Source organism: Dryas octopetala, chromosome 2 (assembly GCF_963921425.1).
Source record: "Dryas octopetala chromosome 2, drDryOcto1.1, whole genome shotgun sequence".
NCBI classification, from domain to species: Eukaryota; Viridiplantae; Streptophyta; class Magnoliopsida; order Rosales; family Rosaceae; genus Dryas; species Dryas octopetala.
This window is the reverse complement of record NC_141367.1, coordinates 23,505,710-23,781,333: the sequence shown is the minus strand read 5'-3', so window position 1 is coordinate 23,781,333 and position 275,624 is coordinate 23,505,710. Positions and strand designations below refer to the sequence as shown.

The 275,624-nt window shown below is 36.3% G+C and overlaps 43 protein-coding genes, 1 long non-coding RNA gene and 1 pseudogene across 49 annotated transcripts in view; 24 read left to right on the top strand and 21 right to left on the bottom strand.

The window, feature by feature from the left end:
• The window catches only part of LOC147294396 (uncharacterized), a 4,897-nt gene extending 587 nt beyond the window's left edge, over positions 1 to 4,310 (bottom strand). The window contains exons 1-6 of the mRNA XM_086230652.1: positions 4,126 to 4,310; positions 2,818 to 2,942; positions 2,622 to 2,680; positions 671 to 2,521; positions 363 to 516; positions 1 to 225 (exon numbers count right to left, since the gene is read on the bottom strand). The exon at positions 1 to 225 is cut by the window's left edge and continues 587 nt beyond it. Coding sequence (XP_086086778.1) covers positions 1 to 225; positions 363 to 516; positions 671 to 2,521; positions 2,622 to 2,680; positions 2,818 to 2,938 — 2,410 coding nt within the window. The 5' untranslated portion in view covers positions 2,939 to 2,942; positions 4,126 to 4,310. The remainder of the gene's footprint in view (positions 226 to 362; positions 517 to 670; positions 2,522 to 2,621; positions 2,681 to 2,817; positions 2,943 to 4,125) is intronic.
• Positions 4,311 to 16,683: 12,373 nt separating this feature from the next.
• On the top strand, positions 16,684 to 20,957 carry LOC147294395 (protein FAR1-RELATED SEQUENCE 11-like). 2 transcript variants are annotated; one of them, XM_086232289.1, is made up of 5 exons: positions 16,684 to 16,875; positions 17,029 to 17,199; positions 17,755 to 18,743; positions 19,272 to 19,715; positions 19,870 to 20,957. In XM_086232289.1, exons 3-5 carry the CDS (start codon positions 17,793 to 17,795, stop codon positions 20,665 to 20,667), a joined length of 2,193 nt encoding a protein of 730 aa, XP_086088415.1. In that variant the 5' UTR covers positions 16,684 to 16,875; positions 17,029 to 17,199; positions 17,755 to 17,792; the 3' UTR covers positions 20,668 to 20,957. The 2 variants fall into 2 exon arrangements, with proteins under 2 accessions (XP_086088415.1, XP_086088416.1); XM_086232290.1 differs by having other exon boundaries at positions 17,743 to 18,743.
• A 2,144-nt stretch (positions 20,958 to 23,101) lies between these two features.
• On the top strand, positions 23,102 to 24,402 carry LOC147294394 (transmembrane protein, putative (DUF1218)). Its single transcript, XM_086231352.1, has 3 exons — positions 23,102 to 23,347; positions 23,449 to 23,711; positions 23,921 to 24,402. Exons 1-3 carry the CDS (start codon positions 23,189 to 23,191, stop codon positions 24,306 to 24,308), a joined length of 810 nt encoding a protein of 269 aa, XP_086087478.1. The 5' UTR covers positions 23,102 to 23,188; the 3' UTR covers positions 24,309 to 24,402.
• A 1,650-nt stretch (positions 24,403 to 26,052) lies between these two features.
• Positions 26,053 to 30,099, top strand: LOC147294393 (importin subunit alpha-1-like). The gene is made up of 11 exons (XM_086231351.1): positions 26,053 to 26,430; positions 26,617 to 26,713; positions 26,836 to 26,927; positions 27,025 to 27,156; positions 27,275 to 27,460; positions 27,555 to 27,718; positions 27,829 to 27,907; positions 28,185 to 28,313; positions 28,833 to 28,960; positions 29,056 to 29,430; positions 29,558 to 30,099. The coding sequence occupies exons 1-10, from the start codon at positions 26,221 to 26,223 to the stop codon at positions 29,426 to 29,428; spliced, it is 1,590 nt and encodes a 529-aa protein (XP_086087477.1). The 5' UTR covers positions 26,053 to 26,220; the 3' UTR covers positions 29,429 to 29,430; positions 29,558 to 30,099.
• An 8,247-nt stretch (positions 30,100 to 38,346) lies between these two features.
• On the top strand, positions 38,347 to 39,582 carry LOC147294392 (GATA transcription factor 15-like). The gene is made up of 3 exons (XM_086233261.1): positions 38,347 to 38,836; positions 38,935 to 39,069; positions 39,165 to 39,582. The coding sequence occupies exons 1-3, from the start codon at positions 38,816 to 38,818 to the stop codon at positions 39,420 to 39,422; spliced, it is 414 nt and encodes a 137-aa protein (XP_086089387.1). The 5' UTR covers positions 38,347 to 38,815; the 3' UTR covers positions 39,423 to 39,582.
• Positions 39,583 to 44,699: 5,117 nt separating this feature from the next.
• On the bottom strand, positions 44,700 to 45,936 carry LOC147294391 (uncharacterized). The gene has a single exon (XM_086233385.1). The coding sequence runs from the start codon at positions 45,675 to 45,677 to the stop codon at positions 45,129 to 45,131; it is 549 nt and encodes a 182-aa protein (XP_086089511.1). The 5' UTR covers positions 45,678 to 45,936; the 3' UTR covers positions 44,700 to 45,128.
• Positions 45,937 to 51,084: 5,148 nt separating this feature from the next.
• Positions 51,085 to 54,089, top strand: LOC147294390 (COBRA-like protein 7). The gene is made up of 2 exons (XM_086233383.1): positions 51,085 to 51,710; positions 52,475 to 54,089. The coding sequence occupies exons 1-2, from the start codon at positions 51,158 to 51,160 to the stop codon at positions 53,896 to 53,898; spliced, it is 1,977 nt and encodes a 658-aa protein (XP_086089509.1). The 5' UTR covers positions 51,085 to 51,157; the 3' UTR covers positions 53,899 to 54,089.
• Positions 54,090 to 56,428: 2,339 nt separating this feature from the next.
• LOC147294389 (two-component response regulator ARR1-like) lies at positions 56,429 to 60,457 on the bottom strand. 2 transcript variants are annotated; one of them, XM_086232963.1, is made up of 6 exons: positions 60,027 to 60,457; positions 59,346 to 59,498; positions 58,864 to 59,244; positions 58,589 to 58,665; positions 57,240 to 58,412; positions 56,429 to 57,129 (listed from the first exon to the last, which is right to left on the bottom strand). In XM_086232963.1, exons 1-6 carry the CDS (start codon positions 60,199 to 60,201, stop codon positions 57,058 to 57,060), a joined length of 2,031 nt encoding a protein of 676 aa, XP_086089089.1. In that variant the 5' UTR covers positions 60,202 to 60,457; the 3' UTR covers positions 56,429 to 57,057. The 2 variants fall into 2 exon arrangements, with proteins under 2 accessions (XP_086089089.1, XP_086089087.1); XM_086232961.1 differs by having other exon boundaries at positions 56,429 to 57,132; positions 60,027 to 60,455.
• Positions 60,458 to 76,748: 16,291 nt separating this feature from the next.
• On the top strand, positions 76,749 to 79,555 carry LOC147294388 (protein DEHYDRATION-INDUCED 19 homolog 4-like). The gene is made up of 5 exons (XM_086232580.1): positions 76,749 to 77,016; positions 77,108 to 77,247; positions 77,981 to 78,058; positions 78,705 to 78,955; positions 79,168 to 79,555. The coding sequence occupies exons 1-5, from the start codon at positions 76,950 to 76,952 to the stop codon at positions 79,271 to 79,273; spliced, it is 642 nt and encodes a 213-aa protein (XP_086088706.1). The 5' UTR covers positions 76,749 to 76,949; the 3' UTR covers positions 79,274 to 79,555.
• Positions 79,556 to 80,965: 1,410 nt separating this feature from the next.
• Positions 80,966 to 84,594, bottom strand: LOC147294387 (uncharacterized). Its single transcript, XM_086234572.1, has 6 exons — positions 84,160 to 84,594; positions 83,591 to 83,802; positions 82,241 to 82,526; positions 82,062 to 82,147; positions 81,880 to 81,971; positions 80,966 to 81,694 (listed from the first exon to the last, which is right to left on the bottom strand). Exons 1-6 carry the CDS (start codon positions 84,424 to 84,426, stop codon positions 81,441 to 81,443), a joined length of 1,197 nt encoding a protein of 398 aa, XP_086090698.1. The 5' UTR covers positions 84,427 to 84,594; the 3' UTR covers positions 80,966 to 81,440.
• Positions 84,595 to 89,563: 4,969 nt separating this feature from the next.
• LOC147294386 (major strawberry allergen Fra a 1.06-like) lies at positions 89,564 to 90,571 on the bottom strand. The gene is made up of 2 exons (XM_086233778.1): positions 90,275 to 90,571; positions 89,564 to 90,142 (listed from the first exon to the last, which is right to left on the bottom strand). Exons 1-2 carry the CDS (start codon positions 90,456 to 90,458, stop codon positions 89,844 to 89,846), a joined length of 483 nt encoding a protein of 160 aa, XP_086089904.1. The 5' UTR covers positions 90,459 to 90,571; the 3' UTR covers positions 89,564 to 89,843.
• Positions 90,572 to 92,493: 1,922 nt separating this feature from the next.
• On the top strand, positions 92,494 to 93,531 carry LOC147294385 (major strawberry allergen Fra a 1.06-like). Its single transcript, XM_086233089.1, has 2 exons — positions 92,494 to 92,853; positions 92,986 to 93,531. The coding sequence occupies exons 1-2, from the start codon at positions 92,670 to 92,672 to the stop codon at positions 93,282 to 93,284; spliced, it is 483 nt and encodes a 160-aa protein (XP_086089215.1). The 5' UTR covers positions 92,494 to 92,669; the 3' UTR covers positions 93,285 to 93,531.
• Positions 93,532 to 98,894: 5,363 nt separating this feature from the next.
• LOC147294384 (uncharacterized) lies at positions 98,895 to 99,926 on the bottom strand. Its single transcript, XM_086231188.1, has 2 exons — positions 99,125 to 99,926; positions 98,895 to 99,025 (listed from the first exon to the last, which is right to left on the bottom strand). Exons 1-2 carry the CDS (start codon positions 99,924 to 99,926, stop codon positions 98,895 to 98,897), a joined length of 933 nt encoding a protein of 310 aa, XP_086087314.1.
• Positions 99,927 to 103,832: 3,906 nt separating this feature from the next.
• Positions 103,833 to 104,723, bottom strand: LOC147294383 (major strawberry allergen Fra a 1.07-like). Its single transcript, XM_086233748.1, has 2 exons — positions 104,464 to 104,723; positions 103,833 to 104,349 (listed from the first exon to the last, which is right to left on the bottom strand). The coding sequence occupies exons 1-2, from the start codon at positions 104,645 to 104,647 to the stop codon at positions 104,051 to 104,053; spliced, it is 483 nt and encodes a 160-aa protein (XP_086089874.1). The 5' UTR covers positions 104,648 to 104,723; the 3' UTR covers positions 103,833 to 104,050.
• Positions 104,724 to 105,140: 417 nt separating this feature from the next.
• Positions 105,141 to 106,167, top strand: LOC147294382 (major strawberry allergen Fra a 1.08-like). The gene is made up of 2 exons (XM_086230332.1): positions 105,141 to 105,522; positions 105,694 to 106,167. The coding sequence occupies exons 1-2, from the start codon at positions 105,339 to 105,341 to the stop codon at positions 105,990 to 105,992; spliced, it is 483 nt and encodes a 160-aa protein (XP_086086458.1). The 5' UTR covers positions 105,141 to 105,338; the 3' UTR covers positions 105,993 to 106,167.
• A 1,651-nt stretch (positions 106,168 to 107,818) lies between these two features.
• LOC147294381 (major strawberry allergen Fra a 1.08-like) lies at positions 107,819 to 108,679 on the bottom strand. The gene is made up of 2 exons (XM_086234430.1): positions 108,424 to 108,679; positions 107,819 to 108,313 (listed from the first exon to the last, which is right to left on the bottom strand). The coding sequence occupies exons 1-2, from the start codon at positions 108,605 to 108,607 to the stop codon at positions 108,015 to 108,017; spliced, it is 483 nt and encodes a 160-aa protein (XP_086090556.1). The 5' UTR covers positions 108,608 to 108,679; the 3' UTR covers positions 107,819 to 108,014.
• Positions 108,680 to 109,149: 470 nt separating this feature from the next.
• Positions 109,150 to 110,122, top strand: LOC147294380 (major strawberry allergen Fra a 1.07-like). Its single transcript, XM_086234462.1, has 2 exons — positions 109,150 to 109,452; positions 109,626 to 110,122. Exons 1-2 carry the CDS (start codon positions 109,269 to 109,271, stop codon positions 109,922 to 109,924), a joined length of 483 nt encoding a protein of 160 aa, XP_086090588.1. The 5' UTR covers positions 109,150 to 109,268; the 3' UTR covers positions 109,925 to 110,122.
• A 948-nt stretch (positions 110,123 to 111,070) lies between these two features.
• LOC147294379 (major strawberry allergen Fra a 1.08-like) lies at positions 111,071 to 111,916 on the bottom strand. Its single transcript, XM_086234537.1, has 2 exons — positions 111,666 to 111,916; positions 111,071 to 111,561 (listed from the first exon to the last, which is right to left on the bottom strand). The coding sequence occupies exons 1-2, from the start codon at positions 111,847 to 111,849 to the stop codon at positions 111,263 to 111,265; spliced, it is 483 nt and encodes a 160-aa protein (XP_086090663.1). The 5' UTR covers positions 111,850 to 111,916; the 3' UTR covers positions 111,071 to 111,262.
• A 1,316-nt stretch (positions 111,917 to 113,232) lies between these two features.
• Positions 113,233 to 114,078, top strand: LOC147294378 (major strawberry allergen Fra a 1.08-like). The gene is made up of 2 exons (XM_086234352.1): positions 113,233 to 113,489; positions 113,600 to 114,078. Exons 1-2 carry the CDS (start codon positions 113,306 to 113,308, stop codon positions 113,896 to 113,898), a joined length of 483 nt encoding a protein of 160 aa, XP_086090478.1. The 5' UTR covers positions 113,233 to 113,305; the 3' UTR covers positions 113,899 to 114,078.
• A 1,050-nt stretch (positions 114,079 to 115,128) lies between these two features.
• Positions 115,129 to 116,042, bottom strand: LOC147294377 (major strawberry allergen Fra a 1.05). The gene is made up of 2 exons (XM_086233456.1): positions 115,734 to 116,042; positions 115,129 to 115,582 (listed from the first exon to the last, which is right to left on the bottom strand). The coding sequence occupies exons 1-2, from the start codon at positions 115,912 to 115,914 to the stop codon at positions 115,281 to 115,283; spliced, it is 483 nt and encodes a 160-aa protein (XP_086089582.1). The 5' UTR covers positions 115,915 to 116,042; the 3' UTR covers positions 115,129 to 115,280.
• Positions 116,043 to 117,027: 985 nt separating this feature from the next.
• LOC147294376 (major strawberry allergen Fra a 1.07-like) lies at positions 117,028 to 117,910 on the top strand. Its single transcript, XM_086233282.1, has 2 exons — positions 117,028 to 117,296; positions 117,411 to 117,910. The coding sequence occupies exons 1-2, from the start codon at positions 117,113 to 117,115 to the stop codon at positions 117,707 to 117,709; spliced, it is 483 nt and encodes a 160-aa protein (XP_086089408.1). The 5' UTR covers positions 117,028 to 117,112; the 3' UTR covers positions 117,710 to 117,910.
• A 2,562-nt stretch (positions 117,911 to 120,472) lies between these two features.
• LOC147294375 (major strawberry allergen Fra a 1.08-like) lies at positions 120,473 to 121,280 on the top strand (annotated as a pseudogene). The gene is made up of 2 exons (XR_015120927.1): positions 120,473 to 120,727; positions 120,838 to 121,280. The product of XR_015120927.1 is annotated as a major strawberry allergen Fra a 1.08-like (transcript).
• Positions 121,281 to 125,027: 3,747 nt separating this feature from the next.
• LOC147294374 (major strawberry allergen Fra a 1.08) lies at positions 125,028 to 126,016 on the bottom strand. Its single transcript, XM_086232952.1, has 2 exons — positions 125,740 to 126,016; positions 125,028 to 125,540 (listed from the first exon to the last, which is right to left on the bottom strand). Exons 1-2 carry the CDS (start codon positions 125,921 to 125,923, stop codon positions 125,242 to 125,244), a joined length of 483 nt encoding a protein of 160 aa, XP_086089078.1. The 5' UTR covers positions 125,924 to 126,016; the 3' UTR covers positions 125,028 to 125,241.
• A 2,244-nt stretch (positions 126,017 to 128,260) lies between these two features.
• Positions 128,261 to 129,197, top strand: LOC147294373 (major strawberry allergen Fra a 1.05-like). The gene is made up of 2 exons (XM_086232911.1): positions 128,261 to 128,528; positions 128,685 to 129,197. Exons 1-2 carry the CDS (start codon positions 128,345 to 128,347, stop codon positions 128,984 to 128,986), a joined length of 486 nt encoding a protein of 161 aa, XP_086089037.1. The 5' UTR covers positions 128,261 to 128,344; the 3' UTR covers positions 128,987 to 129,197.
• A 3,731-nt stretch (positions 129,198 to 132,928) lies between these two features.
• On the top strand, positions 132,929 to 133,954 carry LOC147294372 (major allergen Pru av 1). The gene is made up of 2 exons (XM_086233229.1): positions 132,929 to 133,200; positions 133,394 to 133,954. The coding sequence occupies exons 1-2, from the start codon at positions 133,017 to 133,019 to the stop codon at positions 133,690 to 133,692; spliced, it is 483 nt and encodes a 160-aa protein (XP_086089355.1). The 5' UTR covers positions 132,929 to 133,016; the 3' UTR covers positions 133,693 to 133,954.
• Positions 133,955 to 139,401: 5,447 nt separating this feature from the next.
• LOC147294371 (major allergen Pru ar 1-like) lies at positions 139,402 to 140,112 on the top strand. Its single transcript, XM_086230848.1, has 2 exons — positions 139,402 to 139,585; positions 139,811 to 140,112. The coding sequence occupies exons 1-2, from the start codon at positions 139,402 to 139,404 to the stop codon at positions 140,110 to 140,112; spliced, it is 486 nt and encodes a 161-aa protein (XP_086086974.1).
• A 788-nt stretch (positions 140,113 to 140,900) lies between these two features.
• LOC147294370 (major allergen Pru ar 1-like) lies at positions 140,901 to 141,906 on the top strand. Its single transcript, XM_086230846.1, has 2 exons — positions 140,901 to 141,267; positions 141,406 to 141,906. Exons 1-2 carry the CDS (start codon positions 141,090 to 141,092, stop codon positions 141,711 to 141,713), a joined length of 486 nt encoding a protein of 161 aa, XP_086086972.1. The 5' UTR covers positions 140,901 to 141,089; the 3' UTR covers positions 141,714 to 141,906.
• A 609-nt stretch (positions 141,907 to 142,515) lies between these two features.
• LOC147294369 (major strawberry allergen Fra a 1.08-like) lies at positions 142,516 to 143,995 on the top strand. Its single transcript, XM_086230847.1, has 2 exons — positions 142,516 to 143,344; positions 143,463 to 143,995. Exons 1-2 carry the CDS (start codon positions 143,161 to 143,163, stop codon positions 143,759 to 143,761), a joined length of 483 nt encoding a protein of 160 aa, XP_086086973.1. The 5' UTR covers positions 142,516 to 143,160; the 3' UTR covers positions 143,762 to 143,995.
• A 2,087-nt stretch (positions 143,996 to 146,082) lies between these two features.
• Positions 146,083 to 147,552, top strand: LOC147294368 (uncharacterized). The gene is made up of 3 exons (XM_086233332.1): positions 146,083 to 146,186; positions 146,305 to 146,389; positions 146,483 to 147,552. The coding sequence occupies exons 1-3, from the start codon at positions 146,169 to 146,171 to the stop codon at positions 147,274 to 147,276; spliced, it is 897 nt and encodes a 298-aa protein (XP_086089458.1). The 5' UTR covers positions 146,083 to 146,168; the 3' UTR covers positions 147,277 to 147,552.
• Positions 147,553 to 148,185: 633 nt separating this feature from the next.
• LOC147294367 (transducin family protein / WD-40 repeat family protein) lies at positions 148,186 to 154,097 on the bottom strand. Its single transcript, XM_086232882.1, has 13 exons — positions 153,891 to 154,097; positions 153,647 to 153,790; positions 153,430 to 153,545; positions 153,090 to 153,244; positions 152,388 to 152,476; positions 151,415 to 151,964; positions 150,959 to 151,093; positions 150,528 to 150,691; positions 150,308 to 150,387; positions 149,946 to 150,057; positions 149,309 to 149,383; positions 149,066 to 149,230; positions 148,186 to 148,494 (listed from the first exon to the last, which is right to left on the bottom strand). The coding sequence occupies exons 1-12, from the start codon at positions 153,978 to 153,980 to the stop codon at positions 149,084 to 149,086; spliced, it is 1,857 nt and encodes a 618-aa protein (XP_086089008.1). The 5' UTR covers positions 153,981 to 154,097; the 3' UTR covers positions 148,186 to 148,494; positions 149,066 to 149,083.
• A 3,567-nt stretch (positions 154,098 to 157,664) lies between these two features.
• LOC147294366 (putative polygalacturonase) lies at positions 157,665 to 160,890 on the bottom strand. Its single transcript, XM_086231702.1, has 6 exons — positions 160,580 to 160,890; positions 159,654 to 159,971; positions 159,424 to 159,544; positions 159,143 to 159,317; positions 158,984 to 159,054; positions 157,665 to 158,590 (listed from the first exon to the last, which is right to left on the bottom strand). Exons 1-6 carry the CDS (start codon positions 160,589 to 160,591, stop codon positions 157,923 to 157,925), a joined length of 1,365 nt encoding a protein of 454 aa, XP_086087828.1. The 5' UTR covers positions 160,592 to 160,890; the 3' UTR covers positions 157,665 to 157,922.
• Positions 160,891 to 166,496: 5,606 nt separating this feature from the next.
• On the bottom strand, positions 166,497 to 174,369 carry LOC147294365 (TOPLESS-related 2). Of its 2 annotated transcripts, none has more exons than XM_086234408.1 (25): positions 174,051 to 174,369; positions 173,779 to 173,963; positions 173,557 to 173,670; positions 173,235 to 173,393; positions 172,923 to 173,106; positions 172,690 to 172,819; positions 172,043 to 172,158; positions 171,783 to 171,918; positions 171,509 to 171,618; positions 171,228 to 171,297; positions 171,067 to 171,140; positions 170,889 to 170,984; positions 170,676 to 170,768; positions 170,344 to 170,471; positions 170,005 to 170,239; positions 169,737 to 169,895; positions 169,520 to 169,615; positions 169,158 to 169,310; positions 168,963 to 169,073; positions 168,650 to 168,826; positions 168,400 to 168,528; positions 168,216 to 168,311; positions 167,403 to 167,585; positions 167,157 to 167,332; positions 166,497 to 166,842 (listed from the first exon to the last, which is right to left on the bottom strand). In XM_086234408.1, the coding sequence occupies exons 2-25, from the start codon at positions 173,925 to 173,927 to the stop codon at positions 166,698 to 166,700; spliced, it is 3,219 nt and encodes a 1,072-aa protein (XP_086090534.1). In that variant the 5' UTR covers positions 173,928 to 173,963; positions 174,051 to 174,369; the 3' UTR covers positions 166,497 to 166,697. The 2 variants fall into 2 exon arrangements, with proteins under 2 accessions (XP_086090534.1, XP_086090533.1); XM_086234407.1 differs by having other exon boundaries at positions 173,779 to 173,958.
• Positions 174,370 to 176,930: 2,561 nt separating this feature from the next.
• Positions 176,931 to 181,642, top strand: PUM24 (pumilio 24). Its single transcript, XM_086232175.1, has 17 exons — positions 176,931 to 177,212; positions 177,339 to 177,392; positions 177,774 to 177,835; positions 177,944 to 178,025; positions 178,118 to 178,241; positions 178,375 to 178,458; positions 178,587 to 178,701; positions 178,885 to 179,035; positions 179,166 to 179,279; positions 179,405 to 179,476; positions 179,656 to 179,706; positions 179,804 to 179,854; positions 180,176 to 180,283; positions 180,380 to 180,550; positions 180,677 to 180,751; positions 180,899 to 181,146; positions 181,258 to 181,642. Exons 1-17 carry the CDS (start codon positions 176,976 to 176,978, stop codon positions 181,394 to 181,396), a joined length of 1,938 nt encoding a protein of 645 aa, XP_086088301.1. The 5' UTR covers positions 176,931 to 176,975; the 3' UTR covers positions 181,397 to 181,642.
• A 248-nt stretch (positions 181,643 to 181,890) lies between these two features.
• On the bottom strand, positions 181,891 to 183,440 carry LOC147294363 (Chaperone DnaJ-domain superfamily protein). Its single transcript, XM_086234321.1, has 4 exons — positions 183,245 to 183,440; positions 183,062 to 183,113; positions 182,892 to 182,959; positions 181,891 to 182,463 (listed from the first exon to the last, which is right to left on the bottom strand). The coding sequence occupies exons 1-4, from the start codon at positions 183,386 to 183,388 to the stop codon at positions 181,891 to 181,893; spliced, it is 837 nt and encodes a 278-aa protein (XP_086090447.1). The 5' UTR covers positions 183,389 to 183,440.
• Positions 183,441 to 187,324: 3,884 nt separating this feature from the next.
• On the top strand, positions 187,325 to 191,554 carry LOC147294362 (lipase class 3 family protein). The gene is made up of 7 exons (XM_086231821.1): positions 187,325 to 187,978; positions 188,105 to 188,302; positions 188,901 to 189,173; positions 189,617 to 189,719; positions 189,992 to 190,110; positions 190,233 to 190,409; positions 190,753 to 191,554. Exons 1-7 carry the CDS (start codon positions 187,667 to 187,669, stop codon positions 191,494 to 191,496), a joined length of 1,926 nt encoding a protein of 641 aa, XP_086087947.1. The 5' UTR covers positions 187,325 to 187,666; the 3' UTR covers positions 191,497 to 191,554.
• Positions 191,555 to 192,652: 1,098 nt separating this feature from the next.
• Positions 192,653 to 195,311, top strand: LOC147294361 (Protein phosphatase 2C family protein). Its single transcript, XM_086232581.1, has 6 exons — positions 192,653 to 192,914; positions 193,203 to 193,450; positions 193,589 to 193,897; positions 194,193 to 194,310; positions 194,409 to 194,632; positions 194,960 to 195,311. The coding sequence occupies exons 2-6, from the start codon at positions 193,208 to 193,210 to the stop codon at positions 195,194 to 195,196; spliced, it is 1,131 nt and encodes a 376-aa protein (XP_086088707.1). The 5' UTR covers positions 192,653 to 192,914; positions 193,203 to 193,207; the 3' UTR covers positions 195,197 to 195,311.
• Positions 195,312 to 195,993: 682 nt separating this feature from the next.
• LOC147294360 (uncharacterized) lies at positions 195,994 to 198,451 on the top strand. Its single transcript, XM_086232582.1, has 8 exons — positions 195,994 to 196,384; positions 196,474 to 196,604; positions 196,741 to 196,818; positions 196,950 to 196,994; positions 197,091 to 197,135; positions 197,269 to 197,320; positions 197,553 to 197,649; positions 198,107 to 198,451. Exons 1-8 carry the CDS (start codon positions 196,072 to 196,074, stop codon positions 198,270 to 198,272), a joined length of 927 nt encoding a protein of 308 aa, XP_086088708.1. The 5' UTR covers positions 195,994 to 196,071; the 3' UTR covers positions 198,273 to 198,451.
• Positions 198,452 to 199,815: 1,364 nt separating this feature from the next.
• On the bottom strand, positions 199,816 to 209,743 carry PLDP1 (phospholipase D P1). 2 transcript variants are annotated; one of them, XM_086232430.1, is made up of 20 exons: positions 209,181 to 209,743; positions 208,476 to 208,577; positions 208,207 to 208,322; positions 207,959 to 208,100; positions 207,530 to 207,700; positions 206,381 to 206,554; positions 205,632 to 205,874; positions 205,419 to 205,535; positions 205,088 to 205,227; positions 204,796 to 204,945; positions 204,366 to 204,522; positions 203,753 to 204,286; positions 203,202 to 203,312; positions 202,391 to 202,537; positions 202,113 to 202,310; positions 201,869 to 201,970; positions 201,108 to 201,239; positions 200,885 to 200,950; positions 200,295 to 200,356; positions 199,816 to 200,200 (listed from the first exon to the last, which is right to left on the bottom strand). In XM_086232430.1, exons 1-20 carry the CDS (start codon positions 209,406 to 209,408, stop codon positions 199,951 to 199,953), a joined length of 3,342 nt encoding a protein of 1,113 aa, XP_086088556.1. In that variant the 5' UTR covers positions 209,409 to 209,743; the 3' UTR covers positions 199,816 to 199,950. The 2 variants fall into 2 exon arrangements, with proteins under 2 accessions (XP_086088556.1, XP_086088557.1); XM_086232431.1 differs by lacking the exon at positions 205,088 to 205,227 and having other exon boundaries at positions 204,796 to 204,908.
• A 1,029-nt stretch (positions 209,744 to 210,772) lies between these two features.
• On the bottom strand, positions 210,773 to 212,696 carry LOC147294358 (large ribosomal subunit protein eL19z). The gene is made up of 5 exons (XM_086231481.1): positions 212,514 to 212,696; positions 211,690 to 211,812; positions 211,287 to 211,600; positions 211,040 to 211,086; positions 210,773 to 210,955 (listed from the first exon to the last, which is right to left on the bottom strand). Exons 1-5 carry the CDS (start codon positions 212,623 to 212,625, stop codon positions 210,928 to 210,930), a joined length of 624 nt encoding a protein of 207 aa, XP_086087607.1. The 5' UTR covers positions 212,626 to 212,696; the 3' UTR covers positions 210,773 to 210,927.
• Positions 212,697 to 221,088: 8,392 nt separating this feature from the next.
• LOC147294357 (glycine-rich protein) lies at positions 221,089 to 222,069 on the top strand. Its single transcript, XM_086233902.1, has one exon. It carries the CDS (start codon positions 221,230 to 221,232, stop codon positions 221,842 to 221,844), a length of 615 nt encoding a protein of 204 aa, XP_086090028.1. The 5' UTR covers positions 221,089 to 221,229; the 3' UTR covers positions 221,845 to 222,069.
• A 6,817-nt stretch (positions 222,070 to 228,886) lies between these two features.
• On the bottom strand, positions 228,887 to 231,481 carry EBP (ethylene-responsive element binding protein). Its single transcript, XM_086232980.1, has 2 exons — positions 231,164 to 231,481; positions 228,887 to 229,697 (listed from the first exon to the last, which is right to left on the bottom strand). The coding sequence occupies exons 1-2, from the start codon at positions 231,375 to 231,377 to the stop codon at positions 229,102 to 229,104; spliced, it is 810 nt and encodes a 269-aa protein (XP_086089106.1). The 5' UTR covers positions 231,378 to 231,481; the 3' UTR covers positions 228,887 to 229,101.
• A 3,131-nt stretch (positions 231,482 to 234,612) lies between these two features.
• LOC147294355 (Tetratricopeptide repeat (TPR)-like superfamily protein) lies at positions 234,613 to 237,292 on the bottom strand. The gene is made up of 2 exons (XM_086232114.1): positions 235,717 to 237,292; positions 234,613 to 234,996 (listed from the first exon to the last, which is right to left on the bottom strand). The coding sequence occupies exons 1-2, from the start codon at positions 237,028 to 237,030 to the stop codon at positions 234,823 to 234,825; spliced, it is 1,488 nt and encodes a 495-aa protein (XP_086088240.1). The 5' UTR covers positions 237,031 to 237,292; the 3' UTR covers positions 234,613 to 234,822.
• Positions 237,293 to 238,836: 1,544 nt separating this feature from the next.
• Positions 238,837 to 240,360, bottom strand: MORF3 (plastid developmental protein DAG). Its single transcript, XM_086232115.1, has 4 exons — positions 239,898 to 240,360; positions 239,713 to 239,810; positions 239,260 to 239,325; positions 238,837 to 239,141 (listed from the first exon to the last, which is right to left on the bottom strand). Exons 1-4 carry the CDS (start codon positions 240,266 to 240,268, stop codon positions 238,918 to 238,920), a joined length of 759 nt encoding a protein of 252 aa, XP_086088241.1. The 5' UTR covers positions 240,269 to 240,360; the 3' UTR covers positions 238,837 to 238,917.
• Positions 240,361 to 243,127: 2,767 nt separating this feature from the next.
• On the bottom strand, positions 243,128 to 244,792 carry LOC147294353 (exopolygalacturonase-like). Its single transcript, XM_086231187.1, has 5 exons — positions 244,574 to 244,792; positions 244,155 to 244,481; positions 243,766 to 244,055; positions 243,452 to 243,677; positions 243,128 to 243,358 (listed from the first exon to the last, which is right to left on the bottom strand). The coding sequence occupies exons 1-5, from the start codon at positions 244,790 to 244,792 to the stop codon at positions 243,128 to 243,130; spliced, it is 1,293 nt and encodes a 430-aa protein (XP_086087313.1).
• Positions 244,793 to 264,005: 19,213 nt separating this feature from the next.
• On the top strand, positions 264,006 to 267,107 carry LOC147294352 (uncharacterized). The gene is made up of 6 exons (XR_015120817.1): positions 264,006 to 264,203; positions 265,303 to 265,444; positions 265,620 to 265,758; positions 266,034 to 266,113; positions 266,194 to 266,345; positions 266,942 to 267,107. It is a non-coding gene; the product is annotated as an uncharacterized LOC147294352 (long non-coding RNA).
• The last annotated feature ends 8,517 nt before the right edge of the window (positions 267,108 to 275,624 follow it).

Sequence of the window (275,624 nt, the reverse complement as noted above, 5' to 3'; positions counted from 1 at the left end):
ATTCCACATTACATAGTGTCTCCTTCACATATTCTAATTCCCACTCATTCGATCTCAAAGAATCTGCCATGTTTACCATAGCTGCATGCTTTCTTGCCACAGTTGCAGTAGATGTGGAGGAAGCAGAATCTGATAACTCGGCATCAGCTTCTACTGAATGAAACTTCTTTGAAGAACTAAATCTATGAACTTCTTGAGCTTGAGTGAAGGAACACAACTTGCTTCCTGGAGAAAAAAAAAAAAAAAATTTGAGTGTCCCGACAACCTGAAATAAGATATACTTTTGTAACAAAAAAAAAAAAAAACAGTTACATTTTCAAAGAGCCAGAACGCCTGGATAATATAAATTATGCATCTTATACCTTCTGTGCTGTTACTATCTGTGCTAACTGACGAGTCATAACTCTCATTTGAAAAAGAAGGTTCCAAAATAGAGACTGGACTAGGATGTCGGCCACTGAGCAACTGTCTAGCTTCAATATGACTGCTGCTATACTCATCCACCTTATCAACTCCCTGAAAATGTTGCATTTGTGTCAGCTACAATTAGTTGCAGTATGCAAAGTTATGCCAAGCAGTAATTTTGTCAGTTCAAGAGAATTGAGATGAACAGAAGAGGTGACCAGCAGTATCAAGACAATTAGGCAGTACTAGTGAAAGTAAGTCCTACCTGAAACTTGTGTTTCGATCTGAATGCAGGAGGGTCAGTGGATGAAAAGTCATCATCATAATGGCCACCCAATTTCTCCGTAACCAATAGATGTTTGTCTCTCTGGTCGTTAAACCTTTGCATGGCACTAACTCCATTAAAATTGGGTTTCAAATCAGAATTTGAAGCAGTTGAAGCTGACCCTACTTTCATGGAATCATGACTAGAAGATTCAGTCCCAGAAGTTAATTCCCTTAACTTTTGTTCCAAAAGCATACTTAAAGCATCACCCCCTATCACATTGTAACCCAGTGAAGATAGCTTCATACTATCTGTGTCGAGCAACAATCTTTTACCCCTGTGATCCATGCAAAGACTGGTACTCGTCTGTGGGACCTGAGCCAAGATCTCAGTCCCAGGCAGTTGTCGTGTAAGTGGCGCTGTGAATGTAAAAGAAACAACATCCATGCCTTTCTTTTTGCTATCTTCAGCCCAACTATAATGCCTTTCGGTAACTGGACCAGATTGAACTGGCTTCTGAATTTTGTCACTCAACATATCATTAACAGCCTGATCTTTACTAAACTGAAAGTTCCCATCTATTGACCTTTTCTTCCTAGGGTAATTCCTTGTATTCGAATAGGAAACTTCTTTCTCACTATCTGTTGTTTCCAAGCCCAACTTCCTTGATCCAATTTTGGAGTTTCCACTACTTCGAATTGAGCTTTTGTGACCCCCAGAAGAAGAATCCCCAGACAGCACTTTTCTGCCCTGCGAGTTGGAAACCAAAGGCTTTGAAGGTAATTTGTCTTTATTGATCAGGCAATTCTGCTTCTGATTATTCTGCTTAAGAGCACCAGAAGCATTATGCGTAGAAGGTTTCTTATGCAAATTCTTTTGTACATTTGGCTGGCTCCTGAAGGGCTGGCTTGTGTTGACCACACTCTGTTCTCTCTGACCCACCAAGCTTCTATTTCTACTTAAACTCTGACCTCTTTTCTGAACATTGACCTTTGCTTGGATAGCAAGAGAAATGGACTTTCCTTTATTCTTTGAATTACCTTCTTCTATATCAGAAGAAGCCCTGAATGACATATCTACAGATCCATTCCAGCTCTTGTTCAAAGACTGTCCCCTAAGATACTTGGCAGCATTTGACTCGACTGGCTTTCGGGACACTTCAGCAGGCCTGGTTGTCTTATAAGCCGCTTCCACTTTCTCTTTTGAATTTTGAACTTTCAAGGTTTCTGAAGAAGACCCAACCAGTGGCACTTTTTGGGAAGCCTCCACCTTTTCTTTGAGAGCCTGAACCTTCAAGGGTGCTGAAGAAGACCCTACCAGAGGCATTTTGGCTTTGGCAGTAGCTTGAGGTCCAGGCTCAATAATTTTTGCTGCAGCTTCCATTATGTGAGCAGCATTCTTAGTGGGAACAAAACCAGGATTCTTAATAGGAGACAAAAGTTTATGGTGTGTAAATGGGATAGACTTGGCTGATCTAGGAGGCAATATTTCAGTTTGAAACTTCTCAATTGGCCTGCTTAGCAGCTTCTGGGGCTTTGACTCCACAGGATTCCTGGTAGGGCCTTCCATCTTATTGAGCAGATTTCCAGAATACATTAACTGATGGTCATGATAATAATCAATGGTTTTCCTGTGGTAATGAGCATCTTGAAGAGATTGAGTGTCAAAATATGGGGTAGAGTAGGGCTCAGAGAAATTAGATGTGGGTAAGGAGTCTAATCCCATAAGCCTGGCTACTACGCTAGGGGCTCTACTTCCACATCCTTCTTCATCTGTAACCGATGAAGCACAACTATAATCACTGCTACCTCTGATACTTGACCCTACCCCAGTTTCATCCTCATCTACTACCTATATATATAACAAGAATTGTAAACAATATTAGATTCAAACCCTATTATACAGTGATCTAAAGAAATAAGCAGTACGAAAACAATAACTGAATTCCCACCAGATGATGCCGTGTCATTGGCAAGTTCCCGTAGCCTTTCTTTCCCTGTTTTGAACATTCTAGATCAAAAAAATAAGGGAAAATCAAAATTCAAAACAACCACCCATGAAATAGAAAAATGATATATACAGGACTGTAATGTGCACTAGAGACAAGCATATGTTGTATGTCTTAGGCACATGCAATATAACTGTACCTGGTAAATCTGACTTGCTCGAGAATAACTTTTTTCGAGATTTTGCAGTCCAGTCAAACAGCTGAAAGAAACCACCCACATGACCTGCCCCACTTTTCGAACCTTGTTTCTCAACTCCCATTTTTCTGATGGAAAAGTCCAAAATATTTCAATGATTAAGTAAAAGAACCATGGAGGAAGAAGATTTTTGTTCCACAAACAAAACCCATTGGCAACTTGATCAAAACAAAATATCTTTATGATATTTAACTAGTATAACATATCGCGTAGAAAATGGTATTTTGGATGGAAGTCCTAAACAATAGCATATACTGAATACACAATAAATTTTTCATTGAATTTTGATGTGTCATGATACAGGAAAAGCATCTTTAAAAAAAAAAAAACAGTTACACAATAATGCATATCTTCTTTTCCTTAATAAGTAAAAAACTGCATACAATTTTAAAACAATCAATAATACTGTTTTATCAGATGATCAAAAATTTTGTGCACCTCTATATATCCTTGAACAAAGACTATTCATATGGTAATGGATATTAGTTAGATGTTGTCCTAGCTTTCAAGGTCAATATAAATCATATGTGATCATAAATGATATCTTCTAGCATAGCCTAGTCTATGAAGTTCAAGAAGCTGAACTTTGTCAAATTAATAAGGCAATAAAGGAACTCGTCATGAGTAGACACACTTGCTCAGTTCACTCCTACCATTATCAAGGCTGCAAACGTTAACCAGTATCCCCACCCCATTGGATACAAAAATTAGACTACTCTACACACACACACACACATACTAACTCCTTGTAATAATCCTATACTCCTGATCCAAAAACTGTAATTACCCAACATCATATGCACTTCAAGCACCTAACTTACTAAATCAAAAGGGATCAGCAAATTGCACAACCCAATTGAGATCATCAAACACCCAAAATCCAGTAATCCCTAGTTTAAGCATGAAAACGTTAACCCTCTATTTGGCTGCTGAGAAAACGGAAGTAAAAGCAAAAGAAAGGAGACTTTTGCAACTTTATGCACCCAAATAAGAAGGGGAAATAAAAAAGGACTTTATGCACACACAGAGACATGAAGAAATATAAGTCAACATTCATTGCAAGAGGCTCCCAACAACTAAACAAGTCGAGTAAATTACACAAATGTAGTATTGTACAGATTTCAATCTTCTCAAGTCCACAAAATACAAAACAAAACGTTAAAAAAAAACAAATCTAAACCCAAATCACAAAACCCAGAAACAAAAACAAAAGTTCCAAACTTTGCACTGTAATTCAAAGCAAAAACTTACAGGGTACCAATGCGCAGATCAGCTAAGCCTCTCTCTAATCCTCCAAGAGACGCTCGTGGGGAACAAAGAAGGTGAAGCAAGTAATTAAAGATTGAGCAGAGATTTTGGAGGAACACATTAAAATGGAAAATCCCCTTTAATTTTTTGGGGTCAGAGTCCCAGTCAGAAACTCAGCTCTCACTGTGTCTCTCTCACAGTATTAGTGAGGCCCTGTGTAGTTCAAAGCAATAAATGGAGGATAGAGTGAGGGAATTTTGTGTTTCTAGAAAAAATAATAAAATTTGTTTTTGAAAAATAAAAAAGCCAAAAAATTACAAAAGTTTGTAACGTCTCTTTGGAGAGGGGCTTCATTTCAAATTCCAAACGGGCCGGGGCGTTGGTTGGAGTGGGCCCTGTGAGATGGCAAGGGAACGTGATAAAGTTACATGGTAGTGCATGTGGGGAGTGAATGTTCGGTGACGTGGCATTTTACACCTGGTTATTTTGTGTATAAAAGGAGAAGGAGGCTACGTGTCAGTTAAAGGGAGGTAGAAAACGTAATTTGTTTTATATAGCAGAGCGACGGTATTAGTCTGGGACCCTGGGTGATAAAATTGCACAGGTTACAGACTTATAGGCAAGAAATAAAATTTTGAATTTTAAAGAAATTATGATGGAAATTTCTATGGAATTTTTAAAGATTTTTAAATTTTGACAGAAATTAAATGAAAATTACGAAAATTGCTATCAAAATACGAAAATTTTAAATGAAACTTTACCATATGTTTATTTAATATATTATCTACTAAATTGATAAAAAAACATTGAAGAAATCAAATTATATAGTAGGTTTCAAGTGATATAAGGTGAATATAATGCGCGCTTTGAGCAAATACTGTTAAATAAAATTAGTATAATAAATAAACAAAATTAGTATATTCTTTATATTGTATAATTTAATTATACACTAAAATCTAAATCTTAATACTCTATATATTCTATATGCCCTAATACTATTTATATTCTATAATTTATACATTAAACCCTATATACTCTATATTTTTTAAGATATTAGGTTTTAAGCCTTTAGGATACTTTTAATTATTTTTTTAGATAGAAATGTATTAAAGCTTAAGATTTAAAATAACTAAAAGAAATTTCAAACTTTTTTTTTTTCTTTCCAATTGCCCAAAGGCCCCAAACCCCCCCTCATTTTTTTTTTCTTTCCTTACCTTTTTATTTTTTATCTTTCCTTCCTTTTTTCTCATGTCTCTTACCTAGCCAAGCTTTGTCTTCACTAAATGTAACAACCCAAATTTTGGCTTATAGTAATTTTGTTACTTAAATTTTTCAAATTTGTTTTAAGGTTTGTTTAAAGGAATTAGAAATTTCTTTAAATTTATTTTAACTAACCTAGACCTTTGGTTGTGGTTCTAGAGCTTAGTTGTGTGGAAATGAATTTTAGAAAATGAGAATTCAAGAATTTGACGATTATTATTTTTTTCAGAATTAAATTATAAGAGTAGAATTTTTCATAATTTTTGAAAGCAATTTGACTATTTTGAGGTTATAGGAAATTATTACTCATCAATTCAAGTCCGTAGAATTTTTCGTGAGTTATTTGGAGTCTCGAGCTATTTTTTGTGAATTTCTAAAGTTGGAGAAAATAGAAAATACGAAAATTTCGATAAATTTCGATGAAATCTTCCCAAAAAATTATTAAACATGTGTTTCGATTTCGACACCCTAAAAAAACGAAATTTCGCCAAAAATTTCGAAATTTAATTCCTTGCTTATAGGGCATTATTAGTGGAAAAAAACCTAATTTTTCAAAAGTCATATAGTAGAAGACGAATCCATAAACGGGAAGCTCCAGATCATGCTAGGAAATGTGAACCTACATCACATGTATTCTCGCGCCTTATGCATAAGTAGTGTTTATTTTGCATGAGTGAATGTGAGATTTCATTAATAGATGTAATGAGTATGAAATTTCGTTAATATATGTACATTGGTCATGACAAACAAAGACGAAACTCTTCAAGAGAATGTATGAGGGCCTCATTTTTTACTTAAACAAAACTTCCCTTAGTTTGTATCTCATCCCAGTTCATTCAATCTTCACTCCTAGCACCACCTCTAATTAGGTGTAGGCACGTTTCGGACACCCAAATTGTGAGCGCCAAATATATACCCAAACCGACATGGTCAATATTGGAATTCCTATAACTGAAACCAAACCACATGGCACTCCAACCAACCGATTCAGTTCGGTCGATTATGCGGTCTATTTTATGCCAAATATTTCATGAAAAAACATTCAATCAAGGCCCAAATTTCAAACAGATTTGAGGGAAAAATTATGATATTTTAAAATTTTAAAAAACAAAACATAATTAAAAAGGCATAAGTTTATGAGCTTCATTTAACACAAATATATATATAAATAAGAGTTAGTAAGTGTTAAAAAATATAAAATTATAACATTCAGTTCATTTATAATCAAATAGAATTCAAATATCAGAACCAAACTAGTTTAAACTTATCGATTGGGTTAATTGAACCGAAAAGTAAAGAAAAAACAACAAACCATGCCAATTAGTTCGGTTCTATCAATTCTTCAGTTTTTCGGTTACATTTGCCCACTTTTACCTCAAACATGGTAGCTTAATTAGAAGGCTGGCTCCATCTCTAATGAAAGGGCTCATGACATTGCCCATAATGCATGGTGGGCAACATTTGTTGAGCATCGTGGTAATCTTAGCTAGAGTCATTCTTTCCACAATTAAGTTGGTTGTATACAAGACCAGCTAGTCTATAGGGCTGGTGGGTTGGGGCTTTTGGGAGCTAGGGTTGGGGTAGGGATTGGATGAGCTGGAGTACTAATCCATCAACATTTTTTTTCTTGGTCGAGTTTAAGAGAAAAACTGTGAGTTTTGGTAAATGGATGATCTTCTCATTAATCAATAACAATATTTATACAAGTAAAATATTGGCTCAATGGGCACAAGTAATACAAGGTCCTGACCCAAAGAAAGTAATTCAAATCGGTGAGACGAAGAAAGTGAGTGACATTCGGCCCCAGAAAGAGAGGAAGGAACCGTGGGAGCTGCCGCCGACATGGTGGAGCATGGGTGGAGATGCCGGAAAAATAAAAAGAGGGAGAATTAGGATTTCGGGTGGGGGTGAGAGAAAAACCTAATATGCTTGTGATACCATGTGAGTTTTGGTAAATGGATGCTCTTCTCATTATTCAATAACAAAGTAATAGAAAGTAATCCTAGTGTTACAAAGGTCGTCAAGTCCCAGACATAATTACTATCTAACAAAAACTCATTAAAAAAAATTAGTGTCATCTCAACGGGAAGAAAGTTCCACCACATCACATAAGACTATAAGAGGTCAAAATTGCTCTTCATCTCTCTTTATTTATAGCCGTAGATTTGTAGCTAGCTAGGTTGTAGGTAGAGCACATGGGCCCCATCTTCTTAATTAGCAGTTGAACATAATTAGTGATCTCTTTTTTCTGGTTGGTAGAATAATGGAACCTTCCTCGCCTCACATTATGGTGAACCTTTATCAGTTAAATGCATGATTAATTGCACCCATTAAAAAAGTAGCATGAGCATGGCATGCACAAAAGCAGTTCACGTACAGTTAATATACATGACCTACCAAGAGCCAGAAATTTCTTTGAATTGGGGCGTACGTCTTCGAACAATAAAATAGCTAAAAGAGTATTTATAGTAGATTTTTTTTTTTAATACACAAATAAATATGGAGTGGGGGCGGCCGACCCCTGTGGGCCTAAGGCCTACCAACACTTAATTAATCAAAACAAACATCTTTGATTTAATTATAAATTTATGTAATTAATTGCACGTACTTCTCCTTCCTAACAATTAAGGAATCAATCCAAAAAAAAAACAATTAAGGAATAAGTTCTATGGGAACTCCTTTAATTAGGAGTTAAATTCTCTCAGAGATCCCTCTTATCCTCAAATATAATAATCAATTAATTATAAAAAAAATTAAGTTAAACAACTTAAACCTAATAGAGATTCACTGACCCCAGATATATGCATGTCTTTAATTTGAAGGATCCTAGCTCACGTGTTAACGATCCAAATGGAAATTCAAGAAATTAATATATATCTGCACATAAATATGAATGAACAAAACATGCACACAGATCACACAGAGAAATGGAAGAATTAATCCATAATTAACCTTAATTTTAGGCCAACAACAATTGTGCATATGCAAATCTAATTTACATACAAACGTATATGAGATAATTGATTCCTTGACGTTTTCTGAAACTACGCATATACAAGTGCGGCATACTTGTTCTTAAACCAACGAATCCCATTCTTTATTGACTCCTTGAATTTGGATTCAACCGTGTAGGACTTGTATTTGGCCACTCGACGTTGTCTCTTGAGCTCTGAATTATTGAAGCCCCAAATCGACGATGTTTTGCGTGAATACTTTCTATTCTCCCACTCATAGACCTCGTTACCATTGGTTGACCGGATCTCGTTCATCTCTCTCATTTTTCTCTCCAACCGATCAAGGTTGATAAGTCGACGAGCAACGAGAGAGATGAAGATCGAGAGAGAAGAATATTCAAAGCTAATAGTTGTGGGAAAGAAATCATTTTATTTATAGGGACTTGGGGTGCTATGTTGTGAAATGACGAGGATACAACATAGAGAAACAAATTAAGACCATTTGTTTCCAATGTACATATATATGTACATAAGAGGTGACAGATTTTGAGTAGTGCCACATTCACCACATTTTTTATGTACAAATATATAGTGTTAATTTACTGTTTATGTTCCTTTTGAATGATTAAAGTTGAATGTGAATAATGAAATAAAATCAAATGGAATTAAGAAATAATTAGAGAGACATTGTTGAGGAGATCCCAAATTTCTCCATGTTTTAATTTTCTTCGTGACGTTTTATGGGCTTATTTGACTAACATGCATTTGCTTAATTCGTATGCAGCAAATAAGAATTTTATGTTTTTATGTTTTTTTTTTTTAATGGAGGCAATAATTTGATAACATCTTTTTCGGAAACAACAAATTATAAAGGTATAAATTGTTTGGTACTTAGATTACCTTCCAAAATTGGCCTTCGATCTATAAACATCCTATATTTACTTGAGGCTTGAAATGAGCGATCAAAGCTGTACAACAAAACTCTTGTTTTCTTTTTTCAGAATTGTACAGTAAATTGTTGATCAAATTTGTTAACTAAATTTTCTGTTAAAAAGAGCAATGTGCCAAACATATGACAACAAATTTAAAGGTATTATATATGGTTGTTTTACTTTTACACTAAATATTTATTGGAAATATTATATATATAGTCTTTGGTACGTTTTATTTATAGAAATATCTGTATTTCTGATAACATTATGAGTAATGCTAAAGGTACCACATTTTAAAACCGCATTATTTACCACATTTTTTTTATAGAGATAGGATCTACCAATACAAATAGATTTCACCTTATTAAATAAGTGGTATACAATATAACTAGTATCAAAAAATATGATATTCTTAACATTATCGTAACTTTATTACTAAAGTAATGCTACACATACATGGTAAAATTTAGATCATTCAACTAAAGGTAGAGAGATTCAGATAATTATATAGATAATATTGTAATGTTTTGTATTCTCCACTTTGGAATTCACAACATTAAGAAGATCTAAATTAATTTATACATAAAGAATATAAGAAGGGGCAAAAGATCAAGAAAATGGTGGTATTAATTAAGGGATAACTTAATTAAGACCACCGATGATCCGTTTACAATGAAGAACTTTAACTTCACATAGCTGCCAGCTATAGCCTATAGTTATGATCTTTAATAATCAATGTTCGTAAATAAGATCCTAACCGGAGGTACAATTTTCAGTTGATTTTCATATATATAAATATAATGTATAGAAATAATATTCTCAACCGAACGTTCAAACCATATTGACAGCCAGTTACACTATTAATCAATCGGCAGGGCAAGTTATTATCATCAGCAAATTTTTATAAAAAGTTTTAATTATTTGATATCATTCTCGTTGATATTAGTTATTTTAAGGCGTCGAATTTTCGTTTAGATCGATCGATCGAGATTATGTTTTAGGCTTTAATTTTCAAATTAACATATATCTATGGATCTATAAGAGAAGAAATATATACTAAATTTCCAAATCATTGTTGATCAATCGGTAGCTTCGTCTAGACAGTAGTATCTGAATATTAACATCGATCGGCCGGTTAAGAGAAAAACTATATATATATATATATATATGTGTGTGTTTGGAACTTGGGAGACAGGCATCCAGATCGATCATCTATATAACTCATGCATCGCGCAGCACATCAATTGTGGACAATCTTTACCCCTTAATTAACTTGTTGAACATGCAAGCTAGTTTCAACCATATATGCATATATACACACAAAGAGAGACTTTTTTGTAATAGAGATATGACTGATTTGATACCCCAATTTAATAATATGATGATACCTATACATTTATATTTAGATCATCACATAATAATTTCTCAAATAAAAGATACTAAATCAGCTCATATTTCTGTTATAGATAAATTTTTTTCATATATATCACACACGAAATGCAAACAAACATCAGGCCTGCAAAATAGTAGAGTTAATTAACCACAAGAAGCTAGATTGTAGTAGACCTACACATGATAATCACCAGACAGCGAGACTCAAAGTCTCAAACGCAGATCAACTTGGTTTCCTTCATCTACTTTGGGCACAGCCGCCGGCAGCGCTTGTGTCTGTTTGAAGCATATGAAGCCACCTTGATGAGGATGTTTGGTGGCTACCACAAGCTGTGCATGTACAACATGATGATGACCAGCAGCAGCAGCAACAGCAGTACCGCCATTAATGGTCGTGGACGACCCACTCTCACTTGAATTATAAACTAATTGATGATAGTGAGGAGGAGGAAGAGGCTGAGGTTGATATTGGTGGTCCTGTAATTGTAAGTAGGTGGCCATCTTGGCTAGCTGCCTTTCAGTTTTGTGTGCGTTTTGGTGGCCTCCCAATGCTTGAGAATTTTCAAACTCTCGGCCGCAGTAGAAACACTCAAACTTCTTTCTCTTCAGCTTCGTCCTGGGCAATTGGTCACTACAGTCCGTCAGTGAAAACCCAAATAGCTTCATTTCTGATATTGAAAGATGTATGAATTAATTACATAAATATAAATACCCAAACCAAGCATATCCCGAACTACAGAAATGTACTACTATTGGACTATGTCTAGGCCTAGCTAGCTAGCTAGCTTCAGGGTAAAACACCTAGCCACACCATCTGTGGTCCTCCCCTCTCCAAGATCGAAAAGTTATTATCCCTACATACGTGACGCTTACGTATAACTTTTCTCTCATAATATACATATACTTTTATATATGTAATGAAATTTATAATATGTTGTCAGAGAAAAATTATATGTACAAAAAGTGTGGATAAATCTTGTATCGGGCATGACCTGTTGAAGACTCTCTCCAAAAAGTGTTCCTCCATCCAAATAAGCATCGCTGGCAGCATTTCATAAGTTTGGACTTAAAAAATAAAAACAAATTCATACATTAATTAAGAAAACTTACAATATAGCACATTTGTCAAGATTTCAACCTAAAAAACATTAAATGTCATGTTGGATATAGCTAAAGTGTCAATTTTAATGTTACAATGGGAGGATGGTGGGTTGGTGAGAGATCTCTGGGGTGTTCTCAAAATTTGTTGTTGTTGTTGTTTTTTTATTTTATTTTATTTTTTATGTTTTTGTATTTTTGCAAAGAGTTAAATTTCAAAAATTTCAGCAAAATTTTCGTTTTTTAACACGAACCTAAGGAGATTTCGTCAAAATTTCAATGATTTTGCCGAAAATTTTGTTGACCCACTGTTTCGAGTTGAGTTTTCGGGTTTGGATTTCTTTGAGTTTTTATGGATCACAGGGATTAAGAAGAGGATGAGCCGATGAGGGGAGAATTTCTAGGGTGATTTCATGGCCACCCATGGCCGTACAGAGAAGAACCAAGAGCTAGAGAGCAGAGAGGGAAAAGAGTGCAGAGTTGAGTTTGTGAGGGAGATGTGAGTTGCAGAGAGTGTTCAGGAGAAAGAGTGGGAAAGTGAGAAATTAGTGCACGAATGATTCATGAAAAAAAGATGAGTGGCAAAAAAAAAATGAAAGAGAGATGAGAGATAAGAATAATCACCCGTGACCCCGTGAGTGATTAAGAGAGAGAATGGAGAGTTTGAATAAAATAATAATAAAACTAACTTTAAAAAAAAAAAGTTTAAAAGTGAATTTACAAAAATGTCCAAAACAGTTTATTTATTTATTTATTTGAAATAAAATTCCCAAAATTTGAAATTTTTTTTTTTGAAATAAAATTTTGTAAAAATTCGGGGTATCACAGAAGACTATTTCCAAATCCCATTAGGTAAGCTTGCTACTTCCTGTTGAGGCGTTGACACGTTGGTGATTTATTCTTGTATGAAATTATGAAATATGGATAGAGTACGTATGGACAAATTATACAAATTATAATTTAGAGCATGAGCCAATTATATAAATTATAGAGTATGGATAAATTATGTATGTATTTGCAAAGGCTTATTCACACCATTGCCCCCTATGAGATACATTTTTTTTCACTTTGCCCCCTGAAACTTAAATCCTCTCAATTTGCCACCTGAACTTCACACAGTTGTTGCAAAAGACCTTATGCCGTCAACTCTGTCAATTTTTCCGTTAAAATAGCTGACGTGGCACCTATATGGCATGGGTGAGACCCTTTTTTAGTTATGTAAGATCCATGTGGACAAAAAAAATTATAAAAAATTGACATGGATCTTATTATTTCTTAGTTTTAAATTTTTTTTTTGTTCACATGGATCTTACATAACTAAAAAAGGGTCTCACTCATGCCATATAGGTGCCATGTCAGCTATTTTAACGGAAAAATTGACAGAGTTGACGGCATAGGGTCTTTTGCAACAACTGTGTGAAGTTCAAGTGGCAAACTGAGAGAATTTAAGTTTTAGGGGGCAAAGTGAAAAAAAGTGTATCTCACAGGGGGCAATAGTGTGAATAAGCCATTTGCAAATTATACAATTAGTCCATGAACAATTAAACATCATTTGTTATTAATTATGTATGTCTTTGCAAATACATGGGCACAATAAGAGGCACACTCATTTTTATTTAACAGTATTTGTCTGCGCATTATATTCATCTTATATTACAAGAAACTTAGTATATAATTTGGTTTCTTCAATGTAGTAGACAATATGTTAAATAAACATATGGTAAAGTTTCATTCAAAATTTTCGTATTTTTATACTAATTTTTGTTGTTTATGTTTAATTTTTATCGAAATTTCTGTGAAATCTGAAATTTTACTCATTGATCACAAGGCTTGTCCATATCATTGCAAAAGTCATGTCAATTATGTCCATGGTAGGGACGAATATCCAACTTTTCCTACTAGCATAGGGTGGAATATTTGGGTGGACTGAGCTGGGCTAAATTGGGTTAGGATTATAATTCAGAATGGGTTGACACTTAGGAAAACTTGATGAACAAAAAATAATTAGCCCAAGGCCTGGTCCAACGTTTTTGTTTGGATAGAAATCTTGAGGGTCATATTATATTAGAAGTTTTGGTTAATTAATGTATAAATTTTGAAGTCTTTTTTATTGGTAAACCAACTTGAAATACTGATAATAATTAATGCATGGATTCGTACTTAAGACTTAATTAAAAGACATATATGCATGATTAATGTAGCTAGGTGGGCCGAAATGCATATGCATTATGCTTGGTGTGCATGGTACATTTGATGATGAATTATAAGAAGGTAACTGCTGTAGGTACAACTGGGACTTGTTTAATATATGGCAGTTCATTGGAGATTAAAAAGCAAAACGTACGTTGAAACTTGAAAGCAATTGGTGCCAAAGACGACAAAACACCAAAAGGGGAAGTTGTAATGCCTTGCTGCGCGCAGAGTCTCCAGGTAGGGGCCGGAGGCTTTGGTGAGAGGTACACTAGACATTGCACAATGCACAATGCACAATGCACAGCAACCCCATTCATCAAGTTGCCCAATGCCAATCATCTTAAATCAATGTCATCCCCTTTTGAAATATACGTACTGTCCACCAATCACCATAGCTAGCTTTTCCAAATATTTGCCTATATACGAGGTATACATATATTGCTATCTAAGACATCGTACTTTCGTACTAGCTACTAGCTATAATGAATTACTTCTAGTATTTCTAATATCTGCAAACTTGCTCCATAATCAAGGCCCGAACTAGACTTCTAGTATTTAAACAAATTTTGCTACCCAACAAACTATGTGGATCTCGTAATGATTTAAAAGATCTTGCCGACTAACGGGAACAGGGGAGAGATCCAAGACTTTAATTCTGTCCACTAGTTAGCTATTATAACATTGATATATATATATATATATATATGAAAATTTTTAAGTAAACATCTTATTTGTATCTACAATTTAACAAAAGTGAACATCATTTTTGGGACTAATAATTTAATGATCAAAATCGTTTATATTTTATAACATCATTCAATGATCATCTTTGTAAAACATCAGTCAGATTAAAAACTATTTAGTTAGTTTATAAGTAAACATAATTTTAATTTTATCTGACATATTATATTTATCTGCACAATTTAAATAACTAAATAATCACTAATTTGACTGATTTTTTAAATAATCCTCTGAATATATATATATATATATATTTTTGGCACGTATTGTAAGTCTGTAACATCCAAAGATTCCATCGTACAAGGTCCACCAAATTAACCTAATAAATATCTGCAATTTAATTGATTGGATGATATATGTAGCTAGCTAGCAACCTTAGGCCATTTTTGTTTGTCATGGTAATTGGCTAGCTTTGCAGCCTTCGCTAGGTCATATCTGCCTTTGTACCTTCTCAGATGCTTACCTGTACAATTTACTAAATTTGGTTCAAGGGGGCCTTCTTTTCAAATTTCTAATTTTGTAAAAACTCATGGTTGCAAATATATTTTAGCTGAGACAATATTGGAGCTATGGTGGATGTATTAAGAACAAGTTGATTCTTGAATTTTTTGTTTGTAAAAGTAATTCTGAGAAGGATTCATGACATTTTATTTTTTACACATATTTTAACACAAGTTTTTAATGAGGTCTACTTTATATAAGATTTCAACGATACAAATTGTCCATTTTTTAGGACTTCATTAAAAGATAATCTTTGCAAAAAGTTAAGTAAATCGAAAACCATTTACTTACAAAAATTAAATGGTCAACATTTCATGTGTTTATTTTGTTGACCATTTAATCTTTGTAGGTAAATAGTTTCCAATTTATCTAATTTTTTGTAAGGATGATCTTTGAAGATCTAAAATATAGACGATTCAGATCGTTAAAATCCTATATGGAGTGAACTCCATTAAAAACTTGTGTCAAAAATATAATGTCACGGATCCGCCTCCTTCTAATTATGTAAATATGATTTTATTGTAATGAATGTCTTGAGAGAAATAATTATACATTCAAAAGAAGTTATTATACAACATTCTTAAAATTTGAATACTCATAAAAGAAAAAATATTATTAATCAACACTAAATATTTTGTGTGTTCAAAAAAGTTTATATAATGCCCCCCCTTGGATGAAGATCATGGCTCCACCATTGATAGATGTCCATCCCTTTAAAACAAAACAACTTGATCCACTTTTAAATGTTTTGATAATTTTTCGTTGAGATGATCTTTATAAATGTTTAAACGCTCGACAGTAATATTCAAGCGTTCATCATTATATTTATTGATTAATGAATCAAACAATTATATCAAAATAATAGTTAAGTAAATAGTTTTTTTGTTATAGGTTACTCATGACATCCAACATCATTTACCTAACGTAATGACATAAAATTTAGGGTGCTTTAATTAAAAACTCAAAATAAAAAAGAAAGTTAAGCCAAAGCTTAACCTGTTCAAAACTTAAGTAAAAACTCAAACTGTTCACCGAACGTTTGGCAAATGCATCTGCGTGCATCTGCAACCTAAAATATGTATTTACAACCTAAAACATGTCATCTGCAACCTAAAAAGATGCATCTGCAACCTAATTTTTCAAAAACTAAATTTATGAGTAATTTATTATAAAATTTAGATATGGTTTTTTTGTAAATAGTTGGGTTGAATATACAAGAATGGGTTGATAAGGAGTGAGTTGGGCCCATGCAGCGACAGACTCGACCCAATCTTCAACTGGGCCCAATCTTCACTCAGAGTCTACAGTGCACAACCCCATAAGAGATTATCGACAATTAGGGTTTCCTCTAACGTACGCCACCAGCAGTAACGCGCACACTTCAACACCCACTTCTCGTGCCAGCCGTTGATCCCGTGCGCAGTAAGCAAACAAACCCCCTCAAATCACGGGCCCAAAGCAAGCCCGTTCTAGCCCGTCTCAATCCAACGGCTAAGGACATCCCTGTGCGCTCGATAACCCCGTGCATCCATAAAGCGCACGATAGCTCACCTCTGCTTAAATGGGTATCGTTCTCCCTTGGATGCGCTCTGTTCTCCTCTCCACCTCCCCGCCACTTTCTTTCTTTTCACTCTCGCTCTTTAATTTTCAGTTAGTTATTGACCGTTACGTACACATTTCAGGTATATATATATATATGTGTATTTTTTTTCTTCTAATCTTTCATTTATTTATCAATTAAAATAAATTCTTTTTGGATTGATAAACATGTAGGAATTCATCTCATTTTTATACATTTGATTGATTTTTTATTGTTTGGTGGCTTTATTTGTAAGGGGTATTTTCTGGGATTTAGGTGGATGGAGATATGGTTTGGATGTTGAGGAGGTTGAAGATGTGCAGAGCAGATTGTATTTGTGGGATGAAGAATACATTTTGAAGAGACCCATATGAGATTCTTGAGAGTTTGGAGGACTCCAAATGAGTTGCAGATCATAGCTCTCCAAGTAAGTTTATATGGTACCATCAAATAGATTCTGATTGAATGTTAAATGCCCCAACATCATGCTACTTTGGCCTGTTAGGTGTTATATGATTGGATTGGCAATTTAGTTTGGTCAAGAGCATAAGGTTGTAATGCATATGTTTATGCTGAGTGATAATATCCTATTGAAGTTTTATCTCTTCTGGTATGCCATTTGAAATATATACTACCATTATTGGACTCTCCAATGCTGCATTTGCTAAGCTGTATCGAGCTTGTAAACTGAACTCATGCAGATTATAGCTGTTTAACCAATGGAATTATGAAAGGATTGAAGAAACAGTAATTGAGTACTCTGTTAGGTTTCTTGCCTCTTTATTCTCACCTCTAAGGTTGATATGATTGAATAAGTTGGCCAAAAAATAAAAGCATGGTATCATTACCCATTGATATTGCCTACACTTCTTGGGAGTAGAAGAATTTTGGGTAGCATGTCTTTGGACCCTTGGTTTTCTTTTCACAATTGTTTTAGATTACATCTTTTCTTTCTGTTAAGCAATTAAAGTTTTGTTGGCAGATTTATAACTGCAGTCCCATTCATCTATTGAGGAAAGAATGTCCGAAGGAACAAGTCTAGTGATGGAAGATTTATCCCAAGATGATATTGGCACGATAGAGGAAACAGCAGAAGACACAATTTTGTCACGACAGACCTCTGTGAATCTTGTTCCCTTTGTTGGCCAAAGATTTGTTTCTCAAGAAGCTGCGTATGAATTTTATTGCAGTTTTGCAAAACAATGTGGCTTTTCAATTAGACGTCATCGTACTCGAGGCAAGGATGGTGTTGGTCGGGGAGTGACAAGAAGAGATTTCACTTGTCATCGTGGTGGATATCCACAGATGAAGCCATCTGAAGATGGAAAGATGCAAAGAAATCGCAAATCATCACGCTGCGGTTGTCAAGCATATATGCGCATAGTTAAGCGGGCAGACTTTGATGTCCCTGAATGGCGTGTTACAGGCTTTAGCAACATTCATAACCATGAACTATTGAAATCAAATGAAGTGCGCCTCCTTCCCGCCTACTGTTCCATATCTCCTGATGACAAGAGTCGGATTTGCATGTTTGCAAAAGCTGGGATGTCAGTGCGACAAATGTTAAGATTGATGGAGATGGAGAAAGGTGTTAAACTAGGTTGCTTACCATTTACAGAGATAGATGTGAGAAACCTACTACAGTCTTTTAGAAACGTTAACAGAGATAATGATGCAATTGATCTTATAGCAATGTGCAAAAAGATGAAAGATGAAAACCCTAATTTCAAGTATGAATTTAAAATAGATGGTCATAACAGGCTGGAGCATATTGCATGGTCTTATGCTTCATCTATTCAATTGTATGAGGCATTTGGAGACACAGTGATTTTTGACACAACTCATCGTTTGGATGCCTATGATATGCTGTTGGGCATTTGGCTTGGAGTGGATAATCATGGAATGACGTGTTTCTTTGGGTGTGTGCTTCTGCGGGATGAAAATATGCAATCTTATTCCTGGGCACTGAAGGTAAGAAGGCTATTGGCATATTCCTGATGGAATTGTGCACCCTAATGTTTTCTTTCTGATTTTTTTTTTTTCCCACATAAGAGCCTCAATAATATTAGGCCTTTGTGTCCTAATTTATTATTTGAGGTACAAAACAAAATAATTTCATGCTTGGCATTTGCTTCTATCTCTAGTTTTATCTATAGATCAGGTAATTAATATATTGAGGTTGTTTACCAACAGAGAAAAAAAAACAAAGAGAGATTCTTTTATGGTCTTAATCTTAAATTTTTTATCACCCATTGATTTTGTGATATGTGACCTTGACTGGCTCATGTTATGATGAGGTCCAATGTAGGTAACCGAGCTTTCTGCCTTATGTTATGATGAGGTTGGGTGGTTGGTCTTAGTTCAAAGGATCCTTAACATAATTTCTTTGTAATATTTTTTAAAGTTTGCGGTTATTTTGACCCTCTTCTTGCTGAGTTTCGGTTTGTTTATGGTCTCTAATTTCTATGTGTTCCTAATACCTATATGATATTTAAACAGACATTTTTGGGGTTCATGAAAGGAAAGGCTCCACAGACAATGTTAACTGACCATAACATGTGGCTGAAGGAGGCTATTGCTATTGACACTCCTCAAACGAAACACGCCTTTTGCATTTGGCATATCGTTGCAAAGTTCTCAGATTGGTTTTCTGTACTTCTTGGATCACGTTATGATGATTGGAAAGCTGAGTTTCACCAGCTCTATAATCTGGACTTGGTGGAAGATTTTGAAGAAAGATGGGGGGAAATGGTTAATACATATGGACTGCATGCAAATAAGCATGTCATCAGCTTATATGCGCTGCGGACTTTTTGGGCTTTAGCTTTTTTGAGGAATTACTTTTTTGCAGGAATGATGAGTACAAGTCAGTCTGAGTCAATTAATGCTTTTATTCAACGTTTTTTGAGCACACAGTCACAACTAGATCGTTTTGTAGAGCAAGTGGGTAACCTCTTCATATATGTTTTTCTTTTTTAATTCTTGTTTGGCCTTTGGTTAGCTTATTAAATTTCTTAACCTTCTCACTTATTTCTTGTTCAGCCTTTGCTCTTATATTAAATAAACATGCCTACCATGTTGAACATCCTTTTTGCAGGTGGCTGATATTGTTGATTACAATGATCGGGCTGGGGCAAAGCAAAAGATGCAACAAAAACTGCAGAGAGTCTGCCTTAAAACGGGTTCACCAATTGAATCACATGCGGCCTCTGTCCTTACTCCTTATGCCTTTGGCAAACTTCAAGAGGAACTTGTATTGGCTCCACAATATGCATCGCTTCTGGTAGATGAAGGTTGTTTCCAGGTCAGACACCATACTCAGGCAGATGGAGGGTGCAAAGTGATTTGGGTTCCGTGTCAAGAGCACATTAGCTGTAGCTGCTGTCAGTTCGAGTTTTCAGGCATCCTTTGTAGGCATGTTCTTCGTGTCCTGTCAACTAATAATTGTTTTCATATTCCAGACCTATATCTACCCACCCGTTGGTGTAGTGTCAGTTCATCTTCTTCCACTAACACCTTTCAGACGGCTACTATGAAAGACAATTCAGAGAAGATTCATTTATTGGAGTCCATGGCCTCAACACTTTTTACAGAATCAATAGAAACAGAGGAGCGCCTTGATGCTGCTTGCGAGCAAATTTCGATGGTATTATCACGTATTAAAGACCTTCCTAGGACAACACAGAACGCAATTGACCTTGCCTATAATTGTCCATCTGATTCACTGATTCTACCAGAGGTGGAAGATGCTGAGGGAATTGTTCGTTTTACAATTGGAAATTCTCATGAATGTGCTGCTTTAGGAAAGCTTAAAGAACGAAGGCCAAGAGATACAGTTGAAATTACTAGAAAGCGACGGCATTGTTCAGGGCCTTGCTGTCTGAGTGTCCAATAGTGGGAGGTGATAATTTGAAGGAAGATGTACTAAGGAACATGCAGAGTAAAAGACTGGAAATAGTTGTAGATGTAACAAAGGAATAGCAGTACATTTTCATTTTCAATGTTGTCTTTGTCAATATTTCAATGTTCATTACGGTGGTGCAACTTTGTCCTTCCAAATTTGATTATACCAAACAAAAAGAATGAAAGAAAAACCTCCCTCCTGGAGCAAAGATCTGAGCTAGATTCTTATACATTCCAGTTTGGTATTTAGCTTGACTTATAAGATATAGTGAGTTCACATCCCACCTTTTTTGAATTAAGTGAACTCTGGAAATGAAATGCTTTGTGGCTTTAATTTCTTCAATCATGGCATTGGTAAACAAGTTGAGTTTGTGCAAAGTATTGATCAGTGTTGTAGCAAATGCCCTTTACATGTTGCACATCAACTTTCAGTTATTACTTTTTGGGGATCAGAACACCTTCCTGAATATCTGAGAATAGGCATTGGTTTGCTTCTAGAGAAGACTAAAATTTCATATTTGCTGATATTCCATCAAAGTACAGTAACAGGTGGAAGAGGGCCACTTTTATATCATGGGTTCAATCAGCCTATCTTGTATGTATAAAGTCACACACACAAGATGTTATCTAAAGGAATATGGTACGGAAACCAGTGCTAAGAGGGAGGAACCTTCTCTGCGAGTTGCAGAAGGAATGTCCTCCTCAAATTCTTACTCATAGAATATGTTTTTATTATTATTATTTTTTCTGTCTTCCATGTTAAGAAACCAAAGATGCACCAACGTATAGTCCCCTACACTGGTCGTATGCATGAAATTTAGTATTTGCAGCAGCCACTTTAGCAGTTGTAAACAAAATGTCACAAAAAAGGGTTTTTCTAAAAAATAAAAAATAATTTATTGTGATAGAAGACAGAAATAAGTGACAAACTTTTTTTTACTGTTTTCTTTTTTACTATCACAAAAGAAAAGCTTTCCGTTGTACGTACGTGGCCAATATAATGAAAACAAAGAAAAGCATGTGTGATTTAGTTTGGGATTGCTGGGAGAAAAAATAGCTGTGAAGTAAAGTAGCTGTGAAGTAAAGCAGTTGAGTGTTTGGTAAACTATATTTTCAAAAGTGTTGTGAGTACAAAAAGCAGTATGAAGGTGTTTGGTAAATTATAATGTAAAACTGCTGTGACTATTTATAATTACTAAAATGAGGGTATTATGGGTAAAATAAAATTTTCATTGTTACTGTGATTCACTGCAGCTTTCAAAAGCACCTACAAACTTGCTTTCTATTTTTGCTGTGGGGAGTTGAGAATTGTGGGGCAAAACACTTTTTCATTTCTTTACCAAACACCAAAACTGCTGTGGGCCAGTGATTGAGAATTGTCATCCACAGCAGCTTTTGGGCCTCCACAACAATCTCTACAATATCCCTATTATTAAACTAAAAAAAAAAAAAAGGAATCATTAAACCACTGCTTAATGCCAACCAACATCCCATATATTCTTCCTTGGTCGATAATTCAGCTGTATTTATTTGTTGTTTACTAGTTTGATTATGGCATTTTTTCACAACTGGGCTTGCTTTTGGAGTTTTGAATATGCCTTTCTTTGTCAACATTTGGAGGCTTTAAATCAAAGAATTTCAAAGGTCATGAAGAATAATTAATGGCCGTCCATCTCATCATGTTAGTAGGTCTATGTGGAAGCAATTATAACAAGGTTGGAAGAGCCAGTCGGTCTTTAATTAATTGTGGGCAAATTCCAAAAGCTGGGGATTCTACCATTTCAATGCTGATAGGCACCACTTTGATGATGCTGAACCATATAAAACGTCTTACTATGTATATACTTGAATGACCAACACTTGTTTTAAAGGTGACTTTGGGTAGTATAAAGAAATGAAACAAAATTATATGGCCAAGAATAAGTTCATCCAAACAGAAGCTCATTTTCGTTTCTTTTCTGGTAAAGAAGATATGGCTAGGTGTGTATGCATGGCTCATTGGCTCTTGTGCTTTTAGAAAAGAGAAATGCATTAATGTCTCGTTTTTGGACTTTTAGAAAAGATAAATTTTACTTTTGCAAAACTCTTCAGAAAATAAATTGGAATGCTGCATATGAATGAAGTTGATCGATGTTGCCATTTATATAACGAATTGAATATGATCCCATGCAAGTGTGTGATTTGCATATGTGGATTTACTTTTACTATATATAATACCAAAGGGCAAAGGCACCAAAAGCTTTCTCAAATTTTAATTACCAGAATGATAAAAGTGAAACCAAATAAGAATCAGTTCTAATATGAACAATTGAAGAAATGAGCAGAATACCTTTCTAGTTAAGTCTTTAAGAACCCACGAATCTTTAACTTTTAAGTTTTAAGCAACCTTTGCTCCAAGCAACTCTGCAATTCCCTCTCTCGTTTGCTCAGTCCAATTAAACCCTCCCCCTATTTCTCTTCTTCTTCTTCTTCTTCTTGAGTCTGCATGAATTCTAGCCGTTTTAGACTCCAAAATGCCAAAGGGAAAGGTAGTCACACATGCAGACCTTGCGCCAAGTTGTCCAAGCACCGGTTTGGGTAGCAAAACAGGCGCTTTCCTCACGGTCTTGACCATTCTCTGTGGCCTCTTTTGCTTCATTCTATGCCTAATTGCTGAAGCCACTCGTTCTCAGGTACTGCTTGGCAATTATGAAAATGTTTTTGCCAATTCCACTATGACACATTACAAATTTACAAAATCTAAAACTCTTTGTGGTTAATGATGATTGCATAGGTTACATGGCTGCAGAGCAGCAGTGATGAAGGGAATGGAGGAAAGTATGAATGTGTATATAGTAGTAGTGGGAAAACACCACTGTTATGTGCAGCCAGTGCATTTTTGGGGTTGGCAATTGTGATGCTGGTGGAACATATGTACATGTTGATTGCAATTAGTAACTCCCCACCATCAATATTCTTGCTTACTTGGGAGCCTCGTCATTCAGCTTCTGCAAAGACCTTGAAATGGCAAGCAGCCTTCTTCTTTCTCACAGCTTGGTATGCCAATCATTTCAGTCTCTCTCTCTTTAGCTGTAACCAGTCCATTGATTTTGCATCATAATATGCTCCACGTTTCACTTGTACCATGTTATGTTGTCAAACTGTAAATAGTACGAATTCATCTAATCAATAATTCAGATTGACAGACTAACAACATAACATTGTTATGGCGAATTAACCAAAAACTATTTGTGTGGGGTATTTAGGGTGTTTTTTGCTGTTGGGGAGATCTTGTTGCTGGTTGGGCTTAGTGTGGAGTCAGGCCATTTGAAGAAATGGTCAAGACCAAGACCCAGTTGCCTTGTGATCAGAGAAGGTGTGTTCTCTGCTGCAGGAGTGTTTGCCTTGACCACTGTGTTCCTTGCCGCTGGACTATACTTGACAGCACTGCGTGCACAGAGAATTTCCTTAGAGCAAGAAAATGTGAGGCAAGAGGTGCTTGAGGCCTCTGCACGTTATGTTGCATCTCCTCCACCAAGATCACCCACCATCACAACCATTCCACGAGAGAACCCCATTTTCAGAGAAACCCAGAGTGAGCAGCCATCACCAGTTGTACTTCCACCAGCTTTTAGCAAGTCCTCAAATTTGTAAAGCAGAGGATTGTTTTTGTGCCTCTAGCTAACCCAAATGAACAGGTTCCTTCTCCATCTCTTGCAAGTTGGTGATAGTGAAAACAAATGTAAAATTATACACAAATGGGAATAACATTTAATTTTGTTGATAACGTTTTTTTTCTCTTTCTTTTTTTTTTTTTGGTGAAATTCAAGATTGGTCAGACATAGGAAAGCTATTGTTGTATATAGTTCAATTGATATAGACAGGTCACTACAGGACACTAGGACAGTATATGAAATGCCTGATGAATACTCTACACCGCACCGCCTTGGTTCCCAATTACATTAATTGCCACTGTTGTCAATGAAATATCACCATCAAAATACAATTTGATTGTAATCAGATGAAATTTGGGAGGTCTTGGATAAAATAGTAATTTGATGATACTAACAAACATGAGGTCACATAATCCTACAATAATGCCTCTATTCCACAAATTGGTACTTTTTCATGTACAAATTTCTAGGGCTGGGTCGACCAACCGCTCAAACCGTTCCGCAACCGAAAACCGCAGCAACCGCTCCGACAATGGACCGTTCCAACGATATCGGTATGTCTATTGAACCGAAGGTGTCGGTGGCGGCAGCGGTCTGAGAATGCTTTACCCATCGGTGTAACCGAACCGACCGACACTTCTTCTTCTTCTCTTTCTCCTCCTCCTCCTTTAGTTTCTCCTCTTCTTCTTATTCTTAATCTTTTCTTCTCTTATTCTTCTTCTAATCTTTTCCTCGTGAGCATCTCGAAGGTGGATGGTGAGCTCTGGATTGGCAGCGGCGAAGCTCCGGGAGTGGGTGCACGTGTGCCACAGTGACGCTTGGGAGCTACACGCGGTGGTGTCTCCTAAGCGAAGCTCCGGGGCTGAGTGGTTGGACTAGCACCTTGTAGAGAGATAAAGGTGACTAGTCGGAGTTGCAGTAGGCGTTAGAGTTGGAGTTACAGCAGTTAGGTGACTGGTCGGAGTTGGAGTTGCAGAGAGATAGAGGGTAAAGTCTCAAGCACCGAAACCGATCACACCAACCCGAAAATACCGCATCCGAAGCCGTCGGTAGTGATTGCGGTTGCGAAGTTTGCCATTCCGTGGGGTGCGGTTCGGTGGTCGGTCGTGGGGTGGCGGTTCGGTTATCGATATCGACCCAGCCCTGCAAATTTCACATGTAGTGAGAAAAACATCTAAATTTGTGCCCGAAAAATATATCTAAACTATTATTCTTTCTTAAACTTTGCCTTATAATTCAAAATTTTCAATCATTTCATCTATAATTATAAGAAAAAACTTACACCTTCAATTATAGATACTTCACTCAAACAATTGAGAATATGTGGTACTTTTTTCAAAGATGTTGTATGTGGTTTTTTTGTTTATAAAATGAGAGGACTTGAATTCAAAATTTCAATTGGATTTCAAATGTAAGGATAAAGGTTCTTAATTAACCATAAGAGTTATAAGTTCGTAGTTGTTTGTGGTTCATCTCACTACTAAAGTTCTGTTGACCAAAAGATAATAACAAGTAAGAACAAAAAGGAAAAAAAAACCTCTTTCTTCTAAAACATTAAAAGAAAAAAACCTAAAAACCCCTAAATAGAACCAAAAAGGGTAAAGCAAGCGATTTTATTGGGATTTTTTTTCCCAACAAAAAAAAACTAAAAATCATCGCTTAACCGCGGTTATTATTAAAACTACCCCAGAATGAAAAATTTGTGAATTCCAAACACCCCTAAATATACAAACCCTCTGCCTCAGTAGTCCCTCTCTTTCGAATACTCAAACAAAATTCCATAATTCTTAGGGGTTTCTTCTTCTCTTCTCCGTCTCCGACCGATTGATTGGTCCCAAATCACAGAGCCACAACCAGTTGTTGTTTGAGACACACAGTCAAAGCCAAACAACATGTCGCTGAGGCCGAGCGCCAGGACCGAGGTCCGCCGGAACCGGTACAAGGTGACCGTGGACGCAGAGGAGGGCCGCCGCAGGAGAGAGGACAACATGGTCGAGATCCGAAAGAGCAAGCGCGAAGAGAGCTTGCTGAAGAAGCGTCGCGAAGGCCTCCAAGCTCAGCAATTCGCGCCCTCTGTTCAGTCCTCGAACCTCGAGAAGAAGGTGCAGTAGGGTTTACAATAGAGTTTGTCGCCGATCTTTTCGTTTGTGGCTTTGAATGGATCCGATTTTAGAGTCTTAGGGTTTGATTTAGGGTTTTGAACAATAGGGTTAGGGTGAGGTTTTTACTTAGTGTTACTTTTTTTGTTTGTCTTAAATCTTATTTATGGGTTTTGAATTTGGTTGCAGTTGGAGAGTCTACCTTCGATGATTGCTGGGGTTTGGTCTGACAACAATAATTTGCAGCTGGAGGCCACTACGCAGTTCCGAAAACTGCTTTCTATCGGTAATTTACATTTTAGGACCATTGTGTTGTCTTTGAGCTTCTCTTTTCGTTTGTTTGTTTAATTTTTGTGTTTAAATTGTAAATGGGTATTCGTAATTATAATCCGAATTTTAATTTTGTAGAACGAAGCCCTCCAATTGAAGAAGTTATTCAGTCTGGGGTAATTCCTCGCTTTGTTGAGTTCCTCGTCAGGGAGGATTTCCCGCAGCTTCAGGTTCGGATTTGATTCTATGTTGCATTGTTATTGTTGCTTGACTGGTGTGGTTTAATTTTTTTTGCTGAATTTTTTTTTCTTGTTGAATTTTGTCTAGTTTGAGGCTGCTTGGGCTCTTACAAACATAGCCTCAGGAACTTCAGAGAACACCAAGGTGGTGATTGATCATGGAGCGGTCCCAATCTTTGTAAAGCTTCTTGGTTCTCCGAGTGATGATGTTAGGGAGCAGGTATATTTTAAATACTTTTTTACCCTGTTTGTTTGTCCAAGCATACATTGTCTGATTTTTATTAAGAATAACCAAAGAGAGATTGAATATTTACACTGAACTCTTTCTGAAATTGTAGGCTGTGTGGGCATTGGGAAATGTTGCTGGTGATTCCCCTAAATGCCGTGATCTTGTCCTCAGCAACGGAGCCTTGATGCCATTGCTGGCTCAGTTGAATGAGCATGCAAAGCTTTCAATGCTGAGGAATGCCACATGGACACTATCTAACTTTTGCAGGGGAAAGCCACAGCCTCAGTTTGATCAGGTCTGTTTTCTGTACTCCCCACTGTTATGGCTTAAAGTAAATTTACTTTGATTATTGCTTTGGTGTTTTGTTAACTTTGTAGTTTCATTATCAGGTGAGGGCAGCACTTCCACCTCTTGAGCGCTTAGTTCATTCCAATGATGAAGAAGTCTTGACAGATGCCTGTTGGGCACTCTCGTATCTCTCTGATGGTACGAATGACAAAATTCAAGCTGTGATTGAGGCAGGTGTATGCACCCGGCTTGTGCAGCTCCTCTTGTGAGTGTTGCATTTTATTGATTCCTGTGCAATTGTTTTTTTTTTTCTTTTTTTTTTTTTATGTCCATGAAGTTGATGGCTTAAATTTTTTTTTTTGTTTGTTGCTTCAGGCATCCATCTCCTTCAGTTCTCATTCCTTCACTTCGCACTGTTGGTAATATTGTGACAGGAGATGATTTTCAGACTCAGGTATCAATCTTGATTTTGTTTTCTCCACTTAAATTTTCGTTTATTTGTTTGAGTTATCAATTTGCATATACTATCATATACTTTTTACATACGCAAAATGAAAAGCAATTGTCATGTTGAAACATATTGAAGCAAGATGCTAAGGTTGAGAATGGTTTTTAGCTCCATACTGATAACTGATTCTAATGACTTTGACATCTTGTAATGTCACCTTTTATGTGCTCTCAATCTGCTACCAATATTGTTTATGATTATGATGAGCAATCCTTTTCTCTAGTGTATTATCAACAATGGCGCACTCCCATGCCTTATGAGCCTCTTGACTCATAATCATAAAAAGAGCATCAAGAAAGAAGCATGCTGGACAATCTCAAACATCACAGCTGGAAACAAGGAACAGATACAGGTAATACTTTTAAATTAAGGTCTACCAAAAATAACAATGGTAAATTGTATTGCTTCTTGTCATGGCTCATGTTGGCCATGCATGTTTTTCCACTCTATTTGTTGTATGCGTTCAGAAATTTCTTGTTTATCAAGGATTTATGTATATTGCTGCAATGGTTCTCTGTGGAAACATTGGGGTTTCTGAAGTTATATCAGTTATGACATTCTTGCATTCATTCTTAATTCCTAACATGACATGTACCACCTAACATTGAAATGGATGGTTTGTTTTGCTAGTATCTAAGTATGCACCCAATTTTGGGGAAAAATCCATTTAACTAAATATGAGGTCTGATTTTATGTGCTGAACTTTAACTTTAAGCAGATGATTATCACTTTTGCTGCATGTATCCAAAGGTTGATCGTTTGAGTTAGCGTGTCTTAAAGAAGTGCTTCCTTTCAAAAATTATCACTTGCATACTATGTTCATGAAAGTTATTTATCCATGTTTATTAATTACATTTTTGATATAATGCAGTCTGTAATTGAAGCTGGTTTGTTTGGCCCTCTGGTCAATTTGCTCCAAAATGCTGAGTTTGACATAAAGAAAGAGGCTGCATGGGCAATCTCAAATGCTACTTCTGGCGGAACTAATGGGCAAATTAAGTAAGTCATCTTTGAAAATTCGTCTTCCGGCTCTCTTAGTTCTGTTGTTATAGAGGTGTACTTATCAAATTCACCTTTTCTTTTATGGGTGTCAGGTACCTGGTTAGTCAAGGCTGTATAAAACCATTGTGTGATCTTCTTCTATGCCCTGATCCAAGAATTGTGACCGTCTGTTTAGAAGGGTTGGAGAATATTTTAAAGGTAGGGGAAGCTGAAAAGAGTTTGGGTAACAGTGGAGAAGTTAACCTGTATGCCCAGATGATTGATGATGCTGAGGGTCTAGAAAAGATTGAAAATCTACAGAGTCACGACAACAATGAGATCTATGAGAAGGCAGTTAAAATTCTCGAGACATATTGGTTGGAAGAAGACGATGAGACAATTCCATCAGGAGATGGTTCCCAGCCAGGCTTCCAATTTGGAGGGAATGAGCTTCAAGTTCCATCCGGTGGATTCAACTTTAGCTGAAGGTAGGCAAACCCATTTGAGTTTGATGTGGTTCAGCATGTAATGATTGATGTTAAACCTAGATACAGCAACAACTTAAGAAGTAATTGGTTCCCTATTATTCACTGTTTTGGTTTTCTAAAATTGCAGGAACATTTAACTAGACGGAGCAGAAGTTCCTGATGAGGATTATGTTGGGGTCAAGTCGGGGTTGGGTCAGGGCATCTTGTGTGTCTGGTTTCGGTCTGGTCCAGTGTCCATTGTGGTCAGAGGTGCCAAGGTGGGTCAGTTTATTCTACAATGCCAAATAATAAGAGATGGATGGATTCAGTTATGGCATGGCATATGGCGTTTTGGTTGGTGGTCGGCAGGGATCATTATCACTGCCTTGTACCATGAAATTCTATGGAAGTGTCCTAGAGGCTCGCTGCATAAACAGGGCCCTTGAATGAATGTGCTAGTGAGGGTTTCTTGAATGCAGCTTTGGGTTGGTTCGATGTTTTATAATTTGGAGTCGTAGTCTGTATGAGTATTTTTCTGAAGAGTCGGGGATTTGTTTTGCCTTGTTGAGTGAATATAAAATTTGGAAAACTCATTCTCTGGTGTATTGCAAAGAAAAGAATTAGTGTTGTTTTGGTAATTACCCTCTGATTATTGTATTATATTTTTTATTCCGAGTATCTTTTATAGTCTGGAGCTTTGTTAAAAATTTCAGCTGAATTTAAGTGGTCATTTCGAATTTGTTTGTCAACAGAAACTGAAATGGTTCTTTGTAATTCTTGCTCAACATTTAAAAGAACCCGTGTAAATAACACTTTTATTTAAAGGAGGATTATTAGTGCCATTTTCCTTGTATAGTGAATGAATTTTGAATATCGAATGTCAATGACCCAACAAAGAATATTAATGGATGGTTGTTTTCTTAGGTGTGTTTAAAATTGAATTCGAACATGAAATCATAGTTTTCATAAAATTAAAAGCTGGCCAATCTTATTCAATTTGATGTGGTTTCATTTAGTTACTGACTAGATTGATTGTTTAAATTAATATTTTTAAGAGATAATTGGGCTTAAATTCTTTAGAAAAACCGTTTTTAGATAACCGAAGGTGTTTTAAAATTTATAAGAAAATCTTTTTAATTCATAATAATTTATAAAAAAATTATTTTAATTTATAATAAAGTCATTTTAATTTATAAGAAATTATTTTAATTTATAATAAAGTCCTTTCCCAATTTGAAAGGTATTTCCCTTTATTTGAAGAGTATTTTCCCTTTTAGGATGTAGAGTGAGCTTTGTCTGCCCAAAATTTCGAAATTAAAACCTAACATGCAGCCGTCAAAGAAGAAAAATAAAAGAACTTAATTAAAAATTCTAAATACTACCAGTATTAGTCTCAGAAAGACCGATAAAATTGACTGCACTTCTCTCTATTTTTAACGGAGGATCACCATTAACCAATAAATAATAATTTAATTTTGGTCTTAAAAGTTAAAACATCTTTACTTAGTGGGACTTTGTACTCCTGGTATGTCCTTATTGCTCCCCGATATCAGTACTTTTTTTCTCGTTCTGAACATCATGATTGTTGAGTTGCCTTAACAACTCTCTTTGCCAAAGCTGCTCTTTGTCAGGAGGTGTTTGATTGGTGAAATGTAATGGGATATGAATGAGAATGAAATCATTTCGTTATTTGATTGGAGATGAGAATAAGGAATGGAATGAAAAATCTATTTCATTATATTGCGCATCATTGTAATGGAATCAAATATAAATTATATAACAAAAAATTTGGGTCCGTGGTCCAACGTTGTGGGTCTAGAGTCCATGGTCGTGGCTCCAAATTTAGAATCTATGATTTGGGATTTTGAATCTCGAATCTCTCCGTTAGAAAGATAGTTTACTAAATGATGAGTTTTTTTTTTTTTTTTTTGAATAAAGCATATCATTACATTAAAACAGCCAAAAAGGCAGAAATAATACAAAATATGAGCCTAAAGGCTTACAAGAAAACCAAAACCCACAAAAATGGAGCAGAAAAGCCCACAGAAATTTCAAGATCTCATAACATCGGCATCGAGTTGATATTATAGCCACCAAACGGAGCCAGAGAGGCACTGTAAGAATTAGCGAACTAGTCGAGTTTGGGTTCATGATCCTACCAACATCTTTAAGTCAAGGTTGACAATAGCGCAAAGTGGCGGATCGGGCAATAATAATCGGTGAAAACATGACCTGTATTGGCAAAAAAAGTGACTTTCTAACACCTTTTGATGAGCGCCAGAGAAAACCTGAAAGCATCAAAACACAAAACAGACCAAATAGGAAAAACTCTCACGAAGGGAGGTGGAGAAACTCTCGCAAGAAGAGATGGAAACGCTCTCACTTATTTGGAGGAGAGTATCCCAAAGGACAAAAATAAAAACACAGAAAAAGAAAAACAAAAACAAAGGAGAGAGGGGCGAGGGGAGGAGCAGTCTGTGAAAACACAAGAGTCACCCCTCCCCCATGGATAGGTTGAGGAGAAGAAAGAGTTTTTTCTTTTGGGGTGGCGGCTAGGGTTTTTCTAGTGAGAAAATACTAGGTTACTAAATGATGAATGGAGATGGTAGAAACAATTTCACTAAATAATTTTATTTTTAATTAACTCAGCAGAACTGGGCACAAGTCTAAGATACAAATTCAGATTTCATGGACCATAATATTGCCCAAATGCCTCATGGTTCACTATAATCTCAATGTTTTTGGTTTTCTCAAGCCAGCGGAGGCAATATGATGATGTTAACATGTGGATGCGGTTTGGATATGGTCCAAGCTCATCAGCAATACATACGAGAGCAATATTAGAAGTGACAAATAGTTGCCTTGCCTAAGTTAACCAAATGCTTTTAATTGCTGCTATTCGGATCTAAATTTGTTACGAATTTAAAATTTAGGCATAAATTCAATTTAGACACATAACTATATAAGCTATTTCAACGGGGTCCATGAACTTTAAAATATTTCAAATATACACCCGATCTATTATCTAGATTGAAAAATGAATTTATATTCATTGATTCGTTGAGAGATCAGTTAAATGACAGCTTGGCTTTTGCTGACCGGGATTAATTGGCAACGTGACGCTATCTCAGCAAACATTTTCTGCCAAATGAGCGACATGAGCCCACAATTTAATAATAATAGAGAGAGAGAGTTTGTGGGCCCGTGTCAGGGGTTAGGTAGACCCGTGTCGCTCATTTCCCACCAAATGAGCGACACAAGTCCACCTAACCCCTAACACGGGTCCACAAACTCATCAACTCTTTCTCGCTCCTTGAACACAAGTGAGAGATTTATATTCGAATTTTGGGGAAAACATGATGTTTTTTGGAGACTAAATGGTCAGAAGAGCATTCGACGAGCGGGAAATAGGTGATGGGTGTGTGGACCCGTGTCAAGTGGACATGTGTTGCTTATTTGGTGGAAAATGTATGCTGAGTTGGTGCCACGTCGCCAATTAATCTCCGTTAGTAAAAGGCAAGCTGACATTTAACTGATCTCTCAATAAATTGATGGATGAAATTTTATTTTTCAATTTACATAATAAATCAGGTGTATATTTGAAATATTTGAAAGTTCGTGGACCCCGTTGAAATAGCATATATAGTTATGTGTCTAAATTGAATTTATGCCTAAAATTTATTTGTAACATTTTTTTTCTAAACCATCTTTACTGAAATCCAATTAAACCCAATATCACACCCAACAAATTATACTTACTATACCGAACAAACACACCCAACCCCAACAGCATCAGTCACCATCACCACCACCTCTCAAACCCAACACCATCACCACCACGTCCCAACCCCAACACCATCACCACCGAAAATCACCATCAACAGCAGCCACTATCCATCAGCCGCCGCCACTCAATGAATGATTAAAATATACTTTATAAAATTTTGGTGCAGTGGCCTCTCTCTCTCTCTCTCTCTCTCTCTCTCCAATCACGTTTAATTGTATTTTGGTGATGAATTTTCTATACTTGTATCAGGTGGAAAAAGATTGGTCTAAAAAGAATTATCCATTTGAAAGTTCAATGAAGAAATTGATCAATGAGGAAATATCCAAACATTCAAGTACCAGACAAAATACACCAAGCATTGTGGCCCGGCTGATGGGGATGGATACATTGCCATTGGATACAAAACCTTATGTTCAGCCAATTGAAGAAAAAAAATGTAAATAGGAGAATGAAGTCTTCGAAGAAGGAAATGAATGGAAGGAGCTCAGTTGGTCATGTCTCTTCTAACTTAAAGTCCTCCAGGCAGATGGATTCTGATTCTTTTGGGGTTACAATATGAGAGATCGTGGTCGAATGGAAGGAGCTTGCCATTTGCCATTTGCCATTTGCCATTTGCCATTTGCCACTAGGCTCAGTTTTCAATTAAACGTCTGTGAATTTCTCTCAAGGGTAAATATGGCATGGTGGGGAGTGTGACTGTCACACTGTCTCTCCATGTGAGGGAGAGCTACAAGTGAAGTGATCAAATCTTGTAGCCCAACACCAACAACAATGATATTAACATCATTGAAATGTTCCAATATTCAAATCTTCTTTCTTTAATATTCCAACATTCTATCACATCTCGTATTAGTATTTTACATTAGACTAGAGGAAACCCCTTTATGTAATATATGCATGCTTGTTTTACGCACGGTTAATTGGCAACAATAACACGTTGAAACAAATAACAAATGGATGAAAGTTGAAAGTAAAAAAGACCTTGTGGTCCATTAATACCATCTGTCCTGAAAGATAAACAAAGGTGCCCCATCAGCTTTCATTTTCCTTTACTACCTGGCAAATTTTTGTCTCTTCTATTCTATCCCCCCCCTATGCCTATCTAATGGCTAAGCCTCTCTTTAGTTTTTTCTTCACTCACGCTCATCTCATTGCATGTTTTAATTCGTTCTTTCGATTACCGCATTCAGTTCGAACACTGCTATTTGTACCAACTCAATCTATAATTGCATGTTTTCTCTTAATTTCTTTAATAAAAATGAGATTCAAACAAATAGGTTCATTCTTTAGTAAAACTTCATTGTAACATAAATAGTCGATGTAGCATCACTAACTGAGAAGATGATTAGTCCTAAACTTTGATGTCCCCAATCTCCTTCCTCTTTGTTAGTCATACTACATCAACTATCCATGTTAAAGAAAAGTTTATTAAATTAAATTTTCTTTTAATTATGGTAGCTTAATTTTTCTTGTTTTCAAACAAAGAAGTAGAAGTTGGGTGATTATATGTGTTAAATAAGAGGAGGATAACCTAATCTTTCAGATGTGGTTTTGAGAGAGCTACTTGGGTTATGGAATGCCACTCGCCGCCTTTGTTCAGTAGTGGTCATCCTTTAGACTTTAGAGTTCTACTTCTGGATATATACAACCTTCTCTCTTTTTTTTTTCCCTTTTTTTTTTCCTTCCAGTTTTTGTTTCGGTTGTGCAGTTGTACTTTGACTCATCTTGATAAGATCAAAATCTTCTACCTTTTTCTTTTTAACAAGAAAAAAGATGAATACATTTATTGATTTAAAAAATAGTTTTATTTTCATCATTCTTATCTCTGTAGTTCGGTTAATTTGCAATTCAAGAATAAAAGTCCAGTTTTGTCAAACTAATTGACAAGACAATCATGTGTCGCAAGTGTACAAGGCAAAATAGCCATTTCTTGTTATTTTCACTAACACAACTACCCAGCCTGTGAGATGTAACAAAGTTGGGATCGTGAAAATGAACACATATATAAGGGCTATTTTTGCCCTTGTACACTTGCGAAACATGATTGTTATATCAACAAATTTGACATAAAATGAATTTTGTAACTAAATTGCAAATGGCTCAAACTATGTTAAAGTTGAAAGTAAAGGGACGACATGAAAATTAGTGTCCAAAACAGAAGAACGAAATTGATCATTTGGCCTCAAAAGAACTATAAAATCAAAACAAATTTATTTAAGAGCGTAAAATGGTAAAAAAAAAAAAAAAAAAAAAAACACCCTCTAGCAATAACATTTCTATCTCTTTACCATTTTGATATTTTTATTAACTATTTTTATTTTATTTACATATGAAAAGTCTATTTATGCGAAGAGCGGAATAAGATAATTATATTTAAGAGTGCTGCTATTTACACACTTTTTTTTTTCTTTTTGCACACCCCACTTAAAAAAAAATCAAAGAGAAAAAACCAAACACACCCCTCTCTCTCTTTCCCACTCTCATTTTCTCTGTCAACACACACCCTTCCAACCTTCTCCCTTTCTCTCCCCTTCTCTGCATGGCGCGCAACACCACCTTCCTTTCCCTCTCTTTTTCTCCTCTTCTTTGAATGGCGTGCAGCCACTACTGCGTGCAACACTACACCCTCCCCGCACCACTCTCATCTCTTTCTCTCTCTCTTCTCCCCACAACACCACTTTCCCCGCGCGCATCATCATGCACCACCATGCCACGCTTGCATATCCAAGAAGCCTCAACGCCCAACCACGCCGCTGACGCAAATGAGCTCTCGCCCGACCAGCTTTACCTAGCTCACGCATGACCACGCCGCCATGTCAGCCAAGAAGATGAGCTTCGCATGTAGTTCGACAGTCTTCCGCTAAAACCGATGGGTTCGTTTGGAAGCCATCTGCGGAAATCGGTGGGTTCGTTCGGCAGTCATCTACCAAAATCGTTAGTTTCGTTTGGTGGCTATCTACTGAACCAGCTGCAGCGATAGAGAAATGGAGGGAGAAGATAAGGGTTTAGGGAATAAGAGTAAGAAATAGAGAGAGAGAGAGAGAGAGAGAGAGAGAAGGAGAAAGAAAGGGAAGAGATGTGCGGTGCATCGAAGAGGGAAGGAGACAGAGAAATGGAGAAAGGTGAGGAGGAAGGAGAGAGAAAAAGGAGGGGGAGGAGGGGCTGCAGAAAGGGAGGGAGGGAGGTGGTCGGTGGGGGAGAAATAGGGGTGGGGTGGGTGGGCCGGGGTTGTCGTCGAAGCTAGAGAGAGACAATAAGGGAGGGAAAGAGGTGGTCGGAGTGAGGGAGAATGAGGGGCTAGGTGTGTGTGTGGTTTTTTTTTTTTTTTTGAGTTGATGGGGTGTGTTATGGTGAAAAATTTTGGAAAATGGATAAAATAAGGGCATTAGGGTAATTGGAGGTGTGTTTTAAGAGAATTTTAAATTTTAGAAGAGGGTAGAGAGTGTCTAGGAGAAAAAAAAAAGTGTGCAAATAGCAGCACTCATATTTAAATAGGTTCGAATGGTATAAACAAGAAAAATTGACCTATTATGGGTGTATCCACTCATTGTCTTTATCACTCATCACATGAAATGTCATGTGATGAGAGAGATAGAGATAGTAGAAATATACATCCATTATATGACACTTTGAATTCAACATAGACTATAGATTTGAATTTTAAATTAATGAAAGAAATTATCGAGGAAGAGTGAAAAAGGAAAGGATCCTCTATAAATAGGTAATCATGAATTTTGGTTGATTACATTGCAATAATTGGTAATCATTGACTTCATACAATATTTGATTCACTGAATCCAAATATATGATTATTTTCATTTGGTTTCTATATAAACAAACATTGAAGATTTTAATAAATCTTCCCTTATAAGTTCGAAAATAGATCACTTGGTAAGGACAATAAATTTTCTCGTCAAATTGAGGTCTCGCAAGATTCAAATATTAGCAAAACAAAGAGAAATTTTTCTACTAGTACAAAATTAAGTTACTTGTACTTGACATTAACTTATTGGAGTATTACTTGTGTTAATATATGGTCTCATATTCATGTGAATGTCAAATAATAACTTACTCAAATTTTGATTTCATATTGATTCAAGTCATATAATCATATTGTGATGTTGTATATTGAAAAGTTAAAATGCTTCTAATTGTAGAAATATAATATTATTAGCTCTCCAAATTTAGGTTTCAATACTTCAAATTTGTATGGTAAATACTCACAATAATAATAATAATAATATATAAGGAATCTATAAAATTTGAGGATTGAGCCAGTTACCTTATTTGCCTACCCTTAGGATCGACTATGCAAGATAGGTTAATTAGTTGCACAATTATATAAAATTTAGGGACCGAGCCAATTACTTCATTTGCATACCATTAAGATCGACTTTGCTAGGTAGGTTAATTAGTTGCGCAATTCAATATACAATTTTGGAATCGAGCCGATTACCTCATTTGTCTACCCTTAAGACCGGCTTTACTAAATAAGTTAATTAGTTGTGCAATTACAATAAAAAAAATTATGAATCGGGCCGGTTACCTCATTTGCCTATCCTTAAACTGGCTCCACTAGGTAGGTTACTTATTTGTGCAATGAGAATGATTAACCTTAACCAAAAAAAAAAAAAAAGAATGATTAACCTTATCTTCTATTTTTCTTTTTTAATAAAGGGCATGAATAGCCCATTAAAAAGACCTAAATATTGGATAATAGACAAATAGAAGTTGATTTTGGTTTTGGTTTTGCCGCCAATGCAAAACATGTTGAGCCCCAAAAGCCCAAAAGTGGTGCCAAGGGGTTTGACCTATCAAACGGTGCACAAGTGACAATCTCTGACCAAAACCACCACCTCATCCATTCCTGTCTTTCCTTTTTAGCTTTTTCTCGTTCATTACCAATAACCAATTACCCATCAATAATTAAAAATATTACTAAAATCCGAATCAAATTGAATTTGTAAAGAAAACAAAGCCCCACCCACCTATTCAGATACATGGCGCCCTTTTTGTTCATTTCACCAACCTTTTGGCGGGGTTGGCTCTGTTGGATCAAAATGTATGTATTGGGAATGGAGGGTACTTTCGACATTTCACTAGAACCAGGGCTAGGGTTTCGCGTCCCATTTATATAAGGAGGCAAATTTTTAGATCTGCTGCGGCTGGTGCGTGTGTGTCGGTTTGATTCCTCATTTTGCTTCTTTTTCTCTTCGCAGCCACAGTACTGTGCTGCTCACACACATTCACAGTTACAGACACTCTCTCTTCCCTCTCTCACCGCTTGTCGGTTTATTTTCATATTTAGGCTCATCATCTCAATCGACACAAGCTCCATTGCTTCATTCTCTCACAAAATCTTTCTTTTCAGGAGAGATATCTGTTACTCTCTTTGTTATCTCACTCTGATTTGTGTCTAATCGCTTCCTTAAATCTTTCCCACAAACCCAACCGATCTATTTCTCTCTGATTGCTCTGTTTTTATAGCTAGGGTTTTCTGAGTTACGCAGCCACCCCTAGTTCAGCTCGAGCTAATTGGTCAAATAAGTGTATACCCAGTTTTATTTTCGGTGTTTTCTCTTCTGGGTTTGTCTCAGATCTTCCAAATATCTGATAGTAATGATGGATCCGAGCGATAAAGTGAGTGATCAGATTCAGACCTTTGCTTCCTTGATCTCTGTTTTTTATTTTGATCCAACTAGTTGCTGATCGGATCGTTTTTTTGTGATGTGGTGCAGGGATCAGAGTCCGAAGACATGAATATCAAAAACCCAAATGGGGCTTCATCATCCGAAGAAGGCCACAAGAAGACCTGTGCTGACTGTGGAACCTCCAAGACCCCTCTATGGCGTGGAGGTCCAGCAGGGCCTAAGGTAATTTTTCAGCTCCCCAAAGCCCTTATCTTTTTTTCAAAAATGTCTAAGTGGGTTTTGATCTGATTTTGAATTTTTGTTATTGTGTTTTGCAGTCTCTATGCAATGCGTGCGGGATCAGAAGCAGGAAGAAAAGGAGGGCTATTTTGGGGTTGAACAAAGGAGGCTCAGAGGATAGGAAGGGCAAGAAAAGCAAGCAGCTGGGTGATGGGTTGAAGCAGAGGCTATTGGCTTTGGGAAGAGAGGTTTTGATGCAGAGATCGACGGTGGAGAGGCAGCGGAGGAAGTTGGGCGAAGAAGAACAAGCGGCTGTGCTACTCATGGCTCTTTCATATGGCTCTGTCTATGCTTAGTCTCTATTGGATTAATAATAATTACTTATTATAAATAATAAGATATAGTTTTTAGGAGAATCGCAATTCTAACCTCTATTTTTAAGAAGTGTAAACTTCCCTTCATCCCCCTCTATTATCTGTCTCTTTCATTAGTGAAATTTACTTTGTTCTTTATTTTTGGTAGCTGTCCCTTTTAAGCCTCCTGTTTAGTACTAATCTTGGGCTTTGGAGAGTAATTTGAGCAAGTGTAAGAGATCTTGTTCTATTTTTGCTGACATAATATTCTACTAGTAATTGGATGTTGTTTCTCTCTTCTATGTGCATTGTGGCCTCTCTCTCTCTCTCTCTCTCTCTCTCTCTCTCTCTCTCTCTCTCTCTCTCTCTCTCTCTCAATGTGCGTGTGTGGTGTGTGAAAGAATTTTTGGTCACGATCAATGAATTAGGCAGCCTTGCTGAAATTTCCTTTTATGGCCCATTACCATATACCAACCCCTCCACGCAAAAAAGGAGGAAAAAAAATCTAGTATCTGGCTCTTGTACTAGCTTATAATTGGTTACGGTTTTTTCGTTTTTGTTTTGTTTGGCAACTGAGAAAATGGAAGAAGACTATAGTGTTAGAAGGTTAATTGCAGAAATCATTAGCAAATAAACCATCGCTTTGTTATGTTTTGTAGTATTAGTTTTTCTATGTTGGGTTTTTAAGAGTGAAAATGGGATAAGCAAAAGGTGAGAGAATGTTCAAGTGAATTTGGCCTTGCCAGTTTTCAACATTTAAATGATGTCCATAGAGGGAAATTCAAAAGAGCGAGTATTTTAGCCGGTGTTGACTGTTGAGGAAATTCTATTTGACTTTGAGAAATATTGAGCTCATGATTTTAGCATGAAGTATAAACATGACTTGAACAAAGAATTCAGTGTCCCGGCATATTAATCATCTCAAACTAGTCTTGAATCCAATCATTAAAATCTAATTACAAAATTAATTAGGGAAAAGTGAAAAACAAAAGCAACAAGTCTGATTGGATTTAATAATTAAACACTTGGCATGCATCCATTTTCAGAATTGATGATGATTACTGTATCATGAACAACCCTAGGACTTAATCAAAGTCTATCATTTTTCTTCCGAAAAGGTAATGCCAATCATAACTTCTAATATTTGTTCCAAGAACATTTATGGTGTAGTCATTTTGTTAATTTAAAGATAAAATTATAGTAAGAAATATATAAAGTTGTGAATATTTAAAATTAAAAGTATGACCGCATGATATGAAATACTATATTATAAATATTTTTTTATGTGTTACTTAACTTACTTGTTAGCTCAAGTAATGAGATTGAATTTGGTAATAAATTAGGATTAAAATATACGTAAGGTTTGATTTCCTCCCACATGATCTATAAGCAATATTTGCGTACTGGGTACACCGTGAGCGAGAGCCACCCTATGTTCACCCTAGAAACTAGGTAGCTAGCTCTAAGCTCTAGCAGTGGCGCCGTCACTACCAGGCAGAAGCTACTGGCATGTACTACGCACGTGTGTGTGCAATTCACTGTGGGATACGAGCATGACAAGTGTTTAATTATGGCCCCTCCTCGGTGATATCAACTTTACCCATATTAACTCATTGTACGATTTGAAGAGAAAACCATGAATATATACGTAGAATGCATAAAAATTCATAATGAATAGCCTTATTTGTATGATCGTATTAATGCCCCTTATAAGATATGATTTTTCTCAATTTGTCATTTGAAACTTGAATTTTCTTACTCTGTCATTCGAACTTCACAACATTATTGCAAAAATTCATATTTCATTAACATTCTAATATTTGTTAAAAGAACTGACGTTGCTCCTACGTGGAATGATATTTTAGTCTTTGGGCATGATTTGGACTAACACTCGTCCAACTGGTTTCCACTTGTCTTTCGGCGAGAAATGTTGACATGAAAGCCAGTTGGAAAAGTGTCAGTTTGAGTCATGCCCAAAGACAAGGAAACACTAAAATACCCTTCTACGTAGGCGCTACGTAAGCTTTTTTAATGGATTATTGGATGAGTTGACGAAATAAGAGTTTTTGCAATAATGTTGTGAAGTTTGGGTCACAAAATAAAAGATTTAAATTTTAAGTGAAAAAGTAAGAAAAAATTTATTTTATAAAAGGTATCGGTGCGAATAAGACTAATTTATAAATTAGTTTTACTTTAGAATATATGCACGGTAATGGATAAAACTTTTGGTCTTGGACTCTTGGTACGGTTTGTTTTGTTTTGTTTTGTTGAGTTTGTCATAAAATTTCTCAACGTTTACCAACTATATTATTTCCTTGTTTTGTGACTCATGTCCTGTCTTGGATGCCCAAGACTAAACCCATCAAACATTACTAATAATATATTGAAAAGTTAGAACCCATTTGTCACCTTAAAGCTAAGCGCAATACACAATATTGCTCTTTTCTAATCTGCTTGGTTTTTCCTCTTTTATATGAAAAGTATTATTTTATACTACATTTGTAGATGGTGCATGGTCGTTGAATGCCCAAACTTATATTCTTTTGGTAGGTTATTGTGTGTGCTACATATATTGGACACATTCAGGTTAAATGATTTGAATAGTAAACTCACATATCTCCCGATTCAAAAAGTCCCTCATACTAATACCCTTGTAACTTTTAGATATAACAAAAAAGGAGTTGGATTCTCAACTTTCCTTTAAACCTTCCCTAAAACTAAAAGGGCGGTAGATCCATTCCATAAATATTCATACAGTACCAAAAAGAAAGAAACCATACTTTTTTTCTTTTTTTTTTTTTCATTCAAACCATTTCAACATGTATTTCGTGTCAAAATCATGTTATTATGCTTTACAGTAACTCGACCTATTTTTGATCGTGTTAACATATATAGTTTTGTCAAGTAATGATAATTAACTGTCACTTGCTGACTTATTTTGTTTTGGGTATTATCATACATACATACCCGCTGGTAACTATCACCCTATCTTTTGTATCAAGTCATGAAACAACCCAAACCACACATGTTAGTGCTGTGTGATACTCATCTAAGCTACACGATGGTATGAATTTACTGAGGTATTGATTTCTTATAATTGAATTTACTGAACACTTAAGCAGAAGGACCAGAAGCACCAGACCAAAGAATTTCCTCTTCTTGGTTTGTGTTTGTTTTTCCAGGAATGGTGTTCCTAAATAAACCATTCAGGTCCAAACCATGATATGTAAGTCTTTCTTTTTTTGGGTCGAAATCCATGATATATAAGTCAAAAGCTTTACAAATCCCCAACTGTTGAGCCCAACTAAACAAGACTGCAACATTGAAAGTAGACACAGCCCAGAAACCGTAATATCTTGGACTTGACTAATAAGTTGAATACCTCCATGATGGGCCTGTGGGATATAACTTGGGGCCCCCGCCTCTGATCGAAATAAGATGGGGTCCACAAAATTTTCTCTGTCCCGTCCCCAAATTGTGAGGGTGGGAATACAAGCGGCAATTTTTGACATAACATGAATTAGAAACAAACACGAATACGACACGACACCCTAAATAAGAAAATAAATAAGTTAAGCTAATATTAAATATGTGTAACATGGTAAACATGTTTAACTAGTAATGAGTAACTTTTCTCATTTTTAATATGAATTGTATGAGTCATATATAATTATAAAGCTAATTTTTTATGGTTTTGTTAGTATCATGATTGAATAGAGTTTTGTTTTATAAGTGATGCGTAAATGATAGTTTTAGTTTAAAAATAAAAGAAATTATGTTTGAATTTTTTTTATCACAAAATATGTGTCAACTCGAATACAATACGATTATAAACGATTTGGATTAGAGTTGAGCTATTCAACACAAGTAACTAACATGTCGAATTTGAATTGATTAATATTTAACATAAACACAAAATGATACGACACAAACACAATCTACTAACATGAAGAAATGGGCCCTTGGTGATTAAGAGGCCCAAAACTAACTTATATTAGAAATTTTTATTTTATTTTAATGAACTTGTGTTAGATTTGGTCATATAAATAAATCCTCAATTGAATGAAGTCTCTAGTCTCTGTCTTGTGACTTGTGAGTGCATGTACCTAGGATGCCATGCCAACTTGAATGGACCCCCAACCCATTAGAATACGTGCCATCCAGCTAATTATCTTTAGCCACGAAATCAGCCACATTTGTTTGCAGACTCGCTTTAAAATTCAGCCGTTTGTTTCTGGATTATCAATTTCATTCACTCTAAAAATAAAAAAATAAAAAAAGGAAGAAATTCAGCCAACATGGTCGGTGGATCTAAAAGAGTTCGCCATAGAATTAATGTCTAAAATGGGTTGATTTTTTGCTAGAAAAGAAGAATGCATGCACTTTCCTCTTGTTGTTTTTGTTATAAAGAGGGCTTGGCAAGGCAAGCATGATGCAACTTTTGGCACATGGAACTGAATTATGAGAAAGGACGATTATGAATAATGAATATTGGTACGTAGTCCACCATAATATATATCCATTCATCAAAGCACACACAATGAAAAGAGATGTATACAATCCAGCCCAAAGTTTCTGTCAAACTCTATTCTATTCCTGTGTGTACTAGAGAAAATGGGTGCCTCATATTTTGGTTGAGATGAGAAATTATTTAGGCCACGTTGGTGTGAGTCATGAATGACTCGAAAGTTATTAGCTAGCTACTTTTACTGAATTGAGGATCTTGTACGTGTCAGAACAACATAGCATCTTCCAGATCTTTCGCATACCATTTAAGGGACCTAAATGGTCTGTAACACTTTTGGAGGTCCTAAGTATTAGTTTTTAATGACATGAAAATGAAGCAAGCATCAGTTTTGAGCTCTCTGCGATTGACTACTCTTTAAAGGCACAACTTTACTAATGAATTCTATTCTCTGTGGAAATGGGAAGTTTTTGCAGTGAAACTAGTCTGTAGTTTTTAGTCTTTACCCAGCAAACAGAGAATCATATCATCATCGCCAAATTTACCCAGATTTCATGCAAAAGCTGAAGGGCTACAGCAAAGCATGGCATCTTTATCATATATACAAGGATATATAGCCCCAAACGTGCATAGGGAAGGAAGCTGGCTTTAGACACTTGGGAAGGTGCCCATCAATTATGGCATTATGGGGTCCCCCAAAGAGCCTATGTTTTGTGCCCCAATAACTATATTCTATATAAAAATTGTTATGTCAATTCGTTTGACATGATCAGGAACTCTTCTGGGACCCAAACCCAATTAATAATTAACAAAAATGCAGTAAATTTTTCACTTTATTTTCATGATCATATTATAAACCAAATAACAATACGTACGAATTGTCAGAAAAATTACAGATTCAACAACCTACAGGTTACAACATGATGCAGATCACAGAGAATAAGAAAAAAGAGAGAGATAGAGATAGAGGGATTACTTCACATCTGTAATCATTCCTTCCAGCTTAATTGTCAGGCAAAGCTCTGTTCCACAAGGGCATTTTCATAACTTTCAAACAGAACTGAAGAAGCCAGCCAGCTCCCAAGTCCCCAACTCTCTCTGTTTTTTCATTTTCCTCTTCTTTAATTCACTTGTTTGCAAGATGAGGAATTGAAGAGCTTCCTCTCTTTCTCTGATCACTCTGCTCATTCGGTAGATCTATGAGTCTGCCTCATTATTGATTCCACCGGTTCTTTTCTTTCCCATCAAAACAAACAACGCAAAAGAGAAAACACAGAAACACTAACAACACTGTAAACAAATGGGTAACTACTCAGCTGGACTGAGCTGGAGGACACAGACCCAGGTGGAGGGTTATAATAGTAAAATGGGAAGTAGGGCACAATAGGGTTCGGTGGCGGCGGCACAGGGTAGTTCTTGCCCGTCGGAGGCGCATAATATACTCCACCGCCGCCGCCGCCTTGCGGTGGTGGGTAGTAACTGTATGCGGGCTGGGCGGGCGGCGGCGGAGAGTAGTAGGACCCGCCTCCGCCGGAGCTGGGCGGTGATGGTGGTGGTGGACAGTTTGGGGTTGAAGATGGCGTACGGGGTGATGGTGGCGGCGGTGAAGGTGAAGGTGGCGGCGGCGATGGGACTTGGTAACATGGGTTTTCGCAGGCTGAGCACATTGTGCATTCGATCTGGTACTTTGAGGTGGCCTCTACCGGCTTTGATGCCGGAAACGACACCGTTTTGGTTAAGATCATGAGTAGAGCTGCCATGAGAAAGAGTGGGAGATTCGTTGGTATTTTCATTGCTAAGAATGAAACTAGTGAATGGATGAGAGATCTTGGAAAGTTGTAGTCAGAAAAATCAACAAGAAGAAGAAAAGGAAGAAACTTTTTTTTTTGTGGGTATTAAAAGTTTTGGGTTTTGGGGTGGTGAATTACTGAATTTGAAGGCTGACAAGTGGGTATGGAGTGGAGTGGACTAGTGGAGTGGACTGAGGAGGGTATCTAGGGAAGGTAGTGAGAGTTTAAGAAGGTGGTGTGGCAATGTGTCTTGTCAATGAAGCTATACACACCACATGTTTTGAATTTGGAATTTGGAATTTGGAGAATAGTGAGTTAAATAAGGGTGAAGTGAGTGTGTGTAAAGTGTGTTGAGGGGAGGCTTAAAGTTGTGAAAAAAGAGGGCACCGACGGTACGCGTTTTACTTTCACAGAAAGTGCTCATATTACTTGAGAGTTGGAGATGGAACACATTAGGCCAGGAATTAGAGGTTAAGCTATAGCTGGCTAGCTAGATTTGTGCATCATAGGGGAAATTAGCTTTTTTGGGTATGCTATGGAACTCCCGCAATTTCAGCTTAAGCTTAGGAAAAGTGACGTATAACATTACTTCCAAGTCTTCAATTGCATATGGCATGTTGAATTGTTGATCCATATGTATGCTTATGTCAGGAAAAGCTCACATTGCCCAATGTACTATATATGCAATGTTGAGTTAGATAAACTAGTGGTTATGTGTAACTTTAATCTTAACGTAAATGTACTTCATAATATGAAGTATATGATTTATATCTCAGCATGGGTGTAATTACACTCTAATGTAATCAACCAAGGAAATAGCCAAATAGGATACCAAATCTCAATTTTAGCAAATATATATTTTCAAAATTTAACCCTCGATCATAATCTATACAGACTATACATGGGGTTAAAAAGTTGAAAGAAAAGGGTGAAAGTTTGAGGATGATGTGCACAGTCATGGTTGTTGGGCTTGACTAATGTACAGAGGTGTTCATACGTGGAAGGATAAAATTTGCTTGTAATTATGGGGATGTAGACGTTAAGAAGACGCAACCTCCACGTGGTCATTGTTGGTGACTCCGGTTGTACTCTTGTGGTTAATTTACTCCAATACTGAACTGGATGAATCGATCAACTTGGCCTCTTGGTTTACCAACAGCAAAGCCTGCATAATTTATATGCCAAAAATATTATACATTAAATATAAAATAAATACAGATTAGTTTTCTTAAAGGTGTTCATAAAAATTCGTCAAAAAAGTGAGGGAGAAATGAGTTGTTAAAGAAGCCATGGATATGTGCCCAGCTGGCTTGCCATCAAATAAAAGATCCGCTGGTCCTGGTTACAAAATTAATAAAACTCGTGGTTTTTATTTGTTAATTGTTTCTTTATTAACGGCTCAAATGTTTGTATGTTTGAATAGACAAAATACGTACGCAGATTTAATTATTGTCTTTAATCTACTTAATCACTTACTTACAAGCTTAGATTTTTGTCGTAATTAAACTCATTAGTAATTAATTGGTATGTCAAAATGACACTGATCGATGTGGTCGGTGGTGTGTTGTTTGCGAAACTAAGACTCTTTATGTTTATAAAGAGTGATTGAAGAGGCTTAACTAAAGTGGCACACACGTACATAAATTATGTATGCAGAACATGGGCCACATGGCACACATGCATAAGCAAGGCATTTAAGAGCCCATATATATTATTGCATAGTGTCACATGGCTATGAGGAATGATGCATTTTTCACCCATGCATGTATATATGGCACAGAAAAAAAAGAAACAGAGGGGAACCGGATTCAAGAGTTTTAACTTGTTTCGAAACAAGAGTTAGTACTTTCAAACTTAAAATCTCAAATAAATAACTTTTTTGTTGGTTTAAAGAGTACGTAAATCGCCAAAAAAAAAAAAAAAAAAGTCTACGTAAGATGGAGTTGAAAACTATATGCTTGTCTCTCTTCCTTCACCTATATGCTTGTCTCTTTTTCTTCACTTGTTGACCAATTTGTGTATAAAACGAGGCTGCGCACACATGAGAGATGATGTAATTTTGATATGTACATAATTGGTCAATTTTTTAATAATTTAAGATTTTGATATTTAGTAGTTCAGATAATATTATTAGTTGACTACATGATGTGATAATTAATATGTACTTATTATCTCAATTAATAATCAATTGTAATATTACTTGGTATGACTCACATAATCCAGCTAGTAGAAATTTGTTCCCCACTTCAAATTCTGCAAAATTGGGGTTAATTGATGATTTTCAATGGTCTATCATAATTAATGAAGCTCATAGAATATTTTGTACCATGTAATCTGTGTTGGATATATGATGAGACGAGCACATCACCTTCCACATTCCACAGGAGCCTTTCCAGGCTGTTTCGGTGGCCACATTTGGATACTACGATCTGCTGAGTGCTGACCAATCAACTAATAATGCACTCTCCTTTACCAAATCATTCTTTTTAGGCCAAGGACTATTCAAAAAGAGCTTTGAAAGGTGTCCCTCCTTTTTCCCGTTTCATTTCTCTCCCAACATATTAAACTAAAATAATCAATTAATTATGGTTTTTCGTTTCATTGCTAATTAATGATTTGTAATACTTACAAGTTACAACTATATGGGATCTGAAGTCTTTTTTTTACAATCAACGTTCAAATGAAGAGGAATATATGTTAGTTCATATTTGGTTTTATAGAGGTTTCAAAGTAATTTAGGTATTTATCTCAAAATTAATTAATAATAAGAGGAGTAACTCAAACCCTTATAAGTTATTATGTAAGTCTTTACATTTTTAATGTGAGATCTCTCTCAATATAATTAATTTGAAATTAAAAGTGATACGGTTACCAAAAGCTCCAAATATAAAACCAGAAGAATCTTGAACTTTACTCATCTTTTTGCTTTTTTTTTTTTTTCTTTCTGGGTGTCCAAGGGAGCTTCTACATGCACGGCTCAAAAGTCATGAATCATGATATATGTAACCTAGCTTTTTCTATGTTCTTTGAAGAACCATAGCTAGCTAGCTTAGATGCAAAATCCAAAATCCTTGAACTGGGTTTGTTCATACTTCTCAAAAGCTAATAATATATAATACGTAGACATTATGCCTTATATAATGGTGATTTTCAAATACCCAATATCCAAATCAATTTTGGATATCAAAAAGTGTAAAACTATAGATTTTGGAGATCACCAATACAATAGTGTTGAGGCCCAAATATGAAGATATTAATATTTAACTTATTTATTTATTGGTGGGCCAGCCATTTAATTTGATTTTGGGTATAAACTATACCCAAAACTAGGAATAGCTATTGGATCTCAAAAAATTATGGGGATCGCATTAATTCCGGCCCATTGTAGCTAGACTATACCTATTTTATATCCAAAAAATGAATTTGAGGATCATATTCAAATTGCATTGTGGAAGGCCTTATGTAATTAATTTGAGAGTATGAAAATGAAATTATGATCCTAAAAGAAAGAATGTGATAGATTGGCCGGGACTGGTTTAATTAAGTCCGAATCACCTGCTTTTCCTAAAAAAACGACAGAACGCAAACAGGTGTCTGGTCCCTTTTATTCCATTAGTTGGCCCATCGACCTTGACATTGCTCAAGTAGGATCACATAAGGCATCAATCCCTCCAAACAAAAAATTGTGACCCTGATCTCCAACATACTTGTGTTTAGGGTTTAGGCACTACTGTTCATTTGGATATATAAATTCTCAGCCCCTTATGATTTTTCTGTCGAGAATTTCAATGCGTTTTGTTCGCATGGCATATTGGCATGTATAGCGACCTCAGTTTCCTTTATAATCTATATTATAAAATATAAGGTGAATTTATCTGGATCCAAATGTCTTCGGTATGTCGGCATACTATATATATCCGCACCATAGCACCGGTGTGTTGACTGATTATAATCATTCATTCATGAGTACATGAAGAATTGACAATTGTTGATTGATGTTACTCAATCCTTCATGTCTGTATAAGTGATTGATAGATATTAATTGATGTTAATTAATCCTCCATGCATACATTAATAATTGTCAGCCATTGATAGATAGCAATCACAAGCATACGAGTAATAAATCACAACCATCAATGTATGTAGTAATGTGAAATGTATTGACATAACCTACCGAAAGCAATTAGTGTTTAGGGTCGCTTCTCATTATATCATACTGATCATCATTGTCCTTGTCGAAGCAGAGGTCTATTAATGAAGGTTGATTTGTCCCTAATCATGATCAGTATCATTGTCCTCGTTCAAAGTTGAACAATTGATGTCCATTTTTGTGCTAAAAGTACTTCAAGGTGGATCGTCTCTCATACTATTTGATGTAATGTCTCACTCTCTCTGTGTCTATATCTCTTCACATTTGTAAACGCTATAACATAAGATTTCATATCATATCCTATATACCAATTTGCAATAGATTTAGTATAAACTTCACAGTTTAGTGGATGATCTAAAACTATAAAGAAAGTAACATGACTAATTAACTACACCAACCAACTAATACCTTTTAGATAATTTCAACTAATAAGTTATGATTTTTTTTAGGCAACCAGAAAAACCTTTACACTCATTTTCTGATTGGATAAAAAAATCTTAATCAAGGTAAATTCTCCATTTAAATATATTCACATAAAAAAATGTAAAGAAATTTCATCACATTGAGAAATTTGTATGTCTTCGGTTTGGAGAGATGTTCTCTTATAAGCATACATAAGTATGTAAAGTTTGAGCCATTGATTATCTATCGACTATTTTATTTAATTTAAAATTTTGCAATTCAATAACTCAAAACCCTACATATTTATGTATACTTGCATACTATAGGGTTCCGGTGTAGAGGCCTTTTCAAATTGGGCCCATGTGGATGGCTATCCATGGTCAGACTGTGCAAATTGGGCCAGCTTTTCACTCCGAGCCCATGAACAAAATATTGGGCCCAATGGAAGGAGAGAGAAACGTTTTGGTATCTCCAACCCAATACTCTCATTCCATGCAAAAGACATTATTGCATGATTTGCATCCAATGGATTCAATTCAAATATAGAGAGAGGGGAAGGGTTCCCGTTTCACATTCAAAAACACATAAAACTGTTTTTAAAAAACACTTTCTTCATTTCTTCCTTCTGTTTTCCTGATTACCAAATCAGCGAACCTTCATTGAACCACTCAAAGACGGCAACGCCAATAACAAAAATATTAATAATAAAAAAAACATGTTTTGAAAAATACAGCTCCCACTAAGCTGTTTTTGGCATATCATTTGACATTTGATTTGATAATACAATTACAAACTCTACGCGTTTCTCTCTCTAAAAAACACATATACAGACACAGACAACACACAGAAGCAGTCGCACGTATAAAAACCAAAAGTGAGTTGAAGTTCAAAATCCAAACTTTGAAACCAAAAGTGAGTTCAAGTTCAAGCCATGGCCTTCAACTTGAAGAAGCGGACTTTGATCTTCGCCCTCAATCTTGTCCTTATTTTCGGGGCTGTGCCCCTGTCAGTCTCTCAAACACCGGCAGCTCCAGCACCCGCCTCCGATGCCTGCAACGGCGTGTTCATATCGTACGCCTACACCACCGGAGCGCGGATCGCGCCCATTCTCAAGTCTGACCCGACCCACCAGGCCTACCGGTTCGAGTCCGTGCTCACAGTGCTCAACAACGGCGCCGACGACCTCAAGTCCTGGAGGGTCTTCGTGGGCTTCAAGCACCGCGAGTACTTGGTCTCCGCCTCCAATGCTGTGCTCGCCGACGGGACTAGCTTGCCCGGGGGTGTCGAAAACGGCACCGTTTTTGCTGGTTTTCCGATGACCGATCTGAAAACGGCGATTGAGACCGCGGGGGACTTGACCCAGATGCAGGTTCAGGTCAATTTGGTTGGGACCCAGTTCGGTTTGGCCCCACCTGGGGTGCCTTTGCCGTCGAATATCTCTTTGGCCAATGATGGGTTTGTTTGCCCCACGGCTAAGATTCAAGGTGAGTCGGCTCATCATTTTGGTTGCCTTTGTTTTGGGTACTTAGTGGATTTGTGCTTGCATTTTTGGATGTTTGCTGGTATTTGATCATCTTTGATTTGGAGTTTAGTTCGTTGTGAATTCTTTTCATTGCTCATATGTTTTTGGGTTTCAGTCATTTTGTTTGAATGTTTAGTGTAAATAACTCTATATTTTTTTGGGGTTGAAAATTGAAATGAATGGAAATTACAATTAGGATGTACCCTTTTGAAATAAAGTGACTCCTTGGAGAAAATTCAATTACTAAGGACCAAGTTTGGTTCTCGTTGAGCTGTTCCTTTAGAAAGTCTTCCAGAATATGTCTATACTCTGGTCGTCCAAATAATGAGATATTTGGGAGTGAACGTCACTGAGTTATATCAGTCTTGAAATACTTCCAATATGAGGTTGACCGTATCAGTCTCATTAGTATAGGTATACGTATTATGCAATTTGCCTCAATTTGTTAGTCTTGGAGCCATAGTTACAATAGAGAATTACTTGAAACATATCTGCAAGGGTCAGTTGCTTTTGCTCATAGTCAGAGTCATTGGTTTCCATGTTTTCTCCATATATTGCACAAACCATATTTAGTGCATTCTTTTCTCTGTAGACCAATTTGTTGATAGTAACTTGATGCCATCATAATATTATACATTCTATAGCAAGTTTGGTTTTTGGTTTTGGCTTCTAATTGTCCATGTTAATGAGCATACTCTTACACTGCTCTGATAATGTTTGTTCCAGGGACGAATGAAATGCAAGTCTGTTGCACCGTAGACGAAAAAGTTAAAACGAACATAACTGTAGATGAAGAGTTCCTGCCCCGCCAAAAAGGAGATCTTACAATTATGTATGATGTGACCAGAACATATGAATCAAATTACTGGGCACAAGTTACAATCGCCAACCATAACTCTCTAGGCCGTCTTGATAATTGGAAGTTGAGCTGGCACTGGATGGCAGATGAATTTATCTTTGCAATGAAAGGGGCTTATCCATCTGTTGTCGATTCTTCTGACTGTATATTCGGCAAACAAGGTACATACTACCAGGCTCTAGACTTCTCCACTGTGTTGAATTGTGAAAGAAGGCCAACCATAATTGACCTGCCTCCAACAAAGGCCAATGACACAATCCTTGGTCTGGTCCCTAATTGTTGCCGAAATGGTACTATCTTGCCACCATCAATGGATCCGAGCAAATCAATTTCATCATTCCAGATTCAAGTCTTTAAAATGCCTCCAGATCTGAATCGGTCACAGCTCACACCACCACAAAACTGGGGAATCAATGGCACACTCAACCCTGATTATAAGTGTGGACCTCCTGTGAGGGTGAGTCCTAGTCAATTCCCTGATGCAAGTGGCTTACCATTGAATTCATCTGCAGTAGCCAGCTGGCAGGTTGTGTGTAATATTACACAGCCCAAGGGAGCAAACCCTAAATGTTGTGTTTCATTTTCTGCTTACTACAACGAGTCTGTCATCCCATGCAAAACTTGTGCATGTGGGTGCCCGAGTAATACAGTGCGAACTTGTAGCACAACTGCACCAGCTATGCTTCTTCCGCCGGACTCGCTTCTTGTTCCCTTTGAGAACCGAACTGTCAAGGCAAAAGCTTGGGCTGAACTTTATCATCTTCCAGATCCAAACCCGACGCCTTGTGGTGATAACTGTGGGGTCAGCATTAACTGGCATTTGTATACAGACTACACTCGTGGATGGAGTGCAAGGGTCACACTCTTCAACTGGGATGAAACTTCTTTTGCTGATTGGTTTGCTGCAGTACAACTGGATAAAGCAGCCCCTGGTTTTGAAAAGATGTACTCTTTCAACGGAACTTCCTTGGAATTGAATGGTGTCAACAATACCGTATTCATGCAGGGTCTTGAAGGATTGAACTACCTTGTCGCAGAAACAGATGGAGCCAACCTACAGAAGGATCCTAGGGTGCCTGGGAAACAACAGTCAGTGATATCATTTACAAAGAAGACTACTCCTGGAATCAATGTGGCTGGTGGAGATGGGTTTCCAACAAGAGTATACTTTAATGGGGAGGAGTGCTCACTTCCTTCAATATATCCGAGTAGTGGTTACAGAAAGAGCTCGGCCACAATTTTTTCAGCCCTCCTAATGGTCGTAGTAGTGCTCATGTTGATGCAGCAATAGATGAGGGATGATAAATATTGCAAGTGTGACAGCATTCATATGTAGCTAATATTCTTACATTTTGTATAAACATCATTGAACTAGTTGCTTGGATTTATTCTTTTTTCACTATATGTATACCTTTGTTAGATGTTGGAACGATTCTTAATATCCAATGTGATATCTTTTTGGAGTGACTGAAATTAGGACAACTAGTTTGTGTGCCTGTAGGAATACTGTGCTCTGTGAATTTGTGTGTGTTCTCTTTGCTTGTTTTCATAGGTGGGTAAGCTGCTTGCACTGATACTAAACTCAGTTTTCCATTACTCATTGTCATAATGTCATGAAAACTCTTGCTTTTGGATAAAAGCAGCATAATACTGGAGGAGCAGGAGCTGAGTGTTCAAAAAAAAAAGAAATTTTAAATTCAAAAATTTTTCTTTTAAATTGAACACGAGCAGTGCCTTTATAGATGAAATTCGCAGGTAGAACTGGTCTTTTCTTTCTGGGACTGGTAAATACTAAATTAGAATCCTTCTACTTGTTTATAAATGTATGTGTAAATCAACTTTTATACTTGTTCAACTGAAATGATTCTATTCTGCGGGTTGTTCCTTTTTGCTTTTTACTGTGGTTATTTCAACTAATGTGGACCACGACCAATTGGTGTTGGTTGCATTATTCCCATTTGGCACTATCGCCGAAATCCTTGTAATGCCTCGAAATAGTGGAGATTTACTGATTTGTGCTGCAAAAAAACTCATCCGTTTAGTATCCTAATCAAATTTTTTTCAAAAATTAAGATTTTTTTTTTTTAATATGAATTTTCAAAATCAATTTTTAAAATTTTAAAATTTGAAAACTTATTTAGTATGAAATTTGAAAATAATTTTTAAATTTAAAAAGAGAACAGCTATTTGCACACCATTTTTTTTCTTTTTGCACACTTTTCTCCTACACACTTCCTATTATCTTTTAAAACGTAAAGTTTCTCTTTAACACACCCCTCTCATTACCAAAATACCCTAAATCTCATTAATCTTACCAAATTTCTCTTACACACCCCACTCAATCCATTCAAACAATACACACACACTCAACCTTTTGAGACAATACACACCCCCACCCCTAACCTCACGCCCACCCAATCCTAGCCAAGAACACACCCCTGTATACCAACATCATCATCGGAGCCGTCATTATCGCCGTTAACTCAACCGTCGAAGTCGCTGTCAACTCATTACTGTCAATCCGCCGTTGGTGGTCTCACCACCTTACTACAACATCATAGTCATTTTTTTCAACCCATAGTTATGCCTTAAGCTAAATTATTTTGATTCATATGCAAATCTAGGTTTTTTTATCAAATTTAAATTGGTTAATCCTTCTCCAGACCTTTTTTTTTTTTTTTTTTTTTAGATAATTTGGAGTGTGGATTTTTTGGGTTTCAAGATTGAAATTTCAGGTTTGGGTTGTAGGGTTTCGCAAGTCGTTCGGCACTGGTCTACCGAACATTTCGGTTTCGTTCAGTAGTAAGCTACCGAACATTTCAGTTTCGTTCAGTAGTAAGTTGTCGAACCTTTCAGTTTCGTTTGACAGCTTACTACCGAACGAAATTGAAAGGTTCGACAGCTTACTACCGAACGAAACCGAAATATTCAGCAGACCAGTGTCGAACGACCTGCGAATCCGAAAATGAATAACCAGAAAATTCACTCTTACACTCTAAAAAACCTCACTCCAAATCATCGCAAACAGACGAAAAAGATAATGGAATTGATTAACCAATTAAAATTAGATAAGAAAACATTAGATTTACATTCAAATCCAAAAATTTTAGGTTAGGGCATGCCTCCAACTTCTAATGGCTATGGTGGAGATATGATGCATAGCGGTGATGAAGGCGAGTTGACGGCAGGAGATGAGTGTTGGGAATTTTTGGATAGAGGTGGGGTCACGGGTGGGGTGTGTTTTGGTTGTGGTTGGAGGTGAGGTTGAGGGTGGAGTGTGTAGTTGTGGTTTAGGAGTGTTAAGTTTGGAGTGTGTAAAGAGAGTTTTTTTTTTTTCAAATGATGTGGGTTATCCTTTAAAGTAATTTGCTTTTGTGTCAATTAAGTAATTTTACAAAATAAATTGGTGGGGGTATGCAAAAAAAAAAAAAACAAAAAAGATGTGCAAATAGCAACACTCTTTAAAAAATAATGACATTTAAAAAAGAAAGAAGTGTAAAAAAAATGAAAAAAATGATATTTTATCATTTTTTAAAAAAATACATGTTTTTAAATTTTTTTAAAAAAATTGTTTTTAAAAATAATCTACCAAACACGTTTTATTGACTAAAACATACTTTTTTGTTTTTGAAAAAAACAAATAATTATTTTTTAATAAAATACCATACAGGCCCTAATATTTCCTCCATTTTCAAGGTTGACAAAGTAATTATACAATCATAAGACTACTATTGAATTGCTTGTTCATCAATGGGCCCTCCATGTAATCAATACACATGTACATAATATGGGAGAAACATTGTGAAGAACAAGAGGTCACATAAGAATTGGTTTACACCAAAATTAAAGCATAAATGAGACTGCCTAGAAATTTAAGTACATGAAAACAGCCAGAAAAGAATACCCAGACTTATGTCTTGAGGAATCAAATGAAATTTATGTACATCAAAGTCACTTCCTTTAACAAGAAAGAAAAGTAAGAGGGGAAAAAAATAAGAAAATAAGAAGAAAACAGAAGGCAAACTTAATGTGTTATTAGAGTTAGAAAGGCTCCTACAAAGCCTGCAGACGTATTATCAAAACCTACTCTTGAATACTTAATGTGCGCCCAAACCAAGGACGTGTTCACCAGCACCCCAGAAATAGTAGAGCTTCTTGCTAGCCACTCAAAACTTTGCATGTATGCCTTTGCATGTCATGCATAACAAATATCTTTTGACATATGATTGATCCACCTCGATTGTCCATCAGTCTGGTCGTTAATCTCCTAAAACCAGCAAAGTATGCTGTTCACAAAGAAAGATATGATTTGTGAAATGCCGCACTCTGGCTTCTTGAAGTAGAAATAAACTTGAACATCCACCTTCTGATTGCAGAAGAAACAGACTTCTATTGCAGCAATTATATACACCAGAGCTGCAATCATACTGAATATTGTAGGGAGCACATTCTACACAGGAATATTATCCATGGAATACCCATCAAAGTCAAACTCATTTTCAGTGGGTCCAAGTCCCTCTTGCTGCTGGAAAACAGAAGACATTTGATATGAGTAAATAAAAACCTTGATAAATTGGAACTCTTACAAAACAATCTACAGAAGGTAAAAAGAATAGAGGCAGAAAAGCTGACCTGTTTGAGAAGTGCACTCATTAGATCCTCCTGGCCAAATTGTTCATGAAAGAAGCTAGTTTGAGAAGTTGCATCAGGAATTCTTTCAGCTTTAATCCTAACTGTATTGTCAACCATAAGACTGTTAAGGTGTTGACCTGTATTTTGTGCATTCCCATGATTATTGCCTTCACCTATTGAGAACATAGCTTTTCCAACATTCGATGGATTCCTGCCTTGTGCACTCCTTTGGCTAGAGGGAAACCCTTGATGAACTAAAATTGAGGATTCGAAGCTACCATGTCTGGAGTTTGCATGTTGAGAGGCATCAAAGGTCAAGCCTACATTCTGTAAGTCCCAATCATTGGATTTGTGCTGATGTAACTCGTTAAAAATATCATAACTTGGCACAAATCCACCAGATCTTTTTATTTCAGAGTTAACCTCTTCTGGAAATGCCCCTTTTGATGTGAGGTTGGACAATCCTGGCGTACTTCCAAGAGTAAAATTATTGCCTGGCAGTTCTGCAGTGTTGTTCAGGGGAAAATTCAGCATTGAAGAGTTATGCGGAACTGGATTGTATCCTCCTCCCCTGCCATTATCAGCAATCCCATTTCTTCCTAAAACTCCACTCCCCATCCCATTTGACATGATTGGCTGCCCCATTGATGATGGATGCCTTGGAACATGAGTTGCAGTAGTTTCATTCAGGATCTGCCCTCTTGACTGTGGTTGACCCATCTGCATAAGTAAAGAGTTGTTCTGGACTCCATGGGCATTGACTTGCATATTCACAGACCCAAGAGATTGTGCAGACTGGTGCAAGTTGGCAAGCTGCTTTGCCTCCATAGTTGTTGGAATTCCATGAAGTAAGTTCATTGGTTTGCTACTGCTCATATGCTGTTGCCCCTCTGCAAACCTCAACTTTGGATTTTCAAAGCTGAATAAGTTCCTTTGATCAACAAGGGGCATAGGTATGCCAGATTTTACTGTTGACCTACCAAGTCCGGCTGCTTGGAGTGTGGCAAGGCTTTGAGCAGGGAGTTGGCCTGTGACAGCTAGCGTCTGAAGATCAAGCCCATTGAGTGATGACATTGCTCCAAAAGATGGGTCTTGGGTATTGATGAATGAGTTATTCAAATTACTTTGGTGCTGTGACACCCCACTCAACCTTCTAAGGTACAACCGATATTTCTGTCCCATAAGTTCACATTGTGAGTTTTTTCTCAAATAGGGAATATATTTAGTCACATAAAAACTATATTGCAGAAAAAAAAAATAATAATAAGGGCATGTATGCATTAACTCTTGACTTCAAACCATGCAGACCAACTTCATAATGTTCAATATCAAACACAATTATACCATACCTGAAGATGGCTAGCAACATTTTCTCTGGTGAGCCCAGGAACATTCATCAACTCCAAAATTTTCTTAGGAACAGCCTCTGTATCATTTTATTAAGTTTGAATAACATAAGGGAGATATTTGCAATAGGGAATGAAACAGATACTGTTCACAAATGCGCAACACTCAAAGGATCCTTATTCCCGGTATCCATAAATAAGAGTATTAAAGACCAGTATATATGGCTAGGTTGCAATTAGTAAATATAAAATTGAAATATATGGGGAAGAAAACATACTATCAATGCCTAGTTGATTAACAGCACCCACAAACTGTTGATGGAGCTCAACTGACCAAACCACCCGTGGCTTCTTTAATGTGGATGTATCATCCCTCTCGTCCGTCTCTTCTTCCTCATCCTTCCTCTTTTTTGAGTTCTTCCAAGTCCCTTCATTTGCTGAGGATGAGTAATCTGCATCTTCAGATTGTTTAGGCTGTCGATCTCCTTCTTCCACACTTCCGGATTGCTCTAATTCCTTCCACTCATTCTTTTTCTTCCGAACTACATGCTGCCATATGTTCTTCAGAGCCTCAATGCGAACTGGTTTGATTAGGTAATCACAAGCGCCGTGAGTCACACCCTTCATAACAACACTTTTTCCATCATCAGCAGACATCACTGTGGAATTACATGTATCACATATCAGCTCCAAATTCATATGTACTATATGGGTTAACAGCTGTTAAATCCATATGAAACTATTAAAACAGGGTACTCACTGATAACAGGCAGGTCCATCTCCAGTCCAATGTGCTCCAGGAGTTTGAATCCATCCATGTCCGGCATGTGGACATCACTGATGACAATATCAAATCCGTTTTTGTTCTCTCGAAGCAGGGACAGTGCGATCTCCGCTCGATTGCATTTGGTTACTAAACAATCCCACACAAACTAAATCAATTACTCAACAAATTGAGTACATAAACTATAGAACAAAATACATAAACATGGTTATGGATCTACAAAGGCGCAAATCAAAACTCAAGCTTATCTTTGGAACAATATGATTAACTTTTGAAAAGAAAAAACAAAAATTAATACTGTACAAAGTACTACAAACCATGGAAAACAAGTCATAAACGTTAGCACAACCCATGATTTGAATCTATAGAGAATTATAATTGAAAGTGCAAAACATGTCAAACTATGGCCAAATCTTAAAGGGGTTGGCTTCATTCCCTTTTCTACCACAAGTTCTCAATCCCCAAAGAAGAGCTTGAGAAACACAAGAAAGGATCACCCCAACTGGTAAAAACTTGCATTAAATCAACCATAAAGAAAACAAGTCATATGCTTTGAAACAGAAGCATGAAATCTCTAAAAGGGTATCCAAGAACACTCATGAAGCAAAACCAGAAGAAAGAGAGAATTACAATTGAAGAGACTCAAAAAGAAAGTACCTTCATAGAGACAAGTCCTTAACATCTTCTCCAAGATCATGAGGCAAGTAGGGTCATCATCGACCACCAAGACTCGTAAACCCGCAGGAAACTGGTCAGGAACCACATCCACAGCTTTCCAAGCACCACTTGAACTAGCCGTTGACATCGATCCCTTACCGTTACTCAGATTCATAGCTGAAAAATCCCAAATCCCGGAACGAGAAAAACGGAGAGATGAAGCTAAAAAACACAACCAGATAAACCGAATTACATGCTTAAGCTTCGGTTTTGATCCATACCCACTTCGAAATTCAGAGAACCAGGTTGAGCTAAGTAACAAACTGAAACAGATTTTGATTTTCTGGTGAGGAGAGAGAGAGAGAGAGAGAGAGAGAGAGAGAGAAATTTATGCAAAAATATATATTTATTCTCAGATTGAAGTTGAAAGAGCTGGACTTGTCTCTCTCTCTCTGCTTCAAGCTCAAATTGTCTGTGTTTTGGTTTTATTTTATGAATATTTAGTTGTTAATTATTTGATTAATATTTAATATTTTGAATATTTTATTCAGAGGTGGGTCAGTCTTGGAAGAGTGGATCCAGCTCATATATAAAATTAACTTAATTAACTAACCTCATCCTTCCTATATTTACTGTCCAATATTTGTGGCTTGTTACTCTGCTTTGGTTTTACAGTCTCACTATTTTCACAAAATTTTCTTTTAATTTGACCATTTTTTTTGGTTTTATCTGTTTACCCTCTTACTAGATCAACAGGAAATAAGGAGGTTAAGGTTGACTACTTCAGTAATCAATTCTTAATCAAAGTCAAACCATTTAATCTTAAGTTTCTCAAAATTTTAAATTTGTTGACAGCAAATTCACAAAATTAATTGTCTTACATTTGAGTAAAAATAAATTTTGAAAAGTTGATGAAAAATAATAAAGGCCTCCCATTATTGATATACATTAACGTCCATAACTGTGGCATCTTTCTTTTTTTGTTTATATGTTTTTATTTTGTAAATGCTTCAAATGAAAACAATGCCTTTTGGGGTAACTCATATGCTTGATTGGTTTATGTCATTTATAGTAAATCGCACGGTACCAATACAATGAATTGGGATTTTACTTTTTGGTTTCATTTATTTGATTGAAGGAATGAAGGGGGCTGAATTTTTGTCAACTAGCAGTCCAGCATTAGAAAATTAAGGATACGAAATGAAAAATAGACAACCTTAACATATTTACACATATATAAATATACAAAAAGAGAAGCCCTTTTATGAAAATATATAGTTGAGTTGGAGATAATTTTTGTTTGGTATTCGGATTATTAATGCTATGTTACCAAAAACATAATATTCATTTCTTCAAACTTGAACCATGCTGCTAATGTAACAACCGCTTCCATATATTGTGGGGTAGTCATAACAATTCAGCTACTTGCCATTTTATATTACATTGCCCACAATTCAAAAAGATTAAATAAATTAAACCACAAAATAAATTTGTTTTCAAGAAAAGTAAATAAATAAAAAGGAAAGGAAATTAGGGCCCGAGTCCTTTAGTCCACATACAGCCAGCATGTTTTCAATTTTGTGATGATAAAATTTGATATGTTATGAGAAATTATTGTATGTGATTATAACACAATGTGACGTGTTGATACATAAAAATAATAATTTAAACCCTAAATTCTAACCAATATCCTTTAAAAATTGTTTACGTGTTATAATTTGAGTGTTTTGATAAAATTACGTTAGCATGTCACATAATATTATAATTATACAAAATAATTTTTCACAAAATAGATATAAATAAATGGATTGTAGTTAATTACTTAGGAAATTTTTTTGAATGTAAACGTCATAATGTGATTTAACTTATCCACATATTTTCATATGGATAAATTACAAATTCATATTTTAAATGATAATATTAATAAACATAAACATATTATAACATATATGAAAATAAAAAATTAGGATTCAATATCAAATATCAATAGTTCTTTAGTAAAAGAATAAGTCACTAATTTTGTTTAGTTTAGATACTAAACTAGAGTAAGACATTTTGGATTATATCATAAATCTGTACAAAACGTTAATTTTTTGACACCAAGAGCAGCTAGTGGTTTTTCGTTGTTTTTTTTTTTCAGTTTGCTATACATGTTTGTTTGAAATTCATATAAATTTTAAATTTATAAAAATTTAATGTTTTGATTTAAGCTTGGAAAATGAAGTCTTATAACCTAATAACTAAAGATTAAAGTTTAACCTTGGCAAACACTAAAAAAAGGGTTATAACCTAATAAGCTTGGAAAATGAAGTCTTATAACCTAATAACTAAAGATTAAAGTTTAACCTTGGCAAACACTAAAAAAAGGGTTAATTACATATATATACCTCAACTATACATCACTTATCAGTTGGGTACCTCTGGTTTAAAAACTTTCATTAGGGTACATCAACTTATGTTTTTTGTCAATTGAATACCTCCGTTAGTCTGACCGTTAGGAAGACCGTTAAATGCTTATGTGGCGCTGACGTGGCACACGCGGACCCCATAATTAAATATTAATTTAGAATTTAAAAATAGCCACTAAACCAAAATTAATAAAAAAATCATTAAAATTATATAAAATTGAAAGAAAAAAAAAGCCAACCCCCACCTAGCACCCTCCCTCCCCTTCCTCCCCCACCCTTTCCTCACCCAAGCCACCGCCCCTCCCCCCCAAACCCAAGCCACCCCCCACCTCCCCCGCAAACTCAGGCCACCCCCTCCACCTCCCTCGCCCCTCCCCCCCCAAACCCCTAAACAATTCTCTCCCAATCCATTCTCTCAAGCCTCTCTATCTGCAGCACCAAGATAAGTTCTTAACAAACAAAGCCAGAAAAGTTTGAGGAACTCTCCAACAGTTGGAATCATTCAGCCACAAATTGATTCCAACTTACCTGGTTCTAGTGTTCCCAAGAGTAAGTTCAAGATCATCCGATACACATTCCTCAATCCTCTCACCTTCCTTTCCCATGGTTTCACTAACCCTGATGTGTTACTTCCAAATGCAAACTCAGCTGCCATCCCATATGACATTGGAACATCTACTTCTGTTTGTTTGTTATGAGGTTCGGGCCAATCCCCAACATACTCTGTGCTGAAATCTTCCCCACCCGAGTTCAAGGCCTCTGCATTGCCATTTCTGCCCTTACGTTTTGGATTTGCGACATCATTGTCACTTACTCCCTTCCGGTGATGCTCAAATCTGTTGGGCTTGGTGGCGTTTTTGGCATGTACGCGGTTGTGTGCGTCATGTCTTGGATATTTGTTTTCGTTGACGGCGGCGGCGGCTGCGCTGGCCGCACTGGATCCCAGCCCACTTCCCAGTGGCAGGCCCTTTTCTAGAAAGAGGGAGAGGCCGACGGAGCGCACACCGAGCATCTTCATGACCTCGATGGCGGTGATGCCGGCGCAGTTCCAAATCGGATTCTTGCTGAGCTTCTTGGAATGGTTGCCGGAGATCTCGGAGATGGAGATCTCTCCCGGGAAGACCTGCGGGTCGAGAGTGATGGAGACGAAGTCGCCGAGGCCGTCGACGGCACAGCCCAGGAAGTCGAAGCCCCGGCTGAGGTTTGCCACGATGGCGGGCGTGAAGGCCTTGACGGAGGTGTAGACGGGTTCGGGTTCGGTGCTGGTCAGTGAGGGTCTGGAGGGGAGGGATATTTTTGATTTTTTTATTAATTTTGGTTTAGTCGCTTGGCCTGGGTTTACGGGGGAGGTGGGGGGTGGCTTGGGTTTGGGGGGGAGGGGCGGTGGCCTGGGTGGGGAAAGGGTGGGGGAGGAAGGGGAGGGAGGGTGCTAGGTGGGAGTTGGTTTTTTTTTTTTTTCAATTTTATATAATTTTAATGGTTTTTTTGATTTTTTTTATTAATTTTGGTTTAGTGGCTATTTTTAAATACTAAATTAATATTTAATGGTGGGGTCCGCGTGTGTCACGTCAGCGCCACGTAAGCATTTAACGGTCAGACTAACGGAGGTATTCAATTGACAAAAAACATAAGTTGATGTACCCTAATGAAAGTTTTTAAACCAGAAGTACCCAACTGATAAGTGATGTATAATTGAGGTATATATATGTAATTAACCCCTAAAAAAACAATAAATCAGTAAAAATGTTATGACTATTAGACAATCACAATTGAGTTTGTAAAAAAAAAAAAAAAGTTTTATGGGTGCTCGTCACTATACACCAAATGTTCGGTCGAACTATATTTTTAAAAATTAATATTTAGTATATAAAATAAAATAATATAAATATTTGGATAATTAAAGTGAATGAGACGTATATGAAATAAAAAATTACTGAGTAGTTTGAATATCTTGTTTTAAAGCTGACTGCGTCCCCGTCGAGTGTCGATTGTCGAGGAAGGAGTTGTTGTTCTCTGTGTCTGTGTTATGTTGTGTTGGGGTTGTTGTGGTGTCTGAGCAGCTTTTACTTTCCCACCAGTGCAGTTACTACCTTCCCACCCACTTCCCCCCATTCGACACGTGTCATTTGGCGCCGCTTCATAGGATAAGGCTTCCTTGGCCTATATTGTTTGCTTCCTAGTTCCTACTCATCCTTTGCATGCATTGCTTTACTTTTGTTATCTTGTTTTCTTATTTTTTACTCCAACTAAAATACATTAGGCAACAAAATTAAACATATATAACATTAATTTACTATATTTGTATTTTATTGTTTCAGTTTTAGGCTTTTAGCTATGCATATACAAACTTAGGGATTATGATTCTATAAATAGAATCACATTCTCACACTAAAAGTCATATAAATTTATTTTTTATTTTACTAAGAAACTATTGAATTTATAATATATAGAAACACAAACACAAATAGGAGATACAAATTTGATACCATTAATAAGGAATTTTATTTTGGACGCATCATTAATAAAATTATTTATTATTCTAATGTGTAGCATCATATTAAACAATTTAACAATACAACAATTTAAAATGTCTAACAAAAGAATAAATACAAATTATTTTTTTTAGTAACGTGTAAAACCCTCACATTAATCGACCGGCTTTCTTATTAAGTACATACAAGGTTATAAGGTAGAGTTTAAAGATGTGCATTAATTGCCTATAAACTACATGGGTTAAGCGAAAAAATCAAGTGTTTTATAATTTAGAGCGCTTTTCGCATAACGTTATAAGTTTATAATCCATCTTAATTATGTTTGTTCTATTACCCTTCCACACATGTGTGTTTTAGAAATTTTAATCCAAAACCAAAAAGAAAAAAAAAAAGTAGTTTTAATCCCTATTTAATCAACTAATAAGCATGTTACCTAGGAATAGATTTATCTTTTGCTAGGTTCCCCAGTCCCACTGCAAGAAAAGCTGTGACAACCTTGCCAAAGTAGCTTAGCAATACTGCAACCGTATATTCCCTGTGTAGGGTACTGCATGTGTAGACTTTTCTCTATTACGAATTTACGATGATATGAAATTATGAATATATATATACACACACACACAATGACACAACTACAAGTCTACACGTCCATATCTCTTGCTTGCCTTTTCATTTCTCACGTACCCTCTAGAAAAGAAAACCATGTTAATTAATCTGTGAGCTAATTAAGCTAAACACAATAGGCCAGTCATTGAATCCCCGTGAATGTGAGGGTCCAAAGTCCAAGAAAAACCAGCAAATGAATTAAATACAAAAATGCAGTGATGGAAGTGTGTGACTGTGAGTGGTTGCTTTTATGGTAGCTTTAGCTGTGCCTCTGGGCTTTCCAACAGATTTAAATCCTTAAAGTTAATCATTTAATAATAATTGTTTATTGTTTCCTGTTTTAGCTTTTGATGGGTCCGCCTTTGGGGTTGGAATATATATTCTAGATGGAGTGAGAGAATACAGAGATGAGATGCTTTTAAGGAAAATGGAATATTATGTGTAACAGCGAGCTTGATATCACGCGCGCCATTAAACAATTCTCAATGCATGCCCTCCTTCTCCTTTGGGTGGCTTTCACTTCATTGGAAGCTCCGCCACGTGGCGTCTCATGGAACCTGGACAAAAAGTCCAAGCAACTTTTAAGTTTTTACCCACTTTTCCTTTCTCTCTTTTATTTCTAATTAAGTAATTAATTTGCCAATTCCCACTTGAATAATCATGAATGAATGCATGTCATCCCAATTCCCAAGCAACATGACACCCACCCTCACACCCTGCATGCCATGCGCAAATTCGATCTCAAATTATTTGCTTCAAATTTTGATTCTTGATTGCATGCAATCTCTTTGCCAACCTTAGATTATGATTTTTGGATTTGCCAAGATGGTGTATATTATGAAAATTCTGTCTTTGATATCATTTTCCTTTTTGTTTTTGGGTTGTTAACAGTCATTATCATTTTTTGTGACAAAAAAGGTCTTGTTCTCTCTAGCTTGCTGCCTACCCATTCCATCACATGTTCTCTAGTTGCTGCATTAACATCACTTGCATGTGACCGCTATCAAAATCACTTGTGGCCAAGCCTTTCCCAACATCATTGAATTTGAGACCATTTTGGTGTTGTTACTACTTTTAATTAAGAGCTAGTTTGACTGTTGGAAAAAATCCCCACTTGTACCCTAGTAAGGAGTAATCTTCATATCATGTTAGGCCAACCTAAACTATAGGTCATATAAAAAGGAGAACAATCGTATTTTTGTTTTTAATGTTTTAAAACTAATTACTCCTTTTTTTTTTTTTTTCAGTATTTTGAAAAGTTGTGTAGAGAATCTGTTGCAGAATTCTATTCGTTTTTTCACTTTTTCTCACCACTTAAACTAATTATACAATCTTAATATTGAGTTCTTTGTATTTATATATATATGCAAACTTTTCAAGCATGTTGTTGATGTGAGACATTGTTGGATATACAATAAAGACAAGTATGTGATGAGACCCTCCCTTTCATAAGGTTATGGAAATGAAAGAATGATATATTGTTGATATTCTCAATCATGCTATAGAAATATCTAGCTAGGTCAAAAGAACTTCGTTGTGAACTTTTTACTAGTAAGTGAATATGATCCACATAATATAATATTTCTTGATGGCACGTTTTACTTTTTGTTTCAGGTTGCAAAAATTGATCTATAGAAAAATATTATATATTGCTAAAAAATGAGTAAAGTGTAAAATGTCATTTTTTTTTTCTTTCAATAAAAATCTGAAAAGACCAAAAATTCTTATTTTTAACAAAAATTTAAACGAAATAAGTTAGAGTGTGCATATTTCAACACATTTTTAAGATGAGGAAGTAAAATGAAGCCCAAAATTCACTCGCTTAAAAAAGGCTTAGATATTGCAAAATTTGAATCCCAAATTTACAGCAAGATCCAGCTATATATGCTAGCTAGCTACAACAATGATGAATGAACAACTAGTCCAAGACCCACCCAGACGACTCGACACGAGTATTGAGATGACTTGAGGAGGGGCCCACTCGACTCGACTAGACCCACTTAGAAGCCGTCCACGTCAGCATCGTGGAAGCCCAACGTTGACGTGACGTGTTGGACGATCTTGAATCCGGAAAATGGACGAACACGTGGTGATGTCCGTAGCGCATTGGTGGGCCCCGTCGACTGTACAAAAAGGAAAGGCCAATGCGTTACGGAGCCACTGGGCCAACGCGGGAAGGGAGATTGGGCCTGGGCCCCGCCACACCGCTTCGGTGATAAAAAAGAGTTTGGGGCCCACTTATAACGTACGTGCGCCTCTCATCACGTCCCTGTCACTACCACAAGTCTACAACACAAATAAGGAGAGGAGGCTAAAGGACCAAGGGAGGGTTTAGTATTTTTTTTTTCGGTTGTGATGGAAAAGAAAGTAGTTGCATCTGAGTAGGTTGAATTCCAGGACATTGCTATTTAAGTATTTGAGAGGGAAATTCTAAAGTTTATGAAAGCATATATTTCTCAAACTGTACTACTTAAATAATTGGTGGGTTGTTTTGCTTATCAAGCATATGTTCAATAAATTTGGTGATTGGAGAGCATTATATTGATTATGATAATGAAATAAAATTTGGGTTGGGGTATGGTTTTTGTTACATGCATGACTTATGAATTAAGAGAGAGAAAGAGAGGCTGATCGGAGAGGACATTGTCAATGAGATAATAATTAAGCTGGTTAAGAGAGATAGATTGCAAAAAAAAAAATATATATAGATATATATATAGGCTCCTTTTATTGAGGTATATCTCAACTTATTTATGTTGAGGTATACCCTATTGGGTCCCACACGAGTCGTTTTGTGTCGATTTGAACCGTTCAATTTTTACATTTCCATTGATAGATCATCTATACAAAAAATTAGCTAAATTGAAAATCATTTGCCTATCTAACTTGATCAAATAAATGGACGAACAAAATATTTTCGATGAAACCGTTCATTTGTTTGATTAAAGTTAGATAGGCAAATGATTTCCGATTTGGCAAATTTTTTGCAAGGAGGATCTATCAATGAAGATGATCTTTGCGAACAGTTCGGATCGACACAAAACGACTCGTGTGGGCCTCAACAAGGTCATACCTCAACATAAATAAGTTGAGGTATACTTCAATAGAAGAAGCCTGTATATATATATATATATGTTGAGATATACTCTATTAGGGCTCACACGAGTCGTTTTGTCGATCAAAACCGTTCATTTTTTACATCTCATTGATAGATCATCCTTGCAAAAAATTAGCCAAATCGGAAATCATTTGCCTATCTAACTTTGATCTAATAAATAGACGAACCAAATATTTTCGATTAAACCGTCCATTTGTTTTATCAAAGTTAAATAGGCAAATGATTTCCGATTTGACTAATTTTTTGCAATGATGATCTATCAATGAAGATGATCATTGCGAACAGTTTGGATCGACACGAAACGACTCGTGTGGGCCTCAACAAGGTCATACCTCAACATAAATAAGTTGAGGTATACCTCAATAGAAGGAGCCTGTATTTTGAAGATTTTTTACAGATGATCTTTGAAGTAGGGCCTAAAAAATGGACGATTCGGATTCAAAGATTACATTGTGCAGTAGGCATCAAAGATCATATGTAAAAAATCTCCAAAATCGGAAGTCATTTAGTCATTTGATTATAATAACAACTATTTATATGCTTTTATCGAAAACAATGATCGTCTATTTATTTGATTACAATTAAATGACTAAATAATTTTTGATTTAGTTGATTTTTTACAATGATGATCTTTGAAGTAAGGCTTAAAAAATAGACGGTTCAGATTATGAGATTAATTATGTGGTGGGCTCAAAAACATAGTTAGCTTTGTATTAACTTGTTAACCAATTAACTTTAGAATACTTATCTATATATATGTGTGTGTGTGCGTGTACATATGTAGGGGTTGTCAAATTAACCCTGAACTTGGATTATATATTTAGGTAAGAAATAACATAATTTATTATTAAGATTGACAGTCTGTCAATATAAAAGATAAGTAAAATTTGATATTAAAAATATGGTAAGATCTAATTGGCTCTACAGACGTTATGCTGTGTATTTGGTTTAGACCTTTTGGTAGATGACATTCAGTTTCTCTTTGTCGAAGGAAATATTCATGAGTTCAAATCTTATGGATGACTGTAATTAAATTAACAAATAATTTTGGTAACATTTTATTTTACTGTTAGGTCAAAGAATAAGGTAGAAAGAAAAAGATAGATAGCATTCTCCAATAAAATATATTGTGTGAGTGTATAGTCTTATAGACAATAAATAGCCAATTTTATTTAAGGGGGATGGGGGGTAAAAGGCCACAAGTGGGTTGCTGTCTCATCTCATGACCCATCTATTTTAATTCATTTTTGGTAACATTAGGACTTGCAATTATATAACACAGAGAGGATATATAGGTGATGAGCACGTGGCAGAGGAGGCTAGGCTCTACTTTCCGATATCCAATTTCTTGTTCATGAAATATTTATAAGAATGAGAAAATGGAATTATTGAAGTGAAGCTTTGGGGAACTACCTGTCAAGAAAATTAAGTAATACGACCCTCCCTAATAAGGGCATCAGATCAGTTGGACATGTGTGGATGGATATCCATATCCACATGATCAATCTCAATCACACAGTACCACCTTTGCCAGGCTCGCAATTGCATGCCAAGCACTTCCATCGATCCAACTCCAAGTTGACTGTTTTGTGATTTGATTCACTGGACTGGAGGATACACCGACATAGGGGCAACCATGAAATCAGATTACAAAGTGGACAACTTTGCAACTTGTTTCTGATTTACCAACAATGAAATCATCACTAGATTATACACTGAGGGTATTCAACATTAATTCTAAATTGGATGAGCTATAACCCTCTAAGGCCATAAATATTCCGTAGACCTCTTCATCAAATAGTTCAAATTTTTAGAATGAATATGATCAATACCATATCAGAACTATTAAGTATAAGATATTTTAATAAAATTACACAGAATTTTTTAAATTACTCAAAATAATGACTATTTGTCCACATGTATAATCACCTAAAAAAAAAATCTCGTATAAGAAGATGTTTTGAATGTTAGTTCCACATATTCTATTTGAAGTCTCCTTAATATACATATGTAATATGTTGTGAGACTATTAAGCCTCTTCACTTATTAACTTAAGTTTTTAAAACGAATATTTAATAATGGAATGGACCTTAATAAGCCTTTTTCCTTAAAAAAGAGCAATGGCTCTTAAAAATAGGAAAGCATAAGTTTCTCAAGTTGGCAACTTGAAATCATATAAATATATGCGAATTAATGATGGGAATTAATAATGCTGGTTTGAATGGGGTTGTACGCAGCAAATTTATTTTCTCACTCTAGAAGATTGGAATGCTTCGATACAAAGTTGTTTAAATGGAGTTGATCATGATATATCAGCTGGCCATTTCCTATAAGATGGTTTTAATTGATGCAAGTTGATGAGCATTTTTGTTTAGTAAAACAGTTGGGATATGAAACTCCACACACACACTGACACACACACACACACACACACACATATATAAATATATGCTTTGTCATATATCTGATGCAATTTGCAGCCACAGTCTGCAGCCATAAACTGAAATACCAATAATATATACTTCTAAATTGTTAGAGAAATAAGAAACATAGCGGTTTTAAGTATTATAGATCAAATATGATTGTCATACACTAAATTAGTAATTGTTTATTTTTTGAGGATATTGAATGAGATATCTTTTTAAATTGCACCCATATTTTTTTAAAGAATTTTAGAAAGTTGTTAAGTTTAAAATAATATGGAGGCAAGATGAAGGTTTGAAAAATGGGATTAAAGTAGATGGTTTGGTTGGAAGAATCAGCACAATGCACTATAATTGTAGTTTGTAGAATTGAAGGCCATCTGGCCTATATGGTTATAAGGGTTCCCTCCAACATTCTTGATATTAAACATCAAGTGTGCACATGGTGTAATTAATTTTTTATTTCCTAGGATAAAATATTGCACATGGTGTAACAAAAGGAGGCAACTGCAAGATTTTCACTTTTCAGTCCTACTTTCCAAGAAGGACAAAATTCACAATCATATGGGCTCTCTCTCTGATTAAATGGGCAAGGCCCATTGAGTAGATAAGACTGAAGGGGTGGAGATGGGCTTAATTAGCTTGAATTACAGTCTCTATTTGTGGGCCAGAAAGTGGATGAGGTTTGCTTTACAGTGATTCAACAGAGGGAAAATGAAAAAGGGCCCAAATTCAAGCCCAACCAAGAAAATGTGACAATCAGAGCTTTAGGGGGGTGTCCCCAACTAGGCCTCACCAAAAAGCCCAAGGCCCGAAGCCCGCCTGACCCATTAGGCCCGAAGTCCGATTTGGCCCGAAATTTGGGCCGGCCCGGCCCGGCCCGAAAGTCTCTTGGGTTGGGCTTGGGCCATCCCCTTGAAGCCCATGAGTCGCCCAAAGCCCGGCCCGTTTAGGCCCGCCCAAAGCCCGACCCAAAGCCCAATTTGGGAATCATAACATATTTAATAAGTTTTTCGTTTGTTTACTCTAATAAATTATTAATATGCTTATTAAGTTATTATATAATACTATAATGTTAATAAATAGTAATAGTGTAAACTATGTAATACCATAAATAATAAAGTAATAAAATTTTAAAATTATATACAACATTACAAGTATAATAAAACATAAATGTATATGTGTATATACAACTATAATTAAAGTTATTAAACCACGATCGTTAATTCATTAATTCAATGATCTGAACCGTTCATTTTTTATTTTCATACTCAAAGATCATCCTTACAAAAAATCTGCTAAATCGGAATTCATCTACCCATTCGATTATCATTAGAAAAACCACGATCGTTCATTAATTCAACCACCGTTACATCATTTTTACATCTCCGATTAAGCTAATTTTTTACAAGAATTCTCTTTGAGTGGGGAACTAAAACTTGAATGGTTCGGATCATTGAAAACACGATCGATATGTGAGCTTCTACATATAAATACACTTAAAGAGTATAATTCTAATAACTTTCTCGTTGAAACCTTGTTGTTTCCATAATTATGAAGACCACAATGTGATTTCAACAATCTGAACCGTTCATTTTCTATGTTCATAGTCAAAGATCATCTATACAAAAAATCGGCTAAATCGAAATTCATCTACCCATTCGATCATCATTAGAAAAACCACGATCGTTCATTAATTCGACCACCATTATGTCACTTTTGCATCTCCGATTGAGCTAATTTTTTGCACGAATTATCTTTGAGTGAGGAACTAAAATTTGAACGGTTTGGATTGTTGACAACACAATTGCATCGTTTGTTTATAAAAATATGTAATAAAATATATAATAAAACATATGTACATTTATGTTTTATTATAGTTGTAATGTTGTATATAATTTTAAAATTTTATTATTTATGGTAGTACATTATTACTAACATAATAATATTATATAATAACTTAATAAACATATTAATAATTTATTGAAGTAAACAAACGAAAAAGCTATTAAATATGTTATGATTTACAAACTTAACAAATAAACTAGTCAACTCAGTTGGTTGAGAGTTGAAGCTTTCTATGTGAGGTCTTATGTTCAAATCACAACATAGCCAAAATTCTGTATTTTTTTTTAAAGATATATATGTGTCTAAATAGACTTTGGACCCATTTTGGGCCGCCTGTTCGGGCCTAACCTGGCCCGGCCCTCCAAGCCCGCAAGCCAAAGCCCGATGGGCTGACCTTGGGCTTGTGTATTAAAGCTCAAGCTCGGCCCGGCCCGGCCCGAAAGCTCTATTGGGCTTCTATAATTCAAGTCCGAGCCCGGCCCGGCCCATTGCCGATCCTTATCCCCAAATCAGATTTTAAAGGAGTTTAATGATTTTAAAATCCATATAATTCATCAAAATCCGGTTGAATTTTCATGGAATTTGTTATGTGTAAAAAATGCATTCAAATCCATCCAAATCCATTAAAATCCTTCACTTAATGAAATCCATGACTTTTTGAGGACACCTGGATTTCATTGGAATCTATTAAAATATGAGTTTAAGACACCTAAATTTCATTGGAATCTATTAAAATCTGAGTTGGGGATACTTAAATTTCATTGGAATCCATTAAAATCTAAGTTAAGGACACCTAGATTTCATTAGACTTTTAAAATCCAATGAAATCTAAGTTGTGCCACCCCCCTTAGTTCAGCATGTTAAGAAAACCAAAAGTCCCTAAGCTTGGGACTATAAGCTAGGTTCCATGAGACATGAGAGAAGATTGAAGAATCTGACCAAAGCAAAATCATACTCATGGAGAGAAGCCGGATCCCTCATGGAGATCTTAGTCCTTAAAACGGTTAAACGCGCATTCCACACACTATTTATAAAACTGTTCAGAAAAGAACCTTTCCCACTCCAAGACCCAGTTCCTATATAATCAAATACCCGTTTCAACTTCAAGCAAATCTGCAAATGTTGTAGTTTCCCATTTTTTACCCATCATGTATTACTTCTTTATACTCTGCATTCTTGACTACTAGACTGTATTTTGTTGGGTATCAACTACCATGAATGTTCTAAGTTCTTTATTCGATTATAGTGCATTTTGGGTTTATTACCTTTCTTATTTTTTTAATTGCTTTTTCTTGGTAGATGGATTTTGTTTTGTATTACTAGTGGGAATGACATTTTGCAGGCTTGGTTGCTGGTTTCTTAGTGTTATTCTAGACACAAACGGACCCATGTGGCTTTGGTATATCATATATGGCTACTATAATGTCAGTTGAGAAAGTTGAATTCTTGAATTTGTTATTGTTTAATTATTTCCAAAAATAATCAACCACATGAAGAATGCTTGAACTTACTAGCAACTTATTGTTTGAACTTTGGGACGACAAGCAGGATTGATTTATTCGGACTATTTTCGAAATCATGTACCAAGTTGCTTGATTTAAGTAACTTAAACATGATATTGATATTTGTGAGAATGTGGAGTGTTGTCCAACATTGAAAAAGTATAACCTTACCTAGTGGCTTATAAGGGTTTGGGCTACTCCTTACATTGTCAATTGATTTTGGGATGAATGCCTAGATTCCTTCATGGTATCAGAGTAGGTTCATTCACGTATGTTAGGCCAAGTGGTCACACGTGCTCCACGTTATCAAATATGAATTATTCACGTGTTTGGCTTAAAGTGACGCTACATGTGCGGGAGCGTGTGAAAATATGGAGTGTTGTCCCACATTGAAAAATTATTACCTTATTTAGTAGCTTATAAGGGTTTGGGTTACTATTCTTTTTACCAATTGGTTTTAGGATGAATGTCTAGATTCCTTCAGCATTTTAGTGTTTGGTAGAAGCTTGAATTATTCAATCTGTGCATTCGTGTGATCAATTATTTTCTGAATTTACAGTGAACTTTCCCCGGCCTTAAACTAAATTAAATGTTTTAGTTTATGGACTGTGCTAGAATGTTTTTTTGTGGTGCTAAGTTGCTAACTCCTCCTGAATGGCTGTTCCTGGACACCCTCCCTCTGGCACGAGAGTGGGCGAAGTTATATGGTAAGAGCTATGCAGAAAAAGAAAGAAACACAATTGTATACTTGTTTCAAAGGCTTTTCCAAATGCTATTGACAGAACCAAAGGCCTGTCCAAAGATCTCAGTTTCACTTCAGGCACTTGGTAAGTACTACAGGATCCCTTTAGAGGGTACAGATCACGGGGCCATGTCAGACGTGAACTTGCTATCATCTGTACTTGAGAGGATGACTTATGACATGGAGCTCAATGTCACTGACCTTTTTTCTAAGGTCTTTTAAGGCTACGGATCTGAATAACTCCAAGAAGAACAATCAAATTAAGAAAATTAGCTGGAGATAGCATAACTTCGACTTTTGCTTGTAATTAATTATGTGGCAATTGTTTATTTTTGGATCTTTTCCTGTTCTTTGTTCCTAAAAATTATTGCTCTTGCTTGAAATGAAACAGCATTTTGCTTCCATTCTGTGCATAGTTGGGGTCTTTAGGCCTCGCGTTGTTTTGATTATTCTCATGTGTAGTCCCCCCAAATAGTGTATAAATAGTTCCAACTGTGAACTTTTTATGAATAAATGTGGTTTATTAATATAAACAAATTATACATGAGGGATATATAGATTACAAATGTTTGTTTTTGTTTTAAATTGAACACGATCAGAATAAAAGACTAAACATGTTATGTAAGAATCTGTACAGTACAATTGATGTTTTATAATATAGAATGGTGAATCACTCGTTAGAGTAGTAGATTCCAATTGAATGTATTAGTGTATGAGTGTTCTATTGAAGAGTATAAGTAGCACATTCATTAAAAGATTGTTTATGCAACATGATTCTCATAAATCATAATCACTAAGGACAATAAACTCTCAATCTCCATGAGACATAGCAAAGTACATATAAAAAGCCATTTATGTACTAGCTTACCTACTCTATCATTGGTCAGTCTAATAGTATTCCAAAAACAACAAATTATATACTAAATGTGTCATTTTAAAAATTTTTGTATTTTACATATCTTCACTTGTTAACCTAACAAATTAATAGTTGTTGAATAACTCAGTTGAAATGGTTGTAAAATTGTCTATTCTCCACCCAAATTTAATCCCCTTTCTAAATAAAAAAGAAAACTAATAAATTGTATTTGAGTTTAACAAACTTTCACAAAATATAAACACCGACACAATATGAATCATAAACCGGTAAAAACATGACACGTTGACTCGTGAAGCATTACTTACCTACGAAGAAAAGTCTAAACTACTCTTTTAACTTTTAACTTTCAACTTTCACTGGGTTGCTGTTGCTCTAATTGTAAAGCGTGCGAGGACTTTTAACAGTTTACTCAACACGTGCGGCGTGAGAAGCCGAGGACTGAAAAACGCGTCAAAACTCAAAAGTCACTAAACTCCATCGATGAAATGGCAACAAATAAAAGACTATAAAAGCACGAGTCCACACCACACGTGTGAAGAACACACACGTGACAGTGTGACACGACGACAGTCTAATCAAATCCTTGTATGTATAAAAATCATATGGCTCTGGTAGTTGGTGGCACCGTCGTAATTCAACGGAACGTGCGCGGGTATTTCCGTCAACGCGGGGACTATAAAGAGGTTAACCCCCTCCGGAAGTTCGGTAGAGAGTCTCTGTGTTCTCTCTCACGCAATTTCTTGGTCACTTCCTCTCACACACACTCACACACACACAAGTACTCCCCTTTTTCTCCTTTCGTTTCCCTCAATCTTTTCTAGGGTTTCTCTCTGCTTATAAAATCCGACCAAAATTCGATTCAGGCTTACGAATTTCACCATCGCCATAATTAATTCAGTGTATCAGAATGGACTCTGATTCGTGGAGCTCGATTTTCTCTACCTCTTCGTCAAGGCGGTACCAATCTCGATCTGGTCAGTTTTCCCAAACTGCCCCTCAATGCTTTTTTGTTTTCCTTTCTCTTATGGAATTTTGTTTGGTGTTGATCATCGTGGTTGATTACAGATCTGTTCGGACACGAAGAAATTGATGGAGACGATGAGTTGAAGGCCGAGTTTTTGTGCCCTTTCTGCGCCGAGGATTTCGATGTTGTTGGGCTTTGTTGTCACATCGACGAGGAACATCCGGTGGAGGCTAAGAATGGGGTATTTAATTTTGAAGTTTTGCATTTTTTTTAATTAATAGCAATTAGCTTTGTTATTGGCAGTGTGGAAAGCTACGAGCTTTCAAGTTTGCCTTTTGTTATTGCGTGTGTGTGGATGTTTAGTTTTAATTTGAGCTTAGAAAGGAACAATTTTTGCTGTGGTTGTTTCATTATGTTTCTGGTGGAAATGTATTGTGATGGAATTCAAAGGCATGCTAGCAGCTTACTTAGTTTTTTCCTGGGTTTTGGGCCTTTTGGCTCTGGTTGTCAAAGGGGTTATATTTCTTTGAAATCTGTGTTTCATTGAGTAGAACTTCCCTTTACTTGAGTAGGTTTGAGTTGCGAATTAGTGGATAGAAGGATTGGTTTTCACTGAGATGGGTTTTGTTATGATGTTTGATGCGGTTCATGTGCTAAGTGATGGTGAGACAAGATAATTGATCATCTTATGTTTGAAGCTTTTTGGAAAGACAATATTGGCACTTTTCTTCTTAATGTTGTGTGGTATGCTCAACTCTAGACAAGTATCTGGCCCTGTTTGTTGAGTGTGACTCATTGAATGATGGGTTTGAGCTATTATTTAGGAGCTGGTTTAGTAGGGTCATTCTTTGTTGATGTAGATATAAGTTGCTTTTTTAATTAAGTAAAAAATAGAGAATGCTTCTTTTGACTTGTTTATGGACCTGCCCATTATTGTTATTGTTTTAAATATTCCTTTCTTTCTCTTTTCCCAGGTCTGTCCAGTTTGTGCGAAGAGGGTGGGAGCAAATCTTGTGAGCCATATTACCACGCAACATGGGAGTTTGTTAAAAATATCCTTTATTGAGTTTTGATTTGATTTTGGATTTTTCTGTGCTTGTTATGGTTATGATTTACATACATGCTCATTACCATCGAGATTTGGTTCAATGATGCAAGAAGCAAGATCTCTATCTATGTGGTTGAATTACTTATATTCAAATTAATAATAAAATGAAGTTTTTATCTGATGAATATGGTAGCTAGTTTAATTTACAATTTAATTGGGTGTAGTTGGTTAAAGCCATCTAAACAACGATGTAACGGGAAATCATCTGTGTCTAAATAAGACCTTTATCTTCATTTTTTCCCCAAATTTCATGCAAAAATATGTTCACATTTCTAATTCACTAGGGGGTTTAAGATGTTGATTGTTCTGTGTTTTAGAAAAAGAGAACTTTTATTGTGGTGAGACAACATGTGGGTATAAATGTATAATAACCAGAATTGGTTGTTTTGTTAAAAATGTGGCCTTTGACTTTGGATTCTCTCTAGCATATTTTCATGTATCTGTTGCATGAGTCACCCTTTTTTTCTACAATAGTCATTATCCTCCATCAAAACTTGGGTAACTTTCCCTTCCATGTTTGTTAATATTTTGGTCATGTTTCCTTCTTAAGTCTAGAGAAAGGAGTTATGTGTTCCTTGACTATAGATTACGTTCAGCGCAAGAGGAAATTTCGCAGGGGATCTAATTCAACATTTTCTATATTGAGGAAAGAGCTGCGAGAAGGAAGTTTACAAGCCCTTCTAGGAGGTTCTTCGTTCCTCGTTTCCTCAAATACAGAACCTGATCCATTGTTGTCGTCTTTTATATATAACCCACCTGACGAACATGAGAGTGCACAACCCCATCCTTTAGTTGAAGCACCTTTTGTAAAGGAAAGCACAGAGGAAGAGCCCTTGGAAAGGTATGAGCAATTGGCATAACTAGTTATTTCTTTTTGGTGTAAGTGCTTTTGTTTGGTGTCTGAGCAATAAATGTGAATCCCTGTATCTTGTTTTTTAATCAAGAAAAACAAACCATGGATGTATAATGTTAATATTGAGTTGTAGTGTTTTGGTGTGTATACCATGGATGTGTTTAATTTATGTGTTTCTGTTTCATGTCTATGGCTAACAGAAAGGCTGCTCAACCACCGCTATCATTGAAGGACCAAGAGGAGAAAGCTCGGAAGTGTAAGTTTGTGCAAGGATTACTGATGTCCACTATTCTTGATGACTTATGAGTTAGAAGCACGAGTACTGGATATTCTTGGAGAAGGCTCGGAAGTATAAGTTTGTGCAAGGATTACTGATATGTCCACTATTCTTGATGACTTATGAGTTAGAAGCACGAGTACTGGATATGGCACTGATAAGTTAGGACCAGAGACCAAGTATCACGGAAATGGAACTAAGTGGTTCTCTATGTGTAACAATCGGTAATAGTTATAGATCAGAACAACTATGTATTTGTATTGTACTTAGAGCTGTATGTGGATAATGGAAATATGGAACTACTTATTCAATTTGGTGTTTACCTCCTTTCTCCACGTTCTTGATAACTTTCCAAGGTTATCAAGGAATAAATGTGCATAGTTGTAATGATCATAAGTCCTGGGGGATACAAAAATCAAACGGAATATGAAAATATAATTTATTTTTTTATATTTTTCTTTTGGGGGAATATGAGAGGATACTTCCCATAATCGCAAATGTTAGTGTTCTTATTGGCTTACAGCCCCAAGGAAATATCTGGTGGTCTGGTTGTTTGTTCTCGAATCAATGACCGGAGGTGGGAAAGACTGGAGTGCTGATTGAGCGATACCATGTCTCAGGGGTCCCCTATTGTATGTGGAAGCATTAAGGCTCTGCATTTAACCATTTTGCCATGTTGCTCTGTCTGGATGGTAAACCGTACTAAATTCGTTTCTTGTACATTTCGCTATGCTATATGCTATCTCTATAGCTATATTTAGAGATTTTTGTGAAAAATCTTAAAATCATTTCCAATTGGAAGGCTATAGCTATTATAGCTATATGCTAAACTTGTTACTCAATAAGCTTATTGGAGGGCTGCTGCATCGCGGGTCCCACAAATCAGAAAAACTTAGAATAGTTACAACGTACAACATAGCATTGTACCATTGGAGCAAAAATTTGGGTTGCAATAGCATAGTAGTTTTTCTATAGCTATAATCATAGACAACACCATACTCTTAGGGTGATTGATTGCGCTTCAACGTGTAGGTATATAGCTTTCAAATAGGGGGATCAAGTTTTCAATTTAATGTGAGTAGTTCACTTCTACAAAATAGGGCCATGCTGGCTTTTCATTTTGGGCCTAGCCTAGAGTTGACAATGTAGGCAAGGCCCACCTAGCAGGCCTGTCCATCAACCCCCTGCTTTTAAATTTTCTTTCGTTTTTAATTGAAGGTTAGTTTTAGGTTTAGGGGCAGATAGCAAAAATTGAATTCCATTCCTTTGCTAAACAACTCCCAAAGCTTCTTAGTTCTTGCATTCCTTCCAAATAATAGAGCCTTTGCTCTGAGGATTACACTATGGAAACCCCTTTTGATTTACTCCCTAACAATAAGCTAATTGAGTCTGGCTAACAAGACGAGTCCAGCTCTTCTGAAAATAATTCCAAGAAATTGTTCTTTTTATAATACTTATCACTTCTAAACTTAACCCACTGCCATCCTTGAATTAAAACAAGTCTGGGTTAACCAGGCAGGCACAACAAAAGTCCATTTGACACAATCTGCCATCAGCCGTAGCAAAATATGAACGCAAAGACATCCATATTATTCATACGAGTATATGCTCACTGTTAGTTTGTCACAGGTTCACATTATACATATTCATAAGAGAACATTTTCATGTTTAATTGAACCATCAACACATGGTACAATTAAACATACCAAAGATCATATACATACATAAACAAAGATCAGTGTAACTTTTCATCATCATCTGAATAGTTATATAAAAAAAAAAAAAGTCAACAGCTACAGACTTGCTCCTGAGAGATCATCACCCTAAACTGCGCAATCGCAAATTGACTAAGAGTTAACATCAAAATCCCTGACCCAATACATGACGCCCATTCTGAAGCACACTCCCCAAATTAAAAGGCCTTTATTAATGATAGTTTCATCACTGTTCTTCTTTCGGCCTAACAAGCCCTCACCTCACAAAAGCCACGATTACAACACTTTCTTAATCCTGCTTTAATGTAACATTAGATATGAGCGGGCCAAATCTACGTAATATAAGGACAGGAGTGCGAACACTGTTATCCAACCAATAACATAAGAAAAACTGGCTGGTGAATAGGGTTCTCCTTCGGTAGGTTATATCCATTGTAAATTGGGATGATAACTATAAGCTGACCAGCGATAACTCTCTTTCTCACCTCCTTGGCGTGCTGTGGGACACAAAGAAATTAAAATCAGGATGATTAACTTGCAATAGCCTTAGCCAGTTGTCAGCTGCTCGCAGCAGAGAATTAGCCTTTTGACATTCGTATACTCCATTAGGATTCCAAAAGGAAACCTTGAACTTGTAGAAAGCAAGCCCAAAGGTTGGCAATGAGAGCTTGAAATCAGCATTTTGAACCTCTCTACTCCGTGCACCACTGAAACGGAGCCTATCAGTGCTTGTACCTGTCCCAGACAACATGATAACCATAACGTGACTTGCAAAACAAGAATGTGCAGGCATATGCCAGTTATGTAGAGGGAGAGGAATTGATATATATATATATATGTATACATAGAGAGAGAGAGAGAGAGAGAGAGAGAGAGAGAGAGAGAGAGAGAGAGAGAGAGAGAGAGAGAGAGAGAGTTACCCTTTATGGGAGTTGACAGGGAATGAAAGGTCAAGAAGCAGGCATCTAGGCTCTGTAATGTTGGACCTGTAGGTATCCTATATATGGGATACCTTTATCAAGAAGGTACATAGCAACTTTTAGATTTATGTCACATATGTATCAATCCTGTGTGTACATATCACGAGTAAAAAAAGGCATACCATGCCACAGAAACCCAACTAGAAGGTGATAAATCACAGCTCCTGTATGCCCTCAGCTCTGGAAATTGAGACGCAAGAACTGAAATCTGTTGGATGCTAGTGATGAGCGTATGTTACAACAAAATTAAAAAAGGAAAAAATTAAATTCAATGTGTTAAGTGTTGAGGGACGAGACTTGCCTTATCAGCCAAAGGTTCACGACCGAATGGTTGATCATGCTCCAAATATTGAAATATGAGCTGACCTGAAGGGTTGCAAATCTCACTTTCATCACTCGAGGAACCAGTGAAGGGTTTATTTCTTGGTAAGGCACTATTCCAACCATGGCCACTTACATCTGTAATGTTCTGCGAATTCCGAGCATTATAAACAACACTGTTGAATCCTCTTTCTGTTCCATAATCACTGCTGCCATCACTACATGTATCCCTTGATGACTCAGCATCGCTCTCATCACCAGGCCTCCTGTAACAAGATGCACACAAATGTAAAATTATGTGTACACAAACAGTTACTAACCGAAATATTGATCTACTCTGAATGAGCATTGAGTTTGTGTCGCTCTATAATTTTAGCCACAGCTCAAATAGGTAATTCTCTGGCTCCACTACTGTGGCATATTTCACTAAAGCCAAGGATAATTTCATACTAATTATTACCAGGTAACTCCATACAATGTCTTGCCAAGTCAAGTTGAGATTGTGCCAAAAAAAAAAAAAACCACAGACATCTCACTTTACCCCAAAGTAACATTATAAACCACTCACCTGCCAAGTACACCACCATGCATTATATCAAGATCTTGGTAATCGACAGCCTACAAGGTGCTTCACCTGCCGACTAGACCAACCCCATTCCATTTCAATAATTCACCTTCAGAACCTACCTTGACAATCTATCTTTCCCACTGCCTACTACCACAGCCATTTGCCCTACGGAGCTTGACAACGACACATCTCATATCCTCATATACTGCAATCGCCAACTAGAAGTGGAGAAAAAATGTGACCCAATCAACCAAGTTGTATCTATAATCATCTTGACCATTCATTCAAGATATTGGTAGATTTCGTAAAACAGTTTTTAGGCTATTAGTGAAAGGCCAGTAAATGAGGACATGAATATAGCAGGATAAAGTATCAGACAGATCATGAGATACCTTGACCTTCCTAAGCTTATAGGTCTGTCTTATAATTGGGGCAACTAAGTCTTAAAGCGTGAATCAACCATGAGGTCATACTGAACAACCTCAAGACAAGTACAAGGAAACCAAAAATAATAATAAATTGCACCCCATCTGCTTCACTCACTAAATTCAAAGTTCCTCGAGAGGTTCCCCACAAATTGAAATTTTTGTCCAAACCCATAAGCTAGATACACTAAAGTATGAACAGCAGCATTGAAACAAACAAATTGCATTAAGGTAGAAGCTACAAAAATAAATTATGAATTTATGACAGAGTACTTAAGTAGAAAAACTAACACAGATTGACTTGATTGAAGGTGTTATATTTAAAAAAATTGCTCACCTTATTCTTGTGGAGGGCTTTGATGGGTCTACATAGAGCTGAATGGCAGACAAGTAAGGCACATAGTACTGGATGACAGAGTCACTCCCATTTAACAAAAGAGGGACACCCGCCCCGTATGCGCTCCACTCCTTGAACGATTCCCATAAATCTCCGAGCACAAAGTGGGGACGCAACTCTGGCTCAAGAGTCCTCCATCCCTTCACGCTCGTCTATCGATCAACAACAAAATGCCACCACATAAGAAACCCATGTCCAATTACATAACCAGCACGCCAAATCCAAAACAATCCAATAAGCATAATTCTTAAAAGTTCGAAAATTTCAGTTCAAGTTAGACAGACTAAATGTATTGAGCTAAATTTGGAGTGTTTAAAGTGATAAAGATCAGAAATTTCACAATTTTTTAGCAATGCCACATAAATGTACAAAATTCACTCTCCCAAGTTCTATTATCTGAAACGTTTGAGCCCAATTCAACTATATTTTTCCCGGAAACCAACAAAAGCTTCAAAGCCCAGAAAACAAGCTATGTTTTTTCAATGAAAAATTTATGATTTTCCAATTACCTTGGGGAAATACTGAGCCTGAACCACGGGCGTGGTGTACTCGAGGAACCGATCCAAATTCGTGGCATCGGTGACCACTCCCCCACCCGACCCGGAACTATGCGACGTGGCACAGTCGTCGGACTCCACCGAAACCGACGCCCTCTGCTTCTCTTGCTCTTGCTTCTGTCGCAGCTGCTGCTGCTGGCGTTGGCGTATCGCGGGCGGGTTGTAGAACCGGTTCTCGCCCCGAGTCCGACCGATCGAAACCCCACCGTATCCTGACATTGCCGGAAAACAGAACCAGTATGCGGCGTCGTATTGGGCTATTTATGTTTTAGACAGTATTATGGTTTAGCAGAGGAAAGCTCAAAGGGGTTTTTGAAGGAAAGCGAAGAGTCCAGAAGAGCTTGTGGTCTTGTTCTAGAGAGAGAGCGCTTACGTTTTTATAGCACTTCTCAAATTACGATGGTTGTCCCTCCAGATGTAGAAATGACGAACATGTCCTGGAAATGGAAAGCAAGCAGAGATAGACTTCCTTATTTTATACGAATCTCTGCTCTCAGATGCGTTCTGCAGGGAATATGGGTTTGCCTGCAACTCTTTTCTTAGAGGTGGGTCCGGGCCCAACTCAACAAAGCCCACACTGTACTGAGGTCAGATCGGCCTTCTGGGCCTTGAACCGGCCCATTAAAAGACTAACTGCCCTTCAATTCTCAAGAGAGAGAGAGAGAGAGAGAGAGTGTGTGCGAGGAGCACCGTAGGCAAGTACAATTTGATTGAATTTGAAGGTCATGTATTTTTCGTGCAGGCTTCAATCAGTTGTCTATGAGCTTAAGCACTCATGGTTGTAGTTATGGTATGAATTCCAGTAGGCATACTTTCTCTATTCATTAGATTTGACAAAACTGTACACAACTCGTTAACACCACACGATTTTACATAAAAATTCAGTTTTTGAGTTGAGGTTTATCTTGTTGTATTGAAATTGTGTAGACCCATTATTCACTTGTTAAGCTAATGAGTCATTTTTGTATCAACCCACAAAACTCATTTGAACAAGTTAAGAATAAAGATATTTTTATAATTTAGTAGCCTTTTTATTTATTGATTTGTTTTTTTTTATTAAAAAAAAGGGTTGAAACGAGTCAACTTACATTTAGTATGGGAATATGTCTTAACGAGTGAAATAAGTTGTGTTTTGTTCACCGTTATTTTCATGTCGTATTCCTATTGGCACTTTTTCACTCATTAGCTTAATTAGTTGTATTCAGATTGAGCCCTTTTTTACTCGACATGAACACGACACGAACCCACAAAAACTTGACCCATTGCTAAGTCCTCCTAAGTCATGTTCATGTAGGTATACAAATGTTGGAATATTAGCCGGTCAGACTGCACTATGTAGTAGATGAGATTTGTTTATTGTATTAAGAAATAATTAGGTTTAGGTCCATTAGAAAAACAGTTTTTAGATGAAAACCGAAAGTGTTTTAAAATTTATAAGAAATTTTTTTTAATTCATAATAAAGTCCTTCCTCGATTTGAAGGCTTTCTCCATATTTGAAATGTATTTTCCCTTTTAGTGTGTAAAATAAACTTTGTAGAGGCTGCATATTAGGTTGTAACTCCGAGGTTTTGGGCGGAGCTCAATTTCTTGGAGTTAAAATCTAACATAAAGCCGTCAAAAAAATAAAATAAAAGGACTTAATTAAAAACCCTAAATCACTACCGGTCTTAGTTTAAGAAAGACTCATATTGTTATTTATAGAACAATACTCTGGTGTAATATTGTAATGTGTCGAGGTTTGTGTAATATTATAATTTTCCTTTTATTGTTAATCAACAAAGAGAACTTTGTGTACAAGTACAGTGTGATTGAAGGAGATGGTATCTCTGACTCACTTGAGAAGATCTGTTACGAGACCAAGTTGGTGGCATCTGCAGATGGAGGTTCCATCATCAAGAGCACCAGTGAATACTATGCCAAAGGTGATGTTGAGATCAAGGAAGAGCATGTTAAGGCAGGCAAAGAGAAGGCCTCACACCTCTTCAAGCTCATTGAGAGCTACCTCTTGGAGCACCATGATGCCTACAACTAAACAATATTACTTGTCCATCTGTTGTAATATTGTAATGTGTTGTTTATGCTTGCTCTACTCAGTCTCCTGTCATCAATAATGGTGTGGTTTTCATTTTTTTGGTTTCTTTTTTCAACTTTAATTTTGTGTGCGTCCGGCCAAAACACTGCTTGGCTAGTTGTATTATTGGAGCTTTTAATTAAAGAGTGAATGTTGTGTTTCTTTATATTTTGAATTTTTATGTAACATTATTATGAGTAATGTTAAAGATCATATGATTATATTGTCTAATCACATTATATTTTAACTCCTAGCGGTTCATGATAATATTTAATAAATGAATCTATGACATATCAAGTCATGTTTTGACATTTCCAAAGTCATACCTTAGAGTTTCTCAAGTCGTTCATTTGGGTATTTCCAGTCGTTCTTTAGCGCTTCACAAGTCGTTCGTTGAAAATTTCAGTTCGTAACTCAAGGGATTTTAAATGTTTATACCCTTGATGCATTTCAAATTGTACCTAGTGACATTCTAAGTCATGTGTTGACGCTTCCCAACTCATACTCTAAAGTTTTTCAAGTTATTTCTTAGGGCATCTTCAGTCGTTCTTTAAGGCATCTCAAGTCGTTTATTGAAAATTTTAGTTTGTAAGTCTAGAGATTTTAAATATTTATACTATTGGTCTATTTCAAATTATACTTAGTGACGTCCCAAGTCATTACTCAACACTTCCAATGTCATACATTAAAGTTTCTCAATTCGTTCCTTAGGGCATCTCTAGTCGTTTCTTAGGACATCCCTATTCGTTCGTTGAAAATTTCAGTTCGTATTTCGAAGTATTTTAATTGTTTATACTCTTAGTGCATTTCGACTTGAAATGCACTAAGGGTATAAATATTTAAAATAACTCGAGATACAAACTGAATTCTCATGAAATGACTTGGGATGCCCTAAGGAACGACTTAAGATGCCCAAAGAAACGACTTCAGAAACTCTAGGGTATGATTTGAGAAGCGTCAAAACATGACTTGGAATGTCACTAGTTACAATTTGAAATGCACTAAGGGTATAAACATTTAAAATCACTCGAGTTATAAATTAAAATTTTCAACGAACAACTTGCGATGCCCAAAAGAACAACATAAAATGCCTTAAGGAACGACTTGAGAAACTATAGGATATGATTTAGGAAGCGTCAAAACATGATTTGAAATATCACTAGGTACCAATTTAAAAATACCAAGGGTATAAACATTTAAAATGCCTCGAGGTATGAACTGAAATTATTAATAAACGACTTGAGATGCCCTAAGAAACGACTTGAGAAACTCTAGGTTATAACTTCGGAAACGTCAAAACTTGATTTGGAATATTACTAGGTACAGTTTGAAATGCACTAAGGGTATAAACATTTAAAATAACTCGAGGTACGAACTGAAATTTTCAACAAACGACTTGGGATGTCGTAAGGAATGACTGTAGATGCCCTAAGGAACAACTTGAGAAACTCTCAAGTATGACTTTGGAAGCGTTGAGTCATGACTTAGGATGTCAATAAGTACAATTTGAAATGGACCAAGGGTATAAACAATTAAAATCTCTCAAGTAACAAACTGAAATTTTCAACGAATGACTTGGAATGCCCTAAAAAATGATTAGATATGCTGTAAGGAACGACTTGAGAAACTCTATGGTATGACTTGGGAAGCGTCAAAACATGACTTGAAATATAACTTGGTACAATTTGAAATGCACCAAGGATATAATGATTTAAAATACCTCGAAGTACGAACTGAAATTCTCAAGGAACAACTTGGGATGCCTTAAGGAACGACTTGAGAAACTCTAAGGTATAACGTGGGAAACGTCAAAAGATGACTTAGAATGTCACTAAGTACGATTTGAAATGCACCAAGACTATAAACATTTAAAATTGCTCTAGTTACAAACTAAAATTTTTAACGAACGACTTAAGATGTCTTAAGGAACGACTGAAGATGTCCAAATAAACGACTCAAGAAACTGTAGAGTATCACTTGGGAAGCGTCAAAAGATGACTTGGAATGTCACTTCGTACTATTTGAAATGCACCAATGATATAAACATTTAAAATACCTCGAGGTACGAATTGAAATTCTCAAGAAACAGTTGGAGATGCCCTAAGGAATGACTTGAGATGATCTAAGGAACGACTTGAGAAACTATAGGGTATGACTTGGGAAGCGTCAAAACATGACTTAGAATGCCACTAAGTACAATTTGAAATGCATTAAGAGTATAAACAATTAAAATACCTCAAGGTACGAACTGAAATTTTCAACGAACGACTAAGAATGTCCTAAGGAACGACTTGAGAAACTTTAAGGTATGACTTTGGAAGCGTTAAGTAATGATTTTAGATGTCACTAGGTATAATTTGAAATGAACAAAGGGTATAAACATTTAAAATCTCTAGAGTTACAAACTGAAATTTTCAAGAAACGACTTGGGATGTTTTAAGGAACGACTGAAGATGCCTTAAGAAACGACTTGAGAAACTCTAGATTATGACTTAGGAAGCGTCAAAACATGACTTGGAATGTCAGTAGGTACAATTCGAAATGCACCAAAGGTATAAACATTTAAAATCTCTTGAGGTATGAATTGAAATTTTCAATGAACGACTTGTGAAGCCCTAAGGAACGACTGTAAATGCCCAAATGAACGACTTGAGAAACTTTAGGGTATGACTTGGGAAACGTCAAAACATGACTTGAAATGTCACTAGGTACAATTTGAAATGCACCAAGGATATAAACATTTAAAATTGCTCTAGTAAAGACTAACAATATGATTCTAGTAAAGACGGCGTGTAACACGTAGGGCCTCAGAGATTCATTTATTACATTAATTATCATCATCGTTTAGTTGTTTAAAATACAATGTGATTAGATAATCCTTTACAGGGTTAAGAGAACACTTAACACGCAAGGCCTAAAAGATTCGTTTTTTATATTAATTATCATGATCCGTTATTAGTGAAAATATAATGGGATTAGCTAATATGATTCTTTATAGGGAGAAGACGACACGTAACACATAGGGCTTCAAAGATTCATTTATTATATTAATTATCATGATCCTTTGGTAGTTAAAATATAAAGTGATTGATTATACAATATGGTTCTTTATGTGGCAAAGATGTCACCTAATACGTAGGGCCTCATAGATTCATTTATTAAATAGGGTTAAATACAAAAATGGTCCACGAACTTTACAGTGAATCTCAATTTGGTTCACTATCTATAAAAAGTGTCAATTTGGTCCACGAACTTTGTAAGTTGTACCAAATCAGTACAAACGCTAACTTTGTAAGCTTGGAAATATATAAAGTCCATGATTTCCATTCATTTTATTCATTAAAATACAAAGAAATACAACATTCACTCTTCAATTAAAAGCTCCAATAGTACAACTAGCTAGCCAAGCAGTGTTTTGGTAGGACGTACACAAAATTAAAGTTGAAAAAGGATATTAACCAAAATAATGAAAACCACACCATTATTAATTGATGACACGAGACTGAGTAAAGCATGCATAAACAACACATTACAATATTACAGCAGATGGAGAAGTAATATTGTTTAGTTGTAGGCATCATGGTGCTCCAAGAGGTAGCTCTCAATGAGCTTGAAGAGGTGTGAGGCCTTCTCTTTGCCTGCCTTAACATGCTCTTCCTTGATCTCAACATCACCCTTGGCATGGTATTCACTGGTGCTCTTGATGATGGAACCTCCATCTGCAGATGCCACCAACTTGGTCTCGTAACAGATCTTCTCAAGTGAGTCAGAGATACCATCTCCTTCAATCACACTGTACTTGTACACGAAGTTCTCTTTGTCGATTCCATCAATTCTGTGCTTCACATAGCTGTATGTGCTACCTGATCGAACAAATTAATATACACGACCCGACTAATTAATTTACGACCAAAATTTATGTTAACATATTTAACAAGCCATAGAAGAAAGATAGAAATATCATTAAATCAATAACTAGCCTGTGGTGAACTAACCTTCACCAAAAGTAATCTTCTTAATGGTTCCGACCCCTCCATCTCCTTCAAGGATCTCGGCGCACTTAACTGCCTGTGGTGCGATTTTTGGGATGAGGTTGTCAGCATCAAGGACAAAGGCCTTGAACAACCTAGCAGGGGGGATCACAGAGCTGAACTCGGATTCGTACTTGAAGACACCCATGATGATTATTGTAAGTGTTTGGAAACTGAGAAAAGGATGAATAATGAAAAGGAAAACTGAGAGATAGATTGATGATCGATATGGGAGATTTTGGGTTGGGAAGAAAGTGAGGAGTAGCTGTGTTATTTATAGGCTGAGAGCCTGAGGCTGGAGACTGTATACAATTAAAGAATTCTCTACCTGGATCAAAATTAAAGGTTCATTGAAAGTTTCTAATTTTTTATTAAAAAATGTTAGAAAGATTATCTCTTTATACTATATAGTATACCATTTCTCTAATAGAGATGAGCTCATTTATATTTGTGGGTCTCACCTATTAGAGAAATGATACACTAAATAGTATAAAGAAATAGGTCTCCCCTAGCACTACCCTTTTTTATTTGGTTATGTTTGTTGGGACGTGGGAACCATTACTTTTCTACTCGGAATTTTGTATTTTGGTCAAGGAAAGCACCTTGGCAAATTGAATAAGAAAAACCAAATAAATCCACGAGGTGGACTGACCTCAATTGTTTGATAAAAGTTAGAAATGCCATGTACGTGCATGCAATGAGTGGTTTTGGCGACAATATTCTCTCACATTTTAACAGATCGATCATTTCTATGATTCAACATATATGATAGACAAAGTAGAGCATAAGTGGTAGAAACTAGATAAATAGCTACAGGGGATCAAACAAACTTTTCTGTATAGTGGTCTATCTCTCATATATAATCTAACATGTGAAAGAGACATATATAATAAATGTATGCACTTAAAATTTTAATTCTAGAATTATTCACCAATTCACCTTAAATGGGGCAGGGCTTCTCCTTAACTTTCCATATAGTATAAACAAAAATGATCAGAGGCTTCAGAGCAAACAAAACAATATAATTTAGTACTCTTTTGTTGGCTATTGAAACCCACTTGGGCTCTGCACCGATTTACAGTCTATATAATAAATACATTATTAGTGTGAACAATTGAATCATTTAAGCAAGTTGAGAGAAATTTTGTCTTGTAAAACAATAATTTAGTTTTTCTGTCCATACAAAGTAACGTGGGTGGTGTACCACTGTACCCTTCTGTTATATTAATTGGGACTCATAATAATTCAATTTTGTTTTGGTCGTCTATACATATATATTATAGATTTACAACCGACATGGTCATTGGCTGCACATAAAAAGTTTAATTTTGTTTTGGATAAGATTATAAGAGCTTAAGACTTCTCATATAATTGGACATTTTGAGGCATTTTGGAGATCGATGTGAAAACCCAAAGGAAAGTGATGGGCAATGAATGTTGACCCATCGCAGCCCATGTTGAAATGCAAGTCAAGTCTATCCTAATTTGAAGTTCTGGAAGTACATAATATTATAAGTACAAGTTGTGAGGTACGGACAACCATATTGTGAAATTTTGGACTAATTTACTTCTTAGAAATATATTAAGTTCATGTTTTTCCAAAGTTTGATCAACTGGGCATTAGAGACCGACCCTTTTGATTCCAAGTAGTGCAGTAAATGATTAACCCCAATAATTATCTATTGTTTAATCAAAGTTATATCCAAAGTAAAAGAATTGGGTGAGTTTAGTTAATCTTTAGATCAGGGCAGAACTTCACCAAGGATTAATCATAGATAGAGATCCAACAAGGTATGTAGTTCAAAAAGTGGTAATTAAGTTTCTTGCAAAAAAATAAAAAAGTCATTATCATTAATATTAAATATAAAAAATTCAAAGATTTTGAATAGATTTATGAAATTAGAATTCCTATTTGAAGCTTCTTCGGTTCAAGACTTGAATCTTGAGTTCATTCAATAATGGCAGCTACGAGTCAAAATTTGCCATTATTAGTTATTAATTTCTTGTATCATTGTTTACATCCTAAAATTTCAATACATCCTATTTCTCATGGAGACAATTGGCACAATGGTTTAGAATTAGATAGTTGAGTAATATTTCTGAATAAACGTTTAGAGCACCTTCTTTGACTCAAATAATACATATATAGTTCATGTAGATTTCCTTTTCATAAAGGAGATCGACATGCATTAAAATATTACAGCTTCACACCCTGTAAGGCTGTAACAATCCTATAAATACCACTTCCATTACTGACATTCCTCATCTCAAAATTAAACATTCTAAGATCAATCACCTCCTTACTACACATTTCACATTTCTTTCATCATTTTCTCAACTCTTTTAAGTCATCATCATCATGGGTGTCTTCAAGTACGAATCCGAGTTCAGCTCTGTGATCCCCCCTGCTAGGTTGTTCAAGGCCTTTGTCCTTGATGCTGACAACCTCATCCCAAAAATCGCACCACAGGCAGTTAAGTGCGCCGAGATCCTTGAAGGAGATGGAGGGGTCGGAACCATTAAGAAGATTACTTTTGGTGAAGGTTAGTTCACCACAGGCTAGTTATTGATTTAATGATATTTCTATCTTTCTTCTATGGCTTGTTAAATATGTTGACATAAATTTTGGTCGTAAATTAATTAGTCGGGTCGTGTATATTAATTTGTTCGATCAGGTAGCACATACAGCTATGTGAAGCACAGAATTGATGGAATCGACAAAGAGAACTTTGTGTACAAGTACAGTGTGATTGAAGGAGATGGTATCTCTGACTCACTTGAGAAGATCTGTTACGAGACCAAGTTGGTGGCATCTGCAGATGGAGGTTCCATCATCAAGAGCACCAGTGAATACCATGCCAAGGGTGATCTTGAGATCAAGGAAGAGCATGTTAAGGCAGGCAAAGAGAAGGCCTCACACCTCTTCAAGCTCATTGAGAGCTACCTCTTGGAGCACCATGATGCCTACAACTAAACAATATTACTTCTCCATCTGCTGTAATATTGTAATGTGTTGTTTATGCATGCTTTACTCAGTCTCGTGTCATCAATTAATAATGGTGTGGTTTTCATTATTTTGGTTTCCTTTTGCCTTTTGTGTCCGGCCAATACAGTGTTGGCTAAATTGTACTATTGGAGCTTTTGATTGAAGAGTCAATGTGTATTTCTTTGTATTTTCAATAAATCAATGAAAATCATGGATCTCATAATATTTGCCTAAACTATTTGATCTATTGGGGGTGGTTACTTTGCAGACCGTGACCCTCTGCCTCAATCTATAAGTAGCACCTCCTCTGCTCACATTTTCTCACTTCACAAAACACCCATACATACCAATTATCATAATGAGTAGCAGCAAATACAATACCAATTTGTTTAAGGTCATTGAGCACCACCTCTTGGCCAATCCTGATGCCTACAATTAATTAATAGTGTACTAGCTTGATGCTATTATGGCATGTTAAACAGAGTCATGTACTCTGCTTCCGGTCATCATTTAATGATGTGGTATATATTCTGTTTTCTTTTATTACTCTTGTTTTGTCTGGCCACAACAGTATTTGGATTGCAGTACTTGGAGGTCTTAATTATATTGTCTGATCAATGTATTATCATATAAATAGATAATTAAAATGAATATTATCTTATAGTATTTGCAAGTTTCAATTGTGTGTGACATTGTTATCCACTTTTGAATGGGAAAAGCAAGTCCATTGTAACCCTCAAGATATAGTTTCCATATATAGAACAAAAAAAAAGGTGAATTTGAGTAGAGGTATCAAATGAGCTGGCAAGCCGATTTAATAATTGCCTAGATAATTAAGCCTAAAACGGCTTGGGACCTTGTACTCAGTATTGTGCAAGTGTCATTTCTTAAATACGCTAGGCTTACGAGCTGTTCTTCATTTTAAAGAATGATTTTAGATTTTCACCTTTTCATCCAAAGAATGAATAAATGTTTTTGTAAGACTTAAAACTGTGCCAAAAGGCAGCATAATCGTTACCCTATTTGATCGGTATCACACAACACAAGTATTTGTAACTAGGAAGATCAATTGAGAATGATTTATTAATTTGTCTGGTTAATAATGCAACAAAATATAACAGTGTGTTGTAAAAGTATGTAGAAATTAGGGTTTGTAGAAAAGAGGAGGCAGAGAGAATATGATCAGTCTATTTCATTCATGTTATAAATATCCTTATATAGAGGTAGGGTTTACTAGGTTTTAAATATTTACTAGTATACCCCTACCACTAATTACAGGAATAACCACTTAATTATAACAATATATTTACAACACTCCCCCTTGGATATTCCATGTCATTAGTGTTGTCTCTGCTATGCGCTTCTAAGTTGCCTCGTTAAAACCTTGCCAAGTAATAAAAACCCTGTGGGAACAAAAACAACCCTGGTCGAAGGAAAAAGAGTGCAACGCGCGTGAGTGTGGAGTAGTCGCATCAGGACCTCGAAAATAGGTGAAGTCATATCTTCTGGATCATGAGCAGATAGTATGTCTATGGGAGCGGGGTGCATTAGAGTTGCTACACCAAAACCTTGCCCGGTAAACCCAATGGGAAAAACCCGTGGTCGAAGGGAAAAGATGAGCAAATGCATATATATCATATCAACACATCTTCAGGATGTAGTATGAGTAGGGTGACCATGCCAAGATGTGCCTCATTAAAACCTTGCCAGGTAACAAAACCCAGTGGGACAAAATAACCCTGGACGAAGGACAAAAGAGTACACGATGGTCAAGCGAGTATGCTTCGGGATACTCCCCCTGATGTCGACTTCCCCTGAAGACTACATACTAGGTAAATCAGCCAATCTACGCAACCTAATACCTCGAACATGCATCAAGAACGTGGACTTTGACAGTGACTTGGTAAAGAGGTCTGCATGGTTGTCTTGAGATCGGATCTGCTTGACTTCAATCATCTGATGCTCTTGTTGCTGTTGACTGAAGAAGAACTTCGGTACAATATGCTTGGTGTTGTCTCCTTTGATGAAATCTGTCTTCATCTGCTGGATGCAAGCGGCATTATCCTCATAGATAATCGTTGGTTCATCAGTGGTGGAATTCAGTCCACACGTAGTTCGAACATGTTTGGAAACTGCTCTCAGCCATATACATTCACGAACTGCTTCGTGAAGGGCTATAATCTCAGCATGATTCGAAGAGGTAGCAACAAGGGTCTGTTTCGTTGACCTCCAAGATATTGTTGTATTCCCAATGGTAAAGACGTAACCAGTTTGAGAACGCGCCTTGTGCGGGTCTGATAGATACCCTGCGTCAGCATATCCAACAAGGCGGGCATCGTTCCGAGGATCGAGGGGGTTCGATCCATTCCTTGATGCATAGGGATAGAATAAGCCCATATCCGTCGTACCTCTAAGGTAGCGGAAAATGTCTTTTATGCCATTCCAGTGGCGGCGTGTTGGCGCAGAGCTATATCTAGCTAACAAGTTCACAGCGAATGAGATGTCCGGTCTAGTACATTGAGCCAAGTACAATAATGCGCCTATTGCACTTAGATATGGGACTTCTGGTGCCAATATCTCTTCGTTATCGTCTGCGGGACGAAACGGATCCTTCTTAGGATCTAGACTACGGACGATCATGGGTGTGCTAGAAGGCTTCGCTTTATCCTCATTAAAGCGCCTTAACATCTTCTGGATGTAATTCGATTGATGGACTAGAATTCCATCTGCACGGTGCTCGAGCTCCAGGCCGAGACAGAAATTCGTTCTCCCAAGATCTTTCATCTCGAATTCCAACTTCAGGTGTTTAGCAGTTTCCTTGATCTCTTCAGGAGTACCAATTAGATTCATGTCATCGACATAAACAGCTACAATAGCAAAACCAGAACTTGTTTTCTTAATAAACACGCAAGGGCATAGATCATTATTCACATATCCCATCCCGATCAAATACTCACTTAGACGGTTATACCACCTCCGTCCGGATTGTTTCAATCCATAAAGTGAACGCCTCAAACTAATGGAGAGCGTGTTCCGTGGTCTGGAACTATTTGCATCGGGTGTCTTAAGTCCTTCGAGAACTTTCATATATATCTCTGTATCAAGATCCCCATAGAGATAAGCAGTGACCACATCCATAAGCTGCATACTCAGTTTTTCGGAAACTACCAAACTGATAAGGTAGTGGAACGTTATGACGTCTATTACGGGGGAATACTCTTCCTCGTAATCAATCCCAGGGCGTTGAGAAAATCCTTGCGCCACTAGACGAGCCTTGTATCTCACAATCTCGTTTTTCTCATTACGCTTCCTTACAAATACCCATTTAAATTCTACAGGTTTAACATGGGGAAGGTATAGGAACGACAGGCCCAAATACCTTTCTCTTTGTCAAGGAATCTAATTCGACCTGGATTGTTTCTTTCCATTTTGGTCAGTCATCTCGACGTTGACATTCATCAACGGAGTGAAGTTCGATGTCATCGCTAGTTATGATTTCGGTAGCTACAGCGAATACAAATATATCATCGATGATAATCTCGTTTCGATTCCAGAGCTCACTTAAGCATGCATAATTTATAGAGATCTCTATGTTCTCGGGAGTGGGTTCTAACGTTGGAGCGTCCCCCAACGCCGTCTCTTCTGGGACGGACCCATAATCCGGAACTATTTCGTGAGATGGATCGATTGAGATCGCGATGTCAATGGGACTCATTTGTGCCAAATGTATCCTCTTCCGGGGATAAGAGTCCATCGAACCTAGTGGTTAACCTCACTTCTGGGCAGGGACATATGACTGGTTAGCCACTATTGTTGTACCTCGTCCATCTGGAACGACACGTCCTCCTGGGACGACACGTCCTTCGGGGACGAATATCCTTGCAGGCACATTTGCAGCAGGTATATGTGATCTCGTCACTTTAGCTAGATCAGAGAATGCGTCTGGCATATTATGAGTTATACTCTGTAGATCTAGAATTCTCCGCACTTCACTATCACATTGTGCGGTTCGGGGATCGAGATGAGACATAGTGGGGACATTCCAAGTCAATTCACGTCGTTCTTCAGGAACGGTGACGTTCATATCTCCCCCTAACGGCGGGAAGACTGTCTCATCAAAGTGACAATCCGCAAATCTAGCGGTAAAGAGATCGCCTGTCAAGGGCTCTAAAAAGCGTATAGTGGATGGGGATTCATAATCGACATATATGCCCATCGTTCGTTGAGGACCCATTTTGGTACGTTGTAGCGGCGCAACTGGCACGTAAACTGCATACCCAAATACGCGTAAGTACGAAACGTCAGGTTCGTACCCAGTCACCAGCTGTAACGCGGAGTAAGGTTAGGTAGCAGTGGACCTCAACCGGACCAACACTGCATGCAAGATTGCATAGCCCCACGCAGAAATTGGAAGCTTGGTGCGCATAACCAAGGTTCGTGCGATCATTTGTAATCTTTTAATGAACGCTTCTGCGAGACCATTATGGGTGTGAACATGGGGAACTCGATGTTCAACAGCAATCCCAAGGGACATGCAATAATCATCGAAAGTTTTCGATGTAAACTCTTTGGCATTATCAAATCTTCTGGACTTTATAGGATAATCCGTGTGGTGAGCCTTCTGGGCGAGAAGTTTAGCAAAAGCAGCGTTTCTTGTGGACAATAGTGTAACATGTGATCACTTTGTCGATGCATCAACCAAAACCATAAAATATTTAAATGGTCCGCATGGTGGTTGGATAAGTCCACAAATATTCCCTTGTATCATTTGCAAGAAAAGGATGGAGTCTTTACTAGTCTTTGCATATGATGGTCTAGTATTCAACTTTCTGAGTGAGCAAGTTTGGCATAGTGTGTCACTAAACACAAGATCCTTATTAGTAAGGGGGTGCCCGTGTGATGAATTGAGGATACGGCGCATCATACTTTGACCTGGGTATCCCAACCGGTCATGCCATAGAAAGAAACTGCTCGAATTGGTTAACTTCTGGTTAACTATGTGATTGGCCTCAATCGATCTAATGGTGGTCATATAAAGACCGCTCGATAGGCATTTCAATTTCTCCAATGTACGCTTCTGGCCATACAAATTGGAGGTTATGCAAAGATATTCCACTCCATTTTCCTCAGTGGTTTCAACGTGATAACCGTTGGCTCGAATATCCTTATAATTCAACAACGTTCTTCTGGAACTTGGAGAATATAAGGCCTCATTAATGGTAGTTCAGTACCATTGGACAACATAAAAATGGGCTTTGCCATGGCCCTCTATCAGGTTGGATTGGCCTGATATGGTTGTCACAGAGGTATGAGTAAGCAATAAGTTTGAAAAATACTTCCGATCTTGAAGTATGGTGTGCGTAGTAGCACTGTCTGCCAGACAACAAACTTCCCCACTAAACATGCTTATTCATAAATTTAATTCAATAGATCACATGTATGAAAATAACTTAATTGAATTAAATAATATTCGAGCATAACCAAATTTCCAAAACAAATAATCTAAATCATAAATCACCAAAATAATCTGAATAAGAAAAACATTATTCAGAAAATAAATACGGTACAAGCGCCGATCATATCCATGTCATCGAGTTTCTAGTCCTCGAAGTGTCCAGATTCAGTCTGGAAATCAGTGACCTCTAGGGTGGTATCCGTAGGAAATGATCCCTCAATGAGGTTGGTCTCTCGAGTTCCGCGACTGGCGTGATACTCATTTACAGCTTGCGCTGATGCACGGCAGGTGCGGGACCAGTGATCAGTTCCTCCACATCGGTAACAGATATCATTCTGATTCTGATTCTGATTCTGGTGGCGACGGGCCGGACCAGTGTTCCTCTCATTTCGAGTTCTTGGGGCCAAGGGACCGTGGTTCCTACCACGTGGGCCATAGCCACGTTGGCCTCGGTCATACAGGTCATTCCTCTGAGAACCTTTCCTTCCATATCTCGGGCAGTCAGACTTTGTGCCCTTTCCATGACCTCGGTATCCTCTTTTGCGGTTTGAATCGCGATAAGTAACAGCGTTTGCTTCAGGCAATGGTGCTGCTTTAGTACCGACAGGTCGGGCTTGATCATTTCTCATTAATAAGTTGTTGTTCTTTTCAGCGAGCAACAGAGTGGTGATCAATGCCGAGAACTTGGTAAAATTCTTCTCCCTGTATTGTTGCTGCAGGACCAAACAGGAGGCAGGGAAGGTGGAGAAAGTCTTCTCCAATAGGTTAGCTTCGGTGAGCTCCTCCCCACAAAATTTGAGGAGCGACCGGATCCGGCAGATCTCCGAATTATACTCATTCACGGATTTGAAATCCTGGAAACGAATGTTCTGCCAATCATGTCTTGCTTCAGGCAAGAAAATGGTTTTTTGATGGTTAAACCGCTCTTCCAGAGCAACCCAAAGAGCTCGTGGATCCTCTTCAGCGAGGTACTCAACTTGGAGTGCTTCCTCCATATGCTTCCTAATGAAGATCATGGCACTTGCCTTAAGAGATTCTGCGACAACATTGTCTACATTGATTGTCGATCTCATCTTCTTGGCAGTCAAATGAAGCTTAACATCTTGAGTCCACTTTAGATAGTTTCTTCCGGAAACTTCCAAAGCGACGAAATCAAGCTTGTTGAGATTTGACATTCTTTGGTTGAAAGGAACAAATAATCATGATTAGTGCTTCGGGCAATAATATCCATAAACAATAAATAAGAACTTCAAGTTCTATAACATGGTATAGACATGTAAAATCTACTGGTTTTATCATGTATGGTGAAATTATAAAGGAAACTTCAAGTTCCTTATATGGCATTATTGAAGCTACAGGTTCAATATTTATGTATGAACTACTGGTTCATTAATTACCTGCAATTTCTACACATATATTCTAGTGCAAAAATTTAAACAAGTAAAATATTCATATACCCAAGTAGAACAGAAAAATATCACAAAATTATTTGAATAAAAGTTTCTAGCATTTAGGGTATATATATTAAATGATTTGTATACTAACAATAAACCATCAGCAGCACAGTGGTTAAGGTGCACTCTTGGTACCCAAGAGGTCCTGGGTTCAAACCCCAGGCATGACAAGAATTAACATCTCCTTTTTACAAAGTTTCAGGAGGCTCGCCATGTGTTAGCGTGGGAGTGGCAGCGACGTGGCATTGACGTGTCAATGACGTGGCGTCCGCATGGCAGCTGACGTGGCGCTTGCGTGGCATCCACGTGGCAGTGGCGTGGTGGGCCGCGTGGCGCTGACGTGGCACCTGTGTGGCGGGCCTACTGGGCTGCCAGCGTGGCGGTGACGTGGCGCCTGCATGGCGGGCCTACTGGGCTGCCAGCGTGGGAGTGACGTGGCGCTTGCGTGGCGGGCCTACTGGGCTGCCAGCGTGGGAGTGGGCCTGCGAGGTGCTGCTGGGCTGGCGCCTTGGGCCTGGGCTGCATGGGCCTGCTATGCTGGCGCCTTGGTCCAGGCTGCCTGCTGGGCAGCAAGGCTGCTGGGCGCTGCTGCTGCTGGGCTGCGCCTCTGCAAGGCAGCAAGGCTGCGCTGCTGCGAGGGGGCTCTCCTGCAAGGCGACGCTGCTGCAGGCAGCGAGGGTTGGCAGCGCGGGGCTGTTGCTCGGGGTGGTTTTCCGATCACCCAAAAATTCTTCCCTTTTTTTTTATTATTATTTAATCATTCAATTCAAGGAAGCATGTATAAAATATATAAACCCAAATAAATCAATCACATAAATTTAGGGTTCATGCTTCATGGGGATTTTTCAATCAATCAAAGGTTTTAAAACATAAACATGAAATTGTTTTATAAAACCTACTTGGTTGAAGAAAAAATTGAAGGATGATCCTCTTTCGTTTATCAATCCACAATCCGCAATCCAAAGAGCTTCTCGTGCTTGATTGATTGAAGAACGGATTGAATGATGATCCTCTTTTGTTTGGCGATCCACAATCCAAAGAGCTTTTCGTGCTGATAACGTGTTGTAAAAGTATGTAGAAATTAGGGTTTGTAGAAAAGAGGAGGCAGAGAGAATATGATCAGTCTATTTCATTCATGTTATAAATATCCTTATATAGAGGTAGGGTTTACTAGGTTTTAAATATTTACTAGTATACCCCTACCACTAATTACAGGAATAGCCACTTAATTATAACAATATATTTACAACACAGTGTTCATAATAGGGTAGAAGGGAATAACTATGAAATTAATCTGCATCACTGTTAACACTGTTATATGGACAAGTCTCTTGTCCCTTCCTCAACAAGAGAATCACTCTGTTGTGACGATTTCACAGCACCTCCCACTCTCTCCTCTCCTGCAACTATTTCTTTACCTTCCTTACCTTTCGTAGCTTGTGCCTCAAGAATTGTTTTCCCACATGTTGAACATTTTGTAAGTTGAGTGGTTTCCACTGCAATTATAATTCTTCTCAAAAGCAAGGGTGTCATTCGAACAGTTTGAATAGGTAATGGGACTTACCAAACCAAAACAAACTTTTTTTGTGATAGCCTGAATTTTTTGTTATGAGTCAATATTTTTGGTTTATCAAACAAATATAATAAATAATGCAAAATACAAACAATCAAGATTTGTTGAAGCCAAAAACCCTTCATTTAAAAACATCGTGGAACCACTATGAATATAGAAAAGTGACAACTGTGACTCACAACTAGACCCTTTCTAGAGAGTCACAAGTAGACCATTTCTAGATCTAGAGAGTAAACATACTTGCACACCACGTAGGCTTGATCACAGTTCTTGCTGACGCCCTGAAAGCACCAACCCATATCAATATGATAAATGTAAAGGTATGGAAGCCTAAAAGGATCTCAACAGGGAACAAATCTCCTAAACTAACCGATCAAAGTACAAAACAGCTAGGAAGTACGACTACTAAAAGGAAAGAGAGAAAATCTTTCTGTAAATATGTTGACGTGTTTCAGTGCAAAAGTGAGAGTCACAGGAACATATATATAATATATAATATAAGTTATAATATATAAACCGAAATCCATATATATAAATGCAGACTTCCTCCTAACCCAACCGCTCAATCAACACAAGATACAAGTTCTATATATTATACATATGATATAACTACGAACATGCCCATTCAGGTGAGAACGTCACCGAGCGTTCAGTGGTAGTTTGTATTCTATATCCTAAGAGAGGATGAGGTGAAAAGATGAAGATTAATTTACCCTTAAAACTTGGCAGAGGAACTGCTTGCCTGTGTTGAAAAAATATTGCCAAGTGCTCGGCGAAATGCGCATGTTTGTTGGTACGCAACTTGATCGAATATGTAATTACGAAACTTAAATTTATATAACAACTTAGGGCTCCTATGGTATATATCCTTCTCAACAATTTATTTTCATATTTGATATTTATAGATGATATAAGGAAGAAAATTTTTTTGGTTTCTGCTTGTTAGTTTGGTTTTGGTCTGTTTGTATTGTTTTCTTTGAGCCTGTGTGGCTGTTTTAATGAAATCCTTCATTTCCTGGCCAGAAAAAAAAAAGGAAGAAAATTTTCACAAAACCTTTTTCAAAATCCAAAAACATAAAATCAATCAGTAGGCAAAAGCAAGTAAGAACATTAATGTGAAAGTGTCCAGCCGCCTAATTTGCACGAGTTTGAACCACTTGTAGCTTGTACTATTAAATTTCAATGATATTACTGAGTAGATGTCATCACACACGACTAACCTTGACTAGACTTAACAATAATACATGACTCAGGTTTTGGCTAGGAAATTACAAAATATTGCACTAACAAATGTAAAGTAAGCTAGAAAAGAATTACCTGTGCCCGTATTATAGTATTATTTGTGTATACTTTTAATACTTATATGAATATATACACACACATATATACATCGATAAAATTCAGTTTATTCCAGTACTTACTTAGTAAAACCAAACCAAACCAAACCAATTTTTTTTTTTTTTTTGTGTGGGTATTTTTCAGTTTCAATTTTTTAGTTTTCAACTTGAATAAAATGTTTCCTAAAACTGTATCAAACGACACCCCTGCTCAAAACTAAACAATTTCAAAAATAATTACAAGTAAGAATTGGGGGACATAATAGGTTTGAGAAGACATACTTGTATACCTTGGCACAATACGCACAGTGAGAAACATTCATGGCTGCTGTTGAACCCAACACCAGCAGACTCTGTTAGTATATCAATTTTTGGGGTGATTCTCGCATCCACACCCGAGTCATCCACACTTGGTTCGGATGAGATTCTATATGGGAATTTTTTATTCCAATTATATACAAGAAGCTTTTAATTTGTAAAGGATTCTCGCCCAGACAAAATTCCTATATAGGGTTGGCATAAAGGATTTCCGTATAGGCCGGATCCAGTCTGGACCAAGTGTGGATAACCCGGGTGTGGATGCAAAAAGCACTGATCAATTTTGGGCTTCTTTACTCGTTGTCAATTAATTTTAGGTTGAATCTTTACATATTCATTTGTTTTCAAATTGTTGTTCAAGTTGAAAAAAAAAAAAAAAACAGAACACTGCACATTGAATTTGCAACGACTATCAAATGATTTTTGTTTTATTTATTGAGATTGAAATCAAATACAACATTACTCTTTAATCACAACTCCAAATGCAAACCAACGACTGCTCTTGCTTGATACAAAGGAAAATACAAAAATGAAAGCCACACCCTTGAATAAACAGAGAAAGAAGAGGACACATGATTGTTGCCCCTAACATGCAGTATCATCATGCATAGATAAGTTTAGTTGTAGGCATCAGGGTTGCCCAAAAGGTAGTTCTCGATGACCTTGAACAAGCCAGAGGCTCTTTCTTTGCCAGCCTTAACATGCTCTTCCTTGATCTCAACATCACCCTTGGTGTGGTAGTTGCTGGTGCTCTTTATGATGGAACCTCCACTGGGAGATGCCACCAACTTAATCTCATAAGAGATCTTCTCAATCAACTCTGATATCGCATCTCCTTCGATCAAACTGTAGCTGTAGACGAAGTTATCTTTGTCAAGCCCATCAATCTTGTGCTTCACATAGCTGTGTTCACTTCCTGTAAAATCAAAATTTAAGAATTGTTAACCCCATTTTTCTTATTGTGCAGCATGTGACCCCAATATTAAATAAACAAGTCATGAAGAAAAGGGTGCTAATTAAAACTAATTACCTTCACCAAGGTTGATCTTCTTGATGGTTCCAACACCTCCATCTCCTTCAAGGATTTCAGCACTTTTAACTGCCTGCGGGGCAATCTTTGGGATGAGGTTGTCAGAATCAAGGACAAAGGCCTTGAACAATCTAGGTGGAGGAATGACAGAGGTGAACTCAGTTTCATAAGTGAACACACCCATGATGATTTAGAGTTAAGAAGTTGATGAAGGAAAAAATGAAATGTAGAGGAAGCTAAGAGAATTGGTATTGAGGATATTGGATGTGGGAAAGTATGAGGTCTGGAAGTGGTATTTATAGATTTAAGGGTAAAGGCTATGCTGTGTAAAGTGGCCCCCATGGATAAAGGAGTTAGGACAAGCTTTTAATTTTTTTAAAGATTGTTGGCCATGTGAAAAGGAAATTATAATTTTCAATTCAATACATTAATATTTTAGTCAAAGAACGCCACCTCTAGAGGTTGATTAAAAGAATTCAAATTATTATAGCCAACTGGGGTGCTAAGCCAACAATATTGGAATTTCTAATTGAATGTTCTACAACACATGTCTACGTCCACAGACCATTCTGAATGCCTAGTAATATCATATTAAATATATGCACTTGGATTTTTTTGATGATCAGAAGATTAGTATATTACAACTGGTGTGCTAACTCAATAATATCCTAATTCATTGAAAAATTCACTTGTCTAAACTCTTTGATCTGCAGGGGACACTTAACAGTTTGCACACCATGACCTTCAGCCTGAATCTATAAATAGCACCTCCATTGCTCACATATTCCCACATCACAAAACACCTATACCAATCATCCAATCCTTCCAATTTTCATTATTTCTTTGATCATTTTCTAAGCTCTTAAATTACCATCATGGGTATCTTCACTTATGAAACTGAGTTCACCTCCGTCATCCCTCCACCTAGATTGTTCAAGGCCTTTGTTATCGATGCTGACAACCTCATCCCAAAGATTGCTCCACAAGCAGTTAAAAGCTCAGAAGTTGTTGAAGGTGATGGAGGGGTTGGAACCATCAAGAAGATCAACCTTGGTGAAGGTTAGTATATATGCACCATTATCTCCATGACTGGCTTGTTTAATATGTATACCATCATAATTTTGAAACGAGAAAACATTAGAAATTATTGGGGTCACAGTCAATGCAAAAGATAAAAAGTTAAAACAAAAAGGTTCACAACCATCCTTAAACTTTCATTTTTATATGCAGGAAGTGAGTATAGCTATGTGAAGCACAAGATTGACGGGATTGACAAAGACAACTTTGTCTACAGCTACAGTATGGTTGAAGGGGATGCTATATCAGACAAAATTGAGAAAATATGCTATGAGATTAAATTGGTGGCATCTTCTAATGGAGGTTCCATCATAAAGAGCACCAGTAACTACCACACCATAGGTGAGGTTGAGATCAAGGAAGAGCATGTTAAGGCAGGGAAAGAAAGGGCCTCTGGTTTGTTCAAGGTTATCGAGAACTACCTTTTGGCCAATCCTGAAGCCTACAACTAAACTTGTCTATGAATTATGATACTGCATGCCAGGGGCAACAATCTTCTTTTGTCCTTGTTTCTCTGTCATTGGCCTGGTTTTCAATTTCTTTTTCTTTTTCTTTTCTATTATGATCAAAGAGTAATGTTGTATTTGATTTGAATCTCAATAATAAAGCAAAAATCATTTTATAACCTTTGCAAATTCAGTGTGCAATGTATTTGCTTTTGAGTTTCTTGTTGGAAATTGATTAAAAAAAATAAAAAGGAGGTTTGCTGCTACAGTTTTGTTTGAAAGGAGAAGAACCATGTGTTTATGACACATGATGAAAAAAGGGTGCTGCAGCATGGTGTGATAGAGACAAGCCTCCTTGAAACAAGGAGGGCTATGACAATTGATAGGTAGGGGGCTGAGGAGCTGTGGGCTAGTTGGATCAAGTTGAAAACCAACTCTTGGTCTTTATTAGTTGGCACATTGATGGCTGCCTTTTGTTTGTTGACTTCGGTGGATGAAAGAGTTCACCCACTGCAATTGTTTATAAAAGGCAGCAACCCTTTCATTCAAGTAGCAAGGCATTAGAGAAGCAAGCCTTGTGAGCTTCTGAGTGCAGAGAGGAAACAAGAGTGCAATACTCTTGGGTGAGATAGAGAGTTCTTGGGAAATTCTATGAGTATGGGTGTACAAGGGTTTATGGGATTGGGTTATGTGATGTAACTCAAGTGTGTCTTGTACTATTTGTATTCTCATAGTGAAGAACAAATATCTCTGGTGGATGTAGGCGGAAATTTGCCGAACCACGTTAATCTTGTGTGCATTATTTTTATTTCTCTGTTATTCTTGATATTTCTCTAAAGAAGGATCCTGGAGGGGATTTGGAAATACTCTCAAGTTAATATTGAGAGGTCCAATTTTTCCCAACATTTCTTTCCTTATTTCATGAATTCTACATCAGTCTTCTAAATTTCTCAGTAAATGGTCAACTTAGACAACAAAGTGGAAAAGAAAAGTTTCTAAGTGAAAGTTAGAGCATCTAACATAAAACTGAGTGGAGGGGTTAGGTTTTAACATGGATTTATTATATTGAATTATTGATGATATGCAACACTGTGTGGTTAAACTGGGTTTGATTCATCAGCGAATTGTCATAAATGGAACTCTGGATTAACAAACCTAGAGTGCTACTGGAAAAATGTCTTCAGAAGTTGGAGAAATAACCTATAAAGTTTTGTATATCAGAGCACACTAATGTCATTACCCCTCTGTATATATAAAGCCCTGCCACTAAATCGATACATTCAGTAGAAATTTAGATGCATTTAGCCTCTAAACATTAATGGCTGACGTTAATCCCAGCAGCTAGCCTCTGTTGAATGGAAGTCAAGTCTCTGGTCTAGAATAAAAGAAATAACAAGCGTGAGCAGTGAGCCTATATTTTAACAGAAGTCAAATAACTGAATTTGATCCATAGAAGTCAAAACACCAGACCAAGTAGAACCACATCTATCCCACACATTCCTACAGACACTCTCATTAAAAGGACAACAAAAAAACTACATAGCACACACCCAACATAAGATCTAGGAGCAAATAACTGAATTTGATCCATAGTAGCTAATCTGCCTCTCATATCCAACTAATAATGCAGTCTCACTTTGGACATTTTAAGCCTTGCATTTCAATGTATAAGATATTGGACCAATCCACTCCTTCAAAATTGATTTGGGTCGAATGTTTTAACTTTAATAGATAATACTTTTATTTTCCGATTGTTGTCTCAGTTGGCCCTGAAATTTAGAAGATCGATGGACATGGAATAAAAACATGGCACACCAAATTTGTGAAGTCAATCAAATGATATTTGTTTCATTTATTGAGATTGAAATCAAATACAACATTACTCTTTAATCAGAACTCCAAATACAAAACAAAGTCTGTTCTGGCTTGATAGAAAAGAAAAAACAAAAATGAAAGCCACACACTTGAATAAACAGAGAAAGGAGGACACATGATTGTTGCCTCTATCATGTAGTATCATACAGATTCTTAGTTGTAGGCATCAGGATTGGCCACAAGGTGGTTCTCAATGATCTTGAACAAACCAGCAGCCCTTTCTTTTCCTGCCTTGACATGCTCTTCCTTGATCTCGACATCACCCTTAGTGTGATATGTGCTGCTGCTCTTGATGATCGAACCTCCATCAGAAGATGCCACCAACTTAGTCTCATAAGAGATTTTCTCAATTTTGTCAGATAAGGCATCTCCTTCAATCATGCTGTAGCTGTACACAAAGTTATCTTTGTCAATCCCGTCAATTTGGTGCTTCACGTAACTGTATTCACTTCCTGCATGTACGTAAAATGAAAATGTAAGGATGCATAGTTATCAAAATTATGATACTTCTTTCAAGACATAGTAAACAACCAAGTCACTAGAGGCAATGGCGGTAACTAACCTTCACCAAGGTTAACCTTCTTGATGGTTCCAACACCTCCATCTCCTTCAAGGATTTCAGAACTTTTGACTGCCTGTGGAGCAATCTTTGGGATGAGGTTGTCAGCATCAAGAACAAAGGCCTTGAACAATCTAGGTGGTGGGATGACGGAGGTGAACTCGGTTTCGTAAGTGAAGACACCCATGTTGATGATTTAGAGTTAATAAGTTGTTGAATGAAATAATGAAATTTGGAGGAAGCTAAGAGAATTGATAACGAGGATATTGGGTGTGGGAAAGTATGAGCACTGGAGTGGTATTTATAGGTTTAAGGGTGAAGGATATGTTGTGCAAAGTGGCCCTCAAGGGTGGCTTGTTGCCCATGTGAACATTTTAGTCAAAGAAGGCTACCTCTCTAGAAGCTGATTTAAAATATTCAACTTGTTATGACCAACTGGTGTGCTAAGTCATTAAAATCAAAACTTCTAATAGAATGTTTTAAAACCAATTAAGGTCTACTTACATAGTCCATTCTGAATGGCTAGTAATATCATATTGAATCTACTTGGATTGTTTGATGATCAGAATATTACAACTGGTGTGCTAACTCAATAGCATGCTAATTCATTGATTGAAAATTCCAACTTCCTTTTCAGATGGACACATTCATTGAAAAATTCACTTGTTTAAACTCTTTGATCTGCAGGAGACACTTTACAGTTACACCGTGACCTTCAGCCTCAATCTATAAATAGCACCTCCCATGCTCACATTTTCCCAAATCACAAAACACCAACACCAAATTATCCAATCCTTTCAAATTTCCATTCTTTCTTAGATCATTTTCTAAGCTCTTAAGTCATCAGCATGGGTGTCTTCACTTATGAAACTGAGTTCACCTCTGTCATCCCACCACCTAGATTGTTCAAGGCCTTTGTCGTTGATGCTGACAACCTTATTCCAAAGATTGCTCCACAAGCAGTTAAAAGTGCTGAGATTGTTGAAGGAGATGGAGGGGTTGGAACCATCAAGAAGATTAACCTCGGTGAAGGTTAGTTTGCCCCATTTTGTTCACTGACTTTATTGTTTAACATATATCTTGGAAGCACTATCTAAAATCATAATTCTGAAAACAAAACTATCACAAATATATTGGGGTCACATTTATTGGAAAAAAAAGAAAAAACTTTGATGACCATCCTTAACTTTTCATTTTTCATGCAGGAAGTGAATACAGCTATGTGAAGCACAAGATTGACGGGATTGACAAAGATAAGTTTGTCTACAACTACAGTTTGATTGAAGGAGATGCTATATCAGACAAAATTGAGAAAATCTCTTACGAGATTAAATTGGTGGCATCTGCTGATGGCGGTTCCGTCATAAAGAGCACCAGCAACTACCACACCATTGGTGAGGTTGAGATCAAGGAAGAGCATGTTAAGGCAGGGAAAGAAAGGGCCTCTGGTTTGTTCAAGGTTATCGAGAACTACCTTTTGGGCAACCCTGATGCCTACAACTAAACTTATCTATGCATGATACTGTATGTTAGGGGCAACAATCTTCTTTTACATGTCCTGCTTTCTTTGCCATTGGCTTGTTTTTCATTTTCATTTCTATCGTGGCAGAGCAGTCTCTGCTCGCACTTCGGGTTATGACAAATTGTAATGTTGTATTTGATTTCAATCACAATAAATAAAGCAAAAATCATTTGAGATAAAGTCTTTTCAAATTGGCTGTGCAATGTTTTCAGTCTTGAGTTTTATTTCCTGATTTCATGAATTCTACATCAGCCTTTTAAACCTCTCTGTAATGGGTGAACTTAGACAACAAAAGTGAAAAAGAAAAGAGTGTATGTTAAAGTTTGGACATCTATCTTATAACTAATTGCAATGAGTGGAGAGATTAGAATTTTGTGATTTTGATATTGATGACATGAAGCATGGTTGGCCAAACGGGTTATGATACATGGATGAATTGTCATATCTGGATTAACAAACTTAGCTTGCTCTGCCTACTGGATCAGTAAACGAAGTAGATAATTTCATTTTCGTTTGATTACAACAATAACAAAGTTGGTAAAATGTCTTCTGATGTTGGAGAAAAGATCTGAATATGGAGGGCACATGACAGGTTTAAGAAGGCATAGCTTTGTACACCGAAGCACAATACAGCCTCTGAAATTGGAGAAAGTATATACTTTTTTTTCTTTTTTGGATTTGGGGTTTCTTGAAAAATTGTAATTGTTTTAATTTAATGACAACTTCTTAATTGCTAGAGTCAGGCAGATTCCAAGCATGAGCAGTGAGCCTATTGCCAGGAGTGTCTCTAAGTTTGAAAGAACCCGACCTGCATGTAGCAGAGAGAACAAGATGAGATTGGAGCACCAGATCACTAGACAACACATTCACCAAAAGAACTCAAAAGAACAAGTAGGAGAGGATCTCAAAACTGGAACTACATGGCACACACTCAATAAGCATCTCCTGCCAATTAATTTTGGGTTGGATGTTACAACTTCAACAAATATACTTTTTTTTTTTTTGTTGTCTAAGCTGGCTTCAAAACTTAGAAGACCAATGTGGAATTCACGAAAATGAGAAAAAATAAAAAAAATTCCCACCAGATTTGCAAAGACTATCAAGTATCATCAAATGATTTATGTTTTATTCATTGAGATTGAAATCAAATACAACATTACTCTTTAATCATAGCCCCAAAGTGCAAGCCAGAGCCTGCTTTGGCATAATATCAAGAAAAAAAATTAAAAGCCACACCGTTGAAAAAACAGAAAAAAGGAGGACAGAAGATTGTTTCCACTATCACAATTGACATGCAGTATCATAGATGGTTTTAGAGATTTAGTTGTAGGCCTCAGGATTGGCCACAAGGTGGCTCTCAATGATCTTGAATAAACCAGCAGCCCTTTCTTTGCCTGCCTTAACATGCTCTTCCTTGATCTCCACTTCACCCTTAGTGTGGTATGTGCTGCTGCTCTTAATGATGGAACCTCCATCAGCAGATGCCACCAACTTGGTCTCGTAAGAGATCTTCTCAATTTTGTCAGACAAGGCATCTCCTTCAATCATGCTGTAGCTGTACACAAAGTTATCTTTGTCAATCCCGTCAATCTGGTGCTTCACATAACTGTATTCACTTCCTGCACGTACCCAAAATGAACATATAAGGATATATGGTGCATGCATTCAACATATTATAGTTAAACAAATTAACAAGTTATGGAGATGGATTAAACTAATTTACCTTCACCAAGGTTAACCTTCTTGATGGTTCCAACGCCTCCATCTCCTTCAAGGATTTCAGAACTTTTGACTGCCTGTGGAGCAATCTTTGGGATGAGGTTGTCAGCATCAAGAACAAAGGCCTTGAACAATCTAGGTGGGGGGATGACAGAGGTGAACTCAGTTTCATAAGTGAACACACCCATGATGATTTTTAGGACTACTTAATAACTTGATGAAAGAAGTAAGGAAATGTGAAGGAAGCTAAGAGAATTGATGATATTGGTGTAGGAAAGTGTGAGCACTAAAGGTGGTATTTATAGATTAAGGTTGAAGGGTATGTGAATGTGTAAGTGGCCCCCATGGAATATTGGATAATACAAGTTTGGACAAGTTTTAAATTTTTCAATGGATGTTGGCCATGTGAAAAGCAATGTAGCCAAGAAAAACCCGAAGCCGCCTCTAAAACTTATTCCTACCAACCTGTTTGTGCTAAGTGCTAAGCAATTAATTAACATAGCCCTCCAAGGTTAACCTGTTGTGATAAAAGAACTTTTGTTTTAGTCAAAGAAGGCACCTTAATCCGAATTAATTTAGAACCCAATTGGTCTTTTAGATCGTGTGCTAGACGATGTAGACAAAAGAGCCAATGGGGTCAGGTTCTGGATGGTCTTCCAACTTCAATTCTGAATTTCCAATGGCTTCGTTCACAGTTTACAGAAATTCTGGGTCATAAAAGTTTACTACATCATCAAAATTAATTTAAAAAAAAAGTTACACAACTTTGGTTTAATACTTGGACAGTAAGAAGTTCATCAGCTTACATAGCGTTGACCTGCAACTACTGCTCATATACATTCTTACAATCACATTCTTCACTTTTGGTTGTTTAGGAAGCTGAAGTTTTTTTTTTCCTTAGTTCTGATTTTTGGTTTCAAGACGTGCTTAGTTGTTTTTGATTCCACAATGGCAGTTGGCAGTCAACATTGGCTATTGATACCTTATTTCATTTTTCTTGGTTCAAGACTTTGAAGCCTGTTGATGACCATCTAATAATTAATCACCCTGGTACCCAGTTTCGTATTATGTTGATCTTGATGACCATGAACTTAATTCTGGCAATGTCATAATTTTCAAACAGGGTTCACTAAAACAGAGATCTCTTTCTTTGAAAAACCTTACTTATGACCGACTTTTATCAGTCTATAAGTTGTAGAACTGACTACATTATCAGTTAATTAACTGTGTAATTGTGGCCCAGTTAAAATGATGCTTCTCTTTTTCACATTAGGATAACATATCTGTCATCAAACAGGTTGCTAAAACCCATCAATTAGGATATTCAGTATATAATTGATGTTAAGTAGCAACACTTGTTGGAATATTTGGGATTTTCAATTCAACTAATGGGGGCGGCTTCTTAGACTTAATTAACAATAATCCATTAAATTGAAAATTATGGCGTGCTTTTCACATGGAAAATTTCATTGAAATCTTTGATTTACAAGGGACACCTTACACACTCTAACCTTCAGCCTCAATCTATAAATAGCAACCCCAATGCTCACATTTTCCCACACCACAAAACATCCCAACCAATTATCCAACCCTTCCTAACTTTCATCTTTCTTTGATCATTTTCTAAGCTCTTAAATCATCAACATGGGTGTCTTCACTTACGAAACCGAGTTCACCTCCGTCATCCCACCACCTAGATTGTTCAAGGCCTTTGTTCTTGATGCTGACAACCTCATCCCAAAGATTGCTCCACAGGCAGTCAAAAGTTCTGAAATCCTTGAAGGAGATGGAGGTGTTGGAACCATCAAGAAGGTTAACCTTGGTGAAGGTTAGTTACCGCCATTGCCTCTAGTGACTTGGTTGTTTACTATGTCTTGAAAGAAGTATCATAATTTTGATAACTATGCATCCTTACATTTTCATTTTACGTACATGCAGGAAGTGAATACAGTTACGTGAAGCACCAAATTGACGGGATTGACAAAGATAACTTTGTGTACAGCTACAGCATGATTGAAGGAGATGCCTTATCTGACAAAATTGAGAAAATCTCTTATGAGACTAAGTTGGTGGCATCTTCTGATGGAGGTTCCATCATCAAGAGCAGCAGCACATACCACACTAAGGGTGATGTCGAGATCAAGGAAGAGCATGTCAAGGCAGGAAAAGAAAGGGCTGCTGGTTTGTTCAAGATCATTGAGAACCACCTTGTGGCCAATCCTGATGCCTACAACTAAAACCATCTATGATATATGTACTCCATGTGTTAGGGGCAACAATCTTCATTTGTCCTGCTTTCTCTGTCATTGGTGTGGCTTTCATATTTTCTTTTTCTTTTCTACCAAGCCAGAGATTGTTTTGGCTTGCACTTCGGCTTATGACAAATTGTAATGTTGTATTGAATTCCAATCTCAATAAATAAAGCAAAAATCACTTGCTGTTTTAAATTAGAAGTTAAAGAACTTTGGTTTTATGTACTTGTTACTGTAAGAAGTTCATGAGCTGTTTCTGCATACATAGCCTGCAACTGGTGTTCATATGCTTACAAATTATCTTAATTTTAGCTGAAGTTATTTCTTCTTCTTTTCATCTTTGGGTTTCAAGACTTGTATATTTTCTTTGATAAAAAAAATTAATGGCAACTGACAGTCAACATTGCCTGTTGATACCTTTCATTTTTCTTTGGTTCAAGACTTGCTTATTGTCTTCAATGATGCTACAGTTTTTTTTCCTACATGACTTGACTGGAAAACTCCACAACCAATGGAACAATTATTTGAGGTTGGAAATGTAATATTAAAGACAATAATGATTGTTATAATTGATAGCATACATAATCTAATCTAGTTCAACAACACAAGGATTCAAGGGCTGTGATTCAATTGGATCATGGATGAGGTGGCATAATCTGGTAGATACTGTTAGAGTCTGGTAGTTAAAGTCTGTTATATACAGCTGTTAAATGTTGCTGCAACAGTTCCATTAGTTGGCTAATCTCGGTTAGATGCATGTAATAGTAATACAGCTTTGTAACAGTTCCATTAGTTTTCATTTCAAACGGGATATTACCAACGGTTGTCTCATCCCTGTTGGTAATAGAGTCTTTAACAATGACTTTCTGCCATTGGTAATGAAGAAATTTTTTGTAGTGTGTTTGGGAAATGAGAAAGCAGAGCAATATTTTCCTCTGAAATTCCAGTCTTTTCAAGGACAAGATGATAACCTTTTTCAATATTAAGGAAGGCTAAGAAATGTGAAACCTCATCACAATACAAACATGAAACAGGCAAATAATTAATGGAGAAATCAATCTAAAAACCTTAATCATGTTCATGGTTTGAGGACTGCAGGGGGTAGTGGAAGGCAGGTCATCAAACATTAGACTTTGTATGGATTCTTAATTAAATCTCATTAGATACCAACAAATTATTAAGTATAAAATGAAATCAAAGAGACTGATGGGCAAGTTATAGCTTAAAATGATTATCATTATTTTATAGAAATAATACAACATTAATCAATCTTTTAATATTCCAACTGGAATATCATGAACTGGAGTACAACAAACATGTGACTGATAATGACAGAGCTGGTAAAACACAAGCAAATATAAACAAGTTTAGGCATTGTAGGCATCAGGGTTTGACAAGAGGTAGCCTTCAACAAGCTTGAAGAGATGAGAAGCCTTCTCTTTACCAGCCTTAACATGCTCTTCTTTGATCTCAACATCACCCTTGGTGTGATAGTTACTGGTGCTCTTGATGATGGATCCTCCATCAGAAGATGCCACCAATTTGGTCTCATAAGAGACTTTCTCAATCTTGTCAGATATGGCATCTCCTTCAATCAAACTGTAACTGTAAACAAAGTTATCTTTGTCAATCCCATCGATCCTGTGCTTTACGTAGTTGAATTGGCTGCCTGCAAATTAAAACAGAGATAAATAAATTAGGATGCTTGTTACATTTCCTTGTTTAAGTTCAGGAAATATAAAAAAAAAAAAGTGACCATGTATAGATCAGAATAAGAACTGTACTGACTACTGAATCAAGTAAAGATCATGTCAACTAACCTTCGCCGAAGGTAATTTTCTTGATGGTTCCAACACCTCCATCTCCTTCAACAATCTCAGCACCTTTCACTGCTTGGGGAGCAATCTTTGGGATGAGGTTGTCTGCATCAAGGATAAAGGCCTTGAACAATCTAGCCGGGGGGATAACAGAGGTGAACTCAGTTTCATAAGTGAACACCATTATGAGTTTTTGACTTGGAACTTGGAAAATGATCAAAGGAAGAGTATAAGAGAGAATTGCTTCAACTACAAAGAGAGTTTGAGTTGGAGAGAAGAGAATGCAGTATGTGGTTTTTTATAGATAATGAGGTTAAAGGTTAACTGTGTGAACTCCCTCTAGATCATTGATGAGTTTGTGCAAGTTGCTACTACAACTCTATCCGATGTCTCCTCAATGACCTGGAAAAATTAAAATAACTTTAGTCAAAGAAAGCAACCCCAAAGAACCCAATTGGGTTTTAGAGGTTCTAGATGGCCTTCCAACTTCAATTTGAATTTTCAATAGCTTCATTCACAGTTTGCACAAATGGTGTCGGCCATGAGAGTGAACTACATCAAGATACAGAAATTAGAGATCTAACTTTGGTTACAAGTCTTTTGACTGTAAGAACTTTATGACTCATCATTTCTGCATACATAGCCTGACCCTGCAGCTTATATAAATTCTTACAATGGTCACACTTTTCACTCGTGGTAGTATAGGAATCTTTAATTGCAACTGAATTTTTTTTTTTTTTTTGTTATTTTGGGTTTGAAGACTTGTTTAGCTGCTCTGATTCAACAATGCCAACTGGCAGTCAACATCTTGATGCGTACCTTTTTTTATCTTTGATACCTTTTTTGATATTTGGTACCTTTGATTTTTCTTTGATTTAAGACTTGCTTATTGTCCTGATGTGCTGCAGTACTTATTTTCTTATACGATTGGAAAAATCTACTTCACCAACAACCAAAGCAACATTTATTGAGGTTGGCAATGTGTTCCATGGCAAGACCTATTAATCTATGTTAGCAGGGAAAAAAGTGAAAATAATAAAAGACATGTTAGTAACACTGGTTGGAATAAATTGGATGTTTCTTTTTCAAATCAACTATTGAAGGCGGCTTTCTTAGACTTTTAAACAATAATTCATTGAATTTAAAATCTAAATTCCTTATCACATGGAGTTGATGGAGACATTCTTTGAAAACTCAACACTTTGATTTGCATACTACAGGGGACACTCCACAGTTTACACACCCTGACCTTCAGCCGCAAAATCTATAAATAACACCCCCAATGCTCACATTTCCAACATCTCAAACCACCAATACCAATTCCAATCCTTCCAGATTCTCATTCTTTCTTTGATCATTTTCTAGGCTCTTAAATCGTCAACATGGGTGTGTTCACTTATGAAACTGAGTTCACCTCTGTCATCCCACCACCAAGATTGTTCAAGGCCTTTGTCCTTGATTCTGACAACCTCATCCCAAAGATTGCCCCACAGGCAGTTAAAAGTTCTGAAATCCTTGAAGGAGATGGAGGTGTTGGAACCATCAAGAAGATCAACCTTGGTGAAGGTAATTAGTTTTAATTAGCATCCTTATCTCCATGACTTGTTTATTTAATATTGGGGTCACATGTTGCACAGTAAGAAAAATGGGGTTAACAATTCTTAAATTTTGATTTTACAGGAAGTGAACACAGCTATGTGAAGCACAAGATTGATGGGCTTGACAAAGATAACTTCGTCTACAGCTACAGTTTGATCGAAGGAGATGCGATATCAGAGTTGATTGAGAAGATCTCTTATGAGATTAAGTTGGTGGCATCTCCCAGTGGAGGTTCCATCATAAAGAGCACCAGCAACTACCACACCAAGGGTGATGTTGAGATCAAGGAAGAGCATGTTAAGGCTGGCAAAGAAAGAGCCTCTGGCTTGTTCAAGGTCATCGAGAACTACCTTTTGGGCAACCCTGATGCCTACAACTAAACTTATCTATGCATGATGATACTGCATGTTTAGAGGCAACAAAATCTTCTTTTGGATGTCCTGCTTTCTCTGTTTTTGGCTTGCTTTTCATTTTCATTTCTATCAAGGCAGAGCAGTCTCTGGCTTGCAATTTGGGTTATGACAAAATATATTGTTGTATTTGATTTCAATCTCAATAAATAAATCAAAAACCATTTGATATATAGATTTTGCAAATTCAATGTGTAGTTTATTATTTGTTGAATGCCTTTGGGGAACCCATATAAAAGAGTCCAGAAAATCCATTATAGCACTCAAAATAAAAGAATTCCAGTTCTGTTTAATTAATGTACGTTGTCCTCAAATGGGTTTGCAAAGTCAATTAATTTGATTAATATCAAAGGGCCAGCATAGCGAGTACAGTTAATGGACACTTTGAACCAGTACCTTATCCATGTTGAAGCAGGGCAGCCCCTATATATGACTGATTAGTCAGACCTCAAGTCTTCAAGACTTAAGTCTAATTCAATGATTGAATTCATTCTAATGTTTGGTTAACCCTTATAATAAAATCAAATATAAAATGTACTGACAAATATACCCATAAGTTTAAATAGTAAGTATAAACAATATCATGGTCAAAGATGTGAAACAGAAAATTCGAGACTTGGATCCCGAACAAAAGACTTAGGACCTTAAACATCAAATACGGTAATAGAACCCAATACCCTAAACCTAGGGAGTTGGATTCGGTCCTCAGTTCGTGATGTTAAGTCTTGAATCCGTAGTTTTAGTTTGAAAATTTAAATATAAGTTAAGTGAATGGTAAGAATAAAATGAGCATCGTTACCATTTTATTTTGGAATGAGAATGCTCATTCTCACTGACATGTGTGAACCAAACATTGAAACAATTCAAATATAACAAATGGTTCTATTCCACTCAACCAAATGCCACCTAAATTATTCCATATGATAGGCTACAACAAAGTAAATCCTTTCTTTAAATTCTTCCCTACCCTGACTCTGAAATATATATCTTCTTGAATAATGTTACAAGCTCTAAGCCATGCCACTAGGCCTTTTGACCTCGATCTTCCTCGTGATTTTCATGGATAAAGACGTCATGTTAAATCCACAACTATCTGGTACTAGAATACTATCAAACCAAGCCAAATTATTATACCACAAGTAATTACACCTACCATATTATTGATTACATCTTTTGTCGTGACAAAATTTAATTAATTAGCTATTAATCTCATTTTAAAAAAATTATTAGTCTAGTCGAATTTTTTTCTGAAATATAAAGTCTCAAATTCGTATTTCTCTCCTCAAATTTAAAAAAAAAATAGTCAATACATTTACAAAAATAGATTCATATATCTATAGAAAATTATAACCAAGAATGTAAAGCGATGATATAACCTAATTAATATCAAAAGTATATATCAAATGTATCGACAACATGTGTTGATCCTACTATTTTTGTTTTGTTCTTCTCCCCCACTGAGTTATCAATATTATGATTGCAAGGCGTAAGAAACTAAGAATCTAATGATGATGAAACACGTACTCCACCGACGATCAAGGTTTGTCTTTTGCGTCCAAAACAGCATTTAGATCTCTGATCACTAGTTCCTTGCATGCATATGTATTTTGGAACTTAATTTCTATCATATCATTTTAGGATAGAATTGATGCATGTTGATATTCAATAGTTATTAGAGAAAATTACAGATTTAGTTCAGTTATTTTATACTTATTTCAATTTTAGTCCACAATCTTTTTTAAGTTCTGTTTTGGTCTACTAATTGTTTCACTTGTTCAATAAAGGTCCAGATTTGTTTCTCAAATTTGGCATGCCTTTTACCCTATCAAATCTCACCCAAATTCAGCAAACATATACTTGTTTTAAAGTTATGCATTTCTTCTTTACAACCATATAAAGATCATTTAAATTGGAGTTCTAAAACTCAAGATAATTGACCCCAAAGTAGGGTACCCGAAACTGCCAATTTTTCAAACTTCACTCAATCTCAATTCTCTTAGATTATAATACTCTAAATTTGTTTTTATAACTAAAAAATGATGAAATATAACTTATACTTTAATTATAATTGAAGAAAATATAACTCAAAGGATTTAAAGTCATAAATCTTGACCTTTATTGAACAAATGAAATAATTAGTGGACCAAAACAGAACTTAAAAAAGATCGTGGACCAAAATTGAAATAGGTATAAAATAAGTAGACCAAATTTATAATTTTCTCTATTTATTAAAACATCTAATTGGAATCAATATAATTATGAGTATTGCTACATTCAGTTAAATTTATTTACTAAACTATGTTCTCGCGTGTTTCAAATAATATTATTGACAATATCTCATTTATTCAAATTTAAATTGCATATATTTTCAAAAACTAAAATATTCACATATTCAAATGTATGTAGACATGCTTTTAGAACATTCTATTACAAATTAGGATAAGTCTTTTTTTATTGGGTCAATTAGAATATTATTAAATAGCACACCATGCCAGTTGGAATAAATTGAATTCTTTAATCAACTTGCATGGGTGGCTTTCATTGACTAAAATAATGCTGTGTTGGATTGAAAATTATATGTTCTTTTTCACATGCAACAACCAATTGTTAAATTAAAAACTTGTCGAAACTCCTTTTATCTATGGGGGCCACCTTACACAACATACCCTTCATCCTCGATCTATAAGTACCACCTTCAGTGCTCACATTTTCCCACACCAATATCATCAACTCTCTTAGCTTCCTCCACATTTCCTTTCTTCTTTCATCAAGGTATTAAGTAGTCCTAAAAATCATATCGTCATGGGTGTGTTCACTTATGAAACTGAGTTCACCTCTGTCATCCCCCCACCTAGATTGTTCAAGGTCTTTGTTCTCTTGATGCTGACAACCTCATCCCAAAGATTGCTCCACAGGCAGTCAAAAGTTCTGAAATCCTTGAAGGAGATGGAGGCGTTGGAACCATCAAGAAGGTTAACCTTGGTGAAGGTTAGTTACCGCCATTGCCTCTAGTGACTTGGTTGTTTACTATGTCTTGAAAGAAGTATCATAATTTTGATAACTATGCATCCTTACATTTTTGTTTTACGTACATGCAGGAAGTGAATACAGTTACGTGAAGCACCAAATTGACGGGATTGACAAAGATAACTTTGTTTACAGCTACAGCATGATTGAAGGAGATGCCTTATCTGACAAAATTGAGAAAATCTCTTACGAGACTAATTAAGTTGGTGGCATCTTCTGATGGAGGTTCGATCATCAAGAGCAGCAGCACATATCACACTAAGGGTGATGTCGAGATCAAGGAAGAGCATGTCAAGGCAGGAAAAGAAAGGGCAGCTGGTTTGTTCAAGATCATTGAGACCCACCTTGTGGCCAACCCTGAGGCCTACAACTAAAACCATATGGTTGTGCATGTCCTCCTTATCTTTGTTTTTCTTTTTGTCATGCCAAAGACTTGCACTTTGGGATTATGATTAAAGAGTAATGTTGTATTTGGATTTCAAACTCAATAAATAAAACATAAATCATTTGATCATGATAGTCTTTGCAAATTCGTCGTGCTGTATTTTTTTCCCGATTCAATGAATTCCACACTGGTCTTCTTAGTTTCTTGTAAAACGGTAAACTTAGTACGTACATGGAGCACGTACGGACAAGTTTAACCTAATATGCCGACTTATTACATATCCAAATTTCATGTTCAAGATAGAGCATCCAATTTAAGCTGAAAACTCAGAATTCTATATACAGAAATGCAAGTTTTATATACTCAAAAGTTTTAGAAGGCTGCTATTTGTACACCCTTAAATTTTTTTTTGCACACCCTTTCTAAAAAAAAAAAACTCAAGGGAAAAGACCATTTGGCCCTCCCCTCACCCACACACCCCCATCCCCATCTCTCCCCCCCCCCCCTCCCCCGTACACACCCTATCTTCCCATCTCCATCTTTTTTTTTTCTTCTTCACCGTCGAAGCCCACCCCCCACCCTCCACCCTCCATCCTCTCTCTCTCTCTCTCTCTCTCTCTCTCTCTCTCTCTCTCTCTCTCTCTCTCTCTCTCCTTCCTCTCTCCTCTCACCCAAGCAGACAACCAAAAAAATAAAAAAATTTGCAGCGGGTTCGGCGAACCAGTGCCGAACCCGGTGGTTTCGTTCGACAGGTACCCGCCGAATAGAATAGGATTGTTCGGTGGGTACCTACCGAACGAAACCACCAGGTTCAGCACTGGGAACCCGCTCCTTTTTTTTTTTGGTTTTCTTCTCCGGCGAGCTGGGTAGGTTAGGTGGTCGGCGTGGTCTTGGCCGCTCTGCATGCATGTGTGCAAGTTGGGTGGGGGGAGGAGCGAGGGAGGGGGTGGGTTGTGTATGGAAGTTTGTGGTCTGTGGGGGTGGGCTGTGGGGGTGTTGCAAGGGGAGGGGAGGGCGATGGCAGAGGGAAGAAGAGAAATGGAAGGAGAAAAAGGAAAGAAGAGGGGGAGAGACAGAAGAGAAGGGAAGGGTTGAGCCGCCGGCAACCCCGCCGGTGACCTTGCCGGCGGTGGGGGTGGCTGAGGGAGGTGTCGGGGTAGGGTGTGTGTTGTCTGGGTTTTAGGAGGGGTGTGTATAAGTTGGAATATTTTGGTAATTGGGAGTGGTGTGTATATGAGAAATGTTAATTGTAGGAGGAGTGTGGGGGTGTGAAGTGAGAAAAAGTGAGAAAATGGTGTGCAAAAAGAAATTTAGGGGTGTGCAAATAGCAGCACTCAAGTTTTATAGCTTTTGTCTATTTTGTCCTTTCTTGTCTTGATGGGGTTTGAGTTGGTTTTTGTTTCGTTTGGGCCTTTCGGGCCTTGTGTTTGTTCGTTTCCCTTTGGGCTGTTTGTGCCTTCCTTTAATGAACTCCTTTTACAACGAATAGAAAACAAAACAAAGTTTCAGAGTAGCCGATGTCAAAGTCAAATTCTCATTAATGGCCTGTTTGGTGCCCATCATTGAATTTTTTTTTTTTAAATTTGGTAGTATTGGGAATCGTACTTAAGTGCATTATGAATAATTTACAACCTTTTTAACTGAGTTATGTGCCCATCATTGAATTTGATATGTTAATTAAATAAATTTAATATGTATTAAAAGAAGAATATGGAAGGGTTGATATATAATTAAAACATATGCCCACTAAATCTCAAACTAACCATGAATGATAATTTTTTTTTTACGACCTTCAAATAAATTTTCATAGCATGAAGGTTTTTAGTAACGAAGTGCAGTTTCATTGCAAAACATTAACTTTGTGGCAAAATGGTATTCTTGGTGAAAGGAAACTTGTCCCAAAAAGCCTCTCTCATGTCTTGTAGTTATTGCAAGTAGTCGAAATTTATTTTAAGTTTTTTTGCTCGATGAGAGAGTACGTGAATTTTAAAGTATTCTTTCTCGATAACCAAACAAAGAATTATATATGATATTTCTCATTCAACGGTCTATATTAACATGTGGCCCAATATGGCTAAGGACCTGCGTACCTGTATTATAAGTGCATGATTTGATTCATTATCTCTGGCTGTGATACCATAAAAAAATTTTAGGCATTCGTCTCAAAATTAATTAGTAATAGGAGGAGTAGTCTAAATCCTTATAAACCACTAACAAGACCCTCATATCTTCAATGTGAGATTTTTCTCAACATACCCCTATACATGTAATGTCATTTAAGCCTAACATGTGAATAATTTATATTGGGTGACGTGAGAGCACGTGTGGCCGTTAGGCACATCACGTAGATAACTTGCTCTGATACCATAAAAAAATTTAGACATTTATTTCAAAATCAATTGACAATGGAAGGAGTAACTCAAATCTTTATACTGTACAGATATATCATTAAATGCATTAAATTGGATTATTGTTGATATTCTTCTATCTAATCCTGATCCATTTACAATTCTTTAAAATTCACTATTTGCCTAAAAGGACTTGCAGTGGATTTTTCTTTTCTTGACTATTCTTCTCTGCCTCAAGACTTGAAGCTAAATTGACTTCCATTCAAGAGTGGCTGCCTTGGTCAACATCAGCCATTTAAAAATATATATGTTTCTAGATATTCCACTTTGTTTCTCGGCCCACCAATATAATAATTTTTTATGTTAAGTATTATGTTTGACACCAAAAAAAATAAACTTAAGAGTCGTTGGACTGTTTTCATCATGATGAGATGTTTATAATCAATAATTTTCATTAACAGAATGACAAAAAAAAAAAAAAAGGATGAATGGGTCAAGCATGTAATGCTGGTGTCATGATAATTTAACGTGCCTTTTGAACCCATTCTCATCGAATGTGTGATTAATTTTGTCTATAACATCTATCCGACATGCATCTTATCTATATGTGACAAAAATTCACATCAAATAAGAATGAACTCGATTAAAAATTTATATGGGTAGACGGACAACATCAACAAGCAAATTAGTCTTTTTGGGTTGAATAACAAACCTCGACAATTAATGCCTGCGCATAGCATATGAGGTCACCTTGTAAAATTCTACAAGATATGTTTCAGAGTCAGAGAGGGATGAATTTAAGAGAAGTGCATGTTACCTTGTTGTCTCTATCATAATGAACTAATTAATTAATTAAAAAATAAATAGCATCAAGCAAGAGAAAAATTTCGTAAGATCAATGAATGCCTAAATTAGAGAAATTAACCAATTTTTAAATTCTAGTACAACTCGCAGGAGAAAGAAAAGAGCCATAGAAAATTAACTTCACACTACATATATATATAATATTGTCTTATAATGTCTGTTGTACCCAAAGCTAGTACGGTCGGTCCTTATAGTATAATATGCTGAGTTCATTACACTTACACCCCTTAAGGTTTATCGTCTTTTCACATATATTCTCTTGAGTTTCAAAAATTACACATACACCCCATGAAGTTTCAAAACTATTGCATATAACCTCCTACAAGAGAAAAAAATAAATAAACAAAAAAGGAAATATTTGTATTGAGGTTGGACCTTACACCTTGAATAATCTTATTAGGCCATTTCACCCCTTAGCATGCATTTTTATATCATTTTTCATCATTTTTCGTCTCACTATAGGGGGTTATATGCAATAGTTTTGAAATCTCAGGGGGTGTATGTGTAACTGTTAAAACCTCAGTGGGTGTATGTGAAAAAACGATAAACCTCAAGGAGTGTAATTGTAATTAACTCGTAATATGCTTGGGTTCTTATATGACTTCTAGAAACGTACATAGCCATGTCATATATCCAATATTGCCTGATGTTCAATATTGCTTAATTATCAAATAACTTTGTTTTATTTATTGAGACTGAAATCAAAATACAACAATATTACACTTCAATCATAACCCCAAATTGCAAGCCAGATGTAGACTGCGTTGGCTTTGTTGGAAAAACAAAAAACAAAAACAAAAAAAGCCACACCAATGAAGCACGAAGGAGGAACTGTACTGCCCTTAGCATATATGACGTATGCATGTAGATAGTATAATTTAGTTGTAGGCATCAGGATTGGCCAAAAGGTAGTTCTCAATGACCTTGAACAGACCAGAGGCTCTTTCTTTGCCAGCCTTAACATGCTCTTCCTTGATCTCAACCTCACCTTTGGTGTGGTAGTGACTAGTGCTCTTTATGATGGAACCTCCATGGGGAGATGCCACCAACTTAATCTCATAAGAGATTTTCTCAATTTTGTCTGACACAGCATCCCCTTCAATAATACTGTACTTGTACACAAAGTTATCTTTGTCAAGCCCATCAATCTTGTGTTTCACATAACTGTATTCACTTCCTACATGTAAAATAAAAATGTAAGTATGGTTACCAAATTAATTTACAATAAAGTTACATTGTGGACTGGTGAGTGCCGAAAAAAGTAATTAATTTCAATTAATTTTTAAACATTATTATCAATATATATCGTACTTAATTTCAAGATTTAAGTTAAAAAAACAAGTTGGTAGACAATATATGGTCCCAATTAAGCTAACCTTCTCCAAGGTTAATCTTCTTGATGGTCCCAACACCTCCATCTCCTTCAAGAATTTCAGCACTTTTAACTGCTTGGGGGGCAATCTTTGGGATAAGGTTGTCAGCATCAAGAACAAAGGCCTTGAACAATCTTGGTGGTGGGATGACAGAGGTGAACTCGGTTTCATAAGTGAACACACCCATGATGGTGATTTAAGAGCTTTAATAAAAATGATCTAAGAAATAATGAAGATTTGGAAGGATGGATAATTGGTATGTATTGGTGTTTTGTGATGTGAGAAAATGTGAGCAGAGAAGGTGCTCTTTATAGATTGAGGGAGAGGGTCACGGTGTGCTAAATGTCCCCTGTAGATCAAATAGTTTAGGCAAGTTGTAAGGTTTTCAATGGATGCCTCCATGTGATCAAAAGCAAATAATTTTAAATTTAATTATTATTTTAGTCTAAAGAAGCCGCCTCAAAAGTATTTGTGATCGATCAAACTCCAAGTTGATCAATCAATGATGGCTGCTTGTTTGTATGAGTGATCTAAATTGATTGATTGTTGACAAGCTCAATCAACTTTATTATATGTATGTATAAAAAATATGTATATGTATATATGTACAAATGTACAATATTGTACCAAAATGCTCCCTTACTAGATGTACAGTCTGCCAATAAAACAATGTCATGTTTTCAAACTGAAAATGTGAATTAATAATTAAGTTGATGACTGAATATATGTGTGGACCAAATTCACAATTTGACAAAAATTATTGCTTTAACTTCAATAAATTCGTCCAAATCTCTTACGCAAGGTGTGAGCAAGTTTAGGCTCTTATTTTTTGTATGAGTGTTTATATTTTTTATATAATTTTGTCTGAAAGAATAGATAATAATACAATTTATTAATTTTATTCCCATGAAAATATATATGTATTATTTATTGGGCCTACATCTTTGTACGTGATGATTATATGTTGTTGAACATAGACGGTTTAAGGGTACAATTAGCTTGTAGGATGAATGAAGACGAAATTCGGTACCTGCAAGGTGTTTACAATCAAGGTCATGACTCATCAATATGTTGTTCCTAGTGATTTTAAAATGATGCAATGAATCAGGCTCTGGAATTGATTCACGATTTTCTGCACATATATTAAAGCATATATGCATAATGCATTACTTTTTCACCTGATAATATATAGATAAAATATATAAGTACTCTTTAAAGATATTTTTAACCTCAATAAATGTTGTTAATGACTACTTAGTCTAGTAGATGGTCGGTAAACAACATTTTTATGTCGAAAAAGTGATTTTGAATTCAAAACTCATAAACAATAGTTATTAATAAATAAAAAATCTCAATAAATATTCTCTAATTTGGTCGTGGAGTAGATATTATTGGGAGAAAAAAAAAAAAAAACTGCAGCATAAGACAATTATTAAACAAAGAGTCTCGAAACAAAGAAAAATCAAATTAAAGGTATCAATAGCCAATATATGTTGAATGCCAGTTTCCATTGCTGAATCAAAGCAACTAAAAAAAGCTTAAAACCCAAGAGTTAATTAGAAGAAGGAAAAGATAAAAAAGTGATTGTAATTAAGCATATCTCACAACATGAGAATTGAATTGTATTGTGACACGTTACAGTCATATATGAACGTTATCTAACTTATCTCATAATAGATACGTGAAAGTGTTTCAACCCCCTTTTATAAAATGAGATTTTACAGTCTAATTAGTGGGCGAATAACCCTTGGTTTACAAAAACTTTTGTGGAAAAAGTCCATTGTATGTTGTAGTCCAAGAGTATACATATAGCCCATTCAATTAATAGTTAGTTAGCTTAATTAATTTATTAAGTCTTAACCCAATATATTAATCCTTTTAACTCCTTGAAATTAATATTGTATATATTATACCTACAATTTAAAATATTTAGTTTTATTCTTGCAAGGAAGGAAACGACACAGTATTTCCAAATCTAGTAAATCTCAACACTGTATGTTTATTTGTTCTTTTGCATTATTGTTTATTTTTAATTAATATATTTATTTATATTAAAGTTTGTTAAAAATGAGATTTAATTATAAGATTTTACTTAGATCTTCAATTTTAGAAAGATTATAGTATAACTGTACTTGAAGACAAAAAAGAAATCATTAAACTAATAATATTATAGCTAGCTCCCATTTCAAAATTCTTGGCTGGCTCTGCATGCCCCTTAAGTTGAAATAAGTTAAAAACCAAAGTTGTGTATATTTCCTAATTTGATGATGGGTAGAGTAAACTTTCATGACCGACAAGTGCGAAGGAAGGCATTGAAAATTCAAAGTTGGAAGACTATCTAGATGGAGCCCGGCCCCAATTCACTTTAAGAAGACCAATTGGGTACGTACGTTCTAAATTAAATTTTGTGGGGCATATCGATCCGATAGAAATGTAGTAGCAACTTGCATGCATAAACTTGTTGATCCATCATGATCGATCTACTTCTCAGTGATCTATAAATACCACCAATAGCATTCTCTTTTCTCCAACTCAAAAACCTCTTTGTAGTTCAAGCAATTCTCTCTCATCTTATATACTCTTTCTTTGATAATTTTCATCATATATAATGGGTGTGTTCACTTATGAAACTGAGTTCACCTCTGTGATCCCTCCACCTAGATTGTTCAAGGCTTTTTTACTCGATGCTGACAATCTCATCCCAAAAATTGCTCCACAAGCAGTGAAAAGTGTTGAAATTCTTGAAGGAGATGGAGGCCCTGGAACCATCAAGAAAGTTACCTTTGGCGAAGGTTAGTTCAGTATCTAATACGGTCACGTCCATTTTGTAATAGCATGTCACATTATTTTTGGTGTCACATTATTATAGCTACTCGATCAAAAGCGAAGAAAATGTAACAAAGCATCCTCGCTCTTAATTTATTTATTTGTTTATTTTTGTTTTGCAGGCAGCCAATTCGGGTATGTGAAGAACAAGATTGACGGGATTGACAAAGATAACTTTGTGTACAGTTACAGTTTGATTGAAGGAGATGCAATATCTGACAAGATTGAGAAAGTCACTTACGAGACCAAATTGGTGGCATCTGCTGGTGGAGGGTCCATCATTAAGACCACCAGCAACTATCACACCAAGGGTGATGTTGAGATCAAAGAAGAACATGTTAAGGCTGGCAAAGAGAAGGCCTCCCAGCTCTTCAAGCTTGTTGAAGCCTACCTCTTGGCTAACCCTGATGCCTACAATGTCTAAACTTGTTTATATTAATTAATTTGTGTGTGTACCTAAAATTATCAGCACTTAAAAGGTGTGGGTTTCATGTTGTCTTCTGTCTACATGCAAGAAAAAGTGCCCTGGCCTTGGTATAATAAATGTTTGTTGGCCAGTTGGAATAGTATTGAAAGATCGATTAATGTTGTATTATTTTCTATAAAATAATGAAAATCATCTGTTAATTTGTTAATCATCTGAAAATAATGAATTATAGGATGAATATAAGATTATTTTTCTTCTATTAATTTGGAAAAGGATGGGTGGGTGGAAGTGGAATGATAGTTAAAGGGGGGTGGGAAGAGTGTTTTGTAGGTGGATGTTTGAGTTGGTATATTACAGGATATTATAAGAACAATGAGAGATGAAAATATTTTTTTTATATTTTTTTCAAATTTAATAATGAGTGTAAAATTAATATGGGTTGAAAAATAAAACAGAAATGTGAAAATATAAGCACTCTAACTTAATTGCAAGTGCCGCATTAATTTGTTCCTTTGATTTCAATACTTAATAATTTGTATGTGGGTATCACATTGCAATGACACATAACAAGTTTTAAAATCATGAAAATATTCTTTTTATCATCCTGATTAAGTTTGACAAATTATGTTGTCACAAATCACAATGTCAATCTTAGCTATTAATCCTAAGTAAATTTTTATATAAATGCATAATTTAGATGAAGGGATTGGCAGCCTAAAATGCGAGTCACAAGATCTATAACTTTACCATATAAATCTAATACAACCAATGGTAAATTTTGCTTTTACCCAGCTACAAAAAGTTGTTTAGGTGCAATCATTGAAATGCATGAAAATTTATATTATCATCTACTTAATATAAATCGGATGAAAATAATTAACCTGCTAAAGAAACTCATATTCATATATATGCTCATAGCTAGCGTAATACTTACAAATGATCATGAGGGCCTTATTGTCTTTGGTTTGCATAAATTTGAGAATATCCAGTCCAGTCGAGGAGGAATATCCGAGCGTACGTAGGACAAATCAACCACAATATTTAAGACAATATATAGGTGGGACATGTCAAAATTATCTCCAATCTTCACACGTTCCAAGGAATTTTTTTTTTTTGATGAAAACATGGAATTAATTAAATCATTATTTATATGATGAAACTCATGAAAGCATAAAATGCAAGTGCATAATCGATCGGCAAATCATTGTCATTTTCAGTGGACATCGAAATGCAGACACTGCCTAATGAATTCATAAGATAGATATTAAAAACCCATGAGGCTGCTGGGATTAGACACATTAGACTCATAACAGAGTTTGGCTAAATTAATCCCTGTTCGAGTAGCATTTTGAAGGTGAAAAATGTCAGCTACTTTGGTATAATTAAGTACATTTAAGTTTTTTAGTTTTAGTAGTTGTCTAATATAATTTTCGAAACCTAATCCTCATTTCTGACTTATTATTACTTTATCAAGTTGATTAAAAAAAAAAAAAAAAAAAACTCATTCCATTTGAAATGTTCTCCAATTTCATATCTAACCATGACAAATAATCCTTAATAATTATTCGATCACATGAGTTATACCAATAAAACAATTTAGTCAACTTAATTTGTTGTACAAACTAATAATGAACTTTAATTTGTATATACTTTTGCAAAACCTTGTGAATTCGTGAATAATCGATGATAGCAATATTTTAACCAAACAAGAAATTTTTTAGTATTTGTAAGGAATCATAAATATTCGATATATATGTAAATTATATGGTGATTACTGATTGATCACGTGCACTGTATTCCATTCTACCAGATGCCTTGGCTGCTAGGGAACTTAATAATAATGTAAGACTAGTACCTTTTAGGGTGTTTTATTAATTATAACCGAATTAATTAAAGAAATAAAATAATTAAGCTTGTCAACTAGAATTTTACAATATTCTATGCATTTGAATGCTACCATGACGACCTTCCTCCAGCTTTCGGCAAAACCATTAATGCATGAAGAAATTTTTTTTCCTTCCTTTGTATCTGTTTTTTAATTTGTAATTAATTAAGGTAAAGTTATTTGGTTGGAATGCATGAGACAAAATATGATACCATTATGATCACATGGTCAGCTGATAATTCTGAGACGTGTTGTTAGTTGTTACTGTCTATATATGGTATTTGGTAATGCAAATGCAACCACTCCATCATCAACCAATTAGTTAATGTAGCAATTTTACACTGATATATTTTAGTTTTTCTTGTATATATATTAATCCCATTTTTTTAAGTCTAAATTTAAATTAATTGGTTTTGGAAGATATCCATTAGTCGATGTAGGATATACTGAAAGTGCGGATATGAAAAAGAAGACTGGAGCGGTTGAACGCGACTGCTTTCACCGCATTGGAGAATTCTCGGTAGGGTATAATCATAAAGAGAAAAAAAAAACAAAAAAATTAGACCAAGAAGTCTACAGCATCATTAAAAAGAAAATGTTGTTGTGAAAGCAAAAGGAAAATGAGAGGTACTAAAATTACTATTGATAGCCAAAGTTGACTGCCAGCTGCCATTGTTGAAATAAAGCATTCAAGTACTCTTCCCCACCCAAAAGAAAGAGAAAGAAAACCAGAAAAAGATAGAAAAAAAAAAAAAAGGAAGAAGAACCTTCAGAAAAATACCCATTAATTAAGCTGTGGAGTTAACCAAGCCAAGTTACAAAGCTTTATTAACAGTTATAATTCTTGTTCAATATATTTTGTCAAAAAATTCCTGATGTGTGTATTTTTTTCATCCTTTGGTTGGCTTTTGTCTTGCTTTGAAAGGCAGCAACATGTTTTCAAAAAACAATTAATATCATCTTTATCTCTTCTTTTTTTGTCAAGATAAGGCTGATAAGCTTCATAAAAGACAAACTAGAGGCGTCAAATAGGCCGGGCCGAACCGTTTAAGTTGAGCCCATCATACTTTTGTGTCGTGCTCGGACCAGCCCATATAGTTAAAACCTAAGCCCGACACGGCCCACGGCCCGTGGGCCATTCGTGCTCGTGCTGTGCCTTAAACGGGCCAGCCCACAGATTTTTTTTTAATTTTTTTTTATAATGATAAAACTAATCTTATAATATTTTTTATTATTTATAATTAAATATTAACATTATTTTTCATGAAAATTGAATATTTTTGTTGAAAAGTTCTCTAAAAATAGAAAAAACAATGTTAAAATAGTCGTGCCTAATTCGGACCCATTTCGTGCCTGTGCTCGTGCCGTGCTATGCCCGATGGGCTAAAAACTTCGGCCCTGCCTGGCCCATTTAATCATGCCGTGCCTATTTTAATCATGCCGTGTCGTCCTCGGGTCGGCCCAACCCATTTGACACCTCAAGACAACAAAGAAACAAGGGATTGAAATGAAATCGGGTCAGCTTAACCCAACAACCTCAACAGCTCACAAACAAGGGACAGACAAAAAATTACAATGGGATTGTATATCCAATATCAACTTTATCTTACATTCCTAATTTTCACCACAGAATTAAAATGAGATTTGATGACTGTTAATTAGAACATGAAAAGCAGCCCGGAAACTATGCGCACACTGCACAGGTAGTACTGCGCTGATTAAGGGGAAAATTAAAGTTGTACTAAACATTTAGAAAGTCTTTTTGCAATGATCTCACCGGGCGCCTAAAACTAGTTGGACTTTTTTATTAATCAATTGAAAGGTTCTTTATTTGACTAAGACAGATCGATTTTTATTAAAAACTATATAGTTTGGAGAGATTATCAGATTATCCAATAAAGTAGTGACACAATTTGCAATTAAAATTTGATGTTCCTTGTTAATTTGGGTACATCCAATAAACTAGTGACAAATTGCTTCAATTCCTGGATCCACAGGGACACTTCACAGAGGCCAACCTTCACTCTAAAATCTATAAATAGCACCTCCCCATTACACATCTCCAACACAACTTTCTCAACCTTCAATACAACCATTTAGTTCTTCTTTGCTCAATATTTCTCAACCTTTTTAGCTGTCAACATGGGTGTCTTCACTTATGAAAGCGAGTTCAAGTCTGAGATCCCACCACCAAGATTGTTCAAGGCCTTTGTCCTTGATGCTGACAACCTCATCCCCAAGATTGCACCACAGGCAGTTAAGCATGCTGAAATCCTTGAAGGAGATGGTGGGCCCGGAACCATCAAGAAGATCACCTTCGGTGAAGGTATATATATATAAGATTATTAATTACATTATTAATCATTTCTATGGTTTCACTTCCTGTATTTTATTTCATCATATATATATACACGTTGTTATTGAACAACAGTATAATATCTTATATTATAAGAGTATAAAAATGTATTTATAGTTCGGATTACTAGTGTGACAACCTAACATGATATTTTTGTTTCTAGGAAGCCAATACGGGTATGTGAAGCACAAGATCGACTCGATTGACAAAGTCAACTTTTCATACGGCTACAGTTTGATCGAAGGAGATGCCTTGTCAGACACAATTGAGAAGGTCTGTTATGAAACCAAGTTGGTGCCATCTCCGGAAGGAGGATCCATCATCAAGAGCACCAGCCACTACCACACCAAGGGTGATGTAGAGATCAAGGAAGAGCATGTCAAGGCAGGAAAAGAGAAGGCCTCACACCTCTTCAAGCTCATTGAGAGCTACCTTAAGGAGCACAAAGATGCATACAACTAAAGATCATCATGATCATCATGTCTATGCTGGTGTTTGAATATTTCCTTTACTATCCGTCAAAAGGTGTGGCTTTGTTTTCTGTCTGTCCAAAGTAGCCATATGTGGATTGGGCACTTGGGCTTGCATAATAAGGGTTCATGGTTGTGATCGATCGATCTTCTGGTTTCTTTTGGTTTTTAATTTGTTTGGAAAAGGGTTGCAGACTGAACTGTGTATTGTATTTTATATATGAATATAATTAATGAAACTATCTTGTAATCAATATTGTCTTACTTTTATATGGTGGTTACATTAATCAAATAAATTTATTTTCAATCCATATTGGATTTGATGCATTAATTCTAACATAATATCAAAGCAGGTATTTGGCTCAGTTCGGTTCCTGCCCCATTAAGCTTTGAAGAATTTTCATTGCTCCTATTAATAGCAGGCAATGACTTCACATAGTTGAAATTTTGCTGCGAAAGTGGTACTGACAGATAAACATTAGGCAATACTTTAGTTGGAGAAATCCCATATGATAACCTAAAGTAATTAAAGACTGGTGAGTAATTATCATAAACCTTTGTGATAAATTAAAGTAATTAAAGAGTGATGAATAATATATGTTAGAGTGGCAAGACTTTGAGCCAGCTTTTTATTTTTGTCGAACTAGACAAACATGGACCAACTAAATTGAAAATAAAATATTCCAAACAGATAAGAAGGTGGGTTCCTCCTAGCTTTGTGAGTTATGACCTGGTGCATAAGTCCAGAAATGTGACCAAATGCAAATTGCCAAATTCTATTAAAGTTGGGGAGGATATTTCACAAGGAGCAATACCCATTATTTTAGACTAGGAAGACTTTCTTGGCCGCTAGATCGGGTGACTTTATCCCATGATATAGTCTATGTCACTTGAGCCCTTATCAACCATCGAACGCGCCTCCTCCATTTGGTTCTTTCTGTCATGGCTTGGGGACCAAATGAACCAGCAGGCCGTGAGAGAGGAGATGGGAGAGGCTGCCTCCGCAAAGTTGTTGGATGGAAAACTTTCAAACTTCTTGTTGGAGAACTTCAACTTGTGTTGCAGATTGTGGGTTGCAGGTTTTGAATAGTTGGAGAAGATAACATATTATTAATATAAAATCTTTGTAAGTAAAATAAGTCATTAGATAGGATGAGTAAGATAGTCTTTCAATGAAAAGGATATTAAGTGGGGTTTATTGTTTAAAAGGCTTTTTGGAGTTTAAAAGTTACATGGTATACAATTAAAAATCTTAAAGATTTTTAAAAAGTTCGTAAAAATTTATATATATTTAATTAAAAATTTTAAGGACTTTTAAAAAGTCTGTAAAAGTCTAGACGTATTTAAAAAGTCATTGATTTTTATGAAATTTATTTAATGATAGATTTTAATAGTCTTTGAAAGATTTTTATGTGTATTTCAAAGTCATTATAAATCCGACTTCTTCCCTGCAAATTTCTAAAGATTTCTATAGATTCTCTAGAACTCTGTATAACTTTATAAAACTTTATGAAAATTTATAAATTTTGTAAAAGTCTATCATTCAAAAAATGTCTATAAAAGTCTATATACACTACACTTTTCTAAATTAATTTTAAAAATAGATAGTGATATGTATAATCACAAAAAAAATATAATATATATTATATAACTTTGTCGCATAGAATTATAGCACAAAATCTTTTCTCTTTAAGAATATGCTAAAATGATCCCATAAACCAAATTTATTAGAGAAACATTGAGAGTGACACCTATTGAATGAAAGTGATCGATAATAAAGTAGAAAATAGGCTTAGATAGGTAGGAATGAACAATATGTACAATGTACCTATGAGGCTATGACTAAAACAAAACAAAAAAGTAAAAGATAAATAGTTGTATAGGCAAAGGCATAATAACTACTGATGTACATATGACTGAAATTTCTGGTTTTGATAGACATGATATACATGACTGGATAAAAAATCAGCATTGCAAAGAATGACGGTGGTGTTCCTAATTCTCGGTACTATGGCCCACTTCAATTGCGTGTGACACCAAAGCAAGACTTAGACACACAAAAAATAAAAATAAAATCATTTCCAGCCAAAAGAGAAAAAGTCTTATATATGAGCATTAATTTGTGCATATCTGAAAGGACCATATCTATCTTCTACTTCTAGATGGTCAGACTCATGAGGCAGAGGCAATAGAGAAATTGTGTGTATTGAGTATTGACTACTGAAGCTTCCTTAATTGCCTCTTCAACCATTTAAACAAACAATATTTGAGTATTAACAGAATAACATAGAAGGGTAATTCGTAAGCTACACATTAAATACAACAATCCATTTAAATAGTTATTTAAAATCTAGCGGGTATGAGAAGCAAGTGGAAAACAAATGCAAGTTGGGATTTTCGAGCAATTTAAGATCCAAGTTTCCTTCTATTTAATTTCTTTATTGAAAAAATTAGGATCAAGGTTGTTGGGACTAATAAATATATAGACATATTATATACCAATATCACTATCACATAGCACACAAGGTTGCTATATATCTTTAGAAAATTAGACGATCAATTATTACAAGTTACAACTCAATATTCAATATTGATGCAAATTGAAGTGAAATGCAAACATCCCGTGCCTTACTGCCAGCCTTAATTTCCTCTTCAGTAATCTCAATGCCTGGTTTAGGATGGACCTTACTCACAATGGTGCCTTAATTTGCATTCCTCATCACTTTCTGGAGACTGGAGAGGACTCAAACTTGATCCCATAAGAAAATGATTCAATTTTTTCCAACAATGCCTCACCCTCAATCAATGTGTAACCATATTTCAAGCTCTCTTTGTTCGTATGATTAATCGTCTCGGCATAACGACAAGTCACACAAGGTCCAACACCGTGCTGTTTGGGCCTAGACCCAAAAGACTAAGCCCTTCCTGGGCTCCTAGCCCATGATCCACTAGGCTCCGGCCTCATGGGCTCCGGCCCCCTGGGCCCCGGCCTCTTAGGCTCCGGCCTCCCAAGCTCAAGCCTCCCGGGCCCCCGGCCCGTGTCAACTAACCTGGATCCTCGAGACCGGTGCCACGTGGCGCTCCTACAGTGCAAGTCACCACAAAGGACACGTGTCGTCACCGGATTGGTTGACACTCTTCCAAAGGTACTATAAAAGAGGTACCTTCTTGTCACAAAAGGACAACTGAAATCATTATTATACTATTCACTCACTCTGCTCTCAGATCTCTCTGAACACTGACTTGAGCGTCGGAGGAGCTTTGGCCGGCACCACACCGGTGCCCTTCCCGCTCACTTTTGTGTACCTGTGCAGGGTGCTTTGGATATCATTCTCTCTCATTACTCACCAGTCGGACCCAGCTACCCGTTCCTGCCCCACTTCGACGTGTCACCCGCTCAGTGGTGGGTCAACGGGCCTACGTGGTTCGACTCGACGTTGACTGCTCCACCATTTTTGGGCATCAACACTCTTTGTCCAACACATCCAATTTGTGCTTCAAGTGTTTGATCTAGTGACCTGCACCATAAAACATTATCGATTTGTCAAACAAGTTATACATACATTTACTCAGTGACACTTTTATTGAAAGCGTTTTTTTAAAAAACATTAATAACTTAATAAGTGTTATCACAACTCAAAAAACACTTCAATTATTTCTGTCAAACACTACAAAAATGCTTTTGAAAACGGTTTTAGCACTACAAAGACTATATAAAGATGAAAGTAGGTAGGTAGCTAGTCTTGGCCAAAGGTCATGATCTGCTTGATGCATCCAGGGCCTCCATTGCCTTGAACAATTTCAACGCCCTTGATGGCTTGAGGCATGACATGAGCTTTGGGATAAGATTGTCAAAGTCAAGGATCAAGGCCTTGAACATCCTCGCTGGATCCACCATACTTGTGATTTTGTGAACTCATCAGTGAAAGTAATAACACCCATCATCCTAATTAGTACTTACTACTTAGTAGTAAATAAATAGTACCTAGAAAATAAAGCAATGTGAATAGGAGTTGTATTTAAATATCAAGCAGCCAAGATGTGTGGTTAAAATGTACATCGGTATGTGTATCAAAATACATGAACTTGTCGAAACCAAAAAAAAAACATGAACTTGTCTTTTCAAATTCCTTCTCGAATTATTATTTTTTATATTAAGAAATACCCTTAATTCATGCTAAGTTCATTTTATTTGGTTAACTTTGAACTTTCATCTTCCACTTATCCATAACAAAAATAAAAGAATTTTCATCTTCCAACTTTTAATTCAAATTGTTCTTAGTTATTTTCATCTTCTAAAACCTCCTTTAAATAGGGCCTATAGCATATCTATAGGGATCAAAACAGTACTGTTGCGATCGTATGGCTAACTTGTGTTATGGGCTTGTTTTGGATTTGCATAACATGGACTATCTCCCCCCTCTATTGTGCACTTGATTTGGGTTTGCATAGCATGGACTGTCCTCACCCTATTGTAAGTCTCTTGGCTACCCATACCATTAGTAGGCTTTTGGTTGTTTGGGCTTCAGCCTCCATCTCACCAAAAACAAAAAGAAAGAGAAGCTTCATAGTCACAACATATATACGCCAAAATTTATTTTGAGATCATTAATTGAAGTTCAACTTAGGCATTTCAAAACTTGTCCACTATGGCAGTTGTTGGGATAATGGGATATCTTCGAATTAATTACACTTATACCTTCCGAGGTTTATCGTCTTTTCACATACGCCCTCTGGGGTTTTAAAAATTATACATACACCCCTGAGGTTTTAAAACTATTACATATAACCCCCTACAAGAAAAATAAATAAATAAACAAAAAAAAAATATTTGTATTGAGGTTGAACTTTACATCTTGAGTAATCTTATTAGGCCATTTAACCCCTTAGTATGCCTTTTTGCATCATTTTCATCTCACTATAGGGGGTTATATGCAACAATTTTGAAACCTCAGAGGGTGTATGTGTAATTGTTGAAACCCCATGGAGTGTATGTGAAAAACCGATAAACCTCAGGGGTGTAAGTGTAATTAACTCGGATATCTTCGTTGGAAGGCTTGTAGAATTTGCTCCATGCACTTAAGTTCGACCTCCCTTCTCCCCCGAATCAATTAAAAAAAAAAAAAAAAAAAAAGGCATGTCCACCACCATGATGCATTAATAATCTGTCTTTAGTTACGATGGATATTCGGAGTTCAATACCCAAGCCCAAGGCCATTAAGATCCACAACTTTGTTGTTTGCATGGTGTCAAGATGGAGAGCAGATTTGATCAAAGCCTTTGATCTTAGCTTTCTCTCCCTACTCTCTCTCTCTCTCTCCTCCAAGATCAATGACCTTGATTAAAGCCTGGTACCAGCCTGGTACCAAATCTGCTCTCGTCAAGATGTGCAGCCGAACAGGAAAATAGGATCTTTAATTTTCTTCTGTCTTTCTTTATTTTGATAGGGAAATCAACCTCGAAAATGGCGCCCTTCAACTTATCTTAGGATAACACATAAGTTAATTAATCGAGATGGCCTTAGAACAAACCTAAACAATTTCAGGAACAACAAGAATATTGTCTCAATCTTCAACCTATATAATTATATACTAACCCGCTGACCTTCTTCACTGACCAAGCTGTTCTAAATACTTCCTATACACAACAGAGCTCATCTTTCCAAAACTAATTTCTTCAAATTTCAGTCCACTAAAACATAATGGGTGTCACCACCTATGCAGATGAGTACACTTCCCCAATCCCTCCATGCAGGCTGTTCAAGGCCTTGGTCCTTGATGCTCACAACCTCATCCCAAAGCTCATGCCAGAGGCTGTTAAGAGCATTGACACCATCCAAGGTGATGGAAGTGCTGGAAGCATCAAGCAGATCAACTTTGCTGAAGGCATGCATATTCATAACTAGCTAGCGTATTTCTCTTATTAAACAGTTTGACATATTATGTCGCAAAATTATCAATTTGAACCACTAATTAGGTGGATTTTGTTTGAATATATATAGTGCTTAATTGATAGTCTGACAATATAACATGTCGTATATGGTAATAGAACATTATCCACACTTTGATTATGCATTTTTAAAATTTTTCGAACACAAAATTTTCATGTAGGTAATCAGTTCAAATCTGTGAAAAACTGCGTTGATCAGGTGGATGAAGAGAACTATGTATACAGTTACACTTTGATTGAAGGAGAAGCTTTAATAATGGAGAAACTTGAATCAATATCTTATGAAGTTAAGTTTGAGGCTGCACCAGAAGGTGGCAGTAAGAACAAGATGGTAAGCAAATACCACACCAAGGGTGACATTGTGCTCAAAGAGGAAGACATAAAGGCTGGCAAGGAAAAGGCCTTGGGGATGTACAAAGTTGTGGAAGCCTACCTCCTCCAAAACCCTGAAGCTTATACTTAATTAACACCTTGTCTACAAAAGGGCCCAAGACAAGACAAAATTCTCTTGGGCTTTGCTTTGAGCACTAGCTACTTGGGCTTGATAGTAAGGACTTTGCTTGATAATGCTTCTGATATGTTTGATTGGAATATTTTCTCCATTACAAACCAATTGTAGTCTCCCTTTGTTTGAGATTGGCAATAAAAGAAGAAGGTGAACAAATAGTAAGTTACCAAAATGAAGCAAAAATTTGCATTTTGATCTTTTGGGCCTATCATACAAAATGGGCCTTGGCTGCTGTTATGAGATGATACCCAGATAAGGGGTAATTTAATATCATTGGCTACGTGGTCTATGCATGTGGACCCATTGTATTATTTTCTGCGCTGAAAAAAGAAAGAAAAAAATCTCAAGTTGAAGTCCCATTCCCATCCACTAATGACTAATATAGATCGAAAAAGGGATCCACTAGCGTGACGACTAGGTTCATGGAAAAATTTCTCCATATATAGGGTCTTCATCACGTTTTATAAGCAATGCATTTCTGATTTAAATCCATTGAAACCCTAAACCAGCAGTCTAATATAGCACGTCAGCTAGTCTTCCTGCTGAATATAAAAAACAATATATGCACCTTCCAAAGTACGCAAATTCCATGTCACTAACAGTCACCCAGTTGATATTTTTTAAAGAGGAACCATCCATCCCGTGTTGAAAAGTCCACTTTAGATCAACACATTTGGTCCATGTTGTTGTTGATTGCATACCACACACCATAGAGCTCTCAATATATTAAAGACTTAATGTGCACACCAAGCCGCCGCCACCACCTAAGTTTCTTCTGCATAGTAACAAAAGTTTTCAGTCTTCATATTCATTCCCTTCCAAAAAACTAAGCTAATACAAATTACTCTCCTCCTTATTGATCTTGTTCATATTTCATAGCCATATAGTTTCTCTTTGATTCCTAGTGTTTGATCACAAGCTAGCTAGCCAACATGGCCAAAATCAGTCAGAAGTTTATTACTCAGGTGACCCCAGATAGGATGTTCAAGGCCTTGATCCTTGACTCCCACAACCTCTGCCCCAAGCTCATGTTCTCATCAATCAAAAGCATTGATTTCCTTTCAGGTGAAGGAGAGGTTGGAACCATCAAACAGATCAACTTCACTGAAGGTTAGCAAGTCAACCCTTTTTCCCTTTGTGTTTTTTATTTCTATGTTTTTATATATAATATACTCAGAGCCTCAGATCAGGCATATATCTGCAAGATCATGAATATCTAATATGTTTGGTTTTGTTGGGGATGTGCAGCTAGTCCTTTCAGATATGTGAAGCACCGGATTGATGCTCTGGATAAGGAGGCCCTCAGTTGCAGGTACACCTTCATAGAGAGCGATGCAGCAGATGCTTTGATGGACAGCATTGAATACATTACTTATGATGTCAAGTTTGAGGGATATGGTAGAGGAGGGTGTATATGTCATTTGACCAGTGAATACAAAACAAAAGATAATCATCAGATCAAAGAAGAGGACATTGAGCTTGGCAAGGACAGAGCCATTGGCATGTATGAAGTATTGGAGGCCTACCTCATGGCACACCCTAAGGCCTACACTTGAAAATTTTCAAGTTTTTGTGTACATTTCTGGGAATTCTGTTGTGACCAACATATCTAACAGACTGCAGTTCATGTTGTTTTAGTTTTCCAGAAGTACTTTTTATGTTGTTTTTTCCTTTGTTTCTTGTTGTTCTCAAATGTTGTGATTAATTAAGATATAATCATATATATAATTTTGGTTCTGATCTGCTTAATTGGGCTATATATGTTGTCTCTTGGGTGTCTAAAAGTAGTTCCATCCAAATCCATTTACACAGAAATATCTCATCATCAGCATGCTGAGCTGTGTCTTTCAGTCCATCCTTTGATCGTATTAATTTTTGTGCAAAATGAAGGGACAAAACAATTGATTGGAGAACACTAACCATAATAAACAGATTGAAACTCTAGTCTCAAATTCTTAATCTGCCTTTGTCAGCAATTTGTTCTAGTAAATTACTTGTTTTGGATCTAATTGGGTAGAATGGAATGGCAATTCCTGTCAAATAAGGAATTAGTTGCAGTAACACTAGAAATGTGCAGCGAAGTCAAGAATTAGGATTATGAAGGAGATGGGATTGAAGAGTTTTACATAAATAATAGAGAAAATGAAGAAACCATCTCTTAGGACTTGGGCTAGAGGTGTTTTCTATCATGGATTATCTCTCTTGTTCCCTGATATGGGTAGGATTTTATTAAACCTTGTTAAATTTTATATTTCTTGTATAAAATCTATTTTGTGTTAATCTTTGTAATGGATGTGGTTCCAGAAAAACTACACAATTGGTCAACAATCAACATGCATGAGTCTCGTGAAAGTATTAACCAAATTGTCTACACAGATAGGAATTGTATATAGCACTTATGGTATACTCCTTTTTGAGATTGTGGAACCATTTTAAGCACTACTAAATCATTTTCTGGAGGCTAAACCTTGATTCACAACCAAATGGCTATTTGCAGCCTTTCCCTTCACTGCATGCTGCATGTGGTATTTTGTGCCACAACATGTTTTCTACCAATGCATGCCATCTATAATTCAACCACACAACTCACAAAGGAGCTAGGAATTGGGTTAACTCGGCCCATTACTCATGAAATTAGTTCTAATGGTTAAATTTATAATGCACAGAAAACTTGGACCTCATAAGGATCCAGAATGCTACAGTTGCTTGCAGATTTTTGGGTTAAAATATACATGTGCCAACCCCTGAAGTCCGGCCCCAATCTAGTAAGAGCCGCCCATGTGTTTAAAGAATCTTTGAAGTTTGAAACCAAGTCTAACTTAGTGGCCAAAATATTTTGAAACCTTGAAAACCATTCTATGGCTGGACCTATCATAATTTCCAAAGAGGATTTCACCAAACCCATCTACTCAAAATTAATCTATATATACTTCCAATGGTTTCCACCACTCCCTACAATGAGTTTTTGATCTCCTTCTATTGCAAATAATCCACATACATATCATGGGTGTGACAAGTATTACACAGGAGTTGCAGTGCCCAATTGCCCCAGCGCGCATGTTCAAGGCTTTGATCATAGACTCTAAAAATTTGATACCAAAGCTGTTGCCCCAATTTATAGCAAGTGTTGATGTAATTCAAGGAGATGGCGGAGCAGGAAGCATTGAACAAGTCAACTTCACAGAAGGTTTGCAATCTATCATAAAATGAAAAGCAGACAAATTTTTGTTTTAGCAGTCCTACTTCTGCAGTTTGTCCTTATTTCTTGTATTAATGAATAATGTTTTGATTGGTTTGAAATGCAGCTAGCCATTTCAAATATGTTAAGCACCGAATTGATGAACTTGACCAAGACAAGTTTGTGTGCAAGTACAGTATGATTGAGGGGGATGCATTAGGTGACAAGCTTGAGTCTATTGCTTATGAGGTCAAGTTTGAGGCAGCTAGTGATGGAAGCTCCATCTGCAAGATGACAAGTCAATACAACACCATAGGGGAGTTTGAGGTCAAAGAAGAGGAGATTATAGCAGGCAAGAACAGTGCTATGGGGATATACAAAGTTGTGGAAGCCTACCTCTTAGAAAACCCACATGTGTATTCTTAACTACTAGTGTCTTCGTACTCAGTTCCATATATACATGGTGATAAATATACATAAAACTGCAAATTCAATATTTAGGATTCTTGTGAACCCTCAACAAGGGTTGACATCAAAATAAAACAAGAACATTGAAACTTTTTTCTGAATAGATTACTCTTTTATTTATTGTAAGACAACGGTCTCTGCAGGTTTTGTCCAATTTCCAAACATTCAAATTCGTTGACAATGTTTCAAACATAGGTGAACTCACTTGAGTTTTGTATCCATATTTTTCAAATACAACCATCTATATAGACAGCTTAATTTGACCACGAACATATATATGAATTCATGGTGCAAAAAAATACAGCAAGGACATGTCACATGTGTGTGACAGTGCATATAATCTGTTAAATGCATGAAAAGCATTAGCAGAGGCATGCATAGCCATTAACCAGCCTGTATATTCCTTGTGTTTGACGTCACAGAAATGGAAAGCTAGTCAATTTTCTTCACTCTTTGGGGCAATGGACTTTGCTTTCAACAGTGCATGCATGCAACACCTCAACAATTTGGTCAATGCAAGACTAGTCAATTTTCTTCAATCTTTAGCCAACCAGCCTGTATATTCCTTTCGACCCCCCCAATAATTTTCCTGCATGCTTCAATCTTTTTGGTCAATCACAAGGAATGTACCCACGCGCAGTAGATTGCAACCTCAACATACACACAAGTGATACCTAGAGGCTTTTGCTTTTGCTTTCTGTTTTGATCCCAAGAGAGGTCATTGGCTATTTGGCCAACTCTGTTTCGACTCTTTGGATATAAAGACTAAGGAGGCATTCTTTTTAATATTCATGTAGGTGTTGGTAATGAAAGAGTAAGCAGCATGGTCCTTGGATCAAATGATTTCATCTCATGCTCATCATTTTTACCACTGAGCCACACGTACAGATTTTTGCATGTTTAACTTGCTTGGCGGTCCATGGCTCAATTTGTGCAGCAACATGTTTGTGTATGAACAAGCCTCAAATACCGAAACCGAAATATCTCTATAAAGTATATAAATTAGGACCACCAAGAAACCTGCTGTGAGGCCTAAATCTGCCGAAGCTCGTCCAAAAACAAACAGTAATCAACTTTACATGCCAGGCTCTAAAGCTCACTTGCACACCTCACAAAGCCACCACAACCTCATAACATACAACTTAAACACAATTTGCCGACACCCTAGCTTTTTGGTCAAAATGCAGTCTTAAAAGGAAGTCTACACATTAATCTAATTAAAAGAAATCATAAGAAATAATGCATTAGTCATATGATTTGCACTTGACATTTGGTGGGTGATGAATGGTTGGAGTTATCTGGCTTAATCAATCTGGTCCTGCATGCCCCAATGCATTGCCGTATTGCACTCTGTTCAGACTTCTGAAGAATGGCTCAAATTGAAACTCAAAAGCATCAAGTAATTGTAGGTTCAAACACAATTAGATTATGATCATGATGTAGGAGTTGATATGCCAATTATTGGCAATATCTTACTTGTTAAAGATAATTGAGCTTAGAGTTAGTCCAAACATGAAAAAAAAAATGAAAAACTGCTACATCAGTTGGAAACTTGAGAAGCAAGAATTTGAGTTTGTTTCTGTGTTTCTAGCATTACTCAATCCTGGCTACGCTTAATTAAAAAAAACTAATGCCAGCCTAATACAGCGCTAAAGTAAACTAGAAATTAAAATATTAATGTTAGTATTAGCAAAAACTCATAATTAAAAGCTTTTGTGTACACTCCTTGTGAAAGAATATCTGCACTCCAGTCTCCATCAACCTTTATGACCAAAATGAAAGCAGGTTTATGCCTTCCAACCCTGTTTTTCTATTTTTTGTCTTTTTTTAAAGTACATTGATCTTTCTTGTGACAAAAGGATTCCACAGGAGTGGATCTCCTTCGACTTGAAAAGCCATCCACGACTGATATGGAAATGTAAACAAAATGATCTGTTATCTCTCACTTTAATTCTTTCCATGCATGGTCGGTTTTGGATATCCTAAGCTCACACTCATCTCTCCATTATAGACGGCCATTTATCATAAAGCAAATTCCCTTTGGCTATCAACATTCTAGTTTCCATACAAAACCCACCCCTTTTTTTAAGATTTGACAATGACTTGTGGAGGCCAATCAAGCTCTGCAATTACATACTCTCTCTCTCTCTCTCTCTCTCTCTCTCTCTCTCTCTCTCTCTCTCTCTCTTCTGTGGAAAGGAGAGATTCCTTGCATGCCCCACATCTTTTGCCTTTCAAACATCTTTTGCCTTTCAATTATTCCTTGCTTGTGTACAAATAAATTGCCACCTATTGATTCTTCATTAATGCTCTCCACCCTCTTCATTACATTCCAAGCACATTTCTTGGCTTCTCTATAGTCCTCATGGTTCCAGAATTAGAGGTAAGGCTCCAAATTAATAGCATGCAAAGATTACATGCTTCCACATATCATATGCATTTGTACATATGCCAACATTAATTTTTCTCTGACCAGAAAGTTAATTTCTTGCCAAATGCAGAAACCTCGAGTGACCGAAATACATGTCCGGATGGACTGTAATGGGTGTGTGCAGAAGATCAAGAAAGCACTACATGGCATCAATGGTAGGAATTCATGACTGTTATGTTTCTTTGTACTAAAATCCAGGCCTTCTCTACCTACCTCCTAATTTTGGGTGAACTCTCATTTTTCTACAGGTATATATGACCTCTACATTGACTTCCCTCAACAGAAGTTGACAATAATTGGGTGGGCAGATCCAGAAAAGATAGTGAAAGCCATTAAGAAGACAAGGAAGATTGCCACCATATGTTCACATTCAGAACAAACGGAACCTGCTGCTCCTCCACCAGCAGAACAAGCACCACCACCAGAAGGTGGTGCACCACCTCCTGATGCAGCAAACCCTCCTGCAGCAGCAGCAGAAGCACCACCACCTACAGAATCAGCTCCACCACCAGCTGAAGCAGCCCCACCAGCGGAGCCGCCAAAAGACCCACCACCACCTGAACATCCACCACCAGAGGCAAGACCAACACCTGTGGCCACTGAGACCAACCCAGGCCAGCAAACAGTACACCACCAAAGACCAAGAGATGTTGGAGAGATTCATACCATATACCACCACCCACCTGATTATGGCTACAGATATGGGTACAGTCATGGCTACACTGGGTACTGGAACAAGTACCATAACAGCCAAGGACACCCTCAGGAGCCCACACCCATCCCCACACCCATTTCCACACCCACACCCACACCCACACCCACACCCACCCCACCCATCTATGTGACACACAGCTACAACACATACAGGCCATCACCTTATGTCACTGAATATGAGTATATCCAGCCACCCCCACAACAGATGCATCATCTCAGCAGGATCAACCATTACAATGAGGACCAATATCACCATGTCAACAATGGCAACGGAAACATCACATCAATTTTTAGCGACGAAAATCCAAATGCATGCTCTGTAATGTAAAGAGAGTTTTGTGCTAAAGGGGGGGCTCTCTTCTTTTTCCTCCAAAAGAATCTCGGCAAGAAAGTTTATGGAGAATTAGCAAAAGAATATAATTTGGGGGGAGAGATATATTTTCTTTTCTAATAATCATGTGATGATGTTGCAGGAATGGGATTCCAAGCTTGTAAGTGAAGAAAGAATTGATCCTAATTCCCAATCCGAGAAGGCTAATACACTACATACTGCCTGGAATTCATTTTATGTAAAAGAATTCTATAAAGCTGTTATATTCTAGAACCATTCTTCTCAGCCATTCATTGTCAGAAAAATAACAATACATTTTTTCATTATTAACTCCTATGGACTTCTGCACTTGAAAAGGAGTAAAGGCCCTTTTCAACATAGAGTTTCCTAAGATTTGTTTCCCATACGCAATCTGTGAAAACACGTATTCAGTTTCTTCTACTCTGCCAATAACATTTTCCAATATCAAGATCCCAATAGTACAATCCACATAGGGCACCAACATGATTGTTCATTGTTGTTACCAGCTTCCTTCAGTTCGTTTAAATAACAGCACAACCTGCTCAAGGATACTGAAAAAGACACTGCAAAATTTAATGCCTGAATATTTAATTCAGAATTAAAAAAGAAGAAAATCCCAAAGGTCCAAGTAAGATGGATAATTGGATACCATAATTGGCCTAGCATATATAACAAATCCTGATTCAATAAAGGTAGTTGTACTATACTTCAAGGTGGATGAGCATTGGCAGTGGCAGTTAGAATAAAAGTACCTGGTATGTACTCAATCCACAAATTTTACTCTTTTCTTAAGTAGTGAGATATTTTGGACTCATTAAAAAGTACCCAAGCAGCAACCCTGGTCTTATATGGCTATGAATTGCACACATAATATACAATTGCCAGCAAGATCAAGAATCTATGCAGAAACATAATTTATACAAAATCGCTTGTGCTTTTTGCAAGTCACAACAGATATACACTGATTGACCTGTGCTTGTGCAATAAATTACAATACAAAATTAAGAAAAAGAAAATTACAATTGGTATCTTGGGGAAAATCCGAATTTGTTCACTATGATATAGGCATAAAACAGAAGGAAACAAAACTGTGGGTGTAAAGCATGGACAGGGACAAGACACTGAACACTAGAAGTTGCTAGCTTTGCAGCATCAAGAGATCAGTTGATATGCTGACGCAAGATGTCGAACAGACTGCAGAACACATCAAAGCTTTTTATCTTAAATACACTATAAAGCGTACAAGAAACAGAACTTAAGAACAGAAAAATGTAAAATAAACCAAAAGCAATGAAAGCCAACTAATACAGTTTTGGTCTAAATCATAATATGTACAGTATCAACTAAAATGTTTCAGTTTCTTTTAGAAAACTAATCATGGACCAGCTGGACCAACAGAAAGGATTAGTTCCTCATTCATAAACTAGGGCCATTCTTCCAACATTTAAAAGAAAACATCTAATTAATAATGTAGCAGAAATTGCAAGATGAGACTTCATAGGCCCAATTGTGCTGGTAATTAAACTTAAGCCGCCTAAGGGTAGCCTAGTGTGTAAGCACAGCAATGAACTCGAAGCTACGATCAGATCTGTTTGGATCTGATCCGTTCAGATTAATATCTAATAATTAATCAAACTGTAAAAAATTGTGAAGGTCCACTAGTCATCTCCATACAAACACTTATTTTCTACTAAGAATGCAAGAATCATAAAAAAAAAAAAAATGTAAGACAAAAGAATCTCATCATGGCAAAAAGTTTGATTACCTCCCATCACAAACTCAACTATTGATCATCATCACTGCTTATTTCAGAATCATCATCTTCTTCCCCATAGTGAATTTCGTTTACATCTTCGTCCTCATCTCCATTTTCATCCATCTGGTGCTCATGTGTTAAAATTTGATTTTTGGTGTGGGTTGCCCTGTCAATCTATTTAAAAAGCATAAAAATAATGCAATCAAAGACCAATAAAACTTGGACAAAATTACTGAATGTGAGCTCGTCAACCTGTGCCATCACAAGTTGCAAACAGCCTGATATTTGTAATAAAGGCTGAATAGCTGCCCCCCTAGACTTGGTAACCTGCAGAAGAACAACATCAATCAAGCACTTTGTGCAATATATTAATACCTAGATCAACCTGGTTTCTTTAAGAGGTATTGAGTTTCTGGGTGCCCCCACTTTAGGACAAATAATAAATCCAAAGACAATTACCACCTAGGTGAAATTGATGTGGAGGGTCATTTTATTTTAAGTATCAGGGTTTTAAGGCATTGAAGGTAGTGTAACCAAAGAGTCATCTAGGCATTGGCTTTGCCCATCAAGGGTCAGTTGGTTATGGTATCACCATGTGCATAGGCTACTAAACCAGGTACCTAGCAGCATTGTGGGAACATCAATTTTTCAGAAAAAGAGAAGATTCCATCAAACACAAATCCTACAATGAACTGTAAATAGTCTTTCAAATCATTTTTCAGTATCACTGAACTACCACTTATATGGAGTGAAAAAGGAAAGAGGCTAAAGGTTGCTTTGAATAGCAACATATTATTTAGAGTTCTCATATTGTAATGATAAAAGCATGAAATAAGGGAACAAATGGTAAATAGTAAAAAACTAGTATCAATTGTTCATAAAGCTTTACCTTGAACAAGGAACTAAGCATCTGGGTCTCGGGTTCTTGAGACATGACATGATGACTGTGATTCAGCAATATGCTGTATATCCATGGAAGCACATACCTTCCAGTACCAGACCTGTTAATGATAATCAAAGATTAAAACTCAAGCCATATCTAGTTAATATTCACTATAATGCTTGCTAAAATGGATAAGAAAATACCAGTGATGAGGCAAATTATCGCTTTAGTATAAACGTAAAAAACAAACTTATCTATACCTGACACACGGACATACGATACACACTCAAAAGGAAAGATTTATAGAAGTACATGCATGCAGACATAAAATAAGAAACCTAATCAAGCTCAGAACAGCAAGAACAAACCTTGTTTGCCACATGGCCACCAAGACTCCCAACAACTTGTATGCATCGCTAGGTACCATTGACAGAACAGTCGTCCTCATCTGGTTTATGGTAAGTATAGATCAGAACAAAATATTGAACGAAATTAAGAAAGGGAAAACCCAGGAAATACAAGAAATAATATAAAAAGTATGACAAAAAGCCACCATACACTATACATACAAATAAATATTAAACAAACCTTCTTTTGTGGCATATAAGTCTGAAGGTCAATATTCTTAAATGTTGCAGAATTGAGTGTAGAGTTGGATGTATGGTCATCGACTTTACTAAGTATCCCTAATGATCTCAGCCGGTCCTCCATGCAAATTGCTGCAGTATCAACTTCAAATTCTACCTTTCCATCTGCACACGCCAGCATAACCAAAATATGAACCAGACAAACCCACCATCAGGAAATCTTCTGCACCACAACTTATTAGCAGGAAAGTAGATAAACATATTATGACAAAGAGGTCAAAGAATATATAGTAAGACATGTTGTTTACCCTAAAAAATTTGGAGGGTAGGAACTGATATTGCTGCCATCATATCAGAAACCTTACTAGTATTTAGGATTACTTATATTACATAAAGGTAATTTCAATGAAATTCCTGAGAATAAATGCCTACCTTCAGCCAAATCAGCCATTACTTCATCTTTGTCAAAACTCAATTTTTCATGTCTTTTCGTTTTCTCATGTGAATCAAAAATCTTTGGAAATGGAAGTAAGGCATCTTCTGCATTTGCACGATCTAATGCAATAACTGTGGAATCATTACGCAACTAGTTAGCTACCCATGAAAAATCAAGAATCAGAATAAAAAGCAAATAGCATTGAATTAGAAATAAAAAATGTAACAACTTTTGAAAATGTAAGGGGGATTATAAGCACCACATCCTATCAGACAAATTAAAGTGAATTAAAGAAAATAAATAAATAAATAAATAATCATTTTAATGAAAAAAAAAAAAAGTTCCACAGAGGTGCATCATTTAATAGACTAATACTATATAGCCAAGGGAATCGACAAGAAATGTCAACAAACTGCGGATAAAGGGAGAAACTTGTTGTGTGCAAGTCTTACCTCTATTTTGTAGATCTTGTCCTTTCTTAGATTTTACAAGAGACAACCTCGTTGGTAGAAGAACCCCATCATGAGAGCTACTCAACCTTACGTCTGTGCCAGAATGCACCAAAATTTTCTGGAATGATGGCTTAACTGGTAATCCACAAGCAACAAATACCTGCCCAGAAGCAGTTTTCGCAATTCCTTGCAAAATTGCAGCAAATATTGTAGGTGATGCACCCTTGTGAGTTTTAGACAAAATATCTTCAGAAAATACTGATATTTTTGTGGGCTTGGCACTCCGTAATTCTTCAATATTCTGTCCAAACCAAAAATAACAAACACCAACTTCTGAAATCGCTAATACATATAGACCTACATCACCAACTTCCCCACTATCTATGCATCTGCTATCTAGGAAGACAGCAGGGTGTTCCATTGCAAGAACAGCACTTGCTGACTGCTTTTTGCCACCACCTATATTCCATATTGCAATATATCTTTCACCAACTGCAGATGAGAGAATGTACTTCCCATCTTCAGTGAAGATCATACAGCGAACAGCTCCCTAATGAATGGTTGAGAAAAATATTATTATAATTAAGAAAGAACAGTTAAAGAAGAAGCTAGAATATAAAAGAATTATAAGCCCTCCTAATAGCTAAAATTTTTGGGAACAATGGTAAACCAACAAAATTAATCATGGTATCAAAGCAGGTAACCTTAAGTTCAAATCCCTACAAATGCAATCTCTAATTTATGTTGAATTCCACATGTTGGACTCTCAAACGGTGAGGTGAAGAGAGGCCCACATGTGAGGAGGGAGTGTTATACATAATTGGCTTGCACCCTAACAGCTTAGACTTTGAAAAGTGTTACGCCAACAAAATTTATCAGAAGATAAGCAGACTTTAACTTATACTCCTGTTTAGGCATTCAAATAGAACAAAAAATTGTAAAAAACAAAAGAATAGAATTGCATAACACTCACAGGATGTCCAGAAAACTTCTGTATCTTTTTGTGATCAGACAAATTGAAAATCCTCATTTGTCCAGCTGCAGTTGCTAATATCTTCCCATCTGGTACGGAGGAAAGACCATCCACAAGGCACTATCAGAAAAATAGTAAATTCTATCTAGCAAAGAAGACAGTTTTATTTGGACTCGCAGCAAGCTTTTCTCCATGACAAATATTGCAAAGTTTACTTCATTTTTTGTTTAGTATTAATTATTATGCACTCTGAACTACATTTTCCTTCCACATATAACATATTTTAGGAATATGAGATGGATTACATGCACCATAATTTATAGAGATCTGACCGACTCTTATTGACTAAACCCTCCCAGCCTATCTGTATATATATTGAACTACACTTCTTCCATAGGAACCGCAACTACAAATTTGAAAACAACTAATTTCACCATCAACGTTCCTTTTTTCTTCTTGATATCTATGACAAATCAGATATCATTCAACAATCATCACTACAATAAGATATCATCTTTCAACTTAATATTTATTAAAACAACAGTACATCTCAAATTATAGCTCACATATACAGATTGTATTATTCTTAAAGAAATTTCAACGAAGTAGTATCAACGAAAACATTCGACAGAATAATGCATTACTCTAAGCCATAGTAGCACAAAAAATGTAATGTAATGGGCGTATACATATGTAACATACCTAACGAAACAGACATAGAGGCGATTGCCTTTGTGGAAGCTTTGAACTTCCCCAACAGGTTTCCTGTCAAGGAATCAATTTCACAAATCATCCCATCAGCACCGGCAGTGTAAATAAGCGACGCATTTCTGGAAAATGATATAGCACTGACACCACTGCACAGGAGAGAAAGCACGACATAGAGAATAATTAGGCAGTCCGAAAAGTCGAAAACTACATTAACGTTCGCATTTTATTCATTCAACACCAACCAACAGGTGACTTGGTGTATTAACCAATTACACATGATTAAAACGTTGAAATTGGATGACATGAAAGAAAGTTCAAGTAGGAAGCTAACCCGGGATGGCAATCGGTAACCCTCCATTTCAATTGACCAGCAGACACATCTAGTGCCAAAACATCACCACCGCCAGTTCCTAAAACCAACAATGAGCAACCAAGCTTCCTTTTCTTCTACAAAAATTAACAGCATTGCCCAAAAACATTAAATATAAAAGAAAAAAAGAAAAAGCTACAGCTCACTTGTTGAACTAATAGCAAAGCAAAGTCACAACCTTTCTTTCGGAAGAGAACCACTTCATGCACGTGTAATCAACTGAGAGGTGTCCTCTTTCTCGTTTAGCATATATACTTGTATCTTCCGACGATACTATGTCCGTAAACTCTGTCTGGACTTGTCCCTTCACAGTGTCCCAAATCTAGTGCATACCCAGAAAATAAAAATCATTGCTTTATTCTGAAATGGAAAAATCTATGCCAGTCAGTGAGCCAACAAAAAATTCACATAATTACAAGCACCTTAATTCGACCATCCCCGGAACTAATGGCGAACAAGTCCAAAGATGGACTAAAAGCCGTCAAGAGGTCTCTGATATTTGACGAGGCCATGCTGGAATTTAGGTTTGCCAAGAGAGAATGAGACTCAGCTGCATACAAGTACCAGTGCTTAAACCCTAGAACAAGGAGGAGGTGGCAGCTCAAGAGTGAAGGCGGCAACGGCTCCTGATTTCGTTTAGGGCGTTATTCTTTTGGGCTTGATTATTGCAGTATTCATAAGATGGGCCGGGGGCTTTATTGTTTGGATCCAATAACTGTGTAGAGCATATTTTAATATTTTTATTATTTGGTCTTTTAATATTTATCATTGGGTATATCTAGGGGTGTGATTTGGATTGGAAAATCCGAATCCAACCGATTCCTATCCGAAAATTTCCAATTTTATTCCGAATCCGAAAATGCCGAAATCCGAAAATTCCGAAAAAAATTGGATTGGAATTGAAATGTTTATGTAAATTCCGATTCCGATCTGAATTCCGATCCAAAAAATTCCAAAATGTTCCGAAGGTATTCTGATCCGATATTTCCGAAATTATGCCAATTTATTCCATATTATATATTTTATATATCATTTATTTAGTATGATACATATAACATATATTTTTAAAAAGATGACTAATACTATATATTAATATAAACATATGTACATTATAAATATATGTGTATCATAATAACATAAATGGTAAGTTGGTAACACAAACACCCACATTTTTCCGTACATGTAATTACTATTTTTTTTTTATTAGGGAGGGGAATTGAAGATATGAGGCAATTCTACAGTTGTTCCAACTGGAATATCCCACCAATTGTAATTACTAATTACTAAATATTTAAGCTTATTATATTCAAAATTTCAAACATAATATATATATTATTTGAGTAACATGTATTTATATACACATATATATATATGAGTAACATGATATATATATGTGTGTGTGTGAGTAACATGTATCTACTAGTGACATTTATTCTAACAATGTTGGATGAGCTCTAAAAATTAATCCCCCACCTCTAAGATATGTGCTATTAAGCCTATTATACATTCATAGTGACATTTATTTCTCTTATATATTATGTATGTTATAATATATAATATATACCATTAAACATACACAATATATATATCATACATAATTTATTTTTCTTATAACATACATAATCTAGCAATGAAAACCTTGCTAGATTGCATCTTTTCTTTTTTTCCCTTCTTTTCTAGATTTTTTTTTATGGTAATGGTATGGTTCTAAATGTTATTTAAATTAATATTTTGAATTTTCTTTTTAAATTGGACATATATTTTAATTACATTTTAATATAAATATTGAAATGCATCATAATCTATTGTCTTTTAATTTTGTTTGTTTGTTAATTTCATCATTATTCTAAAAAAAATCCGAACATGTTCTAAAAAATATTATGAAAATGTGAAAATTCCGATTTTTTATTCGAAAATTTCAAATGTTTATCCGAAAGTTCCGAAAATGTTATATTCCGAAAAATTCCGAAAATTTTGAGAAATCCGAAAATTCCGAATCGGAATGAGATGTTGAAATTCCGATTTTTTGGAACGGAAATTGGAACATAAATTCCATTCCAAAAATTTTTGGATTGGAATTAGAACACCCTATTTCCGATCCGATCCAGCCGAAACACACCCCTAGGTATATCTGATACATTGTCACGTGGTGTAATCAATTTAACGTGTAAAGGTATTATTGGACGGTATATTTATATTAATAAGGTATAGTATTAATAACATCCACTTATATTATGACACGTTGAATTAGTTACACCAAGTAGAGGTGTATCAATTACACAAAATAATTTCTTTTCAATTCTTCTACTTGGTTTGCTCTTATTTTATAGGGTAAATTACACTTTACACCCCTCAGGAATAGGTCGTTTTTCACTTTGGTACTCGATGTTCAAAACGTTTCAATGTGAAACCTAAAGTTTCAAAACGTTTTAACATTTCAAAACGTTACTTTTTCTGTTAATTTTGACTGCATATAGCATGTGTGAGATTCATTTACACTAATGTGAACAATAAATTTATGCCACGTGGATCAATAAAATAAACCAAATAAACAAAAAAAAAATTAGAAAAAGGCAGTTAAATTATTATATATTAAAAAAATTAAAAGATAACATTAAAACTAAATATAAAAATTATCTCGTTCATCCCTACCTCTTCCTCATCCCGGCCTCATCTCTTTCGTTCCCAATTTTTTGTTTTTTCAATTTTTTCCCTATAAAATTTTAGTTGACTTTTTAATTTGTTTTTTTTTTCACATAGTATAAATTTACTGTCCTCATCAGTGTAAATGAATCTCACACATGATACATAGAGTTAGAATTAACAAAAAAGTTAACAGAATGGGCACTTTGTAATTTTTATAAACTTTAGATTATATATTGAAACGTTTTAAATATCAGGTACCAAAATGAAAAATGACCTATACTTGAGGGGTGTAAAGTGTAAATAACTCTATTTTTTAATTTGGACAAATATCTTTCAATATGTGTCATGTGCCCGACAAGAAAGAGTAGTACCAATTTTATGTATTCAAATTAATGTAGTAGTATTTTATTTGTCCAATAGTTAAAAACAATATCATTTCATTGGTGAATAAAAGTTGAAATAATAATTAGTGTCTCTATTATTATTGAACAAGAAAAATGTGCATGATCACAACCGATAACAAGGAATCCATTTTCTACCTTCAAAATAAAGGCAAACTCACCAACAAACTGTTTGCGGGGAAGAAAAAAGTTGATCAAGGTTCCATTCTATCTTCACATTGGCGACAAGATATTTTATTTATTCTAATCCCACGGTTCCCCTTTTATTCACTTATACCAATTACCATGTCATCAGACATGTCACTCAACATCAAATAAACATTTTTACAATAAAATTACACTGTACCAAACGTAATGGTGTGTTTGGATGGAGAAAAAAAACTCGGAATTTAAACAAAACTCAGCATTTAAGAAATTATATGCTCTAATTTCCTTGTTTGGGTCAATAAATACAGAATTTTGTAAACTCTAAGTGGAAAAAAACTTGGGATTTGAAGGCTGTAAATTCCAACTTTAAATTCCACCTAAATTGGTGTCATTTTCAAAATTCCAATTTTTACAAAAGAAAAATAAGTCGTGTCGACCATGTTGACACTACCATTACTGCCGCCAACGTCACCACCACTAACACCACCACCCCCGCTGCCGCTGCCGCCACCACCACCAACACCAACACCAAGACCGCCACCACCGCCATCACCATCGCCACCACCGCCATCACCGTCACCACCACCACCATCACCGTCACCGCCGCCACCACTATCACCGCCATTTCCAACACCACCACCGCCACCGCCACCGCCAACAACCCAATTTTAGCCACCACCATTTCTCCTACCGCTTGTGGGCCATTATCCCTACCAATATGGTCAACTCATCATAAACATCATTTTTATTGTTGCCACCATCACCATCACCATCACTCTTTTGAATTGATGTATCAAAAATTAAAACTACCATAAATTCCGTATTTAAACTCCATTATGTTTACATGTTATCCAAACAAGAGAATTTACATATTCTAAAATTTTAAATCACATCGTTTTAAATTCCGTCATTTGTGAATTCCTTAGTAATTTCAAACTACTTCATCCAAACGCACCATAAGGAAAAAAAGGTATTTAAATTTAAACAGCAATGCTAACAATATCCCAAGTCCTCTGACATCATCACTACCAAAAATTTGCTTACACATGAATGAAGAATTGAAGCTGTACAAATAATTTGCAGAATGGAACATGCACGACTGCAAATCTACAGGATAAAGAAACAAATAATCTGAACAATGTGTGTCTTATTGGAAAGAATGTGGTCTAACTTTAAAATGGCAATGGTAGAAAAATTTTGGTTCTTTCCTTCATTGTAGATTGTGGCTGAAAAATATATCTGAAGTGTGGAGGAATGGTATCATAAGACTGCTGCTTTTCCATCCAAGGTGCGTAGCGAAAAGCAGGAAGAATTTGAATAAGAGCTCTTGAGGGCGGGACAGGGTTCAGGGAAGACAGACTCTGAAGAGCCAGAAACATTTGAACACACCCAAGAAGTGGGAGAACCAGAATTGATTGACAAGGAGATATTGGATAGACAGAAGGAAGTGAACGGGGATTCCTGAATCCCAGTGAAGCTTCCAGCAATCGTGATGTTGATGCCAACCACATCCTTGAAGGTGATGTGATCTAAAAATGGGAGAGCATTAGGATCAAATTTGTCGTCGGGATGGGAGCCAAACTGACCCGAGGCCCCAAATGCCATGTGGATGTTTCCCATTTCAACATCTGATATGGTGATCTCTCTGATATAAGCACCTCTACCCTTTGTTGTTCTAAACTGAATGCCACTAAATGAGTTGTATAGGTGGACCTGCTCCACAAGCACATTAGAAATGCCACCAGACATCTCACTACCAAAGGCAAGAGAAGAACCAGAAGATGATTGTAGGTGGACACGCCTGATGTGTACATTTGTGGTGGGTCTTCCATAGGCAATGCCGTACTCATCCCAACCACTCTTGAGGGCAATTGCATCATACCCCATGTCAATGCTGCAATCTTCTATGCACACATTATCAGAAGAATCTGAAAGTACAGAGAAATTAGTATAAGCATGTGCCGAACAATATTCTTCTCATGTAATTATTTCAAACAGCTTACACCAATGGAAAAACACAGGATGAACATAGAAAAAGGAATTATAATTAACAGGATTAATCAAGGAAATGATACTTGCAGAAGTACTCTTTAGCTTGGGATAATAGAAGGGGGGGGGAGGCTCAAAGTTTAGCCGACATTTCTACTTCCTTTTGTAAGCATTGCTGTAACAGAACATGTGCACGCGCGCACACATTTTTTGCCATGTTATTTGACTTAAAGCTAGGTATTGTAACAAGCAAAGTTCATTGGTATTGTCGAAACCCCTAAATAGTACTTCAACAAAAATTCAAAAGTAGGGAGTCGAAAGGTGTCACAGACCTGGGACAATACCAACAGTATGAGGGGACTCTGGAGGAGCAGAGACTGAGATGTTGTGAATGTGTACATTACTGCATTGTATCCATTCATAAATAAAACATAAATATCACCTTTAACCGAGAAATGGTTAAAAATAAATAAAGACCTTAGCTAACAAACCTGCAATAGACTGGATGGATGTTATAAGCAGGAGCATTCATGAACGTGAGATTTGAAACTACCACATATTTAGACGAAACAAATTCTACAAGATGAGGGCGGCTGTAGTTTAAAGAATGAGAGCTAAACCAATCCCACCAAACCGAGCCCTGGCCATTGATCGTTCCATTATCACCTATTGCAGTTAATAGTTGCAGGAACATCCAAGAGAGATAAAGAATTAGGCCGCCTAAAGGAGAACATGATAAAAGCAGCAAAGGAAATTCAGAAATTTTGCATACCTGTTATGACCACATCATGTAACATATATCCGTTTATCAAGCTTCGATATCTTCCTCCGGGAAGTTCAATCCCTCGACCATATGAGGGTAGGGGTTCAACAATTTCCCAATGAGATGGATCCTAAACAAGCAAGAATAGCAACATTTAGAAAAAGAAAAAGAAAAACACCCCCAATTCATTTTGCACCATCAAAAGTCTTTAACTGCCTCATTAAGGTTTTAAACAGTACCTGAGATCCAAGAATGACAGCACCTTTTTCCAAAAAGAGTGTGAGATGGCTGGTAAGGTTGAAACTTCCAGTAAGCCACCTTCCTGGTGGCACATAAAGCTGAGCACCACCCTTATCAGCAAAGGACTTGAGATAGAAGACGGCATTCTGGAAGGCCAGAGTATTCAATGTTTTACCATCTCCAACAGCACCAAACTCCAAGATGGACACACTATGTGGTCTTGGATCTAATGTGGGTTTATAATCACACGGTTTATCGTCCTCTCCCCCACCAAGTTTGATAGCATTGCTCAAAGTAAGCAGCAAGAGAAATACCACCTGTAAATGGTGAAAATGGAGAAGAAAGCCACTAATTCTCAGAAGACTTTCGACAAATACAAATTCATTGGACTGCTAATGCACAAATTAAAAAGAGACCAAGTACAAATAGCAAAACAGTTTCAAATTTGAATAGACTTGGACCAACTGATGCAGGCATCATCAGTGGACTTCAAGAACTTTGACATAGTATTAGATGATCAATGTATATACTATATAAGTGAACTAAAATTAAATCGAAACAAGAAAACCAAAACAATTGAGAACCTCAAATATCACCAATATCAACTTCGATTTGAGCAAAAACAGAAAACAAAAAGGTTTAGAAGAACCTGAAAAAACAAAAATCAGACATATCTGTAAAACTTGTAAAACTGGCATCCCCCAGAAAGTCAATAGTACCAAGGCTGATAGCCAAAATCAGCAAAACCCACATCGCTAATCAAATACACACTTCAGAGAAAACCAAAAATTCACAACACCCACCTAACGAAATGAAGAAAAAAATAAATCCTTATTGAAAATTAAATTAAAAATCAAGTCTTTAGATTCCAAATGAGTATAAAGGGGAAAATAAAAACAAACCCAGAAAAAAGAAACGTACTTACTAGCATCTTCATGGGTCAAAGCTCTGCAGCAGTGACCAAAAAGAGAGAAGAACAAGCTCTGCCCAAAGAAAAAGTTGCAGCAGAGAAGAAGAAGAAGAAGAAGAAGAAGCACCCACAGAGATGGGGAAGCCTTATTGTAAGTCCGTGTGTTATGAGGCATTAATTGTATAAATGACACAGGCATAAATACTTATATATGGTAAGGAAGAAAAATATCAAAATATAATACATGGTCAAGGCAAATTATTTGCCACTATGGAAATGACAGCTCTCCATGCACATCAAGCAAATCAAACACAGAAGGTACAGAGAGAGAGAGAGAGAGAGAATAAAAGGGAATATAATACTATTTATTGCCACTAATTGGTAATTAACCCCTCTAAATGAATATGATGAATAACGTCTCTCGCCGACAACAATTGTTTGAAACGGCCCTCTCCATTTTGAGTGACAGAGACACACTGCTACTGTTCTGTAATAAGAGAAAATTAAAGACTCAATTTTTAAGTTGTAATAGTGTCCTTTGTTTGCTTACATTTGTTGAAAGTCATTAGTTGAAAGTCCAAAATAATAAGGGCGGTGATAAGGCTACTGAGGAGTTCACGGAAGGGTCGTGTGAAACGAGTGCCACGTCAGCGAGAGAAGGTGGGGTGGTACGGGATGAGAGTAGGACTGCGGGTGAGTGAGGAATAAAATAAGTGAAGGAGTGCATGGGGCATTGAGACCGCATGTGGCATGACAGAGCAGAGGGGGCGGAAGTGGGACCCACACTCAATCATGGCAAGGATGCTAGCCTGGCGTCAATCACTGGACAGAACATAAGGATCCAACTTATGTGAGGACACATCATTTTTTTTTTTTTGGTTTTTGGTTTTTTGTGAAATTATTTTGAATTTGGTGAATTAGGGCAGGCATTTTTGACTGATCAATTGAAAAAAACCGTCACCACCACCGATCAGTTCAGTTATTTTCTTGCCTTGGTGGTTTCGGTTAGCAGAAAAGACCTAACTGTCACCACCGGTGGTCAAAAGCGGCATGAAAAACCCCTCCAAAACTGTCACCACCACCGATCAGTTTGGTTATTTTCTTGCCTTGTTGGTTTCGGTTAACATAAAGGACCCAACTGTCACCATCAATGGTCGAAAGCGACATGAAAAACCCCTTCGGCAAAACACCAAAATGCCTAATTGCCCTACCAAATGTCACCGACCGACTCTCACCAACACTGAAATTTTGGTAACCAACCCATGTCGATTCGGCGCCTGTTTGCTTATGTGTCTTCTGCCTCCCTATAGTTCGGTTGTCGATTTCATAGAATCGTAACCGAACCAATTCCACCCCTAGGGTGAATATTAGCATTAGCCATTATTAGCATGCTTATGTGGCTTTGTCATTTTTTTTCTTTACTGAATTAGATGATACGATAACCATTGATAAAGCTTCAAGTTCTCGAATTCAAGATATTTTTTAGTAATCTATACTATTGCCTTACAATCTCATAAGAAAGTTTCTCATAGTGGAAGAAAGTAGAGAGCTTGGTACTTCAAGATTTTGAAGAAAGTTAAGAGATTGGATATATATTGGGGTTTCAAATTGTAAAGTTATTAAGTGAACGTTGAGGTTAAGGGTTGTGGAAAATTTTTGTGGTTATTGGTTGATAGTGAATTTTCAATTTCCACGTCACCTAAATATAAGCAAAGATCGTAGAACCACATAAATTGTTTTTTGTTTGATTGATCTCTCCCTATCTTTATTTGTAACTTAAATAGTAAGGGATCGGATGACCAATTTAGGTCCAACTTGGAGAACTTTCATTTAGGTTCTTTAATTTAACAATTTACTGACTAAAGCCTTATGATTTTTAAAATTATTACTAAAGTCTAATTTAATTATAATCATTCCATATTACACAATATTCGTCTATTAATTTCAATTTTTTCATACATACCAAGTGCCGAGTCCTTGGCAGTCATTTTTGAGTGGTTGGCAGTGCATTTTACTTATTCTCAGTTCTGGTTTGTCGACTTTACCTAAAATCTCAAAGTTAAAACTTAATATGCAGCATCTACAAACCTCACTCTATACCCTAGGAAGGTATGAGGTAAACTCGTATCTTATACCCTGAAAAAAAAAAAAAAATAACATATTTCTTTGATAAAACAATGGTCAAAGGATTTTATTTAAAAAAAAAAAGTCATAAATTTTTTTAAAATAATAAATATTAGAAAGACTAATCTCTAATTTTTTTCTTACTCACATCACCGCACAATATGGCTGTTGTATCTTCCTTAGATTTCTTATTGTGCCAGCATTAGATATATCTTGTTGTGCCTGACATGACACAACATGATTTATTAGACAATATAATGTTATACTATACCCATTTTAAGCAGGTCATTTTCTTGTTATACTTTTCGTATTCCCCAATTTAATGCCTCTAAATGACTTATGTCTTTCACAAAAGAAAGTATGAAACAAAGTTGGACAATGTTTGGTTAAACTTTTAGTATCGGGCTCACAAGCCACATTAAATCATGCAGCTAAAATTTGATTTTCTTGCAGCATTTGTAAACGATATATGATGGTAAATTATAATCAAGTTACCAAAATGTTAGGGAATAGGGAAGTTCCATTGGGAAGCATCTAATATATATTCCGAGTGTAGAACATCTTGGACGTTATTAGTATCTTTTCTTGTGCTTTGAGATGACCTTATTTTGCAAACCAATATAATTTGCATAATAGGGTAAAATGATTAAAATCAAGGTACGTGGCCCTAATATGGTTCCTTCTTAAGTGGTCGATCTCCTTAATAAGTCCAGTCCACTTTTGAATTTGTATTGCCCCAGTCTGTAGCTTTTGATCACCAACTTTTTGACATGGAAGCTTTGCCAACACATTAATTTTTGATCTATTTTTGCTTAAATATTCATCTGATCCAACTAATAAAAAAATCTAAAAGCACCAAAGATTTGTAGCTTTCACATTTCAGTCTGAATTTTATATAAAGAAGAAGAACATTCCTCCATCTAGCTTTACTATATACAGAGATCACCAAAAGGCATAAATTCTGCTTGATCGCCGTAAAGTTGAGTTTAGGAAATGCCCAAGTGGGGCACTGTGAATATCTTCATATGAATGCAGCCGCAGTTTTTTAAGGTCAAGTAATTGAGATACGCATCACAGTTAGCCAGCAAAAGGTTATCGATTTATGTAGTTTTCTTTTTCTTTAATTCCTCACATGGTGTAGTTCCATTACTGTGGCTTAAATCCAGATTATATATGCTGAAACTTTATGCTTTAATTCATCATTATGGTTGTTAATTAACTTGATATGTATTGGTGACTCGATCGTTTCATTAGTGATTTAATTTTTTGTGCATGAGATTCATGAAGGTCTAGCATGGTATATGAGCTCTAGTTTTTTTAAAAATTCAATATTAATTCATTCCTAAATTTTGTTACCTTATTCTAGCTTAGAAAGTATGGGTTTTTTGAGATATTTTATCAAACAGTTTTATTTAACACTGAATTTAATTGAAGAAATTTGGTTAGTGGGTCAATTGATCCACCATTATCAATGCGTGTAGAGTGAGAGAGAGTATTAGAGCATTTTAATAGACTCTTAAAATTGTTTTGAATGCTTCATGTGCCACTTAGGAAAAATTCACTCAAATAAACTCTTTAAAATAGGAACCCAAAATCAACTAATTAAATTTGAAGAATGAATTAGGCTTTTTAAATCAAATTTATTATTAATTTAAGAGTTGTTTAACGTTTAAAATTTACTATAATCATAATAAAAATTAAATTAATTTTGTTTAAATTTGAAGAGTCTATTAAAGTGAAGAATTTTAACTCTTTAATAAATACTATTCAAATTGTCACATAAGTCAGCAAAGTGAGATTTGAAGAGTCTCTTGGAGTTGCTCTTAGCAAAGTGAATATTTCTATATAGAGTTAAATATGTATATCGCTGTATAGTTCATCATCCAGAAAGAAATATTAGAAAAGCTAACATATATAGTTTACATAAAGAACATATACAATCTCTATCCCTAAATCTTAGGCTTAAGTCACTTAATTAAGCACTACACATTTATAAAGTTCTTCAAAACTTATTCATTTATTGACAAGATATACTAAAATACAAACTAGTTTCTTCCACATCAAATAACGTATACTAAAATACAAACTAGTCTCTAGAATGTTATTGATCAAGTTAATTGGGACAACTCACAGCAATTATATATATATATGTTCTTTCCTTATGGTTTAAGGGTTGCATAGCCAGCTAGCATTGATTTAACATATACCCAATAGATATTATATATTACGTATACCATGCATTTCTTTGGTGCATCAACGACCAAGGAAACAAGCAGTCAAATGGGTACTCAATCAGGCAAATCTCACAAGGACAAACATCCCAACATGCACCACTTTCTTCTACAGTGACTTCCATAAAAAAGCACATGCAAAGCCAAATGAACTAACAGTACACAAAAATTAATACCAGGCCTGCAAATTCAGGTTTTGTGTGAGTGTCATCATATTTTCCTTGGTCAAGACCCACATGACATGATAGGAACAAATCACAGGCCACCTTATTATTCAGGGACCCCTCCCAACTCCCAAGTGCCCTTTGGTGAGGTAGACGACCTAACCAGTAACCCCTCAACACATTGGCTGTCCTTTTGTCTTTTTTCTTCAATTGCAATAATGTGAGGAGTTCGAAAGACGTGAACCAGATATAGGAGCCAGCCTGCACGTACAGTTCCGGTCCTGTAACTCTATTTGGCATCTTATAAATTTTAGCAACTACACCCATTAAACTTGTCATTTGTGGAGAAGTTTATGGGACACATTTGGCCTAATAATGCTTATTATTTTGTTTTATTAACTACCACGTTTGGAAGTTGGAGGACTTCTTTCTTAGAAGGGAAGTTATAGAGTAAATAATAATTTGATTATGTTTCAACCACATGGGTAACTTACGAAAAAATTATTGTGTAACCAGAACATTCCGTTAATAATTATACAATGTTAATATGTAATATGATATTATTATCATACACAATAATTTATTTTTAGGTGATACAAACACAATAATTTATTTTTAGGTGACTTGTATCATGTAAATCCTATAAGAATTTATGATTTGGGCATTTTTAATTAGTTTGGCTGGGAAAGTGGTAACTGGTAAAGCTCATCTAAACTTTCATATCCGAACCCTATTTTCTGGAGCAAAGTTTCTTTTTGTCTCTTTTTCTACCGTACTACAAGACTTTTTAGACTCCGAAAAGAGGGGGAGAGTGTTGGGTAAATGAGTTTACTACATGGCTTGTCCTTTATAACATACCGAGTAACTTTCACTACATGGCTTTGTCCTTCACCTGCGTTCACATGAGAACAGCTACATGCATGTACTTCTCAATATCACATCTCTACATGCACCTCATTCATTGTCTGCTTACTGTTTTCTCTACCTGACCACATCCTACGACCCCAAAATGTCAGAGAGACATCAATTCGGCTTTCCCTTCTTTATTTTCTCTGTTCAGAAACCCAATGTGATTCCAACAATGCTTACAACTTATAAAAATATCAACACTTTCTACCTCAAGCAAAACAAAATGAGGAGTCATGTACCTGCAGACAATCAGATGTAGTGCAAATTTCACTGTCACCCTGCACCTGCAATTTAAGATTCAGTTCAAAACGACAATGTAAACACTGAAAGCATGTAGCCCGTCCATTTTTCTTGAACACCCTGATCATTAATTTCGTAGAGACAAGTAGTTCATTTCCAGTTTTTAAGTATTGGTATTGGTAAATGATAATAAGTGTGCCAAAACAAGGCAAATTGCAGCAGACGGGGAGAAAAAACTGTTTATTTGTAGAAACAATTAACACATCTATCATGGAAAACATATAATATACATTAATTTTTGCTCTAACCATTTAGATCTCTATATTGCTCACGCATTCGGTGAGGCACATATATATGGAACACCAACCTACTAGTCTGCTATAGTACATGAATAGATCATACAAATCAACATTGAGAAATGGACATAGAATTTCTATTTGGAGCTGCTAAGAAGCAGGAACATTTTCAATTATCTGCAGGCACCAAAACTCCCCACTTCCCCTCGGCTTCTGAGGGCTCTATAACTTTAACAGATCCATCTGTCAGTCCAACAGCAAATTGATGTGGCTCTTGCAGATGTGCTGTAAGGACTAGCGGGTACACCGTTTGGCTGTAACACAATAGGACAAACCTAGTTTAGATGTCAATAATGATACAATGGTGGGTGCTACCAACAACAATGGAAAATTTTTCTCCTTTTTTTTTTTCATCTTAATCAACAGGTGATATGCAACTTTTTTTTTTAATAATACCTCAGCACACTCCATTTTACATAGGAATTAAGATAATTTTTGTCCTCTTTTCTTGTATTTTTAATTCACACTTTGAAGTGGAAATCTAGGTGAACTCACAGCATAGCACCACACAAATTATATACTGTAGAAAGTGAGAAAGCAACCACGCATAACTAAGTGCTCTAAATACCTGTTTGATGATGCTTGTGATAAGTATGCCGACAAGGCAATGCGACATCTTAGTTTCAGACTATCAGCATCAAATACTCCAATATTACCATCAGTAAAAGCCGCATAAACTAGTTGACTACTGCAGGAATATGCTGCACAAGATATGGGCGCAGGCAATACATCTTGTGGCATCCACTGCAATAATTAAACAAATCAGGGATTTGTTGCACACAAACAAGAGTAACTCATCCAAGAATTTCTATACCTGCCGAATGCATTCTGCTTTGGCAGCATCATATAATGCTAGTTGAGTCTCATGGCATACCAACAACCGGACTTGATCAGAATAGAATTGCACTTGCGTGTCACCGGCAGGCGCCTTTCCAGCGGGCAGTTGAATTGTAACCGATTTCCTCTTATCCCATGCATCCATGTTCCAAAAGCATAGCTGCAAATGCATTTTCGTTTTAAGAAACAATTTCTGGCATAAACCATATCATGAGCCATGATTTTTCAAGGGAAAATAAAATATTAGGACTTGTACACATCAACTTACTAGCAAGCAAAGTAACAAATTAGCAAATAAAATTGACATAGAGAAAGACCAAGAAAACAACAATAACAGAAAGGCCAAATTTCACTTATGGTCTTTGTAGTTTGGGTCTGATTCCACTTTGGTCTTTATAGTTTCAATTGTTCTAATTTTGGTCCTGTACTTGACAAATTGTTGCAATTTAAAGACACATTAGCATTTTGTTCATTAAATGGTCAAATTCGTTGCGCTTTTCGCCATGTACTTTATAAATCATTGCGATTTTGGTCATGTACTGTACATACCGTTAGTGATTCAATGATATATTTAACGAATTAAGGGACAAAAATGCTAATGTGTCCTTGAATTGCAACAATTTGTAAACTACAAGACCAAAATCAGAACAATTGAAAGTTGAAACTACAGGAACCAAAATAGAACTTGGTCCAAACTACAAGGACCAAAAGTGAAATTTTAGCCTAACAGAAAAGGGATAATAAGTTGTTCCCGTTACAAAACAAGAAAAAGAAAATGGGAGTCACATACTTGAGCATCAGCACCTGATGAAACCATGATTTTAAGGTTGACAGAAAATGCTAAACCAGTAATGTGCTTCTGGTGGCCTTTCAGTTTTGTTTTGACCTAATAGCAGAGCAACATGATTCAATTGTAAACAACAAGAGCAATTCAATCACATAACAATGGACACAAAGATTGTTAAATCAATCACCTCATCAACTCTAACATTGTAAATGTGGATAGTTGAATCTTCCATTCCAATTGCTATGATGTTATTATCCAGAGGATGAAATGACAGGAACGTTGATGCAGGTGGAGGTGGCATGAAAGTTGTCATTACCTGCAAACCAAGAAATTTTCGTCCCAACACGCTTGTCAATCCAATACATACAGCATCATGCAAACTGTAGCGGATAATAGAAACCATCATAAGATACATCTGCATTACATCACTAAATTACCTTAAAAGTCATCATATTGAACAGAGACACTTTTCCCCCACAGGCAGACATCACATAGGAATCATTCTTTGAGAGTGCAATGCATGGAACTGCTTCTTCACAATTCTCTGGGACATCATTAATCATTAAAAGACCACTGTTGGGTTGCCAATGTTGCGGAACAACACTGGCAGTGGCCTTTCACCCCACAAAAAGTCAGAGATCTTTTCATGAAAGTTTTTGCAAGTACTCAACACATTATATGTTCTTATAGACAAATACATGCAGCTGAGAAAAAAGGGAAATATTTATTCATGTGTGTGTCAAGTATCACCTTCCCACTTGGATTTTGTTCATTGCGGCTCCACTTCCATAGCTTCTGCACCCCATTTGAACCAAGAGCCAGAATGCCGGCACCAGAATTTGTGTAAAGAAGTCGAGCAACCTTAATTCAAACAAGACCTTCTTAATATCATTACCTATGGAATCACAATCAACAAAATAGGGAAAATATAAAACAAAAGCCCACCTTGTTAGTTGGATCTTTACTATCTGGCATAGTAACCACTCGACACTGAACAGGATCAACAATCTCTGCCAGTTCCCAACATTTATTTTTATCAGATACATCATCCAAATTTCTTCTCTTTTCTACGCTTCTTTCCATAGAATCAACTCCATTCTACAAAATTTATTTAGTAAAATTAGATTAGGAAAAAAGGGAAAAAATCACAATACCACTAGATAACTTATTAAACTGAATTTGGTAACAATGACAATTAAATTTCATGACTAAACAGCTATGGTTGTACTTTGACAGCCAATCAGTTGCCATTTAGTTACGAATAGCATTTAAATATGAATCTAAATTATATGATTTATATGGCATACAAGAATCTGAGTAGGTCTGGCAGGAGAGCTTCTATCCATATGGTCCACTTTATTAATGATCGGATTGATGTTTGCAACCATGGCAGAAGTAGATACCTGATCCATGAACATAAAGCAAATCAAGTTCTCACTTCGCAAAGAGAAAGTCAATTTGTCATGAAACAAAAAATGCAAATGAATGAAAAGGTTAGAATAGCATGGAAAGAGAAATAACAACCTTCATCTCAATAGATGCTCTGGATGCTTCATAAGATCGAGTTTCGATTGCTCTTAAGGATCTGAAACCATCAGCATTTGCAAGGACCTTGAATCCATTTTCAGCCGTGGTAACAGCAAGCAAATTTCCTTCCTTGTTGAATCTCAAGCGGGGAAGAGTCTGAAGTAATCCAAATGCTTACATCAATGAATGGAATCTCAAAACAAGGGTATCTGCTATTCAATCATAATTTTGAAAATAAAAGTAAATGAATAATGAGTAATTTTACTGGAAGTCCACCCTCAGCATCTGCACTAGTAAGAACATTTGTATTATCCATATCCCAAAACTTTATCTGGTTATCTTCACCAACAGCCAAAAAGTGATTTCTTGTGGTATCAAATTGCACTATGCCAGAAGATTTCTTTCTGAACCCAGTATACGTCCTCTTTATTGCCCCTTCACTTTCATTCCATTCAACCAGGAAGGACTCACCATCTTTGCTAGTCCCACAAGAGAATAATCTGAGATTTAGGAGGATCAGTCATAATTCGCACATCATCACATGAACAGAGAAATATGTGACAATGGTAACTTATAGAATAGTCTGTGTAGATCTTCATTCTACCTATTTCCATCATCGCTGTACAGCATTGTGGTGCACCACTGCCCAGGAGCATCATAGTCAACCCTGGAGCCCACATTGTCATACAGCCAAGCTTTTATTTTCCCATCAACAGCAGTTGAAAATATAAACTGCAAAAAAAAAAAAAAAAAAAAAAAGGAAAACCATGACATAAGTAAGATGCATCTTCACTGCAAGAAGAAGCTTGACATTTACACCTTTTTCCAGTAGACCATTTAGGAAGCGCTTTGTGTGTGTGCGTGCGTGTGTAGGTAGGTGTGTGTGTGTTTATATATACATGCATACCCAGGCTTCAGGTAATGGACATGTCTTACCTGAATATTCTCCTTCTGATGGGGGCAAATTGAGTAAACAGGTGCTTCATGGCCTTCAAAGTGGAAAAGCTTTCTTCCAGCCAAATCCCATACCTGTAAATTTAAAGATAAAAAAATCAGCCATTAACTATTTATCAAGTTTTTTTTTTTGTCAGAACTATTTATCGAGTTAAACAAAAAAAATGTACAAGCTACAAAAATTCTGGCCCCCACCTTTATCAGCTTATCATCTCCGCAAGTTATAACACATAATTGCTTGTTTGGATGAGAGAATGCTAAATCATTCACACTACCAATGTGGGCATCAATCTATGAGAAAACCAAATCCAAACATCAGTCTAAAGTGGCAAATAATTCTTTTTGAATTAGCATAAAGTGAATCAAAACATGCCTCCAAATGTTGACGTAGATCAGTAGACCCTTGATAAGCATACAAATGAACCAAATGTTTCGTAAATGCAACACCTACAACACAAAATACAGGAGATTATGTTCAAATATGCATTCAGAAATGAATTTCAGATGATTTTAGAGAAGCGCTGCTGCACATACCAATTAAGTTTCCATCTGGACTCCATGATACACGTTTAACAGACATTGATGAGTCTTTGACATTAGCAGCCTAGAAAAGACTCAAAGTTAACATACAGCAGTGGTCAATGATAATGAGTAGTACAGACCTCTTTTAATAACCTTTAACCAAATATCATGAAGACCAAAACTTTGAAAACCAAATGCAACTTACCAAGCACAAACAAATTTGATGTTTTTAAAAATGAGATAAAGAATAGTGATAGGCTTATAAGGTTCTGACTGGGTAATGAGATCTACACCTGAAATGGCATGGAAGAATTATTCGTATCCCATACTTTGAATGGCTTTGAAACCAGCCTCTCTCGCAGCCCAACTTCCCACAGTGTAATTTCACCGTTACTACAGCCAACTACTCAATTATAAACATATAATATTCAAGTCAGATATGAGATAGAAACTTCATGTAAACTAATTTTCTTTTTTGTCTTGGCATAGAAACTAAATCTTAAAGGTATCACTTCAAACTATGTCCACTCAAGGCACAATTTCTGTGGGATTTTACGTACAACTTACCAGCAAGTAATGTGGGATGAGAAGGGTGGAAATCCATGCTTATCACAGTGAATCCCTGACGAAGAGTACAAGCTACAGTTCTCGGTAGGTCGTCTAGCGACCATGAAGTATGATGGGCAGTGGGAGGATAACTGACCTGAACATAAAAAGTAGGAAGTTCCATAATTAGCGCAACAATGAACCATCTAGATACAGGACCACAAAATGCAAGAAAAAAGTATCCATAAATTATGTAGAGAATTAAAACCATCTACTAATACCTCATCAACAGATTGTGCAGACCGCAGGCGTTTCATTAGTTGCTCATGATCAGAGTTTTGGTAATCAAGCATCCCAAGAGCATTTGATGGTGTTCTTGGATGCTTTAAACCGGTGACTGTTAAGACAGAAAAAGTGTTCCAAGTTACCAAAATAACTCAAAACAATAAGAACTGTATTATGTTGTCTGTTAATGATTTCAAGCAAACAAAACAATGATCAGTGAGTTAAACAGTAAATACTTCTTGTTGGGCATGGGACAAATGGAACTTTTTTTTCTTAAAATAGAATAAAATAATCAAGCAAACAAAAATAAGTATATTTTCAATCAATAGGCAGAATGGCCAAGCATAGAAGAACTAAGTCTTCAAGAGTTTCTTGAACCTCTTCAAAACACGGAAAAAGACCATCCACCTGAACCTCCCCACAACCACTTTAACTCCCTACTGGCACATATAAATAAAAATATCGCCACAAAAGTTTCTTCTTAATTAAATCTACATTATCACATTATTTAACATTGTGTTCAAAAATAAATAAATAATATGAAAATTGAAATAAGCATAACTCAAAAAAAAATCTTCAAGTTATTACACTGTAGTCTAAACTCTAAGTTGCAATAACAGCTCCAAAAGAATGAAGACCTAACCTTGACCGGGTTGAACAGGCAAGGGTGAAGCAGCAACAACAGCTGATTGCACAGACAAGGAAGGATTAGCATTCGACATCCATCCTGCTAAAGCATTCGCATTAGCAGCTGCAGCAGCCGGCGGAAAAGGCTGTACATGATAATAACAAAACAATTTGAAACATCACAAGATCAGCATTAACGGGCAAACATTTCAACATTTATAAAAATTATGAAGAGAGATATGATCATACTCCCCCATGTGCTCCAAGAGGAGCATAAGTTGAAGGCTTTGCAAGAGCTGCAACCGGAAGAGTAACTGGAGTCAGTGGGGTGGGTGCACGAGCTCCGTTTGGAGAACACGTGTGGTCCATGAATAAGGTCTTAATGTCAGGATTTGGCCTTGGGTTCTTGCACAATTGGTGCTGCCAATTTAAACTGCACAAATCATAAATTATGCTTCAGTATTTTCGCAAATCATAACCAATGATATTGACTGCCAAAAGAACCACATTGACCTCCCTTCATGGAAGATACCAAAATGGAAATTTTCCAACCAAAAATACCTTTGATTGATTAGAGTTCGCAAGCGTGATGCCTTCAAAGTGGGAAAAGCAAGCTTCTCTCGAAACAGAGGATTTGCTTCTATCAATTTTTTAAGCTCTACTAGCATTATGCTTCTAGCTGATTTAGTATCACCATACTTTGATAATTGTTCATTTTCTCTGCACCATGTTAAAAAGTTAAACCCAAATTTTCATATTCATAAAATCGCATGCATTTGAACCCAGAATTAAAAATGAAATAAATAAACACTTCAAATCCATTTAATCTGTTAAGGAACCCAACTTACAAATATAATTTAAAATGGACTGAAACATAAATCACCTGAAGTTTTCAAGAGTCAAAAGATGTGTAATTTCTTTGAACAAATCTTCGTTAAATGTCGAAAACACTTTCAAATCCTTCACTAGTATCTCAACGGCCTTAGCTCTGTCATGCCTGAGCTCATTTCCAAATTGCAATACCCCCATCAGCAAACACAACAAATAAATAAATACACTAAATTAAACAATCACATAGAGAGAGAGAGAGAGAGAGAATGAAAACCTGTCGAGGGCTTCGAGATACTTCTGCTTTCTGACCTCGAAGAAAATCTTCATGGAGTAACGATTCTCGTCGACTTTGGTGAAGCCAGAGAGGTACTTCTCCACCTCATCCCACTCTCCAGCCAACGCTTTTTCTTCGAAGTACTTCATGTTGAAGAAGTACCCCGACTCCTGCTCCAGCCTAAGCTTCACCAACACCATAACCAACTCAAATTTAACCCGAAAATCAAAAATAGAAAACAGCCAAAAAAAAAAAATGCACTACTCACTCACCTGTGTACGGCCTCCTTGAATTTCTCTTCTTCGAGGAATTGAAGGATCAGAAACACCAGTTCTCTGCTCAAAGATGACATTTTTGCCCCCCGAATTTCCAACACTCAAAAACTGAATTTGAAGCACAAAAAGTATTCAATTCTCGGATGAGGATTAATGCGGCGGAGAACGACGTCGTTTTTGGAGACGGCGAGCTTTAATCGGTCGCAGAACTCGTTCTGGATTCTAGGGTTTCTGGTTCCATGATTTGCTGTTCAACGAGAACAGTGAAGAAGCACTACGAGAGAAGAAAAGAAAAAAGATAAAGAAGAGAGAGAGAGAGTGAGAGAGGGGGAGTTGTTCGCACTTTCTTCGATGCGTTTTGCAGGGTCTTTGTTTTCACACCCACTTATCACTGATAGCGTATCACTGATACGATACGACCACCCACTGATCCACTGAGTGGGAACTGAGAAGCTCAGTACCTCATCATTTCGTAAAAGGACGAGATTGCGTTTGGTCAGTGGGGCTATCCAGTGCGTCGCTCCAGTGTAAGCGCGAGTTTCAGTTCGATGGAGTTGGAGTGTCGTGTTTGCGTGGCGAGATTCCATTGGGTTGAGAGATGTGGTAGGGAGGAGGTGGGAGTAGGTGATTGCAGTTCTGTAAAGGCAGTGTGGGTTCCGGATTCGAAGGCGAAAATGAAATGGATTGAATATACATGGTAACGTCCACCACATCCAGTTTCCTTGTCGGGTGACTACGTGTCACGTCCTCCACTAGGATCTCCTGCCAGCACATGATGTTACTTTGACATGGATTGTATGAGTTTTAGTATTTTTCCAATTCCAATACGAGTGTTATGGATTTTATTCAATAGATTCTTTCTAGTAATTGACAAATTTTGAGAAAATAATAGTTAACCATGATTGTATCTAACGTGTAATTTTCTAAATAAATAATTTATTGATTCATTGTAATCTAACTAAAAGAAATATTTTAGGTGTATATATTTTAGGAAGAATTCTATTTAAGTTCTTTAGTTTTATAATATATTAAATAAAATTTTATGACTTTTAAAATTCTAACTAAAGTTTAATAATATTGTAACCATTTTATGTTACACAATATTAGTTCATTGTTTTTTATTTTTTTCACACATACCAAGTGTTAAGCGGTCGGCGGCCATTTTCGATTGTTCGGCAATACATTTTTACTTCTTTGTCAAACCCTGGAGCCCAAAATCTCATAGTTAAAACCTAATATGCAGCTTCCACAAATCTCAGTCCATACCCTATAAAGGTATGAGGTTAATCCGTATCCTATACCCTCAAAAAATAATAACATATTTCTTTGACAAAACAATGATTGAAGGACTTTATTTAGAAAAAATAAAGGCTTTATTTTGAAAAAAAAAAAAAAAGTCATAAGGTTTTTTTTTCAAATAAGAAATGTTAGAAGGACTAAACTGTAATTTTTCCTATATTTGATCCCTTTGAATAATATTAAGATTCTCATATTTATATTCTAAAATTTGGATTGCAAATAATGTGACATTGTATATGTTAGTATTTTATTTGTTGTAAATAAATGAACTTAGAATGAGTTTTTATATGAACCTATAACATTTTATTTGTTAGTATTATATTTCTACAAAATAATGAATGTGAAATATTTAATTGTTGTTGTAAAGGAGATGATTTTTGTGGTTATCCAACAAACACTTGGAGAAGTGTTTAGTTGATAACCACCAAACAACCATTATCTTTGTTTTAAAAATGTTGCGTTCATAAACTTAACCTAACCCTAAGTGTTTGACTCATAGATGTTGAACATATATAACGTTATGCGTATAGTACTAATTTATCAAACACATTCTTATTTAACTTTCAAAAAATTGAACTTGTTTTTTTTAGCTAGGGCTGATAAATAAGAGCTATATTTTATTTCAAGATCTAATCCACAATTTGTCAATAACACACATTCATATCAATGTTTGTTGGAATAAGTGTAGGGTGGAATTGTAAAGGAAAGTAGCTAGAGTTATTAGTGGAATAACTTAAACAAGTGTGAGTTTGTGGAAGAACATGAGCCTAGAGTTTTTATTGGAAGATTATGAGAGGGAGTATAGACTATAGAGAGTAAATTGAATTGTATTGTTATCGGTTGTTTTTTTTTTTGTCTAATATTATGCCATTTATGTTAGTGTAAATAAATAAAGGCTTAATTATAAATGCAACCACCAATTATGAGGGGTATTTCAAATTGGTCCATGAACAAAAAAATGTTTCAAATGAATACACTAAATAATAAAAAGTTATAAAATATATAGCACATTTGTTATGAATTTCGTCAAAAAAGACAATTAAATGCCACTTTAAACAACGATGACATTAATTTTTTTAATAATGTGGACACCAAATTTGCTATACATAGATTTATAATGTCATATTGATAAATAAAAAAAAAACTACAAAAAAAGTACAAAAACTTTTAAACTTTTAAACTTGTTATCATTTATCCATGTGGTGTAAATTTAGTGTCCACATTATTCAAAAAATTCATATTAACACTGTCTACACTAGCATTTAATGCTCTTATTGACGAAATTTGTAACATATGTGCTATTTTGTAACTTTGTATTAGTTAATGTACTAATTTGAAACATTTTTTTATTCATGGATCAATCTGAAATACTCTTAATAGTTGGTGGGTACATTTTGTAATTGAGCTATAATAAATTTTGTTAATGAAATTCATATTTTATTGGTAACTGGACATGGGCCACGGGGCAGGGATGAACCCTTACCCGTCTCGACCCGTTTCGACCCCTACCCGAAAATTCTCTTACCAAAACCCTGAAAAAAGTTAAAACCCTTCTTTACAAACACAAGCACACCAAGACCACAGCACAGAGACGAAGAACTTGAGCTCTAGTATTACACTCCAATGGCGGCGAAGAACCTGGATAAGAGCAAGCCAAAGAAGAGGAAGCAAATCCCAGGCACTAAGACCGAGACCCATAGCTACACTTCCAAGAAACCCAAGCTCCATAGCCCAAAGCCCTCCAACCCTCAAAACAATGACTCCAGGAAACCCTTTAAACCCCACAAACACCGTGAACCAGGACATGACGATGAGAAAAAGGAACCGTTGTCGAAGAGAGAGGGTCGCCTCCGTGCCAAGGTCGATATCTGATGAAATTTATTTAGGATTTTTTATTTGTTTTTTTTGCTTGATGTTAACCTTCATTAGCAATAAGAACTTGTTGCTGAATCTTTCTGATAAATGAACAAGTTTGAATTGTTGCAGGAACTTGCAGAGTCTAGGAAGAAGAAGCGAAAGCGTCATTACAATTTAGAGCAAGTAAGTATTTGTTACTTTGTTCACTCAAATTTTTATTTTTATTTTGGTTTTATTCTAAAATTGTTTGGATAAGCATTTCATTTTGCAAATAATTAATAGGAAACGAAACCATCTACATAATGTGAATGTTAATTGGTTGATGAACCTGGCTTTTGCTTATAACATGCACAAATGTGCACCAGTGTTTGTACTCATCCAATGACTTGCTTTGTGAGTTTGAAGCTCGCCCCTTGTCACTCGATGCGTCATTTCCAATATTCGCTCGTTGTTTCATATGTGTAAAAGACAACAGTAATTAATTGGACACCATTTAAAATGCTTGAACCATGAGCTTGTTGTGGCAATGGGATGAACTTGTTTTTTGACCCCTCATTTAAATAGGAGCTTGCACATCTGTGGGAGAAGATGAGACGTCGTAATATTTCCAAAGAAGATAGATCCAAGTATGTAGAGTTATATTGCAATTCCACCTTTGTCGTCTCTCTCTTTGTATCTACATTCTTCATTGGTATGTTCATATACTTATTCTTGTTACTGATAACCTTTGTAAGGTTGGTGAGTGAAGCCCTAGGAAAAATGAAGGGGAAAATTCCTGAAATTGCAGGCTCCCATGTTTCTTCTCGTGTTCTGCAGGTGATTATCTTGCTCCATCTCTCTAATGTTGTGAAGTCTTAAGTCTGTGTTTTCTTGCAGTAGCCTGTATTTATGTGTTCCTTTTACCTTAGACTTGTGTTAAGTACTGTTCACAAGCGGAAAAGGATGCAGTATTTGAGGAGCTTCAGCCACATCTTCTGACCCTTGCATGCAACACTTATGCTGTTCATCTGGTGAAAAAAATGTTAGACAATGGTATGGTTCAGCTTGGAAAAAAGAAATATATAAAATTGTAGTCTTGTTTCTAAGACTATTGTATTTTGAATTTTCGCTGGTTGCGAAAACCTCTTACTTTATAATTAATTATTAAGTTTGTATTGTTTGGCAGCCTCCAAAAAGCAGCTAGCGGGGTTTATCTTGTCTCTTCATGGGCATGTTGCTTCCCTTCTTCGTCACATGGTTGGATCCGAAGGTATGTTAGAGGTTCTCTGTAGTCCTTGGAGATAAATCTCACAAGCAATACCCACCCAACAAGTTTTTTTTCCATTCCCACACTGAAGAATTATAATATTGTTGTTACTTCTCTAAATCCTCTTACAGTTGTTGAAAATGCATACCAATTGGGAAATGCAACTCAAAAGCAAGGACTTTTGGTTGAACTCTATTCTACAGAGCTACAGTTGTTTAAGGACTTGGTCTCAACGAAAGAGGGCAGGTAAAGGATCATCTGTGTGTAATCCTTTTATACCAAATATAATGTGGTTACATTCTTATTGCAGTTTGTTTGCTTCCACTTTGAATTTCACGAAGTGATAGATATGTATGGCTTCCACAAGGACCACAACCCTTGAAGCTATCCTAATGTTATTCTGTCTCCTGATAAATGATCAAATTTCAGGTTAATAGATGTAATTTCAAAGTTAGATTTGCAGAAATCTTCAGTCTTGCGGCACATGACTTCAGTGATTCAACCCATTTTGGAGAAGGGAATAATTGATCACTCTATAATACACAGGGTATTGATAGAGTACTTCAGCATAGCGGAGCAGGTGTGTTTGAGATATTACATGTAATTTATCACTTTCTAAACAATTGTTTTTGGAAGTAATTCCTTGCCTACAATATAGGCCTTTGCTTTTCATTTTGTCTCTCCTTTCTGAAGTTCAAATTTTTTTTAAGTTCTCTGCCACAGATGTAATTCAACAGTTGTCAGGTCCGCTTCTTGTTCGAATGATCCATACAAGGGACGGATCTAGGGTTGGGATGCTCTGTGTCAAGCATGGCAGTGCTAAGGTTTATTGCAGTTTCTCTAAGATTTTTATCATACCCAAGTGGAAATCTTTGTCACTTAACCATATGTATTGGAGTTTTGACTAATAATGTACATTATGTTTTAATTGTCATGACTTGTTTTCTAGGAAAGAAAGAAGATTATCAAAGGAATGAAAGGCCACATACGTGATATAGCTCATGATCAATGTGGAAGTATGGTAAGCTTTTGGGATCTTTTTTTATGTTGTATTGTTTCTATGCTAATATTTGTAATACTATGCTTTACTATTATAATTCTATGCATCTTCCTGTCTTGTTTCAGTTGTTTCAACTGCATACATGACACAACTTTTTAATATTATTCATACGTGATAATAATTAATGCTATACATCCCAGGTTCTTGTCAGCCTTGTTTCAGTTGTTGACGACACAAAGCTTATTACAAAGGTTTGTTCTTCCTGCGATGTTTGTTACAGAGCTTTCTTTTTGGCATTATTCATATATTTCTGGTTAACATTTCTAAATTATATACTCCTGATAACAGGTTGTCATCCATGAGCTTCAAGAAGATTTAAAGGATCTTGTTCTTCATAAGGTTTCTGCCCTTTCTGTAGTTTCTACTTCATTTTATAAATAAAACACTTGATTAGGATCATACTGCTTTAACTGTATTATAAGGGATTAAATGCTGACCACTGGAAATTACCTGAATGTTGATCATCTATTATATTCTCTGAAACTCTGAGAGAATATAGAGGTCTTCCCACTCTCCAAATTAACCCCTTCCCCTGATGATTGGTTGGCTAAGAATTTGTAATCCCCTCGAGTTATTTCTATATCTGCAGTGGTCCTATTTCACCTTAATATTTCACTAGTCTACATTCCTAAGAGATCTGGTACTGTTTGCAATTTTCAGAGTGGAAGGCGTCCCATACTGCAGCTACTTCATCCAAATTGCTCACGCTATTTCACTCCTGATGACATGGCTTCTCTCAGTTTGACTATCCCTTCTCTAGCCAACAAGGTAAATTTTCTATTTTTCTCTTTTGTAGAAAATAGAAATATATTTGGATAGTGATTCATCTGCAGGGGAACTTGCTTTATTTCTATCTATTCCCAGGTTGAGGCCAGTAGCAAATCTGGTGAAGAGGCCAGTAGTGATCTGGAAGTGACAGCAGCTGAAGCCAATAAATGTATGAATCCTGATCAGAGTCTCCACTTAGCTGAGGGCGGGAAAAAGGATCCTTCCATACGAAGGCAAGAGTTGTTAGTCAAGAGTGGACTGGCTGAGGTTTGTTGCTTTCACATAAAACAGATTACAATTTAAATAAAGATATTATAGTGGAGTTGATTTGAAATTCACCTCAACTGTTTTTTGCAATAAGAACATTGACTTTAATGACGTAATGCCTTGCAGAGGCTAGTTGATGTATGCATTACAAGTGCTGGTAAATTACTTAGATCAAATTTTGGCAAAGAAGTCATATATGAGGTACTCCTTTTACTTTTGTTTATATAGATATTTTACTAAGGAGAGTTTTAGCATTTGCCCGAATTTCCCTGATTTGTTTGTCAAACTGCATTTTAAAATGTTTATAGCATTTTTTACACCGTTGGTTTTACTTTTTAATGCATGCAGGTTGCAACTGGGGGTGCTGATGGCATTCTCCACCCAACTTTGGATGAAAAGTTGAGTGAATTATATGAAGGTATAGCATCTCTTGTAGTGGAGCCTAAATCTGAAGACTCAAAAGAGGAGCACATCCTTGAAAATTTCTATTCCAGTCGGACCATTAGAAAACTAATCTTGGACTGCCCCACCTTTGCTTCCACTTTATGGAACAAAGCACTGAAAGGAAAGTGTGAATTGTGGGCCCAAGGTCACAGGTCAGCCTCCTTACCTTCCTAGTCCTTATTCTAAGTATGATGCACGTGACTGAGCATACAAATGGATGTGATACTTTCTTTTATACTTGGTGTTTTATTCTGTGATTGCAGTGGTAAGGTAATTTCTGCATTCTTAGAATCTTCAGACTCCAAGGTAAATGAACTTGCAAAAAAAGAGTTGCAGCGGTTGATAGATGCTGGTGTTCTCAAAATCCCCGAGACAAAAACACAAAATCAGCCAGCAGAATGAACAAATGCAGAAATTGTTCTTAAAGAATAGAAATGGCATGGTTATCATAGCAATCACAAAACGACACCAATTCCAGATCCGCCATAACTGTTGACTAAATGCAGTTAAAGACAAACTTCAAAATTTTGTATGAGGGTTCTCTTTCCTATTATATAATTCTAATGTTGTTGGTACAGACAGTCTGAAACCATTATACAATTTCTTATGCTTGTTGTATTAATTTCTTCTTTTCTCTTTCTCCTGAAAGTGAAGTGTTGCCATATCCTGATATTCGAAATTAAAAGGATACACTTATATACAATTAATTTCTTACCAACTAATTCTCAGGAAATCCAGGATCTTGCAATATATGCAATCAATTTTTTACTAACTAAATTGTAGGCAATCATCTGGCAACATGGCAATGCAGGAAGAAAAAGTTAAGGAGTCTCAAAAGAAATGACTTAATTTTTTCAATTAATGAATGAAAATTGAAACAATCTACTTTTTAGAAGTTATGAACGGACACAAGTTGATCTGCTCTTAAAAATTCCCCTCTCTGATCTGACCTCAAACACTGGGGAATCATATGTAGCTCTTCCTTGTTCATAATTCATTATAGGATGTCCTGTTCGCAGGTACCAAAAGTTCTGAGGTTTATCATAAATTCGAGTCCTGAGATGAGGGTAGCCTTGAACCATGTGGTCAGATGGATTGAAAATGGGGGATTCTCTGAAATCTCTACTGGACCTGGGGGGATTAGAAATGCTCTGGAATGCATTAGCAGGTGGATTAAAGAGTGCAGATTCTTTTCCTGGGGCTGCATTATTAGCCCTCAGACAGTTTTCTATCACTCTTGCCTCCTCTCTAAATCTGTTTCTGATGTCTTTCAGACCCTTCAAAACTTTACATGACCTTGACCTACTTGAGGGATTCCAAGCCTTGTGTTCTGAAGCATTGGCACTGCTGGGAGTGTTGTTGTAATTAGTAGTTGTATAGGGGATTGTACCACACTCAAAGCATAACTTCCTCCATCTCTCCAAGTCAAAAGCTCTTCTTTTTGCAGTATCAGAGAGACATGAATACGCCTGCAAACAAAATCATAATTTGAACCCAGTACCCAAAATAGATTAATCATAACACGAGTGCATTGCAACTGAATGCATTCACAAGTTACACACCCCATCATGAAAATGCTGTTGGTCCAGTCCAATATGTGGTTTTTCCAAACAAAACTCTTGCTGGTACAATTAAATGGTCTGCATTCTCTCTTAATGGTGCTGTCGCATGGGACATTGGGACTCCCCCTTCACCTAAGTCCATGTACCCCAATTTAAGAGGGTACAGTACAGGGTTGCAATGGGCATGGTTAAGGACTAAGGGCTAACCCCACCAAAACTCAGACGAATTTTCTTGCCCATTGACCCTGGTCAACTTGTTGTGGCCAAGAGAAAAATAGAGCAACCAAAGAACCATCAAAAGTTTAAGGTGGAACTTGGAAGGGAGCAATTCTAACCTCTGAGACAAGTTTGAAGGCAATCTCAGCCTTGGGATGCTTGTTCTTATCTGGATGAAGCTGTAAAGCTGCACACACAAATAACACAATAAGCCCAACCAGTCACCAATCAAGCAATATGATAACTTGGGAATGATGTAAATGCCATTATTCTTTTAGGCCAAACCTACCAAGTTCATGGTATCTCTTCCTTATAACATATATCCCAGCATTTTCTTCCACCTATGATTTTCCACAAACATGATCTTGAAATTAAAAAAAAAAAAAAAAACCCAAAAACAAAAGAGCTACAAGAACAAAAAACCCAAAAATGGCTTAACGTTTAGAACCAAGAGAGGCCAAGAAAAACGTACTCCAAGAAGACGATACCAATCAATGAAAGAAGATTTAACTGGGCTGCTGAAGCCATGCCTATTATGAGAGCAGGCAATGGAGCGCGTTGACATGGAGCAAATCTCTGTCACCAACTGGGATTTGAAATCAGAATCATGCCCCATTTTTTTTTTTTTTTTTTTCCCCACAGAGAAGAGAAAAAAATGGAGGCGGAAATGGAAAAGACTTAAAAGAATGAGAAAATGGTTGAATGGGTAAAATTGGGTTATCAAAGATATTGTGCGGTACGTTTTAATTGTTGTGCATGTGTGTGTGTGTGTTTTTGGGTTTTATTGGAGAGACAGAGAGGCAGTGATTGTATTTACAAGGTGGAGCGGTTTAGAAAAAAGAGCAAAGATTGCGGGTGAGATTTTTGAAAGTGGGATCAGTTGGTGGGAAGGAAGGAATAGGAAGAGGTCACCGTCAATCTTGCCACGTGGAAGCATTTGAGGAGGTCTAGGCTGCCATTATAGGAGTCCTTCGGTTTTTTTGTTCACCTTCATATTGGAGGTTCAAATTTAAATAAATGGCAAGGATGATTCTGATCAAGACCAAAAGTGAAGGATATGTCATTTACCAAGGAGAATTAGTAGACTTTTGGGAATATGTAGTCATTATAAACTTAGAAAGCAATGACAAGGATATATTTTTGGTACCTTTATTTGTCACTAGCTAAGTCAATAATTATATATTTAATTAGTTGATACTCACATATTTTCTTTGAATAGGAGTAATGACAAATTGAAATTGTAGATAGTGATATCACATATTTAACTCATCGTGTAAGAATTTTTAAATATTGACCCATGTAGCATAATTTATATAACTCATCCTACGATTTATGTAATTTGATTATGAAATATTTTATTTGTTTGACATATCACGAACCGTGGGCAACGTGACTTATTAAGTAAACAGTTCATATTAAGTAGATATATAATTATTTTCACCGGTATAACCCGAAATTTACACAAATAATATGAGATTTATACTATATGTAAATTATTTCAATTTATAGTAATATATGGTATACTTGTTAGCTGTTACAAGAATTTTATGAAGACTGTTAGCATAATTAGTGTAATTAGGAGTAATTAGCAAATTAGGTGTAGTTGACTTTGTATCCTTTCCTAATTATTATAGAATTATTTATAAAAAAAGTCAATAAAACATTTCAAAATTACAAATAGAATTAGAGATGAATAAATAATACAATTAAACCATTTGAATCTCTATTGATTCGATCTCTCTGATTTTAGCAAAGACCAAAACATCTGCCAAACAAAAATTTTAAGATGGTAAAAATGGTGGGTGAATATTAATAATCTGTGCAGGCTATATCATGATGAAACTAGCTAGTTTGTTTAATTGAATTATGCATGCTGACAAAAATTAAAACTTGTCCAACCAAGAAGGCTATGAATGGAGGGTCCCAGAGATTGAAAGTTGCAGATGGGAAAAGCCACAAAAGTTGTGCCAGAGAAAGCTGAGAGACTCATGAATGAATGCCTATGAATTCCTTTCTCTTTGGTAGGTATACGTAAAACTAACTTCAACAGGAATCACCCTCCCACATTGAATCTAGTGATAACTTACACGTGAAGATTGAAGGAGGAGTAGGTGAAGAAATATGTGGCCACCCGCATATAATGCCCAGTTTGAAAAGATGGCATAAGTTGGCAATTATCAAGAGTAGGTAAAAAGAACCCCCTAGCCCTCTACCTATTTGGGTCCTTAATCGAAAGCTTCCACTGTTTTTCTTAGCTTTTAGTTTGAATGTTCTTTTATTGTTGTTATCGTTCCATCTTTTTCCATGGAAAGAAGAGTTTGGACCATCTACGTTGTCATTGGATTGGAAAGAAGAGTTAGGACCATCTTTAACCAATATGTTTTATTTTTATTTTTATTAATCAACTATTTGTCATGAAATTTAGCTAATGACCACTTCTCAATAAAAGGAAGAACATCTCAATTTCAACCATATTGTTAAATAAAAAGCCCTGATTGGTTTAAACTTTCTAGAACTTCAGTACAAAAAGGGCCTCTATGGAGTAATTAGTGGCCAAAAAAAAAGGTGAGGAGGGTCTATAGGGTTATGATTATCATATGATGGACCCCCGGCCCAAAACACAAGGCAGCTTTTGAAAAGGTAACCTACTTCACATTGCCCAATAGTTTCCAGTTTTCCACCCTCCCTATAGAATCTTTCTTATTCTGAGCAATCTAGGCAATTGGAATTTGAGCTTTGCCATTTGTCATTTTGCAAAGCCTTGGATATGGTGCTTTTGTTTTGAGAATAGGGTGTATTTTTTGTTTTATTTAGAGAAATTTCCAACTGGAGTACATCATTCACATTTTATAATCTTCTAATGCCATAAGGTTAATAGATAGGTCAATAATGCCAAATTTGCGGAAATAGGTGAAAATGGTTTGAATATCAATGCATATATAGGTACTTAGCCCTTGGTGTTATGCTCCATCTTTCAAACCCATTGCATTGGTTTTGTATTTTTTGGCTAATTTCAATGCATTTATGTTGCTCAATGCAGTTTTATGTTCCTTCCAATTATGCAGCATATTTAATAACAGTGTTAGTCAATGAGTGCAAAGATTCCAACAAGGAACCAGAATGGGTTGGGCCCAACTTTTGGATGTGAACAAAAACTTGCATAATTTGTTAGTGTATGGACTTATCGAACATTCGTACTCAAGCGCAAGACTAAACTGTGGATACTAAATTGTATTGTATCTATTCTAAAACTACACTTTAGTTACATAATTTATTAGAACATTTAAACATTAAAAAGTATTAGATATTGATGTTAACCGAAATATTGAGGGTTTGAAGATACAAAATTATGATTGAGAAAATTTTGAAAATAGGCTTCTTATCACAAATGGTCCTTCAACTTTCACCTCAATATCAATTTACCACTGTACATCAATATTGTCCTTTTGTTGTATTTCGTCCGAATTTCTGTAAAAAACTGTCATGTGTATTTCAAGTGACCATTTTTTCAAGACCAAAATGGTATTCACATGTCTCATAACCACCTAAAAAGACTCTACAAATTCTTTAATTCCAATTTACTCTTAAAAAAAAAAAAATAAAAAGACTAAAAATTAAATAATTTTAAAAAACAAAAGAAAAAAACCATCCCCAACTCAAGTCTTAAACACACCCACACTCGAGCCCGAGGGTGTGTAAAGACATTTTAACCCCTGAAAAAAGGTTTTGTGCAGTGCATATGACCATTTTTTATGGAAATTCAAATGGAATTTAACCAAATGGCAACATTGATTTGTGATGGTAAATATGAGGGACCACATTGAGTGAAAATGCACATTGAAGACCAAATTGATATTTTAATCAAAGTTAGGGACTATTTGTGATAAAAGCCTTAAAAATATCATCAAAATTTCAGACCATGATGTAAGCTTCATGTAAAGATGTTCCTATATAAGAAAATAAAGAAATCATATCTTGGGTCTACAATTTAATGATCGAAACCGTTTATATTTTTGAACATCATCTAAATGATTCATATAAAAAATCAGCTAAATCGAAAACTATTTAGTCAATTTACCATTAACATCATTTCAATTTTATTTGACGAATTGTGTTTATTTGTACAGTTTAAATAACCAAACAGTTACAGATTAGATTGGTTTGTTACACAAATGATCCCTGAGTGACCTAAAAATGAACTATTCTAATTATTGAATTATATTGTTTGGATAATCCCTATAGAGAATGTTCTCACTTAAAACTTCCTTTATAGCCAAAATGTTGTATTTATTATCAGCCATCCAATTACCGCCGAGTATGAGTAGGAATGATATGAATGTAGGATCAAATTCGGTGACCCAACCCATCAACATTGGGCCTTGTCACCTCACAAATTCAACGTCGACCTACGCGGCCCATTAAATTATGGATAAAATAAGTGATGAGTTGGTTCCAGCTATCCAACACGTGGGCCCACCTCTCCCTATATCCTTGTCCTTATCTCACACGCACTGCCTCCTCACCCCAAACACTCGATCCCTAACGTGCGCGCCCTTCCACTTCGTCAAGATTTATTTGACCAAATTACTCATCCTTATATAAAAAATCTGCGAGGTCTTACCGTTAAATCCGAAGTCAATTATTGCTTCTCAGGGTCCTTTTCGGTAATTCGCCACGTCGCAGTTGTTTCTTTATTCGCGCACATTCTCTGCGGTTCTCTGCAGCTACCTCGCTCAGACGTCAGAGACCCAAATCGATCTTCTCCCTCTTCGATTCTTCGAAACCCCGATTTCTTCGTTTTCTAAAGAATAGACTTCGCTTTCAGCGAACGATTACTTTCTCCAAGTGAATGCTGTTTTTCTGAGCTTTCAATCAATCTCGGCTGTTGGATTCGATGGCGGCGGGAACAATGGCGACCGCCGCCGGAGCCGCTGTGCTTGTGTACTACGTGTTCAGCCGGAGAGTATCGTCGAAAGAAGGCGCCGGCGACGAAGACGAGAACGACCACGATCGGAGTGGAAATTTCTCGAATTCGACCAGATCGGCGAGGAGAAGGATTTCTCGGAGACCGGCTCAAGCGCCCGCCACGTGGGTCGAGTCGCTCACCACTTTGTCCGACACGCTCCGGTTCACCTACTCCGAAACTCTCGGCAAATGGCCGATCGGCGACTTGGCCTTCGGCATTAACTACTTCATGCGTAGGCAGGTATGTAACTGCAATTCGCTCAAAGCCGGAGCCTTTTTTTGTAAATTTCATTTCTTTGGGGTTTGCGATTCTACAAGTACAAACCTTCAGTATATTGGGTCCCTGAATTTTTGGTTAATTCTGCAGGGTAATTTACAAGTGTCGAGTGTGTATGCTGGTAGTGATTGTGTGCAGCTCAAAGGCCCTGTTATTGTTGAGGAATTGAATTATTACTTGAAGTTGTTGACGCTTTGTATGCTTCTCTCCAAGAAACCGTTTCCGGTGTTTTTAGAGTCCGGTGGTTTCTGTCAGGAAGATGTGCTTTTTCAGAAGCCCAAGGCTGCGGTTCGTAAGCTCTCAACTCTCTCTGTTAAGCTCCACATTTGCTTCTGTTTTATATGGCATTGTCATTCTCAGTACTCAGGTTGATATTGATAGATAATATTCCTATTGAAATTGATGGTGGCAGGGTGACCCCATAAAATTGGTTATAAATGTTTTTATTTTATTTTAAATGTAAAGATATTTAATATTTAATGTAAATAATGCCAATGAACTCTCCCAAAAAAAGTATCCTACTTCTTTCTTTTTAGAGATGACACAGACTATGGAGTTTTCAATCAGAACGTCATGATATTAGCAGAACTATATTTCAATATGGTATGCATATTCCAAATGAAGTTATGATTTAATCTCAATCTGATCCTCGACATTTAAATCTGAAAAATTATTCAAGAGACAGAGTGAGATATTAGCAGAATTGGGACCCCAGAAAGCCAAAAACAGTACTTATATCAATCGCTGTGTTTTGACTTTTGAGTAACTTGGTAGCCATGTTTCATACAGCTATATAATATTGGAAGTAAAGGATCTTTTAGTTTTTTTTATTTGCTTTTAAATTAGTAGTTGATTGCTCTATTAATTACCACAACAATGCTTGCAGATTCTGAAGCCTGCGTTTACAATTATACGTGATAAAAGTTCAAAATGCTTCCTTCTATTAATACGTGGTACACATAGCATCAAAGATACATTAACTGCTGCAACTGGTGCAGTGGCCCCTTTCCACCATTCGGTTTTGCATGATGGTGGAGTAAGCAACTTAGTCCTTGGATATGCTCACTGTGGGATGGTTGCTGCAGCCCGTTGGATTGCTAAGCTAAGTACTCCTTGCTTGCTTAAGGCTCTTGGTGAATATCCTGACTACAAAGTAAAGGTAAATGCCATTTCTTTAATTTTAAAAATGCATGCCACTTTGTCTTCTTCTTTCTCTGTCTGTTCTGTTATTTTTTCTTTCATTACTTTCGTTGATTCTCCATGCAATATTCTCTCTTGTTTTATAGTTCACTCTTGTATCGTTCTTTCTGTTCCCTATTTTTACTTCTAGTTTTACATTTTCTTTTTTGACATGACATAAATACTGAGTTGTACTGATATATCTTCTAATAATCATATACTTAGTTTTAAATTTCTTATGAAAGTACTTAGTTTTAAAATTAATTCAATTCAAATGTATAGATCTTTTTATTCTTTTCTTTTTTGGTACAAAGGAGGCCAAAGGGGGAGGGGGGGGGGGGGGGGGGGTGGGGGGGTGGGGTTTGAACTCTGGTCTTGAGCATGTGGTAAATGTTCTATCTTATGTTGAAATTTGCATTTCAGGTTATTGGGCATTCACTAGGTGGTGGTACAGCTGCGCTTTTAACATATATTCTTCGAGAACGTAGAGAGTTCTCTTCAAGCACTTGCGTTACATTTGCCCCAGGCATGTCTGCCGAATTTCTCTTTGCTAATGGTTCTAGCATTCCTTATTCATTGAAATGCACAAATAAATAACATAGATGTAATGAATATTAAATATGACTTGTTACTTCTGAAGAACTGATGGTATGTGTGTGTGCGTGTGTGTCATTTTTATGCTTGAAATTCATTCTATTTGTGCCAAAATTTCTTCTGGAATGTGCTTTCTGAGTTCTTTTCTATGTCTGCTTTGGTAGAAAATGCTTAAGTTCTTGTACCGTAATTGTCATTTTGCAGCTGCCTGTATAACATGGGAGTTGGCAGAATCTGGAAAGCACTTCATTACTACTATCATCAATGGGTCCGACCTGGTGCCTACTTTCTCAGCAGCTTCTGTTGATGATCTCCGCTCTGAGGTGCTATTTTCTCCAGATTTGAAATGGATGCATATAGCATTTATTCTTGCTAATCATGAATATAGTTCAATTCTCATTTATTAGACATTCTCAGATTTCCTATTTGAATTTGTCATCATCAGGTCACAGCTTCGTCTTGGTTAAATGATTTGCGGGATCAGGTTGAGCGTACAAGGGTTTTGAATGTTGTTTATCGCTCTGCAACTGCTCTGGGTTCTCATCTACCATCTATAGCTAGTGCAAAAGCCAGGGTTGCTGGTGCAGGTGCACTATTACGGCCAGTATCCAGCAGCACACAGGTAAATTTGATCTTTCTCTTATTTGATGATTGACTGTTAGTTATGTCCGCTCTTGCTTACTTGTGCTGTTATTAGATTATTTTCATGCTAGGAATCTAATTCTCTGGTTTCCTTATGGTAGTAAGTTGTACATTTTCTTGCAAAGAACTGGTAATGAATTGATGCTAATTGAATCATTTGATTGACCTACAGTATACTGGTCTATTTGATTAATAATTGAATTATGATGGACCATCAATTATTTTGACATCAAGTTCCTGTGCACCCGCATCATTTTCCCTCCAATCTTGCTCCTGCGTTAAATGTGTAATGACTGGTTATGCTTCTGCCCGGTAACTTGTAGGTTGTGATGAAGCGTGCGCAGAATGTTGCTCAAGCGGTTGTCAGAAGCCGTTCATCTATATCATCGTGGTCTTGCATGGGTGCACGCCGTCGTAATGTGGGCCCATTATTGAACTCAAAAGTAGGTGATTTGCCTGAAGATTCCTTGGCATGTGAAAAGGAATGTGAAGTGGCTGAAGGACTAACCAGAGACCCAATGCCGAATAACTTGGAATCGAGTTCTTCTAGTGGTGGATCAGGTCATGATGATACTGATGAAGAGGAGCGGCTTTTACCAGCGAGTGGAGATGCCACTGCATCTGCCGTTGAAGACGTTACTGAAGGTGAGTTGTGGTATGAACTAGAGAAGGAGCTTCAGAGGCAGGAGAATGAAGTCAGTGTCAAGGTCCAGGAGGAAGAAGCTGCTGCAGTGAAAGAAATAACCGAGGAAGAAAATATGCTGGTTGATGTTGCAGAAAGCAATATGCCAATCTCTATGTCGGATGTTTCAGAGAGCCACCGCTTCTACCCCCCTGGCAGAATCATGCACATTGTTTGTGTCCCTTCATCTGATTCTGCCAATTTAGTTCATGATGGACCCAGTGAAGAACATGTTGGTATATACGAGACACCTAGAGAACTGTACAGTAAGCTCCGACTATCTAGAACAATGATTAATGATCACTATATGCCTATGTATAAGAAAATGATGGAATTGTTGATCAGGGAACTGGAAAATGATGAAGCCAGTAGTTGTGTCATGTGAAAGGAATAAATTAATAGAAAAAATATATTGCCTGCACTGTGAGTGTACAGTTGTATTATATCTGTTTGTTCTATTGCGTCTCTCTTGTCACTCTTGTGGAAGGAACACAATTAGTGGTAGTCCATTGTGGTTTGTTTGACGACTACCTTTAGAAATTCAGCCATTTACTTAAAACTGTTGATCGTGTCATTGCAAATTTGCAAGTCAAGTGGGGTTGGGCTTAGTTGAGTCCAAGCTTTCGCATGCTTGGCTCAGACCTTACTTGAAATCTTATTTGATATGAAAAGAAACAAACCACCACAATAGTTGCAAGTTGAATTATTACATTGACTTAAAGCTCGAAACCAAACCCCAGCCCCACCATTATCTCCACCATTGTTTTGACAGGTGGAACATACAAACGCATTTTTAATCATTAGATTTTGAAAGGTTATGTGGCATAGATGTATAAACTGTTTGTATGACATAGGTGTTTGTAACAAAAACTCAATTAGTCTCAGTAGTTTCTTTTCCCTATGATGAATAATCTTAATAACCACTTTATCTGTTGAACGTTCTAGAACCAAAAAATCTAGCGTGTACCTGCCTCCCACATAACCACTTTCTATCTGTTGCAATTTTAATGTTGATTGTAGGGTCACAATCGTTTAATTCTTTTGACCTTTGAGGTGCGTGGTCCCTTAAAACAAGTGGCTCACTGATAGCCTTGTGTTTTTGGTTTGGTATATGATCATGGGATTTGCAACTCATAATTAATGACTTTTTTATCCCTTCCATATATTCAAACCTCATTGTACTGAGCATTTTGTTCCGCACTAATTCCTTTCTTATTTAATAACCTTTCGCAATCACAACTTTGTAGTAATAAACACTTTACTTAACTAATCTTCAAGATATACATCTTTAATCACAATCTAATCCCCTCCACAATAATAATTCTATTTAATCACTGTGTACTAGTCTTTGCTCTGTTTTTTTTAGTGTTTAAGACCGACTTTATAAAGAATATTCTGACTAATCGTATTAATGCTTCCAAAATCCAAATCCACGTAACACCCATTTGCCATTTGATATCTTAAACTAAAAGCATGGTTGAAGTGGGCGGGGCGGGTATGATAATGTATGAATATATATGTTGATGTGGCTCTCTCAGGAGAATGTCCAAATGGCCCATGACGTCTCTGCATCACATGGTGGCCAAGGTATGGCCATAAGGGTAATTTTACACTCAAAGCATACGTACCGTAGCTATACTTGAGCTTGCATATAGAAGGAGAAGAAGATGATGAAGAAAATGGAGTATAAGCAAATCTCCAGAATCAGAACCTGAATCACATCCGACCAACATAGGAGGCTTTTGGTGCAAGTTTCAGTGCAAGTTCAGGTGTTTCTTTTGAAGAATCAGCGAAAAACACAAGGTTTGTATTCTCTCTGTGATATAAGGAATGGTAGTAATAGATACCCCTTATGCCCTCTTTGGAAATTGAGAAGATGTATGCAAAAATGATTTCCATTTGTATCTTAGATTTCTATTTTTGGGATTATATCTTAAATTTGGCAATCATTTCAAGTACTTAGTTGCCTAGTCCGTACATGTCTATTAAACAAAACATGATGAGAGCCTAAATTTTACTTTATCCTATTATGATCCTGATAGTACTTTTTTTTGAAGTGTGCAATTTGGTTAATATTGATTTGGACTGCAGGGGCTATGGTGCTTTTTCCATCTTTTCTTGATGGGTTGGGGAGAACTATCTCGGTCAAGAAAATGAAGAATTGTCCTAATGATGTTGGGAGGGAAACTGCAGATGCATTGGCAAAGGAAGCCAAAAAGAATGAGTTGGTTTTGAGTTCTTCTGGCATTGTTATGTCTGACAAGTCCAACAACTTTTCCTCTGTTTGCTCCAAGAGAGGCCAAAAAGGGATCAATCAGGATTGCTTGATCATTTGGGAGGTAAAGTCCTATGAAATTAATGTTGACATAAGCATAAAACATAGGAGTTTGAGAAGGTTGAGTTACATATTTTTGTAAATTCTGCTCTCATATAAGTTATTATTTTCAATATTTTGATAAGTTGGGTTTGGTTGGTAGGAATTTGGATGCCAAGAAGACATGATATTGTGTGGGGTATTTGATGGGCATGGCCCTTGGGGCCACCTTGTTAGCAAAAGGGTCAGGGAATCAATGCCTGCTTCTTTGCTGTGCAATTGGCAAGAAACTCTCACTTTAACATCCCTTGACCTGGATTTTGAGATGGAGATGGATAGAACCCTCCATGGGTTTGATATATGGAAGCAATCCTTTCTAAAAACATATGCTGCCATTGACCAGGAGCTTAAACATTCTTCTAAAATCGATTCCTATCAAAGTGGTACTACAGCACTGACAATTGTTAAACAGGTAATCAGAAATTTTCATACAGCATTGACAATTCTTCTAAATTTACTGTCATACATCTTTGTTCTTCTGCTATTCTTTACTTCATATAACATGATTAACAAGTAATAACGATGTTGTCAAGCTATGAACCTAGAGGATCATAAGAACTAATATGCACATAGGTGACGTCTAAAGCAGGTTCAACCGTCAGGTGTTGAAACTTAGTATATTGAAGTGATTTAGACTTGATTTAGTACTCTAGATTATAGCAATTCTATCAGAAGTATCCTACAATATCCCCATCAATGATCTTCAGGGTGAACATCTCATCATTGCAAATGTTGGTGATTCTCGGGCAGTGTTGGCCTCCACTTCAGAAGATGGCAGTTTGGTACCCCTTCAGCTTACAGTCGACTTTAAGCCGAATATACCTCGTTAGTTCTCTGTCTCTCTCTTGCTCTATCTCCTGGATAATTTGATATACAAATGTGTATCTTATACTTTAAAATTTTGGTGTTCCTATCTGTTACAGAGGAGGCTGAGCGAATAACTAGGTCAAATGGCAGGGTGTTTTGCTTACAAGATGAGCCAGGGACTTACAGGGTCTGGATGCCAAATGGTAAGACACCAGGGCTGGCAATATCAAGAGCCTTTGGTGACTACTGTGTAAAGGACTTTGGGCTTATTTCTGTGCCAGAAGTGAGTCAAAGACACATAACCAGCAGAGACCAGTTTGTCATTCTAGCAACAGATGGGGTATGCATTTTCTTCAATCTTGAATCTTGCTGTGGGCACTAACTCTTATAATTCTGCTCCTGTTAGCTGTTAGAAAATGACCAAATTACTAGATGCAGACTTGGTTTTTAAGTCCAAAGATGTAGGGTAAGAGAGTATGTCTCTCACAGAATTCAAGTACAAGACTAGATTGAACAAATCTTCAATAAATCAAACAACAAGAACTTTTCTGTCATACATTGTTAATAGTTACAGATATCAGAAGTTTGGTTGAATTTCTTTTGACATATATGAACAGAAAAGACTAGACTTTTAGAAAATACATATCCCTTTTGCTTGTCTTCTCAGGTATGGGATGTTATCTCCAACCAAGAAGCTGTGCAAATAGTTTCTTCCACACCAGATAGGAAGACAGCAGCTAAGAGGCTAGTGGCATGTGCTGCTCTTGCATGGAAGTCCAAGAAACGAGGCATTGCAATGGATGACATCTCTGCTATTTGCCTCTTCTTTCACACTTCTTCATCCACACAACAAGAGGCAAACACTTTGGTCTCAAAATATTCTGGTGTGAAAAAATTTAAGTAGATGTGGATTGTTTTTTTGCCTCAGTTACTGTGTGCTTTGAGCCTCTGTGTAAACATATAAATGTATACCCTCCTCATTTATACGTTTATATATCAAAGATTTCTCATCTTAAGCATCTTCCCCAACATAGTTAATGTTGTCTCTAAGAAATACAATTACAGGAATCTATCGATCAGATAAAACATGACAGTCTGACATGAATATATCAAATTGATTCTATTTGACAGTTTGACAACACCAAAATAAAAAATAATGTTTGAATTCAATGATGTAATTTAAGTTCAAAATGTAGCGATGCAATGTTTGGCTATAAAATTAATAAATAAGAAGTTTGAGTGCAATGTGAAACTCTTTTACTCATGCAATATGGTAATTCTAAGGATTCGAGACAAATTATGAAAATATGACTTTTATATCTTTTTTTCTTGTGTATTCACGTGATTTTATTTTTTCTTTTTCAATTAGTATTTGCAAAAATCATTATAATATATAAGATAAGAACTCAAAACCATTGACTAATTTGCTTGCCCCCGTGACCGGCCCTATCGTGTTAAAAAATTAGGCATAAATTCAATTTGTGGATCCCGTTAAAATGACATATATAGTTATGTGTTTAAATTGAATTTATGTCAAAAAATTATCATAATTGACTAAATGAAGAGTGATTGCCTTTGGCCAAAAACACAAAGAAGAGTGATTGCCATGCATTTGTAGCATTTTGTGGGCAGTCGACGTCCTAAGTTTCTGTCGTTTTCACAACAACGACAGAATTTTCACACAAACGACACAAATTCATATTCCGATTATATCCTCAAAAATCGAAGTCTCTGCCTCCGCATGCGTTCTCCGTTGGTCACTTCCCACTCGTCTTGCTCATGACTACCGCTGCACTCCGTCTCTCGCTCCGTCCATCTCCTCACTCACTCGCTCCCGGCGCGTGGCCTCCACGCCAAACTCTCTCCCAGTCCCACCTCGCCTTCCCAACCCCACTAACCTCAACGCACACACCACTCCACCGCTCCGATCACCGGCGACGGTCTCCGATCACCATGTCCTCCAATTCCGACCTATCAAGCTCTCCTTCGACTTGGCCGCACCCGAAGGAACTCAACGACGAGTCCGATTTCGAAACCATTCTCTCGCCCGACGGTCACATCTCTATCTGTGGCTTCGGTTCCCTCCTCTCCGGTACGTAATCACCGTCAATTCGTCGTCGTTTTGGTGTGTTTGTTTCCGTACAGTTACTTGTTAAACGTTGCGTTGCGTGGTGGAAGCAGAGAGAAGCGCGAGGAGTACATTTCCGGAGCTGATCAACTTCAGAGTGGCGCGGTTGAACGGCTTTCGGCGAGTGTTCGCTCACATGGCTCCCATTTTCTTCGAGCGTGGCATTGCCAAGCCTGAAACCAAGGTAGAAGAAAAATTATGAAAGTTTTAATCTTTGCATTTGTTCTTCAAAGCTTCAAAAGTTTCAAAGTTTATCTTCCTTTTTCTAAATTCTAAATTCTTATTTTTCTTAAAAAAAAAAAAATTGGTAAAAATTGCAGGAGATTTCGAGCTTGAGTGTGGAACCTTATGAAGGTGAAAGCCTTATAGTAACAGTGTTTGAGATTAAAAAATCGGAGGTATAAACTTAGAATTATATGTGTTTCACCGCCTATTGAATATTTGAATCTTTGAGAATTAGAAGGAAACTTGGTAATTTCATTGGGAGCTAACTCCCAACTCATATGCTAATGCTACTTTATCAACTCAGATTCCAGCTTTTATTGAGAGGGAGCCTGAATTTCGATTCCTAGCTGTAAGTTGCTAGATTGTTTCCTACCCTTTACTTTTTTATCAGAAGAAAAGAAAAAAGCTTTGCCTTTTAATTTGGAATTGTTTGTTTCTCTTGCAGGTTCTGCCTGAAACACTTGATAGGAAGCCATTTGATAATCAAGCGGTGAGTGGAAAATGTGAATACGTGATACTGATAACTTCACATGATTAAGGTTTTTTTGCTCCTCTCCTTTTGGGTTTAGTTTAGTTATTGGTATGCTGGTTTGTTGGTTTGTTGGTTTGGGGTCATAATGCAGGTGCTTTGTGCTCGTTATAGTGATGAAGAGTTTTTCAGAGTTAGATGCAAAGGTAAATCTTCTCTAGTGTATAATTTAACAGATTTTCCCAATCGTTCTAGATAGTAAACAATAATACAAGTGTAGTTAACTAGTAATATTCCGATATCATTTTTAGATGCCAAGAAATATCCTTTATGAATGTTTTTGACTCAACTTTAGTGCTTCCCTATCCAATTTCACCATGACATGATGGGGTTATCGATGCTAATGTATGCTGCTGGTTGTTTGTCACTGGATTTCAGGAAATAAGGAGATCTATTTTCGGCTATTTGGCCGATATAACATTGATAAGATTTGGAGAGATGATATCTTACCTTGTCGCACCTACCTTCGGCATTGGTAAGTGCTAATCTTTAATAAATTCATAATCACTTTATTTACATAAACAATTGCTACTAGAAGGATATGAGATAATAGATAGCTAGCAGTGAGTTTGAAAGAAACAAATGAGCTCTTGTCTCTTGTACTCAATTAATAGTTGCAGACTAAAATTGTGACCCACAGTCTTATCAGGAAAAAAAAAAAAAAAGCAGGACTCTTAAACAGGCTTATTGGCATATGAATAGACATGGGAGTATTTATGATTAATCTGATTATTGGATATTTGTTCTCTTTGGCTTTCCTCCTTAGTTTCATTGTATGATATGATTCTAGACCATCCATTCAATATGCATAGTCTACATAGATAGGTAGGTTAGTGACTTCATGCAGCAGAAATCCATACCATGCTTTTAAACTGTGTTTGCCATGCCAACTTCTTCCGGCATGAACTAAAGTGGATGAAATGCCTTTGTAGTGTGTTAGCAGCAAAGAATCTGAGCGATGTAGCGTACGACAACTTTTTGGATCACACTTTCCTAGGAGACCGAAAAACAACCATTCGCAATTACTTGGCTACAACAGGTTCGGGCATCATGGAAGAAGAGCCTCCAGAATCCCTCAAGACCCGATATGGTGGTTAATATTAATAATAGGACAATCATCTATTTGCAAACAAGGTTTAATGCTTTTGAACTTGAATGTTACATGATTTTTCCAAAGCAGTAGTTGTATCAATTTGTATCTCAAGATGCAGACAGGGAGCACCTTATGATAAGTTGTGTTGTATTCAGTATTCTAGAAAATGTTCTCTCGCTCCCCCCTTCAAATTGTAAGTGCAAATTAAGTATGACTTTTTTTCATCATACAGCGTCTGTGATGTGCTGGTACAAATCAAATTTGATGTCATGTACTAGTAATAGCTTCCCATCGAAAGCAGTAAACCAATGGACCCAATAAAAATGGTTCGTTAGTATGAACAATCTGAGTAATCGTATTGCAAAATTGATATATATGTGAAAGTTTTTTATATGAAATCTATTATGTACATCACTGTATGGGTCTTCAACATTTTGACAGTCATTCATAATGAAAAGAGCAAACCAAAGTTTTGTCCCACATCGAAATGTTGGGTGGTGAAGCGAATAGAGGGTGTGTATAAATAAGCGGGTAGAGGGATCATAAAACTTAACCTGTCCTGTCAGGGGTGAAAGGCGACTCGTCAATGATCGAATAGAGACGGCGGGTCGTGCCAACACCTATACTAACGAACACACGCTTTTAAGGACGAGCTAGTTCCACTCTACTTTAGGTGGACGTGCCCGTCAATTTTTGGAAGCCTCGCCCTCCGCGGTGGGGCTCTAATAATTAAAAATTGTTTGATTAATCAATTACACGTTGCAACTTCCAAGCAACCAAATTGAATCAGACTCCTCTAACTAAATCAATTCGGTATTACATCTGGGCTTTGGATTTGGCATGTTATTTGTGCAAAGAAGATCTTTCAAATACGTGGAAACACCAAGTCATTGATGGATAAGTATAATGAGTTCATACGTGTACACAAAATCAGTACTATTCTAAAGACAAATTTTGAGCACAGTGGTTCAAATTTAATACAATACTGGGTATTCAAATAAGTTGTGTTTTTTATAGCGGTTTTCCTCCAACTTTTACAAATTCAATCTACAATGAATATAATGTAGTTCAAAATTCGTCAATTTTGAATAGTTTGTCTTGCATTAAGATACTCAATTTCACTATTATTATGACTTTTTTATTATACGTTAAGAGTCCAATTAGATTTAACACAATTGTAAAATCAAAACAAAGTTGAAGTAAATTCAACTTTTATGTGTGACTGCGTATGCATTAACCGTGTTATATATATTAGTACAAATTAAAATAAGTCTAAATAATTGTACTCAGTAACATCAAACTTCATGTTACACTGACTAGTAATTACACAAACGTTCAGTAAGAAATTTAAAACTCAAGTTTTTTATCAATAAAAAAATTGAAAGCCTTATTCAGGCTACGAACTTTGAGCAATGGAAAGTAAATTTATCCACCTTTCAGTTTCAGAACCAATGACAAGAAATAGAATGAAAGAATTTTATTGGAATATTATTTCTAGATACATTCTTTAAACAGGTAGCATGTAGAGCTAGTACTCTCTCTCTCTCTCTCTCTCTCTCTCTCTCTCTATAACTTATCTACAAATTCGCTGGAAAAATAGTTTCGTAGAAACAATATATATGCAATTTAAAATCCAACATTGAGGGCCCCCAAAGATGAGCATGAGTTACTTCAAAATGATGCTCAATGAAAAACATGAGAAGAGGTATAATACTCGCTCTCATTGAACACAGGTCTTAGATCTTCTTTCAACATGAAATCCAAAGGGAAAGAAACAAGATGCCCTCTCACAGACTCTAACCTCTCCATGGGGTCTGCTTTTTTGACGTCTCTGTTCTGATACGATTCTATCTTCCCAGGAGCAATTCCTAGATCAATGGTTGTGTGCCCAATTTTCTCCTTCCAGTAGGCCATGCTTTGTCTGAATGCAGCTCTGATTGAAGTTCACACATGGCCAGATGGGGAAAATAACTTGTTAGCACAGTAAGAAAACAGAAATATTAGTCCAAGATTAGAGATGCATGTACCTGGAATGTATAAAATCATTAGGTATGCAAGAAAAGACATCTTGGTAGATTGTGGTATTTGTCTGAAAAATAAAAAACAGAATATATTGTTAGTACTTGAACATACAAAGAAAACATAAATATTCAATAAAAGGAAACTCCAATATGTTTATCTCTTTTCTTCCTTTCCTTGTCCTTCTCTAGTTCTCTCTCTCTCTCTCTCTATATATATATATATATATATTTTTTTTTTTTTTTTCTAACAGCAATAACATCAAATATTAAAATTCAAAGTGAAAATATATCTTATGACTAACTAACAAAAGTAAGTCTTGTAGCTCAGACTACCTTCTCATCCCTGTGCCTAAAAAGGGAATGAAAAAACTGGTCTCCCCTCTCAAAGTCTCAAGTATGAAGTAAGATTTCATAATTCCTAGTCTCACATATTTTGGAACTTTCTTTTTATCTTTTCCAAAAGAAAAATAGAACTAATTTTGGAATTCTCAGATTCATATTTGTTGATCACATGTTCAAGTCAAAAGGTTTCACTCAATATCCTTCAACAAATATGAATCTGCTCATTATGACATTTTTCTCCTAGTTTTTCCCACCTTTGCGGTTGCCATCCAGATATCCTTGTAAGTTGAATCAACAATTGGGTCGATTACTTGATTGGTCTGAGAACAAATAAAGAAATGTACAAAACAAATCAGATAAGTGACACCAGCTGTTTTAAATATTCAACAATATCATTCATTCATTGAAAGTCTGATAAATTAAAAAACAAAAGAAAAAACACAAACAAAACCACACAACATAACCAGATTTACTAACCTCTCCGGCACGAATACCAAGGTGTTCAGACCACAGTGACAGACGAAGACTCAATGAAAACTTTCCAGCCTCCCATGGCTTTCCTCCCATATATGAATTAATCACTTCTTTGTCTTCAATAAGTAGACCAATCTGAAATACAGAATAGTCCGTTAATGGAAGCAAGGCAACCATGCAACCATGCATGTAGAACAGGAGCACAACAAAAAGTCATGTTTAAGCAAGAGCATCACAGCATATCGAAATCATAATGTATATGAGATTAGAAAAAGGACATTATTCTAACAATAAAATTTATCTAAGTTACAAGAATCACTCAACAACCTTCACAAGGTAAATACAGGTCATTGTTGTTTCACAGTTTGGCAAGTCCTCTAATATTTCAATGCAACGCATTGGACATAATGGGTACCCCCCTTTGTGTAAGCCTATATCTATTGATTAGCCCAAAATAAACTAATTTCTGGAGTACAGTGACTCATTGGACAAAATGGAAATAACCCTAAAACAGCTATAATTACTATAAATGCATATGTTCTACATTATAGATTCTACATTTCCAAATTCTGTGCCTATATGTTCAGTTCACATTCTGTTCCATTTTATTTAGTATAAATGCATTACTGAGTCTTTTAATGCACTTTGGCTTTAATTAACTTCCATACTACATAAAGCAGAAATGCACTCCAACTTTAAGGTTTTAAAGCAGCGGTGGATAAATGTATATTTAATGCAGGAGAAACCCAGAGCAGAAGAGATACCTCTGAATCTCTTGAACCACGCAAACTCCTATCATTGATGTTAGCTGATCCAATTAAAGTTTTGCAATCATCAACGATCATGATTTTACTATGCACATAGATCTGCAGTGCCAATAAACGTATACATGAATGATGACATATTGATGAGGTAGAAGCTAGAATCTAGACAAGCATCACATTACAAAATATCTTGGATTGGAAAGAGATGCATAAAGGCAGAAGGCAGTTGATGCTAAGGCAATACCTGACTGGAGGCCACAGGACCGCCATCAAAGAGTTTACCATAAGCCCTAAGACCATAGAAAGAAATGTAATCATGTGTCTTTGCACCAAGAATTTCATAAAGATTGTGCAGTATTGAATTGGGTCCTCTGCAAATGGTTCGATATTGCCAATGCATAACGGCTCTCACAGATGCAGCACCAGCATCATCCAGACCCCCCTGTGAAACTACAAAATCATCACAAGGAATACATGGACAAATCACATTCAGATTTGATGGATTTTGACAAGGATTGGAACCTGGAATCCGGGTACAAGCGGTATGACAATAATAACTCTAAAACACTTTTTATCATTGTATGCTCGCATAATACGTAGAAATAATGCTTCTAACACACGATTCCATATTATTTCATCTCTTGAAAGACCTGATATGAAAAATTGATTCTGCAAAGAAGTTGCCAAGAATTAGAAAACAGTCAGGAATATGAAACAGAGACTAAAACATCAACAGAGTGCATAGTAAAACCACTTACATAAACAAATTTTTGACTAATATGTTCAAGAAATTGACAGCTATAATTACTATTAAGATCACTTTATATTAAAACCAAGGCTTTCCAGATGATTGTCTCATAAACATTGAAAATGCCACTCTGTTCGCCTGTTCCACCCTTAATAATTGTCTTTAATGGATAGAGCATACTGTGTACCCACGCATATGTCATTTCATTCAAAAAATAATAATAATAATAAAAAGCATCCACAAATTATTGGAACACTCATTATGGATCCTTTCCCCTTAGCGTGGGGGGGAAGAGAAATTTCTCAATATATACTAAATGCTGACAAATTGACAAGAAATTGGGTATCACTACTTGCAAATTCATCTCAAGCAGCATGAATGCTTGTCAAAGTTGTCAATACAGTTCACAAATATTCTATTTAGAGCACATGCTTCCTAACATAATGATATATCTATAAGAGTAAAAGTAATACGATTGCACAAGATATGCTTACATAAGAACATTGAAATACATTCAGTAGAGGTTTCGACAAAATAAACTATTAAAACTGCAAAGTAAAGAAGACTGAGAAGCATACTTTATACCTCAATGTAAATAAAGTGCTCTGCTTTCTCAATAAGAGTGCAATAAGCATTGTGAATGCTGTCTTCAACTTGGCTTGTTCCCGCTGACCACTGACTGACACTTCTAATAACCTGAAAGTTAAATGTTGTTAGAAAAAAAATACAGGATGCAAGGTCCACAATCATGATTAAACAGAAAGAAAACAGGCAAACATGTTGTTACTACACATTCAATGATTAAACCCCTATGTCATTTCTGAATATCACCTCCTCAGTTTTTTGAGTACACATCCCCTTAGAAAATTAATTATTATTGAAAATTCTACAGATCCTTCTTTCCCCTAGTTCAATTCTAAGACATTGTTCTAAGGAGTAGGATCTTCCAAAAGTTCAGTGAACCTGAAACTTATGACGGAGAGACAACACTACATAGTATCATCAGAAACAGCAGATGACAAATCAGAAATTAAAAGGCAGCTCTGAAATCAGTGAAACTGTCACAGGTGTCATGGTAGGTTATCATTTAGCCAATAATATTAAATTTTGAAAAGACAACAGAATTTTTAGTCAACCTGACATCGACATGAACTACATGGACCAACTTGTTCCGATTCATCTGTGAAACCACCCTTGTTGCCCCGTTCTTGTTTTTCCCACCACTCTGGATCTGTATTTTTCATGCCAGGCTGTGCCACCCCATCTGAAGCCATTTTTCCATTTTGATCCATAGAATCAAGGTCATCTACAAAGCCCCTCATTGGTGTATCTGGACCTACTGGTTCAATTTTTGACTTCCGGAAAGGGAAAGCAAGATTGTTGCTAACTCTGCTTGGCTGGTCAAGGAGATCATGAGAAGATTCCGCCCCATTTAGTATTGGGTCTTCATTTGGAGCATCCAGCCCATCAGCTTCTTGAGGTATAAGCAGTGGGATATCTTGACAGGATGATCTTGACGAGAAGGAATCCTGCCTTTTAATCTCTTTACCATTGTTAGCACTCCTACTTTCAATCTCCATCTCTATGCTGCTTCCCATGTAATGAGGAATGACCATGTGGTGCTGCGGCATAAGTAGTGGAATTGCTTGCTCGTTTGGAGCTTTATTTCTCTAAAAGAATGCATTTTTATTTAGAACATAATATTGTTATACATTAACAAAAATTATACCATCATAGAAGAATATCAACCTTTGCATAGTTCCAGCGCTGAACAAAATGCCTAGCTACGTCACGGCAAGGTGGTCCCCAAAGGGCACAGTGCACATCATGCCAGGGCATACGGGGATATTTCTGACGATCCAACTCATCTTTCATTGTATCCTCCCACGAATTTGGTTCGGACTCCCTAACAATATTATATTACAGAACCATATTTCACGATTGAATCATCTCAAAAAGGATCTAGAGCTAGGTGAAAATATAATTGACAGCAGAGCTAAATATATCAATCAAACCCACAAGGCCTTGCTCAAGATGCAGAGTATGGGGTGGTGTTAGTCTCAAGTTTAAATGATACCAAGTAAAAATAATAAAGATAAGTAAATATAGAACATGAATCATGTTTCATCACCAACTTTTGATAGTTTTCACTGAATAATCCTAGTGTAGACAAGCTCACCTTGGGTTGTAATAGTCCTTTCCAGGCCATATCAAAGGAGGGCAATCACCCACTTTATGTTCAGCAGTATCATAACGACCAAAGCATAAATCCAGTCCTCCAAGAAAGCAAATCTGATAATCAACAATGACAAGTTTTTCATGGTGGGACCTATATGTAACCAATATATAATATCAGAAGCAGAAAAAGATACAGGAAACACTTAACTAAAACATCAGCATCCAGGGAAATTCAAGAGACTTTCTGGTAAGTAAAACAAAATCCTCAAATGACTTGCAAGTAGAGTGCATACCATAAATAAACACCACTAGAAAAGTGGTCCGGATAACGTAGTACCCTCACATTCTCATGAATTCCAAGAAGTTTTCTCTTGCCATAAACACTGTTGATTTTCAGAGCAAGAGCAACCTCTTTATAGAGAAGAATGTAAATCTGCAGGCACATTTAGGCATAATACTCATTGGTATGGATCCAAGACATGTCTTGGTGTTAAAAATAAGAAAGAACAACAAAATTTTATTTCACTGAACTGTGTTTAAGTCAATGGTCATGGATGAGGAACATGTAGAGAAAAATAGAAAATTAAGGTTAGAGATTAAAGATTGCACGAAAATAAGGTTTACCTGAACCCCTTCCTTAGCTTTTGCTTCCAGTAAAGAATCAAGTCTAGAAGAAGCATGAGCATGAAAAGGGCGCCGCAGGTACAATTCTGGACACACCCACCAGCCACAAATAAATATCTGCACGAAACTTTCAATCATCAAACAGAAGAAAATGCAACAGTAATAATTGTGAAATACAAGTGAACTGTACACAGGGAACTGAAAGAAACAGACCTCTGATTTTGCATTTTCAATTGCAGAAGCAATAGCTTCAAATGCTGCCTGACCATCTATAAACCATTGTGCCTGACTACCATCTTCCGTCAAGCCTCTTGGAGGCGCAAAAGAACCAAAGCGGTGAGGATGACACCAGCCCTCAGGAGGCCTGAGTCCAGCATCATTGATTGAGGCAACCCAATCTTTAACTTTAGCACTACTCTTAACTCTTAAATTCATGCTCCGGCTTCCACAAGCCACCTTTTAAAATTTCATGTTATTTATTAGAGGATTGTCTGGATATTTCATTAGATGGATAGTGCCACCCAAAAATTAAATACAACACTAGAAAAGTGAGGGAAAAGGCCTTCTAAAAAATAAAGAAATTCTTCAGCCATTAGAAACTTGTGCATGTTCCTTATTATGAAGTACAATATAAGCTCAAAATCTATCTATGCAGGGGTAGGAAAGAAAACAACAAAGATTGTATTCCTGAAATCAAAGTTCTGCCTAGTTTCATATATTAAGCATAGAACACACAGCTTCATCCTACTATAGAACAGACACCCAAATGAACATAAACCTAATATCTAGACCGTCCTATATTAGTGAAAAAGCAATATGCACTACTATCTGACAGAATAATTTATATGCCGACCAGTTCAAGAAATAAATTATAAGAACCTGCAGTTAGGCATCTTATTCAGAAACAAAATCTAGCACCAGAGGTTAACCAGGCAAAAAGAAAAGGCCTTAATGCTGCTAACCTTAAATGCATGACGAAGAGGGTTCCGTTCTTTTATTTCTTTTGCTAGTGATACCCTGCCGTCCCCATTCCCATCTGAGGCTGGTAGTACATCAAATACAATTATATCCAAAGGTTGGGTATCAAAAGGATCTGCCAGCAAGGCCAAGAATCCTGGTTTTAATACAGCCCAAACCTGCAGAAACAATACAGGGTGATGCCAAAGATAACAGGTGACAAAAAATACGTTAATTTAACAACACTTAAAAATGAAGTGAAGGTTTTACATGTGATGCTCTATGTCTTGGAATCCATATGCCTAATATTCACTTGCGGAAAAAATTTGAATGCATATAGTTGCTATATGATAAACGGAATACCAGATCAACAGACCAAAATCCATCACATGCAAGGTATTAAAGTGGTACACCAACAATAACTAACAAATGGGCTGATTTCTTTTTGCTTACATGCATCCAGGGGATTGAACCAAAATTCACCCCCAATCCTTGTTCTTAAGAGGGAGGTGCGATTTAGGCCCAAAGGTTAGCAACTGAAAAATGAACTGATGGAAGGATCAAAGTAGATCCAAGAGGTCTCAACAATAGTTCAAGAACATGATACTTCAATGCAACAGGAATATAAAATATGTAACGAAGATAAAAATTATATACATAAAAAAATTAAACAGAAACGGTAAGCCTGCAATCCTATAAGTGACCTACCAGTCACCAGGTCAAAATTTGTGATGTTATGGGTTGACCTGAAAACTACAAAGTCAATATGGGCCCCTAACAACCTGCCAATTAACTTTGTTAAGTTTTAAGTCACCAAAGCCCAAAGCATGAGCAGAAGCTAAAGAAAGGGTTCGAAGTCAAATTTCATTAGTAATAAAGTGCATAAGCTTGTATATCAATTGTCCTAAAATGATAGAAGCTTCTGTCAAAAGATTTCAGTAGATTCTACAATTGATGTCCCACCAACAAATAACCTAGATGTCTTAGAGAATAAACTTCAGAGTACCCAAAAGTTTACGGGTCTTTGAGTTAATTTAACTTTTTACGGACAGATTACTAATAGACAGAAGAGTTTCCCTCCAAAAGTTCTTTGCCAATGTGCTTTCTTGTCAAGTGAATATAAACCGTATTTATCAGAAAGAGGACTTCACTACCTTTTGCCAATTGTCATTACAACAGCTGAACCAATGACATAAACAGCATTTCCTGGAAGCATCATCCTTTGGAATTTTTGGTAGATGCTTCACCATCACATAATCTTCTTTCAGCTTAGGGCCATATTCTGGAGAAAATGATAACATAGAGACCTCCAAAAACTTGCAGACCTACAATAAATAATTATTGATGGTAAGACAGGTAAGGAATGATGATAAAATGAAATTTAAAAAAAAAATACTGAAAAAAAGCTAAAAGCAGTGAACGTTCAAAAATCATCACTATGGGATGATTCAGGGATATGTCCAAGAACTCCAAATGTTTATCTGATAAAAAACACCATCGGTTATGGCTATTTTGATTCAAACTTGTTATTTATATTATCATATATATGACTGATCTGTAGAAAGAACAAGCACCACGCATACCTCTCGAGAGTTCACAATGTCCATGTTTCCTAGAAAGTGATTCAGATACCCTTGCATTGCAACCTTTGATCTCTCCGAAATAGAATGCTGCCTACCCAGCGCTGGCCGAATGATTGGCAGAGCGGCGCTAGATGGAACATCTCTGAACAAAAGATGCAACTATAAGATTTATAACAATAATTCCAGAAAAGGGAATACTTCATGCCTCAAATTCATCTTACACACCATATAATTTAGTAGGTGCTAACCTGTTTTTAGCACTTTCATCGTGATGTAGGGGAACAGTCTCATCATCAACATCCTCATCCTCTGGCACCACTTCCGTGTGATCTCCTATTCCTAGATTTTGAAGCCATTCTTTAACCTTTAATATAATGTTGCAAACGACATTAAATCCCAAACATTCCCAAATAAGCAGCTAACTGCCAAGGGGCATGGAAGAGTGAAAAAACAAACTGACATAGGCTTTGAAATTCAGGTGATAAAATCAAACGCTAGGCCTTTTTTAAAGACAGACCTGTTCCTGCTTCTCGTGAATTTCCTCAATAAACGCACGTTTCTTCAGTGCAAAATGCAAATAGAATACATGTGAAGCTTTCTTCAGCAAGCGCCACTTAAACTAGATAAAAAATAAAAGAAAAACACATAATTAGTACATCATGATATCCAACAAAGAACAGAAGCACCCTCTGTTAGAATAACATTGCATAATCATAATCACAAGGTATTCCGAGATAATGATAAACGTCACAGTATAGCATACAAAATAAGTAAATGAACAGTAAAATACCAAAACAAATAACCAAACTTGACACAAAAGAAAGAAAACTCCATAGGCCTAAGCCCAATTTGGAAATAACCAGTGTGTGTATAGTATCTACCATGATAACAGCTCAAGTCCACGATACACCCTTTTGTTTTTGGGCTGAGCTTAGTATACATAGGACAGTAATTACGCAGAATAATGCTCCTACGAATTTTAGAAAGAAAGAGAAAGGGAATGATTCTATTTACTAAGAGAACCTTTTGGATAAGTTAAAGCTAACTTTTTTTGTTTTCTCTTTTATCATACTCGACATTCAATTTCCTTTCCTCCTTGACCGGTTTTCTCGGCAGCCAAACACATAATTGAGATGGAAAACTGTAAATTGAAGCAGCATGCACCCGATCTCAGCCGAATACAAATTAGAATGAGGCAAAAAGCAAAAGACAGAGATCGTGCCTGCTTGTATTGGAACTCGATGGTGTAAGAGAGAAGCATGGGGCTGATATCGCCGGCGTCGGGACGCGAGACAGAGACGATGGTGGCGCTGGGCAACTCCTCGAAAATCCTCGCCGGCTCGAACGACGAGAAGCGGAAGGAGAACGGCGACGGCGACAACGCCGGCTCCGATCGCAGCTGAACGGACCGGGACCCACTCCCCGACGATATTAACTGCTCCGATTCCATCGGTTTCGAATTTCGATCACTTCGAGATCGAGCAACAAAATTCGATCGAATTCGTATATGATGATAATTTTTATTAAAAAAAACAAATGAAATATAATAATAAAAATAAAACAATGAGTGAAAGGTTGTGGAAGATTTTGTATGCTGGACGGTTTCGTTTTCGGATCGTGAATTTGAGAGAGAGAGAGAGAGACGGAATTGGTCAGTTTTGGACTTGTTTTGTAATTTGAATGGAGTTAGTTGTTCACTGCAGCGCAACAACGTAAAAACCTCTCAAAGTCGGAAGTGGAAACTTCGATTTCGCACTATCCTTTATACGTGCTGTTTCAGGAGAGTCCGTGTCTCAAGAAACAGATTATCAGAGCATGTTGTAAACTTGTAAACTTTAAGTGTCGCATCTCATTTGATTTTGTTATTACGGATTAAATTAAATGTGGCATTTATTTATTATATTTAATGCTGGTGATTTGAGATTTTATTATATCTAACAGTCTTACATTCAAGGGTTTGGTGGATCCAAATTATTGGTCAACTTAATAGGGGCTACTAGAATGGTATGGTATGCTTGTTTGAAACTTGGTTAATACAATCCAATCAACGTTCAACACTTCAACTTTTGAAACAAGGTCGAGCCCGGGCAATTGCATCTTTCTTTTTTGATTTTATCGGAATTTTGTCCTAGTGGGTTTCAATAGTGACAATCATAAAGTTTTACAAATTTTACAAGGAATAGAAAAGGTGCAGAGGCTATGTCACACATGCTACATGGCTTTTGTGGGTTGGCATGAATTGCTAGAGAATCATAGAGGCAATGGTGCTCTTCTTGCAGTCAGATTACAATATGCATTGACTTCAAAAGAGCACGTGCTGATGATTGAGCAGCACTTCAACTGGGGATTAAATGCTTAATGTGATTGTTCTTTCACTCCTCACCTCAGATATGAGATAACTGAGATAACTAAGAAGGTACACGGCAATGACACATCATAGGTACGAGAAGGAACCATTTAACCTTCACCCTGAAAGAAATCATAAATGGATTTAAACGCCATTCTGATTACTGAGCAACAGTTTGGCCATTTTGGGATGGGGACTCGGGGTGAAAAAACTACAGAGCAGCACTGTAACATGCATTTTAAAGGCGCCAGGAAGGTATCGATTCTCTGGTGCAATTGAAACAATTAGATCCCACAAGACCTAAATTCGATTCTCACAACATAGCACCCACATATATCAGAGATGTAAATTCATCCATGTTTGGTGGTGACTGGTGGAGGATCTGGGTCTCAATTTGAATATTTCAACATACTCATTGGCTGATATAATTAACCGATGTCACAAACACATCATTCAAAATATAAGAAAGTACGGAACTCATGGTTTAGATTGGAAAATTTGCCACAAAAACAGAAATTAAAACAGCTCACTAAATATAACTTCTATATAGAATTAAAAGTCAGAGCATTAACATATATAGAGTTCATGTTCTTCAGTGCTCAGTGCAGAGGTCTCTCACTACTCACTTCTTTGCTTTCTTCACTCCTCCCCTGCAGAAATGAACAGAAATCTTTCATGAGGCATGTGTCGAGACAATGTATAAAACAAATTATAAAATTATCAAGTAAACTTACTCTGCCTGTTGGGATGCAGGTGCTGGTGCTGCCTTTTCTCCAGGTCCCTGAAATGTCAAGACACCATAATAAAATAAAGAAAGCCAAAAACATGTGTTGCAATGTCAATAGAGCACAACAAATAGAACTTGAAAAAATTAGCTGATATTAATCCTAACCATCTAGAGTGCACTATAATATTTCAATTTGTACAAACAATCAAACAAATAAGAATAGGACTCTCAAGTCTCATTTTATGTCAACTGACCTGTGCCAGACGTTCCTCCCTCCGAGCCAACTTTCTCTCTCTGCTAGCCTTGTTTTTAGCACGCTTGGCCTCAAACTGGTCAGACAGTGTTTTCTCTCTTGCCTTCTCAGCCTTTGACTTGTGGATACTCTCCATCAGCACCCTCTTGTTCTTAAAGACATTACCCTTCACCTTCAAGTACATGTCATGGTACATGTGCTTGTCAATTTTCTTGGATTCTCGGTACTTACGGAGCAAGCGCCTCAGTACTCGCATTCTCCTCATCCAGAGGACCTTGGTTGGCAGCCTTGCCTCCCTGGTACCCTTGCGCTTACCTGGAAACAATTATTAAGCACATTGTAATCTTACTGCCTTGAAGTGACCGCACCAATATTTCAAAAAAACAAAAAAAAATCCCACATACCATATCCGGAGTGACGACCCTTCCTCTTGGCCTCCTTCATTCTCCGAGCACGAGAACGGGAGTGAATCTTAGTTGGTTTCCTGATGATGAAACCATCCTTCACCAGTTTCCTAATGTTTTGCCCTGCAAATGGTTTTAAGTGTCAGAGTCCAATCACATCAAGGTCAATATAAAACCCAGTAGCAAGAAAAACTAATCTAATACTGCACAGATAATTTGTTCAATTTGGAACATATAAGTTGTGGGAAAGAAAATAAATAGAGAACACTTGCAAATATTGCAAAATCATTGCGGACAAAAATCTAATATCTAAAGCAATGCCATTAACTTCCTTTCCTTTCATTCAACTTTTCACCATATCCAGACAGTAAAGACATTGTTTTTGCAACATAAAAGCTCATATGTGGATAAACCAAACGAAAACAGTAATGAATAAAGGTCCAAAACATAGCAACCTAGAACACCTTAAGATAAGAGAAAAATGAGAATATTCAGAATCTGAACTGAGGAAACTTATGCAGTATGCACTCGAGCCATTTATGTTGATAACTAAATAATTGGTCTCACTAAGACATCATATAACCAAAATGACAAGCACAATCAACTAGCCCCGTAGTTATGACACAAATGGTTCAAATAGAAATGCAATAAACCAATAAATTCAATTGAAATCCTATATTCGTCGGTCAAAAATCAACTCGATACATTTTCCAAATTTGTTTACATTAGATTTATCAGATTCCAACTGATTCAGATCCAAAACAAAACTTCAATTAAAATGAATCGTAAAGTAAACCCTTAAAAATAAAAAGTGAGGTACGTACTGGAGTTGGCCATGGAGATTTCGCTGACCTCATTAGGGTCGAGCCAAACCTTTCCTCGGCCACACTTGAGCACGCTTGCGGACAGCCGCTTCTGGAGCTTCAGCGACACCATTGTTGCTCTTCTGGAGCACCTGTAGGGTTTTACGGGGAAGGAGAAAGCTTGGAGGCTCTTAAGCCTCTTATAAAGGTCGGGGATGGATATATATGGTTAGGGTTTTTAGTGGCTGAGTTAGTGAGTGATTGCCGAGTTCACGAGCTTACAAATGTGGGCTAGGGTCGACCCGACTACAAGGTTAGCTAAGGCCCAAGTTGCTGGCACCGGTTCTTCATGCCTACTTCTACGTTTTTCCATTCTCAGTCTAATATTCCAAATTTCCAATTTGTTTTTTGGGCTTCTAACCCAAGAGAAGAAAACGGCCCAAACAAGCCTGTAATAAAGCGGCCCACCTTTTAATGAGCAAGGGCTGAGCGCCTTTTTTTTTTTTTTTTTGATGAAACTATTTCAACACTAAAATGGTATGAAAATTATATTTGTGGGTAACATATACGTGTGAAAAATGAATAAAATAACACAAAACACTGAAGTACAAACCGTACAATCATTAGGAATTCAATAATGTTAATTGTCCCATATTTTTTTTCCACATTTGTATCTTATTTTATGTGTGACTTTAGTGGAAGGATATTTCATTTTTCTTTTTTATATTTTATTTTTTAGTGTCTAAAGCTTGAATGTCATATAAAGTGGTATGAAATTGTGGTATAAAAATATAGTAAGTGTAGCATTATTATTAGGAATTACATTCACCAACTTTATATGTTCCTCTTCAAGAATTTCAACAAAAATAACAAAAAAAAAAAAAAGATAAGGGGAGTCGCCAAGCACTCACCCTTGCACAATTATGCAAGCGTGGGCCAGTTTATCATGTTTAAAAAATAAGAAATAATTACTCATTACTACATCTTTGTTATGGTTTTTAACTTCTAATACCATTATTGTTAATATATAACAATCATGTTAGTTTTATTAACAATCAAGTCATTTTGAGTTAGTACCAATTTGTATTAGCCATCAAAGCAATCCAATGGTTGCTAATTTTTTAATTTTTTCAAAACTCTCTTAAACTCTATCACGTGTCTCTCTCTCTCTCCTTCATTTCTGAAATTTATCTTCTCTTTCATCACTTTATTTCTCTATCCCTAATCACTCTATGTGTGTTTTCTCTTGCTCTCTCACTGCAACTTTCTTCGACGGCATGTGTGTGCATCCGGCCATGGATGGCGACGAGAGGACCACCCTTGAGTTCCTCTCTCTCCCCTCTTCATCTCTGTGAGCTCGGAACACCCAACAACCCCCATACTCGATCGGAGCCTCGATGTTGACTCAGATCTCAGCCTTGTCGCGACGTTGTCGAAGAACAAGCCAAGTTCCTCACTATAACAACACCTATAAAGTTATTGGGGGAGCCAACTCCACCCTCGTGCCTTCATTATCAGTAATAGGTTCTTGATTTTTTTTTTTTAGTTCAGTTTATGGAACTGCAAGTGAATTGAAACTGCAGTTTATTAGAGTTAAAATTGCAGTTTATTGGAGTTGCGGACTTGCAGTTTATGTTTCTGTTTATTGGTGATGCGTTGATGTTAGTATTTTGGAAGATGTCTGCATGTTATGTTTTTGTTATGTCTATTTTCGGATGGTATTTTGGGATCTAGTGGTGGTGTGGTGTCTGCAAATGAAGAATGAGTTTGTGGTAGTTAGTCCGCAAAGAAAGAATGATACTTTAGGTGGTTTTGGTTAATAAAATTAGATGTCAGTACCTATATATTAATTGACTCAAAAAATAAAGTAGATCTTTTCAATATCCAACACTTTATGTGTGTTATTTTATCATGAGAATCTTCAAAGTGTGCTAATCAATTATTAATGTTGTTTTTTTATGTATTATTTAAAAAAAATATTGGAAACAAAATTTAGTGATGACACATATGAGAAGCATGAGAGAAATTGAGGCAAGTATAATGAGATTTGGGAAATGTATATAAATATATTATCATATTTTAGAAATTTGATTTTAAAATCAATACTCTCTATGATTGTGACAAGTGGCAAGATTTTAAGGGTAGAGATTTCATTGTTGGCCAAGGAAAAACCCTAGACCTCAAATATAAATTAGGGTCTTGTTTGATGCATAAGGTTTGATAGAATAAATGGCTAGATTCATGTGTGTTTAAGAAAGAATATGAAGGATGTTTTCTAAGTTAAAGGAAGAAGATGAGAAGAATATGGATTAGCTATGAGGGGAAACTTATCTCCCCTATTCCCACTATTTTAGGAAGATTAGAAAAGATAAGTTTTCCCTTATAATTAGTCTATCTGTACAGGTCTCCTCTACACCCTCATTCATTCTCACCAATTCACAAGCACAAGCCCTTTCCCTCACTCTCTCTTCGTGTGATCGTAAGGAGGAGAATTCCTCCACATGCCATGAGCTTTGCAAGGATCACTCCTTTGTGTTCTGTTATTGCTTCAATCAACCATTTGCTTTGATCTTCTATATAATATGAATGTGTGATACAATCACTCCCTTTCTAGAATTCTCCAATAATATAAGATTGTAGATCACTTAGTGAATCCCTTTGATTTATAGTTGTTTTTATAAGTTGAGTCTGATCTTGTTTGTTTGAGTTTATTTAAGGACCAGCAAAGATAATGGCCAAGTTACTTGAAGAAAAAAGATCAAAGGGTGGTTGTGCCCAAGAACAATCCTATAACACTTGAAGGTGGCATTTAGCCAAGATAATTGTTGAAACTAATTATCCTAGGTACAATGAAATGGATTTATAATAATAGGCCTAAAAGTTCAATCCTAAATTTCAGTAGTACATTGTATAACATAGATCAAACTCCCACAACTTATGCATAAGGAATTTGATTTATATACTGTGCAGTAACTTGATCCCAAAAAATATAATTGACTGGTAGAGCCTTGACAGAAAGCGTAGAAAGGAAAATATTGAATTAAAAGTTTACTTCATTCTTTTTCTTCACCAGGGAAGGATATGCCTTTATACAACTCAGAGAGGCAACATTTGCGTGACCTTAAGCAAGAAAGAGGGAATTGGCCAAATACAACCAACCCAATACTGACAGCTAGACAATAAAAGGAAATACCTAAATAACCCAAATAGCAATTACAGCTTTATGTGTAAATGACAAGGAATATAGATAAGGACCCCATCATTTTCCCTCCCCCTTAAAACAAAGCCTGACCTCAGGCGTGAAAGTCAGGGAAACGAGCTTGTATCTCTGAAGCATCCTCCCAGGTTGCATCATCTGCAGGGAAACCAGTCCATTTGATCAACCAACGTGTAACAGCTGCATTGTTTCGTTTAATTAAACCTCTGTCCAGAATTTTCTCAGGTGTCCACATTAATTGACCCTCACCACCAAAGGAAGGAAGAACCGAAGAGGGAACCACTTGATTGCCCACCTTACGTTTCAACAAGGAAACATGAAATATGTCATGAATACGAGAAGAAGCAGGTAACTGGAGCCGATAAGCCACCTTGCCAATGCGGGCGAGAATTTTGTAGGGTCCATAGAAACGTGGAGACAATTTAGGACAGTGATCTTGAGAAATGGAGGACTGGCGATATGGCTGCAAACGAAGAAAAACCCAGTCGCCAACTGCAAACTCCCTTTCTGTACGATGTTTGTTGGCATAATGGCGCATTCTCTCTTGTGCCAACTGCAAATTTTGTCGCAGATGCTGCAGCAAGGTGTTCCGATCACGAAGAGTAACATCTACCAAGTGGACCGGAGAAGAGCCAGGTATATAACTGTGCACCGATGGAGGAGGAGTACCATACACGGCCTGATAGGGTGTCATCTGAATAGCAGATTGAAATGTGGTGTTGTACCACCACTCCGCCGAGGGTAACCAAGTAACCCAAGAAGCAGGTTTATCACCCACGAAACAACGTAAATAATGCTCGAGTGTACGATTCAGAACCTCAGTCTGGCCATCTGATTGTGGATGATATGCGGAACTGCGACAAAGTTTTGTACCTTGAAGGTGGAAGAAGGCTTCCCAAAACTGGCTAGTGAACACAGGATCCCGATCACTGACTATACTCTTGGGCATACCATGTAAACGAAATATTTCACGAATGAAAATCTCTGCAATCTTAGCTGCTGTGTAAGGGTGAGAAATAGCAATGAAATGCCCATATTTGGAAAACCTATCCACCACCACAAGAATTGCATTTTTTCCAGAAACAGCAGGTAATCCCTCCACAAAATCCATAGCCACATCACGCCATACTTCGCTAGGAATGGTCAAGGGTTGGAGTAGACCTGGGGGGTGGATTGCTTCATAGTTCTGCCGTTGACATGTGTCACAGCTTGCAACAAAGTTTTTGACATCTTTTTTTAGACCTGGCCAATGAAAGTTGCGTATGATTCGTTTATATGTGCGAAGGTACCCCGAATGTCCAGCACTGGGTGTGGAATGGAACTCCTCTAAAATCTTTGCCCGCCAATTGGAGGACGCAGGAACAAATAAGCCATCACGATAATAAAGGCAATCGTCACGCAAACTGTAGTGAGGCTTGGCTGAGGAATTACTTTTGAGAGCTTGGATGAGCGAAAGAATCTCAGGATCCTGCAAGCAATGTTCTTGGATTTGAGCAACACTCTCAAAGATAGGACTAGACAATCCCATGATAGTACATAGCTCATGCTTCCGAGAAAGGACATCGGGAACAGTGTTAGAAGCCCCGAATCTATATTCGAGCACATAATTGTAACCCAGTAGTTTAAGTAACCATTTTTGTTGTGATGGAGTTGTAATCCGCTGATCTAAGAAGTATTTGATTGTTTGATGATCCGTTAAAATTTTGAACTGGCTGCCAAGTAAGTAATGTCTCCATTTTTGGACCGCAAAGACTACTGCCAGCATCTCCTTATCGTAAACGGAGAGAGCCAAGTGTTTACCCGACAAAGGTTTACTCAAGTATGCGATCGGATGGCCCCCCTGAGTAAGTACTGCACCAATACCACCTCCAGATGCGTCGCATTCGACCACAAATTGGCGACTAAAATTGGGAAGGGACAATACTGGTGTTGTGGAAAGTGCTTGTTTGAGAGCCAAAAAGGCCTGTTTGGCTTCTGAAGACCACACAAAACCGTCCTTTTTGAGCATATCAGTGAGAGGGCGTGAAATACTCCCAAAATCCTTGACAAATTTTCTGTAGTATCCAGCAAGTCCTAAAAACCCACGAAGACCTTTGAGATTAATTGGCAAAGGCCAATCTTGGATACATTGTATCTTCTTAGCATCCACAGAAACCCCAGCTAAAGAAATGGTGTGGCCTAGATAATCCACAGTAGCTTGACCAAAAGAACATTTGGAATACTTCACTTGCATCTGATTGGTACGCAGCACCTCAAAAACAACCTCAACATGCTGTACATGCTCTTGAATATCATGGCTATAAATGAGAATGTCATCGAAAAATACCAGAACAAATTTGCGCAAAAAGGGCTTAAAAATGGAGTTCATAAGTGCTTGGAAGGTTGAAGGGGCATTGGACAGCCCAAAGGGCATAACCAAGAACTCATAATGACCCTCATGTGTCCGAAACGCCGTCTTATGAATGTCTGGCTCCCACATTCGAATTTGATGATAACCAGACCGGAGGTCTAATTTAGAAAACACGGCTGCCCCATTGAGTTCATCTAATAACTCATCGATTACAGGAATTGGAAAACGGTCTTTAATAGTAATGTTGTTCAATGCCCTGTAATCCACACAAAATCGCCAAGTGCCTTCTTTTTTTTGAACTAGTAAGACTGGAGAGTAGAAAGGGCTGGAACTTGGTCTGATGATGCCCATAGACAACATCTCAGTTACTTGGCGCTCAATTTCAGGTTTCTGGATATGAGCGTAACGATAGGGTCGTACATTCACAGGTCCTGTACCTGGTAGCAATGGAATGCGATGGTCCATCTCCCGCAAAGGTGGCAAGGCAGAAGGGAGGGCGAATAAATCTGCAAATTGTTCTAATAATGGGCCGAGAGCAGCGGGAATGGTGGTAGTGGGAGGTGTCTCTTTGTCCGAACCCAACAATTGAGCCACCAGAGAATCTGCGTCCTCAGGTTCCTCTGCGACCATCTGATGCACCGCCGTGGTTGAGCACATGGACGAACGATTCTTGTCCCCTACAATGCGATAATGTTGTCCATTAAAATTGAACTCCATCACCTTATCGCGGAAGTGCCAACCAATCAATCCCAAAGATTCTAACCATTCTGCTCCCAATACTAAATCACAGCCCGTGACTGCTAAAAGTCTGTAATCATTAGTGAATCGGAACCCTTGTAAATCCACCTCCACTGCAGTGACTGACCCTTGTGTGGAATAAGTCTTGCCAGTAGCGACAACAATAGGCTCTACATCAGAGGAATCGATTAGTTTGCCCAATTTTACTGCCACATTCGGATTGAGAAAATTAAAGTCAGCTCCCGAATCAATAAAAACATGAATGGGTAAGGTCCCAATTCGTCCCCACACCCGCATTGCTCTGCCTTTGGGTTTGCGATTAGAGGAAATCGCGTGAAGATGGATGGGACTCACGGTAGTAGGCAAAGGGGAATCAGTGGATGCGGCCAGCTGTGGCTCGTCCTCTGAGTCATCATACTCGGATTCGATCATTAAAATCTGGGGTCGTCGACAACGATGGCCTGGTTTGTACTGTTCGTCGCAGTGGAAACAGAGACCCTTAGCTCTGCGTTCTTGAAATTCTGCCTAAGTACCACGAAAAACAGGCTTCCCAGAAGGAGCTGGTGAAGGAGTGGGAGTGGTGGAGGCTTCCATAGGTGCAGAAGACTTCGAATATGAGCTGAAGGTAGTGGTGTTGGGCTTAGAGTAAGGAAGCTTGGCAGAAGTTTTGCGACGAAGATGTCGGGACTCGAATAGACGGGCTAACTCCATGGCCTTGGCCAAAGAGAATGGTCCAATGGCCATCACATCCTCCTGGATTTCTTCCTTGAGACCGCCCACAAAAATTCCCATTAGTTGCTCATCAGACCAACCCGGAGCTCGACAAGATAATTTGATAAATTGGGTGACATATTCCTCTACTGACCCAGATTGAGTGATGTGAGACAGGGCCACATTGAAGTTTAAAGGGCCGCCCGGACCAAAACGCTGCAATAGCATCTCAGTGAACACAGCCCATGAGTCAAAGGGGTACCTGGTTTTGAACCATTTGAGCCATAACGCCGCGTCGCCACCGAGATGGGTTGCTGCAACAGCCACTCGTTTACGCTCTTCCACTTCATAGTAATCGAGAAACTCCTCTGCCATGGCAATCCACCCATAAGGGTCATCCCCGTAAAATCGGGGCAGTTCAATTTTCAAGGAGCGAAAACCTCCTGGAGGAGGAAACGGCGAATACCCAGAAGATTGGGTAAAGAACACAGGCGGTGTTGATGGAGGAACATGCCCTTGTGGCTCGGAGAAGGGAACCGATATCGATGGACTGGCCGACACAGGAATCGGAAGAGTTGTTGGGCTGGAGGATGGAGAAGACGCAGGAATCCGGATGGGATTTGTGACGACGGACGGCGCTGGCGACCGAGGCAATGGAGGAAACTGGGCCGAGCAACCCAAAATGGGTCCGCCTAGCAGAGTAGTTGGACCAGTTAACGGGATCTGAGTAGATCCAATGGAAATATGAGGAACCGGAACCGTTGGATGCACGACTGAGGCCGGTGGGCGAGTGTGTCCCGAACGGAGTAGGCGAAGCTCCTCCATAATCGAACGCTGAAAAGAAACTTGGTGGTCCTGTTGGAGCGTCAGAGTGGAAAGAGCTTTCTGAATCTCCACCATATTCTCGTGAAGCTCGTCCTGGCGAAGCGTCAGAGAAGAGAGGTTACCTTGAACATCGTCAAGATGGTTGGCGATTTGGACACGCTGCAAATCCAGCTCCAATTCCGTCGTCGTCGGAATGTCGGTAGCGGAGAGGTGAGAAGCGGCCTTCTTCCCCATGGAAAGAGGGCTCTGATACCAAAATGGTAGAGCCTTGACAGAAAGCGTAGAAAGGAAAATATTGAATTAAAAGTTTACTTCATTCTTTTTCTTCACCAGGGAAGGATATGCCTTTATACAACTTAGAGAGGCAACATTTGCGTGACCTTAAGCAAGAAAGAGGGAATTGGCCAAATACAACCAACCCAATACTGACAGCTAGACAATAAAAGGAAATACCTAAATAACCCAAATAGCAATTACAGCTTTATGTGTAAATGACAAGGAATATAGATAAGGACCCCATCATTGACCTTTTCCTAAATCCTTCATATCGATGTTAACATGAATATAGATTTTGTCACAATTTGGGTACTTTAGAAGCTCCTTTAGGCTATTAGTTGTTTGTGCGCCTAGGGCCCCCCTACAAAACCAGCCCAATCCTACAGCGACACGTCAATGTTGTACAGTAGCCACCCACCGACGAATAACACGTGGCCTTTACAAAGCCGTCTCCAAAGAATTCCTCAATTGAGATTGTTCCCAATTTTTGTCCCTTTTACCCTCCTTATTTTCCCGCACTTTCCCGGAAAATTTCCCAACCAGAATTGACACCCTTTTCTCCCAATTCCCAGCCAATTCAAACGAATCCAATTGGACCAAGAAATCAAACTCGGACGACGATGGACATATCTCTCCTATACGACACCGTAACAGTAGCCACCACCGCCCAAGGCCTAGGGTTCGCCAAGTTCCTAATTCGCAACCATGACCTCACATCCAACAACCAAATCTCTCTCTCCGATTCTCATTCCGAGCAATCCTCACCCTCTAATGGAGTTCCCCAAATCTCCGCCGTTATCTTCCCCGTCGACGCTCTCGCTCCGCCACGTGCCAAGTCCAGCTCTTACAGAACTGCTACCCGAACCCTCGTCCGCAAAAGGCGGCGCACCAAACGGAGATCGCTCAGCGGCGACGATTCTAACGACGGTGACGAAGAGGACGGCAGGTTTTTCGGTGGCGATGGTCCGTTTTTCAACGGAGGCTGGGGTGGTGGAGGAGGCGGCGGCGGTGGAGGGGGTTGGAATTTTGACAGATTCGGAGGGCATAGTTGGGATGAATCTTCGTCATCTTCTGCATCCGATCCGGCATTCGATTTCGTATACGAGGTGATGTGCTGGATTGCGCTTTCGAATTGCGTGCACTTTGCCTTCAAGAGGGTTCTTCGAATTGTCGCGGATGGGTTCAGCGATGCTGAGAGAGACAAGGTGCCGATTAGATTGACCTCGGTCTGCTGATTCGGTATCGTTTCGTTCTCAATGTCTAATGTATAAAATTGGGTTAATTTGTGTGTTTCATTATACATTTGATGCTCAAATTTGTATATATTGTATATATTTGCATTGTTATAAATAGATGGTTCGGTTATTTTAATAATGCATTTTGTTTTCATTCCTAAATTACTTGTTGTGTAAGGATGATCTGATGCCAATTTTTAAGATTACAAATGGAAGTTCTTTATACAAAATAGGAGGAAGCATACTGAGTTGTATAATTTCCGAGGATGGTGAAGATAATTTGTGCAGATTTGCTTGGAAAACCTTGAATGTTAGCATTTCAAAATTAGCGGAGAGACTGATTTTTAGACCCTGATCCAATGATATAAGTTTTGTTTGAGGAAAAATTAGTCCCGGCCTTCCTGATGCTTTTTGTTTAGATTTAGTTCTTATTTTATGGTCTCTATGTTGGTAGTTCACGGGAACTTGTTACCTTAATGTTGATATGAAATTCTTGACTAAAGTAGCTTTGTGGTATTGATATCTTAAGTCTCATATGCACTATGAGGTGGCTTTCTAGTGGATTATATCTGTTATCATATGGTTTTGAACTGTGTGTAGTATCGGAGTGAATTATCGTTCTATCTGATCTTATATATGGGTTTTGATAAATAAAGACTATTCTTTGCGTAAACTATGGTTGGTCTGTTCATGTTGAGACTGATCGAAATATGAAAAGAAAATTGAAGCATATCTTATGCAAGTTTCTTTTAGTAAAAAAGTAAAAAGGGTAAGACTAAATGGTAAAAAAAATCAAATGTACAGAGACCTATTGAATTGGGCGTAGGACTTAGTGGAGTCGAGTTAAGTAAAACAAAGAAAGCTAATGAATGGATTAGTATTTTCATGAACTTTGGAAGCATGGTTCTAACTTCCAAGTGCAGGTTGCTGGCTTCAGTCATTGGTAGGTACCGTAGAAGTTGGTGTCTGATCCATGTACCCCACTATGTATTGGTGGTTCCTTAAGCCAAGAGAGGAGGGATGGGTGAATGGGAGGCAAGTTGATGCCACAATAGTTTGTCTTCTTTATTTCTTTGCTTGGTCCCTTGTCTTGTTGTAGTGATGGTTGGCTTTGTTTTTGGAGCTTTCTTCAAGGAAATGGCTGCCTGATTTTTTGAAGGAAAAAAAAAAAACTTTTGAAGTTAGTTGTGTTAATTTTGTGGGTGTTTTTGTGAAATAAAATGATGCCACTTCCACTTTGGATAGGTTTTGTAAACTTCTTATGTTGAGTTCTATATTTTGAAGATAAACCTTGAACTTTTGATTCTAATCCCTGGAGGATTCTGATCAGGTTTAGATAGTTTTGGGTTTAGGGTCTGAGGGATCATAGTCTGTGTTTCATACTAATTTTTGACCCAAATTAGATTATGAATCCAATTCATGTAATATCACTAGCTACAATGTAACCTTCTGGAGTGGTAAAATCTTATTGTGTATTGTTTATATTAGCAAATTTTTGAACATCCATTTATTCATAGATTATGATTTGTTTGGTGGGAATTTTATCTCAGCCAAATATGAATTCTTCAACTGTTATTTCTGTTAGAGACTTGTGAAGATTTATTCTCATTCCAATTTTAAATTTGGTTATATGTCTACAAGGATGCATATACAGGTGACTAGAGACTATAAATAATTCTCAAGTGACATGATTGGTGCCCTATTTGATGCAACTACTTCTTACTTTACTGCCAAAGTGTACTAAGTGACAATTTTAGTTTTAAATTTTTTGTAGTGAACTGGTGATGATTCTTTTTAGAGGTGAGCTGAGTCAGCTGACATTAACATAATTTTAAATGATTTCTTCAGCAATTTAGTTTGCTAGAGCATCTCTCTAATTATGATTGTATTTGATTAGCCGAGGACTAAGGGAAGAAATATAGTGGTTAAGGTACATAATAAAATATGTTGTCAACTGTCCTAGGCTCCTACCTTGAGGCCCTACTTGGATTTGAATGACATGCCTTTTTGTTGGGTTCATGCATCTTTCCTTGTTTGTTCACATTATTCAAATTCGTTGTCCAAGAAGAGCTTCACCAACCTGCATATATGATGATAATGTGAATTGACGTTGCAATGGCTTCTGTGGCATTCCTATGATTAGTATATATGCCTCTTGCCTGTGAGTCGTGCTAGATTTTATTCGTGATCTAATTTGATAGTTTCTTTATGACTTTTAATCCCCTTTCCAAGTTATCTGTATCAGGGAGCAATTGTCAGCTTATTTAGTGCGTGGGTGATCCAGTCACTAGACAAATTGCCTCCCTTACATTACCTTACACTGATTAGGATTGACAGACCCACCTTGTATGCATGTAACTAGTATTTTGAAGTTTTAACCCAATAATGATTCTTGCATAACTTTATTTTTACAAACCACATCCAAAATGACTCGAATGGTTAGAGAAAAGTGGCTGGATTAGAGCATTGGCACAATCTCAAATTGAAAAAGTGATAAAGTTATAAATTAATAGGTATATATATATACAAGGAATTAGACCATACACAATAACGCGGACATCGTTTGGTAAAACTCCATTCCCATTTGGTGTCCCAAGTGGCTGGTTTGCAAAAGTGCTGGGTCGGGTCACGCACAACATACATGACCGATGAGTCTATGACAGGGATAGGAAAAGGTAGTCAGTCCCTTGAGGCCTTGATGCTTGGGGAAAATAAGTCATTTCGTAATTACTAATTTACTATTGACTATTGGTTACAAACTTGCAAATGCTTTCTTATTTCCTTTTCTAGCTTACCCTTTATTTCTTTTATTTTTCCCCTTTGTTTCGGGGTTGGGGATTTGAGTAGAGAGGTAGAGTCAGTCTTAAGGTTTCTTTTGATTGTTTGATGGCGTGTCAACTACCAATTTCGTTTCCAAATTGCTCACTGCGTGATTGCAACAGCTACTTCATTCTGTTTCAACAAGGGGGTGAAAAAATTGGCAAAGATTTTCTTCCGTCAATGCTTTTGTTTTAGACTAATGTTAATTAGGTGAAACTTTTTTTAACCACCAAAGAAAAACAAAACAGAAAGTGAAACTTGAAAGACGCACCATTGATCAACCAAAGTAGTTTTATTTATACTATTCCTTATTTCATGGATGCAGTATTTTTTGGCATTTGTGTCCAAGAAATTATATATAAAGTAATCATGCAACCCACGAATTGAATAATTAATCCCCATCTTAGATAGTGTTTCAGCTCCTAAATCTGTGATGGGTCTCAGACTCAGAGCGTGGATAAGCTTAAGCTTCCACGCTATAAGAAGTCCCCAGCCCACATGCATGAATATAGATTAGTGGGCCTCTTTGTATATATATATATTATCAGTTTTAATTAAGCATTTCCTACTTTCCTAGGTAAGGTTTCATTGTTATGTATAATTAAAAGAGAGTGGCGACTAGAGTACAGTACTCTTAATAATATAAGTTGTTAACAAAGTTAAAAGAAAGTTCGTTGATATCAAGGATTAGCATAAATTACTTATATTTTATAAAGAGAGTCGGACAGTACTCTCATTATAAAAAGAAAATATTTGGGTCACTCCCATGGGATATTTTAAGGTCACCTCATTCCCTCAAATTTCGATTTCGGCAATGCCGGTGCATGATCGAAACCGTTTACTTTTTAGATAACCAATTAAAGATCATCTCTGTAAAAAATCAAATCAATTGGAAATCGTTTGGTTATATAATTATTGTCAATTAAATAGAAAAAATTGATGGTTTTCAATTAAAGAGTGATTTTTTGACCAAACCGTTAATTTTTTTTATTTAATCAACAACAGTAATATAATCAAACGATTTCCGATTGAGTTTATTTTTTGCAGAGATGATCTATAATAGGTGATTTAAAAAGTGAACGATTCTGATCATGCGCCGATAGGGGTGTGATTTGGATTGGAAAATCCGAATCCGACCGATTCCTATCCGAAAATTTTCAATTTTATTTCGAATCCGAAAATGCCGAATCTGAAAATGCCGAAATTCGAAAATTCTGAAAAAAATTGGATTGAATTAGAATGTTTATTTAAATTCTGATTCCCATCCGAATTCCGATCTAAAAAATTCCAAAATGTTTCGAAGGCATTCCGATCCGATATTTCCGAAATTATGCCAATTTATTTCATATTATATATTTTATCATTTATTTAATATGATACATATAACATATATTTTAAAAAAGATGACTAATACTATTAATATAAACATATGTACATTATAAATATATATGTGTATCATAATAACATAAATGGTAAGTTGGTAACACAAACACCCACATTTTTCCGTACATGTAATTACTATTTTTTTTTATTAGGGAGGGAAATTGAAGATATGAGGCAATTCTACAGTTGTTCCAACTGGAATATCCCACCAATTGTAATTACTAATTACTAAATATGTAAGCTTATTATATTCAAAATTTCAAACATGATATATATTATTTGAGTAACATGTATTTATATACACATATATATATATGAGTAACATGATATATATATATGTGTGTGTGTGAGTAACATGTATCTACTAGTGACATTTATTCTAACAATGTTGGATGAGCTCAAAAGATTAATCCCCCACCTCTAAGATATGTGCTATTAAGCCTATTATACATTCATAGTGACATTTATTTCTCTTATATATTATGTATGTTATAATATATAATATATACCATTAAATATACACAATATATATATCATACATAATTTATTTCTCTTATAACATACATAATTTAGCAATGAAAACCTTGCTAGATTGCATCTTTTTTTTCCCCTTCTTTTCTAGATTTTTTTTTATGGTAATGGTATGGGATGGTATGGTTCTAAATGTTATTTAAATTAATATTTTGAATTTTCTTTTTAAATTGGACATATATTTTAATTACATCTTAATATAAATATTGAAATGCATCATAATCTATTGTCTTTTAATTTTTTTTGTTTGTTAATTTCATCATTATTCTAAAAAAAAATCCGAACATGTTCTAACAAATATTATGAAAATGTGAAAATTCCGATTTTTTATTCGAAAATTTCAAATGTTTATCCAAAAGTTCCGAAAATGTTATATTCCGAAAAATTTCGAAAATTCTGAGAAATCCGAAAATTCCGAATCAGAATGAGATGTTGAAATTCCGATTTTTTGGAATGGAAATTGGAATATAAATTCCATTCCAAAATTTTTTGGATTGGAATTGGAACACCCTATTTCCGATCCGATCCGGCCGAAACACACCCCTATGCGCCGACATTACCGAAATTGTTATTTTAGGGGGAGGGGTGACCCAAGTAGTATCCATTATAAAATTATAATTGTCATGATTGCCATATGTGTTATATGTTATAAGAGAAAAACTTACATGTCCCTGTGTTAGGGACATGTGGTATCTCGAGAGAGGAAGAGAAGAAAAGAAAGAGAGAGAGAAAGAAAAGGAGAAAAAAAAACAACTAATGAGAAAGAAGGGGATGCCATGTCATGGTAACATGGTTACAGGAAAGTTCTTAATTCTCATGTTATAAGGGTCGTGATTCCAAATTAAGATGTTCCCCCACAGCTACAGTAATTGACAAAGTCGAAGTTGTATATATCTTCTGATATATTCATTATCATCACCTTGCATGCCATATTCGATCTATTGCCTTAAATTCATTTATTGATCAACTGATTACCCATATCATTTATTAATCAATCATTCATGGGCCCTTTCATATACAGTAAAACATTTATAAATGAATGTTCTATAAAAATAAAATTTTATGGTCTAAATTCAGGCCAGTGTACTAAAATAATAACCTCACTAAATACATAAGATAATAATTTTTCTTAAAATTCTTTAGGGACCAGCGAATTTATAAATTAATAATTAATAAAATATATAAAAGAAATAGCACATACAAATTCATAATAATATTAAGGAACTTTTTACTTAAGAATTTCTATTTTGTCAATTCATTTATTTCTCAAAATATGCTTATAAAGTCGTTTGTTTTTTCTTTGTACCAAAACCAAATTGAACCTCATCCTTAACTTTTTGCAATGCATACACCACATTTTTTTATTTTGAAAACACTTGATCTTCTAGTTCTTAACGTTCATTTAAAAATTTGAAGTTATACATGTATCTTTGTAAAAGAAAAAATAATACATAAACCAAAAAAAAAACATAAAACTTTTTTAAATTAATAAATATTTATTTATCACTAAATTAATAAATTATTCATTTATTGATATATAAATAACCCCTCAAAAATAATAATTTTTCTTAGTCCCTATAGTATTAATTTATAGGAGTTTTACTGTAGTATTTCAATTATTAGAACCGTCTTTTTTTTTTACTTTATATTCAAAGATCATTATTGCAAAAAATTAGATAAATCATAAACCATTAAGCTATCAAACTTTGATAAAATAAATAGACGAACAAAATATTTTTGATACACACTTGAAATGTTGACCATTTAATCCACTGTCAAATAGTTTCTGATTAAACAAATTTTTTGCAAGGACGATTCTTCAATGGAGACAAAAAAAAAAAAAAAACAAATCTCAATCATCAAAATACAATATAGAGTGGACCTCACAAGAGATCCATTATATAAGTTTATTTGAGGAATTCTTTAATAAAGGGGTCAATATATATATATATATATATATATGATAGCACAGCATTTATAATAGTACGTGCATTATATTAAACAATAGTAACAATGCAATATAAGTTATCAGTTATAACACGAATTATAATATTTAGGCTGGTCTTTTCTTATAAATATTAAAGTATAATATCATTAGATACATGAACCGATTGACATGGAGAAGCATGAGGAAGTTTAATTTGCGAAACAATTAAGAAGAAAAATTCAATGCAGAATTAATGTGACTTGTGAATAAATGATGTCCCACATCCTGCTAATTTTGTATGGTCACCCCATCCCACATTACAAAAAACACTACAAAACAAACCAGTCATGGACAACAACAACGATGATGCATGCAAAGACATATATTAACACAAGTTTTTTTATTTCTCAAATACATAGATATATATGTATACTGTGCAGCGAAATACATATTACTTAGCATACACAAAGGCAGTTGCTAGCTAGTACATAAAACCCAACACAGACAGACATAGACACAAGGGCGCAACCACATAATGTATAATTGTATATGCTCTTTTTTTTTTTTTTTTTTCGGTAGTACTCTTGTAATGTTCCCTAATACACGAGGCGACCACCTTGGTGCTGGTGATGTGTAACCAGGTCATCCAGCATCCAAAGGTCCTCCAGCGAGTCCGACTCACCCATTCCCCTCATCTGACTCGGCGTTTCCGCCTCATCAAGACCCAGGAACGATTCCAAGCTCGAGATTTGCTCTTTCAGCTCAAACTCATCACCTCCACCAGCAGCCACCTCACTCTGAAATGGATGATAATAAGCAGGATCACTACTCCTGGGTGGCCCTCCATTGGTCTGAAAACTCGACTGAGTTGACTCGGGAGCAATGCACCGCTGCTTCTTTGAGCGCGGTGCAACTGCAACTGAAACTGGAGCCGGAGCGGCGGTGAAGTTGAGCTTGGCCTTCTCACCGCGGATGCGCTTGGCAGCTTCGTCGTAAGCTCTGGCAGCTTCCTCGGCAGTGTTGTAAGTTCCGAGCCAGACTCGGACACCTTTGCAGGGGTCGCGAATCTCAGCCGCCCATTTCCCCCATGGTCTCTGTCTTATCCCTCTGTAAACGTTCTTCCTCACTCTCTTAGGCTTCCCCTCCTTCTCTGCTGAAACGCGGCTCGTCTTCTTCGCCTTCTCACTTGTCCCTGCAATATAACAAGAATCACAACTTCCATCAGCTAGTATATAACAAAACTTTAAAAACTCTAACACTATTTTGTTTTAGGATATTCAGAAACAGTAGTTGATCGTTTTCTGTTTTTTTTTTTAAGTGCAAAAATGAGATCACAAAGAACATGGTACAATTATTGGCGCTTTTGTTCAGCACTTTTACTAAAAGCGTTTTTTTTAAAACACATAAATTTTTTTGAAAAAAATTCAAATACTTTTTATAAATCTACTTGAAAAAGAACCAACCTGATGCTTTATCATAAAGCGTTTCCAATTGCTTTTCTAACCCAAAAAGACTTTTAATTTTTTACTAAATGCAAGCAAAAACACTTTCGATTATTTAAAAACACTTTTAAACCTTCTAAAAGTATTGCCAATATGTCCAAAAAATAAAATATTTTTACCTTTATAGAACATTAATTTCAATATTTCATATTCTGGTTCAAGAAATTAAACATTAATGCACCGCTCTCTCTTACTTTTATCTTATTTTAGAAGACAGATTTTATTTTTATTTTTTCGAATACGGAATAATTAATAAATATAAAAAATTATGATTAAATATCAAATATCAATAATTTTTCAGCAAAACAGTAAGACACTAATTTTTTTTTATAGTTTAAGTACTAACCTAAGCAAGACATTTTGGATTAAGTTATAAATCAGTTTGTTATACAGTTGTAATTATCGAACAACATAGTTGTGATTGTTTGAAATTCAAAAAAATTCAAAGTTTATAAGAGTTTAGTGCTTTTGATTTAGGTTTAGGAGATGAAGTCCTATAACCTAGATACTAAACATTAAAGTTTAAGCCTTGCAAACACTGAAAACAACAAATCAATAAAAAGTTGTGACTGTTAAACAATCACAGCTCAATAAAATCATGTTTTTTTAAAATTTGTACATAAATTAAAATTTAGTATCTAAAGTGAAATGACAGAAATATTTTAGTAGTTAAAATGAAATAACATTGAAATTTGGTGCTTAAATCAATTGATCTTAATAAATACAATCAACTAGATTAATACTGGATTATTAAAATTATGATTGCACATAAGTACTTGGTCCTCGATCTATTAAACCTTAAATCACAAATACTAAAATATAGTTGCAAAAATTTATTTTAGCTAATTAAATCAGCAATAATAATCTTTTTAAATTAAAAGTTAATTCAACTAACAGTATAAATGGACATGATCATGGAAGAATAAAATGAATACAAAATAAAAAACAAAGAACCCAAATAAACTTATGTATACAAAAAAAAAAAAAACCCCACTAGCGAACATCTTGTGAGGAATAACATGAAAATATAAATATATCGCAGAGAAACCAAAATTTATATGTACAACAATAAAAAAAACATAAAAAAAAAATCATGCAAGTTTTTAAGACATAAAATATTGTAGATGAGAGAGCCAGGAAGGAAAATGGTTGTTACCTAATTTTGTGACAGCTGGTGTTAGGTGTTTTGGCTTGGGCTGCTGAAACTGGTTGTTGGTGGAGTAGTGGTCTTTAGCCAAAGAGGAGGAGGAGGAGGAGTCCAAGCCGAGGAAGTCAGAGATGGGGTCGAGCTCCGACCAGAGGTCCTCGGCGGTCAGTTTCCGGCCGCGCTTTGCGGCGATGAAGTCGGAGATGATAGCACCACCACACATCTTTACGCGCCACTTGGCTTCTCACGCACTTCTCAGGAGTCAGGACACACACAAAACACAAAACACAAAACACAAAAGAGAGAGAGAGTTAGTGAGAGAGGAGGGTCTCCCTGGGGCTCTGCTTTTAAAGACCATCGGTTACGCGTAACTTTCCCTTATACATACAAAACCCCACAGTAACTTTCTTCGTGGGCCTTTTTCTTTTCTGGGTCTGGCCCACGATCAGAAGCACAGAAAACAGACACAACCCAAGAGGGATTGGGGCAAGTGGATGGTGGCTGTACGATTCTCTGCTGTGTTTTGGAACGGAGTGAGGGGGTGGGGTCCGCCGCAGGGGATAAGATGGGTTGAGTACGTGGCGGGTGGTCATTGGGTCAGATAAATGAAGGTAAACAGTTACTTTGCGCTTGGCTCTATGCAGTGGCGCATGTGTTACGCGCGTCAGAGTAGGTCCAAAATTTAACGGCCGAGTGGAAGAAGGAAGCCTTGCACAGTTGCACTTGCTCATTTAGAGTGCCACTCTTATTAAATGGCTCTAATTTTCGGGCTAATTACGATATTAGCCTAAGGTGTTTACAGAAGTTTCTTAAAAGTGTTTTTTCCTCGAGATCATTCATTTAAAGATTGGATTCACTTTCAATAAATTATTAACTTCAATAATTGTATTCAAAATCAAACCAACCATTCTATTTATTGTTCTCACTTTCTTATCAATTCAAGTCTCTTAAGTAAACACATGTACACAATTTAGATATGGTTTTTGTTGAACTAAACAAGTTCACAAGGGTGTTAATAGTAGATATAAGAATTTGGAGCTTATAGCCCAATGGAATAGAGATGGGCTTAGTTACCTAGGAAATGGAGACAAGGACCACAAGGCCCAAGACTAAGCTGGCAATGAATGAAGCGATGGATTGATTATTCACGGAGGAGGACCATTATATATATAGAAGGCTAGAAGCCGAGAACATAGCATAGGCTTTTAGGAAGCAGAAGCTAAACGAGGCTAAAGTTGCAAAGTAACGCTTTCTGTTTCTCCTAAGATGGAATTTTTCCAAGAAACAAACAAAAACTCCTCACATACTTCACTTTCTCTCTTATAATGTAGGCCTCCATTATCATCTTCTTCTTTTTTGGTTTCTTCACCAATTATTTGATCCCATATGTTTCATGGAATTAAAGTGATCATCTGTGGCATTCTCTCCTTGCCTACAAGGAACTTGTCTATATTGGTTCACATACTTAATAAAGGTCGAATCAAATAAGACCAACCAGAAGATATTTTAAAACAGAGTGACCAGAGACCCAGCTGACCTTTAGCTTTATCCTTTCAATGACTTCACCCATTCTTTATGAGGTTTGGAAGAAGCAGTTGCAGCTGGCTGCATGGCACAATCTTAAATGACTCTTTGTTTATATGCTCAGAGACTCAGACTCTCAGAGTGGTTTAAACTCTCATGATCATCATAACCGCATAGATATTTTATTTTTTTATTTTAAAAGATTAGAAAGAATTGTCCTTTTCATTAATTCTTTCCAACTGAAGAACAGAGCATACTTCCAAATTTGAAAGCAAAAAAAAGAAAGTAGAGCTGCATTGTGGGGGGGCCAAACTAGTAAATAGTAGTAGCCCACTTGAGAAGAGGGTTGTAACTTGTATGTGGGTGATCCTGATCAAGTCAGAGCTGCAATCTTTTCATCCATAAATATTTTATCCTCTTATCATTTCTTTGTACATATGCAGGCCGGACACTTCACCATGTTTATATATAGATATATATATATATATTTTTTTCTATTTTGGGTTTGCTGGTTTCTTGATGGTTCAGTGGGCTATCAAACAGAGAGCTAACCCAGATGCTATCTTAAGGTATACATAAATTTATTATTATTATTTGAGTAGTTAATTGCCTATAACCATACAGCTAATTAGTTCAAGCAAGCTTCCTTATGATTTTGATCACTGATCATTGATCAAAATTTAACTCTCAACCAGAAGTATGAAGTTGAACGAATGCTATTGTGTCTGTAATACCATGTTTTACAACGAATACTACTTGTACTATGTTTTTGGAAGCTAAGAAACTAGGAAAGTATTAATCATGGTGGAGGAGGGAGTTGAGAATTGTTAATTAATTTTATGAATTTAACTCATGATGTATTCATGCACTGCTGAGTGCTGAGTTTTTCTACTCTCGTAGTCTCACATCAGCAGGAAAGTACAAATACGATTGCGCATTTATGATCATATAAATAGGTTGCAAATTGCCAACATGTATAGTGTCTTCTTGTTGTATATAATGGGGATGAGAAGGTGTACATTAGTTAGGTTGCACCGAGTCTCATATGAACCAGAGAAAGTACATGTATACGGATGAGATGATGAGACAAAGACAAAGCAAAATCAAATCATTAATTAACAATATGATGATATCATTGATATGGGCAATTTACGATGCAAGTATACAACAAAGTACACCCTACACTCCGAGAAGAGAGTGGTGTCTATGCACACATCTATTTGCACGCTTAGTTGATTATTAGTGTTGTGAGTTTTATGAAGTTTTATCCAGTCACTCTCGCAATATTGAGCACTTTTTAGTCAACCAAATTTACAAGCAAAGTAGCCAAGTAGCCAGGGTTTTGAGAACAACTCAAAAATTTGATCTAATAGACAAAGGAGATGAGGGATGTCAATGACTCAATAGCATGCACCATGCTATTGGGTGGAGTTATTTCAAAGTGCGTATTCTTAGCAATTAAGCTTGAACAAAAAATAATGGAGGCCTGTAGTTAATGATGTAGGCTTACAGTTTCAGACTTTTACACTCTGCACTCAAATTTTGAGTTGGAATCCTCCCTCAATATCAATTTGGAACCAAAACCAATATTAAATATGAAAAGATATAAAAATATGAATTTTGAGAAAAAATAAATAAACTTTGAAGTATAACAAATGTAAGTTTTGAATAAAATGCAAGAAAACTAAATATCATGAAAGTACATATATCCAATATGGATATTCGTCCATAAAAAAAAGACCATATAATGTAAAAAATATTATCTATTAATTACCTATATTTAATACTACGGCTAGAACTAGTCCAATTTGCTCATATTAGCGCATGTCTAACAAGCCAACACACATGCAGCTGAGCCCATGATATGCAAGAAATGTGACAACTTTAAAGAACACAGAGAGGTTAACCAACAGAATGACAGTTTTACAGTGCAATTCAATCTCTAAATTCCAACACCACTTTGAAGTAACAAAAAATCATTTCCAGTCACATGCAACAGAAGAAACAAGATACAACATACAAGTGAAACCATCCACAAGGCCAAGTATCAAGTAAAATGTTATCATTCCCCAGAGATCTATGATGGTAAGAGGGGAGAGGGTATTGATCAACCCATATGAATAAAAAACTTGCATTATAACACTTCAGTCTGCCAATTTTGTCAGGCGGTGAATGGTGCTTCTTGCAACCCTGTTACCAGGATCGATCCTCAGAACAGTCCTCAGATCTTCTGCCCCAAGTTTGTACTTTTCCATACTTTCATATAAAAGTGCACGCTGTACGAGAACAGATACATTTGCATCATCTTGTTCTAGGACCTGCACAGGATGAACATATCTATGAATTCTCCCCTCTACAGAGAAATGCAGGAGACAGAAAACATAATGTGATTAATTAACCTGATCAACACACTAAGATGGGAAGAAAAAGTAATATGAACTTGTGCACTCTGTCTAGCAGGAACCACGCATCTACATGCACTGTTAAACTAGTTATCACACTTTGGATTAGCAATGTTTCCTTCACTACATCAAACATGTTCAAGCCTAAAATGCTAGTAGACTGAAATATTACATGCCTTCGACTACAAAACTAGTCAACATGGGTGCTGCCACCCACAAGGCCAAAACAGAAAAGTCCTACTTTTATTTGGTCTCTAAGTAGGGATGGCTAATATGTAAACACAAGTGATTAATGCACTAAAGCTCTCTCTCTTTTTTTTTTTTTTTACTTCAAAGAGAAATTGACCCTAGGATATACCCTTCAACCCACCCCACCTTATGTCAATTGAGCTAAGGCTTCTTCCATGCTACATCTCCTTATCTTATTTCTTTGGATCTAATTGCTAGTTAAAAATGAGCCAGCTTATTCAAGTAGCTTATAAACTTGTGCAGTCATTACAACTTTAGGCCAACAGCATAAACATAAGGTTCCAATGATAATATCACATGCATTCCCCAAAATTAAGCAGTTGAAACTTGAACATAAAGGAAAATTTTTAAAAGCCTAAACAGCTTGGAGGAAAGCTATCACAATACCTTTGTGCAGTCTGCCACAGCTTTCTTATACTCCCCAACTTCTTTGTAACAAGAAGCTCTGCTTGACAAGACGTCCGCAACAGCAGCACTATCAACTGCTTTCTCAAGAAGAATTACAGCCCAAGAAAGCCACTTAATGGCATCAGGATACTGCCCTTGCTTGTAATTATCCATTCCTTTATTCTTTGCTGCCGAAGCAGATACCCCAGCAGGAGGAGGTGGAAGACCCTCAAGCTCAGTCGTGGAACCACCCACATCATCTACTCCACCTCCAAACTCCGTCCCCCAATCATCAATTTCAGAGGATTGCTGCACTCCAACTCCAGTATTTGCTGTTGCAGCACCTGCGGCTGAAGCAGAGGATGTGGGAAAGAACATGTCGAGCGGATCATTACTAGTAGACTGAACAGGATTCTGCTTAGCCGGAATCCCGAAATCACCTAAACCCGAAAACGAGTCCGGCCCCATAAAACTGTTATCATTAGAGGAGAAGCCACTAGACGCGGATGAAGTAGTGGCGCTTGGTTTTGAAGCATTCTGAAAATCTCCAAAAGCATCATCACCAGCACTTCTTTTATTATTACTTTTGGCCGAATTAAGACCACCTGATGGTTTCGATGCGAGATCAACCAAAGAACCAAATGGGTCCTTCTTAGAGCTGATTCCACTGCCACCACCACCGCCGCCACCACTGCCCATAGTTCGCAGTGAAGGACCTCCAAGGTTCGGACTCTTATTACTATTAGCGTTGACGCTATTGTTAATCTTACTATTATTATTATTATTAACCCCACTAGGAAAACTTCCAAAATTCCCAGAAGCACCCCAATTTCCACCACTATTCACCGAGCTAGTGCCGGTGGTTTTGGGCAACGAATCGGCCATATTTCCCATCGAAAACGAGCTCTTATTCGATGCTGCCGGGGTTGCATTCTTTAAAGGAACATTGCTATTGCTATTACTATTAGTCTTACCCTGACCCAAAGCCGAGCTCACCAAATCCCCGAACAAATTGGGGTTTTTGTTGATGACCGCGATCGGGGTGCTCGAAACCGAAGGAGCCGTGGAGCCCCAGCTCTTGCCAAAGATATCGCCGACCATGGAAGTGGGCGCGTTGGAAATTCCGGCTAGGGGGGTCTGGGTCGGAGTGGGCTGGTGGGTCCAGGAGGAGGTCTTGTTGGGTTGCCAGGCGGGTTTGGGTTGCGTGGTGGAGGTGGAGGTGGAGGAGAAGGAAGAGGTCCGGTTCTTCTGGTCGTTGAGCGTTTTGGGTCGGCTTGATCCCAGACCCAAATCAAAGTCGAAGTTGGAATTCATGGTTTTGAATTGTTTGATTGGCGTAATTCTTTGGATCAAAATGAAATGAGAGCGAAATTAGATCCAGGGCGTACCTGAAAGCAGGAGTTTTTCAGATCTGAGAAAGCAGAGGCTGGAGATCTCAGAACCAGAGCGAGAGAGAGAGAGATGTGGAAAGGAGATGGTTGGTGTCTAATTGACGCGGATGTCGGAGAAGGCACGCAGCAGCTTGCTTGTCATAATTCTGGGGCATGGGTGCCCAATTATAAATAGAAATAAATAAATATACATACAGTTATTTAGCAGCTTAGGAATATTGGCTTTTGTTTTTTGCTGCCAATTGTTACCTTTCTATTTTGGGTGAGCTCAATTGCTGAAGCCTGAAATGGTTGATTTAGGAGTATTGCTGGAATTTCTTAATTGTAATCACCTTTTTAATCATCTCTATCGGTCAGTTAAGATGATCCAAATAATTTTATTTGATGACTTGAGGAGGATGCCTTTGAATTCAAGCTATGTAACCTACTAGCCACTAGTATTTGTTAGAACACAATCAACTTTGAAAATGGAACGTTTTTGGTGGTTATTATATGAAATTTTCAGAATTGCAACTTGTTGAATACTTGCATGTGTAACGAGTTGTAGTCTTGTACATCAAAATATATATGAAAGTGCGTTTAAGTTTGTAAGTTTGTAACCGTGCCTAACTTACATATTCACCTTTGGGTGAGTTTGATTAGCCTTGTTTTGAAGCTAAAGCTATATGTCAAAACTTCGATTTGAAGCTCATAACCACGTACACATCATTTTGTGCCATATTATCAATTCAATAGTTACCTAATCAAGCATCAAAAGGGAGGAAAAGACGGAGTGAAGAGAAAAATCAGAACGAAAAGAAAACATCTTAACATTTTTGCTTAGAGGGTACAATTAACGAAAAGGAAAGATAAAGGCCTAAAGGGGTGACAAAACCTCCCAAATGGTCCATCATAATCTCTCTTCAAATAGAAGGTGAAAAGAAAAAAAGAGAAGGGAGAATAAAGAATTATAACTTGAGACCAGATAATGCTAAACAATGCTAAGCGAAATAGTTAAGCCATAAACTATAACCCCAATTCTTAATATCCTATTTTGAGATACATTTCCTATTAATTCAATAGTTAAGCTATAAACCATAACCCCAATTCCTAATATCCTATTTTGGGATACATTTACTATTAATTCATATTCATCTGGGTCATTTTCTCACTACTCCTGCCCTTCCATATCTTTGTACTGCAACTTTCACCAACTACAAAATGAAAGGAGCAGTCCTTTTTCACATCTACCAACAGCAGGAAACAAGGAGAGTATCCTTCCACTTCTTTCAACTCACATGAGATGGAAACTTCTCATTTCATATCCACTCAAACAACCCACAAAGTAGTAAATGTCTTGCAGAAGAGAAGGAGAAGGCCTTTTCCCCAACACCTAAGATCCACTACCCGCAGCCTGCTGAAAACTCAACTACCCTTTCCATGACAAAGCCTCAATGCTTACCGCACAAGACCTTACTACAAACATGTATTTTGAAATGTAACAATGAACAGAGAGGGGCAACAGATACTGATTCAGACTTGGCAACTTAATGTAACAGTTAGCAAATAGCAAAAAATCAACTTGATAGTTAATTGTAGAGTAAATTCATTTTAATATTTGGTGATTTTGAGTTCAAATACCAGATACTGCTTATTAAAGGAATTCCCAGAAAGTACTGACACAAATATTCACATTTCTTATCTTCGTAGGGATGCTAGGAGATATGCATAGGTTTGTCATGAAATATAATTGAGGTTTAAAAACACCAACTTGTCATTCATCATAAGAAATAGGATAGGGAATTCTGAGATTTTGCAACTATATTTTGAACTAAACATTACTCCTGTTTAACTCTCCTTGGTTCATGGAGAAATCTGCCCCTCCACCTTGTGCCGCACCTTGTGTTGTTTGCTGCATAGGCTCTCTCCTTTCAACCTGCATTGTTTCCCGGCGCCTATCATATCGTGGGCGAGGCCTGTTTCTAGTTGATTGTTGCCTTTCACTGTACCTATACTGTGGCCTAGGGATGACTTGCCCATCAATATATAGATCCCCTAGAGTTGGTCCAAAGAAACATAGTTTAAAAACGATAAAAAAAATCATGATTTGCAAGGTAATTTCAGATTAAAATTGAAAAAATTATTGAGATTTTAAGCTTCAGGCAGTACTCACCGCCATAATCTTTGTTGGGCACGTCAAGATATGAATCCGGCAAAACCCAGAGAACACCAGGCAGCCCTATTTAAAAATAAATAATCCAATAACACAAATCAAAGCTAATTTTATAGGACACCTATAAATTGGAATTCGCAGGAGGCTTAAAAAACAAGGTGTAAAACCATCATATTCAATGAAAAATTACATCATTTGAAGCCAATACCAGTCAAAAACGGCCCTAAACCCTTACTTAGTATCTTAATCAAATTCAATCAAAACAGCCATAATTCATACAAAGAACTATACTCAAACTCTTAAAACCTCGACCCTTATCATATATGTCAATGCAATACAATCAAAGACCATACAAAACCATAAAACCTTAGCCTCCCAAAACAGAAAATACCTTAAATTAACAGCAAAAACCCCAACCTTAAACCCTAAAATCCAGAACCCAGAAACGATTACCTTTGACCTTCAGGGAAAGCTCTTCAGAAATCAAAGCACCAAATCCAGTATAAGTGGACGTAGACACCGAGTATATCTTCTTCTTCGCCTCCTCCTCACTAAAACCCAAAACCAACCAAAATATAATCGAAGAATAAAAAATAACAAAAACAAACCCGAATTGAAGAAGCGGGTCAAATGGTTACCTTCCCATAACGGAAGCTAGGGTTTTGACGTAGGAATTGATCATCTCTTCCTCAGAGGGCTTGGGGTCGTTGAACTCCATGACGATGAGCCAGTGCTCGTAGTCGCAGCCATCGAGGAGGATGGTTTCCTTGGGCGGGCGATTGCTCCAGTTGGGAGTGGCGTCGTTCAGGGGAGAGTAACCCGACCCGGAATGCTTTAACCGGGTCGGAATGTTCACCGAGTCGGGAACGAGTTGGGCTTGCTGTATGTTAAAAAAGGCGAAAGCAAAGCGAGAGCGGGAAGACAATGAAGAATTTGAACAAGTGGAAGTTGAATGGAGTGTTCGGGTAAAGGCTGAGGCTATTATGCGCCGGGCGGCGGGATACGCCATTTTGCAAATCTCTATGTCGCTCTTTTGGCCTTCTGAACCTGAAACTGAAATCAGTAACAGCGAGTAGTTGTGGTTCTCTTTAATTTTCAATTCTCTGAATGGGATGAGAGAAAACGATGTCGTTCAAAGAAGCTCTGTGTAGGTTCCATTTACTGCCTACGATAATAAACGACCTGTCGTATTGTTTAACTGCGAAATCGTGTTTAGACGGACTATTAATTATGGGCTGGGCTGTAAATTACCTCAAAGCCCCACTCACCGTATTTTAAGCCTGCTAGGTGCGGACTTCTTATGTGTGGCTAGGCCCAAGGAAGTCCCCTATTTAGTTGTGAGTTGTTTGGGCCTCTGGCCCATATCACGAAAAAAAAAAAAAATCAATTTTACCATAAAACTAATTAATTAACTCAAAACGGGTAAATTGTCACATGGATTTAAGTTAATTTATCCCCTAGAGTTTAGATGTTTGGCCCTTAAATTGGTTTTGTTTCTTAAGTAGTTGTGGGCAATATGGTTGACAATATATATGTCTCAAAGACCTTGTAATATTGTTTTCTCTTACATGAATGAAAAATTTGTGAATTAATATTTAAGAGTTTCTTCATGTTACCCTCATGAAGAAAATTTTCTGGATATGTCACTGACTGCGAAGGTAAATTGAATAACATTAAAAGAAAATTGATCCAACGAACAACACTTATATATATCGAATTCATGAGCAATAGTACTAATTAATTATATGTTTAAGTACGTTATTATTTATATGATATATAATTATGGAGGAGTGCTCTAAAACTAATTGGTTAGTAAGTTAATACGGAGCTAATCATGTTTTTAGGGTCATCACATAACAAATCTCATAATCCGAGCCGTTCGTTTTTTAGACCATACTTAAGAAATAGATCATTATTGCAAAAAATCAACTAAATCAGAAATCATTTAGTCATCTAATTGTGATAAAATAAATAGACGATCACTGATTTCGATAAAAATATATAAATAGTTGTTATTATAATCAAATGACTAAATGACTTTTAATTTTGGATATTTTTTTACAGAGATAATCTTTGAAGTATGGCCTAAAAAAGAAACAGTTCAGATTCTGAGATTATATTGTACGGTGGTTCCAATTTGGTTGTTAGTTTTGTATTAACTTGCTAACTAGTTAGTTTTAGAGTATTTTTGTATAATTATGAATGTATTATATGTTTATTTAGCTTGAAGTGCGTTTAAGTTTGTAAGTTTGTAACCGTGCATAAAGCTAATATTCGCCTTGTTTTAAAGCTAAAGCTATATGTCAAAACTTCGATTTGAAGCTCATCCACCACAAGGCAAAAGGGGTAAATTGACCCATAGATTTAAGTTTACTCCCTAGAGTTTAGGTTTTTGCCCCTTAAATTTGTTTTGTTTCTTAAGTAGTTGTGGGCAATATATTTGACAATATGCCTCAAAGACCTTGTAATATTGCCTTTCTCTTACATGAATGAAAATTTTGTGAATTAATATCTAAGAGTTTCTTCATGTTGCCTCCGTGAGGAAAAATTTATAGATGCACCACTGGCCGTAAAGGTAAGTTCCACAACATCAAAGGAAAATTAATTCAACAACACGAGTTATATATATATATATATATATCAAATTCATGAGCAACACTAATATGTTTGTTATTATCTATATGATAATTATGATGTATTATATGTTTATTGAGTTGGGTTGTTAGCTCATGCATGTTGTATGTATCAGTCCATCATAGATCGAGTATGATGTTGTCATCATTGTGATCCTTAGCAACTTAAAAACTGTCAACTCTCTGGCTACAAATAAATAAAATATTTATATATATATATAAAAATGTTCTAAAACTAATTGGTTAGTAAGTTAATACAAAATTAACTATCCTGTTGGGCCCACTGCACAATATAATCTTAAAATTCAAACCATTTTTTAGCCATTTGATTATAATAACAACTATTTCTATGCTTTTATCGAAAATACTGATCGTCTATTTATTTGATCTTAATTAGATGATTATATGATATTCGATTTAGTTGATTAATTTTTTGCAATGATGATCTTTGAAGTAGGGCCTAAATAATTGATGGTTCAAATTATGAAATTAGTGATGTGGTGGGCCCAAAAGCATGGTTAGCTTCGTATTAACTTACTAACCGATTAACTTTAGAGCACTATATATATATGATGAGTGCTCTAAAGCTAACCAGTTAGCAAGTTAATACGAAGCTAACCAAGCTTTTGGGCCCACCACATCACTAATCTCATAATCCGAACCATCAATTATTTAGGCCCTACTTCAAAAATCATCATTGCAAAAAATCAACTGAATCGAAAATCATGTAGTCATCTAATTGAGATCAAATAAATAACGATCAGTATTTTCGATAAAAACATAGAAATAGTTGTTATTGTAATTAAATGGCTAAATGACTTCTGATTTTAGAGATTTTTTACAGGAATGATCTTTGAAGTATGGCCTAAAAAATAAACGGTTCGGATTTTAAGATTACATTGTGTAGTGGGCTTAACATGGTGGTTAGCTTTGTATTAATTTACTAACTAGTTAGTTTTAGAGCATTCTTTTGTATATATATATATATATATTGATGATTTACATCCTGGTTTGGTTTTGGATATATATATATGCTTGTCTGAGCCATGCTTAATTATACAGATCGATTTAAAACGTTACCCATTTTAGTACATGCATATATAGAGACATTATCTTTAATTTCATTGGGGCCGAAATACTCTATCCGATCCCCCAATCCATATCAATATATGCTCATATAGTACGTTAAGTAGGACAAGGGTGTCTGCACCGGCAGGAAGTGATCAGATCATCAATCAATGGCAAGCTGGTGGGTTCTGAACACCCCTATAACCTAGTTTTGCATTTTCACAAACAGATTTGAGACCCGCAGCACTGTTGGGACCAACACGCTTCAAATCGATGTCGCGGAGCTCAATATTCTCACAGGGGTTGCTGCTGCTGCAAAGGAGATCCACTCCCACATCTGATGATGTGGTGCCCTTCACGTTGATGTAGTGAACATTGCTGATCTTCACACCAGATGGCTGTACAGGAATCGAATGAGAGTTAGAAGTGAATTGAAGATGGGGGTGTTTGTGAAAATCAGAGTTAATTAGGAGATGATTTTTATGACAAACCTGATTGGCGTTGCAGGACCCTGTGCAATACTTTTGGTTAATTATGATGGGGTTCCTCACATTCTCCATGGTAAGGTCCTGGAAAACCATCCCTGAAGCTTTGCTTGGACCTGACCCTGGCCATGATTTGATTCTGATCCCATTGTCTGTGTCTATGAATGTGCTTTTCTTCACTGAGATTCCCCTCACATCATTTTCGCTCTCGTACTTGCCAAGGCTACCAATACTGTTCGTTATGACATAAAGAGGGAAATAGTCAAATCGACTTACATGTTATGTTGTCACATTGTCCGTTCCGAATCATTAAATGTTACCTGATGCCATGCCCAGGGCCGCAAACAACATTATTGACGGCAATGTTGGTTGATCCCTGAATCATGCCAATGCAGTCATCCCCGGTGGCAATTTTGGTTTTGGCAATCTTCACATTGTTGGAGTCGCTGATGTGGATGCCATCAGTGTTGGGGCTGGTTCTAGGGGCAGAGATATTGAGGTGGCGCACCCTAATGTTCTGGCTGTCAGTGATGAAAACATGTACTCCTTTGGCGTCAAGGGAAGTGATGCCTCTCAAAACACCGTTTGTGACACTGTTAAATTTTATGCTCTGCATTAATTAATCAAACCAATTATTAATTACCAGATTATTATTGATTCAAAGAGGTAATCTCCCATACATAATCCAACGATTAATTAATGAACTTACGGCTGGGAGTGGAATACAACCATCACTGGTACTGGTGCAGTCACCAGAGTGTTTCCAGACACTTGAACCTTGGCCATCGAAGACTCCGTTGCCTGTAACTACCAGGCCGTCAATAGATTCAAACAATAACCAGTATGATTCTTCATATAAGGACAGATCAGTTCGGCCTAAAAGGGTCCCTTTCACGTCAAGAACAATGGGTTTGGTGGGGTTAGTGCATGGCCCGGCAAATATGGCCGGTCCGAGCTTGTAAGTCCCTTCCGGAATCAGAACCCTAGCTTTCCCAGTGTAATTGCGGCATGCTGCAATCCATGCGTGCACGAAAGCCTGCGTATGTGCACACAACCAAAAAATATTTATTTAATCTCATCGTGTTTTCACAAATAGTTTTTTTTCACTAATTATGTATATGTACGTACCATGCTATCATCGTGTTTTCCGTCACCTTTGGCCTCGTAATCTAATACGTTAAAAATTTTCTCAGTAGGATCAGCCTTGAAATGTCTAGCCAAATTAGAGCCGCGGAAAGTGTCAGGGACTACCGGAGGAATTGGAGTCCCAGCTGCCACACGGGAGGCCAATGTAGCTAAGCACAGGATAAGAATGGCGTGGCAGTCTAGCCGTGCAATGGTGGCCATGGTCCTCCTTTCAATTAGCTGGCTATGTAAATGATCAAATTATAATAAATATTTAATTTCTAGCTATCTACTCTTAATTCCCAGATGGATCGAAAACGTAACCCCCGGTGAGGCTTGGTGATTGGAACGGGGGGATGAGTTCAATTGTGTGCGTGCCTCTTTATTTATAGTTTGCTTTCAGGTACCTAATTAAAGAAACTGGTAGTTAAAACCGTTGCTATTTGTGGAAGGTCGATCGAACTCTACGGAGAAAGAAAAGTAGATTAATTAATTGGTTTTAGAATTTGGTTTTGAGTTGGTTTGGTGATGTGCTTTGTGTGCATGCACTTGGCTATGTGTTAAAGGTGGTGCAGTCGACTCGTCCGATATTGTAGGCTACTTCTTGTCCAGGCATTCACCTCCTTGTGCATGTCTTTGTGGCCACCAAATTACCACCAGAATTGCATCCGCCAACACAAAGAGAAAGAAACACAAACAATTGTAATTGTGCTCTCTTTTTTCTTTTTCTTTTTTATTCCTTTGGGTAAAAAATATCGCAATATCGATCAAAGCATAAGAGTTAATTTATAGGAATATTTGAAATATCATTAATGATATTTCAATTACGGATAATTAGGAGATTCAATCAACAAAAATAGTCTACAATATATTATATCCCAAATAATATTTAATTGTAGAAATATTCTCCACTTCTTACACATTCCATTACTGATTGATTATTCTCACAGTTATCCGTAATGCAACGTGGTAAATGAGAGAATATTTCAAGTGCAAATTTGCTCACCACTTTATTTATAGGGTGATATGTGTCCTTTAAATTAACTCTAGTTAACAATTTTGAATTAATAAATTATGATATAATAATGATGTGAGAGAAAATCTCTTTCTTCCAAAACTTACTTGCCTTTTTAATTCTCACGCTCTCTCTCCTTTATTTTATTTTCCTTTTTTTTTCTTGTTTGACACTCTATGTCTTTTCAACTTTCATCTTCTTCAGGAAAAATAAGTTTGGTCGTCTACCTTATTCCCTACTAGTTTATTTCAAATATTAATTAATTTGACTTATTTTTTTGGCCAAAATTAATTAATTTGATTAATTGATCAATAAATATGTGATCATAAATTTGATAGGCAAGTACAAGCATTCAACCAACAACTCAAGGATCATCTCGTCAGTTAAATTTTTCAGGCTCAATTTGATGCAGTGTTTGAAGAGAAGAGTTGTAAATGTCCTTTACACATAATTTTCCGATATGTTAACTTTAGCATAATTGTGTTGCATTGCAACAACAATGTTTTTGGGTCGGTAGTATTATGGGTTTTGTAAAATTATGATATATTGGGCTTCATGTAAGAAGCCTATGAAGACCTCATGTAGTTTTTTCATTCAAAATTAAGAATTTAAAGCAGACTAAAATAATTTATTGTGTTATAATTTTGAATGAACAATTAGCTTAAAGTAAATTATGGAATAACAAGTATAAAAATGAGGTCTTCAATTGCTTTAGATTTAAAATGAGGTCTTCAATTATTACATGCTCAAAAGAGGTCTTCAATTGGAATAATGAGTATAAAAAGTTTCGGAAATTTCTTTCAAATGTGTGATGAAAGATAGTGCAAGGTGAATAAATAAAAAAAATGGTGTAATAGGGTAATGTGACAAAGAGTGCAATGTAAAGAAAAAAGTGCATACAAGAATAAAAGAGAAAAACAAAAAAACAAGAAACAAAATCAAGAAAATAAAATAAAGGGGAGAGAGAGCGTGAGAAATGAAAAAAACAAGTAAGTTTTGCAAAAAAGTAATTTTCTCTAACTTCATTATTATATCAGAATTTATTAATTTAAAATTATTAACTAGAGTTAGTTTAGATGACACATGTCATCCTATAGATAAAGTGGTGATGTTGACCGCTTTTAGAGGTGGTGAGCAAATTTGCACTCAAATATTTCTACAATTAAATATTATTGGGACAAAAATATAATTCTTTCATAACGTACGCCTAATCTTGCAATAGATATTTTCTTGCAACACGGACCACACTTTATTCCTGCTTGATTGTTTGACTGGTCTACATGCTTGAATCAGGATTCCCTCAACTTGGATGACGTTTTATCCCTGCTGAATCTGATTCCTTACTTAACGGGAAAGAATAACAATAATTAAGGGTACTATTATACTTTAATGCTTGGCAGAGATATACTTAAAAGATGAAAGATTGGCAATTAGCACTATTAAACAGAGTGGTACAATATATGCTATATTAATTATTGGAGGAATGTACGTTAACTACATTCTTTTTTCTACTTTATCTTTATACTGTTTTTTTTTTTTTCTAAGATCACACTTTAAAAATTGAGAAATTTGGAAAACTAACCAAAATTGAAGTCAATTAAAGACTTTTAACCTCTTTTAAAATTTTTTAAAAATTTGACCCTTGAGTAGTGCTCGAGCTCCCCTCAAGAAGTGCTCGAGCACTACTCGATAGGGTTCGAGTACTACTCAAGAGGGGTTCGAGTACTTCTCGAGGGTTAGAATTCTAAAGATAAAGAAATGGTTAAAAGTCTTTAATGACAACAAAAAGGATTAATTTTCCAAATTTCTCTAAAAAATTATCTATGCATAAAAAATAAAAATTATTATTGTATATGACCGTAAGATCGCCATATAGTACTATTACCTAATTCACATGGTGTTACCTAAATTCTGTGCAAAATATCAACCAAATAAAAAATTATTTAATCATTTAATTGCTATAAATAAACATACGGTAAACCAAATTATTCCAAAATTGTCTATTTATTTGATGATAATTAAATGATTAAAGGATTTTTAATATAGTTAACTTCTTACAAAGATAATCTTTAAAAGGTAACCTATAAAATCAACTATTTCGATCATAATTAAGACTATATTGTAGAAATGTAGAAAAGAGAATGTAGCTAGCATTTCTCTAATTATTATGTTGTTATTTTTTTGAGATTGCTGTCCTCACATTCAAAGAAATGGGAAATTAGCGCCACAAAAATTCTGCTGCTTCTAACGGGTATTTGTGGAGGATGGTAAATTTTTCTCCTCTATCTATTTAGAAAAATTGTTTTGTGCCCTAATAAGGCATAAATTTGTGTACGTACTTAATTTAAACAGATGTGGCAAATTTATATATTGTTTGTTTGTGCTGGCATTTCCTATTCGATCACCACACTGCTACTTAGCATGCAGCCGATACTACGCACTTACATTTTTTGTAGTGGATCGAGATCAATTAACCAAATGATGATATTTTTTGATGTTTTTTATATTTTTATTTTTGCTCGAATATTTAGAGGTTTGAATTACAAATAATATTAATCATCTCATGTCACTTGAGCTAAGAGCCTAAGATTAAGATTAATGAACTTGAGCTTGAAAGTTCATCTGCTTGATCTTTATCCTTATGTAAGTCCAGAGAGAGAGAGAGAGAGAGCAACTGCTAAAACTGAAGATTATATATACTAGCTAGATATATTACGTACAAGCTGATCGAGCATGGATCGATGAGATTCTAGCTAGCTAGGGGAGGATGACTCGGTGGTAGATTGATCACCGACTTTCACAGGGTACTCAGTCCTTGTTGGAGCCCCGGAAGTGTCCATCGGATCTAAAAGAAAAAAAAAGAACAAGACAAAGATACATGCATGCGGATACACCGATACATACAAGATAATTATTTAAAAAGACTACTATAGGAGATATATCCAAGATAATTACGTACGGCCGGGGCTCGATCGTAATTATATAGAAATCAAGCCCAAGGACGCTGCGACTTCCTGCTGCCAAATTCAGTAATCACAAACCCCTTGTAGAGCTTGGCTGCCTCGTCGCTGGTCAGGATCTTTGGTTTTTTCATCACCACAGGAACTGAAGGAGGAACAGGAGCCCTACATGCCCCTTGTGGACATGCCTTCGCGGCGCTCTTCATGGTCCAGCCGTTGTAGTAGTCGTCGTCGTCTTGTTGGGGCATGTGATTGGAGCCAGCATTATAGACCACGCTGCGGCAGTCCTCTATTATGGTTCGCGGTTCTGATGCAACTGCCGGCGCCTTGCAATTGATCAAGTACACCTCACCATAGCCATAGCGCCTCTCCTCTCTTGTAGTGGAAGAATACAACTCGTAATAACGTGCCATATAATTAAGTTATAAGCTGGAAGAACAGAATGAAAAGATCAAGTAAGTCTAGCTAGCTAGCTAGCTAGGTTTAATTGCCTTGTCTTGCTGTAACAAAGGTTAAGACCCAATGCCCATTATATAGGAGTGCTCAGAAGCTTCAAAAGGCTAATTAAGCTAGCTGGGGCCTTCCTCTCAGGGATTAACGAATCCAATACAGTGCTTGTGATTCTTTTTATTTATTTTTTTCCTCTATTTTGGAGAGTTTAATTTGGATATATACGCATTCACATCAATACTTAGATTCTAATAACCACCACTTTGTATTTTAATTTTATAAATTTCAATTGTTGTGAGAATTTGTCCTTTATTTATTTATGGATCCACTCTACACTTTATTTATTTACAACAAATAAGAAATTAATATATCATCTGCCTTAACAATTAAGATCAATAAATTGAGATACATGCACCCATAAGTCATAAGATCCCTTGACCCTTGTTGGCATGGTCCGCATGGACACTTTATGCCTTGCACCGACCGTGGACCATAATCAGTTAATTGTAGCCTCAACTGCTACTTTCAAAGAAAAAACAATATTGATCGATACATATTCATAACGTATATGCAAAGTATTTGTGGATAAATACTACCTTTTTTTTGAAGTGATTGGTTGTATATATGATGGAGGTTAAGCCATGTATGGCAGTATGGCACCCCTAAGCCCTTGGGTTAGTAGGACAACCCACCAGCTATGGGTTGGGTAGCAAATCTCAAGTGGATATATAAATACTACCTTAAGAGATTATATATATATCAAACTTGATTATAAAATTGTCAGGATTAAATAATGGATCTTATATTAAATTAGGTGACTTCGGATCAAATTGATTTCGTCTTTCTCGGATATTGAAGATTGATGTAGAATATATATATTATCGAAAGTGGTTCTTCCAATCACTCATATTTTTGTATTAATTTGATATTGTGTTCTAGTTAAAATTAGGTTGTTTCAAGTTTTTCAAATTTTAATTTATTGTTGCTTTAATATAAAACCTTAAATGACATTGCTTACTGTAAAAGCACAGAATTATTCTGTAAATATATAAGTAGAACATGATCTTCTGGCCAAAAAAAGTAGAACATGATTCTGTTTCACAAGGGAAAAACATATATAGGGAGAAAGAAAATTAATATTAGAACAAGTTGGCCATATATGCTTACGATAGCAAGCTTACGTAAGACAATTATTCTAGGCTTATCTCTTGGTAGGCAAGGTCTGTGAGATATATATGTTGGTGGGAGGTGGATAAGATATTCTTGATCATATTGCCTTGGTCCCTTAAGAAACAAATTAATAAATTAATATAGCCTTAGAGTAGTGGATCGAAGAACCATCTTTAGCTAATTAACTGATATTTGCCTCTTAGCATGCATATATATGATTATATATATGTGCCCAAAAAATGGGGTTTAGAGCTTAATTAATTATATCTATATAAAGTTTGTGAAAGCGATAATATATTGATTCCCAATAAGAAAAATTATGCCAAAGCCGGCCAGTGCATGTGTCCCATATATAATTCCCAGCCCTACCGGCCAGTGGTCATGCTTCCTATCTTTGTGTTCAACAATGCATGTGCTTGATGCTCGGCATATCCCTTTAATTATCAGTACCTGCACTATTGCACTTACACTCACACTCACGCGCGATATTTATTTACCATAATAGAATTTAATTTATTATGAGTTTAGAAACATTCTCCTTCTTCTTTAATCTTTATTTTAATTTAGGAAGGAAGATAAAAAGAAAGCTCAATAATTGTATGTATAAATTCCTCCAAACTTTCGACAGAAAAAAAATCCTCTAACTTTTGCTTATTTCAGACTTTTAATTATCACAAAAAATATTTTGAGCTTTATACTCTTTGTTTTTTTTTTGTTTGAGAGGTTCATATCTGATCATGATCATAGCATAGCAATTACATACGTACGCATACTGAACCAGAACCTCAGGGGGGAAAAACGACATGCTTTTGAATTTTTCTAAGTAAAAGATGACACACAATTATTTGTATATATATGGTAAGTTCGCCGCACATCTAATATATATGAAAACTCTTCACATTTTTTCGTAGGTATTAATTCTTCACTACTCTCATAGATTTAGACTTGTTACTGAGTTTTCAGATTAACAAATTTCTCATATCTTCTTTTCATTGCATTATTTGGATCATCAATATTTTCTGTTCAGATTGTTTTCAATTGTGGTTTGGTATTGATTAGTTTAAGAGTACTTACTCATGACATTAACAAGATATTAGTCTTGCGATATTTCTATTCACTCTGTTGGAAGAAATTTAAGTGTGTCAAAATACCCACTCTCCAAGATAGAAAAAAGAAAACTTAGGACATATATAACAAGAGCCCTAGAGAGTACTCTATATATAGTTTATTTCATTACTAGCTAGTTAATTATAACCAAATTCATATGGCCACATTTAACCATATACGTACCAATAATAAAGATCAGTGTATTTGTATATGTCGATCTTATTAATATATGCAGGAGGTTCAAACTAATATGTAACAAGAGAATATGCAGGAGGGACGTTACTTTCAAATATATAATATATATACATAAAAAGTGATCGATTCTACATATTACAAGCAAAACATAAATGTACCTTTAGCTGCAGGTACTGCACAAAAGCTAGCTGGCTTAACATATGATATACATACAACCATACAAGATTATATGTAGATCACCTTTATTTATAGCTACTGATCAGTTATACACCAAAGTATTAGTATACATATGGGGTAGCTAGCTAGCTAGCTAGCTAGGTAGTTAGTAGTGGCGCAAGGGTTTTCGGTCGTCATATACTCTAGTCTCTACTCCCCCAAAGGCCACGGCTGCATCGTTGCTGTCCATAACCACTGGCTCTTTCATCATCTGATCAGGTTGATCAGGTTGTCTCCCTCTTCCCGCACGGTGGTCTTGAACTTGATGCTGAGCAAGTGGAGGCCTCCCTGCAGGCCGTCCATAGTACCTGTCTATCATAGCAAAGCCCTCCTTGCCAAGCCTTTGTAGCTCTTCCTGCGTTGCCATATCGACCTACAATATATTGCACAAAACAGATATAGTATTCAAGGTTGCTTAATATATAATTGCCTTTGTTTGTTTTCCTGGTGAAAATGTCAGTGGCCTAGTCCCATTATATAGGGGTTAAAAGGGGTCCTTGTGGGGTGGTAACATTATCTTGGAATGGATCGATAACATGTATATCTGTAAAATCTTTTCTCAAAGGACTAGATATATGATATATATCCACCTTTTTGTACGTGATTCCCTTATAAGATATATATATTTCCATTTTGAATCTTCGATTTGAGGGATTTGTTGATTTAAGTTGGATATATACTATATAGTACTGCAAATTACAATGTGCGCGCCTTCCTTAATTATAAAGTATAAAAAGCTAATAGATTCTTTGCTAGCTAGCGTTTGCACTAGTGCTAAGAGCTTCGTGGCACAGGCTAGATTGGTCCAGAACACATTAATTAATGAAAAACAAGAATATATTAATTAACACAAAAGGTGGAATTAAGGTGAAGAAAGAAGATATTACCTTCCTTAATCGAAAGATTGAATGGAATCAAGATATTTTATCTGGGTTTCCTTCGGTGGCTTGTGGATATATACAAATTTTATTTGGAATACGACTTGTTTTTTTGAAGAAAAAAATTGAAAAATTTATTATCACAATCATAATGCAGCACCTGGCATCATTCAATTTGGTCACATATATATTATATATGCAAAAGTTGCTGCTCCTCTGTTGGAAAGCATTGTTAGTGAAACTGAAACATGCATCTAGCTGACTAGCCATAAAAGTGGCAAGTCACATTAACCAAAAGCAAGTAATAAAGAATATGATCAGTAGTACTGCTGAAAGATTTCCAGGGGAATTGACGCACAACCACACAATTAAGCACTTCATTATCTCAGCTAGCGTCCAACAAAATGAGCAGTAATAAAACAATTAAGGTTCAACCTGGCCTCCATGTACTAGCTAGCTCTTGAATCTCAGTGTCTCACCCTCTTGAATCATGATCATCAATTACTTATATATGCAAATCTATTAGCAGTAATTAATAGAACAATTAAGGCTCAACATAATTATTAACCTTTTCTCTGCTTCTTACTGTTGACCTCGATCAATCCATTTCTCACAATCAATAGTAGAGGGATGTCGATCACACCAGATAGTTTATTCATATATATTCTGCTCCAGTACGTTTATTTCCTTCAGCAGTTACTTTAGGAACCCATATATATCTGCTTGGGATTTAAAGAATATCTTCAAAGTACAAATATCTGCTTGGGATGTACTACGTACATTGTTTAAGTTTAGAGCTTCCAATTATATTGACTGACGCATATGTGGCCAATATAACGCAGATAAACTTGTTCCGATACTATATTAAAGTTAAAGCATATAAACCAAAAATAAATTAGTAATAAGTCCACTATTTTATAATTTCAGATTTTTATATTTTTCAACAAAGCAATAGTCATGTTTCTAATCCTCCAATCTACCAACAAAAGAATTAGACCATTTGATCCCTTTATCAGCCAAAAAAGTGTAAAAAGAAATGCATCATGGAAAATTTTTACATACATATATTTCATCCCTATTTATGTCTTACTCACTATATATTTTCTTTAATGAATAAGCTCTTCCACTCTTCAAACAATCTGCATTTTGCTTTGGCTCGTATATATGTCTCCCCACACCTGCTATGCATTTTCCATACCTATATCCTTCATTAAATTAATTAAGCCTAAGTTCACCTTTACTTTAATTTCACCGCTTTTTTTTTTTTTTTTTTTTTTTCTATGTGATCAGCCTTTACTTAATTTGTATATATGTTACCTATATATATTGAACATGCATGTTGCTTCTGAAACACGTACTATTTCATTCCAGCCACAAAAGAGTACACTGTTTCATAGAAAATTGAGATCGATGTCATAGTTTCTGTAGATATAGGGTGTGGAATAAATTAGAAGGTAAGAGCTAGTCATTAATTAGTCCCTTGCAGCCTTGCATACAGTGGCAGAGCCAAGATCTTCATCCAAGGGGTACGTACTATATAAACTTTTTGGAACACACAAAATATTTAGTATTGATTAATAATTTTCTTGTGTTACAAGCATAATATTTTTTTTTTATGAGTTTTCAAATTTTAAGAATGTTGTATGATAACTTCATTATTTTAAATGTACAATTGTTTCTCTCAAGACATGCATAACAATAAAAATCATCTTTACATAATTAGAATTACTTTCACAAACAAAAAATTTAAGAGAATTAACTTGTTCTTAAGTTAATTAATCATTAAGTATTTCCAACAAAAATAAGGATTTTTTTTATAAAATGAGCAAGATAGATCAACTTTTACTATTAAAAAAAATATATAATGATCATCTGGATTTACCCATGTTACACAAAAAAGTATTTTATTTTTTATATAAAAAATAATTATTTAGAAAATATATGTCATATATATTAACAAAAATAATAGAAAAATCAACAAAAAAAGTCAATTAATTAGAGGTGAGGGGGGGCTGTGTGACTGTGTCCCCCTGGTCCCTGTGTGGCTCCGCCACTGCTTGCATATATATATATGCATGCCGTGGTTGGAAATCTTGTACCTCTCTGGACCGCTGATCAAAGACGTAAGTACATTCCCAAAAAGGTTAAGAAGTAATTACGGATTTGGGTAATCAGACGTCAGATTAATTACTGGATTTACGGATTTGAAAGGCTTGACAACAGAGAACTTGTAATAATATTAAAATTTGAAGTATTGAAGGCAGATATATATTGTGCATGATATATAATATACTCAACCTATTTAGGCAAAATTTAATTAAATTTCTCGTTTAGGTGAGAGAGAGAGAGAGAGAGAGAGAGAGAGAGAGATGCACGTACGAGCTACAACTAAATTAAACCTTAAGTTAAACACACAGTCACACACCAAACAGTTCGATCTGCTGCGATAAATATTACAAGTGGCCGGAAGTACAAAACATAGCAAATTAATTAAGGACTAGGGGTTTCATTATGGTCTTACATATGCTCACATATATATATATAAATAAATGGACGAACCAAGTATTTTCGATGAAACCGTCCATTTGTTTTATCAAAGTTAGATAAGCAAATGGTTTCCGATTTGGCTAATTTTTTGCAAGGATGATCTATCAATGAAGATGATCCTTGCGAACGGTTCGGATCGACACAAAACGACTCGTGTGGACCCCAACAAGTTCATACCTCAACATAAATAAGTTGAGGTATACCTCAACAGAAGGAGCCTGTATACAGGCTCATTCTGTTGAGGTATACCTCAACTTATTTATGTTGAGGTATACCCTGTTAGGGCCCACACGAGTCGTTTTGTGTCGATCCGAACCGTTCAATTTTTACATCTCCATAGATAGATCATCCTTGCAAAAAATTAGCCAAATCGGAAATCATTTGCCTATCTAACTTTGATCAAATAAATGGACGAACCAAGTATTTTCGATGAAACCGTCCATTTGTTTTATCAAAGTTAGATAAGCAAATGGTTTCCGGTTTGGCTAATTTTTTGCAAGGATGATCTATCAATGAAGATGATCCTTGCGAACGGTTCGGATCGACACAAAACGACTCGTGTGGACCCCAACAAGTTCATACCTCAACATAAATAAGTTGAGGTATACCTCAACAGAAGGAGCCTGTATAGATATAAGCTCCTTCCCTTAATTACTTAGTAAACAGCTTTATATATATATATATATATATATATATATATATATATATATATATAAAGCTGCATGAACATGAAAGAGCTAGCTTAACACAAAGGAGGACTAGGGCATTGATATCATTTCTTCATTATGCAGTACATGTATGCATATCAGAGGCTAAATATATAATTAATAGTAACGCCAATTACGAGTGAGGAGGGGTTTCTTATTGGTAGCATATATTTCAGTAATGGCTATCCCACCATAGAGTCGCGCTGCATCGTCAGAGTTGATGATGGCAGGCCTTTGCTGCAATTGCTGCTGATGATTTTGATGATTCTCCATGCTGCTGCCAACTCCTGCAGCTGCTTGTGATGGTCGATATCCTTGACTAGGCCTATCTGCACCTGCACCTACAGTAACAATAGTACTACTTGGAGTTGGAGGAACACAAACTTGATTCCCCATCTATGATACAACACTTACAAAATAAATAAAAACAAAAAATTAAAAAAACACACAGATCTAGCTAGCTATGTAGTAGTTTTGGTTTGCTTTGCTTGAAATAATTGTTAGGGACAAGCTACCCCATTATATAGGCATTTCACATGCAAAAGCTTCAAATATGGACGTACTAATACCTAATTGAGCCAACTGGGGTCTACATAAGGACTAATATTTAGCTTAGATATATATTTATGCACATATACTCTCCTTAATTATTCTCTCCACACTAGTGTTAATTAAGTTCTACTTTAGGCGCTTCTGGATTAATTACAAGATCGAATAGGTATTGCTACTGGCAAGATTTATTCCTCTGCACCTAGCGTTAAAAAAATAGGAAAATACGAGTCAGGAACAATTAGATATATTCAATTCGATCAGTCAAAAATTAACAACATAGGTTTAGTGTTACTGAGGTTAGTTTGATATTACTATGAAGTAAAGTAGTTGTGAGAAGAGATGTTGTGATATAAAGCAATCCCACATGCTTATTTTGACCCCCCAAAAATAACTTATTTTAACTCAAAATTTGAGAAAAAACACTTCTGAAATTTATAACCAAACATCTAATCCATCAAAACTTCATTTTTAAAGCAATTTTTTTAACCTAACCTCAAATTCAAACGGGCCCTTCCTTCTTGGCCGAGTGACTCCCTTGCTGGTCATCCTTTGTTGTCACCAATCAGCTCATCTTCTAACCATCACTTTACAGGGAGATTGTAAGAAAAAACAAAAAAAATTCTTTTATACAAGTGTTAATTCTATTCAAAAACTTCCTCTCACATTCAATCTGTCACGTGTCCTTAGCATGATCAGTATGTTTTGTAAAAGAGATTCAATCTATACAACGGCCGAGAGGCAAAGGGAAAGTGCATGCATGCATGGCACAACAAGTCCAGTGAGAACCTAACAGTACACTACAAGAAAAACATATTTGGGCGATGAACCTATATTAGTCGCCCAAAGTAATTTTGGGCGACGAACAATGACATTTGTCGCTCAAAGTTATACAGATTTGGGCGAGGAACAAGTTCCTTTGGGCGACGAAAACCATGTTCCTCGCCTAAAACCACTTTGAGCGACGAAATAATTTCGTCGCCTCAAATCACGCACTAAAAAATTAATTGACCAATGCATTAGGCGACAAATATACATTTTCCTCGCCCAAAGTGTCTTTGGGCGAGGAACATATAAATTCGTCACCCAAACCTATTTTGGGAGACAAGAAATTGCGTCGCCCAAATGTATTTTGGGTGACGAATATACATATTCGTCGCCCTAAGTACTTTGGGCGAGGAACATTATATTCGTCGCCCTAAGTACTTTGGGCGACAAATATATTCGTCGCTCAAAGTACTTAGGGCGACAAATATAATGTTCCTCGCCCAAAGAGTCATTCCCTTTTCTTTTTTTTTGGTACAATTATATGTATGTTATTCATACAATGCGATCGTGTTTTCAACGATCCGAACCGTTCAATTTTTAATTCCTCATTAAAAGATCAGCGTTGCAAAAAATTAAGATTATTAGAGATATAAAAGTTATGTAACAGTGTTCGAATGTATGAACGATCAAGAATTTGCTAATACTAATCGATGAAATAGATGAATTCCGATTTGGGTGATTTTTTGCATGAATATTATGCAAAAAATGGGGTTAGTTTAATTATGACTTTAATATTATGCTTTGCAAATTCCTGAGCTTATTCAATGGTGACAACAATGGGGTTAGTTTTTTTTTTTTTTTTTTTTTTTTTCAATTTCCCTATGATTTCTTTTTCCTTTTTCCAATTTCGCTCTTAAATTGAGAAATAAGGCTTTTTTATTTTTTTTGGGTCGAAGAGAAATAGGACTTAAAGCTTGTGTTAGAAACGAATTTGTGGCGATATGTATGTCCAAGTTTATATATGATATTTATTTATTGATTTTGTTGTAGAACTGTTCCTCACGGCTCTTCTAAGAGCTTTTCTTATTAAATTTCTTTTTGACAATCTTGTAATTTTATCATGTTAGGGTTTGATTTTAGAGAAATTGATTTTCATTTTTTTTATTTTCGGCTGTAGTTGAAACTATGAAAGTTGGACTGTTGAGGTTGCTTCATCAATCTCTTGCATAAGTTCATTCTGGCTAGTTTGGCCAAGGTACTGCTGGTACCCTTTCTTACATGTTTCTAAGATCTTACTTTCATCAAAGCAAAAAAAGAAAAATAGAAAAATTTGGAGCCATAGCAGAGAATAGCTGATTAATAAAGTTTTTGTTTTAATGTTTTTCATGTTAAGAGTTTTGAGAAGACTTTGAATAAGGAAAGCTTGTTCAATTCTCATGTATGTACGTGATAAGCTTTTAGTTTTCTTATTGACTTTTGTGATTATACTTTTTCTACTGCATAAAAGGATTATGTTTGAGCTGGGTCTTCAACAGGTGTTAGCATTTTCCACTGCATAAAATGCTTAATTATTGTTGCTCATGTTTAATTTCTCTTGTTTTAAATGGGATGTTTAGAAGCTAACTCTAGTTGCTTAAGTGTGCATCTTTTGTCTCACACTTTTTTTCCCCCTCACTTGGATATATCTTATCTCTCGGGCCAGTAAAGATAACTCACTCTTGTTCTAAATTTGGCATTATCATAGGTATGATAATGCCAAAATTTAGATCTTTTGAGGTTTCTTTGACTATTTCCTACTGATGAAATTGATTAGTATAATTATGTTTCATTGACTATTTCATTTTTCCCTTATTGCTGCAGATTTTCATTGGTGGAATTGCAAAGGCTCTTTCATTGAAAATGGTAATATGGTATGATGTTTATAATGCATTTATTTCTCTTTTCTTACCAAAATCATATCTTCACTTTTGATTTTATCTTTTCATGTCTTCAGCGACCTCTTTACTGATTAGGCCTTTTATGCTGCTTTTATAGTTTATGGGGATTGTTAGTGTCTTTGGACCTTTGAAGGCATATCACCTGATGCTCAATGGGGAACTTAATGAACCATGTGCTTTTGTGGAGGTAACGAAGCACATGTTACAGCTCTGGTTACTTTTTGTTTGCAATAAATTGTCTGGAATGGGTCCCCTGTATATGATTGGAAAGATAGTAATTATTTTTTGTTGCAATAGAAGTGTTCATTGTTTTTATGGTAGTTGACAATATGTCTATGGTTTAGAAATGATCTTTGTATAGGGAGAATGTGGGGGGATGTTTGATGTAATCTAGGTGGTAGGGTGATAGTTTAGTGGTTGTTGCTTGAGTAATTGACTGGATACTTAATGTATTTTGATTATGTTTAGTGGTTGTTGCTTGAGTAATTGATATTATGATCTAATGAAGTTCATGGTGTTGCAAAATGTGTAGAAGCAAATAGTTTTTTCAATTTGAATGGTCACTGCTAAGGGTGTGTTGCCTAATTAATATTATAATGATATTTAATTGTTGTGTATTAAATTAAATGATATCCCTCAGCAGTTTTGGGTATTGAATAAATATGAAATTATAACTAAAAAACAATAAAGAAAAATATACCACAGGCCCAAGGGTGTGGCATTTTACATTACATAAGTAATGTTGACGAGACATTTATGAGAATGCACAACAGTCAGAATATTTAAACAATAATAAAGACTGAGTGTATAAGAGAAAGGTGAAAACATGTATAAACAAAAACCACAGCCACCTATCAATGGGAGTAGACTTTTCGATACACCCGCAACGCCCACTGATACCTTTCCTGTGACTATGACTGTGGTGTTTGCTCAAACACCACAGATGCTCAGTGGTATTTGTAAGCATATACCACTGTGTATGTCCAGTTTTGTTGTAGTGGTATATAACCTTAGCTAATGAGAATGAGAACCTAATTAACTATATATATGATTAATATAATATAATTACAATGATAGTCATATAACTTATTAAGGAAGGCCTAGCTTGGTGCCACGCATCTGCCTCTTTGCTTTTCTTTTTCTGCGTATAGACATGACTCATGAGATGATTTTTTAATCTTTAGTATCTGGATTTATTCTTAATTAATTATTAATGAAGTATCAAGGAAAGATGTTTAATCATTAGATATTGATTGATGTGTGAATCACCCAATGTTGGGTTGATCTCTACTCAACTCAAATTCCAATCTAATATATGGACTACTATGAAGGTTCTTCTAGACTCCGGCCAGTACTCTCTCATCCGATGGCAACAACAAAATAAATAAATGAATGAAAAATTATAGTGCAGCTCTGCATCATCGTAACTTCTTTAACACCTCAGTATTTCCTTTCAATTTTCTTTTGGGTACATATTCCTTTCAATTAACAAAAATCAAATAAAATATAATTTCTTCAAGCTTTTTCATTACTTTTTAGGCAAAAATTCCTTTGTTGCTGTATATAGACCCAACATATTGAGTTGGGCCTACTAGCAGCCCAATATCTGTCTCAAAGCCGAGATTACATTGGATAGTGTTAAATTTAGCCCAATACAGTCTGGTTTGTAGTCTCGTAGAAATACCACCATATTAATTAAAAACTAGTTGGTTAATTAATTACTAAAATCTTTAAGTATATGCAGGAGATTCATATATATAACAAGAGAGAATATGCAGCAGGCCGGGTTAGCTTCAAATGTATATTATACATAAAAAGTGATTCTACATATATATTACAAGCGGACCATAAATGTACATCTAGGTACTCAAAAGCTAGCTAGCTAGCTTTAACATAAAGACCAGCTAGGAGATTCAAATCACTAGTTCCATGCATATATGATACATACAAGCTTATAGAGATCACCTTCATTTAGCTGCTAATTTATACCAAAGTATTAGTATTATATATATAGGCTAGTTGCGAAAGGGTTTCGGTCAAATTCCCTAATCTCTATTCCCCCAAAGGCCAGGGCTGCTTCCTTGCTATTCATAACCTGAGGATGAGGTTGTCTCCCCATACGAGGTACTTGGTCTTGAACTTGAACTTGATGATGAGCAGATGGAGGCCTAGTAGTAAAACCCCTCACGCCAGCTGGTCTCCCACAGTACTGGTCTAGCATAGCAAAACCCTCCATCCCAACCCTCGCTAGCTTTTCTTGCGTTGCCATATCGATCTGCTACCTCAAATCTACAATTGCACAAAACAGAGAAAATATTCAAGGTTGCTTAATATATATGTGCCTTTGTTTGTTTTCTTGGTAAAAATGTCAGTGGCCGAGTACCATTATATAGGGGTTAAAAAGGCGACCTTATGGGGGTGGATGTACATTATCTTGGAATGGATAACATGTATATCTTCAATTTCTTTCCTTGAAGGACCAGATGTATATATATATCCGGCCACCTTTTGGTGATTCCCTTCAAAGATATTTGCTTTTTGAATCTTTGGTTTCGGGGATTTGCTAATTTAATTTGGTTATATACTATATAGTTATGCAAATTAAATATAGCTAGCTAGCACTAGCTAGCTAGTAGCTAGATTCTTTGCACTAGTACTGCTAAGAGTTTCGTGGCAACAGGTTGGTCCCAAACACATTAATTAATGAAAAACAAGAATATATATATATATATTAACAAAAGGTGGAATTAAGGTGAAGAACTGAAGATTCGAAGAATGAAGATATTACTTTCATTGAAAAGATTGAGAGGAATCAAGATATATTTTCTCTGGTATATATATATATACGATTAATTTCTGTTGTTTTTTTTCATAGACAGTAGCACATGCACAATCCAAAACAACTGGCTAGGGGAATTGGAACTATATACACTCAAACCCCACACAGACAGCCTTTACGCGCATAAAAGAAACTGGGGACCTTTTTTTTACAATAATGCAGCATCTGGCATCATTCAATGTATTCACATTCTGAAAAGTTGCTCCCTCCTTTTTGGAAGCATTTTTAATGAAACATCTCGCTAATTTATAATTAAGTAGCGCTATAGCCACAAAAGTGGCCAGTCACAACCAAAATCAAGTAACAAAGAACGTACATACTGCTGAAAGATTTCTAGGGTAGCTTTAAAGGATGAGTTCCTTAATTGCTTTGCCTCCAAACACCTTGCAGGTATAGTACTGCACTACATTAAAGTCTAGAGTATCCAATTATATATTGGGTGAGTGACGCATATGTGGCCATATATCCGGACATGTAAATCAAAGCATCTAAACTAATCAATTAGTAATAGGTCTAGAATTTTATATATGTGATGCAAAACTTTTTTAGGATTTTTTTGTATTTTGAACATATATTTCATCCTTATTTACTGTCTTCCTCTCTATCTATTTTTCTGTGAATATATATGCTCCACTCTTTAAACGAGTTGCATTTTGCTTTGGTCCATAAGTTTTGCCATCAATGACGAATCTAGGAATTTTTCTTCGGGCAGGGGGAAGATAGAGAAGCGTTCAATTTTTTTTTTTTTGTCTCATTGACATATTTACCTTGTAAATGAGAGCATGACTTACCTTAAGCAAATTAATACAACAAAGATCGACCATGGCCCTCAACCTATTCATTTGGGTGAATTCCCTTTTCCTTGTTAATGGGAGGAGAGTATGAATGATGTTTCTTTACACCTTGCCCTCTTGCGCGTCTCTATTGCCTCCCCGATCTTTTTGGCTTTTCTACAAACATTTTGCTCCTCAATTATGAAAAAAACATGAAAGAATTAATAATGGAAATGGAGAAGAGAACTTTAGTGGGTGGCCAGTGACGGATCCAGAAATTTTATCTCAGAGGTCAAACTATTCAAACATTTCGTCGAACAGGTTGTGAACATGCTTGCAGGTGGTCGTAGGTGGTCGCAGGTAGTCATTCCCGGGGTCAAACCAATGATTTTGGCAAGAATTTTCCAGCGAGTAGAGTTGGTGCGTGGATTATCTCTCCTTATAATGGATTACCTTTGGGTGTTGGTGAGTAGAGTCAAGTGCCTACACTCTCCTTATAATGGATTATCTCGATCTCCCAGCTCGTTATACCTGCTGTGCATTTTCCCATCCCTATATCCTTCATTTAATTAAGCTTAAGCCTTTAAGCGTACCTTTAGGTCTCGTTAATTAATTGGTATTACTTTTTTGAAGTTAAAACTCATTTTTCTATGTAATCAGCCTTTCGATCTTTTGCATGCCCCTATTATATTGAAGATGTTGCTTTTGAAACACTATAATTTCCTTCGGGCAAAAAATTAAGTAAAGGATACTGTTTCACAAATATTTGAAATCTCATAATTAATCAATTAATTCTGTACATTAGCTATATAGGGTGCGGAAATAATTAAAATCAATTAGAAAATGTGAAGCTTAGTCATTCGTCCCTTGCAGCCTTACATGCATGTTGTGGTTGGCAATCTTGTCCCTCTCTAGATCGATCGACCCCCTGATCTATAGATATATAGGCGTACACACCCAAAAACACTACTACAAAAAACGTAATAGACATCGGTCAATAGACAACGTTTTGTATTTTTGCCGTTATCTTAATTTACCACACAACGGTTTTTAACAAATCGTTATATTAATATATATTATCTCATGGTATTTGGTTTGATAATTTTTTCTAACAATTAACAGACAATAGTATTAGGGAATACCGTTGTGTTGGGCAAGTTTCACAAAAATAGAAAATTTTGCGGGTCTTTCTATTTGACAAGTCCATGACCGCGTTAATGAAACATATCGCGCGCGCCTTAGGTCTTTTTGGGTCAAAGCCCTCTGACTTCACCTTTCAGAAACTCACACACACACACACACTTAGCCCACAACTTAGTCTTCATCGATCGATTGATCTTCCCTCCTCAACTCAGTCCTCTGGCTTCACCGATCGATCTTCCCTCTAGCGCATCAATCTCCGTCCTCATCGCGCGTCAATCTCCATCTCCGACGTTGTCCCTCGCTCTCCATCTGCACGTCACCTCTCTTATTCTGAGGACGAAGAGGAAGACCTTCCTCGCTCTCTGAAACCCTAATAAAGGTGATTCTCGGCGACTTTCCCTTTTCTATCCATTTTGGCTTTTCCATTTCTGTTTTCCTTCACTTCGAACAGTTTTGCAAACCCTAGGTTTATTCTCTAATTTTTTGTACGCATTATTGTTGAGCTTTGCAGCCAACAGCCAGCTATGACCTTCTAATCCAAGTTTTGAATGCTTGTCTAGGTGAAATGCTTTCAGATTTTGCTAGTTCTAGCTGCTAGGAAGTTTTTATTCTTCTGATTTTTGATGATTATTGGATCCATAGAAAATGTTATTTATTTAGGATTGTTGTTTCTGTATCTATTAGGCTCGTTATTACTTTACTTGATTCTTAATTTTTTTTTCCCAAATTGTTGTAATTTTTTTTTCTTTTTGGTGTGTGTGTGGTTTCAATTTGATTTGGTTTGGTTTCATTTTTGAATTTGAAGCTAAAGGAGTGGGTGGACTTTATACTCAATGAGTAAATGTTGAACTAAACCTCACTTTGACTTGCTACCATATAGTATGCTTCATTTAAAGCAACCATATGTTGTTTAATGTTATGGGTTTCGGTGGTATCAATCAGGAATGAGTTTGTTTCTTGGTATTAATATGTGGCCATTGCATTAAGTTTTCTAGTCAGAATGCAATAATGTGTATAATGTTCCTTTACAAGCCAATTCAATACAACAAATTATGCTGCAGCAAATTAAGCATATAAGTATATAACATGGGAATTGAATACACCAAATAGTGCTGCAGTTAATTGGGTACAACAGATAATGTGGCAGCAATTTATTTGCATTTTCCTTTCATAAGGAAGGGTTCATATTGATATTTTATTTTAAATTTTGGATTTGGGTTCTTAAGCATGAACGACAGACTAAATCTTTTTCCCTTTTTGTACTTTTCAGGGGAGTAGCATTTCAGTTCTCTGTGAGAAAATGGTTTAAAGCAGTTTTTGAAATTTCTTGTGTGCGTATATTTCTTGGAATTGCAATTGCTCTTCTTTTTTCTTTTTACCTCCCTGCTTATATGCAATTGCTCTTTTAGTTGTGATTCCTGTGAATGATAAAGTCAAATTGTGATTGTTTTTCTTTGACCTTTTTTTGTCCATTACAGGGACTTTTAGTGTTGTCTTTATTCTCTGTGCATTCTATTGTGGTATGCTAGCCACTGCAATAGACTTTCAGTATCTGGGCAATCATGGGGTCAGCTTGTTGTGTTGCTGCAAGGGAAACAACCCACCCAAACAGAACTGGAGGTGAAATAGGAATGCCATATTCATTAAAATGCTTTAATGAAGATTTAATATTCATTAAAATGCTTTAATGAAGATTTTTGTGTAACTTTAATATACTTGTCATTGCTTTCTGCTTTTTATAACTTCTGGTAATGTTTTGATTGGATGATTAATTAACTTGCATAATGGTTTAAAGGAGTAGAGTACAACAAATTACTGGTGCTGCACACAGTATGCAATGATGTTCAGGGAGTGTGTTGCCTCTGCCACTAGATGATTATTGTAACAGTAGTTCTGCTTCTGCTGGACGACCTATTATTAAAAATGGTTCAAGTGTAAGTGTCATATATTTACTACAAAGTTATGGAACTGTAAGAATGAGCTGGATGCTATTGTTTTTTATTTGCGTTCTTGTTTTGCCTTGATATAGTTTAGGTGTATTTGATTAAAATTCTGGAGGAATAATCTGAAATGGAAGTTAAATTTTTCTTTATTTAGTAGATGTGACTATCAAGTTGCAGAGTTGTGATGTTTAGCTGAATATTAGTTGTGCTATTTTTGAGGCATATATTCTTGTTTTGATTTTGTTTTTTGTTTTTTTATATTGCAGAATACTGGAAGCCTTATTAGAGGTTCTCCTCCAAATGGAAGCTCTGGTAGATCTATTGCTCTTCCAGCTGCAGCCTCATGGTATTTGGTTATCCATTTTTTGTTTTTACACTGATTATGATTGTAATGAACACTAAAAATACTGAATGTTCGTTGCTCAGGGGAACACGTGGTTCGAATTGTCAACCACCAGCTTCACATGTAATATGTTCAAATGGACATTCTAAACGGAAACCTGATGCAGTCAGTTGCACATTGCCATGCTCTTCATCAGCTGTAGCCCCTGCTCCAGAGCTTAGCTTTTGTGACTAAGGTATGCATTAGTGAAGTATAAGTAACTTGACATTATGTTGGTCATGTGAACTCTGAGCAGTGATATGAAAATTGTCTTTTACCTGGAAATGTTGAAATTCTTTTATTTGTTTTGTGGCTGAAAAATTGGAAATGTAGTAAAGAAATAAAAGGAAACAAATTAGCTTAGGAGAGTGTTTTGGGTGCATGCAGATTGGGAATACTGGGTGGATTCTTTCAAACTTGTGGAAGTGGACATGTTATATAGCTAGGCCCCTGTTTGATGATCACTTGTGTGAATTTGAGGTTGATTTCAGCTTGATTCTTAATTAATGTAGTTATGCACTTATATTATTAATAACAAATTTATGAGTGGTCTAGTGCAATTTCTTTAGGCCATTGGGAGATTCTGTTTTGGGTGTAATTAGCTTAGGACATTTTGCTGGTTATGTATATGTGCTTGATTCCTAATTAATGTAGTTGTGCACTTATATCATGAGCTGTCTTGGCCTTTTTTACCTAAGGGGCATATTGTTTATTCATTTCTTAGATTCATTATGTCTTCATTTTGGGTTGAATTTTCTTTTTAATTACTACTCCATTTTTGCCTTGTTTTAGTGGGAGCGAAGGAATGACAACACTTATACCCAAGAAGATATCAATGAAGTCCGGGCTGAATGGGCAAACTTTGTGGGGCAGTATATGTAGATCGAGTAGAAGGTGGATTTTTGACGTGCAACATTTTTGAACTTGATTTTGTAGGTCATGTGTTTAGCTAGACTAGCTTGGGGTATATATATATATATATCATTGATCACTTTGTTAGATTCTTTTGGGTGCTGCCAAGATTGATAGCTAGGCTTAATTAATTGCTAGATTAGATTGATGGTAGCAAATTGGTAGATTAGAATATTGATGGCTGGTTTTTGTGTTATAGATGGTTTTTGTGTATGGCATGCTTAGTTATATGGTCTTCAGAGAGCCATATAAGATTTTTTAAACTGGCATTATTTCTCCATTGGTGCAAGAATATATTAACTATCATAGTTGCTATTTGAGGTATGAGTTTTATGCCTTCTACATTATATACATCAAAATCAAATTGGAATTATTATCTTACACAATAGTTATATGATTAAAACCAGTTGTACTAAGTGTCGTCCTACAATGGTTTTCAACAGAAACCATTGTACCAAAGCATTATATACATCAAACTCAAATTGAAATTATTATCTTGTACAACGTTTATATGGTTATAACCGTTGTTTAAAGTGTCGTCCTACAACGGTTTTCAATAGAAATCGATGTACCAAAGCATTATATACATCAAAAGCAAATTGAAATTATTATTTTATACAACGGTTATTATACATAAACTGTTGTCTTAATGGCTATTTCACCTCGTGGTTATACTTAAAACAGTTGTAAAATACATGCTTTAGGGTATAGAAACCGTTGTCTCTCCTATTAGTACACAACGGTCTTTAAATAAAAATCGATGTCTAGATAAGTACACAACAACCACTACAAGAAAAAACACTTTGGGCGACGAACCTAGTTCCTCTCCCAAAGTTGATTTTCGTCGCCCAAAACTTTGGGCGACGGAATGTGTTCGTCGAGTATTTGGTCGCCCAAAACTTGACGCCCAAGAGTTTGGGCGACGAACTTATCAATTTGGTCGCCCAAAGCTACCTAAGGGAGACGAATTTAGTTCGTCTCCTAAGGCATGTGGTTTGTCGCCCAAAGCATGTTTAGGCGACGAAATAATTCGTCGCCTAAACATACTTTGGGCGACGAATTAGTAGTTCCTCTCCCAAAGTATATTTAAGCGACGGAATTATTCGTCGCCTAAACATTCTTTGGGCGACGAATTAGTAGTTCCTCTCCCAAAGTATATTTAGGCGACGGAATTATTCGTCACCTAAATATGCTTTGGGCGACGAATTAGTAGTTCCTCTCCCAAAGTATATTTAGGCGACGAAATTATTCCGTCGCCTAAACCTATTTTATTTATAAAAAAAATTAATTTTTTTAAATTTAATATTTTATATATCCAAAATATATATAACACAAAATTAATAAATTTATACAAAACCTATTTTATTTAATTTTATTTAATTTAATATTTTTTATATCCAAAATGTATATAACACAAAAATTAATAAATTTATACAAAATGTATTAATAAATTTATTCACCCGCTTCGACTTCAGTCCTCCGAATTGCGTAAATACGAAAGCCACACCGCATGACGCAGGAGCCGAGGTGCCTATAACTTGACTGTAGTGGTGAGCCGAAGAGGGTTGGACTATAGCATCGGGAGCCGAAAAGGGAGTAGCCTAGACTGCTGCATCAGGAACGGGTGAGGGAGTGGCTTGGACTGCGGCATCAAGAGCGGGTGAGGTATCGAGATCAGGAGTGCATGCCAGCTCGGTGGTCCTAGATGCATGCATTCGCCTTCCACCTTATAATCAAAAAAATTAAATATAACAATTTAACAATTAAACTAAATTCAACAATTTAACAAATTAACTAAATTTTATAATTACTCTAAATCACATATTTTACACACGGTGTTGTGCTGCCATCTAAGAGTACATTTTCAAGCTTAAGGTCTCTATGGCAGATTTGCTGCCACAAATGAATTAATTCCTTACTACAATCAACGCTACCAAAGATCATAAGGAAAAATAGCAGTATAACAACAAATTAACAGAAGAGTTCCAATTTACAGTGGTTCTACAACCAATTAACAGCAAAAGAAAAGGTTGGTTAGTTCTACATTAGTAATCTACATAGAAGAGTAGCATTTATGGATATACACATAATTCATTAGTAACCTCTTTGAATTGAATAATATTTGGATGCTTCAATGACCTGTGGTTCATGATCTCCCTTTGCACATGTTCGACTATCTGCAACACCAACGAAATGAAAAACAAAAAAACCCAATTCCCAGAAAAATTCAAACATCAAAAACAAAGGAAAAACAAAGTGAGAGAATTGACCCAAAAAAAAAAAAAAAAGGAAGATAAGAGGTGAAGGAGATGAAACAGTCCTTCTGGCCTCTCTGGTCCACTTGTCTCCGACCAGCCTTGCAACCCCAAAATTTCCAGACCCTATATCCTTCACAATCTCATAAATAAAACCATAAATAAATAAAAAAACAGAAAAACCCACAATTTAAAAAAACAAATTAGAAAACCCACAATCGGGTGGGTTTGCTGCAGGTGGGTTCCGGTTGGGTTGCTGGCCAGGGTGGGGTGGGGGTTGATGATGGGGATAAGTTGCTGGTGGGGAATCAAGGGAGGCGGAAGGGAAAGGGGAGAGAGAAAGAGGAGGCCGAGGAAGGTTCGATAGGGGTGGGGATTGGTTTCGTGGAGAGAGAAAGAGGAGGGGGTGGGGATGGGTTTCGGGGAGAGAGAAAGAGGAGGGGGTGGGTATGGGTTTCGGGGAGAGAGAAAGAGGAGGGGGTGGGGAGGGCGGCGGTCACGGAGGGAGAGGGGAGAGAGAAAGAGGAGGCCAAGGAATGTGAGGATTGGTTTCGTGAAGAGAGAGAAAGAGGAGGGGGTGGGTATGGGTTTCGGGGAGGAGAAAGAGGAGGGGGTGGGTATGGGTTTCGGGGAGAGAGAAAGAGGAGGGGGCGGGGATGGGTTTCTGGGAGAGAGAAATAGGAGGAGCTGGGTTGGGTTTCGGTGGGTCGGGTGGGTTTCGGTGGGGAGGGCGGCGGTCACGGAGGGAGATGAGTGGTCGGGGAGGGAGAGAATGAGAGGTGGTCTGCGTTGAAGCAGGGGAGAGGAAGAAGACATTAGCAGGGGAGAGAAGGAAAAAAATAAATAAAGAAGAAGAAATACCAGATCTGGGGAGGGTTAATCGAAAAGACTTTAAGCGAGGAAACTAATTTTGTCGCCCAAGGAGAGTTTGGGCGACGGAATGTTCTATTTCGTCGCCTAAACTCTCTTTAGGCGACAAAATTAGTTTCCTCGCCTCAGTTTGTGAAATTTTTTGCGCGAGTTATCCCCGCCAATTTTTTAAGTAAAATTCAGAAAAAATTGAATGAACTGGACTTTGGGCGAGGAATATATATATTCGTCGCCCAAAGTGACTTTAGGCGAGGAATAGATAAATTCGTCGCCCAAAGTATGGCCCTAATGCCATTTTTTACAAATTTATAATTTATATTTAGTATTTAAAATTTATATATAATAAATCATTATAATAAAATTGTATACTTAATTATATACAATAGGATTCTAAATTTTAACTTAATCACGAAATTATATTTATAATTTTACATATTACAAATATAAAAAAATTTCATCGTTATTTAACTTCTACATCTCTGATTAAGCTAATTTTTTGCATGTATGATCTTTGAGTGTGAAACTAAAAATGAACGTTTCAGATCATTGAAAACACATCGAGATGTGATCATCTACATATAAATGAACGGTTTCGACAATTGAAGAGTATAATTTTATCAATTCTTTATTGAAACCTTGTCATTTCAATAATTGTGAAGAACAATCAGAGCTGTTCATTTTCTATGTTCATACTCAAAGATCATCTCTGCAAAAAATCAGCCAAATCGGAATTCAGCTAGTCGTTGAATTATCATTATAAAACTCACGATCGTTCTTTAATTTGACCACTGTTACCTCATTTCTACATCTTCAATTGACCTAAATTTTTGCAGGGATGATCTTTGAGTAGGGTACTAAAAAATGAACGGTTCTGATCGTTGTAAACACGATCAAGATATGTCCATCTACATATAAATGAACGGTTTCAACACTTGATTAGTATAATTCTATTAATTATTACGTTGAAACTTTGTCGTTTCAATAATTGTGAAGACCACAATGTGATTTCAATGATCAGAGCTGTTCATTTTCTATGTTCATACTCAAAGATCATCTCTGCAAAAAATCAGCCAAATCGGAATTCAGCTAGTCGTTGAAATATCATTATAAAACCCACGATCGTTCTTTAATTTGACCACTGTTACCTCATTTCTATATCTTCAATTGAGCTAAATTTTTGCAAGAATGATCTTTGAGTAGGGAACTAAAAAATGAACGGTTCTGATCGTTGTAAACACAATCAAGATATGCCCATCTACATATAAATAAACGGTTTCAACACTTGATTAGTATAATTCTATTAATTCTTTCGTTGAAACCTTGTCGTTTCAATAATTGTGAAGACCACAATGTGATTTCAATGATCAGAGCTGTTCATTTTCTATGTTCATACTCAAAGATCATCTCTGCAAAAAATCAGCCAAATCGGAATTCAGCTAGTCGTTGAATTATCATTATAAAACCCACGATCGTTCTTTAATTTGACCACTGTTACCTCATTTCTATATCTTCAATTGAGCTAAATTTTTGCAGGAATGATCTTTGAGTAGGGAACTAAAAATGAACGGTTCTGATCGTTGTAAACACAATCAAGATATGCCCATCTACATATAAATAAACGGTTTCAACACTTGATTAGTATAATACTATTAATTCTTTCGTTGAAACCTTGTCGTTTCAATAATTTTGAAGACCACAATGTGATTTCAATGATCAGAGCCGTTTCATTTTCTATGTTCATACTCAAAGATCATCCCTGCAAAAAATCAACCAAATCGGAATTCAGCTAGTTGTTGAATTATTATTATTAAACCAACAATCGTTCATTAATTTGAGCACCGATACCTAACTTCTACATCTTCAATTGAGCTAAATTTTTATAAGGATGATCATTGAGTAGGGAACAAAAAAATGAACGGTTCAGATCGTTGAAAATACGATCACATCGTATTCTTATACCTAAATATAAATGCACATAAAAAATAAATTGGACTTTGGGCGAGGAATCTATAAATTCGTCTCCCAAAGTGACTTTGGGCGAGGAATACATGAATTCGTCTCCCAAAGTGACTTTGGGCGACGAATCCAAATATTCGTCGCCCAAAGTCTCTTTGGGCGAGGAAATATATATTCGTCTCCCAAAGTGACTTTGGGCGACGAATTCATGTATTCCTCGCCCAAAGTCACTTTGGGAGACGAATATATCTTCGTCGCCCAAAGTATAGGCCTAATTCATACCATTTTTTGCTAATTTATAATTTATATTTTAGTATTTAAATATATATAATAAATTATTATAATAAGATTGTATACTTAACAATATATAATAGGATTCTAAATTTTAACTTAATTACTAAATAATATTTATAATTTTAAATATATACAAATATAAAATAATTTCACCATTACTTAACTTTTACATCTCTGATTAAGCTAAATTTTTGCATGAATGATCTTTGAGTAGTGAACTAAAAAATGAACGGTTCGGATCGTTGAAAACACGATCAAGATATGTTCATCTACATATAAATGAACGGTTTCAATACTTAAAGAATATAATTTTATTAACTCTTTCGTTGAAACTTTGTCGTTTCAATTATTGTGAAAACCACAATGTGATTTCAACAATCAGAGCTGTTCATTTTCTATGTTCATACTCAAAGATCATCTCTGCAAAAAATCAGCTAAATCAGAATTCAGCTAGCCATTGAATTATCATTAGAAAACCCACGATCGTTCATCAATTCGACCACCGTTACCTAACTTCTACATCTTTGATTGAGCTAAATTTTTGCAGGGATGATCTTTGAGTAGGGAACTAAAAAATAAACGGTTCAGATAGTTGAAAACATGTTCGCATTGTATTTTTATACCTAAATATAAATGCACATAAAAAATGAACTGGACTTTGGGCGAGGAATCTATAGATTCGTCTCCCAAAGTGACTTTGGGCGAGGAATTAATATATTCGTCACCCAAAGTAACTTTAGGCGAGGAATATATATTCGTCGCCCAAAGTCACTTTAGGCGAGGAATAATTTCGTCGCCCAAACTCTATTTGGGCGACGAATAATATATTCGTCACCCAAAGTCACTTTAGGCGAGGAATATATATTCGTCGCCCAAAGTCACTTTAGGCGAGGAATAATTTCGTCGCCCAAACTCTATTTGGGCGACGAATAACATATCCGTCGCCCAAAGTAACTTTGGGCGACGAATATATAGATTCCTCGCCCAAAGTATGGTCTAAGAGTATTTTGGGGCGTAATTTGAGGCGACGAATACAATATTCGTCTCTCAAAAGTGCTTTAAGCGACGAACACTGTATTCGTCGCCCAAAGTCACTTTGGGCGACGAAATTATTCCTCGCCCAAACCTTTATTGGTTTCGGCGACAAATGTTTGAATTCGTCGCCCAAAACCTCTTTGGGTGACCAATTTGAGTTCGTCGCCCAAAGTTTCGTCGCCCAAATATTTTTTTCTTGTAGTGAACGGTATCTCCTAAATCATTAGTTTTTGAGGGTGTATATACAACGGTTTTAAATTAAAACCATTGTGTTAATGTTTACAAGACAACGGATATTACCCGTTGTCTATTGGTACCCCAATAGACGTCGATCGATTAGACGACGGTATTTTGGTAACTTACACAACGGATTTTATCCGTTGTGTATTACGTTTTTTGTAGTAGTGAAAGATTAATTAGACAGGTGTAAGATTTATTAATTAGTTAATTACGCTCCCTTAAGATCGAGTACTAGACTTCAATATTTCTCTTAGAATGCTCTGTCTGATTGAAAGGCTAGTTAACAGAGAACATATAAAATTTAATCAATTAAATTAGAGTATTGAAGGCAGATATTACGCATGATATATATGTAATATATATACTCAACCTGTCTAGGCGAGAGAGAGAGAGAGAGAGCTACAACTTTAAGTTAAATACACACCAAGCATTTGACCAAAAAAAAAATACACACCGGCCAAGCAGTACGTACGTACTGCTACTATATATATATATATATATATATATATTACCAGTGGAGGTACATAGCAAATTAAGGGCTAGGGATTTCATTTTTGTTTTACATGATATACTCATACGTACAGATTATATATAAACTGCTTCCCTTAATTATACTTAGCAAACAGCTTTATATATAATATAAATCTGCATGTACTTGGAAGAGCTAGCTTACACAAAGGAGGACTAGGGCATTGGATCATTAATTTCATCATGCAGTAGTGTATATATAAGACTTAAGCGGCTAAATATATAATTAATTCTAACGGGGCTTATTATTGGGAGCATACTTAGTAATGGCTATCCCACCATAGCGTCGTGCTGCCTCATCAGAGGTGATGATGTCAGGCGTTGGGTTCTGAGGATTTTGATGATCCTCCGTGCTGCCACCTCCATTTCTTTGACCATGCCTAGGCTTACCTGCACCTGCAGTACTATTTATAATACCAGTACTACTTGGAGTTGGAGCATCAGAACATAGGTTCCCCATATATGTATTACAACACTTGGAAATTAGTTAAGCACAAACAAATACACAAATTTTGGTGAAAATAATTATGGCTGGGGGCTAAACCCCATTATATAGGCAGCTAGTCACATGCGGAAGCTTCAACACTACTACTACTACTCTCCACACAGAACGAATATAATTAATACTTAGCTTAATTATATTCTGCTTGATTATTCTCTCCACACTACCGTTAATTAATTAAGTTATTCTTTAGGGCTCTTCTGGATTAATTTGTAGATCGACTACATATGCTGCTTTTACGATCCATATATATCCATTGGTACCACTTTGTAGGAATTAACCAAATTTAATTGAGGACTCATTCATACGCTATAGCTTTATTCTTAGGAAAAATAAGTAAGGATTTAATTTCCACACTTCAAGAACAATTAGATTCAGTCAAAAATAACCTCATGAGTCATCCTTTGTTATCACCAATCGATCAGCTCATTTGTTATCATCAGATTTCACATCCGACCTGCATCAAAATGATTATAGCATTGTCACCCATGTTATAATACATGAATATTTATGAATACCATAATCTAACATTATAAACTTATTATCTACTCATATTACAACACGTGTGATGGTATTAAAATCACATCGAAAAATTTCTCGATTTCATGATTCAATTAAGCTCCTACATCAATTTCGGCCTTATCATACAATACTCGTTATATATTGCATTTGGTTCAGTTAATGTTAAAAAAATTAGGCTTCATTTTGTTTAGGTTTGCATTAATTTTGTTTTCTATTTGGTTCTATATATTACAATCTTAATTTCAAATTATTATTATAATTTTTACGAGAGCTTATACTCCTAAAAAATAAAAAATCAAATGAATTTACATATATATATAGAATATCAAAACTCCATTTTTATGGTTTACCTCAAGTCCCT

What these genes read in the sequence shown, in the direction of transcription:
- LOC147294395 (XM_086232289.1), top strand. Translation starts at nt 17,793, where the DNA reads ATGTCCGAAGGAACAAGTCTAGTGATGGAAGATTTATCCCAAGATGAT. An exon ending in CTTATTCCTGGGCACTGAAG is followed by an intron (nt 18,744 to 19,271) that starts GTAAGAAGGCTA and finishes ATATTTAAACAG; the next exon opens with ACATTTTTGGGGTTCATGAA. An exon ending in TAGATCGTTTTGTAGAGCAA is followed by an intron (nt 19,716 to 19,869) that starts GTGGGTAACCTC and finishes TCCTTTTTGCAG; the next exon opens with GTGGCTGATATTGTTGATTA.
- LOC147294394 (XM_086231352.1), top strand. Translation starts at nt 23,189, where the DNA reads ATGCCAAAGGGAAAGGTAGTCACACATGCAGACCTTGCGCCAAGTTGT. An exon ending in CTGAAGCCACTCGTTCTCAG is followed by an intron (nt 23,348 to 23,448) that starts GTACTGCTTGGC and finishes ATGATTGCATAG; the next exon opens with GTTACATGGCTGCAGAGCAG. An exon ending in TTCTTCTTTCTCACAGCTTG is followed by an intron (nt 23,712 to 23,920) that starts GTATGCCAATCA and finishes TGGGGTATTTAG; the next exon opens with GGTGTTTTTTGCTGTTGGGG.
- LOC147294393 (XM_086231351.1), top strand. Translation starts at nt 26,221, where the DNA reads ATGTCGCTGAGGCCGAGCGCCAGGACCGAGGTCCGCCGGAACCGGTAC. An exon ending in CCGAAAACTGCTTTCTATCG is followed by an intron (nt 26,714 to 26,835) that starts GTAATTTACATT and finishes TTAATTTTGTAG; the next exon opens with AACGAAGCCCTCCAATTGAA. An exon ending in CGGCTTGTGCAGCTCCTCTT is followed by an intron (nt 27,719 to 27,828) that starts GTGAGTGTTGCA and finishes TTGTTGCTTCAG; the next exon opens with GCATCCATCTCCTTCAGTTC.
- LOC147294392 (XM_086233261.1), top strand. Translation starts at nt 38,816, where the DNA reads ATGATGGATCCGAGCGATAAA. An exon ending in TGATGGATCCGAGCGATAAA is followed by an intron (nt 38,837 to 38,934) that starts GTGAGTGATCAG and finishes GATGTGGTGCAG; the next exon opens with GGATCAGAGTCCGAAGACAT. An exon ending in GAGGTCCAGCAGGGCCTAAG is followed by an intron (nt 39,070 to 39,164) that starts GTAATTTTTCAG and finishes TGTGTTTTGCAG; the next exon opens with TCTCTATGCAATGCGTGCGG.
- LOC147294391 (XM_086233385.1), bottom strand. Translation starts at nt 45,677, where the DNA reads ATGAAAATACCAACGAATCTCCCACTCTTTCTCATGGCAGCTCTACTC.
- LOC147294390 (XM_086233383.1), top strand. Translation starts at nt 51,158, where the DNA reads ATGGCCTTCAACTTGAAGAAGCGGACTTTGATCTTCGCCCTCAATCTT. An exon ending in CCCCACGGCTAAGATTCAAG is followed by an intron (nt 51,711 to 52,474) that starts GTGAGTCGGCTC and finishes TGTTTGTTCCAG; the next exon opens with GGACGAATGAAATGCAAGTC.
- LOC147294389 (XM_086232961.1), bottom strand. Translation starts at nt 60,201, where the DNA reads ATGAATCTGAGTAACGGTAAGGGATCGATGTCAACGGCTAGTTCAAGT. An exon ending in GATGGACCTGCCTGTTATCA is followed by an intron (nt 59,245 to 59,345) that starts GTGAGTACCCTG and finishes GTAATTCCACAG; the next exon opens with TGATGTCTGCTGATGATGGA. An exon ending in ATGTTGCTAGCCATCTTCAG is followed by an intron (nt 58,413 to 58,588) that starts GTATGGTATAAT and finishes CTTATGGGACAG; the next exon opens with AAATATCGGTTGTACCTTAG.
- LOC147294388 (XM_086232580.1), top strand. Translation starts at nt 76,950, where the DNA reads ATGGACTCTGATTCGTGGAGCTCGATTTTCTCTACCTCTTCGTCAAGG. An exon ending in AACATGGGAGTTTGTTAAAA is followed by an intron (nt 78,059 to 78,704) that starts ATATCCTTTATT and finishes ACTATAGATTAC; the next exon opens with GTTCAGCGCAAGAGGAAATT. An exon ending in GAGGAAGAGCCCTTGGAAAG is followed by an intron (nt 78,956 to 79,167) that starts GTATGAGCAATT and finishes TATGGCTAACAG; the next exon opens with AAAGGCTGCTCAACCACCGC.
- LOC147294387 (XM_086234572.1), bottom strand. Translation starts at nt 84,426, where the DNA reads ATGTCAGGATACGGTGGGGTTTCGATCGGTCGGACTCGGGGCGAGAAC. An exon ending in AGTTGGGTTTCTGTGGCATG is followed by an intron (nt 81,972 to 82,061) that starts GTATGCCTTTTT and finishes TTCTTGATAAAG; the next exon opens with GTATCCCATATATAGGATAC. An exon ending in CCTGTCAACTCCCATAAAGG is followed by an intron (nt 81,695 to 81,879) that starts GTAACTCTCTCT and finishes TGTCTGGGACAG; the next exon opens with GTACAAGCACTGATAGGCTC.
- LOC147294386 (XM_086233778.1), bottom strand. Translation starts at nt 90,458, where the DNA reads ATGGGTGTCTTCAAGTACGAATCCGAGTTCAGCTCTGTGATCCCCCCT. An exon ending in GAAGATTACTTTTGGTGAAG is followed by an intron (nt 90,143 to 90,274) that starts GTTAGTTCACCA and finishes TTGTTCGATCAG; the next exon opens with GTAGCACATACAGCTATGTG.
- LOC147294385 (XM_086233089.1), top strand. Translation starts at nt 92,670, where the DNA reads ATGGGTGTCTTCAAGTACGAATCCGAGTTCAGCTCTGTGATCCCCCCT. An exon ending in GAAGATTACTTTTGGTGAAG is followed by an intron (nt 92,854 to 92,985) that starts GTTAGTTCACCA and finishes TTGTTCGATCAG; the next exon opens with GTAGCACATACAGCTATGTG.
- LOC147294384 (XM_086231188.1), bottom strand. Translation starts at nt 99,926, where the DNA reads ATGTCAAATCTCAACAAGCTTGATTTCGTCGCTTTGGAAGTTTCCGGA. An exon ending in TCGAAATGAGAGGAACACTG is followed by an intron (nt 99,026 to 99,124) that starts GTCCGGCCCGTC and finishes GCCGTGCATCAG; the next exon opens with CGCAAGCTGTAAATGAGTAT.
- LOC147294383 (XM_086233748.1), bottom strand. Translation starts at nt 104,647, where the DNA reads ATGGGTGTGTTCACTTATGAAACTGAGTTCACCTCTGTCATTCCTCCA. An exon ending in GAAGATCAACCTTGGTGAAG is followed by an intron (nt 104,350 to 104,463) that starts GTAATTAGTTTT and finishes TTGATTTTACAG; the next exon opens with GAAGTGAACACAGCTATGTG.
- LOC147294382 (XM_086230332.1), top strand. Translation starts at nt 105,339, where the DNA reads ATGGGTATCTTCACTTATGAAACTGAGTTCACCTCCGTCATCCCTCCA. An exon ending in GAAGATCAACCTTGGTGAAG is followed by an intron (nt 105,523 to 105,693) that starts GTTAGTATATAT and finishes TTTTATATGCAG; the next exon opens with GAAGTGAGTATAGCTATGTG.
- LOC147294381 (XM_086234430.1), bottom strand. Translation starts at nt 108,607, where the DNA reads ATGGGTGTCTTCACTTACGAAACCGAGTTCACCTCCGTCATCCCACCA. An exon ending in GAAGGTTAACCTTGGTGAAG is followed by an intron (nt 108,314 to 108,423) that starts GTTAGTTACCGC and finishes ACGTACATGCAG; the next exon opens with GAAGTGAATACAGTTACGTG.
- LOC147294380 (XM_086234462.1), top strand. Translation starts at nt 109,269, where the DNA reads ATGGGTGTCTTCACTTATGAAACTGAGTTCACCTCTGTCATCCCACCA. An exon ending in GAAGATTAACCTCGGTGAAG is followed by an intron (nt 109,453 to 109,625) that starts GTTAGTTTGCCC and finishes TTTTTCATGCAG; the next exon opens with GAAGTGAATACAGCTATGTG.
- LOC147294379 (XM_086234537.1), bottom strand. Translation starts at nt 111,849, where the DNA reads ATGGGTGTGTTCACTTATGAAACTGAGTTCACCTCTGTCATCCCCCCA. An exon ending in GAAGGTTAACCTTGGTGAAG is followed by an intron (nt 111,562 to 111,665) that starts GTAAATTAGTTT and finishes GGGTACGTGCAG; the next exon opens with GAAGTGAATACAGTTATGTG.
- LOC147294378 (XM_086234352.1), top strand. Translation starts at nt 113,306, where the DNA reads ATGGGTGTCTTCACTTACGAAACCGAGTTCACCTCCGTCATCCCACCA. An exon ending in GAAGGTTAACCTTGGTGAAG is followed by an intron (nt 113,490 to 113,599) that starts GTTAGTTACCGC and finishes ACGTACATGCAG; the next exon opens with GAAGTGAATACAGTTACGTG.
- LOC147294377 (XM_086233456.1), bottom strand. Translation starts at nt 115,914, where the DNA reads ATGGTGTTCACTTATGAAACTGAGTTCACCTCTGTTATCCCCCCGGCT. An exon ending in GAAAATTACCTTCGGCGAAG is followed by an intron (nt 115,583 to 115,733) that starts GTTAGTTGACAT and finishes TTTAATTTGCAG; the next exon opens with GCAGCCAATTCAACTACGTA.
- LOC147294376 (XM_086233282.1), top strand. Translation starts at nt 117,113, where the DNA reads ATGGGTGTGTTCACTTATGAAACTGAGTTCACCTCTGTCATCCCACCA. An exon ending in GAAGATCAACCTTGGTGAAG is followed by an intron (nt 117,297 to 117,410) that starts GTAATTAGTTTT and finishes TTGATTTTACAG; the next exon opens with GAAGTGAACACAGCTATGTG.
- LOC147294374 (XM_086232952.1), bottom strand. Translation starts at nt 125,923, where the DNA reads ATGGGTGTGTTCACTTATGAAACCGAGTTCACCTCTGTCATCCCACCA. An exon ending in GAAGATTAACCTTGGAGAAG is followed by an intron (nt 125,541 to 125,739) that starts GTTAGCTTAATT and finishes TTTTACATGTAG; the next exon opens with GAAGTGAATACAGTTATGTG.
- LOC147294373 (XM_086232911.1), top strand. Translation starts at nt 128,345, where the DNA reads ATGGGTGTGTTCACTTATGAAACTGAGTTCACCTCTGTGATCCCTCCA. An exon ending in GAAAGTTACCTTTGGCGAAG is followed by an intron (nt 128,529 to 128,684) that starts GTTAGTTCAGTA and finishes TTTGTTTTGCAG; the next exon opens with GCAGCCAATTCGGGTATGTG.
- LOC147294372 (XM_086233229.1), top strand. Translation starts at nt 133,017, where the DNA reads ATGGGTGTCTTCACTTATGAAAGCGAGTTCAAGTCTGAGATCCCACCA. An exon ending in GAAGATCACCTTCGGTGAAG is followed by an intron (nt 133,201 to 133,393) that starts GTATATATATAT and finishes TTTTGTTTCTAG; the next exon opens with GAAGCCAATACGGGTATGTG.
- LOC147294371 (XM_086230848.1), top strand. Translation starts at nt 139,402, where the DNA reads ATGGGTGTCACCACCTATGCAGATGAGTACACTTCCCCAATCCCTCCA. An exon ending in GCAGATCAACTTTGCTGAAG is followed by an intron (nt 139,586 to 139,810) that starts GCATGCATATTC and finishes ATTTTCATGTAG; the next exon opens with GTAATCAGTTCAAATCTGTG.
- LOC147294370 (XM_086230846.1), top strand. Translation starts at nt 141,090, where the DNA reads ATGGCCAAAATCAGTCAGAAGTTTATTACTCAGGTGACCCCAGATAGG. An exon ending in ACAGATCAACTTCACTGAAG is followed by an intron (nt 141,268 to 141,405) that starts GTTAGCAAGTCA and finishes GGGGATGTGCAG; the next exon opens with CTAGTCCTTTCAGATATGTG.
- LOC147294369 (XM_086230847.1), top strand. Translation starts at nt 143,161, where the DNA reads ATGGGTGTGACAAGTATTACACAGGAGTTGCAGTGCCCAATTGCCCCA. An exon ending in ACAAGTCAACTTCACAGAAG is followed by an intron (nt 143,345 to 143,462) that starts GTTTGCAATCTA and finishes TTTGAAATGCAG; the next exon opens with CTAGCCATTTCAAATATGTT.
- LOC147294368 (XM_086233332.1), top strand. An exon ending in AGCACTACATGGCATCAATG is followed by an intron (nt 146,390 to 146,482) that starts GTAGGAATTCAT and finishes ATTTTTCTACAG; the next exon opens with GTATATATGACCTCTACATT.
- LOC147294367 (XM_086232882.1), bottom strand. Translation starts at nt 153,980, where the DNA reads ATGGCCTCGTCAAATATCAGAGACCTCTTGACGGCTTTTAGTCCATCT. An exon ending in AGAAGTTTTCTGGACATCCT is followed by an intron (nt 151,965 to 152,387) that starts GTGAGTGTTATG and finishes ACCATTCATTAG; the next exon opens with GGAGCTGTTCGCTGTATGAT. An exon ending in ACAAGATCTACAAAATAGAG is followed by an intron (nt 151,094 to 151,414) that starts GTAAGACTTGCA and finishes ATGATTCCACAG; the next exon opens with TTATTGCATTAGATCGTGCA.
- LOC147294366 (XM_086231702.1), bottom strand. An exon ending in CTGTCATTCTTGGATCTCAG is followed by an intron (nt 159,545 to 159,653) that starts GTACTGTTTAAA and finishes TTGCTTGTTTAG; the next exon opens with GATCCATCTCATTGGGAAAT. An exon ending in ATCCATCCAGTCTATTGCAG is followed by an intron (nt 159,055 to 159,142) that starts GTTTGTTAGCTA and finishes GATACAATGCAG; the next exon opens with TAATGTACACATTCACAACA.
- LOC147294365 (XM_086234407.1), bottom strand. Translation starts at nt 174,130, where the DNA reads ATGTCATCTTTGAGCAGAGAACTGGTGTTTCTGATCCTTCAATTCCTC. An exon ending in TCCAGATGGAAACTTAATTG is followed by an intron (nt 171,141 to 171,227) that starts GTATGTGCAGCA and finishes TTTGTGTTGTAG; the next exon opens with GTGTTGCATTTACGAAACAT. An exon ending in AACAAAATCCAAGTGGGAAG is followed by an intron (nt 168,827 to 168,962) that starts GTGATACTTGAC and finishes GTGGGGTGAAAG; the next exon opens with GCCACTGCCAGTGTTGTTCC.
- PUM24 (XM_086232175.1), top strand. Translation starts at nt 176,976, where the DNA reads ATGGCGGCGAAGAACCTGGATAAGAGCAAGCCAAAGAAGAGGAAGCAA. An exon ending in ACACAAAGCTTATTACAAAG is followed by an intron (nt 179,707 to 179,803) that starts GTTTGTTCTTCC and finishes TCCTGATAACAG; the next exon opens with GTTGTCATCCATGAGCTTCA. An exon ending in TCAAGAGTGGACTGGCTGAG is followed by an intron (nt 180,551 to 180,676) that starts GTTTGTTGCTTT and finishes AATGCCTTGCAG; the next exon opens with AGGCTAGTTGATGTATGCAT.
- LOC147294363 (XM_086234321.1), bottom strand. Translation starts at nt 183,388, where the DNA reads ATGGGGCATGATTCTGATTTCAAATCCCAGTTGGTGACAGAGATTTGC. An exon ending in ATTGGTATCGTCTTCTTGGA is followed by an intron (nt 183,114 to 183,244) that starts GTACGTTTTTCT and finishes GGAAAATCATAG; the next exon opens with GTGGAAGAAAATGCTGGGAT. An exon ending in CCTTCAAACTTGTCTCAGAG is followed by an intron (nt 182,464 to 182,891) that starts GTTAGAATTGCT and finishes TTTTGTTTGCAG; the next exon opens with GCGTATTCATGTCTCTCTGA.
- LOC147294362 (XM_086231821.1), top strand. Translation starts at nt 187,667, where the DNA reads ATGGCGGCGGGAACAATGGCGACCGCCGCCGGAGCCGCTGTGCTTGTG. An exon ending in ATCCTGACTACAAAGTAAAG is followed by an intron (nt 189,174 to 189,616) that starts GTAAATGCCATT and finishes TTTGCATTTCAG; the next exon opens with GTTATTGGGCATTCACTAGG. An exon ending in CAGTATCCAGCAGCACACAG is followed by an intron (nt 190,410 to 190,752) that starts GTAAATTTGATC and finishes GGTAACTTGTAG; the next exon opens with GTTGTGATGAAGCGTGCGCA.
- LOC147294361 (XM_086232581.1), top strand. Translation starts at nt 193,208, where the DNA reads ATGGTGCTTTTTCCATCTTTTCTTGATGGGTTGGGGAGAACTATCTCG. An exon ending in ATTGCTTGATCATTTGGGAG is followed by an intron (nt 193,451 to 193,588) that starts GTAAAGTCCTAT and finishes TTTGGTTGGTAG; the next exon opens with GAATTTGGATGCCAAGAAGA. An exon ending in TCATTCTAGCAACAGATGGG is followed by an intron (nt 194,633 to 194,959) that starts GTATGCATTTTC and finishes TTGTCTTCTCAG; the next exon opens with GTATGGGATGTTATCTCCAA.
- LOC147294360 (XM_086232582.1), top strand. Translation starts at nt 196,072, where the DNA reads ATGACTACCGCTGCACTCCGTCTCTCGCTCCGTCCATCTCCTCACTCA. An exon ending in TTGCCAAGCCTGAAACCAAG is followed by an intron (nt 196,605 to 196,740) that starts GTAGAAGAAAAA and finishes TAAAAATTGCAG; the next exon opens with GAGATTTCGAGCTTGAGTGT. An exon ending in CTGAATTTCGATTCCTAGCT is followed by an intron (nt 196,995 to 197,090) that starts GTAAGTTGCTAG and finishes TTTCTCTTGCAG; the next exon opens with GTTCTGCCTGAAACACTTGA.
- PLDP1 (XM_086232430.1), bottom strand. Translation starts at nt 209,408, where the DNA reads ATGGAATCGGAGCAGTTAATATCGTCGGGGAGTGGGTCCCGGTCCGTT. An exon ending in AAGCTAAGGAAGGGGTTCAG is followed by an intron (nt 205,228 to 205,418) that starts GTAAACCTTATT and finishes ATGTGCCTGCAG; the next exon opens with ATTTACATTCTTCTCTATAA. An exon ending in GTGGTTCAAGAGATTCAGAG is followed by an intron (nt 201,240 to 201,868) that starts GTATCTCTTCTG and finishes TCTGTATTTCAG; the next exon opens with ATTGGTCTACTTATTGAAGA.
- LOC147294358 (XM_086231481.1), bottom strand. Translation starts at nt 212,625, where the DNA reads ATGGTGTCGCTGAAGCTCCAGAAGCGGCTGTCCGCAAGCGTGCTCAAG. An exon ending in AATCTCCATGGCCAACTCCA is followed by an intron (nt 211,813 to 212,513) that starts GTACGTACCTCA and finishes AACCATTTGCAG; the next exon opens with GGCAAAACATTAGGAAACTG. An exon ending in GGGTCGTCACTCCGGATATG is followed by an intron (nt 211,601 to 211,689) that starts GTATGTGGGATT and finishes AATTGTTTCCAG; the next exon opens with GTAAGCGCAAGGGTACCAGG.
- LOC147294357 (XM_086233902.1), top strand. Translation starts at nt 221,230, where the DNA reads ATGGACATATCTCTCCTATACGACACCGTAACAGTAGCCACCACCGCC.
- EBP (XM_086232980.1), bottom strand. Translation starts at nt 231,377, where the DNA reads ATGTGTGGTGGTGCTATCATCTCCGACTTCATCGCCGCAAAGCGCGGC. An exon ending in ACCAGCTGTCACAAAATTAG is followed by an intron (nt 229,698 to 231,163) that starts GTAACAACCATT and finishes GTTATATTGCAG; the next exon opens with GGACAAGTGAGAAGGCGAAG.
- LOC147294355 (XM_086232114.1), bottom strand. Translation starts at nt 237,030, where the DNA reads ATGAATTCCAACTTCGACTTTGATTTGGGTCTGGGATCAAGCCGACCC. An exon ending in CTGTGGCAGACTGCACAAAG is followed by an intron (nt 234,997 to 235,716) that starts GTATTGTGATAG and finishes CATCCTGTGCAG; the next exon opens with GTCCTAGAACAAGATGATGC.
- MORF3 (XM_086232115.1), bottom strand. Translation starts at nt 240,268, where the DNA reads ATGGCGTATCCCGCCGCCCGGCGCATAATAGCCTCAGCCTTTACCCGA. An exon ending in CTAGCTTCCGTTATGGGAAG is followed by an intron (nt 239,811 to 239,897) that starts GTAACCATTTGA and finishes TTTGGGTTTTAG; the next exon opens with TGAGGAGGAGGCGAAGAAGA. An exon ending in GCCCAACAAAGATTATGGCG is followed by an intron (nt 239,142 to 239,259) that starts GTGAGTACTGCC and finishes GACCAACTCTAG; the next exon opens with GGGATCTATATATTGATGGG.
- LOC147294353 (XM_086231187.1), bottom strand. Translation starts at nt 244,792, where the DNA reads ATGGCCACCATTGCACGGCTAGACTGCCACGCCATTCTTATCCTGTGC. An exon ending in GGCCCTGGGCATGGCATCAG is followed by an intron (nt 243,678 to 243,765) that starts GTAACATTTAAT and finishes CATAACGAACAG; the next exon opens with TATTGGTAGCCTTGGCAAGT. An exon ending in GGTCCTGCAACGCCAATCAG is followed by an intron (nt 243,359 to 243,451) that starts GTTTGTCATAAA and finishes ATTCCTGTACAG; the next exon opens with CCATCTGGTGTGAAGATCAG.